At 44.9% G+C, this 222,575-nt stretch overlaps 2 protein-coding genes across 6 annotated transcripts in view; both read left to right on the forward strand.

The window, feature by feature from the left end:
• Window positions 1-22,691: 22,691 nt before the first annotated feature.
• Window positions 22,692-201,374, forward strand: lrch2 (leucine-rich repeats and calponin homology (CH) domain containing 2). 5 transcript variants are annotated; one of them, XM_038775961.1, is made up of 22 exons: window positions 22,692-22,949; window positions 87,950-88,094; window positions 92,743-92,869; window positions 101,685-101,790; window positions 101,885-102,021; window positions 102,168-102,298; window positions 103,832-103,919; window positions 110,996-111,107; window positions 112,593-112,705; window positions 121,419-121,483; window positions 123,534-123,641; window positions 124,331-124,408; window positions 128,795-128,860; window positions 150,414-150,459; window positions 167,979-168,119; window positions 172,620-172,667; window positions 180,072-180,167; window positions 181,988-182,057; window positions 186,233-186,345; window positions 188,811-188,948; window positions 192,066-192,143; window positions 197,337-201,374. In XM_038775961.1, exons 1-22 carry the CDS (start codon window positions 22,754-22,756, stop codon window positions 197,454-197,456), a joined length of 2,322 nt encoding a protein of 773 aa, XP_038631889.1. In that variant the 5' UTR covers window positions 22,692-22,753; the 3' UTR covers window positions 197,457-201,374. The 5 variants fall into 5 exon arrangements, with proteins under 5 accessions (XP_038631889.1, XP_038631893.1, XP_038631892.1 ...); XM_038775960.1 differs by having other exon boundaries at window positions 22,693-22,949; window positions 150,411-150,459; XM_038775965.1 differs by lacking the exon at window positions 180,072-180,167 and having other exon boundaries at window positions 150,411-150,459.
• Window positions 201,375-220,802: 19,428 nt separating this feature from the next.
• The window catches only part of LOC119952479 (interleukin-13 receptor subunit alpha-2-like), a 22,972-nt gene continuing 21,199 nt past the window's right edge, over window positions 220,803-222,575 (forward strand). Inside the window, exon 1 of the mRNA XM_038776272.1 lies at window positions 220,803-221,107. The gene's annotated coding sequence lies outside the window, so the exon portion shown is untranslated. The remainder of the gene's footprint in view (window positions 221,108-222,575) is intronic.

The raw sequence follows: 222,575 nt of genomic DNA on the forward strand, positions 1-222,575 counted from the left end.
TTTAATGTTGAGGACTCCACGAGGAGATTAATTAAGAGCGCTGTCACACATTGCTTTTAGTGTCCTGGATGGCTATTGGAAAGGGTAAACTTGCAGCCAGCTGGAGGGGTCTGCATTGACTGAAAAGAGCACGCTACGGAAATTAAAATATTGTAAACCACAAAAATACATACATTCTCTCATTCATTCAAATGTAGTTTAAATCTCTATTATATATCAAACAGCACATGCGTAAAACACAAAGGCAAAATACTATGAATGTTGAAACAAAAATAGAAGGTAATAGAACTCTAAGCAGGACAGACACATCCATGGTGAAAGAAAGGGAATTGCCTGGGTTTTCGCTGAGTCAGGACAACTTAGGAGCCCTTTAAAATTGACAAGTGGGATTGGATTCCAGGATTTCCCAATAATAGTAATAATAATAACCGCTTATTGTCACAAGTAGGCTTCAATTAATTACTGTGAAAAGCCCCCAGTCGCCACATTCCGGCGCCTGTTCGGGGGGGGCTGGTACGGGAATTGAACCCGCGCTGCTGGTCTTGTTCTGCATTACAAGCCTGCTGTCTTAGCCCACTGTGCTAAACCAGCCCCGCATATTGCTGTTCCTAGCAATTTTCACCGGTGCATGATAAGTGTGTGGGCGGAGTACTCCCACCCTTGCCAGCTCCATTGTTTGGGTGAGAAATTTAAATCCTCCTTAAATTTCAGTGGAATAAGGCTCCACTGGAGGTGTGAAGCACAAGGGGACCCCAACATCCTCCAACATATAGTTACCTGCTCCTGTAATTCTTTCATTGACAGGCAGTGAAATGCAAAAAAAATGCATTCTTTCAGTTTCATTAGTTAGATGTTGTATAATGTAGATGTGTTTCATGGCAGTGATTGATTACAGGACTCTGTCCTGAAAGGTTTAAATTTACCTTTATATTGATCAGAATTGTGCAAGTGTTGGGAGATGCATCAGAGTATTTCACCCATTGGAAAAAGCGTCTGTATGCAATTTGAACTGAAGAAAGCACTGCTGGGCATCTCTAGTGTAATAATCTGAAATGGTTTATTTACCAGAGTCCTTTTAAAATGAAAAACAAAAAGCTTTTGCAGGTATATTTTAAATGAAAAAGCCCCCACATGCTCCTGGGCTGATTTGATTGACAGGAAATGTGCTATATCTGATTTTTGTTTGTTTCAATAGACTCCATTGTTTACATTTCCAAGCTGAAGCCATAATGATTCATGAGGTGGCACAGTAACACAGTGCTTAGCTCTGCTGCCTCACAGCACCAAGGACCCTGGTTTGGTTGCAGGCTTGACTGTTTGTGTGGAGTTTGCAGGTTCTCCCTGTGTCTGTGAGTTTACTCTGGGTACTGCTGTTCCCTCCCACAGTCTAAAGATGCGCCGGTTAGGTGGATTGGCCATGATCAATGAGCAGGGTTATGGGAATAGGGCAGAGGAGTGGGTCTAGTTAGAGTGCTCTTTTGGAAGGTTGGTGCAGACTCGATGGGCCAAATAGACTCCTTCTGCACTGCAATGATTTTATGGATTCTATAGACTATTTGGCTGAGTTTCAAAAGCTCCAACACATATCTCAGTTGGGTACAATGTTCACATTTTGATTGACAGTTTTAAGAGTTTATTAAAGGATTATCTTTCTTTGAAGTCATTAACAAAATGTATGTTTATTTAATTTTTGGAATACATTTTATGAATTAAGAGTATCTTTCAGTAGGGAATATATTTGTCTATTAGATTATTGGAAGCTTTTCATTTCACCTCCATTTCGAAAATATGGCTCGTGGTCTCCTCAATGTGAATACTGGTTAAGTGGCTATGAAGGATACATGGGCAGCAAAGGTGAAATGTGGGGTGGGCAAGAGGGCGAGGGTGAAGGTAGAGAGCCTGACATTCATCATTAAAGCTGGGCTTACATGCTAGTTAAGGGGGGGGGGGGGGGGAGGGGGGGAGGCATGGAAATTCTAGCATGCTAGCCTTTTTAATCTTGCATCCGTTGTCAACTTTGGCCTGTCTCCATCCTTCCCTTGCCTTCCTGGAATGACAATATAGTGGGTGGCAGCCTTTGTAAAGAAGGCAGCTCTGTTTCCCAGCTCAACCTTCCTGCCTCCTGCACAAAAATCCAGTCCCATGCTTCAGGTCAGTGGCCTTTCATCAGAATTCTTTTTTCATAATATGCTTTCTCTGCCCAAATTAAGACACTAACCTCTCTGGCATAGAAATAAATGCAATAGAAATAAGCGGTAAATTTCCACCGGTTGAAATCTTACCTAGCAGAAAGGAAGATGGTTGTGTTTATGTTCATCTCAGCCCTAGGATATAACTGGAGGTACTCGGACACTGCCCTAAGTGCAGCCATCTTCAGCTGCTTCATCATTGACCTTTCCTCCATCAGAAGTAGGGATGTTCATTGATGATTGTACTGGATTTAGTATTATTCACACAATTCCTCAGACACTTCAGCAGTTATGCCCAGCAAGACCAAGGCAATATTCAGGTCTGGGCGTGTAAGTGACATATACGTGTCAGGATAACGACTAACGCCAAAGCACATGGGTCACCAGAGAGAGGAAAAATTCTTCCCATTTAAAAAGATTGTAAATATCTGAGCAGTGGATCTGAAATTTAAATATTATTTTTAAACTAAAGAGACAGGGGCTGGCAGCTATCACCCAGAAAAACCAAGCTGTCTGCGGTGGTTTGAACTGCTCATTAAAGCCACTTCATCTGGTATATGAGCAAGGGCTCGAGCAAACGGACCTTTTACTCGCTGCCGGACGATTGCTGAGATTTCGAGTTAAACTTCACAGTTGTTTGTCTGAGAGAGCGAGTTTAGTCAGACAGGCTGACAACTCTTTTCGAAAGCAACGAACTGGGCGAAAATATGACGAAAAGACAAACTAAAAAGGCAATCGTTTCCCAACACGTTTTTTTTCTTCTGGCAACCCTGACCTTCTGTCGCGGTATTTCTAATCGCTGTATGTGACGCTTCAAGTATTTAATATCACCGTTCCATATTTAGTACTGACTCCAACGAATTGGATCTGCATGAACTTAGTCTACTCCTGACATTTTACCCTCCTGCCCCCTCCCAGATCTCATTAAAAGTACAAAATTATCATCCAAATGTGCGTTTGGATTATATACACAATACTTTAGTTTACCCGGCAATGTCCCCCCCGGGTATTTCCATGGCAGTAATTTTAGAAGAAAGTCCACACGTGATTTTAGAAGACTGTATACTTGCCTAATGACATGTCAATTTTTTCTGAACTTTTTGCTACTTCCATGGGAGCAGGTTCAGCCCCGGACTCGGTCATTTTCTCTTTCGCAGTGGCTACTAATGAATAATCCAAATATTAATAAAGTGAAGTGGACACTCAACAGTTAGTCACTAGTCCAATTTCAGCTGGTACCCAATAGCGCATGTGCGGAATGCTTGTCTCTGGCCTGTGGTACTGATAACGTGACCCAAATTGTCTGTTATATTAAAGGGCCAGGTTAAACCTCCAGTGGCCCGCAAGAGGTCCTTTATTTCACTTATTGCAAGTTTAAATGTAGATGGTACTTTACACCACCATTGTCAAACAAAGGTTCGACAAGATACATGAAGAGGTATTAGGATAATATCTTGGGTTGCACAGTGGTTAGTACTGCTGCCTCACAGCACCAGGCACCAGGGTTTGATTTCGACCTCGGGTGACAATGGAGTTTGCACTTTCTCCCCGTGCCTGTGTGGGTTTCCTCCGGTTGCTCCGGTTTCCGTCCACAGTCCAAAGATGTACAAATTAGGTTGACTGACCATGCTAAATTGCCCCTTATTTTCCCACAGATAGGTGGGGTTATGGAGATAGGGCTGGGGATTTTAGAGTGCTCTTTCAGTGGGTTGATGTAGACCTGATGGGCCGCATGGCCTCCATCTGCACTGTAGGGATTCTATGGGCGACGCAATACCACAGGGTACACAGAGGGAGAATTCCAGAATGTCCAATTCACCTAACAGCACGTCTTTCGGGACTTGTGGGAGGAAACCGGAGCACCCGGAGGAAACCCACACAGACATAGGGAGAACGTGCAGATTCCACACAGACAGTGACCCAAGCCGGGAATCGATCCTGGGACCCTGGAGCTGTGAAGCCTATGTGGAGTCTGCACATTCTCCCCGTGTTTACATGGGTTTCCTCCAGTGCTCCGCTTTCCTCTCTCAAGTCCTGAAAGACATGCTTGTTAGGTGAATTGAATGTTGTGAATTGTCGCTCAGTGTACCCAAACAGGCACCGTAGAGTGGCGGCTAGGGGATTTTCACAGTAACTTCATTGCAGTGTCAATGTAAGCCAACTTGTGATACCAATAAAGATTATTACTATTATTGAACCCCAAAATCGTGGCTGACACTGCAGTGCTAAACTGAGAGAGCGCTGCACTGTCAGAGATGTTTTCTTTAAGAGACCCTGCCTGCCCTATGATGCGACCATCAATTCACTCAAGACACGAGTAGAAGTAAACTGTGGCTTTAATCGACTTACAACAGCCTGCTTGCGACCAGATGAACTGAGGGCAGGCTCGCAAGACCGCAGCACTTTAAACTTCCGGTTGTGGGAGGAGCCAAGGGTGGAGCCCTGTACATACTCCTCATCTCCCCCTTTGGGCAGAGCAGCGCAACAGCTCACAGATGGAGCCCACAGGGACACAGTGATGTACAGTGTGAATTATACATATTATAAATTCACCACATTCACCCCCTGTTAAAAAATCAAGTCCGGCGGGGGTGACGGGTCTATAAGTTGAGTCGGTCCGGTGCTCGAATAGTCCGCTAGGATCGGCGGAGCACCGGGGTTGCAGCCGCTTCGGATGGCTGTGCTGATGTCCGGTGTGAATCTGAGGGTGGACTCCAGGGGTGGTTCGTTCCGAGCTTCGTTCCTGACCGGTGTGACGGTTGAAAGGGGGGCGCAGGAAACCTGTAGGCATGGGGGCACAGGGTGTCGGGGGTCGGGTGGGGTGTGGTGTGAGGGGTACCTCGGCGGTAGTGGTGGTGGTGGATCCTGCAGGAGCCAGGTCCTGGAGGGAAACGGTGTCCTGTCGGCCGTCGGGGTTTCGATAAAGGCCTAGTGGGGGTTTGAATGTAGTAGTAGGACCCTCTCTACCAGCGGGTCCGTTTTATGTGTCCGGACGTGCTTCTGGAGGAGAACCGGGCCCGGTGTCCTCAACCAAGATGGAAGCGAGGCCCCCGTGGGAGTGCCCCTAGGGAAAACAAATAGTCGCTTGTGAAGAGTCTGATTAGTGGCCGAACACAGGAGGGACCTAGTGGCATGGAGCGCGTCAGGGAGAACCTCCTGCCAGTGGGAGGTCGGGAAATTCCTGGACCGTAGGGTCAATAGGACGGTCTTCCAGACCGTTGCGTTCTCCCTCTCCACCTGCCCGTTCTCCATGGGGTTATAGCTGGTAGTCCTGCTCGAGGCGATGCCCTTGGGGAGCAGGTACTGATGCAGCTCGTCACTCATGAAGGACGAACCCCTGTTGCTGTGGACATAGTTAGGGAAACCGAACAGGGTGAGGACACTGTCCAGGGCTCTGATGACTGTATGGGAGGTCATATTGGGGCACGGGATGGCAAACGGGAAGTGAGGGAATTCGTCTATGATGTTAAGGAAGTACACATTACGGTTGGTCGAGGGAAGGGGCACCTTTGAAATCGATACTCAGTCATTCAAAGGGCCGGGATGCCTTTACCAGGTGGGCCTTGTCTGGTTTATAGAAGTGCGGATTACACTCCGCGATGATCGGGCAATTCCTGGTGACAGCTTTTACCTCCTCGGTGGAGAAAGGCAGATTGCGGGCCTTGATGTAGTGGGCGAGCCGGGTGACCCCCAGGTGGCAGAGGTCATTGTGGATAGCCTGTAGTCAGTCGTCTTGTGCGCTGGTGCATGTGCCGTGGGACAGGGCATCTGAGAGCTCGTTGAGCTTCCCCAGACGGTATACAATATCGGAATTTTAGGTGAGGGTTCGATCCTACACCTCAAGATTTTGTCAATTTTAATTTTGCCCCGTTGCAAGTTGTCGAACATGAAGGCAACCGATTTCTGGTCGGTGATGAGGGTAAACCTCCTACCTGCGAGGTAGTGCCTCCAGTGCCGTACGGTTTCCACAATGGCTTGAGCTTCTTTTTCGACTGAGGAGTGTCGAAGTTCCGAAGCGGAGAGGGTTCGGGAGAAGAAAGCTACTGGCATCCCTGCCTGGTTCAGAGTGGCGGCGAGAGCGATCTCTGAGGTGTCGCTCTCCACTTGAAAGGGGACGGATTCATCCACCGCCCGCATGGCGGCTTTGGCGATGTCCTCCTTAATGCAGTTGAAGGCCTGGCGGGCCTCGGCTGACAGTGGAAAGAGTATGACCTTAAATAGTCGGCGGGCTTTGTCCGTATATTGGGGGACCCACTGGGCGTAGTAAGAGAAAAATCCAAGGCACCTTTTGAGGGCCCTGGAACAGTGAGGGAGAGGGAGTTGTAAGAGGGGGCGCATACGGTCAGGGTCAGGCCCGAGGACCCCGTTTTCCACAACATAGCCGAGGATGGCTAATCTGGTTGTGCGGAAAATGCATTTCTCCTTATTGTATGTGAGGTTGAGTTTTTGGGCGGTTAGGAGAAATCGGTGGAGGTTGGCGTCGTGGTCCTGCTGGTTATGGCCGCAGATGGTGATGCTATCCAAGTACGGAAACGTGGCCCGCAGCCCGTACTGGTCCACCATTCGGTCCATTGCTCGTTGGAATACCGAGACCCCATTTGTGACGCCAAAGGGGACCCGGAGGAAATGGAAGAGGCGGCCGTCTGCCTCGAACGCCGTGTAGTGGCGGTCCTCCGGGCGGATTGGGAGCTGGTGGTATGCAGACTTCAGATCCACCGTGGAGAAGATGCGGTACTGGCCGATCTGGTTGACCATGTCTGCAATTCAAGGGAGGGGGTACGCATCAAGGCGCGTGAACCGGTTAATGGTCTGGCTGTAATCAACCACCATCTGGAACTTTTCCCCAGTCTTGACGACCACCACCTGAACTCTCCAGGGGCTATTACTGGCCTCTATGACTCCCTCACGTAAGAGTGGCTAGACTTCGGCTCTAATAAATACCCTGTCCTGCAGGCTATACCGCCTGCTGTGAGTGGCCATGGGTTTGCAGTTAGCGGTGAGGATAGCAAAGAGTGGAGGGGGTCATTGTTTGGAGTTGCGAAGCTGCATATAGTGAGAGGGGGCAGGGGTCCGCCGACGCTGAGTGTTAGGCTCCTGAGGTTACATTGAAAATCCTACTCTCCGAGTAGGAGAGGGGCGCAGAGTCTGGGAGGACATACATGGAGCTTCTGAGGTGCTTTGCCCACGACTGGTCCAGAGTGACTGTGTTGAGTTGCGGCTAGTTGGTGGCTTGATCAGCGGTGCTGGAGTGGCCCCATGACGACTGTCCGCGGAGGTCGTAGTCGTCGATTTGCATATCGGATGATGGCCATGATGGCGGCTCCCGTGGATTGCACGTGGCAGATGGCGCGGACGATGACGTCCAAGATGGCCGCCCCGTGGATCACACTTGGTGGGCGGTGAGGAAGATGGCGCCCAAGATGGCGGCCCCCATGAGTCGCACATGTCGTGCGGAGGCGGAGTCGGCAGACACGCTGCTGCATTGCGTGGTCTGCGGGCCTGAGAGTTGGAGGGGCGATTGTTCTGGATAGCATTAGAGTTTGAGGATTTGGTTTTAGCCAGGCATACCTTTGCAAAGTGTCCTTTCCGTCCACAGCTACTGCAGGTCGTGTTGCGGGCCGGGCAGTGCTGCCGTGGGTGTTGGGGCTGGCCGCAAAAGTGGCACGATGGTGCTCCATGGTGGGCGGGTGGCCGCGCGGCGCAGGCCTGGGGTAGTCTCTGGTCGGGGTTCCACGATTAGGTCGCATGGTCGGCTGGGAACGAGTTCAAACTTTGAAAAGCGACCTCCAGCGAGGTTGCTAGTGTTACTGTGTCCTCCAGGTTCTGGGCCCCTTTTTCGAGAAGACGCTGGTGCACGTAATTGGACCGGACCCCTGCAACATACACATCTCGGATGAGTTCCATTTGCTGGGAGGCAGTCACAGCCTGGAAGTTACATTCCCGTGCTAGAGCTTTTAGGTTGCGCAGGTAGTCTTCTAGCGACTCTACGGGGCGCTGGTGGCGGGTAGTAAAAATATGCCGCCCGTAAACTTCATTTACGGGCCGCACGTTCAGGCAGTCGAGTATTGCGAGGGCTTCGGTGTACGAGTCGGTACTATCGAGTTGAGTAGAAATGCGATGGCTCACCCGTGCGTGTAGAAGACTGAGTTTCTGCTCTTCAGTAACAGCGGAGATAGTCAACGCAGCCAGGTAGGCCTTGAAGCACCGAAGCCAATGCAGAAATATTTCCTTCATTTCTGGGGCCTGTGAATCGACTTCCTGTCACTCAAGTTTGAGGGCTGATTCCATGGTGGATTTTTTAAGTCGATTAAATTGATGCGACCATCAATTCACTCAAGACACGAGTAGAAGTAAACTGTGGCTTTAATCGACTTACAACTGAGCCTGCCTGCGACCAGATGAACTGAGGGCAGGCTCGCAAGACCGCAGCACTTTATACTTCCGGTTGTGGGAGGAGCCATGGGCAGAGCCATGGGCGGAGCAAGGGTGGAGCCCTGTACATGCTCCTCATCTCCCCCTGTGGGCAGAGCCGTGCAACGGCTCACAGATGGATCCCACAGGGACACAGTGATGCACAGTGTGAATTATACATATTATACATTCACCACACCCTATGCTATAACAGAGACACCACTTCAAAAGTATTTGGTTGGCTGTAAAGTGCGTTGGAATGTCCCATTGTTGTGAAACACTGCTAAAGTTCACTAAATTAAGCAGGGACTCCCAGAACTTTGGGTTTAGGAACTGAAAGCATGGCTGCCAATGGAAGGGAAGTGGAAATTGGTGACGTGCAAGAGACCTGAATTAGAACAACGCGGAAGTCTTGGATGCTTGTGGGGTTTCAGGAGGCCGCAGAGATATGGAGTGGTGAGGACCTGGAAGGATATCGAGTAGTGGTGATGACATAAAGAGATTTGAACACAAGAAATATTATAAATTTGTGGTGTTGCTGGACAATATCCAGGCTTGGACCGACAAGTGGCAAGTAACATTCGCACCACACAAGTGTCAGGCAATGGCCATCGCTGACAAGACAGGATCTAATCATCACTCCTTGACATTCATTGGCTTTACCATCACTGAATCCCCTACTATCAATATACTGGTGGTTACCATTGATCAGAAACTGAACTGGACTAGCCATGTAAATCCGTGGCTACGAGAGCAGGTCCAAGATTAGGAAATCTGCTGTGAGTATCTCACCACCTGTTTCCCCAAAACTTGACCACAATCTACAAGGCACAAGTCAGGAATGTGGTGGAATATTCTCCACCTGTCTGAATTTGGGCAGCACGGTAGCATTGTGGTTAGTACAATTGCTTCACAGCTCCAGGGCCCCAGGTTCGATTCCTGGCTTGGGTCACTGTCTGTGCGGAGTTTGCACATTCTCCCCGTGTCTGCGTGGGTTTCCTCCGGGTGCTCCGGTTTCCACCCACAGTCCAAAGATGTGCAGGTTAGGTCGATTGACCATGCTAAATTGCCCTTACTGTCCAAAAATTGCCCTTAGTGTTGGGTGGGTTACTGGGGTTATGGGATAGGGTGGAGGTGTGGACCTTGGGTAGGGTACTCTTTCCAAGAGGCATCGCAGACTCGATGGGCCAAATGGCCTCCTTCTGCACTGTAAATTCTATGAATTAGTGCATTCCCAACAACAGCTAAGAAGCTCAAAACTACCCAGAATAAAGCAGCTCGCTTTGATTGGCACCCCGTCTACAAACATCGCCACCACCTTCATGAGGGCAATTCGGAATGAGCAATAAATGCTGGCCTAGCCAGTGAAGCTCAAATGCCTTGAATTAATGCATTTAAATAAAGAGCCAATGTAGGGGAGCAAGCACAGGGTTGATGGGTAAATGGTGTGAGCTAAAATATAGGAAATTGAGATTTGGATGAGATTAAGTTTATGGAGGGTAGGAAGTGAGTGGCTAAAAATTTTGGGGTAGTCTTTTCTAACTTTGCGTTTTTAGACTCCAGCTCCAGAATTTGTTAGACTTTCATATTTTTTGTATTTAATGTTCTATTATATCACATTGGCATAGTCTTATTTAATTCTAGTTTTGAAATATTCTCATTTTCTTTTAAAGGGTTCATCTTGACACTGAGCAGCAGGGTGGCACAGAGGTTAGCACTGCTGCGTCACAACACCAGAGACCCAGGTTCAATTCCGGCCTTGGGTGACTGCCTTTGTGGAGTTTAAACTTTCTCCCTCTGTCTGCGTGGGTTTTCTCCGAGTGCTTTGGTTTCCTCCCACAGTCCAAAGAAGTGCAGATTAGATGGAATGGCCATGCTAAATTGCCCCTTAGTGTCCAAAGATCTGTAGGTTTGGTGGGGTTATGGGGATAGGGCGGGGGAGTTCTAGGTAGTGTGTACTTTCAGAGGGTTGGTGCAGATTTGATGTGCCAAATGGCTTTTTTCTGTGATCTGGCAGACTCAGATTTCTTGGGGATTTTTTATTGGTGTGTATTGAATCTTTGGACTTTCTGCTGCCTTCAATCCTAAGAGTTGTAAATGCAGCTCACTCTGATGCTTTCAACATTGGCAGGGAAGAACTGTGTGTGAATAAATAGCTTAAATCTGTATGTATTTAGGATACTATAATTTGGAATTGAGAAAGTGGACATATATTAAAGTACAGCCATTTTTATCCAGAAGCCTTAAACCACTTGCTGACAGCTTTGATTCCAACAGGTGTTAAAAAGACCTCATCTGAGCCATTAATAAAGTAACACCAAGGCCTTTCAAATTCTCTTCACTCAAAGGGGAAATAATAAAAATCCTTGCAGTCATTTTCAAAGAAACTTTAAAAGCTTTTTGATGGCATTGTTTCTTCTTATCCGTTTGGAAGACGCTCTTAAAATTTACCTCAGCAAATGAGAAAATATACTTAAAAATGCATTTTTCTATAAGATGTTTAAAATCACTTCTATAGAAATAGAAACAATTGGAGGTAAACAGGAAAGGTATTAAGGACATATTTTAGAGCGTTATGACTATATCTGGCTCACAGTGTAAATAATAAAACCAGAGTAAATAATAAAGAGACATCTGAGAGGAAGAGTTAATCAAAGAGGGTACTTTTTCTATCTCTTGTATAGAACTATAGAACTCCTATAGTGAAAAAGGAGGCCATTCGGCCCATCGAGTCTGCACCAACACTCTGAAAGAGCATTCTACCTCGGCACACTCCTCACCCTATCCCTGTAACCTCATAACCTCATCTAATCTGCACAATTCTAGACATTAAGGGGCAATTTAGCATGGCAAATCCACCTAACCTGCACATCTTTGGACTGTGGAATGAAACCAGAGCACCAGGAGGAAACCCACGTAGATGTATTTGTCTCTGAGTTAATTTTTTTTCTTTACTTAGCTTGATGTTCATAATTTAAATCTAATTTATAATTCCTTATTTATACTTCCTGTCTTAGATTCTGCCTGCTGAGTGAGGATTCTTCAATCTGATGGTTGAGCAGCATCTGTGTTGCTTTCTCTTCGCACACTAGCCACAGATCCCTTCTTGGGGCTGCTGCATTGAATTAACCGTTGACAGCAATTTCAGCTTGAGTCATTAAAATCCTTTAGGCTGTTTTGTTCTTGCAGCATTGGCCATAAAATCTACGCCACAGTTGCGTAATGATATGTGGACATTAAGCTCTGGAATTCCCTCTGTACACCTCTGCCACTCGACCTATCTCTTCACCTCTAAATCACTCCTGAAAACCTACCTTTCTGGCCATGCTCTTGGTCACCTGGTACATTAAAGGTGCTATACAAATGCTAATTGTTGCATTTATTGTATTTAATATTGCAGAAGAGTGGAAGCAGGAACCGATGCTTTGGGTTATAAAACAGAACAAAGTTTAGTTTCTTCACTTGAGTTGTATTAACTGTAGTACACTAAAGCCTCTGACTGTGAAACTCCTTTTGTGGGAGAAGCTGAGTTTCTACTTCTCTAAGGCAGTGGGAACTGAAACTTGACAGTTCACAATGCGCTGATTGTTTAGGAATAGGTAATTGATATATTTAATTTTGAAGGATTAGTTTGACTGCAGTATATTCTGATAGCTAAAACATTTTGATTGTCTATATATTCCCTTGTATCCTGAAGTAAAACTGATGCATTGAGGTGCAGCAGTTAACGTACAGACTCATGCAAAAGTCAAGGTGGCTTCGAAAAGCTGTAATTTTTCATATGCCTCATGTAAAGGTTAACCCCAGTTTTTCAGGGGTCAGAGCCCAAAACTTTCAGAACCAAAGTATAATGCTGGTGCAATTGATGATTCAATTTTATTGCAAGTGTACAAATAGAAATGAAAAATGGTAAATAAATGTTTAAAACATTTCTATGTTTACATTTTGGTTTTACTTACTCAAATTAATCGATCAAATTTGGAATGATAATTAATATGAATCCTTGAGAGTTGGCTTTTACTTTGTTCCATTCTTTCTCGAGGCCCCAAATCAAATACGCATGTCAGCCCCTTGAAAGCATTACATGTGTAAAAGTCGCTCCTGTGACTTTTGGCCTAAAATGGTGGTCTCAAAAGTTCGACTTTTACACAAAAAGGGCCCAAATGTGATACATTTACGATGCTTAGTTCTGGTAGAAAAGGATGACTAACATCCCCAAAGAGGTCGAAGGTGAACATGGCAGTTTGCAACACTATCGTCTGTCTCTTGATCTACCTATTTTTGTACTATGTCTCACTTTCCCTTCTTAACTGTTGCTTGCCAGGTATGAGATTTCAAACCTATGATTGAAGGAACTGCAACTTGAAATGAGAATATTTTTGTTGTATGTTTTGTATGTGTCCCCAGGCTACCACCTTGTTCAGTCTAGCTTACTGTGAGTAATTTTGAGCTGGAAATTGATAGCCGTATACCCTCCATGCTTAGCTTTCACAATTTTGACTGTGCCGCATCCTTAATTAGACTATCAATGTTTGCAAATTGCTATTTAATATTTAGATGAATTTTGGTAATTGGATAGCCCAGGAATGTGGTCATTAATAGTGGAAAGGAAAAAGTAGTAACTAATCACTGTAATTATTAATTGACTTACACAATCTACCCAGTACCAGAACATATATAACATGAACATTCAGAATAACTAGACAATGCCATTGGTAGTTTAAAATTTACAAACGTTCTTTAAACTGTATAAATATTATCCTAGAATCTTAAAATGATACACAGTAAATATGCCTGCCAGTTTTGTCTGGGCCTAGTCAAATCCTGACCTCCATCTTGATATCCATACTTTGCATACTCCAATTAATTTTAATTTTCAAATAAAGAGAACAGGATAAGATCAGCTAGCCCTTTAAGTCTATTTCATCGAGACATGGTGCAGCTTGTCTGCAGCATCGACTACCCCAGTCATGTAATCTCCAAAGTGAATCAAACTAAGGGAACAGGGAAAACAGGAATGGGAGATTTCCCTATGATTTCAAAAAAGCAATCAACCGAGCTTCGGGAAACAGTCGTAACTCATCGATAATTATAGCTTCTCTCCATCTACCCTCCAATACTTGCGATGTCCTTGACTTTCTGTAATTCAACAAACTCCCTCTAACTTTGCTAATTTTTGATATCACCAATAGTTAGTTGTGGTTCAGAAAAAATTCTGACCGGGGTGCTTTCTTAATATTCAGATTGCATTAGTCTTGTCTCTCTTAATTTTCAGATTGCATTAGTCTTGTCTCTCTTAATATTAAGATTGCATTCGTCTTGTCTATTCAGATTTAGATTTTGAAGGGAGTAATTAAAAATTGGATTTGGGCTTTGGATGTGATACAAAACATTGTTAAAAATTAGCCAGGAGTTGGGGGAAGGGTACATGTGCTTATTATATCCTCTATCTACAACCATGTCTGCAGCTAAATTATAATATACAAGTCATAAGGAAGGTTTCAGACAAAATAATCTTTATTACTGTGATGGTATGATTTGCATAGCTATCTGCCATTGGTGCAGAACACCAGCTTACCATTGGCCCTGGTCGGTCATGTGCCTCTCGACTGATTGGTTGAGACCAGTCATGTGACGGCTCTCCGATTGGTCGAGAGGCTGAGTTAACCGCGCCTCCATACCGAGGTATAAATAGTCAGAACGCCCGGCGGTCGTCCATTTATTGTAGTCGACCGCAGGGCTAAGTTCTAGCTTATTAAAGCCTAACTTTTGTACAGCAACTCGTCTCACGTGCAATTGATGGCTCATCAATTACACTACCAAGCCCACCCATTCCAGTGCAACAATGTACATATTAACTCATCCCAATCTATGCAGTTCCTTGGTGAACCCTAAATAAAACACTGGGAAAATTCCACAACACAATCAAGCATGGTTCGGAGCCCACAAGGCCGATAAGGCTTAGAATTGTAGCTGTCAACTCACCCTCTTCACCCAGAACTTGCAGTATTCCCTGTGAAAGGACTCTAGCAATGTCATACTTACTGCACGTTAACATGTTATCTGTTCTAAGTCGGCGATGATTCCCTATGAAACAAAGACATGGGGAGGAATTCTCCATTTTGTTGTCCAAGTGTGGTAGCAGGCAGTTCCAGTGGCACTGACCCTGCTTGGAGCCTTGTTAATTATTCTATCTAAATCACCAGGTGGCTCGAGAGCTGATTCATCCGCCTGCCATCAGCTGGTGGGTTCATAGGTCCCGCCGCCATACTTAAACGCCAGTTCAATACGTCAGTTCACTCTCTCCAGCCCATCCTGTCGCCAGAAGACCGCGCTAGATGTTTGGAGCTCAGAGAGAAAAGGCGAGCAGCCTCAAGGAGAACCCAGCATCCCAATTCGACCACCATGCCTTGAGGCCTTGATTCGAGGAGTCCAGGTACAGAGGCATGTCCACTACCTAAGGATGGCTTCAGGAAGCTCACAAACCTAATTTCTCTGAGCTGAGGCTGTTGGCCAGGAGGCCAGCACAGCCAGCAACCACACCAGAAGCATCATGCTGTGCAGGAAGTGGATGAATGATCTCATCTTTGCATCATGGTAAGTTCTCTCTCAGATTCTTCCACTATCTAATTCTCAGCATTATGTACTCAAACAGCAACTGTCTTCATGCATCTCATTAATGAGAGACATCTATCAACACCCATTCCCTCATGGACACTTTCACAACATCCATTCCCATCTCTCTTATTTCTCTCACTCCATCCGCTGGCCCTTCTGGGAAGGGCTGACCACACAAAAGAGACATGCGTTTCCCCAAACCTCCTCTCTATCCCCTCTGACAGGGCACACAAGCTGGGACGCAACAAGAGAGAGTGAGCCCAGACCGAGGAAAGGATGACAGAGATCATCGCTCTCACTGTTTTTGGGGATGCTGAAACCAAGCTTGTTGGGAAGGACGGGATCACTCCTGTCTCAGCTCCATCACTTTTTCTTTATTTGTTCATGGGATGTGGGCATCGCTGGCTGGGCCAGCATTTATTGTCCATCCCTGAGGGCATGTGTCTGGAGTTTGCTGTGTGTTTGGTCTGGAGTCACATGTAGGCCAGTCCAGGTTAGGATAACAGAATTCCTTTCCTAAAGGACATTTGGGGCGCGATTCTCCCAGACAGGGAGAAATCGTAAGGCTGGCGTCAAAACCGGGCGGGTTTGACGTCAGCCCCCCCCTCCCCGACCGGGAACCGATTCTGGTCCCCGGTCGGGGCTAGTATGCCGCGGCTGTGAACTCCGGCATCGCGGGCTTAACGAATTTCGTTAAGCCCGCTTGCCAGAGTTTGTGCCGGCTGACGCGTCACATGATGTCAGCCGCGCATGCGCGGATTTGAAGGCTCCAACCCGCGCATGTGCGGATGACGTCATCGCGCATTTGCGCGAAATCCGCGCATGCGCGGGCCGGGATGCCCCTCAGCCGCCCCGCGAAGTGATACAGCGGGGCGGCAGAAGGACAAAGAGTGCGCGGGAATCGGACCCGCTGCCCGCGATCGGTGCCCACCGATCGCGGGCCCATGGCACCCTTGGCACGGCCGTGGTACTGCCGTGCCAATCGGTGCCATGGTTTTCAAAATCGGGACTTTACGGCCGTTTTACGAACGGCCAGACCAGGTGTGTTTGCCGTTCGTAAAAACAGCCGTAAAGGGCTTGGACTTCGGCCCATCGGCCAGCTGAGAATCGCTGCTGGCCGTAAAAAAACGGCGGCAGCGATTCGTGTCGGGAGTCGGGCGTGGGGGGGGGGGGGGAGAATAGCGGGAAGGCGTCAGACTAGCGTGGCCGTAAAAATTTACGAACCCCGCTATTCTCCGCACCGTCGTGAGTGCGGAGAATTGCGCCCTTGGTTTTTATGACAGTTGATAATGGTTTCATGGTTGTCATTAGATTTTTAATTCCAGATTTGTGTTGAATTCAAATTCCACCATCTGCCCTGGTGGGATTGGAACCTGGGTCCCCAGCGCATTTCCCTGGGTCTCTGGATTACTAGTCCAGCAACAATAACACTATGGCACTGCCTCCACTTCATCGAGAATTGGCAATCACAATTACTCAAATGCACTTTGAAATAGCTTCAGCTCATCCACTGAAACCGTCATTGTTTCTCGCAGGCATGAGCAGATTGCAGCCAGCCATGCAGCTGAGCAGCACTCTGAGCTCCCAGGGCACACATGAGGACAAAGCAGCTCACAAAGAACTGTCACAGCACTCATCTACACTTTCCACCAACACAGAGATTCACACCTCGATGGGCGTAGCTTTAAATTAGATTCGGGGTCGCTTTCACAGGCACATCCCTACAGCAGTCGGAGAAGCCCAAATCTCTGGCACTCAAAAGGCTGGAAACCAGCCATCCACTCAGTCCTGGTCTGATAATGAGCCTCTGGAAGTGGCGGCTAGCGCACTGGTGGAGATGCAAAGGCAAGCAGCGGAAAATCGGGCAGAGATTCAACCATCTCCGCTGACTAGAATGGCCTGCATTCTGTCTGATGTCGTGGCTCCAACATGCAAACGCCTCAATGGCACCAAGGGAAGGTTGACGACCACCGTGGAGATCTTGGTCCAACAGCTATTGCCAGATTTCTGCTCGGCCCCCACTCCATTTTCACACACATTGGTGGGCACTATGAGAACAAGGCACCATCTCCTGCAGGAGTCAAGTTGAAGCCCTCTGGCACCCACAAGGAGGATGAACTTCAGCCGGCACCTTGGGACCTCCTCTCAGGACACTCCAAGGTGTGCAGCCGCTCAGAGTCTTCTCTGCCTGTGCCCGCAGCCAGATCAGCAGTGCAGACCGCCAAGGACACTTCTGCCCTGAGCAGGAGACCCTTTTCAGACCAGGGCCCTCCAGGATCGGGCCACCAGAGGGCATTCACCAAGGTCACCTCAGGCATCAGGACGTGACAATCAGCAGGCCGCCTCAGTCTCTGCTGTGAATGCTGGAGCTCCACCAAGACATAGGGTAGGATTAGGAAAGTTAAGAAATATTGATGTCCCCTCTGGTTCACGGCTATGCTATTATTGTAAATACATTGCAGTTATTGAAACTGGATAAGTATGTGGATAAGTTGGATAAGTATGTGAATGAACTAGTCAACTGAAAGAATTTTGATTTTGTAGTTTAGAGTCCTCTTGTCTCGGGGGTTCAGTCAGTGTCCCATTATAAGTTTAACATTCATGTGATGTCAACCTTAGTACCTTGTCTATGAAAATAAACATCGAAGACAACAATAATAAAAGGGTGCAGAAAGGGAAGCTGTGATTGAGGGATTTATGGGAGATGTGCAGCTGCACAGCCTTGGGTGCCGTGATTGCATTGTGCCTGATGCAGCCTTACCCCTGAGACTCTAGCACACACATCGAGGTGAGCAATATTCCAATCCAGAGATGTCACATCTGGAGCCTTGTGGAGCAGTGATAAGGTGTGGATGAAATGATTAAACCAAAGTAGCTCTGCAGTCTATGCTTTGAATTGGTGGAACTGTGGACTTTCAGTTGCTTTTGGTCAGTGAGTAGATTCCGTTTGGCTACAGATGAATGGAATTAATTGTTATCCCATGACTGCCCTTCACTAAGGGGATGGCAAAATTGTTGCAGCTATCCCCCAATACTATTTCCTTTGCTCTCCAAGGCTGCATTCCTACCTCTGTTGATGCTGCAACATTGAGGTGAGGCTATTGATTTATGCCTATCACTTTATCAGCACATAATAAAATTATTCGCTTGCTGTTGCTTCCTGAGCAACTAAGCCTCTGTCCTGTGTAAATTTCCTGGATCCTGTCCACTACAGCGGCACCAACAAGTGAATGTGTGTCCTAAGTAGGAGCCCAATGTAATGGTCCTCTCACAATTCCTCATATCCCTCCCTGATAGAATATATCTTGGGCTGGATTCTCCACACCCTGACGTCAAAATCGGGGCTGGCACCGGGGTGAAGAATCCAGTTTGACGCCGTAATTGGGCTCATCGCCGGTTCGGCGATTCTCCGGACACTGAAAATCGGCGTCACCAAGGAGTAGACTGCGCCGCCAGGGGCCATTGCCAGAGGCCCGCTCCGACATTCTCCAGCCCTGACCGGCCGAGTTCCTGGTGGCGTGGAACTAACCTGCTATTGCCGGTTGGGATGCTCGCGTGGCGCTGTGGACAGTCCACGGCTGCCCTGGTTGGGGGCAGGGGGATCGGAGGCTAAGGGGGCCTTATAGGCGGCAGAGAATTAATCTGCGGGGTTTGAGGGTTCGGCGCGCGGCCAATCAGTGGGTCTCCTTTGTGGGTCTACCTTCACGGTCCGAGTCCACCATGGAGCACGGCACGTCCGCTGGAGACCGCCGCCATGCGCATGCGCGGCCTCTGACCCAGAAGTGCGGGGACCCGTATCTGCAGCAAAAGCTATGAGATTTACTCCAGGTCTCTGCTAGCCCCCTGCAGGGCTATGAATTTGTTTCATTTTTTCCAGGATTTTCAGGAGTAAAACTCCACAGTTTTGACACCGGCATGGGGACATGGTCTCAATAATGGAGAATCCAACCTTTTACTTTTGGTTTTGGTTCTGGGACTTCAAGATGGTAGTGCTTCACCTTCAATACAGGACGGGGTTCGATCCTCCCTGTCTCACTGACTGCATGCCTCCGATTTACCTGGAGCCTGTCAATGTACGAGTAGAAATGCTTCCTGTTATTCTCCATTTTCCACAACTAATATTGGATCCAGTCATTGTTGTGATGGACATTCCCCCCGCCCCAAGCCCATCACCTGCTAGGCTCCCATGCCCCATGTAGACCGCTACCCACCCACCTGGTGCTATGTACACCATTACTTACAAAGGCGATACTGCCCCCTCATGAGTGCTTCACATATCCCCCCTCTCCCCCAACTCCTATATTATGTCTTCCCGATATACAGGCATCAGATTCCCCCAGTGACTATCATTATTCCCTCTGCAGCCCAGTGCAGAGCCTGTCAATCCCAGGGACATTGACTGTAGGACAGCCCTGCATACTAAGCTGTGTATTTTCCTGTGGAGCACACAATGCTTGCCTCTCCCTGAATCTGGGGTACACCATACTTCCAATGATTGCCCCTGCTACATGCGCCCTGCTCTTCTGCACTCTTGTCTCTGACTACTGACTGTGAGGTCCACGTAGCCCCTAGACTGCTTATCACCTGTGACTCTTTTCCATTTTGCAGGAGGAATGTCTGCACTCTGCGACTCCTGTCTGCCAGCCCCTTACCCAAGATGGGGACCTTCACATAGTTCTTGTTTCTAAAGAGAACTAAGGGCAACAGTAATCCTCTCAAACCACTGCAGCCTCGACCTCTGAGTGCTGTTGGGCCATACTCACGTCTCCCCGCCATAATCTGGTATCTGTGTGCATCCCCTTCCAGTAAATGATGCGGTTTCTCTTTGCCCCCTTGTTTATCAGCATTTCATGCAGCTTTGTAGGTGTCCAACTTCCCTCTTCTCGGTCTTCGCTCAGCCTTGCATTGTGCGTCATCCTCATCCACCTCCTTGCCCCTCTGCTTGCCATTGTACCCCCTGCCCAACATCCCTGCCCTTGCTCTGCCCTGCTTCCATATTTCCCTGTTGTCTTCATCAGTGTCCCCCCTCACCTTGCCACACCATCCCCAGTTGAACTTCAGTCCATTGGAGTGGAGGCTGCATGAATTCCGCAGTACAGTGCTGTTCAGATGGACAATGGTGTGTGGCACCAGGGGCTGAAGACCTCTGCACTCTCTAACCCTGGATGCAGTACCGATCCGAGTTAGTGAAATGGGAGGGTCCATGAGTCCACTAGCACAGTGCTGTCCATAAAGATCAGCTGGCATGGAGATGGTGGGCACGAACCAGTCTCTGCCCCTGCAGAGTGGAGTTCAGCACAACAGGAGCGGTGCAGCACTATGGCAGTTAGGCTATGCATGTTGAACTCAACTTAGTTGAACGAACTGAGGTCAGCCTTGTGCACGCCACTCTTTTTCAAATGTGTTTGAGGCTCACATAATTTCCTGTTGGCATGGCGCAAGATTGGGAAGCCAAACACGATTCTGGCAGGCAGCTCTTTTCATGAGCATTCATGAGATGCAAATCACTCCACATGCCATTCATGCCACCCGCTATTAATTCGCCATTGGGAGAATTTCAAACTGCTTTTCCATTGGCAGGTCCTACGTTTTGGCTTCTGCTGGGTTCTCCATTCTCGCCCGCCACCAAACCCGTCGCAGGCATGATGGGAGAATTCCACCCAGATTTGTTGGGGCAAATGGGCCTTGTGGTGTTCTTTGTGTTGCTGAATTCAGGATGGTTGGCATAGTGTTCACAAAGAACACAAAATAGCTTGAACCTGAACAAAGCAATATGTTTGGGGTTGGTTTAGCACAGTGGGCTAAATAGCTGGCATGTAACGTAGAACAAGGCAGCAGCGCGGGTTCAATTCCCGTACCGGCCTCCCCAAACAGTTGCTGGAATGTGGCAACTAGGGGCTTTTCAAAGTAACTTCATTGAAGCCTACTTGTGACAATAAGCAATTATTTATATATATATATTTATTAACACTACTAATTTGGATTGGACATGTATTCCTAAATAATAGTTGATGATAAACATATAAACTACGCTCATCTACAACTAATCACTGTATTGTTATAAACTATGATCTGCTCTTACTGACACCATCTTTACTTCAGTTTCTCTCTAGCTAACTCCTTCACTACTCCCTCCCCCCAAGGCTTAGCATACTTACAACTGTAGTTCCCTCTAGTGGCTATTTTTGACATTTCATTAACCCTTGCAGCTCTTACATTTATGATAATAACAGATCTATTTCCTGAAATATTCTGCGTAATTCCTGACATCTAAGCTTGTTTTGCCTCTAAATTTTGTATGAATGGCCTTTATATTCCTATTGTCTTGCGTATTGAAGTATATTGATAAACATGGCTGTATGCGATTGAAAATTTGGGGATTAAGTACTGTACATTTATCCCCACTTCTTTTTGCTGAATCCATTTTCTATAGAATCCATAGAATCTCTGCAGTGCAGAATGAGGCCATCGAGTCTGCACTGACCCTCCGAAGGTGCGCCCATCCCCATAACCCCACCTAACCTAAACATCTGTGGTCACTAAGGAGCAATTTAGCATGGCCAATCGGCAAAGACTGCACATCTTTGAAACCTGGGAGGAAACCAGAGCACCCGGAGGAAACCCACGCAGACACGATGAGAACGTGCAAACTCCACAGACTGTCACCCAAGGCTGGAATTGAACCCGGGTCTCTGGTGCTGTGAGGAAGCAGTGCTAACCACTGTGCCACCCATTGGCTCCCAGTTCACCAAAGCCTTCATTTTAAAATTCTCAAATTCCTTCATAGCCGCACAGTTAATTCTGTCACCACCTCCAGCACTCAGAACTCTGGTTTCCTCCAACTAGTCTTTTGTGCATCTGTCACCATCTTTTTTCCACCATTTACAGATGTGGATTCAGCTATGGAATTCTCTCCGTAAACTTCTCTTCCGGCCTTAAGACTCTCCCAAAACCAACATCTTTCACCAAGCATTTGGTCACTTATCCTAATATCTTCTTCAGCTTGGTGTCCCCCTCAGGCTCCGCCCCTCAGACCCCTGCCCCCTCTTGCAGCCCCTAAGACCCGCCCCCTCTTGCAGCCCCTCTCAGGCCACACTCCCTCCTGCAGCCCTTCTCAGGCCCTGCCCCGCTCCACCCCCCTCCTGCAGCCCCTCAAGTGCAGCCCCCTCTGCTCCTGCAGCCCCTCTCAGGCTTCACCCCCTCTTGCAGCCCCTCGCAGGCCCCATCCCCTCCTGCAGCACGTCTCCGGCCACACCCCCTTCAGCAGCCCCTCTCAGGCCCCGCCCCCTCCAGCAGCCCCTCTCAGGCCCCGCCCCCTCCTGCAGCCCGTTAGGCCCCGCCCCCTTTAGCAGCCCCTCTCGGTCCCCGCCCCCTCTTGCAGCCCCTCTCAAGACCCCGCCCTCTCATGCAGCCTGATGGGCCCCGCCCCCTTTCGCAGCCCTCTGTTTCCTGGAAGAGAGGGGGGTCTCGGTGTCGTCCGCTGCGCCTGCGCAGTGGCGGCTCGGCGAGCGGCCCTTCACACAAACTGAAGAGAAATGGCGGTGGTGTCGGCTGCGCATCAATACTCACAGCACTGGCACTCGAGGACCGCCGCTCCGGTCGCACAGCTCAGCCGCAGCCTCGACAGGGTCCTGGAGGAGGCTGTGCACTCCGGCATCCTGAACCTCAGCGGTCGGAAGCTGAAGGAGTTCCCGTCCGTTCACTACGATTTGACAGATACGGTGCAGGCAGGTGGGTCGGTTGTCTGTCTCTAACTCAGCCCCAGTCCCTCAGTGCCCCGGCGGCCGCTGTCACTCTGCGATGAGGGGAGGCCGGGCAATGGAGCATTGGCTAAAAAGGGCGTCTTTTTCTGCACACACAAAAAGCCGCAGCGCCGCTCGGGCGGCCGCCCGGCTCGCAGTATGAAGCGATGGCCGTTAAAAGGCGAGATAACGGTGCAGTGAAGGGGCCATGTCCGTCTGTTTGGGGAACAATAGCAGCCTGGGGGCAAATACACTGCGAACCCGCTTCATTTCAAAGGGCTCCTCCAGGAAAGCGATGCAGAATGGGGCGGGGGTCGTTTTTTCCCCATGGTTGCCATATTTTACACCGTAATACCGACGATGGGTGATCAGGAATCGCCAGCGTTATAAATGGACCCCCTCCTTTGTAGTGTCCTTCTCTCTCCTTCCTCTCTCTCTTCCCCCCCCCCCCCCCCCCCAGTCTGTGTTACTGCCAGCGTTATCTTTCTGTTCGCATTTTAAAAATCCCACGTCCGATTGGTCTCGAGAATCCATTTTGCCTCCTTAGCAGGTTTCAAGTTCCTTCATGTTGTGTAGCCCATGGTATAACTTTTCGTGCAGGTAGCAGTAAACATTTAATTCCAAGTTCAAGGAAAATGTGATCAGCTCACAAATTGGGGGACCATTAAATGAGCTAATCTTGACCTGTGGTCTTTGCAAATTGGCACCCTGGCTATCTGTGGTGGTGCATTGTCAGTCTACTGGCTGGTGCCAGGAATGTTCTCTTTGTACCATGTTTGTAAACATTTTCTTTTGAACGCATTTTTATGATAATATCTCCGATGTGAAGCGATAAACTGCACCTTTGCACATCTTGCACGCCTGGGAAGGAAGCAGTAACAAGGCTTGAGTTTACAAGCAAACCCAGAAATTGGCTCCTATCTATGGGCAAATTAATTTAAAAATCATTGCTGTTTCGACGTAATTTCTGTGGGGTTATTCCAATGAGTTTTATTGTGCAGTGGCTTTCATGAAATGGTCATCTGACTGAGTCACATTTAAGTGATTGCATGACTAGCAGGGAATTGTCATACTTTTGTGTCATATATTTTGTGTTTGAGTAATTATCTTTGTTGCCACTTTTGGGGCTATCTGCCCATTTCCAATGCGGGCCTCTTTTATTACTGTCCCATTGGTGGCTGCCAAGTGTCTAAGTTCTGAAATTCAATCCTAGACTCCTCTACCTGTTTTCCATATCTCATCTTAAAATGCTTTTTGAAACCTGTTGACCAAGATTTTGGGCATTTACCCTAAAATCTCATTGTGAATCACTGTCAGATTTGGTACTAATGCAATGCTTTCTGACGCTTAAGCGTAACATGAAATGTATCTCTAAATCCAACAGGCTTCAGTTTGTTGATATACAAGGTTAATATGCATTATGGTGAAAGTACATATTCCACCTGCTTGTGCAACTAGGATGGGTAGCAAATTGTGTGCTTGTTGATGTGAGCCAAACTATTCAGGCAAATTAGAGTTCTAAGACATTACTGCAAGAGTGCCTCTGTGTATTGTCCTAGATCTGACCATTTCCAGCTGCTTCACCAATGATCTTTTATCATAAGGTCTGAAATGGGGATGTTCATTGATAACTGGTGTTGATTCCAGAATATTTACCAATCTCGATTCATCAGATATTGAAGCAGTTCATATCCAAATGCAGCAAGACCTGGATAATATCCAGTCTTGGGTTGATAAGTGGAAAGTAACATTCATGCCATACAAGTGTCGGGCAATGACCATCTCCAATAAGAGAGAATTTAACCATTGTCCCATGATATTCAATGGCATTACCATTGCTGAATTCTCCATTTAATGAAACATATATTTTTGTTCATAACATATCAAATATCCAAATCATTCCAACAAATGTTACATTGTTACAGTAACAAAATATCTCCAACACCACCCTATCCAACCTAACGCAGCCCCATACTAAGACTACCCCCTCCCACCCCCTCTACAGCCCTACCAAACTGACCACCCCCCACTAACCGCTGATGGCAACCAGTTCCATAAAAACAATGATGAATGGCCGCCACCTTGAGTAAAACCCCTCCACTGATCTCTCATAGTATACTTTATCCAGGTGCAGAAAATATGCTGAGTCCCTGAACTAAACCAAAGCTTTAGGTGGTGCCAAGGAGATCCACCCAAACAAGAAAGCGCAACAGCGCCTGTACTTCCTCAGGAAACTAAGGAAATTCGGCATGTCCACATTAACCCGTACCAACTTTTGCAGATGCACCATAGAAAGCATCCTATCTGGCTGCATCACAGCCAGGTATGGCAACTGCTCGGCCCAGGGCCGCAAGAAACTTCCGAGAGTCGTGAACACCGCCCAATCCATCACACGAACCTGCCTCCCATCCATGGACTCCAACTACACCTCCTGCTGCAAGGGGAAAGCGGGCAGCATAATCCAAGATCCCCTCCCACCCGGCTTACTCACTCTTCCAACTTCTTCCATCGGGCAGGAAAAACAAAAGTCTGAGAACACGCACAAACAGACTCAAACACAGCTTCTTCCCCGCTGTTACCAGACTCCTAAATGATCCTCTTATGGACTGACCTCATTAACAGTACACCCCTGTATGCTTCATCCGATGCCGGTGCTTATGTAGTTACATTGTATACCTTGTGTTGTCCTATAATGTATTTTATTTTTATTCCCTTTTCTTCCCGTGTACTTAATGATCTGTTGAGCTGCTCGCAGAAAAATACTTTTCACTGTACCTCGGTACACGTGACAATAAACAAATCCAATCCAATCAGGTCAGGGTGAGACCCAGAGGGGGAGGCCTGTCACGGCTCAAGGTGTACAAGCGTCGCTGGTCTTACAAGCAAATGATGGACAGCACGTGCAGCAGGACGTTCTGCCTCAACAAGTACATGGTGTGGCATTTGTGCCATGTGTCAATAAATAAATCCAATCCAATCCAAAGACTCTCATCCGGGCTATTAGAGAGGCAAGGCCAAAATGTGAGCCATCTTCCCCTCCTGCAGCTCCATCAAGTCTGAAATTCCAAAGATTTTTTTCTAAAAAGTTTTAAGGTCCCCATTAATTTTTTTCCAATTCAGGGACAATTTAGCGTGGCCAATCCACTTACCCTGCACATCTTTGGATTGTGGGCGCGAGACCCACACAAACACGGTGAGAATGTGCAAACTCCACATGGACAGTGACCCAGAGCTGGGATCGGTCCTTGGACCTCAGTGCTGTGAGGCAGCTGTGCTAGCCACTGCGCCACAGTGCTTGAGACTCCAAAGATGATCACTATCAGGCACGGCTTCACCTTAACCCCTAGCATCCCAGATATTATTTTGAATAAAGAAACTCAAAACTCAGCAAGCCTGGGGCAAGACCAAAACATATATATATATTGTTCGCTGGCCACCTAGAACATCTCGCACCGATTCTCCACCCCAGGGAAGAACCCACTCATACATGCCCTAGTTAAGTGCGACCTATGCACCACCTTAAACTGTGTCAAACTTAACCTCGCATGAGGAGGCGGAGTTGATCCCATGCAGAGCTTCACTCCACAACTACCCCACCCCCCCACCCCCCGACTGTCCCCAACTGCTAAATCCTCCAGTATCCACATCCTGAGGGTGACTATTGACTGAAAACTAAACTGGACTAACCACTGAAGAGCGGCATTGCAGTAAATCACTGGACTAGTAATCTAGAGTCCCAAGATAATGCTCCAAAGGCATGGATTCAAATCCCACCATTGCAGTTGGTGGGATTTAGATTCAATAAATAATATCTGCAATGTAAAGATAGTCTCAGGAATGGTGACATTTAAACTATCATCAACGGTTCTAAAAACACATTTGGTTCACTAATGCATTTAGGGAAGGAAATCTGAAATCTATATCTGGTTTGGTCCACCAATGTGTTTGAATTAGAACTTTCCTCTGAAATGGCCATAGGACACTTAGTTCAAGGGTGGTTAGAGATGGGCATCAAGTCCAGGCATTACCAGTGATGCCCACATCCCATGAAAGAATAACAATTTTTATAAATATTGTAGCTGAAGCTAAGAATCCCATGACGGGTAATATACCTCCTGACTCCCCAAAGCCTATTTACCATGTATAGGGCACAAGTTAGTAGTGGGATGACATATTATCCACTTGCCTGGTGAGTGCAGCTGAAGCTTGACACCATCCAGGACCAAGCAGCCTACTTGATTGGCACCCCATCCGCAAACAGGCAGTCCTTTCACTACCAGTGCACCGTGACAGCAGTATGCACCATCAACAAGATACACTGAAGAACTCCTCAAGGTTCCTTTGCCAGCATCTTCCAAATCCATAACCCCTACTTTCTAGTTGGACAAAGACAGCAGATAGGAACACCACCACTTGGAAATTCTTCCAAGTCACTCACCATCCTGACTTGGAAATATATCATTGTGCTTTCATTGTGGGTTTACCTACACCTCAGGAACTGCAGCAGTTTAAGAAGGGAAGCTCACCATCACATTCTCTTTTTAAAAAAATAATTTTTATTCAAGTTTTTCAATAACAATAACAAATGTACGCCCGCAATTTAAAACAAACAAGGCGTGTTTCCACGCCAAAACAGAACCAGAAAAGAACACTCTTCCCCCCCCCAAAATAAATAATAACAAATAGCAATACAAGAAAGAAGAAATTAACATAACAAACCCACCACCGCAAAAACACCCCCCCCCCCCAACCATCAGCGAACCTGCCCCCCCCCCCCCCCCCCCCCCCACCGGTTGCTGCAGAGAACGACCACTCTCTACCCCATCGCCAGGAAATCGAGAAAGGGCTGCCACCGCTGAAAGAATCCCTGTACCGACCCCCTCAGGGCAAATTTCATCCTCTCCAACTTGATGAACCCAGCCATGTCGTTGACCCAGGTCTCTGAACTCGGGGGCCGTGTATCCCTCCACTGTAGCAGAATCCTGCGCCGGGCTACTAGAGACACAAAGGCCAGAATGCCGGCCTCTCTCGCCTCCTGCACTCCTGGCTCCGAAGCTACCCCGAAGATCGCGAGCCCCCAGCCCGGCCTGACCCTAGACCCAACCACCTCCGACAAAATCCCCACCACCCCCTTCCAAAAGCCCTCCAGAGCCGGACATGCCCAAAATATATGGGTTGTGGTTTGCCGGGCCACCCGAACACCTCCCACAGCTTTCTTCCCCTCCGAAAAACCGGCTCATCCTTGCCCCCGTCATGTGAGCCCTGTGCAGCACCTTCAGCTGAATTAGGCTGAGCCATGCGCAAGAGGAGGAAGAATTCATCCTCTCCAGGGCGTCCAACCACATCCCATCCTCAACCTTTTCCCCTAGCTCTTCCTCCCATTTCGCTTTGAGCTCATCTACTGAGGCCTCCTCCTCCTCCTGCATCAGTTGGTAGATAGCCGAGATCTTCCCTTCCCTGAACCACGTCCCCGAAAGCACCCTGCCCTGCACCCCCCTTGGCGGCAGCCATTGAAACTCCTCCACCTGCCTCTTAACAAAGTCCCTGACCTGCATATACCTAAAAGCGTTCCCAGGGGGGAGGTTCCACTTCCCCACCAGCTCCTCCAGAGTCGCAAACATCCCATCCAAGAAGAGGTCCCCAAACTGTCTGATGCCTGCCCTGTGCCAGCTCCCAAATCCCCCACCCATTCTCCCTGGTGCAAAACGGTGTTTGCCCCGTATCGGGGCCCAAACTGAGGCCTTCACTTCCCCCCCTTTGCCGCCTCCACTGTCCCCAGATTTTGAGGGACTCAACCACCACCGGACTCAACCGCCACCGGAGTACTTAGCCGGGGGGGGGAGTGGAAGTGGGGCTGTCACCAAGGCCTCCAGACTCGTACCCGCACAGCATGCCACCTCCAGCCTCTTCCATGCGTCACCCTCTCCTTCCGTCACTCACCTGCGAATCATCGCCACGTTCGCTGCCCAATAATATCTCACAGGTTGGGCAGTGCCAGGCCCCCTACCTCCCTTCTTTGCTCCAGAAATGCCCTCCTTACTCTCGGGGCCTTCCGCGCCCACACAAACCCCAGAATCGACTTATTCACCCTCCTTAAAAAAAGCCTTCGGGATCAACATGGGGAGGCACTGGAAAAGAAACAAAAACCTCGGGAGCACTGTCATTTTAACCGACTGGACCCTGCCCACCAACGAGAGCGGAAGCGCATCCCACTTCCTGAACTCCTCCTCCATCTGCCCCACCAGCCTCGAAAAGTTAAGCCTATGCATAGCCCCTCCAGGTCCTAGCCACATGGACCCCAAGATACCTAAAGCTCCCCGCAGCCTTCCTCAACGGGAGTTCCCCTATCTCCCTTTCCTGACCCCCCGGGTGTAGGACAAACAGCTCGCTTTTCCCCACATTTAGCTTATATCCCGAAAAATCCCCAAACTCCTCAAGTATCCTCAGCACCCCTGGCATCCCCTCAGCCGGGTCCGTGACATACAGCAGCAGATCATCTGCATGCAGCGACAACCGGTGCACTCACTCTCTGTCTCTCTCTGTGTCTCTCTGTGTCTCTCTGTGTCTCTCTGTGTCTCTCTGTGTCTCTCTGTGTCTCTCTGTGTCTCTCTGTGTCTCTCTGTGTCTCTCTGTGTCTCTCTGTGTCTCTCTGTGTCTCTCTGTGTCTCTCTGTGTCTCTCTGTGTCTCTCTGTGTCTCTCTGTGTCTCTGAAAGGTATGCATTCTTGTTGGACAAAGTAGGTTTATTTACTTGTAAAATCCATTGGCACTGGTTATTGTATTTACAGGTTTATGTATTAAAGTATTCAATTTATGAAGTGTAGTTGAAACTGGCCATCCAGCAGAGTTTATTTAGAAAAATAATAGTATGAAAATGTCAGCCATGTTTTTTGAAGACTGCTTTCATCATGAATCTTGGATGAGCACATACAGAAGCTTAAGCCCTTCGCTATCTGTATCTAACAAAATTACACATTGACTCCAAAGTATAAGCGTACTATATTTCATAAAGTTTAGTATTTCTGAGCTCATAAGAAATGTTGAAGAATAAACAAATAATCTAAACTTTATCTGCCGGTGGTCGCAGCTGAAAAGGAGTTACAAATGGAGGATGCTGATTGAGCTTTGCATTTCCAGCATTTTGTTCCACAGACTTCTGCTTTGCCTAATTTTCATAATATCCAACAAGGAATTCCTTTATGATATCGACTCTTCAGTTATTGGAAACAATTTCTCAACCTTCTATCTAAATTCTTTATTTTAAAGACCGTTGTCAAATCTGCTTGTCCTTTTGGACTCCAAGGATATCAACTCAAGCTTCTCCAGTCCATCCACACAACTGTAATCGCTCATCTCTTAAACAACTCTAGTAAACATTTTCTGTATTCTCTATCTTTCTGATGCACTGAATTGAGTGCAACACTCCTACTGTGGTTGAACTGCTGTTTTATATCAATTTGCCAAACTTCCTAGCATTTGTATTGTTTGCCTCCATTTCTAAAGCCCACAATCTCATACTTAATTAACCTGTCCTGCTACCTTCAAAAATGTGTGCACCAGCCTGCCCAGGTTATAAAGTTATAACCCCCATAAGACCCCCCGGAAATTAACCATTATATCCCCGTGAGCCTCGTGGAGTATGACTGCCCCACTGAGGGACGGAGACCCGTCAGTGGAATATTGGGCTTGGGACATAAAAGCCGACCACTAAACACTCCATCTCAACTTGTACCATTTAGATTGAATTATCTTTCATTCAGCAAATCTTCCCACATTGAATTTTATCTATGTGTCTGCCCATTACACCAGTTTTGTGTCCTCTTGAAATCTATGATTCCCTCCTCACGGTTTATTTAATTTCAATATTTGTCAAGACTAAGCCATTACTGTATATCAAAAACAACAATGGTCAGCGTGGTCAGTAGTTCTTATAACCATTGATTCAACATTAAATCCAAGTAGATTTTGTTTATATTATCTTACCCTTGATGTTTTGAGGGTATGGGATGCCCGGTGAGCTAAGAGAAAATGTTGTGATATATGTAGATCTTCAGGAAACGATTGTTCTAAATTGATGTATTTTATGAAAGCACATGGCAAGCAAGGGTAAGAATTGCGTTATACTGGCTTGGCTAATGAACTGTGTAGTGCTCCCTAGAGATTGGGGATTGCTGAAGCCCTTAATATTCCTTTCTATGTAAACAATTTAGATTTGGATAGCTTTTGGTCAAACTTACAGATGATACTAAGCTATGGTCTTGCCCTGCTGGCATCGAGGATGCAAGGGAGAGAGCTGATTGTTAAGTATGAAATGAAATGAAAATCGCTTATTGTCACGAGTAGACTTTAATGAAGTTACTGTGAAAAGCCCCTAGTCGCCACATTCCGGCGCCTGTTCGGAGAGGCTGTCACAGGAATCGAACCGTGCTGCTGACCTGCTTGGTCTGCTTTCAAAGCCAGCGATTTAGCCCAGTGTGCTAAACAGCCCGGGCAAGGTCAGTAAGTCTTTACAACTATATTCACCTACAGTTTGAAAATACTTTTTATGGTTTATAATTTGGAAGGGCTATAATTGGTTGTGGACAAGGAAAGAAGGGCGGTAGAGAAATGGATATAATCTAATGTCAAGCATCATCCAAAGGTTTAATTTAAGGGGGAAAATCATGGCAGGAGAGCTCCTCTTGCTTCATGTGGGAAGCTGGGAACACTTCCAGTGCCCGGGACCAGCATGTGCAGGAACTATCTCCAGCTACAGCTCCTGAAAACCCAGGTTTCGGAGCTGGAGCGACGGCTGGGGACACAGTGGAGGATCCACTTGGTGGAGCGTGTCGTGGATAGCATTTATAAATAAATAACCTTTATTGTCACAAGTAAGCTTACATTAACACTGCAATGAAGTGACTGTGAAAAGTCCCTAGTCACCTGTTCTGGTACAGAGTGGGAGAATTCGGAATTCTCAGCTCGTACGGGAATTGGACCCACGCTGCTGGCCTTGATCTGCATTACACTTCAGCTGTTTAGCCCATTGTGCTAAACCAGCTCCTCCAGATATACTGCTGTGGATACAGTTGAAGGGAATGACCTCTCTGGGGCAAGCAACAACAGCCAAATTTGTTACATCACGGTTGGCTCCGCTGCACAGGGGAGGAATAGAAAGTGGGAATGCAATAGTTAAAGGGTACTCAATTGTAAGAGGATTCTATGATCGTGAACGAGACTCCAGTATGGTATGTTGTCTCCCTAGTGTTCGAGTCAAGGATGACTCGGAGCGATTACAGAACATTCTGGAGAGGGTGATCAGTGGTCGTGGTACATATCGGTACCAACGACATAGGTTAAAACAAAAAGGGATGAGGTCCTAAAAACAGAATATAGAGAGTTAGGAAGAAAGCTGAGAAGTCTGACCTCAGAGGTAGTAAGCTCAGGATCACTATCATGCCATGTGCTAGTGAGAGTAGAAATAGCATTGTATGTTGGATGAATACATGGCTGGACATGGTGTGAGGGGGAGGGTTTCAGGTTTCTGGGGTATTGGAATTGGCTCTGGGGGGAGATGGGGCCAATTCAAACTGGACAGGTTACACCTGGGTAGTACTGGGACTGATGTCCTGGGGGGAGTATTTGCTAGAGTGGCTGGGAAGGGTTTAAACTAAAAAGGCAAGGGGTTGGAAACCTATGTATGGCTGCAGGGTGACCAGGAATGGGAACTGATTGTCCAAGGGTATTCAGTATTTAGGAAGGACAGACAAAAAAGAAAAGGCAGTGGAGTTGCAGTGCTGGTTTAAGAGGAAGTTAATGCAATAGTAAGGAAGCATATTAGCTCCGACAATGTAGAATCTGTATGGGTAGAGCTGAGAAACACTAAGGGCCATAACATTTGTGGGCATCGAATATAGACCCCAAATTGCAGTGGTGATGTTGGGAATGACATTAAACAGTTAGGTAGAGACACATGTGATTAAGGAATCTCTGTAATTATGTGGTTTTAATCTGCATATAGATTGGGCAATACTGTGGAGGAGGAATTTCTGGAGTGTTTATGGGATGGTTTTCTGGACCAATATGTTGAGGAACCAACTGGAGAACAGGCCATCCTAGACTGTGTAATGAAAGTGGGATAATTGGCAATCAATTTGTACAAGACCCCTTGGGGATGAGCGACCATAATATTGGAGAATTTTTCATCAAGATGGAGAGTGAAGAAGTCGATTCTGACTCTAGGGTCCTGAATCTTAATAATCAATTGGGAAACGTTACTTAAAGCGACGACAGTGGATAGGCAATGACAATCATTCAAGGTGCACATGCAGGAACTGCAACAATTGTTTGTCAGGCACAAAAGTAAAACAGAAAAGGTTGTCAATGCATGGCTTACAAGGGAATTTCGAGATTCAATCCAAGGAAGAAGTGCACAAATTGTCCAAGAGAAGCAACAGGTCTGGGACTAGGAGCAATTTAGAATTCAGCAAAAAGGAACCAAGAGATTGATTAAGAAGGGGAAAATGAAGTATAAATAAGCTTGCAGGGAACATAAAAACAGACTAAAAATGAAGAGAAAAAGATTGGTGAAGACAAATGTTAGACCCCTGACAGTCAGAAATAGGGGAATGTATAATCAGAGACAAAGAATTGGCTGGCCAACCAAATACATACTTAGGACACAAATAAGATACCAGAAATGTTGGGAAATGCAGAGTTTTTTTTAATAAATTTAGATTAGCCAATCATTTTTTCCAATTAAGGGGCAATTTAGCGTGGCCAATCCATCTACTCTGCACATTTTTGGGTTGTGGGGGCGAAACCCACGCAGACACGGGGAGAACGTGCAAACTCCACACGGACAGTGACCCAGAGCCGGGATCGAACCTGGGACCTCAGCGCCGTGAGGCGGTTGTGCTAACCACTAGGCCACCGTGCTGCCCTTGGGAAATGCAGAGTTTAGTGAGTCTGAGGAACTGAAGAAGATGAATATTAGTAGAGAAATGGTGTCGGGGAAATTGATGTGATTGAGGCTGATAAATCCCCAGGGCCTGATAATCTATATCCCAGAGTACTTAAGGAAGTGGCTCTAGAAATATTGGATGCGTTGGTGGTCATCTGCCAGGATTCTATAGACTCTGACACATCTGGAAGATTGGAGGATAGATAATGTAACTCCACTATCTAAAAAGGGAGGTAGAGAGAAAACAGGGAATTATAGACCAGTGAGCCTGATGTCGGTAGTGGGGAAGATTCTAGGGTTCATTATTAAATATTTTATAGCAGAGCACTTAAAAATAGTGGCAGGATTGGACAGAGTCAGCATGGTTAATGAAGGGGAATCATACTTGATAAATCTGCTGGAATTCTTCAAATATGTAGCTAATAGAGTTGATGAGGGGGAACCCGTGGTCGTGGTTTATTTGGACTTTTAGAAGGTTTTTGTCAAAGTCCCGCATAAGAGATTGGCGTGTACTGGGTCACATCCCCCAGCAAGTCGGACATTCTGTTGGGCCCTTCAGCCATCGCGACGCCTTGGACACCTTCACTCGTGGTGCCGACGTCTTGCACCAGGCTCCCCACTGCAGCCACCACCCTAGCAGTGTTGGCCTCAGTGCCAGACATTGCCGCCGACATCTCCTGCGCCAGTAGCTTCTGGGACTCCTCCAAGTGGTTATGGGCCTGCTGGATTGTCGCTGACATATCCTTCTGAATGTCGTAAGCATTCCCTAACATCTCAATTGGCTCTGGGTAACTCTTTTCCACAGGCTGAATATCTGGCTGGGACTCAGCTGGGTCCTGGGATCCAGCAGCCTTCCGACTGCTATCCCTCCTGGAAGTTCCTGTCTCTACTTGATGTACACCAGCAACAATGTGGTGCTCACCAGACTGTGCTCTGGAAGCCTGATCATTAACATTTCGCAGGGTTGGGATGACATCTGTGCTGAGACAATAACGGTGGCATCCTTGGAGCTCTCCTCCAGGGTGGCCTCCTGGGAGACTGGAGAGGGTGCCGCCCAAGATGGGCCGGTGCCGTTGGCTGGAGGACCTGCGGGAGAATGGACATGTGGTAAGTGGGAGGAATAGGTCAGTCAGTAAGGCAATAACAACTCTAGTTTGACAAGTCCTCCGGGTGGAGTCGGTGGTTCCTCACCTCTACAGCATCCACCATGCATAAATGACCGCCCTGTCCTTTTCCACCCCAGTCACCTCCAGGACGTTTTCCTCAAAGGAGATGAGGATTCTTATGTCTGGCACCCCTCCATCGTCCATCGGTCTGGGCCCTCTGCTGACAGTTGTGGGAGAGCTTTCCCAGAGGAGACGCAGTGGGGCATCATTAGCCACACGCATGGTTCACTGGTGGGGGGTAGGAGTGTAAAGGAGGGGTTGGGGTGGTCGAAGAGGGCGGGAGTGGCAAAAGCGGTGGGGGGGGGGGGGCGGAGTTGAAGGGGATAGGTGGGATTGACTGAGCAAGTGTTGCTTATGTGCTGCTGGACCTGGTTAGCGGGGGGCTGGCGAGAGCAGTGCTGCGAATCAGCTGGCGAGCCTTCATTTGCAGTGAGAAGCCTGTGGAGCCTCGTTAAGTGGACCAATTCATATTGATTAGCGTTGACGGCCTCCCTGGGCCGAGCGTCAGGAAGCTCGCAGCAATTCCCGCTCGCTACCTCACTTGGAAATCTTTCCGGAGAATATTGCTCAATATCTCAAAATTTGCAGATGGCACCAAGTTGGGTGGGAGGGTGAGCTGTGAGGATGATGCAGAAATCCTTAAGTGTGATTTGGACAAGTTAAGTGAGTGGGCAAATAAATGGCAGATGTAGTATGATTTGGCTAAATGCAAGGTTATCCACTTTGGTAGCAAAAGCAAGAAGGCAGACTATTATCTGAATGGCCATAAATTAGGAGAGGGGAATATGCAATGAGACCTAGATGTCCCTCGTACACCAGTCACTGAAGGTAAGCATGCAGGTGCAGCAGATGGTAAAGAAGGCAAATGGTATGCTGGGCTTCGTTGAGAGAGGATTAGAGTGCAGGAGCTGGGATGTTTTGCTGCAATTACATAGAGCCTTGGTGAGGCGGCACCTAGAATATTGTGTGCAGTTTTGGCCTCCTTATCTGAGGAAGGATGTCCTTACTAAAAAGGGAGTGCAGTGCAGGTCTAACAGATTGATTCCAGGATGGGTGGACTGATGAATGAAGAGAGATTGAGTCAGTTAGTATTGTATTCGTTGTAGTTCAGAAGAATGAGGGGGGTCTCATAGAAACCTATAAAATTCCAACACGACGAGACAGGGTGGTTGCAAGAAGGCAGTTGTGATAGTGGGGGAGACCAGAAGAAGGGGTCCCTGTCTGAGAATGCAGGGTGGACCATTTAGGAGAAGGTTGAAGAGAAATTCCTTCACCCAGAGAGTGGAGAGTCTGTGGATTTTGTTACCACAGGAAGTAGTTGAGGCCAAAGCATTATATGTTTTCAAGAAGCAGTTGGATATAGCACTTGGGACGAAGGAGATCAAAAGATATGATGGAAAAATGGGACTAGCTATTGTGCTGGATGATCAGCAATAATCATGATGACTAGTGGAGCAGGCTCGAAGGGCCGAATGGCCTCCTCCTGGTCCTACTTTCTCTGTTTCTATACAGGCAAAGTTTATATGGAAGTTTACGTTTATTCCAAACCAGTATGAGGTATTAGACATTGGATGATTGTATCTGAGATACAATAATTCAGTAGGTCTTATTTACCAGAGGTTAAGAGTGTTTTGGTAGTCATAGTGGACTCAACATTTGCCTGTTCCAGTCATTGTGCAGCATAAATCATCTGAGCTAACATTGCTGAGCTACATTGTCAAATAAGTACAGGACTGATGCTACCATATGTTGTAACTTCAGTTGGTTGGACAGCTGGTTTGTGATGCAGAGCGAGGCCAACATGCGCGTTCAATTCCCGTACTGGCTGAGGTTATTCCTGAAGGCCTGCCTTCTTAACCTTGCCCTCGCCTGAGGTGTAGTAATCCTCAGGTTAAATCACCGCCATTCAGCTCTCCCTGTCAAAGGGAAAGGCAGCCTATGGTCATCTGGGACCATGAGTTTAATTACTTTTACGCAAGCTTTGGTCTAGGAAACATTCTAGCTCTGGAGTTGTTGCAGGGAAGAACCACAATACTGCCAATGTTGATGGCTAAGAAAAGTTGGACTCCTACCCCTTGAAAGTAAGTGAATGAGATGTAAATATTGCCGCAGCTGATCATAGGCTGCTCTCCTCTTTGAGAGCTGACTGGTGGTGATTTAACCTGAGGGTCACCACACCTCAGGCAAGGGGCAAAGTTGAGAAAGCGTTCAGCCAGTACGGAATTTGAAACCCACGCTGTTGGCACCACTCCACGTCACAAATCAGCTGTCCAGCCAATTGAGCTAAGATACTAAGAATAGGAAAGGCAAACATTAACTGCTGGAAGGCAACTTCAACTGATGTCGGAGAACTGTTCATGCAAGCAATTTATTGAAGTGTGTTAATACCTGGAATAGTCTTCTGGATAAGGTAATGAAGATTAAAATCTCCAGGTTAATTCAAAAGGATTTCAAAATTGTGATGCTGCTACCCACAGGTGGAATGAGAAACTAGATGTGATGAATGATCTTTCTTATCAATATTTACCAATACTTTTGTCCCTCACCCTCCGTGATTAACATTGAGATACCATTCCATGGCATCGACAGCTCTCGTATATCTTGTCTGACTATTCTGAAATTGTGGTAAACCATGGAACGCTCAGTAGTTAAACCTAAACCTGTTTGAGTGTAGGATTTATACCTGCACCTGAACAAAATTGGTTTGATGTGGAATAGAAATCTTGGTTCTATTTTTCACCCTAACATCACCGTGGCTAAATCTAGACTATGTGAACTGCAGCGCTTCAAGAGGGTGACTCATGACCACCTTTTCAAGAGAAATTGGGGGTGGGCAATAAATGCTGGCCAAGCCAACAACACCAGCTGGTTGATATTTGAACCTGGAACTTTGTGGTCGGTATGGCCTAATGTTGTTGCAAACAGGAAATTTATCTTTAAAATACATCTTGGTGAGCAGAGATTCTGGACTTTGAGCAAAAAATTCTCTGCTTTTAAATTGAGACTCCAGTTGCATGAAATCTACTCTTATGCATGCAGTGACTTCTCTAATTAGTGTCTTGACTTACCAGCAGTTTAAGCTTTTATCAGCCAGTCTTGTGAAGTTCTAGAGCTGTGTGCCTCTTCTTGTCAGTCTGATTGTAGCACAGTAACTGGCCTTGCAGTCAACCTACCTCCTGTTTCATTTGCCAGACCTTAATCCAAGTGCTAATAACTTTAAATAGCTCAGGATGGTTGGTGTGCACGAAGATATTAATTTGGTAGCTTCCTACATGGTTCGACAAGCACCAGCAAATTGGTGAAATGGGTTACTTGTATGCAAGATTAATATAATTTATTGGGAATTGTAGTTCAAGGATATAAAATATATTTAGTTGTCACAGGTTTTATTCTTTATTGAACTGTTTTGTATATGAAGTTTTTTGTAATTAGATTTTTTTTAACACGTTTTATTAAGGCATTTATGGTTTATAACAGCAAAAGATACAAATACAAATGTAAACATAATTAAGTGCGTAACCCCCCCCCCCCCAACTAACAACCATACCCCGCCAATATAGCTAATATACACAATCCCCAAGACCCTCCATCTCCTCTCGCTGATCCCGCCTAAATTGAACTAAACTAAACTAACTCCCCATGCCCCCTTTATTCCCTAACCTCTCCCCTTATTGTATCTGCTAACAGTTTAGTTTTCCCCGAAGAAGTCGATAAACTTACCGAACTTCACCCCCTTAATTGAAATTCGCCCTTTTTTTGGCCAGATCTGCACCCAAGTCTTGGTAAAAATGTAGCTTGCTATCTTCCCATTTGCAGCTCCGCATCTGTCTGGCCCACCTCAAGATCTATTCCTTGTCCAAGAACCGGTGCATTCGTACCACCATCGCCCTCAGCGGCTCATTCCTCAGCGGCTTCCTCATCAGCGCTCTGTCCACTTCCAAGGGCTGAATAAATGTACCTTCCCCCAGCAGCTTCTCAAACATACAAGCCACATATGTCCCTGCATCCGATCCCTCGCTGCCCTCCAGGAGGCCAACGATCCTCAGGTTCTGTCAGCTTGACCTGTTCTCCAGATCCTCCACTTTTTTTTTGCACCCTTTTCTGGTGATCCTTCAACAGCCCCATTTCCACCGCCATCACGGCTAGCTGGTCATCATGCTCAGCAACGGCCTCTTCCACCTTCTTAATCGCCTGGCTCTGGGCTTCCAATCTCTGCTCCACACCGTCAATTCCTGTCTTAATTGGATCCAGATACTCTTTTCTTTGCTGAGCAAAGCTCTCCTGGAGAAAGGCCACCAGCTGCTCCGTTGACTACTGGATTGGCAATTTCGGTCCCTGACCCTCCGCCATATTTTTATGTGCTGCAAACTCCACTCCCTTCTTTGACCAACAATCTCTCCATTTCAGACCATGTCTGGTCCACGAATCCATATACTGGTGGGGAATCCTACTCCTCTACCTCGCCAATCTCCTGTTTTGTCAATCAAAACCCCATACATCGGGAAAAGGGTCCTAAAGGTCCACCACGAACAGGAGCTACCAAATAAGTGAGCATTCACTCCATGGCCACACCAGAAGTCCTGTAATTAAGTTTTAATGTAAATCTTGATCCTTGTCCATTACACAATTAAGGTGTGCAAAACTGAGCAGTGATGAGAGAAGCAGAGAATGTGTCATTAAATATAATTGGATCTGCATTTGACAAAGTAGTTTACAAAGCTGTGATCAGCAAAGTTCTGGAAAGTGGGGGTTGCTGTGGCTAACCCCAGTGAAAGAAAGAAAGACTGACTGGCCCGCTGGAATAAATTGATTTGAAATTCATGGTAAGTGCAACGAGAGATGGTTGTGGTGGCAGTTGTTGGAGACCAGTGAGTTCAGACATTGTCAGTAGCTTCATCCTTCCCTAAATCAGTAGGTTAGAAGCGGGAGCACTGCTGCCTCACACCGCCGAGGATCCGGGTTCCATCTCGGCCCCGGATCACTGTCCGTGTGGAGTTTGCACACTTTTCCCCGTGTTTGCATGGGTCTCACCCCCACAATCCAAAAAGATGTGCAGGTAAGTGTATTGGCCATGCTAAATTGTCCCGAACAGACCAGAGGCTGGTTGAAGAGTTACTCATCCTCTGATTCTGCAATGCCTATCCACCATCTACAAGGAGGAATTCTGGAGTGTGATAGAGTACTCTCTCCTTGTCTAGATGAGTGCAGCTCCAAAAACATTCAAGTAACTTGCCAATATCCTGGGTACTCACATGATCCCCTGTGTTATACATTCATTCCCTCCGTAATGCAAATGAGTTAGGTAAGAGATTGGCTTAGTATATATGTGCAAATTAGATTACTGCCAATGGCAAACATTTGGAGAATTAATTAAAATTTTCACAATATAAGGAATAAAAAGCCCAAAGGAAAAATGTTTCAAATGTGGCTAACCAGAGAAGTTAAACACAGTTATTTCACTAAAGGAAAAGGGTTGTAATGTTATCAAAAAGTGTTGTAAGCCTATGGATTGGGACGTTTTAAAATTCAGGAACGGGTGACCAAACAATTGACAGGGAAAATAGGATACAGAGTCTAGCCAGATAAATGAAAACATGTTACAAGAGTCCTATGGAGATTAACCAGAGTAAATTAGAGGCAAGTGTTATGGGCCAGGGTTTGAAAATTCCAAAGTGTATTATGGCGTTCACCTGACCTACAACTGTTTATTAATTTTGGCTATCATGAGCACAAGAGCCTGCCTTTCAGTTATTCATTCAACAGAGTTCTTAAGCGCTTTTAATCAAAAACCAAGCTTTATTCTATGAATTTAGTTGACATTTGTATAAACACACACAGTAAGAATTTTTATCAACTATAAACATAAAGACCCCGCACAGCAGCAGTAATCCATGTATAACCCTTAATGAATTCCCCATGTAACTGTTCCAATTCAATAACAAAATCCAAGTAAAACCAGAAACCCCTTTTTCCAAGGTGTGGCCTAGCACAATGCATTCTTACTGGTATAAGACTTGCTATTGACACTCTTGTTCCCTTTCCAAACAGCAGGTTTGAATTCCTTCCAGAAAGCAATTATCTCTTTTAAGTTATCAAGCAGCTGGAAACACTTCTTTCAACCTGTGCAGTTCGAAACCAAAGCAAAAGTAAAACCCCAGAGAGTCACAGCCCAGCTCCACCCACACAATGACATCACTGAAGCCATGCGATGAGACAAAAACATTTCTCCCATGACACAAGGACTGTTGGAGCATAAGGAAATGGCAAATAAATTGAACAAAAACTTTGTATCTGTCTTCAAGATGGAAGACACAAAAACATTATTGAAGTCATGTGGAACATAGTGTCAAGTAAAAGTTAGGAACTTAACATCACCAATGCTATGTTTTGATCCCTGCTGATTTACTATTGGACAGGTTAGATTATTAGAACCTGGCTTGATCAACCAGAAATTAAATTATTTTCAGAAACCGTGGAGTTTCTGAACAGATTCACAGGAGTCGTTGACCTTTTATCAAAACAATAAAATAGTTATTAAACAAAGAAAAAAATAAATATATCACACTAGACCAAAAGACTGGAAAGGTTTCAATATAATTACCCATGAAGGAGGCAATGACACTTCCTTTACTCCATCTATACCTTTAAAGATACATGTAAATCGTAAAGATAACACAAGTTGCAAAATCTACCTTTTGCCTTACTATACATGGTAAGTATGCTGTATATGTAAACCAGCGTGAACTGTGGTTGGATACACCATACTCAAACCAAGTGATAGATGCCACTAAAGCAGATTCTGTGGATTTCTCATCGAACACCCCCAGACACTTGTTGTTACACTGTGAGCAAACCGCTCTTACTGAAACTCTGCTTTTCTTATAAGGGCTTCCAATCTCCACATTTGAAGAACTGGTCGTTGAATTTTCTCCTAAATGCTGCTTTCACTTGAATGTCGTCAACAAGGATCCTACTCCAGGGTTTCAATCTCTCTTTCCGATGTTCCTTTCCTTGGATCTCTACTTGCATTTGATGGGCTGAATGGCCTCCTTCTGCACTATAAATTCTATGATTCAAGCTGCACCTTCCAAGCAAATGTGCACTCAGATTTTTGGATGTGCCAAGCAGAGTACCACTGCTCCAAAGTCCCCAAGTAAGGCGTTACAATACTTTGACTGTTTGTTGGATATTCGGGCTTCTCTCAAACCTACTTTGCTTTAAGCTTGCTCCCTGCAGCCCTGCCTCTTTATTTTGGAGTCTTCTCTGCTCCTTTCTTTTAACTTTATTTGTTAGGACCTGTTTCAGAATCCTGTCCTTGTCCCTTAACTAGTGTGGGCAGCATGGTAGCACAGTGGGTGGGCAGCACAGTGGTTAGCACAGTTGCTTCACAGCTCCGGGGTCCCAGGTTCAATTCCTGGCTTGGGTCACTGTCTGTGCGAAGTCTGCACGTTCTCCCCGTGTCTGCGTGGGTTTCCTCAGGTGCTCTGGTTTCCTCCCACAATCCGAAGATGTGCGGGTTAGGTGGATTGGCCATGATAAATTGCTCTTCGTGTCCAATAGAAAAGTTAGGTGGGATTTTCTATGTTACGGGGATAGGGTGGAGGCATGGGCTTAAGTGGGGTGCTCTTTCCAAGGGCTGGTGTAGACTCGATGGGCCGAATGGCCTCCTGCACTGTAAATTCTATGTAAATACACTCTGTAAACTAGATTGCTTTCTTGAGACCCATTTCTATCCCAGCCCCTGGTTTTCTTCTTTGTTTTGGGACTGTTTCTTTGGACTGTCTCCAGAGTGGTGCTCATCGCCCAGACTACCAGATCTTTGTGTGCTGTTTCACTTTCTACTTTGTTTTACTTTGCGTAGTTGCAGAGTTGGCTTCCCAAAACAAACGGTGCATATTTGTAGGGCTGTTTCCTGGCCTGGAAACCAGAAAATGTCACAACTGCACATGTGCGGCTATTGGACAAGTGCATGCGCAGAGACCACCAAGACCTGCTGGAGATGATCATTTCCAGCCTCTGACTTAAAGGGAAGTACTTTTCTAACAGATTCATCACAGTGAAGAAATTGGTGGAATTAAAAGCTGAGAATATCTCTGGACCTGAGATTTAAAAAAAAATATTTTTATTTCCTCCTTTTTCACATTTTGTCCCAACAACAATAAATGATAATCAGTAATGAATGCAATGTCAATACCCACATCAACAACAACAATCCCATTTTCCTACCAAGCCCCCAAACAGCAGTCCGCATGTTAACACAAACAAGTAACAAAAAGGAATCAGGAATCACCCATAGTCACCATTAACATATACAGGTCGTGTCCCCCTGACCAATGTTTGATGTAATCCAAATCTCGAAAGTGCTTAATGAATAACGCCCATGAATTATAGAACCCCACCATCCTTCCCCTCAGTTCGAATTATGACCTTCTCAAGAGTCCAGAATTCCAGCTGGTCCCTCCGCCACGCCAGGGCACAGGGTGGAGCGGTTGATCACCATCCCAACAGGATCCACCTTCGGGCAATCAACAAGGCGAAGGCTACAACATCTGCCGCCGCACTCGTTTCCAACCCCGGCTGGTGCGACACCCCGAATATGGCCTCCGGAGGGCCCGGGCCCAGTTTCACGTGCACCACTTTAGAGATTACCCTAAAAACCTCCTTCCGATAATCCTCCAGCTTTGGACAAGACCAAAACATATGAACGTGGTTTGTGGGTCCCCTCCGCAACATTCGCACACATCTTCTACCCCTTCAAAGAGCCGGCTCGTCCTCGCCCTTGTGAGGTGTGCTCTATCTACCACCTTCAGCTGTATCAGCCCCAACCTCGCGTATGAGGTGGAGGCGTTCACCGTCCGAAACACCTCACATTAGAACCCTTCCTCCTTGCCCTCTCCCAACTCTTCCTCCCACTTTGCCTTGATCCCTTCCAGTGGTGCCTTCTCCTCTTCCAAAATAGCCCTGTAAACCACCGACACTATCCCCTTCTCCAGTCCCCCTGTCGTCAGCATATCTTCCAGCAATGTGGAGGCCGGCTCTACCTGAAGCTCTGTATCTCCTTTCTGGCAAAGTCTCAAACTTGCATGTAGCACACCCTAAGCTTTTAAGTGGTGGCTACAGAGTTAATGGATGTATTGGTTTCAATCTACTAGAATTCCCTAGATTCTAGAACTGTCCCTGTGGATTGGAAGTTTACAAACACGACCCTGCTATTCATAAAGGGAGAGACACAATAGGAAACTATCGGCCAATTCAGCTGATGTCAATGCTACAATCTGAAGATTGTGATAACAGGGCACTGAGAAGATCATACTATGATTGGTCATCCATCAATACAGATTTATGAAGGAAACATTGTGTTTGACAAATCTTAGTTTTTTCAGGTTGTAACCATTAGGTTCAATAAGGGGGAACTGGTGGACTTTCAAAAACAAATTGAGACGGTGCTACACAAAACTAGGGCAGATGGATTTGAGGTAATCTGTTAGCATGGATTGAATGTTGTTTAGCAGGTAGAGAAAAGTAAAAATACACAGGTCACTTTGGAGTGGCTGTAATTAGTGGGGTTTCGAAAGATCAGTACATCTGCTTCAACTATTTGCAATCTACAGCAATAACTTGGGTGGGGGGCGGTTGCTGAGTGTAATGTCTCCAAGTTTGCTAATGATAACAAAGTAAGTGGGGAAGCAAACAGGAGAATGCGAAGGATATAAATAGGTTAAGTGAGTGGAGAAGAAGATGGAATTTGATATGGAGGATGTGGAGCTATCTATCAACTTTGGTAATAAAAATAGAAAAACAATATTTTTTTTGAAATGCTGAGATACAGGGTGATGTTTATCTTTGGAGACACCTGGTTGTTCTTGTACTTGAATCACAGCTAACAGGCAATTACAGTAAGCAATTAGGAAAGCCAATGGTGCGTTGGTTATTATTACAGGGGATTAGAGAATGAGCGAAGAAGTCTCGCTGTAATTGTATACGGCCTTGATGAGCCTAAACCTCGAACATTGTCTACACTTGGTCTCCCTCACTAAGTAAGGATGGTTGCTCAGAGGGTGTAATGAAGGTTCACCAGACTTATTGCTGGGGTGAGGGGTTGTCCAGTGTGCAAAGTTTGCACAGTCCATGCATGCTTGTACCCTCGGTCTGCAGTAAGCAAATTATACATTTCAGCCAATTTTAATGTCCATTCAATATCCATTTATGTTAATTTATTGACCAGTGGGAATTAAAATCATCAAAGTATAATTGGCAGATCAACAGTGTTGTCCCAAGTCAAAATACCACCACACCCCAAATGTGTTTCAAGAAAGAAATCTGGAATTGAATGATAGTTAGGGACAAAGTGTATGAATATTTTTGTTTTAAATTGAGGAAAATGTATTAATATAGTATATTTTTTGAAGCTTAGACTGGTTGTGGATTGGACTGATTTGTGTGAAAATCCATCTCTCCTCTCTTGCCTCCTTCCCTCCAGTATCCGAGCGATGCCAGAGGTAACCAAAAGGAACTTCATGTTATTTCCTTCATTAATTTGTTTTAGTTTTGTTACTTCATTGGTTGATTCTAATTGTTTTGCCTTCAGCTTATGTTTTTGATTTGAGTTCTGCATGGATGAATATAAAATTTGAGTAGAATATGACCGGAAATGTTCACAACACAACAGTACTGTTTTTTGTGATCATAAATATTCTACTTTAAGTATTTGTGCATTTTATTTGATTCTTCCTGTTTTTGCATTATGTTGCAAGATGCCTGTAAGATGTTACTATGGTTAATAAAATACAGGACTGTGCCACAGTTGGAGTGCAGTATTGAACTTCTGTTGATTACTGTTACTCTATTGACATTTCATGTTCGCCTTGAATTTCCTTATTTCGGTCAGTGTTGTCAAATCATTAGACACTAGGAGCAAGTTGGAAATCCAGATGTGTTGAGCTTCATTTCTGATTATTACTTGAGTAAGGTGATCTGAATGCTCATTGACATAGCTTTTCATGTGCATTTGTTGGTATGCAAAATAGTATGCAAGTATTTTTAAATTGTAATGAGTGCGTTACTTCTATCACTGATCTGTACCTAAGTAATTATACAGTACAAGCATTTCGTATTAAAATTAATGCAAGTGTTACAGCAATAGTTGTGAACGGTGATGACCTAGCCTGATATTTCAGTATAAAAGCAAATTACTGTGGATGCTGAAATCTGAAACCAAAGAGAAAATGCTGGAAAATCTCAGCAGGTCTGGCAGCATCTGCAGGGAGAGAAAAGAGCTAACGTTAAAAGTCTAGATGACCCTTTGGCAAAGCTGATATTTCAGTGTCGTAATGAGGAAGTGTATCGTCGGAGGTGTCTGCTTTGAGTTATTTAAAGAGAGGTCCTGCTGGTTCAGATACACAAGACTGAAGTTCCATGCTATCCTGGCCATCATGATTCCCTGCCAGAAATAGATTAACTGTAATTTCCTCATATTCGCTTCCTGATTTAAATAGCCGTTTCTATTTTAACTTTGATTTCCTGCACTGAGAAACTTGGCTTCTCTATACTGCACAATAATATAAATAATGAGATCTCACTAATCGAAGAAGGTAGAGAATCCACATAACTTCCAAACCTTAATTGGTGCTATATCATTGCAAGATTCCATTCCATCCAATCCTTCCTAACTATTGAAGAACTAAAGCTGTTGACTTGCTAGCCACAATCTCCATCATTCATCCTGGTAACTTGAACCAGAGCTCGTAACTTTGGTGTTGTATTTGAGACAGGGATGAGCCACCAGCCAGCTATTTGCACCATACCAAGAAGACTACCTTCTTCCACATTTATGATATCTCTAACTCCACCACTCCACCAGCTTAACCACTGCTTAAAACCCTAATTCATGAATTTGGAATTGTAAAGCCGAGAGTGAACAATGCTTCTCTGCTCGCCTTCCATCTAACACACACCATAAAATTGTGCTTATCCAGACTTTGCAGCTAAAATTGCACCAGGATCTTTTCACATAGCACCCCATGTTCACTGACCTGCATTGATTGCAGGTGCATAATTTAAAAACGCTTATCCTGATACTAGAATCCTTCCACGGCCTCCCTTCCCATCTCTGTAATCTCCTCCAACTCATGGGATACCTCTGTACTCCTCCAATTCTGGATGTTAGTGTCCTTCCTTTCAGCTGCCTCGGTCCCAATTTCTGAAATTTTCTTCCTAAACCCCTCCACCTCCCTCATTCTATTAAGGCGTTCCTTTAAAATCTACGTTTTTGACCAAGCTTTTGCCCATCTGGTCTAATATCTTATGTGGCTTGCTGTCGAATTTTGATTGACCATTTTTCCTGTAGCCTCCATTCAATATTTAAGCTATCCAATTTCAGAAAAATAAATTGGATCAGAATTCTGAATTCAATGATTCATAGAATGGCATCGCACAAGAGACCGTTCAATTCAGGGTTCCTATGCCAACGTTTTATAGAGCTATCCAATCAATCCCAGTCTCCTTTCTCCATAAATGTTGCCCCTTTCAGGTAAATATGCAATTCTTCCTTGAAAGTTGCTGTTGCCTTTTCAGAGAATGCATCCCAGATCACAATTGGCCCTGATATGATTTTTTTAAAGGTTTCCGTCAGGACACCTCTGGTTCTTTTTCCAATTGCCTGAAATCTCTGTCATGTAGTAGTAACAAGTTTAATATAGTAAAACTTTCCAAGGCACTTATGAGCGATAGCACAAAAGATTTTTGATATTTGTTTGACAGCCATAGAAGGAGAAATCAGGAAAGCTGATCGAAATATGATCAGAGGTTTTTTTTGGGAGCATCTTAAAAGAGGAGAGTGAGGCAAAGGGGCAGAGAGACTACTGCAGAGAATTTCAGAGTTTAAAACACAGCAGCCCACTAAAAAGGCAGAAAATAAATCAGGAGATAGAGAAGGCAATTTTACACTAATCATGGGGCACTTCATTATGTAGGTGGACTGGGAAAATCAGGTTCGTAGTGGATCCCAAGAAAAGGAATTTATGGCATGTCAAAGATTTTGTTTTGGAGCAGCTTGTGACAGAGCCTACTTGGGAACAAGACATTCTGGATTTGGTGATGTGTAATGAGGCAGACTTGATTAGGGAACTGAAGGTGAAGAAACACTTAGGGAGCAGTGACCACAATTTGATAGAATTTACCCTGCAGTTTCAGAGGAAATGAAATGAAAATCACTTATTGTCACAAGTAGGCTTCAAATGAAGTTACTGTGAAAAGCCTCTCGTCGCCACATTCCGGCACCTGTTCGGGGAGGCTGGTACGGGAATTGAACTGTGCTGCTGGCCTGCCTTGGTCTGCTTTCAAAGCCAGTGATTTAGCCCTGTGCTAAACCAGCCCAAGAAGTTACAATTCGATGTAATGGTATTACAGTTAAATAAGGATAAATGACAAGGGAGGAGCTGGCCAGAGTTGATTGGAAAAAGTGCCTAGAACGGAAGACAGTGGAACAGCAATGGCAGGAGTTTTTGGGGGTTATTTGGGAGGCACAACAGGATTTCAACCCTAGGAGGAGGAAACATGCTAAAGGGAGGACAAGGCATCCATGGCTGACGAGGGAAGTCAAGGACAGCATAAAAGCAAAAGAAAAAGCATACAAAGTGGTGAGGTTTAGTGGGAAACCAGAGGATTGGGAATCCTTCAAAAGCGCTCAGAGGACAACTAAAAAATCAATAAGGGGGAGAAAATAAAAATGAGTGCAAGCAAGCTAGTAATATAAAGGAAGATGGAAAGAGTTTTTTTTCAATATATAAAGGATAAGAGAAAGGCAAAAATGAACCACTGGAAAATGTGGCTGAAGAAGTAATAATAGGAAACAAAGAAATGGCAGAGGAACTAATAGTTACTTTACATCAGTCTTCACGGTGGAAGACACCAGAGGGATGCCAGAGCTCCAGGAGAATCAGGGGGCAGAGGTGAGTGCAGTGGTCATCACTAAGGAGAAGGTTCTGTGGAAGGGTCTGAAGGTGGATCAATCACCTGGACCGGTTGGACTACACCCCAGAGTTCTAAAAGAGATCGCTGAGGCGATTGTGTAGGCATTGGTGGTGATCTTTTAGGAATCATTGGAGGCAGGAAGGGTCCCAGAGGACTGGAAAGTGGCTAATGTAACACTGCTGTTTAAGAAAGGAGGGAGGCAGAAGACAGGAAATTATAGGCAGGTTAGCCTGACTTCGGTCATTGGTAAGATTTTAGAGTCCACTATTGAAGATTAAATCGCGGAGTACTTGGAAGTGCATGATAAAATAGGACTGAGTCAGCATGGCTTCGTCAAGAGGAGGTCATGTCTGACAAATCTGTTAGAGTTCTTTGAGGAAGTAACAAGGTAGTTAGACAAAGGAGAACCAGTGGACGTGATGTATTTAGATTTCCACAAGGCCTTTGACAAGGTTCTGCACAGGAGACTGTTAAATAAGTTAAGAGCCCATGGTGTTATGGGTAAGATCCTGGCATGGATAGAGGATTGGCTGCCTGGCAGAAGGCAGAGAGTGGGATAAAGGGATATTTTTCAGGATGGCAGCCGGTGACTAGTGGTGTGCCTCAGGGGTCGGTGCTGGGACCACAACTTTTCACAATTTACATTAATGATCTGGAAGAAGGAACTGAAGGCATTGTTGCTAAGTTTGCAGATGATACAAAGATCTGTAGAGGGACAGGTAGTATTGAGGAAGCAGGCGGGCACCAGAAGGACTTGGACAGGCTAGGAGAGTGGGCAAAGAAGTGGCAGATGGAATACAATGTGTAAAAGTGTGAGGTTATGCACTTTGGAAGGAGAAATGAAGGTGTAGACTAGTTTCTAAATGGGGACATGCTTATGAAATCAGAAGCACAAAGGGACTTGGGAGTCCTTGTTCATGATTCTCTTAAGGTTAACGTGCAGGTTCAGTCGGCAGTTAGGAAGGCAGAATACAAGACCAGGAATGTACTTCTGAGGCTATATAAGGCTCTGGCCAGACTTCATTTGGAGTATCGTGAGCAGTTTTGGGCCCCGTATCTGAGGAAGGATGTGCTGGCCTTGGAAAGGGTCCAGAGGAGGTTTACCAGAATGATCCCTGGAATGTAGAGTTTGTTGTATGAGGAATGTATGAGGATGCTGAGTCTGTACACATTGCAGTTTAGAAGGATGAGGGGGGTGAATCTTATTGAAACTTAGAGGATACTGTGAGGCCTGGATAGAGTGGACAAGATGATGTTTCCACTTGTGGGAAAAACTAGAAGCAGAGGACACAATCTCAGACTAAAGGGGCGATCCTTTAAAACAGAGATGAGGAGGAATTTCTTCAACCAGAGGGTGGTGTATCTGTGGAACTCTGCTGCAAAAGTCTGTGGAGACCAAATCACTGAGTGTCTTTAAGACAGAGATAATAGGTTCTTGATTTAATAAGGGAATCCGGGGCTGTAGGGAGAAGGGAGGAGAATGGGGATGAGAAAAATATCAGCCATGATTGAATGGCTGGGCTGACTCGATGGGCTGGGTGGCCTAATTTTGTTCCTATGTCTTCTGATGGCACAAGTGAAATCGGGGATTTGCATGATGCCAAAATTGGAGGATCCGAGATTGAGCTGGCGGGGTGAGACCGTGGAAGATTTGGAAAACAATAATGAGGATTTTAAAATTGAGGTGATGGCAGATGCGGAACGAGTGAAGGTCAGGGAACATAGGGTGATAGTGAATGACATTTAGAGCGAATTAAGAATGAATTTGAATATTTACTTGGAGAAAATGTAAATTGAATATTGCATGTTCACCAAGAAGTGTTATAATGGGTCCAAGAAAGTGGTGGTGAGAGGACTGAATGTTCTTGACATACCCGGAACCTGCTGTGCTTTTGGGTGACACCATGAAGCAGTAGTATGTGGATGAGAAACAGAAGAGAACCAAGAAAATAATAAGTCCTTGATGAACTCCAGCGGTAACAGTGAGAGTGGGAACATATGCCATTGCAGGTGGCTACTCTCTGGCTACTCTTAGCAAAGCTTGGAATTGAAATCAATTAGTGCAGTGTTACAAACCAGGGCGACAGAGAGGGGCATTGAACAAAGATGATGTGCTTAATTATTGAAAGCTGCAGACAGATTGATGAGGAGAAGGGAGCGGTTATCACAGTCAGTTACAAAGAATGTAATTTGAGACTTAATGAGGACCATTCCAGTGCTGTTGTGCGGCTGGAAGCCTGATTGGTGGGATTCCAAAGTGGGAAAGATGCGCAAGATTTGTGAAGTGACAACAGGTTCACGATTTGGGAGGGAAAGTAGTTGGAAATAACGTGGTAGTTTGCACTACCCTAAAGATGAGTTAGAGGCATGTTTGATGACAGCAGATTTGAAGGGAGGAGAGATACTAGTGAAGCAAAGGGAATTGTGAACTATCTGAAACAGTCATGTCCAAATGCAGCAAGATCTGGACAATATCCAGGCTTGGACTGAAAAGTGGCAAGTTACATTCATATCAGGCAATGACCATCTCCAACAAGAGATAATCTAGCCATTGCTATTAACATCACTGAATCCCCCACTATCAACATCCTGGGGTTACCATGACCAGAGACTGAACTGGACTAAACATAAATACAGTGACGACAAGATCAAATCAGAGGCTAGGTATCCTGTGGTAAGTAGCTTGCCTCCTGACACCCTAAAGCCAATGCACCATCTACAAGACACAAGTTCAGAGTGTGATGGAATACTCTCCACTTAGTTGGATGAGTGCAACTCCAATAGCATTCCATAATTTCAACACTATTCAGCATAAAGTAGCCTGTTTTATTGACAGCCTTTCACAAATATTCATTCCCTCCACCACCAACAAACTATGGCAGAAATGTCTACAAGATGCCTGCAGGAACTCACCAAGACTCTTTAGACAGCATCTTCCAAACTGACAACCTCCATCATCTGGAAGGACAAGGGCAGCAGACACATTGGGACACCACCAATTGGAAGTTTCCCTCCCAAGTCACTTCCCACCCTGACTTGGAAATATATCGCCGTTCCTTCACTGTAGTTGGCTCAAAATTCTGGAACTCCTTCCCTAACAGCACAATGGGTGTTCCTACACCAAGGGACGACAATGGTTCAAGAAGATAGTTCACCATTTTCTCAAGGGAAATTACAAATGGGAAATAAATGCTGGCAATGCCAGCAATGCCTACATCTCATAAATGAATAAAATAAAATCTGTCAATATGGGGTGCAGTACAGGAAGTCAACCATTTGTACAGGATTGAAGGAGCAGGAGATGGGCCTCGTGCACAATTTGAGGTCAGATAGCATTGCAGGAGATGAGATGGGATTTAGAGAACATGATTTCACTGTTAGGGCAGCAGGGACCTTTTGGGAAATTTGGGGCAACTTGAAGGAACGGAAGCAGCAGAGGCAGCTGAATAGATGTTCTTGATTGACAAGAACCAGCAAACTCCTTGCATTTACTGTCGAAGCTGAGGATGGGGCAAGAGTGGTTGAAGAAAAAAATTTGTAACAGAGAAACAAAAGGCTGGTGTTAACTTTATACTCCTGGATGATCTTGAATGGTAAAAAGTTTAGTGATGCAAGGCATTGCGTAATCGGACCCGATGAAGAATGATTAAACCAATTTTTTCAAGTCTGCATCCTGACCTTTTCTGTGGTAACAATTTCTCCTTGTTTACTTAATAAACACCTAATTTTAAATGCCTCATTCAAATTTCTTCACATGCATTTCTTTCTCCAAGAACAACCCCAGCTTCTCCAGTCTCAACACATAACTAATAATTCATCCCTTGTAGCATTCTATTAAATCTCTTCTGTAACCTCTCATCTTGACATCCTTGCTAAAATTGTGCTGAGAATTGAATACTACTCCAGCTGAGACCTAACCAGTGTTGTAACTATTTACAATTTATTTGGTTTTGTGCCCCTAACCTTTTACTAATAAAACTCAGAATCCTATATTTTTTTTAACAACCTTCTCGCCTTGGTAAATCACCAGTTGCCACTGTCCCTTTAATACCACCTTCAAATAATTGTTCACATACACCTCCATTAAAATGGTACCATTTAGTTCATATTGTCTCTAATTCTTTTTGCAAAAAATGTATCACTTCATGGTCCTTTGCAATGAATTTCATCTGCCAATTGAGTGTTTTTCTTGGAAATGTCCTGAAGCCTGTTTTAACCCCATTGTTCACTAACTTTTCAAGTTTCATGTCATCTGCAGGCATTTTATAAAAACTTTTTATTAAGGCATTTATATACATATATCAAAAGAGAACAAACAGGAAATTGCCTAATAAACAAATAAATAACTAACGCCCCACCCTCCCTGTTGTTCCCCTCCACCCTTCCTGCCTCCATTTTTTTTAACCCCAAAGTGTTCCCCTCCCCCGCTGACGTTTTAACTATCCTTGAAGAAGTCGATAATCGGTTTCTATCTCTCTCGCCCTCTGGATTCCCTGGTCTTCTGACACTAAAAATTGCCACTTCTGGACTCGGGGCAACCTTCACCCCCCCCCCACCTCAGACATCATGTCCGCGAGCCCCCAGTTTCGGACAGGCCTAGAACATTTGGACATGGTTCACAGGCTCCCCCACGCATTGCCCATCTATCCTCCAACCCCTCAAAAAAACTGCTCATTTTGGCCACTGCCATATGTGCCCTATGGAGTACCTTAAATTGAATAAGGCACACGAAGAGGATACATTCGCCCTCCTCCGATCCTCCTCTCATACCCACGCCTCCACCTCCCTCCCCAGCTTTTCCTCCCTCCTCCTCTTGACCTCTCCAATTGGGGCACCCTCCCTTTCCATTAACTTCTTATAGACCTGAAAAATCCTACCCTCGCCAACCCCGGTTTTCCACAACACCTTGTCCTGCAACCCCAGGGGCGGCAGGTTGGGAAAGGATGGCACCTGCTTCCTCACATAACCCTGAACCTGTAAGTACCGGAACCCATTCCAGCTGGGCAGCTCGTACTCCACTACCAAGCCGTCTAAGCTCAAAGCTGCCCCCCACGAACAGGTCTCCAAACTGCTTGTTCCCCGCCCGCTGCCACCCCGGAACCCTGCATCCAAATCCCCGGAGCAAACCTATGATTCCTGAAAATCGGTGCCCATACCGAGGCACTCTCCAGCCTCGGGTGCTGACACCCCTGTCCCCACACCCTCCGGGCCGCCATCACCACCGGACTTGCAGAGTACCTGACCGGTGAGGCAAAGGCGCCATCATCAGTGGCCCTAGGTTAGTGCTCTTGCACGAGGCTGCTTCCGTCCACTCCCACACCAACCCCTCCCCCGCTACCCACTTCCTGACCACTGCTAGGTTTGCTGCCCAGTAGTAGTTCATCAAATTTGGCAAGGCCAGCACGTTCCAACAGCACCTTCTTCACCCGTGGCGCCTTCCCCACCCATTCAAATCCCAAGATCAAAGCATGTTCTATGTTCTAAGGATTAATCTTCCTAAAGAAGACCTCTAATAAAAATTGGAAGGTTCTGAAACGCGAATAAAACCTCAGGAGTACCGTCATCTTCAAGGAATGCACCCGCCCCACCAATGACGATGGTAGCACATCCCACTTGTAGAATCATAGAATCATAGAATTTACAGTGCAAAGGAGGCCATTCGGCCCATCGAGTCTGCACCAGCTCTTGGAAAGAGCACCCTATCCAAGCCCGCACCCCCACCCTATCCCCATAACCCAGTAACCCCACCCAACACTAAGGGCAATTTTGGACACACGGGCAATTTAGCATGGCCTATCCACCTAATCTGCACATATTTGGACTGTGGGAGGAAACCGGAGCACCCGGAGGAAACCCACGCACACACTGGGAGAACGGCAGATTCCACAGACACTGACCCAAGCCGGGAATCGAACCTGGGACCCTGGAGCTGTGAAGCAATTATGCTAACCACTGTGCTACCGTGCTGCCCCTTAAAATTCCCCTTCATTTGCTCCACCAACCGGGCCAAATTCAATTTTTGTAGTTGCTCCCATCCCTGCGCCACCTGGATGCCCAGATATCTGAAACTCGCCCCTACCACCTTAAATGGCAGCTTGCCCAACCTCCGGACCTGTCCCCTTGTCTGGATCAGAAAGACCTCCCTTCTCCCCATGTTTAACTTGTATCCAGGGAACCGGTCGAATTTCTCTGAAATATCCATGATTCTCCCTCCATTACCTTCCAATGGGTCCAATATGTAAAGAAACAGTTTGTCTGCATATAGTGAGATTCTGCTCCATCTCTCCCCCGCACTATACCCTGCCAACTCCATTACCAGTGGCTCAATTACTAAGGCAAAATGCAGTGGGGGAGAGTGGGCATCTCTGCCTTGTCCCACGATGTAGGCCGAAATATCCCGAACTCTGACGATTTGTCCTTGCACTCGCTACCGGTGCCCGATAGAGCAACTGGACTCGATCCACAAACCCCTGCCCGAACCTGAACCGCTCCGATATCATAGAACATAGAACAGTACAGCACAGAACAGGCCCTTCGGCCCTCGATGTTGTGCCGAGCAATGATCACCCTACTCAAACCCACGTATCCACCCTATTCCCGTAACCCAACAACCCCCCCCTTAACCTTACTTTTTAGGACACTACGGGCAATTTAGCACGGCCAATCCACCTAACCCGCACATCTTTGGACTGTGGGAGGAAACCGGAGCACCCGTTGGAAACCCACGCACACACAGTGAGGACGTGCAGACTCCACACAGACAGTGACCCAGCCGGGAATCGAACCTGGGACCCTGGAGCTGTGAAGCATTTATGCTAACCACCATGCTACCGTGCTGCCACATATCTCCCACAGATATTCCCATTCTACCCGATCAAAGGCCTTTTCTGGGTCCATAGTGACCTCCACCTTCTGACCTTGATCCTGCGTTCTCAACACCCCCCCCCTCCCCCCCCCCCCTTACCCGCCAATATCCCTTTATCCCTTTAACCCCAAGAGTTACATCTCAAATTTCTTCTTGAAATTAGTGTTTTCGTCTCAACTACTTTTTGTAGTCGTAAATTCCACAGATTCGCCACTCTCTGGGTGAAGAAATTTCTCCTCGCCTCAGTCCTAAAAAGCTTCCCTCTTATCCTCAAACTATGACCCTAGTTTTAGACCCCCCCCCCCCCCCCCCCCCCCCAATAAAATCAGGAACATTCTTGCTGAATCCACCAAGTCTAATCTGAGAATGTTATTAGTTCCTCTGGCCCCGGGTAGTCCGTGTGGAGTTTTCATATTCTCCCCGTGTCTGCCTGAGTGCCACCTCCACAACCCAAAGAAGTGCGGGATAAGTGGATTGGCCACACTAAGTTGTCCCTTAATTGGAAAAAGTAAGGCTTTCTTTTTATAAGTTTCTATGAGACTTCCTTCCCCCATCCCCCACTCACTCTTCTAAACTCCATTGAATGGAATCCTAACCGACTTGGTCTCTCCTCATATGGCAGTACTGCCATCCCAGGAATCAATCTTGTAAACCTTCACTGCACTCCCTCCAGAGCAAGAACATCCTTTCTCAGAAACTTCATGCAATAATGCTTGATTGCAGTGTGGACATAATGTGTCAAAGGGCCTTTTTGTGCTGTAAAACTCTGACTCAATGTATTTAAGACCTGAACCACTCATTGTGTGAAAAGTGTTTGGCCTCTCGCGAGATCTACTGGCCTCATCGTATCCCTAGGTGCAGCATGGCCATTGGATCTTGCCATTGTGTTTGGCATTCCAGTACAGTTCATCAAATTCATTCTGAGTCACTTTGGCTATGGTCATTGTCAGTATCTTGCTCGGATCAGATGTGATACTTTCAGTTTCAGAATCATCCCTCCAGAAAAAAATCATCTTCCTCTCTGTTCATTGAACGGATATTCTTGTATTTCTTTGAACGATCTGATGACATTTTGTGTGTTAATAATATCCCACAATTTGTTGTTGAAACTATGTAAAACATCAAGTAGGGTAGACTGTATATTTTCACTCTTGGTGAGATACTTTCTCCACTAACCATCCATCTGTTTCATTTGACACAGTATGTTTCAAAAGGTTGAATTACATATGTTAAGACATCCCTTTAAAACTGCAATGTGGGTTTTATTTCTTCACTGGCAGCTCTTGAGCTCATCGGTTATATGGGATCTGAACATGCTCCGCACTATTAAGTCGTATTTTTATGTACGCCATCTGTGCCCCACTTCACCGATGGGCTGTGATGCTTTTAAAATACTCTGCTTGGGTGGAAAAGTTTGAATGCATTTTTAGAAATACCCCTTTAATGTTTTGGAGAGAAAATGGCAACAGTACAAAATATTCAACAGAGTCGGTGTTGTTGGTACAGATTGATACCCATTTATCACTGGACCAGTGACATTGGGGCGATACCGCTCCACAGTTCAGATCTGGTTTTAACTCTCCGCCAGGAGCTCTATAGTTGGGGCCTTGGAGTATTAAAGGTCTACCAGCTGCTGCCTAGCCGCCCTTTCCTTCCTATCTCTGCGCTTTGAAAGTGATGACTTCCCCTCTTAGTACGGCCTTTAGCGCTTCCCAGAACGTGAAGAGCGAGACCTCCCTGTTCTGATTGTTCTCCATGTATTCTGCTATGGCCCACGATATATTTTCGTTGAAGGCCTTGTCAGCTAGTAGGGAACGTCCAACCTCCATCTGGGACGTTGGGCCCTGCCCGTTTCCAGCCTCGCGTCCATGTCGTGTGGAGCGTGGTCTGATATCACAATTGCGGAGTATTCCACTTTGTCTATCCCCGGAAGCACCGTGTTCCCCACCACAAAGAAGTCAATTCTGGTGTATACGTTGTGTACTGGGGAGAAGAAGGAAAACTTCTTCTCCCCTGGGTGGGTGAACCTCCGGGGTCCACCGCTCCCATCTGTTCAATAAAGTGACCGAGTTCCCTTGCCATGTTTGTGGTTTTCCCTGTCTTGGGGTTCAATCTGTCAATCGTTGGCTCCTGTACACAGTTGAAGCCCCCCCCCCCCAACCGCATGGAGATTAGGCGGTGCGTCGCTGTGTCAGAGATTTCAGCCATGGTCTTCGTGATGAAGCTCGGGCCGTCCCAGTTGGGCGCGTACACGTTAACTAGTACTACCTGTGCCCCAACCAGGGTCCCGCTAACCATGACTTACCGTCCCCCTGGGTCCGCAACAGTCTTTATCGCCCATTTGCTGAGCAGTATTGCCACACCCGGCCCTTGTCCCGTAACAGGAATGGTAGGTCTGCCCACCCAGTCCTTTCTTACCTGCAGTCGGTCCTGCTCTCTCAGATGCGTCTCTTGAAGGAAGATTATGTCTGCCTTCATGTTTCTTAGGTGGTTGAGGACTCTGGATCTTTTCACTGGGCTGTTGAGTCCCCTTACGTTCCAGGTGACTATCCTGGTGCAGGGCTTCTGTCCCCTCGCTCCTGTGGGATTGACCATATTCACCTGGTGGACGCGCCCCTGCCCTCTGGGGTACCCCCTTGTTACGGGGCCGTCCAGACTGTCACTGCTCTCTCCATGCGGTCAGGCCCCTGTGCACTGGGGCTTCCCTCCGTCCAGAGGGTCCCGCCATGGTCGCCCGCTGTGCGGCCGCCACGCGGGTAGCCCCCTTCACTTTGGGGTTTCCCTTCACCCAGAGGCCGTACTGGGTGGATGCTTGCAGTGATTCCTTGTTCCGAGCCCTTGGTTGCGGCAATCTGTAGCCCTATTGCTTTTCTAGCCCTTTTCTAGCCTTGTTTGTCCCTCCGTCCCGATGTTCCACCCCCCCCCCCCCGTCCCTCCCTTTCCTCCCCCTTTCTCCCCCTCTTCCATATATCCCTCCTTTGTCCCTCTTTCCCCTGCTCCTGTCCCCATTTGTCCCCCTTTTTCACAGTAACTTCATTGAAGCCTACTCGTGACAATAAGCGATTTTCATTTTTTCATTTTCATTTGCCCTCCCGCCTATATTGAGTGGTCCCGCCTGGCGCCGTCCCCTCTGTTGGGGGCGTGCTGCAGCCCTGCTTTTTTGCATGTCCCCAGTGCTTGCTAGCTTGCTAGTGCGGCGTCGCCCCTCTAGGGAGTTACTGTCTCGCTTCTCCCCTGCCCAGCCTCTGCATTTTTTCGCCCACTTTTCCCCCGCCTTACCCTGCGCTCCCCCTGTTTGCTCACCCTTCTCCGCTACTCTCGTACCCTTGTGCTGGGGCCTGGTTTCCCACTTATGTCAGTTCGTTGCGTAGCGGTTTGCTTTTTGTTCAGGGTGCGCTTGCCATGTTGGGGGGGGGGGGGGCGCCTGGCATTGCCCTTTACCAGGTGCCCCGTATTTCCCCCCTCGCTGTTGATTTTCCAGCTCATGTTCTTCGATAAATGTGTTTGCACTGGCGGGGGCTGTGAAGAAATACTGTCTTTCTTGGTATGTGACCCAGAGTTTCGCTGGGTACAGCATACCAAAGTGCACATTGTTCCTGTGAAGGGCTGCTTTTGCTCTATTCTATTCGGCCCGTCTTCTGGCGAGGTCTGCCCCAATGTCCTCGTACACTCTAATGAGTTGTCCTTCCCATCTGCTAGTTCTGTTTTGCCTGGCCCAGCGCAGGATTGTTTCCCTGTCTTGGTACCGGTGCAGTTTGGCTAAAACTGCCCTCGGGTGTTCCCCCGCCCTGGTTTTTGGGCACAGCGACCGGTGCGCTCTGTCCATTTCTGGTGGGTTGGGAAAAGTTTTCCTCCCCACTAAGTTGTCCAGCATCTCGTCCACGTAGGCCGTGGGGTTTCTGCCCTCGATCCCCTCTGGTAGGCCCACTATCCTGACATTTTGTCGTCTTGAGCGGTTTTCCTGGTCGCCCACCCTGCCCTTCAGGCTCCCCTGCGTTGTGCCCAGTCTCGCCACCTCTTTCTCCAGGGCTGTGATACGGTCGCTCATGTCAGTCGCAGCCCTCCAGCTCCTTAATGGTTGCCTTTTGGGTTTTCAGTTTCTCCTCCTGGGCTTCCAGTTTCTTCTCTGCTCTGCCCAGGGCGAGCTGCATCTCTGCCAGGGCCTTGGCCATTGCTGTTCGTACTGCGGCCTCTATGTCTGCTATGTCTTGCTGGTGTTCCCTCAGCGCCTTGGCAAAGGCTGCCTTCCAATTCCACTCTGGCCCAGGGGGAAAAAGCCCAGTTCTTTTAGTTGCGGCGAGGCTTCCATTCCGCTGCTTCGTGTGCCAATTAACTCGTCTCAGTGGGCATGTGTATCGCCCCGTTTGCATTTGGTGCCCTTTCTCCCTCTGCTTTGGCTCCCTTCTAGCATTCTCTCTCTTCCCCCCCCCCTCCCTTCTGAAGAGACTCTTTTCAGGTAAGTTTCTTTTTAGAAGTGTGGAAGGAGAGAGGGAGTGTTCTGTCCCTTTAACAGTTTTCTTTTTCTGTCTTTCTTTTCTTTTCTTTTTTTTCCATTTTTTTCCCTTTTTCCCCCCTCCAAAAAAGAGGGATTTCTCGTTTTCTATTTTCCCTTCTCCTCACTCGCCCTGGAACCAGAGAGAAAGAGAAAAGCTTCTCTGGCTGGGAGTCCCCCTTTGTTCCGCCGCTGCCTGCCTCGTGTTGGTTGCTGCCGGGGCGGGGAGGGGGCTTGTTGCTGACTCAGACCCAGCTTTGGCTCAGGCTGCTGCTCTTCCTGCCCCGCATTTTGCTGCCCCGCGTTGTTGTCCCGTGTCCCGCTGCCACCTGCGTTCTGCTGTGCGGGGGGTGGCTCAGTCAGTCGGGCCGGCTCCGCTATGCCGTCTCCATTCGGGGAGGGGGTGGCGCGCGACTCTCTTCGGTCGCTTCCTGTTCTCCGGCCCCCGGCTCCTGCCGTGTACCTTTCCTTCCCCTGGGCCGCAGCTTACCGCTCCGGTCCCTTGCGGCTTCGTCTCCTTCTCCCTGGGGTTCTCCCCTCGATCTTCTCCTGCTGCTCGCTCCGTTCCCGAGCGCCCGGGTCTCTAGCCCCGCTCAGCCTCGGTGTCCAGGTCGCTCCTCTTCTTTCTCTCCCGCCGTGCGGGGACCGAGTCGGCCACGCTCGGGCATCCGGGCGTGCGTTCTTCGTGGGGGGAACGGGACGCGACTGTCCATATCTAGTTTTAATGCGGCATTCCTACAATAATAAAATAAACTCAAATTGAAGTACAACTTAAATATGTTAATGAGGTAATGTAGCGGTAATAGGATGCAGTCTAAATATGTTGAGGCTTTTGTTGTAACCTATTTCTGTGATTTAACTGCCTTTCCCTGATACTGAAACATCAAAGTAAAGTGGTTTTGCTACTTGCTGAAGTTGGTGTGAATGTAGCTTGAAGCTTGCACTCGAACCTAACCTGATAGCAAAATGAAGTGGGTTTGGCCGACTTCTCACCATCATACTTGATGTATACTTCTAAATTTAGCTTTTGGTGCAACGTGCTTCTGACTGTACTAATGATAAAGATGTGAAACTTGAATTCACTGAAAATACTTCAGTTTCTTTAATAACCCCAGTCAAAGAGGAAATTGCTAGCATAACCCTATCCTGTGAATTAATAAAATAAATGCTTGTCCTGCCTCGTTAACATATAAACATTGAAAACTTATGACATGGAAGGAGATTGTTGGGCTCATTGTGTCTTTGCTGACTGAAAATGAGCTATCTATCCTAATCCTACATTCTAACTCTTGATCTTTAGCCTTTGGTTATGGCACTTGCAAGTGAATATCCATCTATTTTTAAAATGTGATTTAGGGTTTCTACCTCTGCCATCCTTTCATTCAATGAGTTTGTGACCCTCAGCACTCTGGGTCTTTCCTCTAGCCGGGCTGGTTTAGCACAGTGGGCTAAATAGCTGGATTTCAATGCAGAAAAATGCCAGCAGCGCGGGTTCAATTCCAGGACCGGCCTTCCCGAACAGGTGCTGGAATGTGGCGACTAGGAGCTTTTCACAGTAACTTCATTGAGGCCTACTTGTAACAGTAAGCTATTATTATTATTACTATTATTATTGTTATTATATTATCTAATCTTCTGTTAATTACTTTAAGTCTATGCACTCTGGTTTATGACCTCTACTAAGAGAAATAGATCCTTCGTTTTCACTGTACCCAAGTTCTTAATGTTTATTAACACCTCAATTCTGTTTCTCCTCACTCATCTCTGTTGCAAAGAAAACAACCTCAGCCCCTTCAATCTTTGTTATAGCTAAAACTCTTTGATTCCTGGCAAGATTCTGAAACCGCTCTGTATTCTCTCCAGTTTGATCTCATCTTTCCTGTAATACAGTGTCCAGACCTGCACACACAACTCTAGCTGCGGCCTAATTTTTAATTTTTATTTTAGAGTACCTGATTTTGTTTTTCTAATTCAGGGGCAATTTAGCATGGCCAATTCACCTATCTTGCACGTCCTTTTGGGTTGTGGGGTTGAGACCCATGCAGACTCTGGGAGAATGTGCAAACTCCACAAGGACAGTGACCAGGGGCCTGAATCGAACCTGGGTACTCTGCGCTGTGCTGCCGTTTGCCGCAGCCTAATTAAGTGCTTCATACAATACTTGCCGAAAAACTTCCTTTTCTTCTGTGCTTTGGCTAATAATGGAAATTACCCCATATGCTGCCTTAACTAGCTTACTTGCCTGCCCACCTTAAGGAATCAGTGGACATGCACTTTCACCATCAAAAGGTACTCTGCGAACACCACCGTGCAGCTTTCTCTTTTTGACAGAAATGAAACCCAACCTGTTCAGCGTATTCCTATTCTATTATCATCTTGTGAACACCATTAAGAGGAAGCATTAAGTGTGGCAAGGGCACAGAATGTACTCTGGTTTGGATACTTCAATGTCCAACATCAAGAGTGGCTCAATAATACCACCAGAGACGGAGCTGACCGTGTCCTGAAGGACAGAGCTGCTAGACTGGGTCTGAGGCCAGTTGTGAGGGGAAAACATACTTGACGTCATCCTCACCAACCTGCCTGCTACAGATGCATCTGTTCATGGTAGTATTGGTAGGACCACTGCACAGTCCTTGAGGAGCCAAAGTGATAAATGGGATTGACTTTGAACTGATCTAGCAGCTCAAAACTGAGTAGTCATGAGGTGCTGTGGGCCATCAGGAGCAGCAGAATTGTAATTGACCATATCCTGTAACCTTATGGTCCAGCATATCCTCCACTGTATCAGTACCACCAAGCCAGGCGATCATCCCTAGTTCAATGGAGAGTGCAGGACGACATGCCAGGAGCAACATTAGACAATCCCAAAAATGAAATATCAACCTAATGAAGTAAAACACAGGACTTGCATGCCAAAGAGCATAAGCAGCATTTGGGGCAGCAGGGTAGCATGGTGGTTAGCATAAATGCTTCACGGCGCCAGGGTCCCAGGTTCGATTCCCGGCTGGGTCACTGTCTGTGTGGAGTCTGCACGTCCTCCCCCTGTGTGCGTGGGTTTCCTCCGGGTGCTCCGGTTTCCTCCCACAGTCCAAAGATGTGCGGGTTAGGTGGATTGGCCATGCTGAATTGCCCGTAGTGTCCTAATAGAAGTAAGGTTAAGGGGGGGGTTGTTGGGTTACGGGTATAGGGTGGATACGTGGGTTTGAGTAGGGTGATCATGGCTCGGCACAACATTGAGGGCCGAAGGGCCTGTTCTGTGCTGTACTGTTCTAAAATTTCTAAATAGATAAAGCTAAGAATTCCACAATCAGTGGATCAGATCTAAGGTCTGCTGTCCTGCCACATCCTGTCTTCACATTGAGGATGCCCTCCATTGTGTTGTCTGGCACTACCTCAGTGATAAGTGGGATTGACCTTGAACAGATCTAGCAGTTCAAAACTGGGCAGTCATGAGGTGCAGTAAATGGTGGTGGACAAATAAATAACTCGCTGGCGGAGGAGATTCCACAAATATCCTCAGTGATGGTGCCCACCATATCACAAAAGATAAGGCAGAAGTATTTGTAACTATCTTCACCCAGAAGTGACACGTGGATGATCCACATTGATGTCCTCTGGAGGTCGCCAGTATCATGGATGTCAATTTGATTTGCTCCATGTGATTTCAAGAAACGGCTGAAGGCATTTGATACTTGGCTATGTGCCCTGACAATATTCCGCCAAGAGTACTGAAGACCTGAGCTCCAGAGCTTGCCGCTTTCCATAGCCAAGCTGTTCCAGTGTACACTGGCAATTACACAGCCAATTAGTGCCCATTCGCCTACTCTCAATCGTAAGTAAGAGTCATCAGCAGTGCTATCAACCAAGGTGTACAAAGAAAATTACAGCGCAGGAACAGGCCCTTCGGCCCTCCCAACCTGCGTCGATCCAGATCCTTTATCTAAACCTGTCGCCTATTTTCCAAGGATCTACTTCCCTCTGTTCCCCACCTGTTCATATATCTGTCCAGATACATCTTAAATGACGCTATTGTGCCCGCCTCTACCACCTCCGCTGGCAAAGCATTCCAGGCACCCACCACCCTCTGCGTTAAAAACTTTCCACGCACATCTCCCATAAACTTTCCCCCTCTCACCTTGAAATCGTGACCCCTTGTAATTGACACCCCCACTCTTGGAAAAAGCTTGTTGCTATCCACCCTGTCCATACCCCTCATCATTTTGTAGACCTCAATCAGGTCCCCCCTCAACCTCCGTCTTTACAACGAAAACAATCCTAATCTACTCGACCTTTCTTCATAGCTAGCACCCTCCATACCAGGCAACATCCTGGTGAACCTCCTCTGCACCGTCTCGAAAGCATCCACATCCTTCTGGTAATGTGACGACCAGAACTGCATGCAGTATTGCAAATGTGGCCTAATCAAAGTCCTATACAACTGTAACATGACCTGCCGACTCTTGTACTCAATACCCTGTCCGATGAAGGCAAGCATGCTGTATGCCTTCTTGACCACTCTATCGACCTGCGTTGCCACCTTCAGGGTACGGTGGACCTGAACTCCCAGATCTCTCTGTAGATCAATTTTTCCCAGGACTCTTCCATTGACCGTATAGTCCACTCTTGAATTGGATCTTCCAAAATGCATCACCTCGCATTTGCCTGGATTGAACTCTATCTGCCATTTCTCTGCCCAATTATCCAATCTATCTATATTTTGCTGTATTCTCTGACAGTCCCCCTCGCTATCTGCAACTCCACCAATCTTAGTATCATCTGCAGACTTGCTAATCAGACCACCTATACCTTCGTCCAAATCATTTATGTATATCACAAACAACAGTGCTCCAAGCACGGATCCCTGTGGAACACCACTAGTCACCCTTCTACATTTTGAAACACTCCCTTCCATCAGTACTCTCTGTCTCCTGTTGCCCAGCCAGTTCTTTATCCATCTAGCTAGTACACCCTGAACCCCATACGACTTCACTTTTTCCATCAACCTGCCATGGGAAACTTTATCAAATGCCTTATTGAAGTCCATGTATATGACATCTACAGCCCTTCCCTCATCAATTAACTTTGTCACTTCCTCAAATAATTCTATTAGGTTTGTAAGACATGACCTTCCCTGCACAAAACCATGCTGCCTATCACTGATAAGTCTATTTTCTTCCAAATGTGAATAGATCCTATCCCTCAGTATCTTCTCCAACAGTTTGCCTTCCACTGACATCAAGCTCACAGATCTCTAATTCCCTGGATTATCCCTGCCACCCTTCTTAAACAAAGGGACAACATTAGCAATTCTTCAGTCCTCCGTACACGAGTATGCTGCAAAGATATCTGTTAAGGCCCCAGCTATTTCATCCCTCGCTTCCCTCAGTAACCTGGGATAGATCCCATCTAGACCTGGGGACTTGTCCACCTTTAATGCCTTTTAGTATACCCAAAACGTCCCTCTTCCTTATGCTGAATTGACCTAGAGTATTTAAACATTCATCCCTAACCTCAACATCCGTCATGTCCCTCTCCTTGGTGAATACCGATGCGAAGTACTCATTAAGAATCTCACTCATTTCCTCTGACTCCACGCATAAGTTCCCTCTTTTGCCGTTGAGTGGGCCAATCCTTTCTCTAGTTACCCTCTTGCTCCTTATATACGAATAAAAGGCTTTGGGATTTTCCGTAACCGTTAGGCAAAGATATTTCATGACCCCTTTTAGCCCTCTTTATTGCGCGTTTGAGATTTGTCCTACTTTCTCGATATTCCTCCAAAGCTTCATCAGTTTTGAGTCACCTCGATCTTATGTATGCTTCCTTTTTCATCTTAGCTAGTCTCACAATTCCACCCGTCATCCATGGTTCCCTAATCTTGCCATTTCTATCCCTCATTTTCACAGGGACATGTCTGTCCTGCACTCTAATCAACCTTTCCTTAAAAGACTCCCACATTTCAAATGTGGATTTACCCTTAAACAGCTGCTCCCAATCCACATTCCCTAGCTCCTGCCAAATTTTGTTATACTTGGACTTTCCCCAATTTAGCACTCTCCTTTAGGACCATTCTCGTCTTTGTCCATGAGTATTCTAAAACTTGCGGAACTGTGATCGCTATTCCCAAAGTAATCACCGACTGAAACTTCAACCATCTGGCCGGGATCATTCCCCAATACCAGGTCCAGTATGGCCCCTTCCCGAGTTGGACTATTTACATACTGCTCTAAAAAACTCTCCTGGATGTTCCTTACAAATTCTGCTCCATCTACGCCTCCAACACTACATGAGTCCCATTCAATGTTGGGGAAGTTAAAATCTCCCATCACAACCACCCTATTGCTCCCACATTTTTCTATAATCTGTCTACATATTTGTACCTCTACTTCACGCTCGCTTTTTGGAGGCCTGTAGTAAAGTCCCAACAATGTTACTGCACCCTTCCTATTTCTTAGCTCTACCCATATTGCCTCAGTGCTCGAAACCTCCATCGTGCCCTCCTTAATCACAGCTGCGATATCATCTCTGACTAGTGATGCAACTCCTCCACCCCTTTTACCTCCCTCTCTATCCCTCCTGAAGCATCTATACCCTGGGATATTTAGTTGCCAGTCTTGCCCTTCCCTCAACCAAGTCATACCAATAACATCATATTCTCAGGTACTAATCCAAGCCCTAAGTTCATCTGCCTTACCTGCTACACTTCTCGCATTAAAACAAATGCACCTCAGACCACCTTCGCAATAATTTGCTAACTGATGTCATTATAGGTTCTGCCAGGGTCACTCAGCTTCTGACCTCATTACAGCCTTGGTTTAAACATGGACAAAGAAGTGAATTCCTGAGGTGAGGCGAGAGTGACCACCACTGACATAGAGGTAGCATTTGATCCTTCATAGTGTCAAGGAGCCCTCACAAAATTGGAAATGGAAATTGGAAAAAAACGCCATAGGTTGGACTCATACCTGGCACAAAGGAAGGTTGTTAGAGGTCAATAATTTCAGTTCCAGGACATCGCTGGGTCACTACCTCCTAGATCCAACCATTTTAGTTGTTTCATCAGTGACCTTCCTCCCATCATTAGGTAAGAAGTTAACCTAGTGTTGTAAGACTTCTTGCCATGGGCTGTCCCCTGATGAAAATGGAAAATGAAAATCGCTTATTGTCACGAGTAGGCTTCAATGAAGTTACTGTGAAAAGCCCCTAGTCGCCACATTCCGAAGCCTGTCCGGGGAGGCTGGTACGGGATGATCGCAAATGTGCAATGTTCAGCATCCTTTGTGATTCTTCAGATTCTGAAGCAGTCTATGTCCAAATTCAGCACGGCCTGGACAATATCTAAACTTGGGCTGACCAGTTCCAAGTCACATTTGTGCCAACAAGTGCCAGGCGATGACCATCTCCAAGAAGAGAAAATCTAACCATTGCCCCATTCAATGGCATTACTATTGCTTCCCCCTCTATCAACATCCTGGTGGTTGCCATTGACCAGAAACTGAACTGGACAAGCCAAGGTAGCATGGTGGTAAGCATAAATGCTTCACAGCTCCAGGGTCCCAGGTTCGATTCCCGGCTGGGTCACTGTCTGTGTGGAGTCTGCACGTCCTCCCCGTGTGTGCGTGGGTTTCCTCCGGGTGCTCCGGTTTCCTCCCACAGTCCAAAGATGTGCGGGTTAGGTGGATTGGCCATGCTAAATTGCCCGTAGTGTCCTAAAAAGTAAGGTTAAGGGGGGGGGGGGTTGTTGGGTTACGGGTATAGGGTGGATACGTGGGTTTGAGTAGGGTGATCATGGCTCGGCACAACATCGAGGGCCGAAGGGCCTGTTCTGTGCTGTACTGTTTTATGTTCTATGTTCTATATAAATACTGTGACTACCAGAGCAGGTCAGAAGCTAGGAAACCTGCGGTAGTAACTTGCCATCTGACTCCCAAAGCCTGTCCATCATTTACAGGTTATAAATCAGGATTGTGATGGAATACTCTCAACTTGCGTGGATGATCCCAGTTCTAACAACACTTGAAGCTCAACACCATTCAGGACAAAGCCCACTTGATTGGTATCCGTTCTACCAACATTCACTTGTTCCACCAACATTCATTCCCTCCACCACCGAAAAATAGTAGCAGCAGTGTGTACCATCTACAAGATGCATTGCAGCAATTCACCAAGGCTCCTTTGACGCCTCCCTCCAAACCCACAACTGCTATCATCTAAAAAGACAAGAACAGTAGATACGTGGGAACATCGCCACCTGGAGGTTCCTCTTCCAAGTCACTCACCATCCTGACTTGGATATATATTGCCGCTTCTTCGTGGTGGCTGGCTCAAAATCCTGGAACTCCCTCCCGAACAGTACCGTGGGTCTACCTCCATCTTGGATTACAGTGGTTCAAGACGGCTGCTTGCCACTGTCTTCTCGATGGCAATGAAAGATGGGCAATAAGTGCTGGCCCACATCCCATAAATGAATAAGAAAAGAAACAGATGTGAGGCACTTGCTACCTGTGTCGATGAGAACAAAGCTTGCTGAGTGGATGGGAAAATTGACTTTGGTGCCATGATTCAGGCGTTGGACTGGAGTGGGCACAATAAAAAGTCTCAGTGGAGAGGATCTCCAAGAAGATTGCACATATAGACACTGACATCAAGTTTCTACAAAGATGCAAGAAGTATCATCTTGCATCATTGACTTTGTCTATATATGAGTTGGTGGAACCCACCTCTTCACTCGCGTGATGAAGGAGCAGTCCTCCGAAAGCTAGTGACTCCAAACAAACCTGTTGGACTTTAACCTGGTGTTGTAAGACTTCTTACCATGATTCAGGGAGCCATTGAATTGAGATGAGTAAAAAGGAATGTGGTAGTGATGAGATTGTATAGTTGGGGGGATCCAGACTGTTCTCTGCAGCCACAATTTGGAGCTCCAAAGGTTGCATGACCTGCCAAGTGCCATGAAAAGACATCCCTCGAGACTGGGAAGATAGAGTTTCCATGGTCCATGTATATAAGAACATAAACGTGTGGGAAAGACTATATGGCAAAAAGAGCCTGCTCTGCTATTCAAGATAATCATGATGTGGAGATGCCGGTGTTAGACTGGGATGAGCACAGTAAGAAGTCTTACAACACCAGGTTAAAGTCCTGGTATATATAATCCTGGTAATACAATCATGACTGACCTTGGGCCTCTACTCCACTTTCCCATCTCCTCCCCATGTACCTCGACTGCCTGAGACCTCAAAAATCTGTCTACTTCTCCTTTAAATTTCTTTGATGTTGACATATTCACTACTCCTGGGGTAGAAAATTGTCAAGATTCACAACCGTTGAAAACGTTTTGCCTCATCTCTTTTCTGGCAAAATTAAGTCAATGGAAATCAGGAGGTAAACTTTTCATAGCTTGGAGTCAGGCCTAGCAAAAAGGAAGATGGTAGTGGTTATTGAAAGCCAACCATCTCAGTCTCAGGACATTGCTGCAGGAGTTTCTCAGGATCGTGTCTTTGGACCAACTGCTTCATCAATGATCTTCCCTCCATACAAGATCAGAAGTGGGGATGTTCGCTGATTGCATGGCGTGCAGTATCCTTCGCAACTTCTTGGGTATTGAAGCAGTCCATGCCCATATGCACCATAATTGGATCAGCTTGGATTGATAGATGAAGAGCAACATTCATGCCATACAAGTACCAAGAAAAGCCATCTCCCTCAAGAGAGAATCCAACCATATCATCTTGACTCATTGCACAATCCTAGATCTAAATTAGTTATCCCTAGTTGATTCCACATCATATTTATACAGGAAAGTATTAAAGCATTATATAGATTTGTCCTCCAGGCAATCTGCCAATTTGGTTGGTCCAGTTCATGTGAAGATTGAAGTTATCACAACTATAACATGCCTTTGTTACATGTCCAATAATTTCTTGTTTAATGTTATGATCCGTGGTATGACTATCGTTAGAGGCTCATAAACTGCTCCCACCAGTGATTTCCGACCCTTTCCGACCGGCTATTCCTAATTTTTACCCATTTGATTCTTCCTGATTTCCTGAATGAACATCATTGGTAGAAATAGGAAAGTTCTGTTGAATTTGAGGAGTTGGGTGGCAGGTTTTTCTAAAAGGGGTAAACTTAAATGTAGTAATTTGTGGATTATGGAAGCAATAAAAGATTTTCTGATTTGAGTAAAGGCAGGCGATTGACAGCAAAGAGTTGTGGTTTTGGAAAATAAAATTTGAGGCTCTTATCTGAATTTGCAGAACATGCATAATTAGGTGAACCAGCAGCACAAATAGAGATATATGGATTTGATTGAATCGCCACTTCAGCAATAAATTTGTGAAATAAATATTCCAGCGTATTTATTTGAAATGACATACAGAATGGAAAGAGGTTCAGTTACCCTGAAGATAAAGGAAGACAGAATGATGGTAGTAGAAATCTTGGGTTCAGAAGATGATAGATAGAATAGATAGATAGATAGAATGACTAGGAAGTAGAAATATTCTGGGTGGAGATAGGACGCACCAAGGCAGAGTTTGGCTGGTGGTGAGAAAGGCCCTCCTGGTCAGATCCTTCCTACAAGTCCAGAGTCTCAACCGGTCTACACATTGCCTTCATGATGGTTGTGGCGGGGTAGAGATTGTTGTCTACCTCCTTTGCAAAGAAGGTCTGGAGAAAGATGGTGATTTTTTGTCAAGTTTCATCCTGACCAATTCTGCACGCAGGACTTTACAGATTATTTCCAGGGGTGCACACCGAGACAAACATCAGCTGATGCTGAAGATCATTAACTTGGTGAAAGATGCTCTTTGGTCTGCACAAAAACAATTGGTCTTCCAGTGCAAGAAGCTGTCCCTGACCGGGTGTTACAGGCTGGCACATTCCAAAGCCCAGGATGACATGCTAAGGGATGCATTGAAGCTTGGGGCAGCCGCCACTGAGGCGAAATGGGCTAAGACCTTTCAGCCATAGTGAACCGAGGGGCTGGAAATTGAATGGGACTCTCATTGAATAAATACAGTGAACATTACTTTCGAACACAATTGGGTTGAAGCACCTCATAGTCCAACATGATCTCTGTAGACAACTTAAATGCCAGTGCTTTTGTAATGAACATTTTGAAATGTCTGTAAATGTTTTGACTGTATTGAAGCACCTCGGAGTGCAACATAATCTATGTCGAAAATTTTAATATTATTGCACTTTCTGTGATGACCATTTTGAAATGGTTGTATTCTTTGTGATATTTTATGAATAAAGAATATTTTTGGAAAAACAAGGTCAGAAAATGTCTGTGGGAATTTATTTTTAGACTCCCAATAATAGTTCTGACGTTGGACTGAGTATTAAGAAATAAATAATTGGATCTTGCAACAACAGGTCACTGGGGACTAAGTTTTATAAAAAAGGAAGAAATCAAATTGGCAGACAACTTTTGTGACAGCAATTAACTTGGTGCAAAGGTATGCTAGTTCTAGTAATAGTCTAATAAAGCAGGGTTAATTCTTTTAAAAATATATTTGATATATGTGTTGTGTCTATGCAAAACACCCCTCCCCAGGCCATCTGCTGTTTGTTCTTAAAAGTTGCTACTTTTTGTTGCAACTTTTCTATAGCTCTAACATATTCTCCTTCCAAAGAACAAAAACGAAGAAAATTACAGCAGAGGAACAGGCCCTTCGGCCCTCCCAGCCTGCGCCGAGATCCTTTATCTAAACCTGTCGCCTATTTTCCAGGGATCTATTTCCCTCTGTTCCCTACCCGTTCATATATCTGTCTAGATGCATCTTAAATGATGCTATCGTGCCCGCCTCTACCACCTCCGCTGGCAAAGCGTTCCAGGCACCCACCACCCTCTGTGTAAAAAAAACAACGTAATTGACACCCCCACTCTTGGAAAAAGCTTGTTGCTATCCACCCTGTCCTTACCTCTCATAATTTTGTAGACCTCAATCAGGTCCCCCTCAACCTCTGTCTTTCCAACTAAAACAATCCTAATCTACTCAACCTTTCTTCATAGCTAGCACCCTCTTTCAGTTCTGACAAAGAGTTCATGGATTCTAAATGTTAACTATGTTTTTCTCCTGATAGATGGGTTTTTCCAACTTCCTCTGTTCTAGTTTCAGATTCCAGCATCTGCAGTATTTTGACTATTTTAGGATTCATTAATAAACTCTTAAAACACTCTGGGGTGGGGAAGTGCAGGACGGTTACATTATAATCTGAAAGATTAAAACTTGAAATATTACTTCAGTTTCTCCCTCCACAGATGCTGCCTGTCCCTGTGTGTTTCCAGCAGTTTGTTTGTATTCAGATTTTCAGCGTCTGTTGTAATTTGCTTTTATATTAAAATTGAAGGGGCCTGACAGGATAGACACCGCCGTGTTTTCCCCTATCTAGAACACTGGACGGAGTCTCATTATAAGGAGTCATTCATTTAGGACTGAGGGAAAACATTCTGCACTGAGCATTGTGAATCTTTGGAATTGTCTGCCGTAAACGGTTGTGGATGCTCCATCTTTGAATTTATTCAAGACTGGGCTCGATAGATTTTTTTTGATCTCTCAAGGATCTGTGGAGCAAGCAGGAAAAGATTTGAAGCCAAAGATCATGGGAATGGCTTAGCAGGCTCGCTTCTGAGCGGCATACTGCTCATGTTTCTTTTGTTCTCACCTCTCACTTTTCTGCATTGAGCTTTGAATGACTATTACATGCCCATTTGCAAAACTATTAATTTGTCTTGTAATTTGCCAGTGTTCCTAGGAGTTGAACTGCACCCCCAATTTTAGTTTAAAAGTATTTTTATTTGGCATATTTTCATCATTTTCACCATGCAAAGAAAGAAAACAACAAAAGACAAGCCCAACAATATAAAACCTAAAACAGACTCGTGAATCGAAAACGAAAAACAAACAAACCCCCCACCCCATAGAGTTCAACGGCAACCAACTCCCGAAAGTGCATGATAAACAAACCACAAGAATTACAGAATCCCTCCTTCGCATCGCACCCCTCAACTTAAACTTCACCTTCTCCAGGGTCAAAAACTCACAACAGGTCCCGCCGCCACGCCGTGGCACAGGGTGGGGAAGCTGACCTTCACCCCAACAAAACCTGCCTATGAGCGATCAGCAAGGCGAAGGCTATAAAGTCTTCCCTTGCACTCGCCTGCAACTTGGGCCGGTCCGACACACCAAAGATAACTTCTAGGGGACATCTATATGCAACACCCCTGAGATTGCGCTAAATACTTCCCTCCAATACATTTCCAACTCCGGGCAGAACCAAAACATATGATCATGTTTGCAGGGCCCCATCGCTCACAAACATCCATCCACCCCCTCGAGTAGGTGGCTCATCCTTGATTTTGTGACGTGCGCCCTATACACGACCTTCAGTTGTATCAGCATTTGCCCTTCGCAGCACCTCACACCACAATATCTCTTCCATTGACCACCCAGCTCTTCCTCCCATTTTATCGTAACTCCATCCATGGATCTTCCCATAAATCGTCAATACCACTCCAAACCACCCACCCCTCACCCCCCGACAATACCGCCTCCAGCAGCGAGGAGGCTGGCATTATCAGGAAGGTCGGGAAAACCTTCCTTATAAAATCTCAAAATATCAAACCTAAACTCTTCCACCTGCGCCAGCCCATACTTATCTCCCAGCTCCTCCAAGCTTGCAAATCATCCCCCAAGAAACCGATCCTTCATTTACTTAATCCCCCTCTCCTCCCACCAAACTAGTAAAATTATACCATAAAATACTTTCTTTTTCCGAGGTTCAATTTATACCCTGAGGACAACCCAAGTTCTTGGAGCAGCCCATTATATTCCCCACAGACGTGCTCGGCACTAAGATGTACAGTAGCAGAAGATCGTCAGCATTTAAGGATATCCTGTGCTCCACCACTCCCCCTTTCACTATCCCCTCTCACAACCCGAGCTGTTTAGCACTAAGGCCAAAGGCTCTATAGCCAATGCAAACAAAAGGGGGTAACATAGGACACCACCACTGCCTTGTACCCCGGTGCAGAGCCATGTACCCAGAATTCATTTTAGTGCGAACACTTGCTATCGGCTCCCTATACAGTAGCTGTATCCATGCCACGAACCTTGGCCCGATTCCAATAACTCCACTCTACCCGATCAAATGCCTTCTCTGTATCCAGTGCTACCAGCACCTCCGTCTCCTTTCCTCCTGGGGCAGCGACATGATCACATTTAACAACCTTGCATTCAAAACAGGTGTCTGTGCGACCTGCCTGCTCAACCGGAGATCCAGACCGCCTCCCTCCTCTCCCTCAGCACGTTAGTGTTGGGTTTCCAGCATTTATATTCACTTTGATGCTTGAAGTTCCAAAGAAAAAAGATTCGTTGCTCGTCTTTGAGAAGAATGGGAAATGCAAGTTTACTGGATTAGGCCACTTATGAAAAACTTGCAGAGGAAATATTGGACCTTTTAGCGGACTTCTTTGAAGATCTCGCAGATCAGCCTTTTATTCCAAAGGACTATGATGTATCATTTGCAAATGGTGTGTTGACAATAAATGTGGGAGAAACCCTGGGGACATACGTGATTAATAAACAAACTCCAAATTGACAAATCTGGTCTGGTTATTATCTCCCATCAGTGGGCCTAAACGATACAATTGGACTGGGAAAAAATGGGTCTACTCGCACGATGGAATTTGTTTACATGAACTTCTCGCAAAGGAGTTCTCTGCAACATTCAAGACCAAAGTAGATGTACTTTCAGTATCAGATGTCAGTGACGTGTAACAAATCTAAGAACTGTTTCCAAAAAGATGTTTTAAAGAAGATACATCCTGTTGTAATTATTATGTGTGAATCCTTTGTTCATGCGGCAGGTTCTGGAAGCTGTAAAGGTTGCAATCAATCTATGTTATACTGAAGTAAATTGTCCTGTAGCAGCAGAGTCTTGCTTATTTTTTAAAAAGTGCAGCACGGTTGCACAGTGGTTAGCACAGTTGCTTCACAGCTCCAGGGTCCCAGGTTCGATTCCTGGTTTGGGTCACTGTCTGTATGAAGTCTGCACATTCTTCCCGTGTCTGCGTGGGTTTCCTCCAAGGTGCTCCGGTTTCCTCCCACAGTCCAAAGATGTGCAGGTTAGGTGGATTGGCCATGATAAATTGTCCTTTGTGTCCAAAAAGGTTAGGTGGGGTTACTTGGGGATGGGGTGGGCTGAAGTGGGGTGCTTTTTTCAAGGGCTGGTGCAGACTTGATGGGCCGAATGGCCTCCTGCACTGTAAATTCTATGAAATCTACGAAACAGCTACCTCCCCTTCACAAACTCAGTCTGATCCTCTCCTATCGTCTTCGGGAGACACCTTTGCCGATCTCTTAGCATCTACATTCAGCAGGGTCATGGGTCGATACGACTCGCACTCCACCGGGTCCTTACCCTTCATTAATAGCAGGGAAATCGAAGCCCGCCCCAATGTCTATGGCAAGACCCCCCTACCTACCACCTCCTCAAACAGTCCCACCATCAGCAGCACCAACTTGTTCTTAAACGTTTTATAATATCCCACTCGGAATCCATCCGGCCCCACAGCCTTCGCTGGCTCCGTCCTCCCAATTGCTTCCTTTATCTCTTGCTCCCCCACTGGCTCCTCCAGCCCTGTCCTATCCTTTTTTTCCCCCAACCGTGGGTACTCCAACCCATCCAGGAACTCGCTCATCTCTCACTCCTCTTCTGGTGGATTCTCCCTATACAACTTCTCATAGAACTTTTCAAAAACTTTATTAATCTTCTCCATGGCCACCACTAGCTTCCCTCCTCCCCATGTTCATAAACTGACCCCCCTTGCGCTTCTGAACTGGCGCACCACTTTCCCTGTAGACAGCCGGTCAAACCTTGCCTGAAGCTCCATCCTCCTGGCCTATAATCCCACATAGTCCTTCATCATCTTCCCATTCTTATCGCAAAAATTTTAGTCCCCTAACAGCTCTTCCCCCCCCCCCCCCCCCCCCCCCCGCTCTCGAACCCTGAATGGAAAACCTGACTCACCCAGCCCTTCCTGAGCCTCACCTGATCTTTGACCCTCAGATGGGTCCCCTGCAGCATCACCACGTCGTCCTTTAGACTCTTTAAATGTGCAAACGCCCTTGACCTCTTCACCAATCCCCCCAATGTCTTCCCCAGTATCCCAAACCCCCTCATGTTCCACATTACTATTCTGATTGGGGATTTCTCACCCGCCCCTCCTATCCACTATCATCATCACCCAGGTCCTGCCTGCTGGGCCTGACCCACCCTGTCCCTTTGTTGGCGCTGAAGCCCTTATTCCCCCCTCTCAGAATCTCGCCATCTGCTTCCTCATCCCCTCGCCTTTCACACCTCCCAGGCCCATCAAAACCTGATCGACCAGATTCCAACAACCGCGGCCACTCCTCACACCACACTCCCGTTCATTCGCCAACCCGCGGAAGTGTGGCCTCTGCCCAGGCCCCCCTCCTCCAAATCCCCTTCCCCATGACCCAGTCCCTGAAAACAAAGAAAAAACAAACAAAACCAGTGAAAAGGATAGCGCCCCAGAAAACCGGCATAACCCCAAATTTCAATATTCTCCTACCCACTGTAACCATTAGCAGAGGCTATACTGCCCTTCCAGATCAACCAATCCAAAAACCAAACCCCCAATTGGTTTCCCCCCCCCCCCCCCCTTCAAACATACAGTACAAATAATCATCCTGAAGCAAGAAATGAGGCTGTATATAGTATTTCACACTGCCCCCTTCTGTCAGTCCAGGACCAAACACCAGTCCCATCTCTCATTTTAACCCCAGTCCTTCAGCCATCACGAACGCCTTTGCCACCTCCACTGTCTCAAAGTAGAAGTCCCTCAAATTGTAGACCACCGGGTAGACCATGGTCAAACACAGTTACTGTAGAGTGCTGCCTACATCTGATCAAAGGCCGTCCGCCTTCTTGCCAGCTCCACAGTTAAGTCCTGGTATATATGAGTACCGGCTCCTTCCCACTGCACTTCATGCCTTTGTTTTGCCCAACTCGGGACCCTCTCCTTAACATGGAATTTGTGGAAACAAATTATGACCACCCTTGATGGCTCAATTGTCTTCAGCTTGGGACTGAATGACTGATGAGCCCTGTTCGGCTTGTAATGGGAGGGATCTCCCCACCCCCCCTCCCTGGACAGCTCCGCCAACATCTTTGCAAATCACTCAGTCGGCCTAGGGCCTCCATCCCCTTGGCAAGCCCGCAATTCTTAAATTTTGCCTCCTCGACCTTGGCTCAGAGTCCTTGCTGGCCTCAACCACCCTCCACAGTTCCTCCCCAATCGAGGTGAACTGGTCATTATGTTGCATCAGAGCTTCCTCCACCCCTTCAACTTTTCTCCTTGCTCACGTACCTTGGCTGATGTCTTTAAAGCCGCCACCTTCAGCGGGGCCATCGCATCCTCCACGAGCTCCTTCATTGCTGCCATCATCTCCTTATGCATCACCTCCATGTGTTTGGCAAACTGCCTCTGAAACTCTCCAGCCATCACCTCGGTCCAAGGTTCTACTGTGAAGGGTGTGGCCCGATCCCCAGCCTCTGCCATCTTTCCTGCTGCTGGGCTGACCCGTTCACTCGACGGCAAACTTTCGCTCACCCCCTTCTTCTGCGTCTTCGACATTTCCCTCTTTCCTTATGCCTTTCTGAACCAGTTCACCCAAAAACTGGCCCTAGAACCAGGCATTGGACTCCAGAAACCAGACACTCTAGGCTTCCACCAATGTGCGACTTCCATCTACATCAGGGTGGGAAAACTATGGCCCGCGGGCCGCATGCAGCCCGCCAAAGGTCTTTATGCGGCCCACCAAGTCATTAAAAAATTTTTTTTTAAATTTTTAATTATTTTTTTAAGGTTAATGGGGGGGGGGCTGTTGGGTTACTTACTGGTATAGGGTGGATACGTTGACTTGAGTAGGGTGATCATTGCTCGGCACAACGTCAAGGGGCGAAGGGCCTGTTCTGTGCTGTACTGTTCTATGTTCAATATGAGGCGCCCAGAATCATAACCGGGTGAAGTAATTATTTTACTTAATATACTATGCGGCCCTTTAAAATTGTGAATTTCTGAATGTGGCCCTTGCACGGAAAAGTTTGCCCACCCCTGATCTACATGCTGCCACCGGAAGTCCTCCCCCATTTTAGTGTTGTCTGCAAGTTGGTACATACTCCCAAAACTCTGTGTGTGGTGTGTCTCCTTCATTAAATCCTTCAAATGTTTATTGCTAACTCTTAATAAGTATGTTTATTGAGTCTCTGTAGTACAATTAGCCAGTGTGTTCGCTGTTAACCTGCTGTTGGTTCGAGACTATCCATGGGCGCATTCTTCACCATTTGGGGGCCGGTTTAGCTCAGTTGGCTAGAGAACTGGTTTGTGATGCTGAGCGAGGCCAGCAACGTTGGTTCACTTCCTGTACTGTTATTCATGAAGGTTGACTTCTCAACTTTGATCCTCGCCTAAGGTGTGGTGATCCTCCGGTTAAACCAAAGGCCATCTGGGTCCATGGCGACCTTGCGTTTTACTTAATTTATGCTTACTGACTAGTTCTTGTGGTAAAGTATAAACATGTGTGAAAATTAAGGCTATATTGACCATCTATTTCTTAAACCCATAATTTAAATGACTTGATTACCAGAGTTTATTCGCAAGGTCACTTAACCTCTGTTAACCTGTTTCATATTCAACTGTTAACATTTGTCATGTCCCCTCCTGTAAAGATCTAATATATGAAAATAGGCTGATATATGTCAGAACATTGTGGGCCAAAGGGCCTGTACTGTGCTATACTGTTCTATGTTCGTAACTGTTTTGAGATGTAAAAACAAACTTTTGAAAGCCAAATTGCTTATCACAGGCATTTAGCTATAACCCCCATTTCTCATTGCATAGTGCCCTCTGCTGGAAGTTTGTGTGTGCAAGCAGTAATGTAAATGTGAAGTCAGCATAGTCCCAGATGACCGTAGGCTGCTTTCCCCTTTGAGGAGAGAGCTGACTTGGTGGTGACTTAAGATGAGGATCACCACACCTCCGACAAGGGACAAGATTGAGAAGGTGTGGCCTTTATGAATAATCTCGGCTGGTACGGGAATTGAACTCATACTGGCCTTGCTCTGCATTACAAACTAGATGTCCAGCCAACTGAGCTAAACCTTTAAATAGTCCGTCAAATCATCCATCCCACCTACAGCAATTTCCGTTGTGGGCAGGAGTGGAAAATCCAGCCCAATATCTTTGTCACAGAGCAATGCAACACAGAGCCTTCCACACAATTTTTCGTAGATTCATACATTTTTTAAGGAATTTTATATTCAGAAAATTTACTTTATATAACAGAAAAAGTAGGATTTCAATATTGTTACTTTAATCGATTGGCCTCCAACTGGACCTTTCCTGAATTGTTTAAGGTTGTAATTTTTATTGTTTCATTAGAAAGAGGATGGTTCAGCATAACAATCAGCATACCGGTTCTTTATGGATTTTTGTGGGTTTGTTGATATCCTGTTGCCGGTTGTCTGTGTTTGTCTTCATTGTTGAATGGTGGCAACAATAAGCAGAACATAAATAGAAAAAATGCTTTTTTCTATTGGCACTTTACGTTTTTGTGATTTTCCTTTTTGCCAAAATTTAGGCGATACTATGCTGTGTACTGCAATTATGGTTGCAGGCATAGGAATATAGCGTCAAGGTAATTGTAGTTACTGTAATGCAGGCTTAGCAAGAACAAATTATGATAGCTAATGTGCAGTCTATTAGAGTATGTACAGCGGAACAATGTGCCCGAGGCCCCAACTCCCAAATACGTGGAACATTTTTTGCATCATATTGCACAAAAAGTAAAAATCATGCTTACACATATTCCGGTGATGACATTAAAAATTGTGCTACAACCAGAGATTAAGAGTGACATAGACCAAAGATCTATGACTCAATGACTCGAGATTTGGAAATGCAAAGTTGAAACCTTCTGAGAAGAAGGGAGCTATGCGTGATTGGAAGCTATTTTAAGTTTTGAATGAGATTGTGTTTTTTTTTAATGCCAAATTCATCCTGATGCATTATGAATTGGGGTTCTGAATTGGAATGACTGGATATTTTGTTCAATCATTTTTTCTGTTCTGGATCACTTGTTAGTTGAACTCCAGTAATTGAGATTTTAAAAAAATTAAACGGCGATTTATAGTTGTCAGCATTATTTGCTTAACAGTGCTTTGTGATGCTGTTTAATCCAACTTTTGTGCTACTTAGGATATTCTGATTCAGAAATTTTCTTGTGACTTGCAGAACTCAGGAAAAGTTTTTAATTACAAGAATGAGTATGTTTATGGCAATGATCTTTCAGGAGTTCCTAAATGCAAGTTGCATCTGTTCTTGATGCCTAGCCAGATGAGAGTTTTTAACAAGTTTAAGGAAATTGACCAAGCAGGCCGGCTTTTATAGACATCCTCGAGCACAAATAATTAAAATACAACAGTTAGGAGCAATTCTGTGTTATGACATTAGATTGCCCACTTGTTATGTATTTATTAACATTCTGGTGCAGATGTCTTGCATTTTAATTTCTGTTTTGAGAAGCATTCTTAGTCAAAATGATGAAGCTCAGCATCTGCCCTGCCAAGAGAAGCGTGCAGTAATGGTTTGCCAGCTCAAACAACATGGCAAACAGTATTTGCTTGTGGAAAAGTACTGTTTCTCACGAGTCTCCCTTCGAGGAGCAAAATTGTAAAAAGATTGTGCATCCAGAAAACAGGATTGTTTTCAGTTTTTTGTCCTTGGCTTACCTGACAATAGTGGAGGTGCCGAGCAAATAAAAGCCATGTGACGTCTTGCCTGAATCGGAACAAAAGGTTTTGTTTCCTGTTGATCAATATTGCCATTATATTAGAGAAACGAAAATTCCTCAGAATGAAAGGAAATCTGTTTTGTTCACTGTTGAACTATTCGTCCTGTCACATGGATAACTTGGAACATCTGCTCAGTGATGTAAATCAAATGAGAATTTGCCTGAAGGCAGATGCACACTAACTACCTTGCGTGGCCGATGGCCAAGTGAGGGACTTTTCAACTTCAACCATAGATATTGTAAAGCCAATTGCTTGACATATTGAAATTGAATCTGGATGTAGTTAACTTGTGTTGAGGGGCATTTGTATGACTTCTTGACTCAGCTATTCTCTAAAGCTATTACTTATCATTTATCTTTGTACAGCTAAGCCACTTTGTGCCTTTTGAAATTCATCAAATAATCATGGGGGAATTTTTTTTATTATTGGCTGTTTATAGTGGAATCATAAATGCTATAAACCATGAGGAAAATTAACCCCTGTTGAGCATAAATTTTTGAATTTGGAAACATGCTATAAAAATGTCCTTTTCAGCACGGTCTCATTATTATGCTGCACTACTGATGCCCACAAGAAAGGTGTGGAATAGCCGGCGAGCTTCTGTTGTGGACTAAAGATGATGGAGCTACATCATGGGGGTCATTCGTAGGTGCTGCAAGGACCATTTATTTTCCATATACATACGGTTTAGAGCTGGAAACAGAAAACAAATCAATTTTCAGATGAATCTTCAAGCAATAGAGACTAGTCCAGCATAATTGGGCAGGTGATCATTGCTAAATGCAATGTAATAAAATTCTGCAAAGAAAATAAACAGAATTCCAAGTTATTTGGCTCTGGGGTAGAGGAAGCAAGAGCATTGACATATTTTTGGATAGCCTACTGAAATCAGCAGCCCAGATTAGAGCAACAGTAAATCAAATTAATTAGAATTTGGGATATATTGATGGAGATAAAACATATTCCAAAGAGTCATGGTGTGTTTATAGAAGGCCCGAAGATATTCGAGGCAGGAAAAGGGCAGCCAAACTGATAGCTAACCTGAAGCATCTGAACGATGTGGGATGCAGGAGTTACTTATTTTTGAAAAGGGAGCTTTTGAGAATAGTATTAAAGTAGCTTATGTAAGTAGATAAATTTAGCCCTATTAATGTTTTCATGAACGTTGTAAACTCCAAAGCTAGGGGACGTGGCCTCGAGCTTAGAAAAGGAGGGGTACACGGTTTTGAGTTGCCTGACCTCATTGCAGTGTGACGCCTATTGAAATGCTGTGGGTAAGTGTAATGAACAAATTCCATTCGATCACTGCTAACTGCACTTTTAGGGTCACTTTTGGTCCTTGTTTCAATGATAACTAGTCTTATCTGTACTTCTGGAGGTGGTGCTTTGACATCTCCTGTTTGCACGATAGCTCTAATTTTGTGGTGTGAACACATTATTTTGAGTGTGCAATCTGACTGATAGGTTCTCATAAAGCAGAGCAAAAATACCAGTAGGGAATGTACAGAGTTAATAATAGAGAAGTGCATGTATTATGAAGGGTAAAGAATAATTATGATTTTAGAGATACATTCTTTTCACAGTAACTTCATTGCAGTGTTAATGTAAGCCTACTTGTGACAATAAAGATTATTTATTATTTTATTTATTTATTACACTCCTAGCTATTCCTGCTAGATAATTTGTTTTCTCATACAATTTGGCAAATATCTATACAAAATATAAGACATGCAGGATTCACTCGATCAAATAACAGGAAAACGCAAAAAAACATCTTTCGGTCACTGCAACGTTGCTGGAAAATACGTGTTTTTGGATGGTCATTGTATGGTAAATGGCCATTTTTGTTCAGCTCCCCAAATATCTCCTTTTATGGCTGAATTATTCCTGTGAAGCTCTTTGAGATGATTTACTCCTACATTAAAAGGCGCTGTACAAATACCAATTCTTAATCTCTATAGATGCTCTCAGACCAACTGAGTTTTTCCAGCACTCTTTTTATTTGTAGGTCTATTTGTTTATTATTTAATTGTTCCATCAATCTTCTAGAAAGAAATAAAATACACACCCGGCCAAGGGAAATTCAATAGCATATGTTACAGGGAAGTGGTCATTATTATTGTAGGTGGACTCGCTGAATTGTCGATTTACCAAGTTTTCATAATGCGTGCACCAAAATTGTTTTTTGAAAATCCAACAGTATATCTGTTGGGGCAGCACGGTAGCATGGTGGTTAGCATAAATGCTTCACAGCTCCAGGGTCCCAGGTTCGATTCCCGGCTGGGTCACTGTCTGTGCGGAGTCTGCACATCCTCCCCGTGTGTGCGTGGGTTTTCTCCGGGTGCTCCGGTTTCCTCCCACAGTCCAAAGATGTGCAGGTTAGGTGGATTGGCCATGCTAAATTGCCCGTAGTGTCCTAAAAAAAAAAGTAAGGTTAAGGGGGGGGGGGTTGTTGGGTTACGGGTATAGGGTGGATATGTGGGTTTGAGTAGGGTGATCATTGCTCGGCACAACATTGAGGGCCGAAGGGCCTGTTCTGTGCTGTACTGTATTATGTTCTATGTTCTATCTCTATAGAGTTTAATTGAAAGTAATTTTGAGACTTAGTGGAGTACTAGTGATATTATTGGAAGCAATGGAGTCATGAATTCATATGTATTGATGGGTAATGTGGTTTTCTATAACAGTGCTAAACCCAGTAAAATTGTGTCGCATTTTTGCATTGTGCCTCAAATAGGCTGTAGATCTTCAGAGAAACCAGAGAATTATTAAGATATGGAACTCACTACCACAAGGAATGATTATGGTGAGGGGAGGACTCTGTCGCTCCTATAGTTGAAATAAAAACAAATGTCACTGCAAATTAAACAAGTGGTTAACCTTGTAAAGAGCATGGTGAAACTGTTGCTTTTTCTCTGTTTATATATCCAGAAAAGTTGGATGCTCTCCATTTTGTCAATTCCTGTTAATTGGCCACAAACTCTTTTCTCAGATAAAGGTCACAAAGCTGGCCATGTAATTCATGCAAGTTTTGAGGAAGGTTTTTATGGTAGAAATTAAGTTTAGGGAAATATGGGAATTTTTGTTGACCTAACAGCAATTATTAGTTTTCAATGTAGGTGTGTGGGGTTGGGGGGGGGGGGGGGGGGGGGAAGAGACTTACATTTCATTCGTCCAAGTAACATAGCTGCTAACACTTTGTCTTTATGCAAAGTTTTAAAACTATTGCCAAATATTCAAAGCATATCTTTTGATGAAATTATCATTTTTCCGAATGTAGGTCATCTTGTACATCAGGAGTAAAATGTCTGTCAAAGCAAATTAGGTCATTGTGCTGAACATACTTCATGCAGCGAAAATTGACTGGACAGTGTGCTAAATGCAACTGAATAGGGAACAGCCAGGGAATAGCTGAGGCTTTGGCAAGTTGGAGCTTTTGGATATTGCGAACATTATATAGCATTAGCAAATATGCTTATTTTTTTCTTAATTTATTCTCAGGACGAGGACAACACTGCCATGTACATATTTATTGTCTCTCCTGATTGTTCCAAGGAAGTGATGAACTTAATCTTTAAATTGCTGTAATCCTTGTGGTAAGGGTGCTCCAATGGAACATCAAGAAGGGAATTCCTTGATTTTGACCCACTCATGAAAGGAATTACAGCCCAAATAAGGATGATGCGCAGTCTGGGGAGAAGATTGCAAGTGATGCAGCTTTGATGCTGTTGTTGCTCCTGCCCTTCTTGGTGATCGTCATATCCCTGAAGGTGTTTGCACCACAGTAAGCTTGGAGTCATTGTGGTTGACAGTATTCTGTAGATAGCACAGAGTAGAATCATAGTGTACTGACGAGGTAATATTGTATTCGGTAGCTGAGGTAAAAATTAAGAGCGGTGCTTCCTGGATCCAGCCACATGGGTGATGCGCATGCCATCACACTCCTGCCTTGCAAATATCAAGACAGGCATCAAGAGGTGAGCCAGTACTAATTGGATACCCAGCTACTGCTGTTAAATTCTTGGACCTTAATGGAACCTAATGGTCATGATCTCTATAATGGTGATAACACTGAACCTAAAGGAAAAGGTACTGAGCTTTTTCTAGTTGGAGACAGTTGGGATTTTCTTGTTATTGGTCATTTTTCAATCTAGGTACTACTGGCAGGCTACAGCACATTTGAATATCATGGACAGGAAAGGGGAATTGAAGATATATCTGTAATTGGAGAAATAGATAGGTCAAGGATGTCTTTTTTTTTGGGGGGGAGGAGATGGGTGATGATGCCAGTTTCAAAAGGGAGAAAGATAATGTGGAAGCTTAAACTATATCAAATAAGTATGCAGCAAGGAGGATTAATACTGGCTCACCTCCTGTTGCCCCTCTTGATATTTGCAAGGCAGGCGTGTGATGGCATACGCATCACCCACGTGGCTGGATCCAGGACAAAGCACTGCTCTTAATTTTTACCTCGGCTACTGAATACGACATTCCCTTGTCAGTACACCCTACAACCTCCCTAGCATATCAAATGTAAAATTCATCTTATCAAGTTCCTGAATGGCCCCCATTCAGTCCCTTATCCCAAGTGCTCCCATGTCTTTTCCTGCTATTTTTCATTGTGAAATACCTAATGGAGTTAAGTAAAATGGGTTAGAATTGTAGTCCAAAAGCAAAATGCTAGAAATCTTAAAAACAGAAAATGATGGAAATGCTCCAACCAGTCTCGTAGCTTTTGTGGCAGGAGAAGCAGAGTTAGTGGCTGGATTTCCCATGCCTCCTGCCGGCCCACATTGGCCGGTAGCAGAATCTTCTGATCCCGCTGCTACCAATGAGGTTTGCCGTTTCCCGCAAGACCGGAAGGTCCCACCAGCCTGAACGACAAGAAAATTCCGGCCAATGTTATTCCTGCCAATGTTTCAGATTATCATCTGAGGGTCCCTTTCAGAAAAGTATGTTTATCAAATAGCTGCAGTGATGTCATTGTGAAGGTGGAGCTAAGCTGTCTTTCTGGCTTTTGCTTTTGTTTTGAGCTGGAAGCTGTTTTGCAGCTGAGTTTTTGGTTTCGTTTTCAGTTGGGAGCTGCATTCAAACAAGGTGTGTGTTGGTCTCTCTCTCTCTCTCTCCATGCTAAAGAATGCCTTCATATCACTTGATAATTTAAAAGTGATGACTGCTTTCTGTAGAGAATTCAAACCTGCTGGCTTTGTTAAAAAGGGTATTTGACTTATGGGTATTGTTAGAAAAGTTATTAAGGGATACCTATAGAGTATTGTATCTGGGGATTATTTGTGTTTGTAGTTAAACTGTTTATTGTGTGTTTATAAAATGTTAACTGGATTCATAGAAGTATTTTGTTTAAAAATACTTACGGTCTCTGTTGCATCACACCTGTAAAGTAGGCCCTTGTGCTCCTCATAACCAAAATCTATTAAATATTGTGGGTCAGGTGAACTCCATGATATACTTTGGTGTTCTCTAAACCCTGGCCCATAATAAGATGAATGACCTGTCATAAGAATTGTGAAGAAGTAGAGATATAATTTTTAAACAGTTGATGGAGGGGTGGGATAGTGGGGAGAAGTGGAATGGGAGAGTGAACAGAAGAACAAAAGAGGAGATTTAGGATGAAAGTTAGAAGAGATTAAATTAAATGGGTCAAATGTAGATATGGTAGTATGAGAAAATGTTGATATCTGAGTTAATAAATAGATGTCTTTAATTTTGTGTGTTGTTTTATCCCTTACTGAGTGCTGGAGCTTGGACTTGAGTGTTTATTTCAATATTTCCTATACTGTTCAATCCAGGCAGATGCTATGAGCCATTTCATGGGCCTCATCAGCAACCAGTTGTGTTTACTCAGTAATGCTAAATTGCACAGCTTCTTGAAAGGATTCAGTTATACTGAGCAAGTCTTGTCACAAATATTTCAAATGATGGCAATTTATAATGGAAGCAAGACTAATGCATTTTCTGCTTTGTTTCTGCTGGATTCTCCATTCCTTATTTTGTGGATAATCAAGACTTTGTTTTGATCGAGATGGATCTTTACATGGAATTGTTATCCTGGAAAAATCTGCCTTCGCCTCAGTTGGGTGCATTCCACAACTGAGGATAAGCCACAATGATTCAAATTTCAAAGTCTTTCTTTATTATCTTAAAAGGAGGCTTTGGTTTGAATGCAGCTGTATTTAATGTTGCATTCCACACTGGCAGAATATACATATTTAGGATCCCTACAATTTTTAAAATTTAATTCTCAGGATTCAAGGATGCATCTTTTTGGGGTAGGTAGCTAACCTTCTGAACTAATCTCTTGTTGAATGCTTTTATTTTTATAGATAACTAATTTTGGAACTATCATAGCTGATTCAGTACAATAGATTAGTTCAACTAGTTTTGACTGCTCCCTGGCTTCTAGACTTTACAATGAAAGGCACTTCAGTATTTTTCTATAATAGCATTCTAAAGTAGAAAATAGACAATTTGCAAATAAAAATGTGATTGGACTATTTTAAATGGCTTCATTAGTAATGAGTTCTGAAATGGTAGCAAAGCTCAATTCTTAAAGACTGAGTAGACTTGTAAACCATCTTGGACAATTGATCACTGTAACCTGAATTCGAAGAGTGAAATGGTACATAATTGTCACTTCTTTCTTTCAGATCTCTCCAAGAACAGATTTAGTGAAGTTCCACAAGAAGTTTGTTTGTTCGCACCATTAGAGACATTACATTTATATCACAATTGCATCAAATGCATTCCGGAAACTGTTGTTAATCTGCAAATGTTAACATTCTTGAATATTAGGTAAGTGCTCAATTGTCTGTCACAAGCTATTACAAATAAGTCTAAAATTTACAATTCGATTAAGCTAGGCTATCAAACCCATTCTTTCATTTCATTTCATTAAGTGAGAATAAGTCAACATTGATGATGGCCAAGTTGACACAAAATTGGTATTCCGGAAACTGTGCACCCATCCTTTAAAGATTCCCTTAAACACTCCTTCAGAGCATTGGCAAATTTATTCTTGTATTGCTGACATTGGGATTTGGGTCTTGAGTAAATGTCATACATGTTTGGGCCAGCTTTCATCAATGAAAACAGACAAGATTCCTATTTAACAATTCATTCAAAGCATAGTGACTCTGGCAATGCAGGACTCCCTTGCACAGTGCTGCTACCCTAAATTGAGCTCAAATTCTGGAACAGAGTTGAACTTGCAGTTTTTTTAAACTCAAAATCGCTTCATGGCACTTCAAACAAATTTGAAGCATGGAAGGGTGCTGGTCCTTAGCAGTAATCCCTGAACCATGGAATCCTACAGTGCAGAAAGAAGTCATTCGGCCCATCGAGCCTGTACTGACTCACTGAGAGGACCCTACGTAGGCCCACTCTGCCACCCTATCCATGTAACCCCATCTAACCGGCACATCTTTGGACAACTAAGGGGCAATTTAGCATGGCCAGTTCACCAAACCTGCACATCTTTGGATTGTGGAATGCAACCTGAGCACCCAGAGAAAACCCATGCAGACACGGCGAAAATGTGCAAACTCCAGTCACTCAAGGCTGGAATTGAACCCAGCGCTGTGAAGCAGCGGTGCCAACCACTGTGCCGCCATGCCATGCGATAGTTCAAACTATTTAATTATTTTCGGCACATCCAAGACGAACAGAGGAACACACAAAAGCGATATATTGCTGATGAGGGTGCCTCATTATATGTATTAGTTGGATCTTTGTTCATTTTAAAGAGTTTCATAATTACTAAATAAAACAAAATGCTGGAAATGCTGAGCAAGGGCTAAAAGCATCTGTGAAGAGGGAAACTAAGCCAATCATCTTTCATCAGGACTGGACAGATCCTTTCTGTGCTGAGGAAGGTATTGTCTGTTGGGGGGAGATTTCCTGAACATACGTGCACCACAACTGTAGTTAATATTTTCAGTTTATGCTTTGGCCTATTACTTTTTAAAATTCATATATGGGATGAGGGCGTCACTGGTTAGAGCAGCATTTATTTCCCATGCCTAGTTGCCCTTCAGAAGGTGGTGGTGAATTGACTTCTTGAACAGCTGCAGCCCTTTAGGTGTAGGTACACCCACTGTGCTGTTAAGGAGGGAGTTCCAGGATGTTGCGACAGTGAAGGAACACCGATATATTTACAAGTCAGGGTAGTGAGTGACTTAGAATCATAGAATTTACAGTGCAGAAGGAGGCATTCAGCCCACCGAGTCCGCACCAGCCTTTGGAAAGAGCACCCTACTTAAGCTCATGCCTCCATTCTATCCCCATAACCTTTTGGACACTAAGGGGCAATTTAGCATGGCCAATCCACCTAACCTGCACATCTTTGGACTGTGGAAGGAAACTGGAGCACCCGGAGGAAACCCACGCAGACATGGGGAGAAAGTACAAACACCACACTGTCATCCGAGGCCAAAATTGAACCCTTATCCCTGGAGCTGTGAGGTGGCAGTGCTAACTACTGTGCCATTATGTTGTCCATTGGAGGGGAACCTCCAGGTGGTGGGGTTCCCAGGTTATCTGGTTCTCTTGTCCCTCCAGATGGTGGTGGTCGTGGGTTTGGAAGGTGCTGTCGAAGGAACCCTGGTAAATTACTGCAGTACATTTTGCAGATGGTACACACGGCTGCCACTGGTCGTCGGTGGTGGAGGATTTGAATGTTTGGGGAAGGAGGACCAATCAAGCAGGTTGCTTTGTCCTGTATGGTGTGAAGCTACGAGTGTTGTTGGAGCTGCACTCATCCAGACAAATGGACGGTATTCCATTACTCTTGACTTGTGACTTGTAGATGATGGACAGACTTTGATGGGTCAGGTGATGAGTTACTTGCCGTAGGATTCCTAGCGTTTGACCTTCCCTCATAGCCACAGTATTAATATGGCTAGTCCCATTCAGTTTCTGATCAATGGTAACCCCAGGATGTTGATTGTGGGGGATTCAGTGATGGTAATGCCATTGAATTCTCTTTTGTTGAAGATGGTCATTGCCTGGGTTATGAGCCAGGGCCTAGAAACTCCAAAGTGTATTATGAAGTTCACCTGACCTACAACCTTTCTGTTAAATTTGACTAGGATGGGCAAAGAAATCTTCACTGCAGGCGTGATTCATCAGACTTCCTAGACACTTTAATCAAAACAAGTTTTATTCTAAGAATATAGTTAACATATATATATTGTATATATGTAGATAATATATAAAAACACAGCAAGATTTTTTATCAATTATAAAAAAATAAAGACACCACACAGCTACAGTAATCTATGTATATAACACTTAATGAATTAATGAATTCCCCCTTAGCTATTCTAATTCAATAACAAAATCCATTTAAACCAAAACCCCTTTTCAAGGACTTGACTCAGCACACTGTTTTCTCACTTGAATGGGACTGGTCCTTTTCCTGAAATTCTGATCCAGTTCCAACCAGCAGATTCAACCTCCTTCTGGAAAGCAACTATATCTTTAAAGTTAGCAAGGCAGTTAGCCACAATCAATGTGCTTTTTATTATAGAATCATAGAATTTACAGTGCAGAAGGAGCCCATTCGGCCCATCGAGTCTGCACCCGCCCTTGGAAAGAGCACCCGACCTAAGCCCACACCTCAACCCTATCCCCGTAACCCCACCTCACCCTTTTTTTTTGGACACTAAGGGCAATTTATCATGGCCAATTCGCCTAACCTGCACGTTTGAAACTCACGCAGACATGGGGAGAAAGTCCAAACTCCACACAGACAGTGACGCAAGCCGAGAATCAAACCTGGGACCCTGTAGCTGTGAAGCAACTGTGCTAACCACTGTGCTACCGTGTGTCCCCCCCCAATTGGAGCACCTTTTAAAATGAAAACGGAGAAAAATGGGGAAATCGCTTCTTTCTCCTTCTGCAGCCCAAAGCTGTAAAAACTGAAACCTTAAAAAAAAAACCCTGACCTGACAGCCACAGCCCAATATGCTGCACATCACATGATAAGCGAGTAAACCTTTCTTAAAGGGACACTCCCATGACACCTGATACTTGTGTGGCACAAATGTAATTTGCCACTTGTCAGCCCAAACATGGATATTGTCCAGGTCTTGCTCCATTTGGACATGGACTGTTTCATCATCTGAGGAGTCACGAATGGTGCTGAACATCCCCACTTTTGACCTTATGATTTGTGGTTGTATTCCAAGCTTTAGAAGCATTTTTTCACATAAATGTCTTCTGGTGGTCTGTTGGTGGGTATTTGGATTTTGAGCAGGAGGAACTTTGGATTGATGATGCCAAAGTAAATGATTAGGCAAAGGCTATCTACAGAGCCTGGTATGCTCAGCCTCAAACAGTCCTTCTGAGACTTTGAGAATGGTCGAACATCTTTTCAGACATCAACAATTTGAGCAAAAGGCCAGTTAATATGAATGAAGCTAAATGTCTAACTTCTCCACTGATGATCATTATTTTTCTTTGCACACCCTGCCCCCTCACTACCCAACTTCCAATCTTCATTCGTGTTTTTGGTGGCAGTTTACCTACAGGAATTTTCAATTCAGTCGGCAATACATTGTGACGAGTGGGGTCAACAAAATTCTTGGTTCAATTCATGGCATTCATCTGCATCAGAATGTATAGGGTTCAAGCCCTACTATGAATTTGAGTACAATCCAGGCTGAGGCTTTATTGTATTACCGGAGAATGTTCATGACGCTGTCTTTTTGAATGCAAGGTTAACCTGGGGCCTTGATTGTTTGCTCCAGTGGACATGAATTCACACTATTGAGAGGAGAGCATGGAATTTTGTATGTCTTGACCAATATTCCTTTTTTAATATAAATTTAGAGTACCCAATCTTCTTTTCCAGTTGAGGGGCAATTTAGCATGGCCAATCCACCTATCGTGCACATCTTTTGTGTTATGGACATGGCGAGAATGTGCAAATTCCACATGGCCGGTGTTGACCGATATTCCTGCTAAAGTAACACAAATAAACACAGATTATTGGGTCATTCTTTGATTAACTATTTCTGGGACCTTGCCCTTGTGAAAATTAGCTGCAGTGGTTGCTCAAACAATATTGGCTGGACTTCAGAAGTAACCATTGATGTAAGGTTCCATGCAATATCCTGAGTAAATGATGAGATATATATGTATTAAATATTTAGCTGCAATAGACCATTTCTATTTATATTAAATATATAAAGATATATAATCCTTGAATTTTGGATCTGTGAAAGATCTTTTTAAATACAGAAATCTAAAATTTTGTTTGTAGGAAGTTAAATTAAGGAAAAACTTGTTCATGAAATTAAAATTGCCGTGCACGTTGCATATTGTTGGCAATAGGCTATACAGCTGAGTAAAAGCATATCACAGATCGGTCCCTAATTTATGTCCTGTTTTGTTTTTAGAGGTGCAATTGATTGGCTTTGAATTTGGTTTTCTTTCCTAGTCGAAATCTTCTATCAACATTGCCAAAATACCTTTTTAATCTTCCGCTTAAAGTTTTAGTTGTAAGCAACAATAAGTTAGTTTCCCTTCCAGAAGAAATTGGAAAGCTTAAAGACCTAATGGAATTGGTAAGTGCAAAATTGCTTGCCCTCATTAATGCTGTAGGGAAGTTAATTGTTTCCACATTTATTGGATGTAAGCAACTTTGACTTGACCTAGAACTAGAATTTTAGTTTTAACGGTTATTCGTATTTGGTAAAACTAAATTAGAATTTTTAGTTCAAGTTGCCCAAATGTTTGACACATCATATGATCTTAGAAATATAAACATACAAAGCAATCATGTCTTGTGTAACAGTTAACTGCACACTGGAAGCATGTACTGTGGTGTGTATCCCTAAAGATATTCTTTCATGTTTGTGTAATTCCCTCTTAAACATTATTGGTTTAGCTTCAATAGATACCTGTGGTGATGTAATTCACATTCTAATATCTGTGGAAAACCTTTCTTCTAGCTTCTCTATTTCAGCTGCTTGTACTAATGCTAAATTTTTGCTGCCTTTGCATCAAACATAAAAGTTGTGACTCAATATTTACACAAATGAGTACTTGGGGTGCAATTTTAACGGTAGTGTTGCGGCGCCGGTTAAATTGTGGGAGACGCCAAAATCAGGATCCGCGGTGGGCAAGGATCAGGTTGCGCTATCTAACCAGCCCACTACAATTTGGGTCCCGCCTAGACATGGCGAGATACCAATTAAGGACAATCTCCATCACATTAACGAGATGGAAGCTCGATCTACCGGTCCCCTGGCTACTAACCGGTTCCCTGGCGGGAGGTCACACAGGTGCTATTTATAACTCCAATTTAATAACCTAACGCAATGGTTGCTGAGAGGATCAGAGGTAGAGTAACCATTTTCATTTTTGGGGATGCAGCCTTGGGGCACTGGAGCTGTTGCCCCAGTTCTCTGGGGTGCGGGAATAAGTGCCTGCAGGTCTGAAAGGCCATACTCCAATATTGTGCACACCCATAACAGGGGCAACTGCCTGTCCACTTACAGGGCAGAGGCAAGGTTGTGGAGGTAAAATCGGGGAGAATGTTCAAACACCATACAGAGAGTGACCCAGGGCCGGGATTGAACCGGGTCCTACCCCAGAGTCTATATAGGGGGATGGGAACCGATGCATGAAGTCATAAGGTAGTAAAACTGGCTCAGAAACAAAAGGCAGTAAGGGGGAAAGTGTAAGGCAGAGAGGCCATAGTCTAAAATCAAAAAAGGGTGACAGCACAAGGTACAGTGACTGAGGGGAGCGCAGTGAATAAGCCCAGTAATACTAAAAGGAATAAAACGGAAAGTAAAAACATAAATTGAAAGCGACGCGGCAGGTTGTTACGTGAAGATATGGGTTCAACGACTCGGAAAATTAGGAGAAATGTTAAGAGGAAAAATAGCTTACGAGAGGTTACTGATCAAGGTGTTAAGATTCAAAACTGAGGTATAAAAGCCAACATAAGTGTACTTTACCTGAATGCTCGTAGTATTCGGAATAAGATAAATGAGTTGATGGCGCAAATTATCGTGAATGACTATGATTTAGTGGCCATTACTGAAACATGGTTGAAGGATGGTCACGACTGGAAGTTAAATATCCAAGGGTATCAAAGTATACAGAATGACAGAGTGGATGGTAAGGGAGGTGTTGTAGCTCTGTTATTTAAGGATGACATCCGGGCAATAGTAAGGGATGACATCGGTGCTATGGAGGATAAGGTTGAATCGATTTGGGTGGAAATCAGGAATAGTAAGGTGAAAAAGTCACTAATAGGAGTAGTCTATAGGCCACCAAATAGTAACATTATGGTGGGGCAGGCAATAAACAAAGAAATAACTGATGCATGTAGAAATGGTACAGCAGTTATCATGGGGGATTTTAATCTACATATCGATTGGTTTAACCAGGTCGGTGAAGGCAGCCTTGAGGAGGAGTTTATAGAATGTATCTGTGATTGTTTCCTAGAACAGTATGTAATGGAACCTACGAGGGAACAAGCGGTCCTAGATCTGGTCCTATGTAATGAGACAGGATTGATTAATAATCTCCTAGTTAGGGATCTTCTCAGAAGGAGCGATCATAATATGGTGGAATTTAAAATACAGATGGAGGGTGAGAAGGTAAAATCAAACACTAGTGTTTTGTGCTTAAACAAAGGAGATTGCAATGGGATGAGAGAAGAACTAGCTAAGGTAGACTGGGAGCAAAGACTTTATGGTGAAACAGTTGAACAGTGGAGGACCTTCCAATAGATTTTTCACAGTGCTCAGCAAAGGTTTATACCAACAAAAAGGAAGGACGGCAGAAAGAGGGAAAATCGACCGTGGATATCTAAGGAAATAAGGGAGAATATCAAATTGAAGGTAAAAGCATACAAAGTAGCAAAGATTAGTGGGAGACTAGAGGACTGGGAAATCTTTAGGGGGCAACAGAAAGTTGCTAAAAAGCTATAAAGAAGAGTAAGATAGATTATGAGAGTAAACTTGCTCAGAATATAAAAACAGATAGTAAAAGTTGCTACAAATATATAAAACAAAAAAGAGTGGCTAAGGTAAATATTGGTCCTTGAGAGGATGAGAAGGGAGATTTAATAATGGGAGATGAGGAAATGGCTGAGGAACTGAAAGTTTTTTTGGGTTGGTCTTCACAGTGGAAGACATAAATAACATGCCAGTGACTGATGGAAATGAGGCTATGACAGGTGAGGACCTTGAAAGGATTGTTACCACTAAAGAGGTAGAGATGAGCAAGCTAATGGGGCTAAAGGTAGATAAGTCTCCTGGCCCTGATGGTATGCATCCCAGAGAACTAAAATAGATGGCTAGGGAAATTGCAAATGCACTAGTGATAATTTACCAAAATTCACTAGACTCTGGGGTTGTCTCGGCGGATTGGAAATTAGCAAATGTGACACCACTGTTTAAAAAAAGGAGGTAGGCAGAAAGCGGGTAATTATAGGCCAGTTAGCTTAACTTCATTAGTAGGGAAGATGCTGGAACCTATCATCAAGGAAGAAATAGCACGGCATCTGGATGGAAATTGTCCCATTGGGCAGACGCAGCATGGGTTCATAAAGGGCAGGTCGTGCCCGACTAATTTAGTGGAATTTTTTGGGGACATTGCCAGTGTGGTAGATAACGGGGAGCGGTAGATAATGGATGTGGTATATCTGGATTTCCAGAAAGCTTTTCACAAGGTGCCACACAAAAGGTTGCTGAATAAGATAAAAATGCATGGCATTAAGGGTAAAGTAGTAGCATGGATAGAGGATTGGTTAATTAATAGAAAGCAAAGAGTGGGGATTAATGGGTGTTTCTCTGGTTGGAAATCAGTAGCTAGTGGTGTCCCTCAGGGATCAGTATTGGGCACACAATTGTTCACAATTTACATAGCTGATTTGGAGTTGGGGACCAAGTGCAATGTGTCCAAGTTTGCAGACGACACTAAGATGAGTGGTAAAGCAAAAAGTGCAGAGGATACTGGAAGTCTGCAGAGGGATTTGGATAGGTTAAGTGAATGGGCTAGGGTCTGGCAGATGGAATACAATGTTGACAAATGTGAGATTATCCATTTTGGTAGGAATAACAGCAAAAGGGATTATTATTTAAATGATAAAATATTAAAACATGCTGGGTGTGCTAGTGTATGAGTCACAAAAAGTTGGTTTATAGGTGCAACAGGTGATTAAGGAGGCAAATGGAGTTTTGTCATTCATTGCCAGAGGGATGGAGTTTAAGACTAGGGAGGTTATGCTGCAATTGTATAAAGTGCTAGAGAGGCCACATCTGGAGTATTGTGTTCAGTTTTGGTCTCCTTACCTGAGAAAGGATGTACTGGCACTGGAGGGTGTGCAGAGGAGATTCACTAGGTTAATCCCAGAGCTGAAGGGGTTGGATTACGAGGAAAGGTTGAGTCGAGTGGGACTGTACTCGTAGGAATTTAGAAGGATAAGGGGGGATCTTATAGAAACATATAAAATCCTGAATGGAATAGATAGGATAGATGTGGGCAGGTTGTTTCCACTGGCGGGTGACAGCAGAACTAGGGGGCATAGCCTCAAAATAAGGGGAAGTAGATTTAGGACCGAGTTTAGGAGGAACTTCTTCACCCAAAGGGTTGTGAATCTATGGAATTCCTTGCCCAGTGAAGCAGTTGAGGCTCCTTCATTACATGTTTTTAAGGTAAAGATAGATAGTTTTTTGAAGAATAAAGGGATTAAGGGTTATGGTGTTCGGGCCGGAAAGTGGAGCTGCGTCCACAAAAGATCAGCCATGATCTCATTGAATGGCGGAGCAGGCTCAAGGGGCCAGATGGCCTACTCCTTCTAGTTCTTATGAATAAGACATATCACATAAAAAACCAATACAGAGTCCACACACCCCAACAATGTCTGCAGCAACATGAATAGCCATGTAAAATACCATCTCATAGCCCCATCCATCATGGAACAATCTTTTAAAATCCATGCTGCCTCACAAACCCAATGATAGTCCAAAACAGCAGCAACTAACTTCAATAAGGACTTCCCAGCAAGCCATTCTGCCACAGCAAGCCGGCATTGCAAAAAGACTGCATATGGAAAATGGACAAAAACACTGCGACTATCACCGAGATCACCCCGATGACCTTGCCTCCGGTGCGACTGGATACAGCAGACCCCAGAACTCCCCAGCACAGGCACTCCACAAGCCAGCATCAATTCTCGCCCCAGCACTCACCTATTTCAACACCGGTTCCAAAAAAAGGCCTCTCAACAACAAAAATCTCACCTCAGTCCACATTTTTCCCCAAAAGAAATTGGGGAATGTGGCTGACAGCTCCAATTCATCCTGGTCGCCAATATGGTAAACAGCAAAGGGGAGTCCGAGAAGTTCCTAAGACATTTATTCAGCAATATTTACATATCCTTCTGACGTGTTATACTAGTGCTGGTTAACTCATAACCCAACCAGCATTAGGGAACAATCATCCCCAGCTGGATGAGTCCCATGCAGGGTTATAACACCTGGGTTCTGGATCATCTGGAACAGGCTCAGGAGAATTTACGAGCCCTGAAAGCAATCCGGTTTGAAGCAAGATGACGCTTCTGGACCTGGTGCGCAACATTGCTCCAAATGAGCTGCCTGATGACGCCAGAAATGCTTTTGCAGTTTGCTCATGCTTTGTTGCTGCTGTGGTGAGTGCTGCATGTGACTAGCACATCACCACAGGTTATGCAGGGTGGAAGTCACGGGTGTTCATCTTTAGTGCCAGTGGAATATGTGGATGCCAGGTTTTGGTTTTGTTGAGATTGGGCCATGTGGGAAGGTCTGTACAGCTGCGACTCCAGGACGGAGAATGGGATTGATATGTGGAACAAATAACACATTGATGGACATATTTACGACAAAGTTCTGGACACCTTAACATATGCTCAGTTTAAGCCTCCGTTTCTGTTGGGCAATCTGCGAGTCGTAATGCCTTGTGTTTGTTTTTGTGAAAATTAGCTGATATAGTTTTGTACTGGAATCAATATGGAACAGTGACGATTCCTTGTTGTTTAATGGTTAGTGTGCTGTCTGGAATGTTAGTTAGTTGATTTTCAAATCTTTGTTACCGTTGACTGTTGAATAACCAAAATATTCTCAAGTCGTTTTTGTGAGTACACATGCCATGAGTTTTATAGCACAACATTCCAACCAAACTGTGAGGCTTAGACACTTTTCCCAAACCTCGGGGCGTCAACAACACCGAGGCAGCGGCAACAATCAAACACCAAGAACTGGGCTTCAGCACGGAGGATATCCCCACAACCAGAGGGTGAGGATGTGGATCAGTTGAGGGTACCTGAGCACAGTCCCCCAAATATTCCTGGCAGGAATCTAGGGGCTCCTGATGTGGTCGGGGGTGAGTGTGCAGAGCAGGGCCCTCCAACCCAACTGGCTCGCTTCCCACCAATCCCTCCTTTCCGCTTCCCACCAATCCCTCCTTTCTGCTTCCCATCAATCCCTCCTTTCCGCTTCCTACCAATCCCTCCTTTCCGCTTCCCACCAATCCCTCCTTTCCGCATCCCACCAATCCCTCCTTTCCGCTTCCCACCAATCCCTCCTTTCCGCTTCCCACCAATCCCTCTTTTCTGCTTCCCACCGATCCCTCTTTTCTGCTTCCCACCAATCCCTCCTTTCTGCTTCCCACCAATCCCTCCTTTCCGCTTCCCACTAATCCTTCCTTTCCACTTCCCACCAATCCCTCCTTTACCCTTCCCACCAATCACTCTTTTCAGCCCCACCAATCCCTCCTTTCCGCTTCCCACCAATCCCTCCTTTACCCTTCCCACCAATCACTCTTTTCAGCCCCACCAATCCCTCCTTTCCGCTTCCCACGAAATCCTCCTTTTCGCTTCCCACCAATCCCTCCTTTCCGCTTCCCACCAATCCCTCCTTTCCGCTTCCCACCAATCCCTCCTTTCCGCTTCCCACCAATCCCTCCTTTCCGCTTCCCACCAATCCCTCCTTTCCGCTTCCCACCAATCCCTCCTTTCCGCTTCCCACCAATCCCTCCTTTCCGCTTCCCACCAATCCCTCCTTTCCGCTTCCCACCAATCCCTCCTTTCCGCTTCCCACCAATCCCTCCTTTCCGCTTCCCACCAATCCCTCCTTTCCGCTTCCCACCAATCCCTCCTTTCCGCTTCCCACCAATCCCTCCTTTCCGCTTCCCACCAATCCCTCCTTTCCGCTTCCCACCAATCCCTCCTTTCCGCTTCCCACCAATCCCTCCTTTCCGCTTCCCACCAATCCCTCCTTTCCGCTTCCCACCAATCCCTCCTTTCCGCTTCCCACCAATCCCTCCTTCATTCCTCCTTTGCACCTCCCCCCCCCCCCCGCCCCACCCAATTCCACCCTACCAGGATCTGGATAACATCACTCCAGGGTGTTGGGCCTATGTCAGCACTGTTGGTGGGTTAATGTACAAGTTAGGAGAGTGATGATAATCCACTGATGTAAACTCTGGGGCTCCTCCGTTTATACCGAAGTCTGTCTACTGTCTTTTTGCTGACAGCGCACACACCTATCACCTGCGCCTAGTCTGCATTGGGTGCTCTTGCTGTAAGATCACTGTGTCGCGGAGGGGCAAGTAGAGTGCAAAGGAGGGGTTGTGGGCCAGCATGCTTTGAAGAATAATGTGACAGAGGCTTCACATGTGTCGGGTGTAGCATGTTTTAATTGTGATCTTTTGAAACTCTAATTGTCCCTAGCTACAGATGGTGCCCCACACCCCCCGCATTGTCCACTCCGTGATCCTCAAGCATCTTGTGCTTGCATGGTCTGCTGTTATATTTAGGTGTGTCCACAGGATGCACATCATGGGTGGAGGCAGCCTATGACCTTTGATGACCTTGCTAAGTGTCCTCTGTGGGGGGTTGGGGGGGGGAGGGGCTGACTTCCATGGCCGACTTACCGGTGTTACCGGCGTCTCTGTGCCACCCTGTTCTGCCCATTGCCCATGAGACATGCCAGTGTCAGGAGCGGGGGGGATTTGGGTGAGGTGGAGACCAACGTCATCTCTCAGGTGGAGGACACTGGCTTGGCCTCCAGCGCTCCCTCCTCCTGGACAGTGCCCCTAGGGTCCAGGGGGTCCCCATTGGACAGAGGAGCAGCTGGAGTGAGCTCCAGAGGCCTCCATCTGGTTCTGGCGCCACCCATTGTCTGCACCATGGTGATGACTCCCTTGGCGATGCTCCTGAGTGACAGGGACATGTACTGGAGAGCCTCGGCAGTGTCCACCTGCGCCTGTGATGTGGAGATGCCGGCGTTGGACTGGGGTGACCTGAAGAAGGAGCCGTGCTCCGAAAGCTCGTGTTTGAAACAAACCTGTTGGACTTTAACCTGGTGTTGTAAGACTTCTTACTGTGCTCACCTGCGCCTGGGCCATGCTCTTCAGTGCCTCAGCAATGTCCACCTGCATCTGGGACACCTTTAAACAAAGCTTCTGCTCCACTTTTAACAGTGAATCCAGTATCTAGTACACCATTCCTTTTTAGGATTTCTTTGTCTTGACTGCTGTACAAACTATTTACAATTGCTTTAACTCTCGATTATCAGACTCTATTAAAATAGCATCAAACTTTTGATTTACCTTTAGTCTGCTTTCCCACTTTAAATCAGATTGCTACAATTGTCTCCAACTCAGAACACTTTGTCCTCCTTGAATTCCTATGAACAATACCTTGGTCTCTGTTCTCTTAACTTCAGTCATCTTACGATATTCTTTCTGTCTTAATATCCTGGTTATCTAGACAGTAACTGGTACTTTGGGAAGCCTGCCTCTTTGCAGCTCCTGTCCCGTCCAGTCTTCTGGCAGAGTTTAGAGATGTTCACTCTCGTGTCCTGTCTGTAGCTACAACATATCCAGATAAAACTTAAAAGCTTTTATACTATGCAAAGCCCAGTTGCTAAGTAACTAGTGTTAGTTTATTTACTCTTTATGCTGTAACCCCCAATAGGATCATATTTGAAACTTAACTAAGCCCCACGCATACAATCTGTGTACAGTTTTGGTCTCCTTACTTGAGAAAGGATGTACTGATACTGGGGGGTGAAGAGGAGATTCACTAGGTTGGTTCCGGAGATGAGAGGATTGGCTTATGAGGAGAGAATTACAATGCCTGCCCACATTTACTTGAAAGTGTATGCATTTGCTTCTGTTTGCAGTCACATGCATAATTAAGGAGAAAGTTTGAATTTAATATTGGTCATGCCAGTCTAAAGCTGAGGGGTTTAGATTTGCTAGCAGGCTGTGAATGCTAAGTTTTGAATAGATTGAAAATGCTTGTTCAAAGTTCTCCTACTGAAGTAGACAAAATATGAAATATACTTAATTAGATTTTTGTACATTGCCTTTTAACAGGATGTTAGTTGTAATGACATTCAAATCCTCCCTCACCAAATGGAAAAACTTCACTCGCTCAGAGAATTAAATATACGCAGGAACCATCTGCAGGTGTTACCTGAGGGTAAGAAGTTAACACTCATGCACCTGTCATTCCCTTCAGAACACAGATTTGTTGAAATATGCATACTTATGTTTTTCTGTCTCTCTTTTTCCAGAATTGGCAGAACTTCCTTTGGTAAAATTAGACTTTTCCTGCAATAAAGTGACAGAAATACCCGTCTGTTTTAGAAAACTGAGATACCTTCAGGTTATAATATTAGATAACAACCCAATGCAATCACCTCCAGCACAGGTTTGTGTAACAGCATATATATGTAAACCTTTCCCTATTGATTTGTATTAAGACAGGCTTCTACTGTTAGATATTTGAATGTGATTCATTAATTTACTGTATGAATCTTTGTTGCTTAAAAGAATAAACCTTTTCATTCCCTGCAGATTTGTCTAAAAGGTAAAGTGCACATATTCAAATTTCTGAATATGCAATCATGCCGGATAGACAAGAAGCCTGATTCTCTGGATCTTCCCTCTTTGGACAAGAGAGCACTTCCTCAACCTCTTACAGACAGGTTAGTTAGTTCTTTTCTATAGAACATATAGAAACTAAACTTTCTGCTTAATTGTGTATGTGATTGCAAACGGATGCAAATGCATACGCTTTCAAGTAAATGTGGGCAGGCATTGTAATTGCTGTGGTCCATTGGAAGAGGAGTCTGTCATAACAGAAAAGGTTATTTGCCCCATTGAGCCCATGCTGGCTCTCTGTCGAACAATTCAGTCCTGCTCAATCCCCGTAGCCCAGCATGCTTATTTTCTCAAACTCCCATCCACGTTTTTTTTTGAATCTGACTCCTTGAAGGCAGTGAGTTCCAGGCCATTACCACTCGCATGTTTCATGGCCCTATATCTTGCGCACAAAAACGTAAATCTGTGTTCCCCAATCCTTGTACCATCAATTAATTGGAACAACGTCTCTTTGTCAATTTGTCTAAACCAGTTAATTTTATGCACATTTTTTCAGATCTTCCTTCAATCTCCTTTGCTTAAAGGGGAACATATCCAGCTTCTCCAATCTAACCTTGTAGCTAAGCACCACCCTCCCTGAAGCTATTCTCCTAAATCTCCACTACATCCATTCAAGAACCTTCACAACCTTTCTAAAGTGCGCTAACTGGAATTAGACACAATAGCTGTGGCCTAACCAAAACGTAGAAGGCTCAGCTTATCTTGCTTTTGTTCTCAATACCTCTATTTATGAAGCCCAAGGTTCCATGTATTTATTAAGGTGGCTAAATTAAAACTTGTTTTAGTTCCTAGCACCTGTTCAGAAGTTTATTGAGCATACTCCTTTATGTTGACTTCTTGACATTTCAGTTTTTGAAAAACATGTAATGGCTGGAAAAGGACTGATCATGTTTACAGGTATAACTAGACGAAAAATTAGAAAGTTAAGGCTAAGTCAATAAAGTTTTTTTTAAATTTAAAGTACCAATTTCATTTTTTTTCTAATGAAGGGCATTTTAAAGTGGCCAGTCTAATTGCGCTGCATACCTTTGGGTTGTGGGGTGAGACCTACGCAAACGCTGAGAGAATGTGCAAACTCCACATGGACAATGGTCCGGGGCTGGGATCGAACCTGGGTCCTCGGCGCCATGAGGCAGCCGTGCTAAACATTGCACCACCCTAAGCCAACAAAGTTAATTCATTTTATTTTTCAGTTTCCATAACTGCCAACAAACTAAATTGTATAGACAATAAATGGTAATAATGGTGCAGTAGAGCTGAAACCCAGTGCAATGCTTGATTAAGTTCTTGACCATTTGTTAGAGAGGGGTGAGGCAATTTGCTGATGCGAAGTTAGTCTGCCATTCATCAAAGCAGCTGACAATATGGTATTTAATTTTTAGAGATTTGATAGCAAATCCATGCTTGTTCAGAGTGCATGGGATGCATTGCAGATTGGATTCTAAATCCTCAATCTCACTTCTCGGAGATATTGCTTTGCCAAAATTGTTGTATATGAAATGTGGGAATTGTTATAGGGTTGATTTTGATTTGCACCCATTATTTTAGATGATTTTTAATGCTTTCTCATTTTTCAGCATGGAAGATTTTTATCCAGTGAAAAACCATGGCCCTGACTCGGGCATTGGTAGTGACAATGGGGATAAAAGGTTGTCTACAACTGAAGTGAGTTCTTTGACCATTCACTGCAGCTCAGATTTTCTTTATAAAGACTTCCCTTCTGCTCAAGTGATGGCTGTGCGCAAACCTCAAGGCTGTAAAAGCTTACAGGCGGAATTCTCCGCTCCCCACGTTGCGTGGGCGAATTGTGGGAGGGCCTCCCGACATTTTTAACGCCCCCTGGCGCCCCCAGCGATTTTCCCCCCCCCCCCCCCCGGGGCTCGGAAAAATCGCTGCTCACCGTTTTCCACGGCGAACGACGATTCTCCGAGCCCGATGGGCCGAGCAGCCGGCCCTTCGCCCGTTTCAACACGCCAGCAACCACACCTGGTCGCTGCATTCGTGAAACGGGCACCAGATGCCCGATGGGGGCATCTAGGGGCCCGATTGGCGCGGGAGCACCACGACTGTGCTCGGGAGGGGACAGGCCCGCGATCGGTGCCCACCGATCATCGGGCCAGCGTCCAAAACAGACGCACTCTTTCCCCTCCGCCGCCTGGCACGATCAAGCCGCCAAATCTTGCCGGGCGGCTAAGGAGAAAGACGGCATGCGCGGATAACCTAACAAATGCGCCGTTTTGCGCATCATTTCAGGCGTGACGAGGTCGCGGCCGGGAAAGACGGAGGCCCGCCCCTAGCCCCTTGGGTGGGGGTGAATTAGGTGCGGGGAGCGGGCCCCGAGGCCATCGTGAACCTCTGCCGATTTCACGACGGCTATCCCGTTTTTTATCGGGAGCAGAGAATACCGCCCTAAATTTTCCATTGAACCTAATAATAACTGTTTAATAATTGAACCTGTTCATCATTGCTATTCCTTTACAGAAACACTGTTTTTCATTTGAATAAGTTTTAATGCTTCTGGGACCAGAAATCAACTGTAGGTGCAATATTATTCAATTAATTGTGTTAATGGATATCTATGTCACATAGAACAGAAAATGGATGTAAAAATGCATGAAGGACTGCACGGTAGCACAAGTGGATAGCACTGTGGCTTCACAACGCCAGGGCCCCAGGTTCGATTCTGGGTTTGGGTCACTGTCTGCACAGAGTCTGCACGTTCGCTTCGTGTCTGCGTGGGTTTTCTCCGGGTGCTCCGGTTCCCTCCACGGTCCAAAGACGTGCAGGTTAGGTGGATTGGCCATGATAAATTGCCCTTAGTGACCAAAAAGGTTAGATGGGGTTATTGAGTTATGGGGATAGGGTGGAAGTGAGAGCTTAAGTGGGTCGGTGCAGACTCGATGGGCCGAATGGCCTCCTTCTGCACTGTATGTTCTATGTTCTAAGGATATTGTGGATTTGGGTAACCTGGCATGTAATAATATTAAGACAGTGGCAAAAATCAGTGACTGTCTTTTAGTCACGACTGTATGGGCTGCCCCAAAACAGTTAAGTGTGGACTGTTTTTTCTTGTAACTGAATGAAGGGAAAGCCGTCATTGAAGTTCAAACAATGTATTTAGTTCAGTACAATTTGCAACTCAATTATATTAAAGACTGAATAATATAACCTATGTAAATTGAGATTATGCCTGTTAATGTTCCTTGCCTAGGTAGCTCTATGGGCATAGGCCTGAATGTAGTAGAATCATGGCAAGAAACGTTTCAATATTTTACCAGCTTAACTAGCCCTTCTATTGTTCACTTCATCTTTCTTGCAGGAATGGTAGTTTTACTTACTATCTGTGGCTTTGAACTTTTCTGAAATGTCGAAGAACCTTATTTCTTGCAGCAGTCATCAGGTATCCTGTGACACAAACTCAGAATCTTTTCAGGAGCTCGATCTGCCTTTGTGCATATCCATACCTTAATCTTGTGCTGGAGTCCATATGAAGTTTCACACAACATTTTAGCATTCCTAATGGCTAAAATCTAAACATCAACTTAGCCATTATCTCCTCAGCCAAGCATATTGATGAACTTGAAGCCCTTACTTAGTGACACTTGCCAATTTGGCACAAACCACAATTCTTACTGTCTTGCATATGTTTTTGGTTGAAGCAATTAATATTGGGAATCTCTGTTTGAAACCCAAGAAGATGAGTGGTCTGTTACAGTTATATCTTCAGAATGCAGGATTGAAAATTCAGACAGCTTTTTTGTTAGTTTAACAAGAACTGAGAAGGGTGAAAATTTTAGGACAGTATGATTTCAAGGTAGCCTAATGATTGAAGGGCAACAGGAAAGATCAGAGATGTAGGATTAATTGGAATGCTCTGAAAGATCAGAGATGTAGGATTAGTTGGATAGCTCTGACAAAGAGCTGGCAGATATATATATAATTTGTTTTGCAATACCTTCACTGCAAATTCTAATCTTGCTTTGATAGACATGTCCAGTAAGTGGCAGTAGAGAATAGATTCTGTTATATGCTCGTGTGCTTTCACTTTTTGTCAATGGCTCTTCTAACTGGAGTTCAGCTCAATTTGCTCAAGTGACTCAGACAAACAAAACATGCAATTTGCATTCAGTGTAGTCTTTCTTAGCAATGAGACAATGTTTGCAATGCAAATATTACTGGGAAAATTCCCAAAAAAGTTATAAAAGTTGATACATAGAACTGTCAATTTAGAATTTATTTGAGAAGCTGCACTTAGCTCATTTCCTACTCATTGTTCATGTACTTACTGCATAAAATGAATTATTTTTATGACCTCTTTGCATTTTCTCTTGCATTGCTCTCACCACACCCACACCGACTATGATGGCCATAACAAGAAATTATCTTTTTCCAGGTTCTCCTCATTCCTGCTCTGAGCTACTCTCAAGGTGTGTTTATAGCCCACTGAAGAGACTTCTGTTTTTTTTTTGTTTTATTCTGTGTGTGAGGAAACATCTGGTATCTGCTTAGTGTTTACCTGCCACACTGACAGAGTTGGGATTATGTTGTTTGAGTGTCAAATATTGAGAACACTTGCCCACTGACAGTTTATGTTGGTAAAGTTCCAGACAGTCTGCCTGAGATTTGCTGAAGTTCGAGATTATTATCTTCACTGTTCAAATTACTTAATTATACAATCACCCATGAATTTTTAGGTTTTTTTTGATTACAGGTGCTGAATTTGTTGCAAACTTATTGGACGCGATTCTCCGCTCCCACGCCGGGTGGGAGAATCGCGGGAGGGCCGCTCTGGCACCCCTCGCGATTCTCCTCTCTTTCCCCCCCCCCCCCCCCATGCCGTTTTTCACGGAGGCCCGCGATTCTCCGACCCGGATGGGCCGAGCGGCCTGCCGTTCCCGACCGGTTCACGCCGGCAGCAACCACACCTGGTCGCTGCCGGCGTGAACATGGCGCCGACAGCTGTTTTGTGGCTTGTGGGGGGCGGAGAGGGGAATGAGCACCATGACCGTGCTTGGGAGGGGACTGGCCCACGATCGGTGCCCACCGATCGTCGGGCCGGCGTCTCAAAGGGACACACTCTTTCCCCTCCACCGCCCCGCAAGATCAAGCCGCCACGTCTTGCGGGGCAGCGGAGGGGAAGACGGCAACCGCGCATGCGCGGGTTTGAGCCGTCATCCGTCGTGACGTCACTGCGCATGCGTGGGTTGGAGCCGGCCAACCTACGCATGCGCGGCTGACGTCATTAGGCGCGCTGGCCGCGTCATTCTCGGCGGCCGAGATTTATGGCACGGCCCTCCTAGCCCCCCGGGTTGGGGGGGGGAAGAATAGGGGACCAGGAGCGGCCTCCGATGCGGTCGTGAATCGCTCCGGGTTTCACGACGGCGTCGGGCGTTGTGGAGAATTCCGCCCATTTTCTTTTGTAGCTCAAGTAAAACAAATAAGCTCTTGATCATAACATTATTCGCAACATTATTATTGTTCTTTATCAAGAAAATCTGTTTCCTTTTGTTAGTATTTTGTCCTTCATACTGGTTGTTGGAAAGGCATCAATGGTAGCACTCTCACCACTTGAGTTGGAAGGTTATGGGTTCAAGGCCCAGCCCAGAGCTTTAAGCACATCTAGGTTGACACTCCAGTGCAGTTTTGAAAGGAGTGCTACACCAATGGAGGCACTGTCTTTCAGCTGAGGCCCTGTTTGCCCTCTTGGCTGGATGTAAATTAATCTTAGTGGTTAAGAAGAGCAGGAGAATTGTCCTGGTGTTAATGGCCAACCTTCATCCCTCAACCAACATCACTGAAACAGATCATGTGATCATTTATCTCATTATGCACAACAGTCTTAACCGCAATTTGTTTCATTTTACTCCATTATAACGGGGTTGTACTAGTTACATCATGGCTCTGCCACAAATTGAAACATTAACTCTATTTGTTTCTCTCCACTGATACTGCTGGACCTGCTGAGTATATCCAGCATTTTATCCCAATTACAGGGACATGCTATTTTTTCTACATAAGCTCAGAATTTTCAGAGAATTATATGCTCAACTAAGTGCCAGGGTGTCAATACCAGTAAATGGCAAAACCTGTTCCTTGGATTTTCAGCTAGTATCAGCATATAATATTCTCTGCTCAAATATAATATAATGTGGATTGGGTGGCATGGTAGCACATGTTGCTTCACAGCACCAGGTTCGATTCCTGCCTTGGGTCACTGTCTGTACGGAATCTGCACTTTCTCCCCGTGTCTGTGTGGGTTTCCTCCTGGTGCTCCAGTTTCCTTCCACAAGTCCTGAAAGACGTGCTATTAGGTGAATTGGACATTCTGAATTCTCTCTCTGTGTACCCGAACAGACGCCGGAGTGTGGCGACTAGGGAGTTTTCACAGTAACTTCATTGCTGTGTTAATGTAAGCCTACTTGTGACAATAATAAAGATTATTGTTATTATCATAGTAAAATACCCAGTACTTGACTCAGTAATATACTTTATCCAAAAACACAAATGTGCCCCCTTGCTGCAATTGTATTTTTATTTTACTGTAGTGATTGTCCTGTGTCTTCCACAGTTAATTTAGATATTAAATTATAGGCTATTTTGTACTGTGAGCCTTCTCAGTGATTCAGTTGATCCTTTCTTACTGCATTTTCATGTGCAAATTATTTCCATCACATCACTTTTGGCTAGATTGCAACCCAAGTACTAACTTTCTATAACATAGTTCTCCAATTTCCTGTGTTGGGGCAGAAGTGAAATATTATAAGTTTAGAATGATTTACTTTATTTGCCAGGATTGAACTATATAGGTCTGGATTCTGCATTTCAGCGGCTAAGTGCAAGCTCAAATGGAGAATTCTCAGGCGTTTTACGACGGCAAAATCAACACCGAAACCGCACCGATTCCGGGACCAGTGAGGGGCTAGCAGCGGCACCGGGTGAAGCTCCTGTGCCGAAAATGGACGGAGATTGGCCGGATCCCTGGTCATGTATGCGCATGACAACGACCTGCAGTGGTCGCTCCGTACAACATAGCGCCGGCCATGTGCGGACCTGACCCGGCATCCGAGACCCGACTGGCCAGCCACCCCCCCCTTGCCAGCGGCACGGATCCTGGCCAAGTGTGACACAGTCCGCAACTTCGAGGCCGGGTTCCCAACTGCTCAGACCATACGTCAGCCGCGCGGTCGGGAACTCGGCCCATTGGCAGCGGAGCATTGCGGGAGGGCCTGCCGATGACATGCCAACGCTGTTGCAACCATGTGTCGCGATTAAGCCACTTCCGAGGGGGCAGAGCATGGCTGACCTGCGCCGGCCCCGATTTGGGCATCGCATTGGATTCTCTGCCCGATCACCGATTACAATATTGGCATCAGGCAACGGCGAATCCCGCCCATTGTATCTTGAATGCCTGTAGTTTGTCCATTCAGGGGCTGGTTTAGCTCACTCAGCTAAATCGCTGGCTTTTAAAGCAGACCAAGCAGGCCAGCAGCACGGTTCGATTCCCGTACTAGCCTCCCCGGACAGGCGCCGGAATGTGGCGACTAGGGGCTTTTCACAGTAACTTCATTGAAGCCTACTCGTGACAATAAGCGATTTTCATTTCATTTTTCATTTCATTCAACTTTGACCATACACTTTTTAATGGTGCTACTTTGAGACTGTGTCAGTATTGAATGGGAAGGGGGTGTCAGGGCTGGTTGTGGTGGACTGAATGCTTAACCAACCAAGGTTTCTTGGATATTTAACAATGGTGCAAGGGGCAACAAGGTGCAGTTCATTGGAGAATGTTCAAAATAAAAAGAATCAAGTTGACCAAAGTTTGTATCAGAAGTTGAGTGCAGGAAGAAAATTATATTCTGGATATATTGGGAATGTGGATTAAGGTATTAATGGCAGAGCAGATTGTTACATATGACAAATAACAATACAGCAAAGGAACAGGCCCTTCAGCCCTTCAAGCCTGTACCGGTCATGACACAACCCTTGGCCAAAACCCTCAGCACTTCCTAGTGCCGTATCCCTCTATACCCATTCTATCCATGTATTTTTTGAGATACATTTTGAACGCCGTTAATGTATCTGCGTCCACAACCTCCTCCTGGCAGCGTGTTCCAGGCACTCGCCATCCTCTGTATTTAAAAAAAAACAAAACAACGTGCCTCGCATATCTCCTCTAAACTTTGCCCATGGACCTTAAACGTATGCCCACTAGTGACTGACCCTTCCACCCTATCCATGCCTCTCATAATCTTGTAGACCTCTGTCAGGTTACCCCTCAACCTCGTCGTTCTAATGAAAACTGTCCGAGTCTATTCAGCTTCTCCACATAGCTGACACCTTCCAGACCAGGCAGCATCCTGGTAAACCTCCTCTGCACTCTCTCTAAAGCCTCCATGCTCTTCTGATAGTGTGGCGACCAGAATTGTGCGCAATATTCCAAGTGTGGCCTTCCCATGGTTCTATACAACTGTAGCATGACTTGCCAGTTTTATACTCTATTCCCCGTACAATTAAGTCAAGCATTCCATCTGCTTTCTTGACTACCTTGTCCACTTGTGTTGCCACTTTCAAAGATCTGTGGACCTGTGCACCCAGATCTCATATTTTTGCTTTTGTAAGCTGCTGTGGCTGCTAATATTCATCTTCACTCTCATGGGCAAAGTACTATTTATAAGTGTAATAGTTTTTAAGTTTAACTTCTTGCCCTTGGAAAATTTTCTCATGCTAATTTTTTTGTTTAGCCCTCAGATGATGATACAATTAGCCTACATTCTCAGGTATCTGAAATAACCAAGGACTTGCCTCTCAAATCAGACAATCATTTCGTTGGGAATAAACTCAACTCGCACAAAAGTAAGTGCAATAGGCGTTTGATTTTGAAGTTTTCAATTTTAATTTTTAATTTGCTTTATATGTTTAAATTTCATAAGGTTTTTGCTAACCCCTCAAGGGGTGATTGGGTGTCACAGTAGCACAGTGGTTAGCACTGTTGCTTCACAGCATCAGGGTCCCAGGTGCGTTACCCGCTTGGGTCACTGTCTATGTGGAGTCCGCATGTTCTCACTGTGTCTGCGTGAGTTTCCTCCAGGTGCTCCGGTTTCCTCCCACAAGTCCTGACAAACGTGCTGTTAGGTAATTTGGACATTCTTAATTCTCCCTCCGAGTACCCGAACAGGCCTTGGAGTTTGGCGACTAGGGGCTATTCACAGTAACTTCATTGCAGTGTTAATGTAAGCCTACTTCAAGATTATTATTATACTTGGCAAAAATGAAAGCTCATGGAATAGGGGGTAATCTATTGGCAAGGATCGAGAATTGATTGACAGACAGAAAGCAGAGAAGGAATAAAGGCATCTTTTTTCAAGTGGTAGGCAGTGACTAGTTGGTAAGCACGTGGGCCCCAGCTGTTCACAATATATATAAATGACCTGGATGAAGAAACCAAATGTAACATTTCCAAGTTTGCTGACCACTCAAAGCTGGGCGGAATTGAGAGTTGTGAAGAGGATGCAAGGAGGCTTCAAGGTGATTTAGACAAGTTGAAAGAGTGGGCAAACATATGGCAGACAGTGCAACGTGGCCAAACGTGAAATTATACACTTCAGTGTGAAAAACAGAGAGGAAGAGTATTATCTAAATGGTGATAAACCGGAGAATGTGGATGTACAAAGGGATCTGGGTGTCCTTGTACACCACTCAATGAAAATGGAGAGGCCGATGTGGCAAGCAATCAGGAAGGCAAGTGGTATGTTGACCTTTATTGCAAGAGGACTTGAATTCAGAAGTAGAGCTGTATTATTGCAGTTGTACAGGGCATTGGTGAGACTACACCTGGAGTATTGCATGCAGTTTTGGTCTCCCTACCTCAGAAAAGATATACAATTGCCATAGAGGGAGTGCAGTGGAGATTCATTAGGTTGATGCCAGGGTTGGCGAAACTGCCCTATGAGGAGAGATTGGATCGACTGGGCCTGTATTCATTAGAGTTTGAAAGGATGAGGGGAAATCAGATTGAAATGTATAAAGTTCTAACAAGGGTGGACAGATCAGATGGACTATTTTACTGCCATAAAAGTGCGATATAAATGCAAATGTTAATTGTTGGATGAACTCTCTAAACCAGAGGAGATAATTAAAACTTTCTTTTAAAAGCTGAAATGTTGATTGGGAAGAGTTTTGAAAAAGTGGTTTTATTTGTACCGGTTTTGAATAAACGTTCTCAACTTAGTTTTCTCCAAGCCAAGTACCTAGAGGCTTATTTCATAATTACACTCTCACCGTTTCAATGAGACACAACTGGTTTTCATGTCCCCTCAATGTTTTTGGCTTTTATTTTAGTATCGTTGGATCAGGAACATTCAGACTTGATCGATAATGCAGAAGAGGAGGAGACACCACCTTCTGAAGCTGGAGATATTCATCTAATTCCTCCATTTGTGACTTATATAAAAGTATGGCATTTTTCTTTGCATATGGAAGCTACTAATATAACATAATGCTGAGTGGATGTTAACTGCCAAATACTTTTATGGTGTTTCATCGTTTTGTGCTTCATAGAAATAACAGACTGGTCCATCTGTCAGCCACAACAGCTTTACTTTTTATCCAATGTCACCGAATAATGCCATGGGATGATTCCTGGGGACTCGAGCAGCTACAGTTATAATAAAATTATTGTTAGCAAAACTAGAGTTGTGGATAAAATTTTACAGAACAATCTCCACTATTTGTTAAAGTTTTACTCTCTTTGCCAGTTGCAAATTCATGACTGCGTGCAAAGAAAAGAAATAGAAACAAAGTATGTATTTTTGCTTGTAATATTGATAACTGGTCCAAATTAAAAGTCCAAAAATTAAGTGACTTTCAAGAGTGCAAAATTTTGCAAAAAGAGTAATGCACAGGTTGAGTAAAGGGTAATTTGGGCAATCAGCTGAATTTCTTCTGCTTACCAAAAGCAATGTTCTTTTTCTTTGATTCTGTCAAACACATTTAATTTCCTGAGGAAAGTTGTCCATTGTAATAGGTATATCATGCGAGATGATAGAATGTTTAATGCAGGATAAAGCAAATTCTATACTAACCCAATCTCGGAAGAGCATTTAATTCTGCATCAATGTGGCATTTTTTTCTTCTCTACTTCCATCACCCGCCATGTTATATCTGCCTTTTCAGAGAAATTGTCAATTTCATTCAGAATTAACCGTTTTATACAGTGGTCAGATGTGTTAGAAACTGACGTTTAACCCATAACTTCGAGCTGGCTCCGGAGATCCAGTTAATATAGTCACTGCACTTTTGCACGATCTCTAGACCAACTTGTTTTGACTTGCCAGATATGCCAAGGTGTAGCCAACTGATCATTTGCCTGCTTAATCAATGTCACAATTTGTATACTCGACTTTTGACACATTTTCAACAGATCAATTGTGGTAAATCCCTTAACTTACCTATCCTTTGCTTATGGTCATACATGTATATTTAGTATTTAATGCACAGTGATTTTCATTTTCTACATCAAATTTCTCATCTATCCCTAAACAATTTGTTTAATTGATCCAGAGTTTTTTGAATGTCATAAAGCCACGTAATTTTGAATAATTTGCCAACATGTGATCAGGTATATTGTTTAAAACGTTTCAGGGCTCCAAGTTAAAAGTTACACCATCTTAAGTTAGTATATTTTCCACTAATGTGAATGCTGACAAAGTGTGGATGAGACTCCCAGTGCTCCCAGGACTGTTGAATATTTGCTGTTGCATGTCATCGAACCTGTCAAATAACTGATGCATCTGTCTGAGTGAAACACAGAATTGTAGAAATATTAGCATAGGAGCAATCCAGTTGTCCCATCATGCAAATGACAGCTCCCCCAAAAGGGTGGACCTGAAGCATTAACTCTGTCTCTCTTCACAGATGTTGCCTAACCAGCCACGTCAATAGTCTTTTCTCTTTTTTTATTTAAATCTCCAACAGGGCTGTCGACTTAGTCTCATTACTTTCCGTACTCCTTTTTTGTAAAATTATTGTTTTAAAAATTGTAGCCTGTTTTCATCGCTGTTTCTGGTGGGATGTTGCAAGTGTTTTACATATTACCTCTGGCTTTGTTGCTTTAGTTTGTGTCCTCTATTGAATGACATGCCCACCACTGAAAACCATTTTTCTGATTTGCCTTCTCAAACCCTTCTAAACCGTGGGTACTTGAATAAGATCTCTTAAATTCTTAGCTGTAATTATATGAGACCCGGTTTTTCAGGTATCTCTATAACTAAAGCCTCTCGCACTTGTTCCCATAATGAATCCTATCAAAACTTTTTCTGCCACTTGCATAACTTTTCAGTTAATCCTGGGTCCTATTTTTGTGTAATCTGAAAATGCTTAAATTATGTACCTCGTATTAGATGAATTTTAATATGAAGAGATTTGGTTCCCCCTATGACCACCAGAGGACACCAACTGATTAGCTCCATCCAGTCTGAAAAACAATCATTAATTACCATACTGTTTTCTAATATTTAAATGACTTCATAACCATTTGCTGTATCGCCTTTAATAGTGTGTGCCTTAATTTAATAATCTTTATTAGTGTAACAAGTAGGCTTACATTAACACTGCAATGAAGTTACTGTGAAAATCCCCTAGTCGCCACATTCTGGACATGTTCAGGTTCACTGAGGGGGATTCAGAATGTCCAATTCACCTGACCAGCACAGCTTATGGGATTTGTGGGAAGAAACTGTAGCACCCAGTGGAAACCCACGCAGACACGGGGAGAACGTGCAGATTCCGCACAGACAGTGACCCAAGGTGGGAATCGAACCCTGGACCTGGTGCTGTGAAACAACAGTGCTAACCATTGTGCTACCATGCCGCCACAGCTTTCATGCAGCATCCCATCAGCACATGAATCACATGTCCCTTATCAAAGCACTTCAAAAAACAGTTTTCAGACATGGCTTTCTTTTTAAGTTCATGAGATATAGGAGCAAAATTAGGCAATTCAGCCCATCAAGTCTGCTCCACCATTCTATTGTGGCTGATATGTTCCTCATCTGTTACCTGCAATATTTCCCATATTCTGCCTCCCTCCCTTTTTGAATAAGGGTGTTACGTTCGCGTTTTCCCAATCCACTGGATCCTTTCCCTTGTCTATGGAATTTTGGAATATAATAGCCAATGGATTCACTACCTCTGATGCCACTTCCTTCAACATCCTAGGATGTAGACCATCAGGCCCTGGGGACTTGTCTGCCCTCAATCCCAAGAGTTTGTTGAGTACCCTTTCCCTATTGATGCAGATTGTTCCAAGTTCCACCCTTTCTATTACCTCTGAATTACCTACTAAGAGCTGGATTGCAAAATCAGCTGGAGCATCTCCTCCCTGGAACACATGACCTAGGAGCAGAAGTAGGCAATTTGGCCTCCTGAGTTTAAACACCTTTACTGTGATCATGGCTAATCCCATCCTGGCATCAACTACACCTTCCTGCCCATTCTCCACTGTCCTGCCTGTTCTCCATAACCCTTCATCCCATTACCAATTAAAAATTTGTCTACCTCCTCCTTGAATTTACTCACTGTCCCTGCATCCACTGCACTCTGGGGTAGTGAATTCCACAGATACACAACCCTTAGGGAGAAGTAGTTTCTCCTCAAATCTGTTTTAAATTTGCTACCTCTTATTCTAAGATTATGACCTCTTGTTTTAGAATGCCCCACAAGAGGAAGCATCTGCTCCAAATCTACTTTACCCAAACCTTTTAGCATCTTGTATACGTTGATTTGATCTCCCCTCATTCTTCTAAACCCGAGGGAGTATAGGCCTGAACTGTTCAACCTCTCCTCGTATGACAAACCCCTCATCTCGAGAATCAACCTAGTGAACCTCCTCTGCACTGACCACAATGCCACTACACCTTTCTTCAAATAAGAGGACCAAAACTGTGCACAATACACTTAAGTGCGGCCTTACCAATGCCTTGTATAGTTGTAGCAATTCCTTACCTTTATACTCAATTCCATTTGCTATAAATACCAACATTCCATTTGCTTTCCTTATTATCTGTTGCACCTGCATGCTCATTTTCTGTGACTCATGCACAAGGACACCCAGATCCCTCTTCATCGGAGCATCCCGAAGTCTCTCCCCATTTAGATAAGTTGTATTGTTGTATTTCCATTTTTTAGGCAAAAATGCATGACCACATTAAACTCCATCTGCCACATTTTGGCATCTCTACTAACCTACCTATATCCATCTGTAAGGTTCTTATTTCCTCATTGTAACTTACTATCCCACGTATTTAAGTCTCATCTGAGAATTTGGCGATAGAACCTTCTAACCTGTATCCAAGTTGTTAATAAAGATTGTAAATACCTGGGGCCCAAGGACCGAACCCTGGGGCACCACACTAGTTACATCTTGCCATCCAGAAAAATACCCATTTATCCCTACTCTCTGTCTCCTGTCTGTCAGCCAGTCTTCTATCCAAGCTGATAAGTTACCCCAATCCCATGTGATCTCACCTTTTGAGTTAACCCACTGTGCGGCAACTTATCAAAACGCTTTCTGGAACTCCAGATATACTACATCTACAGGATCCCCATTATCCACTTTGCTTGTTCCATCTTCGAAGAACTCAAGCAAATTAGTCAAAACATGATTTGCCCTTCATAAAACCATGCTGACTCTGATGGATAGTGCTTTGACTTTCCAATTGATCCTTGATAATTGATTCTAACAATTTTCCAACAGATGTTAAACCAACTGGTCTGTAATTTCCCATATTCTGCCTCCTTCCCTTTTTGAATAAGGGTGTTACGTTGGCATTTTTCCAATCCACTGGATCCTTTCCCGTGTCTATGGAATTTTGGAATACAATAGCCAATGGATTCACTATCTCTGCTGCCACAGGGGCTGGTTTTGCACAGGGCTAAATCGCTGGCTTTGAAAGCAGACCAAGGCACGCCAGCAGCACGGTTAAATTCCCGTACCAGTCTCCCCGAACAGGCGCTGGAATATAGCGATTAGGGGCTTTTCACAGTAACTTCATTTAAAGCCTACTTGTGACAAGCGATTTTCATTTATTCATTTTTCATTTCACTTCCTTTAACACCCTAGGATGTAGACCATCAGGCCCTGGGGACTTGTCTGCCCTCAATCCCAAGAGTTTTTTGAGTACCGTTTCCCTATTGATGTAGATTGTTCCATGTTCCACCCTTTCTATTACCTCTAAATTGCCTGTTCCTAGAGGAATGGTACTAGTGTCCTCCACCGTGAAAACTGAGGCAAAGTATTGATTTAGCATATCTGCCATTTCTGTATTCCCACTATTAACTCACCAGATTCATCTTCCAAGGGGCCAACATTCACCTCTGACTCTCTTCCCTTTTATGTACCTGTAGAAGCTTTTTCTCTCCTTTTTGATATTCTATGCTAATTTATTTCCCATAATTTACCTTCGCTCTTTTTATTACTTTTTTAGCATCCCTTTGTTCATGTTTGGCAGTTTCCCAATCTTCCAGCCTGCCACTGGCCTTTGCAATATGATATAACTTAGTTTTTGTCTTTATAATGTCCTTGACCTCCTTGTTTAACCATAGATGTTTTTTCACACCTCTCCCCATCTTTCTTCCTTTTAGTTGTGAGGAGTTGAGTATCTCCTTAAACAATTACCACTGCTCATCAACTATCCTACCTTTTAGCCTTCCTGCTCAGTCAATACGGGCTAAACCTGTCGTCAAGCCTATGTAATTTCCTTTGTTTAATTCCAGAACACTAGTGTGGGACTCCACTTTCTCGCCCCCAAACTGAGTCTCGAATTCTACCAGGTATTCCCAGGACCTACTGCACCAGGTATTCCCAAGAGGTCATTAATTAATCACTCCTCATTTCAGAATACCAAATCGAGAGTAGCCCCCTCCCTGGTTGGTTCCCCAACACACTGTTCCAGCAAACAATCTCTAATACATTCAATGAACTCTGCCTCCAGGCTACCCGTGCCAATTTGATTCCTCCAGTCTATGTGCATATTGAAGTCACCCATTATTATTGCTGTACCTTTCTTGCAAGCCCCTAGTATTTCCTGGTTTATTCTCTGCCCGACTGTAGAACTACTGTTTGGGGACATATAGATTACTCCTACCAAGGACTTCTTGCCTTTGTTATTTCTAATTTCTGCCCAGACTGATTCCACATCTTGATCTCCAGTGCTTATGTCATTTCTCATTAAAGCACTGATCGCTTTCCTCGCCAGCAGGGCTACGCCACCTCCTTTTCCTTTCACCCTATCTTTCTAAAATACTGCATACCCTTAGATATTCAATTCACAGATCTGGTCTCCCTCTAACCACATTTCAGTAATCCCCACCAAGTCATAACCTTTTGTTTCTATTTGCACCATTCGCTCATTAAGTTTGTTAGGATTGCTTTTACATTTAGATACAAATCTTTTAAATTTGTTTTAATGTTAGATTCCCCTACTCTTCTATAATTCCTTGGTGCATAAAGACATTCACCTGTTCTGTTCCTCACTTTTATTTTCTGGTAACCATTGTTGGTCGTTCTGGGTGAGTGTGCTTAACACTCAATTTGGCTCTGTTTCTGTACTTAGCTCAGGAGTCGCTAGGTGTCGTTAAGACACCGCCATAAGCTTCAAGGTGAAGTTCAAAGCAATAAAACCATACACCAATTAGTAAGTCCAAACAACTGAGTTTATTATAATACAATTATAATAACTACCCATGCACACGCTAAAAGGATTAAACTTGCTCCTACCGCTAAATAAACTAATACTTATCTCGAAGGAACTGCTGGGTCAGGGAACAAGGCCTCTTGCTCTGCTCTGCAGACTTCAGGTTGGTATCAGTTAAAAGGGGTCAGGAGAACCTATCTCTGGTAGCGATCGTTATGAGGCACTTACTTGTTGGCAGCTGCTGTCCGAACCCTCTCCTCTCTCTCTCGTTCAAGATTTTCTTGGCAAAAGCTGGTCCACGGTGTTGGTCAAAGAGAGAGAAGGGCTGGAGGGCTCGATCAGAAGACAGAACCATGTGTGGGACCTGTCTTTTATAGGTCCCAGGGGATCCGCGCCCCTTTGGGCGGACTCCCTTACCTGCTTGGAATCGATTGGGTCTCTTCCCAATCGATATGTTTGAACCCCCCAATCATGGGGCAGTTCCTCGGTCACTGGGGCGGTTCTTGGGACTTATTGTTTTGGGCTTCTCTGGCGCCGAAAATTCTGGCCTTCCATTCAATGTATCGATCTGTGTTTAACTTGTTTCCATTGTATCTGGGGATCGCCCGGTATCTCCTCATTAGTATGTTAACTGGTTTCTTTTCACAGTGCTGTCTGGTTTCTGCAGCAATCAAAACTGGTTTCTGCAGCCGTCCCAATATACAAGCGCTTTGCAAGCTGCTTGCTTTACAACATGTCCATTTTCCCTGCATTCCTTGCAATCTTCCATTTTGTGTTGGGCAGTGGCTACACCATCCACCAGATTGCTAACCTGCACTCTTACCTCCTCCTTTAAATTAAGTTTTCTAGTTTCCCCTACAACTGAACCCACCCCCTCCAATTTAGTTTACAGCACTACTTATGTGATTCGCTAGGATTCTGGTCCCAGCATGATTCAGATGAAGACTGCCCCTTTGGAACAGGTCCCCTCTTCCCCAGTACTGGTGCCAATGGCACATGAATTCAAACCCATTTCTCCCACACCAATCTGAGCCACGCATTTACGTCCTTAATCTTATTGATCCTGTGCCAAGTAGCTGTCCATACCTGCTTAGCAGAACCTCTGTCCTTGATCTACCTACGTCGTTGGTACCAATGTGAACCACGCCAACTGGATCTTTACTCTCCCGCTCCAAGTTTCTCCGCAGCCCAGATGAGATATCCTGAACCCGAGCACCAGGTAGGCAACACAACCTTTGGATTCTCAATCCTGGTCACAGAGAACAGTGTCAATGCCCCTAACTATACTATCCCTGATTATGACTACATTTCTTTTCTTTCCTCCACTTGAATGGCTACCGGTGCTGTGCTCAGTTTGCTCATCCGTCCTGCAGTCCCCTTTCCCGTCCACACAAGGAGTAAGAATCTCACAGCTGCTGGACAGGGGCAAGGGCTGACGCTCCTGCAACCCTACCTCCTGGATCCCTCTACCTGCCTCACTTGCAGCCACACCCTCCTGTCCCTGACCACTGCAATAGTGTCCAGATACCTCTTTCCCCCACACGGATGTGTTTCAGTTTCCAATGCTCCTACTCCAGCTCATTGACTCTGAGCAGGAGTTCTTCAAGCAACCAACACTTACTACAGATGTGGTCACTGGGAACGGCTGTGGGCTCCACCAACTCCCACATCATGCAGAAACAACACCGCACCTGACTCCATCTCTATTTTATTTAATTAGTTTTTAAACTTAGTTTTTAAACCCTAATTTTTTATTTTATAAACTTTTGTTTATAATCCCTTCTTATTACCTCTGTCTGAAAGCAATTTATAAACGAATAAAGTGGGTTTTCAAATTTAACACTGCTTTCCTATCAGCCAATCAAGTCTATAAGTCCCTGTGATGTCCTTTGTTTTTTCCCCAGTTGGACTTCTGTCAGTTTCAGTGAGAGAGAGATACAGTATTTCCTTACCTTCCCGAGTTCCAATCTATTTACTCATTGGGCAGCTGCTGATGACCAACAGATCACTCCGTTAAGAGAGTGTTGGGTAATGCTACTGAGTGCCACGTAAACTGTAAAGAACAGTGATCGGGAGCAGAAGTCCTTCCTGAATTTCAAGACAATTAATCTCCAAACTTTTTCTAACACTAGTTAGACATTCTGGAATTTAGTAAACGGTATATAATATTGATGTCTGTAAAGTAGAGAGAGTTGAAAATCTTTGTAGTTTAGAGGTTCTGCGATATGTTTACTGCTTAAAAATAATATACAATTCCTTAAAATACTTCAGGTCAATGTAAATTAAATTATGATGCTGTGAATTTAAAACTAAAATTGTAGACTGAGACTTCAAAGGGGTGTTGTGATTATGATAACTTGGCACATTTTTAGGCAGAAGGATTTTGCAAAGCTTCATGCCTGATATCGTTATTTCACAACAATGTAGCTTGGATGATGATGGTAATCTCTTTCAACAATTCATTTTGTCTCAGGAACGAGGGAAGTTGCCTGAAAAATCACAACTCGCAGAAGAAAATAACTGGGGAGATGAACCAAGGTATGAACACAGCTATTTAATCAAAGCTGCAAAAAAGAAGTTATTGGGCATTTGAGCTTAAAGCCATTGTATATTCAAAATGAGGGAGGGGAGGCAGGGGGAGGAGAAATTCTGTATCTCTAATTTAATTCCAGAACAAACTTTTAGGAGCCTTATTTTAATGAATAAATGAGAATGACAGACAGTGGCAGTGCAGTTGATTTGTATACAGATTTTGAAATGCATTTGATAAAAGGTGATTGGCAAAAGAAACCGAAACATGATGAAAATAATTTTACACAAGTGCTTAGGATTTCAAATGCACTGTCTGATGGGGTAACAGATACAAATTCAGTGTTAGCTTTGAAGTACAGACTTGAAGGAGAAGAAAATTGCTCAGATATGGGAAGGAGCAGGAGGTTCTGACGAGCTGGATTGCTCTTTGAAAGCTCTGTTGTAGACTCTGGACTGGATGGCCTCCTGTGTTTTGCTATTGTGACTTTTTCAATACTGTTCTTTTAAATTAGAGCTACCTCTTGAGAAAAACACATTCTCTAAAGGTTTTAGGATTTTAATTATTTCAATTAGTTTAATGCTCATCTACTTTATATGTGCGGATTAAATATCAATGCACATTTGTGCATGTGTGCAACTTTACTTCTAGTGCCCACCCCTTTTGATTCTTCCACTTGGTATAAAGTGACAAGCCGTCCTTCGACAGCATCTTCCAAACCTGCAACCTCAGCCACTTAAAACGGCAAGGACAGCAGATGCATGGGAACACCAGCCACTGAAAGTTCCCCTCCAAATCACACACCATCCTGATTATTGCCATTCCTTCACAGTTGCTGGGTCAACGTCCTAGAACTCCCTAGCAGCACTGTGACTGTTCCTACAGCACATGGACTGCAACCGTTGAAGAAGGCAGCTTACCACCAACTCTTCAAGTGCAATTAAGGATGGGCAATAAATGCTGTCCTAACCGGCGCCACCCACAACCCTGAACAAATAAAAGTCGCAACTGAGTTTTTAAAATGTTTATCAGAAGAGAAAGATAACAGTTATTTTCTAAACCTGAAATAAACTGGAAAAATTGTTGTGATATCAAGAAATTGCTCAAATAGCTGCCAATCTAGGAAGATTTCAGACAATAATTAGCCTTTAACTGACGTCGTATCTTATTTTGGTCACTTCTGTCATTGCAAAATCCTTTGTTAAAGCTAAAAATTCTAACTGTTCCTGACTTTATACTGGTTGATCATGCATAGCTTAAGAAAGAAAATGGACTAGGCTTTGTAACATTTTTCAGGACTCCTCGCAAAATGTTTCATAACAAACGAGTTATTTTTGAAGTGTTACCTTGGAAGACTTCCAAATATTAGAAATGTTCAGCTGATGTACTGAATTTTCTGCTGAACCAATGTATTGCGATTGTACGGGTGCGTTTCCAAGTTTTAGATGTAAAGCACTACAATTGATAGCTTTGAACAAAATTCTTTTTTTCATCTACTTCAGAGTTGATTTTAATAGATATCTTGGACAACACAATTATTTTCTTTGCCTACTTCAGCTTAGTTTGTTTTAATAGGTGTCCAGTAAATTGCTGCAGCTTTCATGTCTCCACCTTTTTTTCTTTTAAATAACTCAATTAGCATTACAGGCGGCTTTTGTTTGCTGCCTATGATCTCAGAAGTTTCTTTAACTAGTCAGGGTGACTCACAGAAAATACATATTTTATGGTTATAACCCAGACAGCATTGGAAGTATGCCCTGAAGTGTTATGGAGCTCAAATGTTATCTCCATTTATAACAATATACTGAAAGATCGTTTTGGCAGTTCTCTTTTGTAGTTCAATTGACATTTTGTAGTCTACCTGCAAAGTTCCCTGAACACCGTGAAGGATGATGTGCAGGAAAAATATATCCCATGAATGAAAATATCAGATTTAGATTGTGGGAAAGTAAAATTAAGTTCATGTCAGTGTATACTTACAAGGCCATGTTTTTTTTTAAAAAAAAAGGCATTTCATAACCTCTCTAGATGTAACATTACTTGATTGTGTAATTACAGGCCTTCAAGGGATTTGCAGCAAATGGTACAAGACGAGGATGAGTTGAAAGAAGTGACAGACTTGCGTAAAATAGCAGCTCAATTATTACAGCAAGAACCCCAAAACAGGTAGAATGAACACTTATTCTTTTGGTTGACTATTTCAAACAACCTCTTCGATGCAGTAGAATGATTTCAAGTCAACAACTGTGCTTGAGTAAACTTTAAAGTGTGCTCTGAATTTGCAGTTGAACAATATAAATCATCTTCTAATCGAGTGCATTTAAAGTCTTAATTTCCACTTTGCTGTTAATTACAATGTCCAATTCAAGCGATCATGATTTAATATTTACTCTGCAAGATGCATCAAGTAGCAGTAGACTATATGGAAAAGTTTTTTTTTAAAGCAGGCATTAACTTTTGTATATCTTGCACTTATAAATAATATGTAATCAGCTACAGTTTAAAACATTACAGATTTCATTTAGATGGTATCCTAAAAATAGCATCTTGGCGATTTATAGGGTGGGAACATAAAATTAGATAACCGTCTATTTTTCTCGTGTGTTTCTTCACATTTTTTCCTCTTTCTTTCTAATCCTTTTGAGTTTTTAATGTGCAGTCCTGTTTCAAAACTGCTCTTTTTCTATTCTTATATATTTCTATAATTCTACATGTGGAAGTTTTTTAAGAATATTAAATACCTAGTCCTTGATTTATTTTTGAATATTATTACTAATAACTTTGATATGCTTTCCCAATACTTTTCTTACTTGTTTCATATTGGGATGATTGATGCTCATGATGTTTGAGTACAGACGGAGGCCATTAACTTTTAAAGCATCATTCAATGAAAACTTTATCCAGAGAAGAAAGGCAGCAGGACCAGGATCCAGGTACATTTCTAGAACAAACCAAAATATACAAGTGGCTTTTTGTACCACAATTTAAGCATTCATAAAGCCAGCATTAGTCCAATCTTTCTTCAGCTAGAGCATGTAACGTCAGCATGAAATTGTGCCCAGAATCTTGTGCTTCGAGAAAGTGGCACGCAAGTTATTTAAGAATACCATTATGGATTTTACAAATTTATATTTTACCATCAATACTATTTACGTACACATTTATGGTATGTAATCAACCAAATTGGATGGAAATGTGAATAAATACAATTTCCATTAAAATGTATAGTAACATCCTGTATTGTTATTCTGGTGGCAAACTTCTGGCACACAAATTTACAGCTTCACTAGTTGAATGCCTTCCATCCTGCATTTCAATCTTTCAAATTGGATGTGCTCTAGCTTCTGGGTCAGCATGTATAATCACACACTGCTTTCTACCAGTTCGATGGACGATCTGAAGCTAGTTCCTTTTATCTCCATTTATATTTATTCAGATAATGTTTCCCCCTAGTATTCTAGATCCTATTTTAGCTGATGCTGAAGGCTATTTTAGTGCATGAAGCTCTAATTTAACCAATGAAATATTGAACCACCCGATGTTTTCATTGTGATAGCCAAAGCAGAGGATATAGCAAAGTGCTAATTTGCCGCTTCCAATTAGACTAGCTGTAGCTTAACATGAAAATTGTAGCTTGCATCTCATAACTAGCAATCGACTAATACCATTTTGAATTACCAAGACCGTCATATCAGCAATAAATAGATTTGGTTGTGTATACTGATCAAGTTCTAGCTGTCATGATTTTTTATTTTTTTTCCTGAACTTCTCATGTAGTTTCAGTTCTTCTCGTGATTAGGCGGAGGCAGAATAGGTAATTAAAACTACAGTACTGCAAGTAAAAAGTGAAGTTGGTTATTGATTCTTCATATAAAGATGATGAGATAGTTGAATAATGTTTCTGAAAATAAACCCATACCATCAATCTCCCCAAGTCTTTTAACTGAGTTAATCTATTCTCTTGTGTGACAGTACATCTTGATTTTTTTAGAACAAACCTTTTCTATACTTATTCAAATATCCGTTTTAATGCTTCAGATTCTTTTTTTAAGTTTGTCATAGACTATGGGACCTCCTTCCATATGATACATTTCAGTTAGTGTCGGCTAGCCATGACCATTATGATTTGAACTAAAATGTCTTGCATTTTTTTTCTCCTTGCTGGTCCAGCTGTAAAGTTACTTTTATCTCTCTTTCCTTGCTACCATTCTACATAGGATAATATAAGGCATACAGCACAGAAGCATACCATTTGGCCCAACTAGTTCTTATGGTATTTATGCTCCACTGAGTCTCTTCCCATTTGTCCTCTTCTAAATCTACCATCATGACCATCCATTCCTTTCTGCCTTGTGGTTGCCAAACCCCCTAAATGCATCTACACTATTCGACATTCTCACCACTCATTGGGTAAAGAAGCTTCTTCTGCATTCTCTTTCGGATTTCTTGGTGACTGTCTTATATTGATTGCCTCCAGTTATGCTCTTCCCCACAAGAAGAGATAATTCTGCAAATTTATTAATGTCATCCGAGAATTTGTTGCAACCTCCTCCACATTGAATGTACCCCCAATTTGGCATCACCTGCAACTTTAGAAATTGTGTTTGGATTCCAAAGTCCAAATCATTAATACAAATAGTGAAGAGGAGAGATGGCAGCACTGATCTATGTGGAACACCATTTCTCACCTTCTACCACTTCAAATAACTACCATGTGCTACCACGCTCTGCTTTCTGACTTGAAACTTGCCTACAATCCATTCTGCCGCTTCCTCCTGACTTCACATTCTCTGCCTTCATTCATTAGTCTGTTGTAGGGAACCTTATTTAAGCACTTTTGAAAATCCAGATAAATTGAACACTGCATTACTATTATCTACTTTTGTTATCCCCTCAAAAACCTTGGTCAAGCAAAATTTTCCCTTTTGACATTCATGCCAGCTATTCATTATTATGATTCTCATTACTATTCTCTCCTTGAGTAGGGATTCCATTATTTTTCCAAGAACCAATGTAAAACTGATTGGTCTATAATTTTCTTAAATATAGCAATTACATTATCTGCCAGTCCTCTGGCACTACGTCTTAATGTCGCGAGTTTTTAAACTATGTGTAGTAATGTCTCAGCTATATCTTCTCTAGATTCTTTGAAACATGTGAAAGCTTCTGGACCAGGGGTTTTATTCTCCGAGTTTGTTTATTTAATACATCCTTTTTATTATTTTCAATGCACTTATTTCATTGCTCATCTCATCATGCACTGCCAGGTCTACGTATAAAATTTATCTGATAAATACCAAAGTGAAATAATTTAATATTTTTGCCACCTCTGTGTCAATACCTATGGTGTTATCCTATCTTATCCCCTAATGGTCCTATTCCCATCACAACCCTCCTTATTTTGTTGTTGTGCCTGTGAAATATTTTACTGTTTTTAGTTTTATGTTCCTTGATTTAATTTCATCGTTCCTGTATGCTTTCCTAATTGATTTCTGCCCTAATCTCTTTGTATTCTGTTTTATCATGTGTTCCTCTGCTCTTTGTGTACTCATTGTATGCCTTTTTTCGAACCTGAAATTGTTTCTATATGTTTTTTCCATTCCTTTGTCCATCCATAGAGTTCCACTTGTATTTATGTAGCAGAATATATTTTCCTGCACTCTGAGCACCATTTTAAATGTTTTGCATCATCTTTCTAAATCATTGTTTGACAATATATTTTCCCAAGTTCTGTTCTCAGCCCCTCAAAATCAACAACTGAAAGAACAAACTAAATACTAGTGGGACTCAATGGATGAATAAAGACATAAACAAACAATTTACACGAATACTTGTAGTCTACATTCTAGTGAAGGAGTCAGAGACAGAAATCTGCAGACATATTTGGAAATGGAGTAAAAAGACATAGAATAATAATCATGGAGAATTTCATTATTTTCTTTGCATTCACTATATTGAGGTGAACCTAGATTGGCTCGTGTCAAGCAGCATTTTGGTTTTAATCTCATCTTTGCTTTTTGATCCTCCCTATCTCGGTAATATCAAGCCCCACAACTCAAAAGAGCTCTATGCTCCTAATTTGAGCCTCTGCTTATTCCCAATTATATTTGCTCCACCAATAGTGGCCATGCCTTTGTTTGCCAGGTCCCAAACTCTAGAATTCCCACCCCTACAACTTTACTTTTCTACCTTTAATGTCCTCCTTTAAGATGCTTCTTAAAAACTACCTTCTTGACAAAGCTTTTGATCATTTGACCCAATGTACCTTCCATCGCTTGGTGTCACTGTTTTAAAATTCCCCAGTGAAGTGTCATGGATTTCATTCTGCTAAAGGTGCTGTGTAGACATAAATTGATGAAGTTGAACCAATATAATTTTTGACTTAGCTGACAGTTTTGTAACAATCAAAGCTTTGATGTTGAGATGCTTTTTTAATACCGTATTTATCCACTTTAATATATTATTTGGTCCCGCTGTGTTGAAAATCAGTATGGTATGGCTTTGCTATTTTGGCTGGACATTGTCAGCGTTTTGGCAGAAAACAGATTATCCTTCCCTGTAAAACTGACTGACTTTACTTTCTGGCCAGAAAAGCTTGCGATACTTGAATTGTTCAAGGTTTCTGTTCAGAGGAAAATGAATAGAGGAAAATTGTTGAACGCGACTAACAAAATTTATATTTTCCAAATGTTATTGGCATGCACCTACCTGCTCATTATTAAAATGATGGGGCGGCAGGGTGACGCAGTGGTTAACAGTGCTGCCTCACTCACCAAGGACCCGGGTTTGATTCCTGGGTCACTGTCTGAATTTGCACATTCTCCTCGGGTTTGCGTGGATCTCACCTCAACAACCCAAAGATGTGCAAGGTAGGTGGATTGGCCATGCTAAATTGCCCCTTAATTGGAAAAAGAAATTATTAAAACGATTGCGTCATTTCCACTGTTGTTTTTCTGCTTCATCTTGACAATGAGATCACAGAAATGCATCGATAAAGCTACTAACATACAAGCTGTTGAAGATTTGAGAAAGCAACTGGGAACGGAGGAGCTCCATAGATAATTTTAATTGTTTTCAGTAAGTGAAAAATAAATATCCCACAGCCTTTTAAATGACTGTTTTGAAGGATCTGAACAGTACATTTATATAAAAACAGCATCCAGTATGACATTCACACCTAAGAAAGCTTGGAAATTCTTGGGTAGCTTCCTTTTATATCATGAAGAATATGGCAATGAACTTTGAAATTTGCGAATCTATTTTATGGAGTTGTGAATTTAAAATGACTGTCGTTAATTTTTACATTTTTATTTTTCCAGACTTTTCGCTCACTCATCTTCAATAAGTGGAAGAGACAGGAAGAAAAAAGCTTTGGAGTCTGATAGGTATTTGTGAATATTGCTCGCAACTCGCATGCATGTCCCTCTATCGTGCATGTCCCTCTATCGTGCCCTACATTCCTTTTTTCTAAGAAGTGTACTATACTAATAAATTTCAGTTCAGGAGGCTTTGTTAAAAAAGGGACAGGACTAGCAACTAAATATTCCAGGATATAGGTCTTTTAAGCGAGACAGGGAGGAAGGTAAAAGAGGTGACGGGAGTTGCAATACTGCAGCTGTACAGAGGGAGGACACCATAGAAGAATCAAGTAACGAGGCATTGTGGGTAGAACTCAAACAGGAAGGGGGCAGTCACTATGATACAGGGTGTGCTGCAGGTCTCCTGACAGCCCATGGGAAGTTGAAGAACAGATATGCAAGTGGATTTGGGTAGATATATAAATAATAGGGTTGTTGTAGTGGGAGACTTTAAATTTCTTCATATTGACTAGAAATCCCTTGGGGCTAGGGGTCTGGATGGTAAGGAATTTGTTAAGTGTTTCCAAGAAGGTTTTTTGGAACAATATGTGGATAGTCTGCCGAGAGAGGGGGCTATATTGGACCTAGCACTAAGGAACGAGCCCGGTCAGGTCATCAAAGCTGCAGGGGGAGAAATGTGGTGAACAGTGACCACAATTCCGTAAGCTTTCGGATACTCATGGAAAAGGACGAGTGTTGTCCTCCGGTTAAGCTGCTAAATTGGGGGAAGGCTAACTACAACCAGATTAGGCAGGAGTTGGAGGTTGTTGTTTGGGAGAGGCTGTTTGAGGGTAAATCCACATTTGGCATGTGGGAGTCTTAAGGAGCAGTTGATGGGAGTGCAGGACAGGCATGTGCCGGTGGAAAGGCAGGATTCAGGAACCATGGCTGACCAGGGAAATTGCAAATCTTGTCAAAAAGAAAAAAGATGTATATGTGAGGTATAGGCAACTAAAAACAGGTGAATCATTTGAGGAATACAAGGAAAGTAGAAAAGAGCTCAAGCAGGGAGTTAGGAGGGCAAAAAGGGTCATAAAATGTCCTTGGCAGACAGGATTAAGGAAAATCCCAAGGCATTTATACGTATATTAGGAACTAGAGGGTAGCTAGCGAAAGACTGGTCCACTCAAGGACAAAGGAGGGAAATTTTGTGTGGAACCAAGGAAGTAGGTAAGATCCTTAATGAGTATTTCGCATCAGTATTTACAAAGGAGAAGGAAACGTTGACTGGTGTTGTCTTCGAGGGATGTGTAAATACTTTAGAACAGGTTGTTATTATGAGGAAGGAAGTGTTTAGGTGTGTAAAAAGCATGAAGGTGGACAAATCCCTAGGGCCAGGTGGCATCTATCCCAGATTACTGAGGGAGACAAGAGATGAAATCGCTGGGCCTCTAACAGAAATCTTTGTGTCCTCGTTGACCACAAGTGAGATCCCAGAGAATTGGAGGATAGCCAATGTTGTACTGTTATTTAAGAAGGGTTGCAAGGATAATCCGGCTGGTTATAGGCCAGTGAGCTTGATGTCAGTGATAGTGAAATTGTTGGAAAATATTCTCAGAGATAGGATCGATGCACATTTGGCAGTGAATGTTCTTATTAACAAAAGACGGCATGGTTTTGTACGAGGAAGGTCATATCTCACTAATTTAATTGACTTTTTGAGGGGGTGACAAAAATGACTGACGAGGGAAGGGCTGTGGATGTTGTCTAAATGGACTTTAGTAAAGCATTTGATAAGGTTCCTCATAGCAGGCTGGTGCAAAAGATTAAATTACGTGGGGTCAGGAGTGAAGTAGCTGGATGGATTCTGAACTGGCTTGGCCATAGAAGACAGAGGGTAACGATGGAAGTGTGTTTTTCTGAATGAAGGTCTGTAACTAGTGGTGTTACGCAGGGGTCAGTACTGGGACCGCTACTCTTTGTAATATATATGAATAATTTGGAGGAAAACGTATAAAGTCTGATTAGCAAGTTTGCGGACGATACTAAGATTGCAGGACTTGCGGACAGTGATGAAGATTGTCAGAGAATACAACAGGATAGAGATAGGCTGCAAAATTGGGCAGAGAAATGGCAGATGGAATTTAACCCCGACAAATGCGAGGTGATGCATTTTGGTAGATCCAATTCAGGTGGGAGCTATAAAGTAAATCACAGGAGCATAGAGTCACAGAGAGATCTGGACGTGCAGGTCCATAAGACCATAAGACATAGGAACAGAATTAGGCCACTTGGCCTATCAAGTCTACTCCGCCATTCAATCATGGCTGATATTTTCTCATCCCCAATACACCTGATCCTTTTATCAATCAAGAACCTAGAACCTATCTATCACTGTCTTAAAGACACTCAGTGATTTGGCTTCCACAACTTTGTGCGGCAAAGAGTTCCACATATTCACTACCCTCTGGCTGAAGAAATTCCTCCTCATCTCTGTTTTAAAGGATCGTCCCTTTAGTCTGAGATGGGATCCTCTGGTTCTAGTTTTTCCTACAGGTGGAAACATCCTCTCCATGTCCACTGTATACAGGCCTCGCAGTATCCTGTAAGTTTCAATAAAATCCCTCCTCATCCTTCTAAACTCCAATGAGTACAGACCCAGAGTTGTCAACCGTTCCTCATACGACAAGTACATCCCTGGTCTTGTATTCTAGCCCTCTTGACACGAATGCTAACATTGTATTTGCCTTCTTAACTACCGACTGAATCTGCACGTTAACCTTAAGAGAATCGTGAACAAGGTCCACAGATCTTTAAAATGGCAGCACAGGTGGAAATGGTGGTAAAGAAAGCATACGGCATGCTTGCCTTCATAGGATGGGGTGTAGAGTATAAAAGCTCGAAAATTATATTACAGCGATATAGAACGTTGGCTAGGCCACATTTGGAATACTGTGTCCAATTCTGGCCCCACACTACCAAAAGGATGTGGAGGCTTTGGAGAGAGTACAGAAAAGGTATACCAGGATGTTGCCTGGTATGGAGGGTATTAGTTAGAAGGAGAGATTGGGTAAACTGGGATTATTCTCCCTAGAGAGACGGAGGCTGACGGGGTGACCTGATAGAAGTTTATAAAATTATTAGGGTATAGATAGGGCGAACAGTTGGAGGTTTTTCCCAGGGCGGAATTGAAAATTACAAGGCACACGTTCAAGGTGAGGGAGGACAGGTTCAGTGGAGACGTGCGGGGAAAGGTTTTTACAGAGGGTGGTGGTGGAATTCACTGCCAAGTGAGGTGGTTGAGGCAGGCACGTTAGCGACCTTTAAGACTTATCTGAACAGGCACATGAACAGACGGGCTATAGAAGGATACAGGCGGCTGGTCTAGATAGGACACGTGATTGGCGCAGCCTTGGAGTGCCGAAGGGCCTGTTCCTGTGCTTTGTTGTTCTTTAGGTTATGACAAGCTCTTTGGATGAGTGCACACACTGCCCTCATGTGGATATTTGCCTCGAGAACATAGTGTGGGATGTATTGCACACCTGTGTTTTGCCTTTTGCCAGATAAATTAATTTCCTTTCTGCTTGTTCTTAATTTCAAAATAGTTAATTATATTTGGTTTGTTCAGCAATTACTGTGCTGCAATTGTAAATGGCAAACTTCAATGTTCTTGCAATTACATTTGTAAGTTTAGCACAAGAGTAAACAGAGTCCCTGTCTATTTTTTTCTGTGTAATTACACGTAACTAATAATGATTTTGCTTTATTTTGTGGTTATTAAATTAAAGCTGGGAGCAAAATTACTATTTCTTTCTTGATACAGTTTCAAAATATCACCAGGTCCAAGAAGCATTTGCCTAGAACAGATAAATCTAACTTTTACTTGAATATACTTATTCTTTAAAAAAAAAAAAAAAAATTCAATTAAGGGGCAATTTAGCATGGCCAATCCACCTACCCTGCACATCTTTGGGTTGTCGGGGGGGGGGGCAGCAGCTGGTGGACTTTGTGAACAGGGCATCTGGCCATGGTGGGCGGTATGGGTACTGGCATGTGCAGGGTGGGGAGCGTGCACAATGCCGGCTGGTAGGTGTTGGGCTGTGGTGGCGGACGGTGTGCTACGAGTGTGTGGGATGGGAGTTGGTGCCAGGGGAATGGTACTACCTACTCACCCTGGCTGCCTTGAGGTCATGCAGCTTCTTCTTGCACTCCTGTCCGGTCCTGCCGGTGGGGGCCTGATGTACGATGGTGAGTGGCAGCTTCCTTCCCACCGCTGGAACAGTGGTCTCCACGTGGTCCAGCAGGATCTCCCAACTGTGTCTGCGAACCAGGGTTCCGGTCTCCATACTGCCATCTATTTGACTGGGGTGAGTATGTGTGAGGAGTGGAGTGCTAATATGCAGCTGCAGTTTGTCGGCCTCTCAAATGGCAATCTCAACCCCAGCGAATCGGATACTGTTTTTCATTAGAATCGATCAAGCTGCACATGGCACCAGTGCTAGCCCACTAATGGATCTTGAATTGCTCCGGGACCAGCGGCAATTTAGTTGTCATGGAAGTCCACCAATTTAGTCTCGGCGTTGACACTTAGTTTCTGAAATGGAGAATCCTGCCCACTATTTTGCTGGCTACTGATACTTTAAACTATAGACCAGGACTCTAACCTGATCTAAAAGTCCAGTATCAGTGTATATGTCCCTTTATGTAGACATTAATTTCTCACCGCTAATTATTCTTGGCTCCAAAAGGTTTACCTCCAATTTTTTCCTTTCCCAGCCTGTGAACTTTCCACTCCAGAGCTAGCTTTCAGGTTGCAAGATTTCCAGGAGCTTCTTCCTGTATCTAGACCAAGGCCAATCTTTCAGCCTTCTATTAACTTCTTACATATTTGGCCTTTTCCAATCCGAGCACCAACTCCCTGTGCAGTGAGCTGCAGTGTCTTGGTGGATATAGCTTCCATTTTTCCGGATCCTAGCAGAGTAGCCTTGTCTCTGATGTTTCCAGAGATATAACCCTTTCCGTTTGAAAACTCATCTGCATAGTAATGTTAATGTATCCAATAGAAATGCTGATTATCAATCCTCGAGACCCTCACTGTCTTTTATCTTGGAAATAAATGGGCTGTTTAAAGCAAAACGGTTTACAACTTGATATTCTCAACACTTTTCTGGGACTTGGGAAACACTCAGACTGTCTACGGTTAACACATAAGCTGCACCCATTGTCCCCAAGTGTATTCTTCTACCAACGAAAACATTTAGCGTACCCCAAGATCTTTGACAATCATAGATTCATAGAATCGTCATAGAATTTACAGTGCAGAAGGAGGCCATTTGGCCCATCGAGTCTGTACCGGCCCTTACAAAGAGCACCCTACTGAAGCCCACGTATCTACCCTATCCCCGTAACCCAATAACCCCCACTTAACATTTTTTGGACACCAAAGGGCAATTTATCATGGTCAATCCACCTAACCCGAACATCTTTGGACTGTGGGAGGAAACCGGAGCACCCGGAGAAAACCCACGCAGACACTGGGAGAACGTGCAGACTCCGCACAGACAGTGACCCAGCCTGGAATTGAACCTGGGACCCTGGAGCTGTGAAGCAATTGTGCTAACCACTATGCTGCCGTGCTGCCCGGTTAATCAAGCCACCTATATTTACCATCAGGCAGACCTCCGACCAGGTCATGTGAATCCTTTCATTTTGCCTTAATTTAAAAATACTTTCCCAAGGCACAGGCCAGAATTTTACGTTGCATTGGTGGGCATGTGCCCGACCTATGAATTGTGTCAAATCGCCCAACAAGGTGTCTTTGAGCACTTGCCCAATATTTTGGTCAACCGGAGGGTATACTCGCGTGTGAAAGTCAAAAGCATGTCCGCCGACGATCAAACTGGCAATTTGACCAATAAGGGGTCAATTGAATTAAATTTTACATGGCCCATTTGCTTTTAGGGTTAGTGGGTAGGCTGATTGGCGAGACGTCCTTCACATTTTAGCTTCAACCTTGATCCAGTGCAGGATGAAATGACTGGACTGAAATAAAATTTTAAATGTCGTCCCGGGATGAGGTTTGTATTTGAATAAACTGCCTCGACATTGAGTTTTTCCGTCGCTATTTATTTTTTTTACTTGTCCGCAGCTCCCTGAGAGTTCTTCACAACAGCTGCCCCACTGAGGTGGCACGTTTGCAGGTGCCAGCCCACACTCTCCCTTTTCTCGGTCTCTGACCTCTCTGGCAGCACTGAGCCTTGCACAGCGTGCATTTTACGCTGGCTGCCCATTACTTAGTAAACCATTTGGAAATCACATTTGGGGGGGGGGCCAACAGCGGTCAGAAGTGCGCTTTGTGCCTGCCTCTAGGCCTGCCGAGTGTGTGTGTGTGCATGGCAGATTAAAAAAATTTGGGGTACAATCTTTCAAACCTCTTAATTGTAACAAATTGTATTAGCTGAAAACTGACACGTGATGGAAATGTGAGGAAGCTGAGACAGATCATTCACGACCATGCTAGTTGCGAATGCTTCCGTGCTGACATTTTCCCTCGCATGTTGGGCTCCACCATCACTGAGATTATGGATCTTAGATAGTCGACCAACATTCACAACTGGATGTGGCATGACTTCAGACATTTGATCTGATCGGTTTGTTTGTGGATCACTTTTTCCAGTCTGTAGCATTTGGCTCCGGTTTAGCATGCATGCAGTCCTATGTTCTTGCTTTGCTAGGTTTGCACTTTTTTTTTGTAGGCGCATTGACATATCTTTAGAAGCTCTTCAGTAAACCAGAATAATTGTCTAACGATAACAATAATTGTGGAATGTCCCAAGCCATGGGATTCCAGATTGTGGTACAGTTCTGCTGTTACTGATGGTTGCCTCTTTTGAGCTGTTAGAGATGTGGTTTAAACCATCCCACTTTGCCTGGTTGTAGGGCCATACAATGTGATGATGGTTATCCTCAGTGTGAAGGTTGGAACTTTGTCCCTACAAGGACTGTGTGTTCACTGTTACCCAAATGGTCTTGGATGGTTTGGTGAAGACCATGTCAAGTAGATTTTATTTCCCCCTCCTCTTTATGTTCTCACCCACATGGGTAGAAAACCAACAGGTTTGCTAATTGTGTAGAACGATTTAATGGATTGAATAAACTGCATATTTGGTAGAAAATAGATGAGATGGAGGTTCATTAAGTTAATGGGCAAAGAACAAATTGTGCAGGTTTGTTTTTAATCCTAATTTGACCTGATATTTCATCTAGTTTCTGCTTCTCTCATTGAATGCCGTCTGTGTATATTGTGAGTAGTCTGGGGAAAGCAAGCTGCAAACGGAACAGATGTCATATTCAAATTCCATATACTAAACAAATCCAAAGAAGAAAACCACGAGAACGTAATAAGGTTATTAGTTCCCACCGACTTTTGCCCCTCGGGCCCCATCCCTTGGCATGGCCAATGTGGCACCCTGGGACTGCTAACCAGTGAACTAGAGTACTGCCCCTGACACTTGCAGTCCCAAGTTGGCACCGCCCAGGTGTCATGATTACCCTGCCCCCGACCACCCAGAGGGCTCCAATGACCTAGAAGACCCCTGGAGTAGTCATCGCATTTGAAATGGAGACCAGTACTAATCGGTGCCTGGATGAGGTTTTGACGGTGTGGCTGGTGACTCCAGGGAACCGGGAGACTGCAGCCTCAAACCAGCCACACATACTTAGATGCACTTAATGACTCTTAAATATGATTACCTGGATCATGCCCTGCGAGGGCATGATCCAGATCCCACCTGGTGTCTCGCGAGTGGCTTGGCGCATGGCGTGAAGCCCATGTTGGACTGCTCCCATGATGCTCCTGGATCGGAGCTAGGCACAATGTAGTGGCACAATCACGCCTTATATCTGAAGCTAGTTACGTTCGTTACAACTGCTGGAAATCCCAACAATTAATTCTAATACAGACTGTTAGCGTCTCTGTTACACCATAAGACCATAGGAAATAGGAACAGGCGTAGGTCATTCAGCCCTACAAGCCTGCTCTGCTATTCATTAAGATCATGGCTGATCTATCACTAATGGACTTTGAGGAACCTAACACTGTTACTCCTTGCCATTGCCAACAGCACAACGCTGTCACATTGGCATTAGGAAGGCAAAGAACCTGCATTTCTACAGTGTTTTTCAAAAGTTCAGTGTCCCATATAACATCAAAGTCCGTGAAGTACAGAGTATTCATCATAGTAATGAAATGTTACGGACAGCAGGAGGTTCGATTTAAACAACACGGATTTCTCCTCACCACCTCTCTGTGAACAGATATTTTAATTTCTCCCTTTATAATGTTGTTGTAGTTCCCAGCTCCACAATTTTAGTGTGATCCAATTTTTATTAATAACCCCAGAGTAAACAAGAGATAGGGTTTCTTTATTTGCACATACACTCGAAAGGGTGGTAGTGCTACGTGGCCTCCAGTGCATTTATACAATATTGGAGTGATAGTGAAATAAAGAGTTACAGGGCAAATACCAAAGAACATTGACTTATTGTTTCATGTGAGTCTAGAATCCAGAATCAAAGTCGAGTGGTGCATTCTTTTTCAGAGGTTGGCAGGGTGAAGTCTGATGCTAGATAATTCACTTTTCCAGTAGAGATTACTTCCGGAATGATATAGGCACATAAGAGTGTCTTGTGGGCGCTGGTAAATTCCATTGCAAACAGTTTAAATGGGAAGCCAGGCATTTATCTGCACAAGCCCTCGTTGGAGTTGCATGCTAAATGGAAGATGTTCGACCACCTTGCAGCTCCACAAGACGATATTTCAGGCCCCTGAAACTAGGGTGTCATGCTGTGTGACCTTATTTTGCTACTTGGCTTTGACATAGTATGTATATTCCTCTTTCAAGATTCTAGAGATTATTCCACCATTAAGAATTTGAAAGGAGGGTATATGGTTCATTGTCCTAGCAGACTAGTAGTCTCCATTGGTCAGGACTGGTTTATAAAATGTAGACAACCTTTGTACAATTCCCCTTGAATTTGGTCTCTGCAATCCCAGGGATCATTAGCATTTCTTCAGAGATTACAAGGTATCAGTTTCTCTGAAGCTGCCAGAAAGTTCCTTTTGTTCAGGGTTCTGGGAATAAGAAGCTTAAGCCTTTTTAAAATATTTGTCCAGCTTTTATAATTTTAGGAAGTAATCATGATATCTATAATATGTATATACTATATATATATATATATTATATATATTCATTAAAATATAAGGTAGATTTATTGACCATCCCGACGGGTGTTTTTGGCAGCGAAGGAGGCCCGCCTTTGTCAACAGGATTTCCTGGTGACAGCACCCCTCTTTGCCAGGAAACCCGTGCTCCAGCGTGAACAACTGGTAAATCATGCCCATAGTGTGAGAACGTGGGCGCGATTCTCTGACCTCATGCAGGTTCGGAGAATAGGGGGCCGCGCCGGTTTTTCACGCGACGCTAGTCCGACGCGCTCCCACTCTTCTCCCAAACGAGAATATTTTTTACATCGGTTTTCCCGCGGATAACCTTGTCAAACACCCTGATACGGCCAAACAGCCGACTATCTGTCCCTCCGTTATTCTCCGGCCCGGATGGGCCGAAGTCCCGACGTCGTGATGCCAGGTTATGACTCCGGCTATCATACCTGCTTTTTAAAGTCGTCAGCCAGTCGTGCCGGCTGACGAGAGGAGCGAGGAGGTGAGCGGACCGCCGGTGTCTGGGCAGACCGGGGAAGGCATCCCTGAGAAGGCAGAGAACAGTCGGGGGGGGGGGGGGGGGGAAGGAGAGGAGGGGGGGGGGGGGGGGGGAAAGGAGAGGAGGGGGGGGAAGGAGAGGAGGGGGGGAAGGAAGGAGAGGAGGGGGGGAAGGAAGGAGAGGAGGGGGGGAAGGAAGGAGAGGAGGGGGGGAAGGAAGGAGAGGAGGGGGGGAAGGAAGGAGAGGAGGGGGGGGAAGGAAGGAGAGGAGGGGGGGAAGGAAGGAGAGGAGGGGGGGAAGGAAGGAGAGGAGGGGGGGAAAGGAAGGAGAGGAGGGGGGAAAGGAGAGGAAGGGGGAAAGGAGAGGAGGGGGAAGGAAGGGGGGAGGAGGGGGAGGGGGAGGGAGAGGAGGGGGGAGGTGAGGAGGGGGGAGGGCGGGGTGGAGAGGAGGGTGGGGTGGAGAGGAGGGGGAGGGAGAGGGAGGGGGGAGGGAGAGGGCGGGAGAGGAGGGAGGGCGCGCGGGCGGGAGAGGAGGGAGGGGGGGTGAGGAGGGGGAGGGGAGGGAGGGGGTGGAGGGGAGAGAGAAGGGAGGGGAGGGGGAGAGGAGGGGGGAGGGGGGTGGAGAGGAGGGGTTGTGGAGAGGAGGGAGAGGGGGGAGGGAGGGGTGGAGAGGGAGGGGGGAGGGGTAGAGAGGGGGGGGGGAGGGAGGGGTGGAGAGGATGGGGGGAGGGGTAGAGGGGGGGAGGGAGGGGTGGAGAGGATGGGGGGAGGGGGTGGAGAGGGGAGGGAGGGGAGGGGGAGAGGAGGGGGGAGGGGGGTGGAGAGGAGGGGTTGTGGAGGGGAGGGGGGAGGGAGGGGGGGAGAGGGAGGGGTGGAGAGGGAGAGGGAGGGGGTAGGGAGGAGGGAGGGGGTGGAGAGGAGGGAAGAGGAGAGGAGGGGGGTGGAGAGGAGGGAGGAGGGGGGAGGAGAGGAGGGGGGTGGGGAGGAGGGGGGAGGAGGGGGGTGGGGAGGAGGGGGGAGGAGGGGGGTGGGGAGGAGGGGGGTGGAGAGGAGGGGGAGAGGAGGAGGGGGAGGGAGGGGTGGAGAGGAGGAGGGGGAGGGAGGGGTGGAGAGGAGGGGAGGGGAGGGAGGGGGGGAGGGGGAGGGGTGGAGGGGAGGGAGGGGGGTGGAGAGGAGGGGGGTGGAGAGGAGGGGGAGGGGGGTGGAGAGGGGGGTGGAGAGGAGGGGGAGGGGGGTGGAGAGGAGGGGGAGGGAGGGGGGGTGGAGAGGAGGGGGAGGGAGGGGTGGAGAGGAGGGGTGGAGAGGAGGAGGGGGGGGAGGGGTGGAGAGGAGGGGAGGGGAGGGAGGGGTGGAGGGGAGGGAGGGGGGTGGAGAGGAGGGGGGTGGAGAGGAGGGGGAGGGGGGTGGAGAGGAGGGGGAGGGAGGGGGGGTGGAGAGGAGGGGGAGGGAGGGAGGGGTGGAGAGGAGGGGTGGAGAGGAGGGGGAGGGAGGGAGGGGTGGAGAGGAGGGGGTGGAGGAGGGGGGAGGGAGGGGGGTGGAGAGGAGGGGGAGGGAGGGGGGTGGAGAGGAGGGGGTGTGGAGAGGAGGGAGGGGGGGAGGGAGGGGGGGAGGGAGGGTGGAGGGGGGAGGGTGGAGGGGAGGGAGGGGGTGGAGAGGAGGGGGAGGGAGGGGGGTGGAGAGGAGGGGTTGTGGAGGGAGATAGGGAGGGTGAGGAGAGGGAGAGGACGAGGCCGGAGGGGAGAGAGAGGAGGGAGATAGGGAGGGTGAGGAGGGGGAGATAGGGAGGGTGAGGAGGGGGGAGATAGGGAGGGTGAGGAAAGGAGGGGGGAGATAGGGAGGTGAGGAGGGGGGAGGGAGAGGGAGGGTGGGGAGAGGAGGAGGGAAGGGAGGGAGAGAGAGGGGGGAGAGAGGGAAGGGGGGATGGAGGGAAAGGTGGGAGAGGGAGGGAGGGAGTGACTCGTCCACCCCCCGGTTACAAAATGTCAGCCGCCCTGCCATGGCATGACGGTCACGAGGACACGGTCGTTGGTTGCCCTGTGGCTTACGGCCACAGGACACTGACGCACCGGTGAGGAGGATGTAGTTAACTGCCCGTTGGATGCAGAAAGTGACCAGGGGTTAGGCTGGCCGCGTATCAGCAACGCGACCAGGCCACTGGGACACATAGGTATCCCGTGGCACGTGGCTGCCGAGGTGTCCATTAACCTCCCTCTAACATGTCGTTTCACTGCCCCCCACCACCCTTCTGCAGGTTAGCAGAATGTATGCGAACAGAACGGCTATGTGCAGCGCAGTGGTTGGGGCTGCTGCACTGCAGTTGGAGATGGAGCAGCATCCGCAGCCACAACCCGCAGTGGATGCAGGGCCAGCTGCAGCAGCAGAGGGAATGGCCGAGGACTTGCCAGTCGTTGAGCAGCATGGGGGTGGGAGAGGAGAGAGTGAGGGTAGAGCCAGGGCACCAGAGGCGACGACCGAGGCCGAGGGTGTAGCGTGGCCGGATCTTTTTCCAGACAATGCCAGACATCACTTGCAGGAGGAGACTCCGGTTGAGTAGAGAGACGGTGACACATATCTGTCACCTCGTGGCGCACCTCACGCCACGTGGAGCACCTCACGCCACGTGGAGCGGGAGGAGGACACGCGATCCCGATTGCTGTCAAGGTGACGGTCGCTCTTAATTTCTAGGCGACCGGCTCCTTCCAGTCTCCGAGCGGGGACCTCTCCGGGATCTCAGTCATCGGTGCACAGGTGCATCCGGGATGTGACCGACGCACTCTATGCCATCGTGGACCGCTACATCACCGGCACCGAAGTTTCACCGCTCGTCAAACCCAGCGACACTCGGTCACCATCACGATCCCTGTGGCAACGGAAACATCACAGTCTTACAAGTTAGGTTCAACAGTGAGTTTAATGGTTAACATAGTTTACAGATGCCCTAGCCCCTACAACTAATCTGTGCCCTTCACTCGTGCCAACTTACTTTGTGTCCCTCTTCGTTGCCTTACGGGCCAGACGGCCCTGGTTGTTCGGCAGCACGTCCTTGGGAAGAGAATGAAACGGGGTTATTTAGAAACGCTTGGCCGGGCAGTGGGCAGAGTGCGAAGGGACAGAGGGTGGGGGGGGGGGGGGGGTGTCCAGTGGGCAGAGTGTGAAGGGACAGAGGATGGGGGGGGGGGGGGGGGGGGGGTGTCCAGTGGGCAGTGTGAAGGGACAGAGGATGGCGGGGGGGTGTCCAATGGGCAGAGGGTGAAGGGACAGAGGATGGGGGGGGGGGGGGTGTCCAGTGGGCAGTGTGAAGGGACAGAGGATGGAGGGGGGGGGGTGTCCAGTGGGCAGTGTGAAGGGACAGAGGATGGCGGGGGGGTGTCCAGTGGGCAGAGGGTGAAGGGACAGAGGATGGGGGGGGGTGTCCAGTGGGCAGAGTGTGAAGGGACAGAGGATGGGGGGGTTGTCTAGTGGGCAGAGTATGAAGGGACAGAGGAGGGGGGGTGTCCAGTGGGCAGATTGTGAAGGGATAGAGGATGGGGGGGGTTGTCCAGTGGGCAGTGTGAAGGGACGGGGGCAGGGGGGGGGGGGTGTCCAGTGGGCAGAGTGTGAAGGGACAGAGGAGGGGGGGTGTTCTGTGGGCAGAGTATGAAGGGACAGAGTATGGGGGGGGGGGGGTGGTCCAGTGGGCAGAGTATGAAGGGACAGAGGATTGCGGGGGTGGGGGGGTGTCCAGTGGGCAGTGTGAAGGGTCAGAGGATGGGGGGGGGGGTTTGTCATGCAGGGTTGTCTCACTTGGTTCAGCCCCTCCAACCTCGCATTGCGCGACCTCCCGGGTGGCAGATCCCCCAGCAAGGTCCAGTGCCCTCTGCTGAAACGTGGTCAGGGGGTGGAAAATGTGCGAACCCCCTCCGGTCCTGTTGCGCTCCCGGGTATTGTGAGCGGTCTTATCCTGTTGGATAGATCATCAATTCGACAGGTATCATCAGGACGTTCACATATTGGAGGTTGGGGGGTCAAGTTGTAACTAAACAATTGCATCTCTCCAGGGGGTCGCAGCGCTCATGTGGGTCTGTGACTACTTGGTAAACCACCCTCCGCTCACTCTACCCCCTCCCCCTCCCCACTCCCCCTCCCCCTCCCCCTCCCCCTCGTGCCAGGGGGGGAGGATTGTTGTGACCCGGGAGCACCCTCTTGGCACTTACCCTGGCAGCCCTGGTGAGGTTGTGGAACTTCTTCCTGTATTGCTCCCCAGACCGAGGGGTCTGCCCCACTGCACTCACGGCAGTGCCCACCTCACGCCAGGCCTGTCGCACTATGCTGGCAGGGTAGCGGTGCCCTCTTCTAGGGCAGATGATGCCTCTCCTCATCCAGGAGCGCTTCGATATCTGCCTCTCCAAACCTCGGGGCGGCCCTGCATGGCTCCGATATCTTTCTCCTCCCGTTGCTGTGCTCGCTCGCGCCTTTTGACGACGCAGAGCGGCGTCGTCGGGTCGTCATTCGGGCGTCGCAGGGTTATGGCGTCATTTTTCACGTGAGGTCCGCAGCCCCGGTCCTAGCCCATTTCCGGGGCATGAATACCTCGTGAGCAGGGCGTATCGGGCCTTCCTGAAAGTCGGCCGATTTCAAGACGGCCTTCTCGATTTTACGCGGGAGCGGAGAATTCCGCCCCTTGGTTCTGTTACAGTGGAAAAATGCAGCAATCAATTTGTATGCAACAAGTATCCACAATAAGACACAAGACCAGGTCACTATTGGCCAAGATATCAAGTGATCATCCTGTTCCTATTAAATAGTGTCTTGAGATTCTTTTACTTGTGAGGCAGGACAGGTTTCAGTTTAATTTCTCAACCAAAATACCGCACCTTGGGAAAGGGCTGCACACCCTCCACTCGAGTGAAGTAACAGCCAAGGTATGCTGGAGTGACGTTTGAAACTACAGCCTTCTAATTCAGATATTCTACTACTGAACCGGGATAACATCTTTTTAGAATAAGGACTGTCTTTGGATGTTGCTTGCAGTTTTGGTTCACTCCCGAACTGCCATAATTAAGGAAAACCATTATCAGTTATTGCTTGTGGCTCTCACAAACAGGACTTTGTATGAAATTACAATACTGTAGCAGCAAGCTGTGCTATACACACTAATTCAGAAATTCACAAATAGCGCATCAAAGTTAATTGAATGAAATCAATATGTAGGAGTGTGGGGGGAAAAAGCAAGGGAATGGCACTTAAGCTACAATGCTCATTTGGAAGCTAGTGCAGACATGATTGACCAACTGGCCGCTTCCTGTGCCATAAATATTCTGTGATTTGGCGAATTATTTGTGAGGCCAAGAGGCCCTTCTTGGAATTATGTTCTTTCTGTCAGTTTGTCAGCAGCTTTGGAAGCATAGTGTTGATGTCTGATTCAATTTGCATTACAGGCAAAACCTTCTGAATCATTGAGGGAATGCCTCACTGTAACAGCAGTTGAATGGCTAGTGCTTGAGGCAGAGTTACAGAGCAATTAAGGACATGCCTTCCAATTATTTCCTGGAAACAGCAGTAGATTGAGACTTGAGGGCTAGTTTTAACAAGCACACACACGAGTCAGATAAAGGCCTATTTGATAAAGATAATCGCTTATTGTCACAAGTAGGCTTCAAATGAAGTTACTGTGAAAAGCTCCCCTGAAATTCCAACCTTGCTTCTCCAAATATTTTCACTAGTTTGTTGTCAAAGCCTTTGACAAACTAAGTGCAACACTATTAAGTACGAAAACTCAAAAATGACTTGTTTGTAGTTCGGTATTGCCTGGCAACATCCTCTTTTTTAGAGGAAGGTCCCTTATTTCAACCGACAACCTATTTGGGGATGGTCCCACCCAAACAAATTAATGTGCAATCTAGTGTATTATTTATGAAGTTGCCTAAGATTGACTTGTAATATTTATATGAGCTTATCACATAAGAAACGAGTGAGAAAATAGCTCTTTACGTATTTTCTTTTGAGATGTTTCACACAGGGGAGGGTGAACTGATCTCTAATGTTGCCGTTTTACTCTTTGCTACAAAGCAAAATTTGGATATTAAGTGGGGCAGCAACACTGAAATTCACTATGTAGCCATCTGGGATGGCCACTTACAACCAGGAACAGAGAAGCTCGCAAAGCATAGCGGGTAAAATGGACAATGCGAGATTCAGGCAGACTCACAGCCTGAAACGTATATTTGCGAGTGAGGAATCCAGATGGTATCAAAACCCCGACGTATTAGCATTTGATAGACCGATTAGCACTTGATGCCCATCTCCGCCAGACAAAGGACTGGTACTTGAGCGACCGGTACCGTCCCAGACATTTTGGCGCCACTCCCTGTACTCGGGAAGCGTAAACAACAGGGTCAGTGACCGCTTGGGACAAGCCCAGGCATCCAGGCACCCGCCCATTTATTGGTTCGAATCGAACATAGTGACCTGTTATCACCCAATTAGTGGGGTCCAAACTGAAGGACCGTCCAAAAGAGTGCGAAAACCCCCAAGCATAAGAAGCGAGTCCGCCATGTGTTCGTCCTCTTTTGGACCTGGCGCCCCGGCAACGACCATCTCCAATCGCAGCACCACCAGAAGCAAGTCCAAGTTCAACGCCCGCTACCAGACGGATGAGCCTAGCTGAGCAGCAGTTACTTCTACAGACCCGATAGATCCAGAATTGAACAACGGCCACTGTTCCTCTGACCTAAGCCGGGTACCTGAAGTTAAGTACAGGTTGTCTTCGTCGATAGGTGTAGTTTAACTTTGTTAAGGTGTGTTTATGTTGCATGATTAATTATGTGTGTAAATAAAGTACCCTTGACCTTGAACTAACTAACTGGTGTTTGGCTCTTTGATCGATAGCCTGGTGAACCTTGTGGTGGTATCATTTGATACCTGGTGACTCTGAGCATTAGAATATTGATATCCAAAGGAAGGAGGTCAACCTCACTGACTGCCATATTTACAGTAGGTAAAGAAGGCACAACAACTAACTAAATTGTCAGTCTTACTGAGAAGTAGGTATCCTCTGTGGGTATAACCCATAAACAAGCTGTAACTGCTTGTCAAAAGCTAAACAAGTTTCAATTGCAAAGTGACTAAAAGTAGGAAACACTCAAATGGCACTGTGAACAATGACTCCCATTGTTTTTAGAGCACGGTTACTACTTATGCATTAAGAGCCACGTAGGTGAGTCATCACTACCTATGCATCAAGAATCGTGCCAGTACTTCTGTATTCAGTGATGGCATTACAAAACATAGTTCAATGGAAAATTGTGCATTATTGCTGCAGAAGCACGTCAATACTATATTCAAACACTAGTAAAAACACTTGGAAACATAATTCTGTAGAAAGTTGTGCAATATTTTCAACTCTGTTAAATAATTAAGTATTCATAAAAAATTGTGCATGATCTGTATTGTGGAGTTGCGTGCTCTGTATAAAATTAAGCCTAATCACGTCTAGTCGACACTACTTAATTCCCTTGTAACTAAGAGGATGCAGACTAATTTAAAGCTTAAGCTTGATGTGCTTCGACCTCCTTGTGCAAGGTGATAATAGAACTGATGCTTCTAATTCATGAATCTTTCAAAGAAAGTTTAGTGGTTCAAGAAGACAAATTTACAATTTTTTGGTTGAAAGTGCAATTGCTATATTCGAGGCATTTTACCTAATGAACACGTAGCCCAGACCAGCTGATTCACACAATTGATGGAGAGGATAAGCCAAGAGACAAGTTTCAACATCATGCGTTTACATGAGGCTTGGGATAAAGTCCAACCATCAATATTACATTCAGTTTGATGCAAGATGTAGCCAGAATGTGCATGATGTTTGTGGGTTTAAATCCAGCTGATAATGAGATTGTTAACCTTTCAGATAATATGGACTTTCATGCAGTTTATGCAAGTAATTTCGAGGAGTTAGAACCTCACAATGAAACATTGTCGTATAAAAGACAATGGAAAAGCAAGTAACCTGTCAATTAAAATCTTAAGAAAAGCATTTGGTTTAACTGAGATTACAGTCTATTCAAGACATTGAAAGCGATTTTTGTTTAGCATACCATTTTTTAATAACACATCAGGTGTGCAAAACAAGAGATAGTGGTACCTCAGGAAGACTACCGCAAAGAACCTTGGGTTTACTGATAATTGTTCTTGTGAAGTTGGGCAATTTTATCTATGCATATGGTAGTGACTGGGAATACCCGGGAATGTTCAGTGTTGATCTCATGCGTCTGAAATAAGAAAATATTAAATTTCCCAAAGGAACCAGCCCAGGCTTTTGTCAGCACAATGCTTGCCAAAAATAAAAATGCTGTGTAAAATACAGTTTTGATATCCTGGGAAATGACGATGCCACATTCAAGAGGCAATTGGATACAAACTTGAATACAATGTTAACTGTGCAACAAAGAAACGTTGAAATGGGGTTAGATTAGAAACACGCTGATTGTTCCGTCCTCTGCCGACGGTCATTCTGCAGGCTCAGACTTCACAGGCAGGAAAGGAATGGGTGGGCAGGGCAGCACGGTGGCGCAGTGGTTAGCACTGCTACCTGACGATGCCGAGGACCCGGGTTTGATACCGGTCCCAGGTCACGGTCCGTGTGGCTTTTGCACATTCTTCCCGTGTCTGTGTGTCTCACCCCCACAACCCAAAGATGTGCAGGGTAGGTGGGTTGGCCACGCTACGTTGGCCCTTAATTGGGGGAAAAAAAGAATTGGGTACTATTTATTTTAAGGAAAGGAATGGGTGTCCACTAGGCAGGCAGTGCAGGCATCTCCTGTGGCTATTCCCCTATAAAACAAATATACCGCTTTGGGTGCTGTTGAGGAGAATGGCCTCTCAGGAGTTAACAGCTGCCAAATTCGTAACATCACATTTGGATCTTCTGCATAGGAGAGGAGCAAAAGGCATAGAAATGTATGAGTCATAGGGGATTCAATTGTGAGGGCAATAGATAGACCACTGGAGCCAGATGGCTTTCTTGTAGAATTTTCTGAACAGTTTTTGGGAAAGTTGGCATCTCATCTCCTGGATATGTATGATGAGTTGTTGGCGATGGGGGAGTTGCTTCCATATCATTGATCCCAAAGAATGATAAAGACCCAACTGTGTGGGTCTTACAGACCCATCTCCCTACTGCATATGGGTGTGAAGATATTGGTGGAGGTGCTGGCGAGGTTGTTGGAAGAGTGTGTCTCTGAGGTGGCCTCAGAGGACCAGACAGAGTTAGTTAATGGGCAGCAGTTGCCAAGCAACATAAGGAGGCTGTTGAATGTGATAATGACCCCCATCAAGGGGCAGAGTGCCAGAGGTTATCATATCAGTGGATGCAGTGAAAGCATTTGACTGAATAGAAGGTGGTACCTGTTCAATGTACTGAGGCGGTCTGGGTTTGGACCGAAGGTAGTTTCATGGATGCGATTGCTGTATGCATCTCCCATGGCGCGTGTGAAGATGAACGTGATGAATTTGGAATTTTTTAGGGGAACACAGCCCCATTGTCCTCATTGGCTAGTGAGCTCTTGGTGATTCCGGTATGGGATTTGAGAGTGGAAGTGCATCATGAGGGGAGGTAGGGAGCATAGGGGTCATTGTATGCGGATGATTTATTGTTATACATTTCAAACTCTGGGGTGCATGGGGAAAATAATGGATCTTCTGGGGAAATTTGGTGAATTTTCTAGGTATAAACTGAACGTGGCAAAGTGAGGTATTTCCAGTGCATGCCCAGGGGAGGAGTGTGAATTTGTGAGTTCTGCCATTCAAGGTGGCCAGGATAATGTTTTGGTATCTGGGTGTTCAGGTGGCCCACGATTGGCCCACAATGCATAAATGGAAACTGGCCAGTCTAGTAGAGGGAGAGTCAAAGGAGATTTGAAGAGGTGGGATGCACTCCCGTTCCTGGCGGGGAGGGTACAGACCATTAAAAACGAACGTTTTCTTTATTTTTCAGTCCCGTACAATTTTCCTTCCAAAGGTTTTTTTTCAAAAGAATGTATAAATTCATTTTTGAATTTGTTTTGGCAGGCAAAACACCTAAGATTCAGAGGACATTTTTGCAGAAAGGGCGGCGGTTGGGGGTGAGAGAGGAGGAGGGGGGTGGAGGGAGCTTGCCCCTCCCAAACGTCTTGTAGTGATCTGGGGATTGAGCTTGTGTGGCGGGGCCTGGAGTGAAATAATGCACCAGATCAATTCAACCTCATCTTGTGGTAGGATGAGGCTTGTACAGTTCAAGGTGGTGCATAGGGCTATTATGACTGGTCTGTATGAGTGGGTTTTCCCGGTGGTGGAGGATGTGTGCAAGAGATGTGTGAGATGGCCGGTGAACCATACTCGTATGCTCTGGGGGTGCACAAAGTTGGGCGGTTTCTGGGCAGTGGTTTCTGAGACCTTGTCAGAGATAGTGGGGGTGAGGATTCCCTTTGGGGGTCAATTTTGGGGTTTTGGACTTGCCGGATCTGCTGCAAGGGAAGGGGACTGATGAAGTGGTCTTTGCCTCTCTGCCCGATTGCGAATCTTACTGAGTTCGAGGTTGGCAGCGCCGCCAGGAGCCTCGGTGTGGTTGGGGGATTTGTATAAATTTTTAAGGTTGGAGTGGATAATGTTCGCTCTCAGGGGGTCAAAGAGGGATTTTATGTCCTTATTTGAAGATCTATTTGTCGGCAGCAGGTGGGGAGGAAAGGGATGTTGGGGTAGTTTACAGGAGAAAAGGGGCAAATTGGCCAACTCTTTGAATCCTGTTTATATTGGGTTGTTGTATCTGAATGTTACTGATTGTGTTTGGAAAAAATTATATTTTTAAAAGAACTAGGGGTCATAGTTTGAGGATAAGGGGTAAACCTTTTAGGACTGAGGTGAAAGAAATTTCTTCACCCAGAGTGTGGCAGGTAATCTGGAAGTCACTACTACAGAAAGTAGTTGAGGCCAAAACGTATGATTTCAAGAAAAAATTAGATATAGCTCTTGGAGCTAAAGAGATCGAGGGATATGGGAAGGTGGGATCAGGGTATTAAATTTAATGATCAGCCATGACCGTAATGAATGGCGGCGGACTAGACCCGAAGAACCTACTCCTTCTATTTTCTATGTATGATTCTATGTCAAACAATTACTTTCAAAGGGACCTGTTTCTATCTGACCTTGCCAACCTAGGTAATGGCTTGCATTTGTATTGCCCAACACCTTTTTGGGTAAGAATGTTGAGCTTCATCCTTGAGCACTGATTTCTTTGCATTTTGATCAATCTGTTCTGAATGTCAGAGAGAGAGCATTTATTATCTTGGTGTCATTGCTGGGGTACCCATGATTTTATTATGAAGTGGAAGCACCAAGATTTATTGGCTTTAATGTATATGGTTTTTGTGTATTTTATGTTACAAATGCAAGTGTTGACAGTAATTACCACAGATGTTGGCATATACGTCAACTGTTGAAGCCTTGAAAAATTCCTCCAAAAGTTGGGATTGACTTATATGCCAAGTATAAAAGTGAACCACCAGCCTCATTTTGAAATGTGAAAAAAAGTTAATTCTTATTAAATTAATGTGACAGTTTGTTGAATAAATTAACTGTGCAAGGATACTTTTAACCACAGTTAAGAGTTTTAAAGCCCGTGAAATTCTTGTCACCGGCACCTGATGCAAAGAGTGGGCATGTCTTAAACTCTATGCAGCCCGTAACATCTGCTTCATTCCTTTCCGGTAAATAAAACATGCGTGCAAAATTGAATGACTAGCCCGGGAAAGCATATCATAGTTGAAAAGCAGGAGGCTGGCGGCAGGGCAGTTACTTGTATGCTGAGTGCATGCAAAAACATAATTTTTGGAGCTGGAAAAATACGGTCATCTTGTGCACTGGGTCCACTTCTGTTGCAAAACTTAATTTTGTCTTTTCTTCCAGTAGGTCAGCAGATAAAGTAACGTCACCAGGATCTCCATACAGATGTCGGGTAATAGCCTTTAGCATTATTTTTCCATGTATTGTTTCAGTAAATCTAATTCAAAAATGTTTTTCCATTTCTGTTTGGTCTGCTTCAGTTTTGGTTGAGGTTGACCCCGAGTCTTTAGCTGAGTTCCCTGTGTACCTGTGTCTGGGTGTATTGTTGAAATGACATGGTCAAAGACTTTTAAATACCTGTTGGATTTTGGGCTTTAAAATAAATAGAGCGGAGGTATAGTTCTGGAGAGAGTATACGTTGGCTTTCAAAACAAAAGAATATGGCAGCATAGCAAAATGACGTTTTAGGTAATGATACCCAGAGTGTGATAGTAAGGGACAGAATGTACAAACATAAAAAGCAGCAGCAAGTAGGGACAAAAGGGGAAACATGGTAAAATGGCTAAATTAATGGGTCTTTCCTTAAATGCACATTGTATTCAACACAAAATAAATGAAGGAAAGGCACAGAATGTGGTTAACTCGCTTCCGGCCTCGGGTGACTGTATGGAGTTCGCAGTTTAATAATAAATCTTTATTGTCACAAGTAGGCTTACATTAACACCTGCAATGAAGTAACAGTGAAAAGCCCCTAGTCATCACATTCTGGCACCCGTTCGGGTACACAGAGGGAGAATTCAGAATGTCCAAATTACCTAACAGCACGGTTTTCAGGACTTGTGGGAGGAAACCGGAGCACCCGGAGGACACCCACGCAGAAACAGGGAGAACGTACAGACTCCACACACACTGACTTTCTTGCCTTGTCTGTGTGGTGCTCCAGTTTGCTCTCAAAGTCCAAAGATGTGCAGGTTAGATGGAGTGGTCACACTAAATTTCTTCTGTGTCCAAAAGGTTTAGTTGGGTTATGGGGATAGGGTGGAGGCGTGGGCTTAGGGTGCTCTTTCCAAGGACTGGTGCAGGCTCGATGGGCCGAATGGCCTCCTTCTGCAATGTAAATTCCATAATTGTACAACGAATGGGTAGAATTGTGTTGTTATTGTAAGATGTAGTTACTGGGAGATCAAAGCTTGAAACTAAACATTCCAGGGTTTTGCCAATTTCTAAGGACCGGCAGGAAGGAAAGGGTGGTGAGGTAGCTTTGTTGCTAAGAATTGGAATAAGTATGATAGCAAAGAATAATCTCGGATCAGGAGATCTGAGATCCATATGGGTGGAAGTGAGAAATAACCAGGAGAAGATGACAACGGTGGGAGTCTACAGCCCCCCTAACAGTAGCTATATTGCAGGACTGAAAATAAATCAGGCGATAACGAGGATATGTAAAAATGGCAATACACTAATCATGGGGACCTTAATCTTCATGTGAATTAGTAAAATCAAATTGGCCGAGGTAGCCATGAGGAATAATTCATAAGCGTGTATATTTTTTTTTAATAAATAATTTTATTGAGGTAGTTTTTGGCTTTATAAACAGTTACAGACATCATCAGAAAGAAAGCAAAAAAAGGCAAAAATGTGCAAACATCCACGTACTTTCAATACTTCCATCGTAACATATTGCACAAGCCCGCTCCCCTCCCATCGGTACTACCCGCCATATTTTCCCTCCTACTCTACTCTGCCCCCCCCCCCCCCCCACCCCCCCTGCTGACGCTCACTCTCCCGCAAAGAAGTCAATAAATGGTTGCCACCTCTGGGTGAACCCCTGCACAGATCCCCTCAAGGCGAACTTAATTTTTTCCATCCCCAGGAAACTCGACATGTCCGCAAGCCACCACTCAGTCTTCGGGGGCTTTGAGTCCCTCCACGCCAATAATATTCGTCGCCGGGCTATCAGGGAAGCAAAGGCCAACACATCGGCCTCTTTCTACCCCTGGACTCCCGGGTCTTCCGAAACCCCACAAATTGCCACCCCTGGACTCATCACCACCCTTGTTTTTAGCACCTGGGACATGACCCCCGCAAATCCCTCTCAGTACCCCCTCAGCTTAGGGCATGCCCAAAACATGTGAACATGGTTCGCTGGTCCTCCCGCACACCTAGCGCATTTGTCCTCTATCCCAAAGAATTTGCTCATCCGAGCCACCGTCATATGGGCCCGGTGAACGACCTTAAATTGGATCAGCCCGAGCCTGGCACATGCCGCGGTCGAATGTACCCTACTCAGGGCCTCTGCCCACAGCCCATCCTCCATTTCCCTGCCTAGCTCCTCCTCCCATTTAAGTTTCAGTTCCTCTGTCTGGGACCCTTCCTCCCTCATGAGCACCTTATATATACCCGAGACTCTGCCCTCCCCTTCTTCCCTCCTAGAGACTATTCTGTCGAGGATCCCCATTGGCGGGAGGCGTGGGAAAGATGGGACCTGTCTACGAACAAAGTCCCGCAACTGTAGGTATCTAAAATCATTTCCCCTTACCAACCCAAATTTCTCGTCCAAGCTCCTCAAACTCACGAAGCTCCCTTCCAGGAACATATCACCCACCCTTCCTGCCCCCACTCACCACCATACTCTGAATCCCCCATCCATACTGCCGGGGGCAAACCGATGGTTGTCGCAGATTGGCGCCCAGACAGACCCCCCCCCCCATCTCCCCCACATGCCTCCATAAGCGTGTATTCTTGACCGTTTTCTAGAATTATATGTTATGGATCCAAACAGGGATCAGGCTATTTTGGGTCTGGTAATGTGCAATGAGATAGGTTTAATAAACAATCTGAGTAAAAGATCCCCAGGAAACAGTGGCATAACATGGAGAGCGTCGAAGATACCGCTATCGAGACATCACAGCTGTCACTTCTACCAGTGCAGACGCACCATCTCAGTGGGCAACATTAGTGGATAGGCCTCTGGGGCACAATCTGGTCAGTATCACACGGTTGCTGATGCACCTCGGGTAGAGGCAGTCACATCTAAGGGAGTCAGCAATCGGAGATCTGCTGGATTCCAGGACCCAGCGGGGTCCCAGTCAGATGCCGAGCCTCTGGACGGTGATCCCAGAGCTGATGCAGATGCTCGGACACGACGGTGACATTCAGAGGGGGCTGTCATCGAAGTTCTGACGAGTGCATAGCCGATTGGAGGAGTCCCAAACGCTATGGGCGCAGGAGATTGGTGGCGACAGCAGTGGAAAGCCTGGAGCACGAGGTCAGCGTAGTGTGATAGCTGACGAGGTGTGGCTCAGGCGGTTCTGACCATGGCTGAGGGCCACGACATCATGTCTCAATGGCTGACGGACGTATCCCAGATGCAGAAGGACATTGAAGCGGCGCTGCATAGCATGGCCCAGTCACTGAGGAGCATTGCTGAGGGCATCAATAGCATGGTGCAGGCAATGGGGAATTGCCCGGGCTGACAAAACTAGATGACTCCGAAGCCTCTGGAGCTCATTCCAGCTGCTCTCAATCCCACGGAGACACTCGGGGCCCTGTTCAGAGGATGGGTGTGAGTTCGCTGTCAGCAGAAATATAGGAGCCAGACTTTGGAATAAACTGAGGAGCACCTGAGCTTTCCACACAGCAAGTTATCATCACTCTTCTGCCTTGTATATTGACCGCTGACAGTGTTGACACTGGCCCGCTGAGCTGATGTTACACAGCCCGGCATTGTGGTGGACTTGATCCAGCTCAAATTTGATGTCGCCAGATGCCCGGGCATACAGGGCATCCCTCATCTCACGGATACACTTCTGGGCTGTAGCTTGTGAAATGACGCACAATATCCCCACTTGAGCCCTGGAATGAATCAGTGGCAGAGAAGTTCAGGGCTGTGGTGACCTTCATGACCACTGGGAGTGAGTGGTCTTTCTCCTCCATAGGGTGCCAAATCCTCAAGGACGTGGCACGTGTGCCACACTACCTCTTTGTTGAGACAGAGACTCCTGTGGCACATGCTATCCATCATGTCCTCAAAAGACCGGACATCTGTGCACCTTGAACTGTCGTCGAAGTCCCCCTCTGCTTCTTTCCTTTGCCTGATGGGCTTCCAGGTCTTCAGAGTGAACAGCGGTCTCCTGCACATGGGGTGCCACCTCCTGCTTGCATCGACCCTGTTGCCTTCTCTGGCAACCTGGGCAGCCCCCAGCACTGCGGGGGCTGCCTCTGCGGGACTGACTTAATCAGATATATTGCTACATCTGCCAGGAACAAGAAGAAAAATGACCAACATTCAGTTAGGGCTTCCACCATGAGACCTTCAAATCCCCCAAGTCTCCCCACCCTTGCATGTCCCTCCCGCTTTCTCTGAGTGCCATCCACCAAGCTGGTTGTCCTGGAAAATCATGCTCTACACACACTCCCCCGGCCACAGCAGGGGCCCCTAGACCCCAGACCATTGCCGGGAACACTCTGAGGACAGTGCTCAGACACCCTCCCCTGATCCACATGCTCACCCTTTGGTCGCTGGGATATCCCAAGTGCTGAAGCCTAGCTTTGAGTGTTTGATTATTGGCTGCTGCCACTCAGGTGCTGACGTTTCTACAGGTCATGCAAACAGTTCAGATTTCAAGGTTTAATTGAAATGTGATGCAATAATCATCATCTGAGACGTAGCACATGTACCCACGAGAATCCACTTGAGTGCTGTGAAGTGCTCTCATAAGCAACAGGCCAATTCCTTATTACCAGTAGCCTTCAGCTGTGCAGCTAGAGGCTGATCACAGTTAGAGGGAGTTAACAGTGACTGTCAGAATATAAGCAAGTACAGAGAGGACCCCAGGTGAGTCCGTCGCCGAGTATTTGTCCACTATGCAAAAGGTTGCTGAGTTTTGCAAATAAGGCACTGCCCTGCAGAAAATACTGAGACCGTTTAGTGTGTGGCATTAACAATGCAGCCACCCAGTCCCTGAATCTAAAATAAGCAATACAAATTTTACTGTCCCTGGAAAGCAAAGAGCAAGAGTGCATGAAATACAACGTTTTGGGGCATGCCCCCTCCCGGTGCGGGACCCCTCCCCAGACCACTATTGTGCCCTGAGCACTATAAAGGAGAGAGCACAGATCACATCCCAACCAGAGATCCAGGCACCTCGGTAAAGGTATGCATCAGCCTGGAGCCCCTATCTTCCACCTGGATGAGCCTGAAGAAGATGACTACATGCAGTTACATTGCGTGGCGGTGGTCCAGATGGCTTCCATAAGGATTGTGGTGCAGGTGAACGGGCATTTGCTGGACGTAGAACTGGACACTGACACGCTATTTCCGTTGTGGGGCAGAGTACATGCAACCACATTAAACAGGGAATACAGAATTTGGACCTGAACAATACCAGGGCTATGTTAGTCTCTTACACTGGTTCGACATTAGACATTGCAGGTATTGCCATGACTGGTGGTTTATGGTTACCAATCGGCATGCCTAGCCTCCCGCTTATTGTGGTCAGGCTTGTTGGGCCAAATTTGATTGAGCCATTTACAGCTAAATTGGCAACGCATCCTCTGGATGGGGTCCTTAAGCGAAGTGTTGGGACAATTACTCCAAGGTATTTCAACCCTAACTGGGAAGACAAAAGGGGCTGTAGCGCTAATTCATGTTGACTCAGGAGCCCAACCTTGGTATTTCCGAGCACCCAGTCCCCTATGCGTTGTTGGAAAGAGAAGAAACTGAACTCAGTCAGTTTGAGAATCTGGGTATTATCAGGCACGTATGTTTGTGGATTGGGCGGTGCCGATTTAAAACCAGACTAGACAGGCCGGTTATGCGGGGACTATCAGTTCCCTGTGAATACTTCAAGGTTCATTCTTTACCCCATGCCCTGCACTGAAGATCTTTAAGCAAAGTTGATGGGTAAATGTTCATTTATGTTCATTTCGATATGAGCCACGTGTATTTACAGCTTGAGTTGGATGTGGCCTCCAGGAAATATATTACAATAAATAAACACAGAGGACTGTATGAGTACACCCGGCTGTCTTTCACGGTGTCCTTTGCCTGTGCTATTCTTTTTAAATTTAGAGTATCCAATTCATCTTTTCCAATTAAGGGGAAATTTAGAGTGGCCAATCCACCTACCCTGCACATCTTTAGGTTGTGGGGGTGAAACCCACGCATACACAGGAAGAATTTGCAAATTCCACAGCAACAGTGGCCCAGAGCTGGGATCGAATCTGGGACCTCGGAGCCGTGAAGCAGCAGTGCTAACCACTGTGCCACCATGCTGCCTGCCTGTGCCATTTCAACAAGTAATGGAGAACATCCTGAGAGGCTTGGCATGAGTGGCTGTTTATTGGCATGACGAGCTGGTCATGGGAGCAACTGAACAAGTGCATCTGGAGAAATTTGTTAATTTTAGGACTTGTTAGCTATTACAGCACGTGTATCCCGAAACCTACCACCATGTTGGCCCCTTATATCTCCTTTTGAAGAAAAATCAAGTGTGGGTGTGGAGAGCAGTAGGAAGCTGCTTTTTTGCAGTTACCGTCTTCCGGGTTACTGACCCACTACGATCCCGTCAAACCCTTACTCATCACTTCCGTGCATCACCTTACAATATTTGGGCCGTCCTGTCACACCAGATGGAGAATGGCGGGGAGTGTCCGATTGCTTTCACCTCTCAGACGCTGGCTGCGGCAGAATGGAAATAAGTGCAGATCAAAAAAGAGGATCTGGCAATGGTCTATGCAGTGAAAATCCACGTGCATTTATGGCCACCATTTCACTATTGCGGACCGCAAGGCTTTACTTGGTCTACTTGAGGTCAAGGTGATTCCACCTATTGCCTTCAGGAGGACCTAGCTCTTGACCCTGCTGTTGGCCACCTACGAATATGCTTTCGAGCATTGGCTGGGGACCCAAATAGAGAATGTCAATGCACTGAACCGTTTGCCTTTACTGCCTCGCCCTACATTGCTCCCTAAGGCGGACTAAACTTCATGCATGTCTTCTTTGCCTGTCAAGGCATCTCGACTCCGTGAATGGACTCGGACAGACCTGATTCTCGCAAAGGTTCGACACATTGTGTGATTATGGAGGTCAACTTTGGCAGTTACCAGGCAGGTTGAGGGCATTTTCGTCAAAACTTTCCGAATTTAGTGTAGAGGACGGTGTACTGCTGTGCCGTACAGGCGTTCTTATTCCGAACAAAGGCCAGGAGTTGATATTGAAGAACCTCCACAAAGGACATCCAGGGGTGTCCAAAATGAAGATGTTGCTGCGCTGTTACGTCTGGTGGCTGGGCCTGGACACAGACATTGAGAAACTGGCCTAGCAATGTTCTGTCTGTCAAACACCAGAAAATCCCATCAGCTGTGCCCCTTCACCCTTGGACTGTACAGGCACGATTGTATACCGACTTTGCCAGTTCAATATTCCTCCTATTAATTGATGCCCATTCAAAACGGCTGGAGGTCCACAGGATGGCAGCGACCAGCTCCCGGGCAAACATTGAGAAGTTGCGATTGTTGTTTTGCCCACATCGCATCTCTAAATTGCTTGTTACAGACAACGGAATCTCTTTCATGTTAAGGAGTTCTGTCTGTACCACCCGGCTTCTAATGGTTTAGTACAGACATTCAAAAGAGGCCTCCAGAGGACGTCATCAGGTTCAATGGTATGGCACGTTTGTAATTTTGCTACAAGAGCACCCCATTCGCAGTGACCGTGGTGGCTAGGCTGAAATGCTGATGGGGCGTAGGCTTTAGACCTGCTTTAGTATAATTTTTCTGGCATAGGTGCGAACGTGCGCCACAACCTGGAGGTGCAAAGGCGTTGCCCCGTTCATATTGACTGCCCAGATGCTTTGTACCAGGTGTATATTCAAAACTTTGCAGACACCACCCAGTGGGTCTCTAGGACTATCCTACGCCCGACAGGGCCAGTTTCTTATCAAGTAGGTCCAGGATCAGATCATGCAAAAGCACCTTGATCAGTACAGGCAACCAATTCTTCAAAGGTTTCCTCGTTACCGAGAAGAAATTCTCCAGCCGACTCTGATGCCGCATCAGTCCTTTTATGGGGCCCCAAGAGCGTCAAGACTCAGAGATGGCTGAGGTCATAGACATTGATTCGGAAATGGAAACTCGAGCATCGGTAATCTCCAATTGGGAGTCAAGGTGGAGCAACCACAGTGGCTTTGTGCCCTCCAGGTTCACGCCGCCCAATCCGGCACCTTGAGTGCACGATGTCCAACTCGGCGCAAAGAGAGTTTAATGCCTTCCTTCCCCATGAATGTTGGAGGATTCTTCGGACTTTGTGGGGGGATGTTATAATCCGCAAGTATCTTAAGGATGGGAACAATTAACTTCCCCTGAACCTTGCAGAATATGAGTTCCCCCATTAAGGGGCGGGAGACCTCGAAACAAAGGAATGGTCTAAACAATGGTCTGGTATATAAACCCAGCCAGTTTGGTACCAGCAAGCAACCCATTGGGATGTATATAATAGTCGGTAAATAAACTTGGGTTTCTTTAAAGTACTTGGTATGGACTGCTTCGTGGCCTTATAAAAGCAACTGAATATTACAGAATTAATACCCCTTAATGCAGTGTTTTTCAAAGTTGGGGTTGCAACCCACGGATGGGTTGCGGGATGATGTAAAATGGGTCCCCAAAAGCTCTCCAAAAATGATCCCCGATGAGCGCCTGACCTTGTTCCCCATTTTCTCCCTGGGTAAATTATCGCTGCAGTACAGTGTATGACCACATGAGGCTGATGTCAAGACCAGTGCCGTGGACTTTCTGCCTCCCTGGGTGACTCTTATAGTCGCAGCCTCCAGCAGCCACTACCGTTTCTGCAGCAGCTGATCAACGAGATTAGTCAGCACCTGCAGCTACAACTGAAGAGTTTAAAAGAAAAACAAATCAGTTATCTTTAAAGTTATTTCCTGCAGACACTCCTTGTGCACAAAGTTAGTTTCCAGCAGAGCTTTGCGTTCCTTTTTGTTGTATCTCCCACCCAAGATAAAGTGACTGCTGACTGGAATATGTTTCCACAAGCACCCCAGTCAGTAACTTGTAGATGGAATACTGCATTATACAGGATTTAGCTCTTAGCAGATAAATCCTGTGGGGATCTCCCCACCTTTCACTTTGGTCCATTATCACAAAGCAGATTTGTGTTTGTCCGATTCTGAAGTCGGCTCTGGGCGACGGGTGTGGGTTTGGGAATTCCTTCCATTCCAGTCTGTTCAAACACCGCTCATAGGAAGCAAGGAGTCAATGATCACACAAAGAGATTGACTTCAGGGTTAACGTTTTGAATCTGATGCATGTTTAGTGTCTGCTACTATTACCATTGTCAATTAATCTTGAATTTCTGTTACCATTAATGTTGTCAGTGTTGATTCAATATTTGAGACAGTTAATCTTGTTGATGTCTGTAGAGTTTCAGTTACTCTGACCTTGTTAATCAGATCGGTGTTTAAAGTTGTGCAGTGTGCGTAAGGGATTTGATGTATATTTAAAATAGAGAGCCACTCTCCGCTCACTTTGAGATCAATCGCTCTCTCAGTGAGACTGACATTGCAATCAATGGTGAGTCTCCTTCCTTCCCCATCAGCCCAAAATCTAGGTGCATTTCCAAGAATTTCCTCATTCCCCCTTCAAACACCTCGGGAATGTGCGATCAAAAGTCTCGCACACTGAACTCTGCATAGATGTTTATTACAAGTCATTTAAATCTCCAAATAACAAAAGAAAACAGAAAATATATTTTAATTTACAATTTTTTACATTTTATAATACAGGAGTGCCAACCATGAACATGATGTTTTAAAAAGTAACTGGAAAATTTATTCTGAACCTAGTGTGGGTCACGAAAGGAGGCCATTTTGTAAAAATGGGTCGCCTGAAAAAATGTTTGAAAAACACTGCATTAAAGGGAAAGGAGCAGTTTTAAAACTGGTCCAACCATTTGACTGGTGAATAAATAGGATTTTAAACTTGAGAATACATGACCATTTCTATTAAATAGTGGGATAAGAGCCAAAGCTCTTTTGCAATCTTGGGGAAAAAAACTTTCAAAATTTTCCCCTGGTGTGACACTCCCTTAGATCCAACTTAGCATTCAGAATTACTTCCGCTGACAAATTTGCATATATCATTTCAAAAGCTTGTAATATTATTCAAACAAAATATCAAATTCCAGCTTTTGTAGGAGGCTGAGGTCTTAAAATAAAAATTTTATGGAAGTCATTGAAACACAATACATTTGACCATGTTACTGTGGAATATGCAATTCTCTTTAGATATTTTATTCCAAACATACACGAAATCCACTGAATACATCAAAACAAACAACAATTTGTAGTTTTTCCATTTTTAATCCCGCCACGATAAACAGCTCCTCAAATTAGGTAATGAACGGCCTCCACTGCACCTCAAAACCATCTTCTGACCACCTCAACTCGTACTTAATCTTCTCCAGCTGGAGAGAATCGAACAGGACCCACGGTGGCGTCTACGAAGTCCGATTCAAAAGGATCCTTCGGGCAATCATAGTCATCGGCCCCCTTCCCCTCCAGCAGCCCCAGCTCCTCCAAAACCCCAAAGATTGCCACCATAGAATCTAGCCTGACCTCAGCCCCCACTATCCTGGATAAGGTCCTGATCACCACCTCCCAAAAGTTCTCCAGTTTCCCACAGCTCCAGAACACGTGTGTGTGATTCGCTGGCCCCCGCCCACACCTCACACCCATCTGTCACCCCCTGGAAGAACCCACTCATCCTTGCCCGAGTCATGTGTACCCTGTTCACCACCTTGAACTGAATCAAGCTCATCGTCGTGCTGGAGGAAGTTGAGTTTCCTCACCGCATCACCTCATATAACAATAATAATAAGCGCTTATTGTCACAAGTAGTCACATTCCGGGCGCCTGTTTGGGGAGGCCGGTACGGGAATTGAACCCGCGCTGCTGCCTTGTTCTGCATTACAAGCCAGCTGTTTAGCCCACAGTGATAAGAGACCCCATCCAATTTCACTCCCCAACCCCTCCTCCCACTTACACTTTATCCTTACTTGTGCCTTGCCCTGCTCTGCCAAATACCCATAGAGGACCCCAATCCTGCCCCCCCCCCCCCCAAAATCATCAGGGAGCAACAGTTGCTCCAACAACTTGTTCTCCAGTAGCTGGAGAAATGTCTTCCACTCCTTTCACACAAAGTCCCGCGCATGCACGTACCCAAACTCGCCACCCCGTGGCAGCTCAAACCTACCCCGCAGCTTGTCCAGCCCCGCAAGCTTCCCCTCTGAGAACATATCCCTAACCCTCTCCAGCACCGTCTCCCTCCACTTTCCATACATCCCATCCATCCCCCCCCCGGCTTAAATTTGCGATTCCTGCAAAGTGGCGTCAATACCGACAATTTATCCAACTTGAAATGCTTCCTCGATTAATTCCATATCCTGACCGTCGACTGCACCACCGAACTTCCTGAATATTTCCCCGGGGCTAATGATAATGGGGCCGTCACTAGGGCCCCAGACTGAACCCCCTGCAGGACTCCTCCAACTTGATCTACTCAGCGTCTCTTCCCCCAACCCCCCACCTTCTCCACGTTCAAGCCCAGTAATAATACATCGGATTCAGGAGCACCAACCCCTCCTTTAAGAAAAGAAAGAAAATCGCTTATTGTCACGAGTAGGCTTCAAATGAAGTTACTGTGAAAAGTCCCTAGTCGCCACATTCCGGCGCCTGTTCGGGGAGGCTGTTACGGGAATCGAACAGTGCTACTGGCCTGCTTGGTCTGCTTTCAAAGCCAGCGATTTAGCCCTGTGCTATGGACATTGAAAAGAACTATTGTTATGCTGCTTGGCGGAGCAAATCTACTCTAGTTTACAAGTTCAGGCACCAACTTTAATGTATAATAAATTGATGCATGGGAGTTTTTTTTCTTGTCAGTAGTTACTTACAATACAAATCCTTCACTCTTCTCATAACTCAATAGATGATGATTACTTGGAAAGCATACTGCTTTCATGCCTTCGGTCTTACTGGTCCACCATTATCTTCCCAAGTGACATTATTGTGTTACTCTGATGAAAAGAGTTTGGTATTTGATGGGCACAGGTCAAAATCGGAGTTTGGCTTGATGTTGTCTTTAATCACTGTTCACAAGTAAGACAAATCACTGGATAGTGATTACAAGGTGCTGCCTGTGAATGGAGGTCAATTTTCACATTTTCTTTCGGAGTGGCCTTTTGTGTCAGAAAGTATTGATGTGAATTTGCTTCTAGGACTAAAGTGAAACGTTTTGTCAAAATATGTCATTTTTTTAGTGTTTTATCTGTTCAGCCTAATGGGGACAACTACAATTATACACAAAATGTACTCTTCATTATCCTTTTTTTTCCACTAAATGCCTCAGTCATCGAGTTTTACAGCACAGCAAGAGGCCCTTTGGCCCATCGTGTCTTTATTAAAATTCATTTGCGGGATGTCGATGTCTGCTGGTTAGGCCAGAATTTATTGCCCATCCCTAGCTGCACATCAGAAGGTGGTGGTGAGTTACCTCCTTGAATCGCTGGAGACCTTGAGGTGTAGTTACACCCACTGTGCTGTTAGGGAGGGAGTTCCAGGATTTTGTCTCAGCGACAGTGAAGGATCGGTGACATATATCCATGTCAGGGTGGCGAGTGACTTGGAGGAGAACCTTAGGTGGTGGGGTTCCCAGGTATCTGTTGCTCTTGTCCTTCTAGATGATAATGGTCATGGGTTTGGAAGGTGCTAACTAAGGGAACTTGGTGAGATACTGCATCTTGTAAATGGTACACACAGCTGCCACTGTTTGTCAGCGGTAGAGTCTTTGAATGTTTGTGGGAAGGGGAGCAATCGAGCAGGCTGCTTTGTCCTGATGATGTTGAGCTTCTCGAGTGTTGGTGGAGCTGCACTCATCCAGACAAGTGGAGAGTATTCCATTACACTCCTAACTTGTGCCTTGGAGATGGTGGACAGGCTTTGGAGGGGGTGACAGGAGGTGAGTTACTGGCTGTAGGATTCCTAGCCTTGGATCTGCCCTGGTAGCCACAGTATTGATCAGTTTCTGATCAATGATAACTCCCAGGATATTGAATGTCAAAGGGCGGTGGTTAGATTCTTGCTTGCAGGAGATGGTCATTGCCTGGCACTTGTGTGGTGCGAATGTAACTTGCCACTTGTCAGCCTATGCCTGAATATTGTCCAGGTCTTGATGCATTTGGATATGCACTGCTTCACTATCTGAGGAGTCGCAAATGGTGCTGAACATTGTGCAATCATCCGCAAACATCCCCACTTCTGACCTTATTTTTTCACAGAATGTACAGTGCAGAAGGAGGCCATTCGGCCCATCGAGTCTGCACCGGCCCTTGGAACGAGCACCTATTTAAGCCCACAACGCCACCCTAGCCCCATAACTCAGTAACCCAACCTAACCTTTTCAACACTAAGGGGCAATTTTGCATGGCCAATCCATCTAACCTGCATAGCTTTGGACTGTGGGAGGAAACCAGAGCACGCGGAGGAAACCAACGCAGACACGGGGGGAGGGGGGGTATGCAAACTCCACCCAGTCACCCCAGGCCGGAATTGAACCCTAGACCCTGGAGCTGTGAGGCAGCAGTGTTAACCACCGTGCCGCCACTGATGTTAACACATTGTAATTACCTAGTTTTTCCCTACTTCCCGTCTTGAATAATGGTACCTCGTTAGCTTTCGTTAGCTTTCCTCCAGTCCTCAGGACCTCACCTGTGGCCATAGAGGATTTGAAAATATAGGTCTGAGCCCACGCAATCTCCTCCCTTGCCTCACACAGCAGCTTAGGATGCGTCTCCCCTGGGCCTGGGGTTTTATCCACTTTTAGACCTGCTGGAACCACCAACACCTCCTCTCCCTCAATGTTAAGTTGTTTAATTACTTTACAGTCCCCGTCACTGCTTTCTATGCCTACATTGTCCTCCATAGTGAATACAGATGCAAAATACTTATTTAATACCTCACATATCTTTCGGCTCCCCAAACTGGTTGATATTTTGATCCCTAATGGGCCCGACTCTTTCCCTGGTTACCTTCTTGCCCTCAATATATTTATGAAACACCTTGGGATTTTTCTTTATCTTGTCCACCAGTGTTTTACACTCTTAATTTTTTAAGTACCCCTCTCTCCCTGACTCTCTTCTCTTCCCCCCCCTCCCCAAACACCTATAGGGAAACCACTGTTTTCCGACTCCTTACCTGCCATGAGCCTCCCCTTCTTTTCCTTAACAAATCGTGTATATCCCTTGAAATCCAGGGTTCTCTGAACTCTTTGGTCACACGCTTTACATTTTACAGGAACATGTTGGCTTTGTCGTCTCTCTATTTTCTTTTTGATTGACTCCCACTGCTCTGATGTGGATTTTCTTACGAGTAGCTTCTCTGTCCACTTCGGCTAGATCCTGTCTTATCCGATTAAAATTGTCCTTTACCAATTCAGAACCTTTATTTCTGGTCCACCTTTGTCCTTTTACATAACTATCTTAAATCTTAACGAGTTATAGTCACTATCAACAAAATGCTCATTCGCTGATATCTCTACCACCTACTCGGCTTCGTTCACTAAAATTAGGTCAAGTATCATCCCCTTTCTTGCAAGACCTTAGAGCATAAGAACTAGGAGCAGAAGGCCATCTGGCCCCTCGAGCCTGCTCCACCATTCAGTGAGATCATGGCTGATCTTTTGTGGACTCAGCTCCACTTTCCGGCCCGAACACCATAACCCTTAATCCCTTTATTCTTCAAAAAACTATCTGTCTTTACCTTAAAAACATTTAATGAAGGAGCCTCAACTGCTTCACTGGGCAAGGAATTCCATAGATTCCCAACCCTTTGGGTGAAGAAGTTCCTCCTAAACTCGGTCCTAAATCTACTTCCCCTTATTTTGAGGCTATGCCCCCTAGTTCTGCTGTCACCCGCCAGTGGAAACAACCTGCCCACATCTATCCTATCTATTCCCTTCATAATTTTATATGTTTCTATAAGTTCCCCCTCATCCATCTAAATTCGAACGAGTACAGTCCCAGTCTACTCAACCTCTCCTCGTAATCGAACCGCTTCAGCTCTGGGATTAACCTAATGAATCTCCTCTGCACACCTTCCAGTGCCAGTACGTCCTTTCTCAAGTAAGGAGACCAAAACTGAACACAATACTCCAGGTGTGGCCTCACTAACACCTTATACAATTGCAGCATAACCCCCCTAGTCTTAAACTCCATCCCTCTCGCAATGAAGGACAAAATTCCATTTGCCGCCTTAATCACCTGTTGCACCTGTAAACCAGCTTTCTGTGACTAATGCAGTCGCACACCCAGGCCTCTCTGCACAGCAACATGCTTTAATATTTTATCATTTAAATAATAATCCCGTTTGCTGTTATTCCTTCCAAAATGGATAACCTCACATTTGTCAACATTGTATTCCATCTTCCAGACCCTAGCCCATTCACTTAACCTATCCAAATCCCTCTGCAGATTTCCAGTATCCTCTGCACTTTTTGCTTTACCACTCATCTTAGTGTCGTCTGCAAACTTGGACACATTGCACTTGGTCCCCAACTCCAAATCAGCTATGTAAATTATGAACAATTGTGTGCCCAACACGGATCCCTGAGGGACACCACTAGCTACTGATTTCCAACCAGAGAAACACCCATTAATCCCCACTCTTTGCTTTCTATTAATTAACCAATCCTCTATCCATGCTACTACTTTACCCTTAATGCCATGTATCTTTATCTTATACAGCAACCTGTTGTGTGACACCTTGTCAAAGGCTTTCTGATAATCCAGATATACCACATCCATTGGCTCCCCGTTACCTACTGCACTGGTAATGTCCTCAAAAAAATTCCACTAAATTAGTTAGGCACGACCTGCCCTTTATGAACCCATGCTGCGTCTGCCCAATGGGACAATTTCTATCCAGATGCCTTGCTATTTCTTCCTTGATAATAGATTCCAGCATCTTCCCTACTACCGAAGTTAAGCTCACTGGCCTATAATTACCCGCTCTCTGCCTACCTCCATTTTTAAACAGTGGTGTCACGTTTGCTAATTTCCAATCCACCGGGACCACCCCAGAGTCTAGTGAATTTTGGTAAATTATCAGTAGTGCATCTGCAATTTCCCTAGTCATTTCTTTTAGCACTCTGGGATGCATTCCATCAGGACCAGGAGACCTGTCTACCTTTAGCCCCATTAGTTTGCCCATCACTACCTCCTTAGTGATAACAATCCTCTCAAGATCCTCACCTGTCATAGCCTCATTTCTATCAGTCACTGGCATGTTATTTGTGTCTTCCACTGTGAAGACCGACCCAAAACACCTGTTCAGTTCCTCAGCCATTTCCTTATCTCCCATTATTGAAACTCCCTTCTCATCCTCTAAAGGACCAATATTTACCTTAGCCACTCTTTTTTTTGTTTTATATATTTGTAGAAACTTTTACTGTCTGTTTTTATATTCTGAGCAAGTTTACTCTCATACTCTATCTTACTCTTCTTTATAGCTTTTTTAGTAGCTTTCTGTGCCCACCTAAAGATTTCCCAGTTCTCTAGTCTCCCAACAATCTTTGCCACTTTGCATGCTTTTTCCTTCAATTTGATACTCTCCCTTATTTCCTTAGATATCCACGGTCGATTTTCCCTCTTTCTGCCATCCTTCATTTTTGTTGGTATAAACCTCTGCTGAGCACTGTGAAAAATCGCTTGGAAGGTTTTCCACTGTTCCTCAACTGTTCCACCATAAAGTCTTTGCTCCCAGTCTACCGTAGCTAGTTCTTCTGTCATCCCATTGTAATCTCCTTTGTTTAAACACAAAACACTAGTATTTGATTTTACCTTCTCACCCTCCATCTGTATTTTAAATTCCACCATATTGTGATCGCTCCTTCCGAGAGGATCCCTAACTATGAGATCATGAATCAATCCTGTCTCATTACACAGGACAAGATCGAGGACCGCTTGTTCCCTCGTCGGTTCCATTACATACTGTTCTAGGAAACTATCGCGGATACATTCTATAAACTCCTCCTCAAGGTTGCCTTGGCCGACCTGGTTAAACCAATCGATATGTAGATTAAAATCCCCCATGATAACTGCTATACCATTTCTATATGCATCAGTTATTTCTTTGTTTATTGTCTGCCCCACCATAACGTTACTATTTGGTGGCCGATAGACTACTCCTATCAGTGACTTTTTCGCCTTACTATTCCTGATTTCCACCCAAATGGATTCAACTTTATCCTCCATAGCACCGATGTCATCCCTTACAATTGCCCGGATGTCATCCTTAAATAACAGAGCTACACCTTCTATGTGTTGACTCCATAAGATCTCTGCACCACCTCTACAAATGTGGACTAGAGGTTCCATTGTCTGTTCTGCTTGTTAAAAGCTCAGTTCATAGCAAAATGTTCTTGTAATGAGTTTTCTTTTGTTGATTGTTAATTTTTCAACTTTAGTCAGAATGTCAACTGAAGTCAGTTGAACATTTATGTTCGTTATATGTTTTCTTAATAGTTATATGTATTCCCGTATATTTGAAAGCTTATACTGGTACTTTGCACAATTTTAGGTATTTCTCCAACTGTTTGTCTGAAGCTTTTCTTTGTAATTTACAGTCTACGGGCTTTTCTGGCGAAGCTGATAAAAAAACAGATCTAACTAATACAGAACATAAATATACTGAGACACAGCAACATGCAAAGTGGCGTCATGAAGAAAGGCGACATGTTAAACAGATGAGAAAAGATCATATAAAGGTATATACGACTATTTTTGTTGCTGTTCAATTAAACAAAGACTTGCATTTATATATCACTTTTCACAACCTCTGGAGTGCTTTACAGCCAGTTAAGTACTTATTGAAGTATCTTCACACTTGTAATGCATGAACCGTGGCAGCTAATTTATATTCTGTCAACCCACTCAAAAAGCAATGTTGTAATGACTGATAATGTTTTTGTTATTTTGATTGAGGATTAAATATGTGCCACAGCATCAGGCTTGTTTACTATTTGACCTCTGTTATAACTTTGGGCCAATAAAACAGTTGGTCAATGAAGGCTCAAACCACACATTTCCTATTACGTTGCTGCATCGGTTTTTAACCACCTGCCTTTAACCATCTGTTTTTACCGAAAATGTATCACACGTTGGATTAAAAGTATAGTCAATATGACAAGGAAATTAAAGGGTACAGTCATAGTATTTAAGTTTGTTCTCATTAATTAACCAAACTTAAAGTAAGGATTGTCCAGATTCTGGCACTGTACCAGATGCAACCTCCATTCCCTTGCAGTGTAACAAACCAGTGCCTCTGATCTTTCCTGTGCTCAATCCATAACATCCATCCCTTCCCCTGAATCAGGCAGTTCTCTGAAACCTTCAATACATTTGTTACCTCTAGACTAAACTATTCTAATACATTCCTGGCCAGGCTCCCATCTTCCACCTGTTGTAAATGTAAGATCATTCAAAACGCCTGCCTTCATCCCAACTCTCACTAAGTCCTATTTGCCCATCATCCCGCACTGCTGATCTCCACTGGTTCCTTGTTTTCAAATTCCACCATGGCTTGGTCCCTCCCTATCTCTGCATAGACCCATCCAATTCTACAAGCCTATGAGCTATCTACACACGTCCAATTCTGGCCTCATTCCCACCTCCGATTTTAGAAACTCCCCAGATAGCATTTGTGCCTTCAGCTACTCGAGTCCTAAGCTTTGAATTCCTCCCTCCCTAAATCTCCACCCCTCTTCCTCTTGTTCCTCCTTAAGATGCCTGGAAAACCTACGTCTTGCCAAACGTTTAGTTATACGCAGCATTATTCCTTGTGTACAAAGAACAAAGAAAATAACAGCACAGGAACAGGCCCTTCGGCCCTCCCAGCCTGTGCCGATCCAGATCCTTTATCTAAACCTGTTGCCTATTTTCCAAGGATCTACTTCCCTCTGTTCCTCGCCCAATCATATATCTGTCCAGATGCACCTTAAATGATGCTATCGTGCCCACCTCTACCACCTCCGCTGGCAAAGCATTCCAGGCACCCACCACCCTCTGTGTAAAAAACTTTCCACGCACATCTCCCTTAAACTTTCCCCCTCTCATCTTGAAATCGTGACCCCTTATAATTGACACCCCCACTCTTGGAAAAAGCTTGTTGCTATCCACCCTGACCATACTGTTGTATTTTATATTTTCCCCGCGTCTTGACTGTGATAGAGAAATACAAACATGATTCATTAGGTAAGCAAAACTGAACTTTATTTCCGAATCAGAACTGACTGCTAGCAGTAAATGGCTGATACTTGGAGTCGGAAAGCAGTCAATTACAAACTGCTGATTCCGTCCCAAGTCTGCGATATTACAGGAAAAGAAGGCGATTCTTATACATTATAGGATCAAGATAACATGAATACAACTCGATTAGGAATTTGATCAAAAGTAAAACATAAGTAATAATCGTTACAATGGCGTCACTTTGCTGACCTCCAGGGGACTTGAGTTTCATATCATTATCTTGTCTTTGTTTTAAGAAAGGGAAGAAGTTGTTTAGGAACAGGAAGAAATAGTTGTTCAGCTTGTTATGTATTAAGACTACTTCTAGCTCCAAGCCTTATCTAGACTCTGAGTCACCCAGTTCCCAAGACATGCTGTCTCTGTGTATTCTGTGCCTTAGGTTATATGAAATCAGTTTAAATTCACTTGTACTGTACCAAGAAAACTTGACTACTTTTCCCATCATGCCATTATTTGCTTCACACAATACCGCAATACCTCTCATAATTTTGTAGACCTCAATCAGGTCCCCCCTCAACCTCCGTCTTTCCAATGAAAACAATCCTAATCTACTCAACCTTTCTTCATAGCTAGCACCCTCCATACCAGGCAACATCCTGGTGAACCTCCTTTGCACCCTCTCTAAAGCATCCACATCCTTCTGGTAATGTGGCGACCAGAACTACACGCAGTATGCCAAATATGGCCTAACCAAAGTCCGATACAACTGTATGTGTCTCAGTTTATTTGGTCATGTTTTGGCGAAGCACCTTAGGATATTGGAAAGTGCCAAAGGTGGTATAGGAATTCACATTGATGTTTCTGCGCCAAGGCTTGAAGCTTACCAAGATAGGGAAGGTTGCAGCAATGGAGGAAAAAACAAGTAATTGTTCAGTGGCACAGCAGAGATCTGTGATACTGCACACTTCAATTCTCAAGGAACTGAGGCCTGTCACAGGAGTTACATTAGATGGTAAGATTGTAGTCTTGTGTTAAGACTCCCACTGATGTTAAGTGCGAAGGCTCCCAGAAGGGAAACTTGGAATGCTGGCTCTTAACAGTTTATTTTTGAAATTTGGAAAAACATGTGAGAAAAGAGATGAAACCTGATTGAGGAAAGGGGTCAGTCTTGTAAATATTCAAATAACAAATCGTTAATATGCTTCAAAACTTAACAAGAAAGGCAACAGTAAAGGACAGCATTTACAATTCATTACAATAATGGTTACTCAGACATTATATTTGAATTAACTCTTTCCCACCCCCTCACCCCAAAATCTATCTTTTTTTCCTAAATACCCGAGAATACACTTCCCCCAAAACAAAACCCATAGGTTTTAACACTGAGTAAAATCCAGCAAATAATTACCATACCAGACCTATAAATTTATTTTGGGACTCATTCGGCGGAATTCTCCGCAAGGCCCGACGCCGTTGTGAAACCTGGAGAGGTTCACGACGGAGTCGGAAGCCTCTCCCGGCCCCCTATTCTCCCCTACCCGGGGGGATAGGCGGGCCATACCAGGAAACTCGGCGGCTGGGCCTTGTCCCTGGCTTCAAGGCCCGGCGCGCCAAGAATAATGCCGCGGAGGCGCCTAATGATGTCAGCCGTGCATGCGCGGGTTGGACAGCTCAAACCCACGCATGCGCGGTTGCCGTCTTTCCCCTCAGCCGCCCCGCAAGACGTGGCGGCTTGATCTTGCGGGGCGGCGGAGGGGAAAGAGTGCGTCCCCTTGAGACGCCGGCCCGACGATCGGTGGGCACCGATCGCGGGCCAGTCCCCTCCTGAGCACGGTCGTGGTGCTCGATCCCCGATCCGCCCCCCCTAGGCCCCACACTTACCTGGCGCGCCATGTTCACGACGGCAGCGACCAGGTGTGGTTGCCGCCGTCGTGAACAGGTCGGGAACGGCAGGCCGCTCGGCCCATCGGCCCGCGTTTCTCCGAGCGGCGTGTCGGAAAACCGGACACGCCATTTGGGAGGGGGGGGGGAGAGGGTCGGGGGGTGGAAGAATAGCGGGCGGTGCGGGAGCGGACCTCCCACTATTCTCCCACCCATCGTGGTTGTGGAGAATCGCGGCCATTAAGTTTAGAGTAGAATTTCTGGGGTCTAACACAGACAGCTGCTTCTGCTTTCAGCACAACAGCTTAACAAAACTTTGTTTCCAAACTGGGCATGGCTATAACCTAGGCCACGAGACTGCTAGTCCACTTGGCTGAACAAAGTATCAGTTTCACTCTGCTACTTGTCTAATCTGCATCACAGGCCCTACGTGCAGCTACCTGCCCATCTTTCCAATCTGTACTTTTCATTTCATTCCAACTTCCTAACATGAGTAAAATCACAGATCCAAGTTGCATGGGATGAGATCACTAAATAAGTTGCTGCAGTTACCCATGTCTCTTATATTTGGCTACAAATATGGAATAAGGTGGCAGGATGATAGATGTGTGAGGCTTAAACTAATTGAGAACAGGACATAGGCTAGCAGAGTGGGCAGACAAGTGGCGGATTTCATTTAATATAGAAACGTGAGAAGTGGGCAGAAGTGATGGGGGAAGGCAAAGTTCTGAAGCATCTGCAGGGACCGAGGCTGCTTGTATATTGATTTTTGAAGGTGTTTAGACATAGTGAGACAGTGGTTAGAGAAACACAAGGGGCCTTGAGCTTTGTAAATAGAAGCATTGAGTACAAAAGCAGGGAGGTTATGCTGAATCTTTATAAAGCTCTGGTTAGACCACGACTGAGTATTGCATCCAGTTGGAGGATTGCAACTAAAAAAAAATGGGTAGGCAACACCAGCAATGCACCCTCCATAGCTGTCAGCCTTGAGGGCTGCCTACTTTTAAAACTCCTGCATTCCTCTGCATACAGTGCCTTATATAGACACTATTCAAACACATTGCTTTCAAAATATTATATTTAATGAAATGTGACTTTTACCTAAACTTGCCTCAGAGTTGCGCCTTTTTTCTCAACAGCTAAAATCTTCAAAGAAGAATAAAGAGGAATTTGAGTATGAAAATGAGGTTTGTATTTAATGTTTAAAATATTCTTAACCTTAGAATCTTTTGTATATAGCTAGAAATGGTTTAAAAGAGTTTATGTTTTTATCATATAATTAATTGATTTCACTGGATGCACTCAATTTAACTTGAAACAGTTGAACTTAATGGTTGCTATTCCTGTTGCTTTTATGAGCAATAATTGGCTGGCATGAATTTTATCAACCGTCATTAGCTTTGCAGTTTCTTAACTGTTAACATTTTTTTTTCTATTTACATCTTATTCTATGGTGTTTAGGGTGATTAGCAGCCCCTTCACCAGATTAATTTAAATCCAGTACACCAAAAGAGCTTCTTCGTTATTAATCATGCCAAGCAGAATAGTATTTAACCTCTAATTCTCAACCAGTTTTATAATGCAAATTAAAACCCTGCAAATCTTCACAAGAAAAAGTATTGGAGAGAATTTCTAACATTAACTTGTATCACTAAGATACGTAGCATTCGCAGAGGCAATTCCAGTTATGTCCTTGGAGCAGTTTATTGCCACCCGATTTAATTTGGCAACATCTTGAGGAAATTGTTTCAACTGCACCTGCCCTACCAAGGCTTTGTTTTCTGATTCTTAATTAGCAAATACATGATCTTCCTTGTTTTCACATCAGATGTGTACTGTACATCTATTTTTGCCTCCAAAGGACCTCACTGTTGAGCTTCTAAATTCTGGTACTTCATGCAGAACAATATTAAGATTGTGTCCTTGGTTATATTTATCTTCAAGTGATCCTGAATTCAGCAAGAAGAAGAATTATGAAAATGAAGTTGACATTTGTTTCTTAAAAATAAAACCTTACAGTAACAGAAGCATTTGTTTCATTCAGTATTTGAGTCAGGTTTGAGGATTGGTACAAAGCTGCGCCTCAACTTTCTCTCAAACTGAATGATTTTCTCCACATCCGAAGTGCACAATGATGTGTGTGGGGTTATTTTGTATATAGACAAGGGGTTTACAGACAAATTGTTATTGCTTGCACCATATCTGCCTCTTATTTGGCCAAAAAATGCCTCTGAACTCAGTTATGAGAAATGCACCGCTAGGTGTTCTTTACAACTGAAATATGGTGGCAAAAGAGCACAAAGGTTGAGGCAGTATAAGCTCTTCCAGGTTAAAATCCTCGTGATTAGAAAGACTTGCAGGTTTTTAAAAATGTTTCGTTTACTGGGCTTATGGCTGAGGAAATTTGGCAGGTTTTAATTGTTGACCAGACCTCTGCATGTACTTTCCAGGAAATTTGGTGCATTTCAAAACAAATGAAAACTTGGGGCAGCCATCTCTTTAATCTTGCGAGATATCTTACTCGCCCCGAGACGAACTGAGCAGGGTTCCTATTGACTGTTTACAATGCATTTTGCTGGCATAACATCACGCTTGCATTTTTGATAGCTTCTTAAATACAGCATTGAGTTATTAAGCAGATTAATCCTCTCATGCATTTAATTAGCTAAAGACTTGGCCATTAAGATAAAATGAGCTAATGAACGTTGTGTTATGCTTCTTCGTGTAGCATAAGCTGCTTCCTTGATGTATGATTTGACAAAGGAAGGTCCAGACTTTGTAATGTAATTTATTGAACTATTAACACCATTCTTAAATGAGTTTGACTCTCCTAATCTAACTGTAGTAACTCAGTCTAACTAAACCAGTCTGCTCTAAGCCACGTGCTGGGTGTGATGCTTCTGATCAACCCTGATGTACTCTCTAGTTGTGGGTCTGTGGAAAGAGACAGAGCGCGTGTGCCCTGTCCTTTTATATGGTTTGTGTAATGCTCCCTTGTGGTAATGCCACCTCTGGGTGTCTTGACTGCTCATTGGTTGTGTCCTATTCTAAGTGTTCATAAGCTGCATGTTTGCATATCATGCCATCTCCGGTGCTCCATCTAGTGTTTACTTAGTTGTAGTGTATTTACATTAACCCCTTGTATATTTACAGTGATGCATATCACCACATTCCCCCCTTTTTTCGTGTTACATGTTTTCCGTACTTGGTTAAAGGAAATTGAACAAAATAGGTAGATAAGTGATGACATGTACAAGTCATGATGACCGTGATGATTATACAATACCAAATAATATATATATAAGTCCAAAGTTCATGAATTTATATTGTCGAGTGGCATTTTTGTTTTGTTATTGAAGTGTTGATGTTGATGGTGTATTTTCCTTGTGAACACCGTCAGCGTCCCTGTGCTTAAGGAACAAAGAAGTCATCAGGAGGTGTTCAAATGGTCAAATCACTTTGCCGTCTGCTTTGGACTCTTTTTTTTCAATGCTTGTGGTAGCGATTCCTGATGTCATCTTTCCTGTCTGACCTGGACTGGTGTCTGTGTTTGTGGTATTGATACTGCATGTCAGCTGCCTTGAAAGCTCATCTGCTTGTTTGTAGTGTAGCAAATGTGAATTTGTAAGATGCGTTATCATGCCATGGTATGTCTGCACACTTGCCATTGTCTTGAGCTTTGCTGTCAGTGTCCTGCATTTGCAAAGTTGTACCATGTCGTACCAGTCGTTGTTCCAGTGTTGTTGTTTTAGTCATGCTTGTTGGTGCCTTTGGTACGCTTCTTGTTGTTGTCAGTGTTGTTTTTGTAGGTTGTTTTGTTGTGCTTGTTGCGCTCAATGACCATCCATGGAACATTACAGCGCAGTACAGGCCCTTTGGCCCTCGATGTTGCACCGTCCTGTGAAACCCCTCTAAAGTCCATCTACACTATTCTCTTATCGTCCATATGCCTATCCAATGACCATTTGAATGCGTTTAGTGCTGGCGAGTCCACTACTGTTGCAGGCAGGGCATTCCACGCCCTTACTACTCTCTGAGTAAAGAACCTACCTCTGACATCTGTCCTATATCTATCTCCCCTCAATTTAAAGCTATGTCCACTAGTGCTGGACATCACCATCCGAGGCAAAGGGCTCTCGATGTCCACCCTATCTAATCCTCTGATCATCTTGTATGCCTCAATTAAGTCCCTCTTAACCTTCTTCTCTCTAACGAAAACAGCCTCAAGTCCTTCAGCCTTTCCTCATATGATCTTACCTCCTTACCAGGCAACATTCTTGTAAAACTCCTCTGTACCCTTTCCAATGCTTCCACATCCTTCCTATGATATGGAGACCCAGAACTGCACACAATAATCCAAATGCGGCCGCACCAGAGTTTTGTACAACTGCAACATGACCTCATGGCTCCGAAACCCAATTCCTCTACCAATAAAAGCTAACACAGCCGTACGCCTTCTTAACAACCCTCTCAACCTGGGTGGCAACTTTCAGGGATCTATGGACATGGACACCGAGATCTCTCTGCTCGTCCACACTACCAAGAATCTTACCATTAGCCCAGTACTCTGCCTTCCTGTTATTCCTTCCAAAATGAATCACCTCACACTTTTCTGCATTAAACTCCATTTGCCACCTGTCAGCCCAGCTCTGCAGCTTATCTATGTCCCTCTGTAACTTGTAACATCCTTCTGCACTGTCCACAACTCCACCGACTTTAGTGTCATCTGCAAATTTACTCACCCATCCTTCTATGCCCTCCTCCAGGTCATTTATAAAAATGACAAACAGCAACGGCCCCAAAACAGATCCTTGTGGTGCACCACTAGTAACTGGACACCAGTCAGAGCATTTCCCATCAACCACCACTCTGTCTTCTATCAACTAGCCAATTTCTGATCCAAACTGCTAAATCACCCTGAATCTCATGCCTCTGTATTTTCTGCAATAGCCTACCGTGGGGAACCTTATCAAACGTTCCGAGTGGAGAATTCAAGTTCTTCACAAAGTTACTTGTGTCAGTGTCCTTTGTGGCACGTGCTGTTTCATTGAGCATTTCGTCATTGATTCCTCGGTGCTCCCCATCTGGAGTCATGTCCGGTTCACTTGAATCATCTTTGGCTTGTTGATGCTCCTCGTCTGGACTCATTTCTGGTTCATCTGAATCATTTTTGGTTTCTTGATGGCCCTCTTTCGGAGTCAAAATGTTCAAGATTTCATTTTCTTGTGGAGAGTGGATAAGGTTTCAATTGGCGTGGTCTCACTGGACGCACTAGTAGTCTCACTTTGATTATTGAGTGCCTCTGTACATAAGAGCTGAGATCTGTCAGTCTCGCTGTGATGTTGCACATCTCGTATGGGAAATGTGATGCTTTCATCACTTGTCTCACATACAGTGGTCTTCTTGTTGGTTAGATGAGCTGGGTAGACTGTCAGAGTCTTTCTGTTGTTCACGGGAGCGTGACAGACTTGCGTCGTCTGCTGCTGGTTATTCAGATAAGGTGGTTAGAGCTTCATTGTCTTGTTCATGCATGGACTGAGCTTTGGAGTCTTGAGTTGCTCCCATTGTGGAGTCTGTCAATGAACTCGCTGTGGAGGCTTGTATCGCTCTCTCTGTGGAGTCTGGCATTGTTCCCTGTGTGGAGTCGTGCAGTGGTCTCGCTGTTGAGTCTTTCATCGCTCTCTGTGTGGAGTCGGGGACTCTTCGTGATTCGTGGACCACCTTTCATGTGGAGTCGGAGACTCCGTGGTGCGTGGATCACCCTCTGTGTGGAGTTAGGCCGTTCTCTGTCTCTTGGCGTCAGGCCACAGCAGAATCCTGTACTCATGGGTCGGGATGTACTCTATGCTGGGCTGAGGATCCTCAAATATGAAGAATACATCCATGTTTGTGTTGTGTGCCTCAATGTACAAAGCATCTCGTTGCGGTTCGCAGTTGTTACGGTGCTCGCTACATCCAATGATGAAATCATCTTCTGAGTCATAGTCTTCAAGGACCAAATCATCTCTTTGGGTGATGCTAACTGCTTGTTGCAGGGTTCTGCGGAGGTTATTTTCATCTACTGGTCGATGTTCAGGCATTGTGCTGTCTTTCGCGGTGAAAGAATTGTGTTTTCTGGCTCTAAAACTTGTTCACTATTTTTGGACATTTTCCCTTTAAGTGGGCATGGTCCGGGGCCTCTGACGTCATGACGCTCGTGACATAAAGCGTAGGAATGAATTGCGCATGTGCAAATCGCTTCCCTCTACTGTGCACTCTTTTCGCAACTGCGCATGCGCAGCTTCTCACGCATGTACAAAACACTTTTTTGCCGGTTCGCGTCTTCTGGGGAACTGCTTATGTGCGGACTGGGCCGGCTGGATACGCGCAAGATTGCTGCCAATCAAAAATGCCGTTTGCTTCAGTTGCAATGCTACCTCTGCCTCGTGGTGAGTATAGGTGTCAGTTTACCGATTTCTTTTGTGTTTACCTCTCAGTAGTTTTCAAACTTGTCCAGGACTGTCTGGAAGTCTTTTTTGTCCTGCCCTTTGGAGTATTTGAAGGAGTTGCACGTCTCTGTTGCACTTTCACCCGCAATGGTGAGTAGAAGAGCTATCTTTTTAGCATCGGCCATGCCAATTAGGTCGGCTGCTTCCAGGTAAAGCTGAAATCTCTGCTTGAATGCAAGCCAGTTGGCACTAAGATTGGCGTGGTACCCGAGTTGCTGAAGAACCAGCATGTCGATCATCTTGCCTTTATGCTGTTGCTGGTTGTCATGGATCTTGCTGAGTTGAACTAAATAGATTGAACAAGCACTACTGGTACCATGTTGTATTATGCTTCTTCGTGCAGCATAAGCTGCTTCCTTGGTGTATGGTTTGACAAAGGAAGGTCCAGACTTTGTAATGAATTCAATGGGCGAGAAGGCTGCCGTGGGACAGGCCGTGACCCACAGCAGCCTTCACGGCCACTTCCGGGGCCGATTCTCCCCCCCGGGCGGGGCTAAGAGCGCGGCCCCGTGCGTCACGTGGCTGACGCGGCCGATGATGTCAGCCGCGCATGCGCAGGTTGGACAACGCCAACCCGCGCATGCGCAGTTGGCGTCTTTCTCCTCAGCCGCCCGGCAAGACGTGGCGGCCTGATCTTGCCAGGCGGCGGAGGGGAAAAAGTGCGTCTGTTTTGGACGTTGGCCCGACGATCGATGGGCACTGATTGTGCGCCTGTCCCCTCCCGAGCACAGTCGTGGTGCTCCCGTGCCAATCGGGCATCTAGATGCCCCAAATGGGCATCTGGCGCCCGTTTCACGACGGCAGCGAGCAGGTTTGTTTGGTGCCGTGTTGAAACGGGCGTGAAGGCTCGGCCTATCGGCCTCGGAGAATCTTCGCTCGCCGGTGGCATGGGGGGGGAGAGAATAGCGGGAGGGCATGAAAAATGTCGGGAGGCCCTCCCGCTATTCTCCCACCCGGCGTAGGGGGCGGAGAATCGTGCCCAATATGTTTATTGAACGATTAACACAGTTCTTAAATGTGTTTGACACTCCTGCTAATGTAACTGTAGTAACTCAGTCTAACTAAACCAGCCTGCTCTAAGCCACGTGCTGGGTGTGATGCTTCTGATCAACCCTGATGTAGTCTCTAGTTGTGGGTCTGTGGAAAGAGACAGAGCATGTGTGCCCTGTCGTTTTATATGGGTTGTGTAATGCCCCCTTGTGGTAATACCACCTCTGGGTGCAGCGCCGGCCCTAGGGTTGCTGGTGCCCCGGGCAAGCTGAACTTTGGCGCCCGGCGGGGGCGGGGGGGGGGGGGGGGGGGGGGGGTGGGCCGGAGGGACCACCGGCGAGTCTGGATCCATCCGCCATGTTTGTGCGGGGCGGCCTGAGGGAGGGCGGCCACCGCGCATGCGCTGGTTAGCACCGGCCCATCTGCTCATGCGCGGGACCCGAGTCTTTTACGCGGCGCCCCTAGCACATGGCGCCCCGGGCGACTGCCCGAGTTGCCGGTACCTTGAGCCGGCCCTGTCTGGGTGTCTTGACTGCTCATTGGTTATGTCCTATTCTAAGTGTTCATTAGCTGCATGTTTGCATATCATGACATCTCCGGTGCTCCATCTAGTGGTTACTTAGTTGTAGTGTATTTACATTAACCCCTTGTATATTTACAGTGATGCATATACCACAATGAAAACCTCTTCAGTTAATAAATTTGACTGCGGAATGTACTATGTGCACGTTAGCAATGCAAATCTTATTTGTTCAAGAATTAACATCAATTATTTGTGTACAAATGTTAGGGCTACTTGATACTGCTGCTGTAAATAATGAGAAGAAAGGCGATTATGCTACATTTTACTTTCTCATGTGTTACTTTTCCCCCAAAACAAAATGGAGGCATCATCTCCTGTCCTCTGGAAATTTGTCTCCTCCACCCCTTCTCATTCATTTCCTGCTCTTGCGATGTTCTCAATACATAGCATTTTCTGATAATAAGGAAAGGTATTAAATGGAAGACCTTAAGAGAAAAGTAAATGAAACAAAGCAGTTTCCTGTCTGGGAACTCCTTGAAGTTTTCATTTAATTTATTCTGTTTTGCTCATTTTTATTTTCACTCCTACAGCCAGATAATGAAACTACACTCATCCCTTCACCACCTTCTGTTCAGATCATGCCTTCACCACCTTCTGTCCAGATCACACCTAGTGTGTCATTTGAGGTATTGTTACTTCATTTATTTGTTATCATTACCTACCTAACTCTTTTCCCTCCTTTCACTCAGCTTATCGAGTGAATTCACCAGTCCAGTGCTTCAGCAGGTTCAGGAAATTAACCTTCCATGTACAAAACTTAGATTTTGTTTTTTGTCATTTGCTTTGGAGCAGTTTATGGTTGAGAAGTTTGTTATATTTGTTGTGCATGCTTTTTAATGTTAGATGTAAAAAGGAAATGTATTAGGAGGGAACAAAATAACACCAAATTTTTTTGGACTTGCCCCTCCTCAAGTTGTAATTCTTGGTTCAGATAAAGAGAAAATCACTTGTTCTCCTCTGGAACAGTGCTGGTCTGTAACTAACAAGTAACTCAGCATCATTTGCTCAATATGTTAGACTGCTGCTTTTCACTGGGAAATGCAGTACCTATGCTTAGAGAACTACGGGGCCAAATCAAGAAAATTACAGTATACCATTCTGGGTGATGCATCAAACCATTTACCGGTTTGTAATCAAATTTAAATGTTATGCCTTGGGTTCTACTGATGGCTCATCTGAATCATACAGACAAGAAGGATCTGAAATTTCATGCCACTCTATGTTCTTAGATGATTAAAGCTTTTCTGAATTCACTCATGGGTTGTGGGTCACCCTTTAAGGCTAGCGTTTATTGTGCATTCCTAATTGCCTTTGGAAAGGTCCTGGTGAGCTGTCTTGAACCACTGTAGTCCATGGAATGCAAATACACCCACAGTGCTTTAGACAGGAAGTTTGGGATTTTGACCTACAGCCGGTGAAAGAGGTCAGGATGGTATTTGACTTGGTGGGGACCCTGATGTAATGGTATCCCCCCCCCCCCCCCCCCCCCCCCCCCCCCCCACCCCCTGGTCCCATCTGCTTGCTTCTCTGGGTGGTAGAGACTGTAAGTGTTTTACTGTTAACAGAGCTGTGATAAGTTGATGCGGTACATCTTGTAGATGTACGCACTGCAGACGTGGTTGCTGGTAGAGGATGGCATTGAGCTTCTCCAGTGTTGTAGGAACTGCGCTCATCCATGAATGTGGCAAATATTCCATCAAGCCCCTATGCCTTGTAGATGGTGTACGAGCTATGGGAAATCAGGAGGTGAGATATTCATCCTGGAAATGCCAGCCTGTGCCCTGCATTAGTAGCCATAATGTTTGTGTTTGGTCCAATTAGGTTTCTGGTTACTTGTGACCCCCCCCAAACGAATGTTGGTGGTAAAGGAATAAGCAATCATAATGTCATTGTGCATGAAGGAATATTAGTTAGATTTCCTTTTGTAAGAGAAGGCCAGTATGACTGTCAGGCTATTGCTTGACTAGTCTGTGGAACAGGTTACCCAATTTATATTCATCTCTAGCTGCTGTAGTGGTATTTGAACTCATGTCTTCAGAGCATTAGTCCAGGCCTCTAGATTGCTAGTCAAGTAGCATTAACACTATGATACCTTTACTAACTGGAGTGGTGTTGGGGAAATTTGAATTGGCCTCCACCTCTGGATGTGGGAGGGGGAAATCACCAGGTGTTCTGCTTTCTCTTTGCTATTTTGTCATCCTTGCTGAAAGTGTGTGTGTGAACATTGGATGATGTTGAACAGTCTGATGACATTTGCTGATGCATATGGATAAATACCAAAATGAATGGGGCTGTGTATATTTGAAAAATAAATGATATGCTCATAGAAATCACAGTAATGCTTTTGTGTTTCTGGAGTTTGATGTTCCGTCAGTTTTGGAATTTGTTCGTCAGTAATAAAGGGCCTGTCTCGTAGTTTAAAAAATAAAATTGCATTTTATCACAGGGGGATGGTGGACCTGTTGATTTCTCCACTCAACCCTCATCAGTTCCTTTTGGTCTCAAGCCCAGATCAGGTAAGTCATGCGGTTATTTCCTTTGAATTTGTCTCCTTGCCACGTGCAATTAATCTTCACAATATGCGCGGGGTTACAAACATGTTGTGGGAGAGTGGGCCGAGGTAGAGAGCTCTTTTGGAGGGTTGGTGCAGGCTCAATGGGCTGAATGACCTCCTGCACAATAGGGATTCTATATATCTTATAATTATTTGGTAAAATCTTCACAGTGTGAGTTTAAAGATGATTTTGACATTGTTAAATTGGTTTATCACTATAATTTGACTCAATGAAGATTAATTGTTCAAAGCTTCAATTTCACGCAAAGAAGGTGTATATCTAACCTGATCTATATCAGATTGCAAACCTGAAGTCTGCTAGTTATCTCTGTGGTCAAATTCATTGAGACACAAAGATGTGCCTTAAAAGAAATACCTCCAAATACAGAGCAACTGAAAATATCTTTAACTGGTGTACCCATGCTTTTTACAGAAAGATAGTTTCCCTTTCCAGGTAATAACCTACTTACTCTACCATCCAGAAATCAATTTGTAACTACTTTTGGGTTGGATTCACACAATGAAATATATGTAATTTCTTCTTGCAAACAAATGGCAAGATACACATAATCAAGAAACGCCCTTGTATTCGGACATATATACTTATTATTTTACACATGTGATTGACGGTATTGATGTACATTTGACGATAAGAAGTTAGTGGGAAAACATTGTGTAATTGCATTTCACAATATTAGGTGTGTCATTAAGTTCCTTGGTACTTTATCTTGGGTATTAGCATGTGACAGCATCTTGTCATAAGTTAAACCTGCTCATGCATGTTTTGTTTTTTAAAATTTGTATGGCAAGTTGTTTACCGTGTAGTCTGAAAATGTGGCATCTGGACACCTGAGTGAATAGGGCAAGCAGTATTTTCAATTGTACAATTGTGAAATTATCATAAGGACTGAGAAAGAATTTCATCATTAAAGGTACTTGGATTTAAATTGCCAAGTTGTAACTTTCTGTGGTGGGCTTGGCTGTATCTGCCACACAAGTACAACAATTTCATGTGTTTGATGCATTTTTATGGTTGGGCAGACAATGTGATACCACCTTTGAGAAGCTAACGGTAGAATAGCGCATCTCAGACAGCTTCACGCAGCTACATGTACATAATGGAGTTCCAATTAGCTCTGCTGTTATTTAATCACCAAATTAAGAGCCATTATCATATTTATGCATGGATGCTCTTAAACCCAAGTGCTCAAAACAAATTTGGAAATAAATTGGAAATAAACTGCCACACAAGACAGTTCTCCTTTAACAAATATCTACCAGCAGCACCTCCATGAAGAAGGGAGAGATTAAATTATCAAGAAGACATGTTGTTCTAATATGCCATTCATCCATTCTGAATCTAAATTTCATCTAACGAGTGCTATAAAATGTCTTCAAACTGGACACCATTCTTCTTAGTCCTTTAACTACATACAGTACAGTTGGGTAACTTTGCTCCATAAAAATGCTGGAGGCTCACTTTAAATATTCAAGACTCATCTGATGAAGCTCTTTATTTAAAAAAAATAATTTTTATTGGAATTTTTTACAGAAAATATAACAACAAACAATGAAATGCAACAAAATAACCCATAGAAACTGTAATACCCCCCAAACCGTAACAATGTATGTATCCCCTCCCTCCCACCCCCCCCCCCCCCCCCCCCCCAGAGAACTTAAAAATAAATTAAAATTAAATAAACAAACATAGTCATCGTCCCCCCTTTTCCCTCCCCCTTCCCCCCCCCCCCCCCCCCCCCGGGTTGCTGCTGCTACTGCCCCAGTACCCTATCGTTGAGCCAGAAAGTCAAGGAAAGGTTGCCACCGCCTAAAGAACCCTTGTGTCGATCCTCTCAGGGTGAATTTGACCTTCTCTAGCTTAATAAAACCCGCCATGTCATTGATCCAGGTCTCCATGCTTGGGGGCCTCGCATCCTTCCATTATAGCAAGATCCTTCGCCGGGATACTAGGGACGCAAAGGCCAGCACACCGGCCTCTTTCGCCTCCTGCACTCCCGGCTCCACCCCAACCCCAAAAATCGTGAGTCCCCAGCCTGGCTTGACCCTGGATCCCACCACCCTTGACACTGTCCTCGCCACCCCCTTCCAGAATTCCTCCAGTGCCGGGCATGCCCAGAACATATGGGCATGGTTCGCTGGACTCCCCGAGCACCTGACACACCTGTCTTCACCCCCAAAGAACCTCCTCATTCTCGTCCCAGTCATGTGGGCCCGGTGCAGCACCTTGAATTGGATGAGGCTAAGCCGCGCACACGAGGAGGAAGAATTAACCCTCTCCAGGGCATCAGCCCATGTCCCGTCTTCGATCTGTTCCCCCAGTTCCCCCTCCTACTTAGTTTTCAGCTCCTCTACTGACGCCTCCTCCACCTCCTGAACAACCTTGTAGATATCAGATATCCAACCCAGACCCCCGAAAGCACCCTGTCACTCACCCCCCTCGCGGGAAGCGAAGGGAATCCCTCCACCTGCCGTCTAGCAAATGCCTTTACCTGCAGATACCTGAACATGTTTCCCGGGGGGAGCCCAACTTCTCCTCCAACTCCCCCAGGCTCGCAAACCTCCCATCAATAAACAGGTCCCTCAGCTGTCTGATGCCCGCTCTGTGCCAGCCCTGAAATCCCCCATCAATGTTCCCCGGGACGAACCTCTGGTTCCCCCTTAACGGAGCCTCCATCGAGCCCCCCACTTCTCCCCTATGTCGCCTCCACTGCCCCCAAATCTTGAGGGTAGCCGCCACCACCGGACTCGTGGTATACCTCGTAGGAGGGAGCGGCCACGCCGCTGTTACTAAGGCCCCCAGACTTGTCTCTCTGCAGGACGCCCTCTCCATCCGTTTCCATGCTGCCCCCTCCCCCTCCATCACCCACTTGCGCACCATCGATACATTGGCTGCCCAGTAGTACCCCGAGATATTGGGTAACGCCAGCCCCCACCCCATCTCTATCCCGCTCCAAGAAGACCCTCTTCACCCTCGGGGTCCCATTCGCCCAAACAAAGCTGATGATGCTGCTGGTCACCCTTCTAAAAAAGGCCCTAGGGATAAAGATGGGCAAACACTGGAAGAGGAACAGGAACCTCGGGAGAACCTCATTTTGATGGACTGCACTCTACCCGCCAGTGATAGCGGCACCATGTCCCACCTTTTAAATTCCTCCTCCATCTGCTCCACCAGCCTGGTAAAATTAAGCTTATGGAGAGTCCCCCAACTCCTGACCACCTGCACCCCCAGGTATCTGAAACTCTTCACTGCCCTCTTAAACGGGAGCCTCCCAATTACCTCCTCCTGATCTCCCGGGTGTACTACAAATACCTCGCTCTTGCCTAAATTTAACTTGTAGCCCAAGAAGCCCCCAAATTCCGCTGCTCCATCACCCCCGGCATTCCCCCTTTTGAGTCCGCCACATACAATAGCAGGTCGTCCGCATACAGCGATACCTGATGTTCCTCCCCACCCCGCACCAGACCCCTCCATCTCCCTGACTCCCTCAACGCCATAGCCAGAGGCTCAATCGCCACTGCAAAGAGCAAGGGGGACAGGGGACACCCCTGCCTGGTCCCACGGTAGAGCCTAAAGTACTCCGATCTCCTTCCATTTGTAACTACACTCGCCATCGGAGCCGCGTAGAGCAGCCTCGCGCATTTGATGAATCCCTCCCCAAATCCGAACCGTTCCAACACCTCCCACAGGTGCCCCCACTCAACTCTATCAAACGCTTTCTCTGCGTCCAGCGCCACCACTATCTCCGCCTCCCCCTCCACTGCCGGCATCATGATAACATTTAGCAGTCTCCACACATTCGTGTTGAGCTGCCGTCACTTAACGAATCCTGTCTGATCTTCGTGTATCACCCCTGGCACACAATCCTCTATCCTGGTGGCCAGGATCTTCGCCAGCAACTTGGTGTCAACATTGAGGAGCGAGATAGGCCTGTATGATCCACACTGCAAGGAGTCCTTATCCCACTTTAGGATCAGTGCCCGCGACATCGTCGGGGGCAAAGCCCCCTCATCTGATGAAGCTCTAATGCAAGAACAATGTTCTTGCTGTCTCCATGCTGACCTCCCATTATTTGAGGTGATATTTACCTTTTATTGTTTTTTCTGTACTTCAAACAGCATTTACACGCCCATCTCGTCAGGAATTTGGAGCAGCGGATCCAGGTTTTACGATTCGAAGAAAGATGGAACACCTACGAGAAGAATTGGAACAAGTTAGGCAGCTTAAACAGGTGAACTATTTGGAACTATTTTTCTTCTTGTAATGCTGTTAGTAATATATAAATACAGTACAATGGTGGGTTTGTGATGTTTGTACTGAAATGTGGAAGAGCATTAGCCATGCAATTACTTTTTTCCCTCTGAAATTTGATCTGGGAAAGAATTTTGAACTGCATGAGACAGGTGTGAAATAGTTGCATTTGCAGGTCTGCAATTTGGCACCCATTATTTCACGTGCAGAAGTAGTGACACATTTAAAGGTATTGGTTTAAGCACCATTTTTACCATTGCAGACTGAAACAAATAAACTTATAAATGTTGACACTAGGGTTTTTGACATTTATATTGTCAAAGCTTATTATCTTAACTGGGAACTGGTCACATGTATAGAAATAGGCAATTCAGCACCTCAAACCAATACCAGTATTCAATTAACTTATTGCAGGGGTGGCACGGTGGTGCAGTGGTTAGCAATGCTGCTTCATGGCGTAGAAGACCCGGTTCGATCCTGACCCTGGGTCACTGTCCGTGTGGAGTTTGCACATTTTCCCCATGTCTGCGTGGGTCCCACTCACACAGCCCAAATATGTGCAGGGTAGGTGGATTGGCCACGCCAAAATGCCCAATTGGGAAAAAAAATGAATTGGGTACTCTGAATTTATTTTTTAAAAACTTATTGCTGATCAGTACCTGAGCCCCCATTTACCCACTTCATGTCCCTTTAATACCCATTAACAAGTAGTGATGGATAGCTAAATTCAATACAAAATAGCATACACACATCTGTATTGTAAATGTGTTCAAGCAAACATGGGTTAAAACATTTGCGGATGCAATTGGTGGATGAGCGATGGGGCCATGGTCTAACTTGATTCTTGGAAAGCATTTGATCTGTCTCCCTACTCAACTTTCACTTTTTCCTGCCCTGGGCATCTCACTTGTTCCACCCTTCTCATTTTAGATTCTTACTCTATAACTCATTCAAGTATCTTAAACATTTGAATTATTTTCATTGCTTTCCACCATCACCAGCGCACTAAGTGATTTCTCTTATATAAATAAAAGCAAATTACTCGGATGCTGGAATCTGAAACAAAAAGGAAAATGCTGGACAATCTCCGCAGGTCTGACAGCATCTGTGGAGAGAGATGACTTAAAAGTCCAGACTCAACGTTAGCTCTGTGTCCGCCCCACAGATGCTGTCAGTTTTTGTTGTTGAAATGACTACCCTCCCTTGGTGATTTCAACCTCCATCTCAATTAATTATGTACCCTCTTCGGAGTTCTCTGGCATCTCTCCATTCTTCATGGCTCCCACCCTCCACATAAAATCCACAACCCATATTCACAGTGGCCCCTCCCTCGGACTTACCATCTTGTATGGTTCTGATTCTCACATCACATAATTAATGAGAAGGCCATGTGTGATCACTTCCTCATCAATCTTCAGCATCCCAACCCCACTTTCTTCTGTATCCACCTACTGGAGAAAAAAAACTCTCCCAATTCACTAACAGCTGCACTTTCAAAATCTGAGCTATTGAGCTACTGGTTTTTCACCCACAGCTACTAATTTAATCTACTCATTCACACCTTCACCTGCACCAATGACTCCTTCATGCCTCTTGCAACCATTACTTTTTCTCACTTTGACCAGTCTCCCAACACCTAAAGTCCTGGTGAAATTTCTAGCCCAAACAGAAGGATAAGTGTATGAAGAAAAAAACTTTCATCTGGGCATTTCTAACATAAAGCATCTCATTTTACGAGTAAGTTTTTTAGAATTGCCTTTGGCTCAGTACAAGACTGTACCAGGAATACAGAATTCCTTGAAACTCAACATAAGATAAAGCAGTAGTACAAAATAGACGTTTCTTTTTTATATTCAATTATAGATGAAAAGGTTCATTGCCTATCATTTGTGGGGTATCTATTCATTGTTTTATTTTCCATGAACATAAATACTCACTGTCCTCCTCATTCTCTTTCCTTTGTAAGTGTGTTTGCTGTGTAAGGATGGTTCACCCTGTACACAATTATTTGAAGACTGGACATGCTGTGACTCTTGTGGGACTGGGAAAAGGAAGATCAGATTTTTTTGGGATGGCAGAAGTGAAAGATATTAAGGACTATTCTCCATTTTCCCAGTCAGTGCTCCAAATATGATAGTGACAGTTCTGAAGAACAGTCCAATTGGACTTGAAGTGTTAACTCTGTTTCTCTCTCCACAGATGTTGCCAGATCTGCTGAGGTTTTCAGACCTTGTTTCTATTTCAGATCTCCAGCATCCACATTATCTGTGCTTTTACTTCAAATATGATAAATGTGTCTGATATTGTATGTTGGAAAAATCAAAAACTCTGCTGAAAATTGGTAACCATGTTCCTCTTCTATGCGGCTGTTTTCCTTTTGTTTCATATTCATTAATCTCATTGCTTTTGGGAAGATGAAATAAGCGCTTTTCTCTCCTTAAACAGAACCTTGAATTAAGGTTAAAAGTCGTTTTGCTGGAAGATGTCGGTGCAGCATTAATGGATGGGGTGGTACTCTGCCATCTTGCCAATCATATTCGGCCAAGGTCGGTGGCCAGCATCCATGTCCCATCACCAGCAGTGGTAAGTTCACCTATCGTGAAATTTATAAACTGTCTTAAACACAAAATTCTCCCAATTCAAACCAAATTTTTGTTTTAAGTGGTATTTTTCAAAATCCTTTGCAAGCTGATGTCAGTGTGATCCCTGCAGTATCCCACTACTCACTGCCTTCCATTTGGAAAAATACCCATTTATGCTACTTTGTTTCCTGTCTGTCAACCAGTTTTCTATCCATCTCAATACACTATCCCCAATTCCATCTGATTTAATTTTACACGCTAACCTCTTATGTGGGACTTTGTCGAAAGCCTTCTAAAAATCTACATAAACCACATCCACTGGCTCCCCCTTGTCAACTCTATTAGTTGCATCTCAAAGAATTCCAGTCGATTTGTCAAGCATGATTTCTCTTTTGCAAATCCATGCTGACTGTGTCCAATCCTGCCACTGTTTTGCAAGATCGCTGCTATTGTATCTTTTATAATGGACTCCAACATTTTCCCCACTACTGATGTCAGGCTGACTGGTCTACAATTCCCTGTTTTCTCTCTACCGCCCTTTTTAAATAGTGGGGTTACGTTCGCTATCTTCCAATCTGTAGGAACTGTTGCAGAGTCTATAGAATTTTGGGAGATGACCACCAATGCATCCACTATTTCTAGGGTCACTTTCTTAAATCCTCTGGGATGTAGCTTATCAGGCCCTTTGGATTGATTGTCCTTTAATCCCCAATCAATTTCCCCAACGCCATTCTCCTACTGATACTGATTTCCCTTTGTTCCTCCTTCTCACTGAACCCTGTGGGCACGGTTCTCTGCTCCCCACGCCGGGTGGGAGAATCGTGGGAGGGCCGGGCGAATCACGACATGCCGCCCTGGCACCCCCCGCGATTCTCCCACCCCCCCTCCCCCCAAAATGGCGTTTTGCGTGACGCCGCTCGGAGAATCGCCGCTCGCCGTTTTTCACGGCGACCCGCGATTCTCCGGCCCGGATGGGCCGAGCAGCCTGCCGTTCCCGACCTGTTCGCGCCAGTGGCAACCACACCTGGTCGCTGCCGGCGTGAACATAGCGCAAAAGGTGAGTTTGGGGCCTGTGGGGGGCGGAGAGGGGATCGAGCACCACGGCCGTGCTCGGGAGGGGACTGGCCCACGATCGGTGCCCACCGGGGGTAGAATAGGGGGCGAGGAGCGGCCTCCGACGCCGTCGTGAAACACTCTGGGTTTCACGACGGCGTCGGCCGTTGCGGAGAATTCCGCCCTGTGTTCCCCAACATTTGGGTGTGTTATTTGTATCCTCCTTTATGAAGACAAATATGTATTTAGTTGGTCAGCTGTTTCTTTGTTCCCCATTATAAATTCCCCTGTTTCTGACAGTAAGGGACCTACATTTTGTCTTCGCCAATCCTTTTCTCTTCACATACTATAGAAGCTTTTACAGTCAGTTTTTATGTTCCTCGCACACTGTCTCTCTTACTCCATTGTCCCCTTCTTAATCAATCCTTTTGTCTTTTTTGCTGATAACTGCTCCCAATATTGAATTCTGCTGTTTTTCCTGGCCAATATGTATGCCTCTTCCTTGGTTCTGATGCTATAATTTCCCTTGCAAGCCAAGGTTTGGCTACCTTTTCTGTTTTACTTTTGCGGCAGACATGAATGAACGATTGTTTCAGTTCACCCATGTGCTCTTTGAATGTTTGCCATTGAGAGATATTCTTTATTGTCATCAGCCATGTTATTTATTGTGCTTTTAAAATCTCGAAAATTCACTAATATAAGCAATCTTCTGTGAAACATAGTTGAAATTTATTTTTCCTGCAGTGTCACCGTGATTTATAAAGTAATGCCAAGTTGTATTACCTAATCATTTCTAATAGTTAGAACATGTTGATCATCTTATGATTACTGTTGCAAGAAATGTCAGGAAGACAGTAAATTTAACATTATGCAACATCTACCATTCTGAGATTATTGCCATGAGAATGTGGGGCAGGCAGCATGACCTAGGTAACTGTGGTTGCTCTTGAATTGTTTTTAGTGTTCTGTGATATTCTACGGTGTAGATAAAAACATGCATGATTATTATCTAGGCTAGATAATGAAAGCTGTGATGCAAGTCTTGATGTTTGCATCGATTTTCTGGTAATCTAACAATCTTAAACAATCTTCAAAAGTAAAACCAATTATGTGCAAATTAGTGGAACAATACATTAACAAGTGCTTTATTTCTTGACCTTGATAACTTCATGTTTGGGTTAAATTGCAACTAGTACCTTAAAAATATTTACAAATCAAACTCAAATTATACTGAAATTAATTGCTTTGGCTAACTGGTGAAATCATTCACTACTGATTACCTGGTGCATACAAAATAGATAACTGGAAAACCTTTACAACTCCAATCAGGCAGTTGGCTTATTTAAGGTGAAACTTAGTAAGTTTCTACTTGTGTGGCTTAGAGAATAGGAACCAGCACACCTAATTTGCAATTTTATTTCTCTTGTGATTCTCTTTAATTACTCAAAGAAATTGTTCAACATACTTGTTGAAAGGAGGGACTTGCACATACATAATCTTTCATGACCACAAAATGTCCCAAAGCACTTATCAATTCTGTACCTTTTCCGATCGAATCAGCATATATAGGGAAACACATTACCAGTTTCCTACATAGCAAGGTCCTACAAACAGCAGTGGCCAAACATTCTGTTCGTTGTAATATTCATTGAAGGATAAGTACTAGCATGGACACTGGAGGAACTCTCATATTCTCATATTGTGAGGTGTGATCTTATACATCCACCTGAGATGGCGGACCAGGCTTGATTCAATTTCTCACCTGAATCAAGTGCAGCACCTCCTGCAGTAAAGCCTGGTCTAAACTGTATGTGGAGAAGAACTTGAACTCATGACCTAACTTAGACGAGAGTGGTATTACTGAGCAAGGCTGGCAGTGTAGTTGGAGTGGGATTTCCCAATTGTCTTATTGGCGAAATGTAAATTTTTAAAGTTTGTTTTGATGCTTTATATTGACTGGTTGAGGACTATGTGCCAAAGTTTAATTGGTATGCTTATGAAGCCTTGAAGCTTTTTTTGTAAGAAAGACATGTATTGTAATGGCTCAATTTTCTTCATTTTCCAGCCTAAATTGAGTATGGCAAAGTGCAGAAGGAACGTCGAAAATTTTCTTGAGGCTTGCAGAAAATTGGGAGTTCCAGAGGTAATATGCAAGTCGCATGATTTCTGTGATGCAAGTTAAATGATACTCCAAAAATGCAGTGTGAAAGCCTGGAATTTAACACGTGCACCTTGATTTGAAGTTGATGTGCTTTATTAGAGCAGTAAAGTTTAACTCGGTGGGCTAGAAAGCTGGTTTGTGATGCAGAGTAAGAACCAGCAGCACTGGTTCAATTCCTGTACTGGCTAAGGTTATTCAGTGGGCCTGCAATCTCAACCTTGTTCCTCGCCTGAGCTGTGGTGATCCTCAGGTTAAATTACCACCAGTCAGCTCTCCCCCTCAAAGGGAAAAGAAGCCTTTGGTCACCTGGGACGATGGCGACTTTATCTTACCTTTTTACCTTAAATTGTTTTTGTCTCTACATGCATCGCAAGTCCAGAGTGCCATGGAAGAAAATCACTGAAATGGTGTTGATTGAAATTTTTTTTAAACCCTTCAAATTATTTCATTGATTTTCCCACTTGCTTGCTGTACAGGAGGTGGTTAAAACATGCTAAACACCCTGTTTTGGTTTCATTGCGTTGTGAGGCTTTTCATGATTGCCAGTTTTCATCATTGCCTAAGGTGCAGCATCCAAGACTGAAGGAAGTCTTCATCTCCAGAATTGCCTATCGTGAAACCATTAGAACAGATCCACAGATTGAATGAAGTTGCTCAAAAGAGGGCACTAAGTTCTTAGAACACAAGTAATCTAGACCAGAGAAGAATTCCTCTGAAACAGGAAGATGTTCCAGCAAGCCACTGATTGAATAGAACCTTTCTCAAACATCAGTCTTTATCTGACGAGTGTGAAGGCTTCAGTCTTTCTGGGGGCTGGCAGTCTTCCTCAGACATTAACACCGTGGCTTTCTTTAAAAATTGCTGTTACTAACATTTTGGGTACAGTTTCGGCATTTATTTCTTGCTGGAACTGCACAGGGATTTGGAGAGACAACACATGATGTACTGTGTATAGTTTTGGCCGACTATGCTTGCAGTGGAGGCCGTTCAGAGAGAGGGTCCACGGGTTGATTCCTGGGATGAATCAGTTGTGTTTCTTATGAATGAAGTTGTTTTGGAAGAGTTTTGTAGAATGAGAAGTGATCTTACTGAAACATATAAGATACTTGGGGGATTAATAGGTTAGATGCTGAGTGGATGTTTCCACTAGAGGGAATCTAGAACTAGGGATCATAGTTTTAAAAATAACAGGCCTCCCATTTGAGACAGATGAAGAGGAATTTCTTCTGAGGGCCAATGGTCTTTAATTCTGCATTGCAAAAGCAGTGGAAGTTGGGTCATTGAATGTATTTACGGCTAATTTAGACAGATTTTTGATCTATGAGGCAGTCAAGTTTTATGGGGGGGGGGGGGCACACAGGAAAATGAAGTTAAAGGCCTCAATCAAATCAGGGTAATGAAATATATATTGTTTGTGGATGTAGATGTGGGGATTGAGTGTGGAGCCAGAGTAATTTTTCTCCTGGGGGGAAAGTGGGGGGGTGACTTCTGGTTGACCGAAATTGTGACATTTAAGGTACACAATAATGTACCCAGCTTGATATATCAAATTCTACTTTCAAACCGAGGCAGTTCCCAGTTAGGAGATATTAACAGTTCACACTGATCAGCTCAAGAGGCAGAGAATACAGCAGCCTATGGAGAGCAGACGAAGAGAAAGGTTGGCTACAGCTGAAGAGCTGCCGTGAACTCTGTTGCTGAGAGGGGCTGGGGTTCAGAGAAGCCCCGGAGCTGTTGGTAGCTCCATGCTGCTGAGATTGGGGCCTGTTTGTGGGGGCAGCTATTTGAGTTTAGAGGAACTGACTGTATGCTAGGAGGGGTATAAGCTGCCCTGCGGGACTGGGTTCCGATACATACAGATGCGGGATTATGTGAGGAAGCAGGTGCCGTCCTTTCCTAATCTGCCGCCCCTGGGGCTACAGGATAAGGTGGTATCGAAAGCAGGAGTGGATGTGGATAAGGTATTTGAGATTTACAAGGCGTTAATGAAGCCCCGATAGGGGAAGTCAAAAGGAAGTGAGAAGATGGGAGGGAGGGGGGGGGGGGGGGGGGGTGAAGGAGGCTGGGTTTTAAGGAGGAGGCTTTGAGGAGGGTGAACGCATCTTCGTCGTGTGCTACGCTTATTCAATTCAAGGTAGTGCATAGGGCGCATATGACGATGGTTAGAACATGAACAAATTCTTCGAGGGGGTGGAGGATAGGTGTCAGTGGTGCGCGGGTGTCCCACAAACCATGTCCACATGTTTTGGTCATGTCCGAAGCTGAAGGAGTTTGCAGGCGTAATGTCTGAGGTACTGAAGGTGCAGGTGGTCCCAAGTCCAGAAGTGACGATATTTGGTGTGTCGGAAGACCCGGGAGTCCAGGGGGCGAGAGAGGCCGATGCCTTTGCCCTTGCCCCCCTGGTAGCCCGGAGACAGATTTTGTTGGAGTGGAGGGACTCAGAGCCACCGAAGCCGGGGGTGTGGGTAAGCGACCTGGTGCAGTTCCTAAGGCTGGAAAATATTAAGTTTGCTTCAAGAGGGTCAAGAGGGTTTGCCTGGAGATGGAAGCTGATTATCAACTTCTTCAAGGAAAATTAAGCTGTCAGGGTGTGTAGGGAGAGGGGATAAAGGGGTTAAAATGGGGAAGGCAGGATGGGTGGAGGGGGATGGCGGGGAGGTTGGGGCGGTCAGGTAGTTATGTATGTTTTTTAAAGGATTCATGAGACTAGGTTGCATATTTCAAAGAATAATTCATAACTGCTGCATTGAATGAAATGACTCCACCAATTGTAAAGTACATCACATCTAGATTGCTAGAATGGTCCATTCTACTTCAAAGATCACGTTTGAAGTGAGAATGTGGCTTTATCTAATTGCTTTGCATTAAGGTGTCTGGCTTCCAAACTTACACATAAGCAGTTGTACCATATTTATGGGGGAAAATTAGTTTGAGGAACTTATTAATGAGATGCTCTGAAGAGCCAGCGAAACCCCAATTGCAGGTATGCTCGACTGCAAAAATAATTTGTTACTTTATCCTAAAGAGATTCCTATAAACATCTAATCACAAACTGGTAGAAAACAGAGTCTACTTCTGCCAGTCTTTCACCAAAGCAATTCAGTACTAATGGCATAATAAACAGGAATCTATTAATCCAGAAGTCAGAAAAGAATGTCAGTGTTGGAAGTTGAATGTCAAATGAATCTTTAACCCTTGGCCACAATTCTACAAAAAGGAGTTGTGCTGTACTTCCCACTCTATGCCTGCAAGAATATGATGCCTGCCTTTGGCTTGGCAAACTGTGTCACATGAGCTATTTCAAATAGTGTCAGCACTCATAATGCCAACCTCCTATTAAAAATATGCACAACCTACTGAGGGAATCAACTGGTCCTTTTTTGGCAAATGACAAAAGAAGAGGAGAAACTATAAAGTCAAGAACTAAATTCTCGATTGATCTCTTCATAATTAGAAGCATTTCAGGTGAGACATTGAGTATGCAAATTCCGAAGGTGGTGGAAGCGGGATCGTTGAATTAAGTCAGAGGTAGATAGATTCTTGTTGGGCAAGAATATCCAGGGTTATCGGGGGTAGATGGGAATGTGGAACTGGAAACACAAACCGATCAGCCATGATTCTTGAAGCTGCTTACTTTGTCCTGCTCTGGAGTAATGGTGATGAGCCTCTGTCCGCAGAGGTAATGTTGGGACCTCTTTGAGCTTACGCTTCTGGATAAATTAGCTATGTTTGGAGTAAGTGGCTTTATCCTCCCCTGCTTTGTACCTGACACGTTTATAACTTACAGGCAGAATAGTCCATTTTTGATTCCTGGAATCGTTCTCGCTGTCTCTCAACCAGCCCTCATTTGGAGGATGAGGACTGACCTGCATGTACTTGCTGTTTATAGAAAATTCCTTTTATTTATACTAGATAAGGAATTCCTTCACTACACTTAGTACTCCAAACTTCTCCCACTGCTTTTAGAACAAACTTAACTCCCTTGGTGTCAAAAGACTATCTTGTATACACTTAGAGAACAAAGAAAATTACAGCACAGGAACAGGCCCTTCAGCCCTCTCAGCCTGCGTCGATCCAGATCCTTTATCTAAACCTGTCGCCTATTTTCCAAGGATCTACTTCCCTCTGTTCCCCGCCCATTAATATATCTATCTAGATACATCTTAAATGACCCTATCGTGCCCGCCTCTACCACCTCTGCTGGCAAAGCGTTCCAGGCACGCACCACCCTCTGCGTAAAATACTTTCCACGCATATCTCCCTTAAACTTTCCCCCTCTCACCTTGAAATCTTGATCCCTTGTAATTGACACCACCACTCTTGGGAAAAAGCTTGTTGCTATCTACCCTGTCCATGCCTCTCATAATTTTGTAGACCTCAATCAGGTCCCCCCTCAACCTCCATCTTCCAACGAAAACAATCATAATCTACTCAACCTTTCTTCATACCAGGCAACATCCTGGTGAACCTCCTCTGCGCCCTCTCTAAAGCATCTACATCCTTGAATCCTGAAGGAACCTCTGATTTAAGAATTGTTTTCGAACTAAATATGTCATTATGTATGTTTTGCCTAGCACAGTGGCCTAGTGGTTAGCACAACCGCCTCACGGCGCTGAGGTCCCAGGTTCGATCCCGGCTCTGGGTCACTGTCCGTGTGGAGTTTGCACATTCTCCCCGTGTCTGCGTAGGTTTCGCCCCCACAACCCAAAAATGTGCAGAGTAGGTGGATTGGCCAAGCTAAATTGCCCCCTTAATTGGAAAAAATAATTGGATAATCTAAATTTATAAAAAAAAAAATGTATGTTTTGCCTGAAAATTGGGATTGGTTGAGATATCTGCGGTGATATACACTGGATGCTAATTAGGTAATTTGGACATCTGAATTCTCCCTCCGTGTACCCAAACAGTCTTAGGGGCTTTTCACAGTAACTTCATGCAATGTTAATGCAAGTCTACTTGTGACAATAAAGATTATTATTAAGTATATAAATGAGACAGAATGCAATTAGTACTCTAGTAAGAATGAAAAAGTCTTGAACAATTAAATGGCTGGTGTGGGAGGTCCAATGCAACTGACATTTGTAGTCTCTAGAAGAGGATAACTCTTATTAGGCATGTAGACAACTGGTAGAATAAACTTCCATTTGAATCTAATCTATTTTTTATCTTTTTTAGGATAAACTTTGTCTTCCTCATCATATATTGGAAGAAAGGGGACTGGTGAAAGTGGGTTCTACAGTGCAAGCTCTACTTGAATTGCCTACATCTAAACACACACAATTATCTACTGTGTAATCAACATTCCTCTTTCCGTGTTAAGGACCATTGTAAAATGGCTACATTATGCACTCAGTTGTAGTTTTACAGTCAAGGTTAAAGTACGTTCTGTTCAAAAATCATAATTGCAGAAAAAGTAGTTAAGACAGCATTTTCTTAAAAGGAAGAAAGCTGTTAAATTAAATGTCCATGTTTATCTGTTTTGCCAGATATTTGCACCAGCTAACCATAGTTGCCACACAAAGTTCAGAATAATTTATTTTGTTGTTTTCTCAATCTCTGCAAACAAATAAGCTCCTTCTATCTAAGATTTAAGAGGAAAAAACATTTTCGCAACACTATCAATTTAATTATTCATAACATTCAGATAATTTTTCTCCTCCCACTAGTTTGACAAAATTACAATTCCGATCAAATTTACAGATTGTATAATCTGGCTGTACTAACACCAGGGAAAAGTTTTTCAGTGCTATACAGATCTTTTGGATCATTTTTTTTTTGTATAATGATGTTTTGTTGTTTGCTTTATTGTTTTTGTGATTTTTAGTTTAGCTTTGAGAGTTAGTAAGTTTTAAATTTAATTGGTGCCCACTAGTGCCATTGTTTTCTCAGGGCTATTAGGTTTTCTGTGCCAGAGCAGCTGGTTCATACTAGTACTTTTTATATTGAGTGCTACTGAGCCTTTTAAATATTAGAGATCCATGACTGTTCCTGTTGCCTCGGACTACTTGAAGTTTCAATGCTTGAAGCTGAAATAAAAACAGAAAATGCTAAAACTATTCAGTAGCCCTGGCAGTGTCAGATAGAAAAAGTTAACATATCGCGTCTCTGATCTTTATCTGACGTTGCCTGATCTGCTGAACATTTCAGCACTTTATTTCAGATTCCTAGCATCGCAGTATTTTATTTTTGCTTTAAACTGGATAGGGCTTATTAATAACACAAAAATAATTGAAACCCTTTAGGCCTCTCTCAAATCTTTACTGGATTTCTTCCAACTCAGAAAACATTACAATCAGTTCAATAACAGCAACTTCAAATCCAGGCTTAGAGAGGGAGTTGTAGAAGCCGAGATTATTTAGGTGCCTGCCATGGGTGTACTAAATAAAATCCTCACTGTGAGAATTCGTACTAGGACAAGGTGTTGATTGGAAAGGTGTCTTGCGTACTGTCCTAGTTTCAGATGCTAGGGAGGGACATAGCCATCAAAGTTTAGAATGGTGCCATTCAATGAGTGCAACCCAACCTTGAATAGGTCTTTCAGCTGGCATTAAATATACATCAGTGCTGACAGGCCGACAACTGCATCGGCCAAAGCCTCCAACACATCAATCGCACTTCATCTCCCCAGTTTCAAATCCAAAATATTTTCTGATTCCTACCTGTAGGAATTCTCAGGACTGATACCTTCAGTCTCTTCCATAATTAGAAAATAAAATGTGGTTGATGCAAATGTGATACAAGCTTGCATATGGACAGGGCATAAGACTGATTTTCTGCCCTGAAGGAAAATACAGTAAAACTTGAAAACAACTTGTTTCAACAGGTCTGAATGGTCTCCTATTCCTGAAAGTATAACTCCAGTTTTAGTATATATATTTCCAGTATAACTCGTTTTTGACAATTTTGAACTCTTTTTTTTTTCCTTCTGGGTAATGAAGTTTATTGTGGAGAGCCTCGATGTATACTATTCTTTGTATTTAAGCCACACTGTGTCAATATCCAGTCAGAGTCCACATGATCTCCCTCAATTAACTCATGATCTGCTAACCTGGCCAAGTCTTTGAGTTGTGGCTTTCCATTTAAGAGAACAAAAACATTTTATTGTCGACTAGTATCTTTCAAGTTTTTGTTTTTATATATGTGGCTCTTAATTGTTTGCCAATCACTTGATCATCTGTGCATCTAAATTCGAGCTCTTGCTAAATCCAAATACACTTCCCCAAGACTTCAACCAAGAACTTGAAGTCCCCTAAACAAGAACAAGTTTGTGAATCAACAGAACTGGGAGAAAATCCTGAAGGTGGCAGGCTATTCTTGAATATTTATCCAGGTTGAAATTTATTTGAAGAATGAAAATTCTTATTTGTAAAATAATACTTCAACCAGTATTAATTTATCCTACCTCATCCATGAAATGAGCTAAAGTTTAGCTCAGTTGGCTAGACAGCTGGTTTATGATGCAAAGCGAGGCCAGCAGCACAGGTTAAATTCCCGTACCGGTTGAGGTTATTCGTTAAAGCCCACCTTCTCAACCTTGCCCCTCACCTGAGGTGTGCTGATCCTCCTGGTCAGCTCTCCCCTTCATGGGAAAGAAGCATGGGACTATGGCGATTTTACCTAATTTCAATTATAATGTGGTCCAGTATTTCCAGCTTTCAGAGGCAATCTCTTAATTTGTGATTAAATATAATTCTTCTGTTGATTCATCTTGTGAAATTTCAGCGTCTTCATTTTGATTTTTGAAGATGTTTTCAACTTTTATGTGTTCTATTATTTTGACTTCACAATCCCAGATTGTCTTGCCCCTTCCCACTTAATCTGATTGTGGCTTTTTCCAACTTACTACTCCCATCTACACAATAAACTGTGCCTCTGAACTGAAGTGTTGTCTGTACATTTAGGTACAAAATTCTCTTTCTTCATCCAGGTCATTGATATGCTGTAAAAAGTTACGGTCTAGAACAGATCTATCCGGCCTTACCGGATGATTGGGAAACATGCCAAAGTTGTCGTGATCATTCAAATGTAAAGACTGAAACCAAGGATTGTATTAGTTAATTCAAAATAGCAGTGTATGATTTAAATTCTTTTTGAGGCAAATACTTACATGAAGGATTGCACTAAGGGGGCAAGTATTTTCTTTGTATCAGGAATTTTTAATTTGAAAATTTGTTGAGGCTTTTTCTCAAACCAGTGCTTCACTGATAGTCATGTTGGCATGAGCAACTACAATCCAGTTATAAAATGAATGTAAATTACTGTACGCTGAGTGACGCCCAATATTCATCCTATCATGATCACAAATCCACAAGCCTGTCCATAAAATTGGCATTTCCGGTAAATTGATATGACATAAGTTCGGAATTTACCTGTAATTATATACCTGGAGTGGTGTTGAGTGGTTGGTTAATAGTTATTATTCTGGATTTGGAAACTTGAAAAAGCTGTTTTTGCCTGAGGACTAAAATTAACAACCACATGCCAAGTTTTAAAATATAATTCAGTTTGCAGCTACATGCTCTCTAAAATGTTAGAAATAGGAATGGGTCTTAAACTGAATTTCGTTGTAAAATGCGATGTGCCTCAGGATACAGCAGTGGAGAACTAAACAATTGTTCCATTTTCCTTTTCAAAAGTGTAGACAGATTGGAGTTAATGTTTTCCAGAAAGAAGTGTTAGAACCATAGAAAAGTCTAGCCGCTCATTTTAATCCCACTTTTCAGCCTATACCCTTGCAGGGTACAGCATTTGTCTTTAAACGTGTTGAGCGTTTCAGCCTCAACTACCAACTTTTGCCGTGAATTCTCGATGCCCATCACCCTCTGTGTGAAAAGGTTTTCCTCATGTCTCCTCTAATCCTTCTACCAGTCACTTTAAATCTATGTCCCCTAGTAATTGGCCCCTCCAGTATAGGAAACCAGTTCTTCCTGTCCACCATATCTAGTTTCCTCACAATTGTGTACACTTCAATTAAGTCACCCCTTAGCCTCCTCTGTTCTAAGGAAAATAGCTGTAGCCTAGCCAATCTCTCCTCATAGCTGCAATTTTCAAGGCTACTGGTTATTGGTTAGCAATACACAACTTGGGTCCTGAATTTACAAATTCCTGTTTTTGAACTAACCTCTATTTTACTGTATTTATTGACTGAGAGTCTCAGACAGTTGCGGGAAGGAAAACTACATAAGGGACAGGAGACACAATTTTTAAAAAAAATCATACTTGAACCGGAACTAAAACAAACTCACCAGGAACAGAGACCGATTAGAGCTGTGTATAGACACGTTAGGCCCATCCTTAAACTCCACTATAAATGTGTGTGCGAAATAATATAGCCTCTCTTCCTTCCACAAATGCTATTCCATGTCAAAATTCTTAATGTGCCCAAATAATATGTCATTAATGCCTATTTTAATTCATTTACGGGATGTGGGTGTCGTGTCTAGACCAACATTTATTACTCATCCCTAATTGCCCTTGAGAAAGATGGTGGTGAGCTGCTTTGAACCGCTTCAAACCCTGTGCTGTAGGTGTATCCACAGCACTGTCAGGGAGGGAGTTCCAGGATTTTGACCGTACGACAGTGAAGGAGCATCAGTGCTCAACACAACTATAGTCACTTTATCTTTCAGTACAGTTTATACATTCCATGAGATACATAAATTAGGTTATTACTGTAAATGGTACAGTAATGCCAGATTCCTATTGTTTGCAAGAGCTCCAGACCTGAAATTATTTAGCATCAAATTTTGCAAGGGAAGCTGATATGTAATTCATATGGCTTTGTTCTGTCTAAATGGAATCTAATTGAGTGAGATTTATATCACAGTAAAAATGGCGTGCTTTGTATGGATGTTTTTGAAATGTTGATACTTGCAGATCGTCAAATAACTGCAGAAGGATGTGTAAATTAGTAATTATTTTTCAAGGCCTGGTAGCATTCTTTTTACTCTCCTCTGCATTCCCTCCAGAGCAATTATGTCCTCTGTGTAATGTGAGGGCCAGAACTGCACAGATTTTCATCTGTGACCTAACCAGCGTTTTATAAAGTTCCATCATTACATCTTTGTATTTGTATTCAATACCTCGCCAGAAAAGGGAAAGCATTCGGTATAAATTGGGTGGGAGGGTGAACTGTGAGGAGGATGCAGAGTTGTACAGGCTGAGTGTGTGGACGTATGCACGGCAGATGCAGTATAATGTGGATAAATGTGAGGTTATTCACTTTGGTGGCAAAGATAGGAAGGAAGATTATTATTTGAATGTGTAAATTGAGAGAGATGGTTATTCAGCGAGACATTGGTGTCCTCGTGCATCAGTGGCTGAAAGTAAGCACACAGGTACAGCAGGCAGTAAAGAAGGCAAATAGTATGTTAGCTTTCATCGTGAGAGGTTTTGAGTATGGGAATAGGGATGTTTTACTACAATTGTATCGGGCATTGGTGAGGCCACAGCTGGTGTATTGTGTGCAGTTTTGGTGTCCTTATCTGAGGAAGGATGTTCTTGCTATTGAGGGAATACAGCAAAGATTTACCAGGCTGATTCCTGGGATGGCAGGTCTGTCATATGAGAAGAGAATAAATCGGTTTGGATTATGTTCATTGGAGTTTAGAAGAATAAGAGGAGATCTTATAGAAACTTAAAATTCTAACACTATTAAATAGGGTAGATCCAGAAAGAATGTTCCCAATGGTGGGGAAGTCCAGGACTAGGCGTTACAGTTTGAGGATAAGGGGTAAACCTTTTAGGAATGAGGTGAGGAGAAATTACTTTACCCAGAGAGTGGTGAGTCTGTGGAATTCACTACCACAAAAATTAGTTGAGGCAAAAACATTGTGTAATTTCAAGCAGTAATTAGATATAGCTCTTGGAGCTAAACGGATCAAGGGATATGGGGGAAGGTGGGAATCAGGGAACTTGATCAGTCATGATCATAATGAATGGTGGAGCACACTCGAGGGACCGAATGGCCTCCTCCTGCTTCTCTATGTTTCTATGTATTCTGTATGCTTTCTTAACCACTTTGGCCACCTTAAGGACCTGTGAACATTCACTCAAGCTTTCACTTCCTCAACCCCTCAATAGCTTCCTGTTTGTTGAATAGTCTCTTTCTTTGTTCGCCCTCTCCAAATGCATTACCTCATATTTTTACGGATTGAATTCCATTTACTCTCCTTGTAATATACAGCTATGTATAAAAGCGAACAGAAATTAGTTGTCGATTTAAAATGTCATAATTGAAAGTTCAAAGAAAAATACATTTCAGAGTAATACAGAAGTTAGTTTAATGTATGCAGTTTTGAAACATCAATGTATGGTGGCCTGTTTACCAGGATAGGTGTTTTCCCCATTTGTTCTTCCCAAATTGTCCTGAAAAGATGGGGGTGTTGGATCTAGTCTTTGAACTACCACAAGTCCTTGTCAGGGTACCAGATGGGGAATTCTATGATACTGACCTAGAGGCAATGGAGGTGATCTATCCAAGTAAAGATGATGTGCAACTTGAAGGTTCACATGACATTGACGGTCTTGGCAGTAGAGAAGTATTGTCAATGTGAGCTTGTAGAACTGCATCAAGTCATTTTATATAGTGTGGAGGGAATGGTATAGTTACAAGGAATTTGACATGGCAGACTGCATTATCCTTCATGGTGTGTAGTGTGTTTTGTGGCTGCTCACATCTAAGAAAGTGAGTATTCCTTCTCGATCCTCATTTGAGTGTTTGATGGTGAAGTGGTCAAAAGGTGTACCATTGATTGCAGAGAACTAATTGGCTGCCATACATTTGTACCTTGATTTTTGGCGATCACCAGGATGTTGATTTTGGCTCCTTAACAATGACTGAGCTGCTCAACATTGTCAGTGGGAAGTGATTAGATGTTCTGTTTTTGGTGTTGATTATTGTCCTGGCACTGACATGGCTTAAATGTTACCTGCCTAAACTTGTTATCCAGTTCCAGATGGAGGCTGGCATGGTCCATTTTACTATCAAATAGTGTGAATGGAGCTGCTCAAAAAAAAAACCTCTTGCGGTTTACCTGAGACCTGTTGCTAACATTTCAGAGTAATTTGTGCGCTATAGTATTGACTTTGTCAGGATAGAGTGTGAAATGCTGCAACTGAAATTAGCTGTTCTTACCATTTTGATATTTTTCTGTATTCAAATATTATGAAATCATCACACAGCAGAAAGGCCATTTGGATCCTCTGTTGTGATAAATTTCATTCCCCAGATTAACAAAGTCTCATTATCCTTTCATGGTATTTGGCGCATGTGTTTGTAATCATAATGATTATTCCATAAATGAAAATGTAGATGCACAGAATCAAAAATTTATAGTATGGAAAAAGACCATTCAATGCTTTGTGTCCACTCCACCTACCTGGAAATATCCAGCCTAATCCCAATTTCTGGCTGCTTTGCCTTATAGTTTACAGTACTTGTGTGTATCCAAGTATCTTTTAAATCTTATGAGGGTTTCTGCCTCTACCACCATTTTAGGCAGGAGTTCCAGATGCCCAACACCCTCTGCTTAAAAACAAAATCTTATTGGATCCCCTGTAAAGTACATACCTCTTACCCATGGGACTATAGATTTGAAATGGAGCCCTCAACTAAAGGGAATAGGGCCTTTCCAAGCACTCCACCTAGAGCCCCATAATTTTATGCACTTCCATTAGGTGTCCCCTCAGCCACCTCCTTTTCCAAAGAAAACAGCCTAGTCTATCCAACGTTTTCTCATAACTAAAATTATGTACTTCAACCAACATCCCTGTAAATATCCCATATACTATCTCTAGAGCAATCATATCTTTGCTATAGTAACCAGTACTATATGCAGTACTCCTGCTGTGGCCAAGACAGTGCTTTATATAAACATAGACATAGAACAGTACAGCACAGAACAGGCCCTTCGGCCCTCAATGTTGTGCCGAGCCATGATCACCCTACTCAAACCCACATATCCACCCTATACCCGTAACCCAACAACACCCCCCTTAACCTTACTTTCATTAGGACGCTACAGGCAATTTAGCATGGCCAATCCACCTAACCCGCACATCTTTGGACTGTGGGAGGAAACCGGAGCACCCGGAGGAAACCCACGCACACAGGGGGAGGACGTGCAGACTCCACACAGACAGTGACCCAGCCGGGAATCGAACCTGGGACCCTGGAGCTGTGAAGCATTTATGCTATACCTCCAATATAACCTCCAAAGTCTTTACAGTTCAGCTAATAAAGGCAGGTATTTCATATGCTGTCTTGAGCACCTTATTTATCTGTCCTGCAACTTCATGGATTTGTGGACATGCACTCCTAGGCTCCTCTGTTACTCTAAACTTCTCGTTATGCCACTATTTATCCTGTATTCCTTTGCCTTGTTAGCTTTCCCCAAATGCATTCTCACTCTTTTCTGAATTACACTCCCATTTGCCAACATTATAGCAACCTGACAAGCCCATTGATATCTTCCTGCAGTCCACATTTCTTAAACATTATCAGCCACATGTTAATTTTTGTATCGGACAAAATTTCATTTTGGAATTATGGAGTAGAAATTTGTCTAGGATGGTGGTGCAAAACAGGCAGTAGTTGTTCGGCTGTCCATTGTGCACAACATCATGTTGACCACACACATGTTGGCCACTGTGCACATTTCTTACTCAGTACTGAAATAGGCAAGTTCATCAAGCACTTGTCTTAATATTAGCAGAAGAAAGTAATCTTATTATTCTAGCCATTAGGCACAGGCAGATTTTAAAACCTCAGGTTTAGAGAGGTGTCTGTTGGAAATAATTCACCATTTTTAAGGAAGTAACTTATTTATGTTACGGTTTCTTGTCAAACTGTTTCTGTCTTGGCCGTTTTTCAGATATTATGGCAAATGTTTTTGACAAGATGTTTGTTGAAATTGCAGCCAACATCAAAATCTGACCATGCTATATAGAAATAGGGACTAGTTGATGGATTAGAGTTTTCATTCATTGTGAACTCGTGGAAGGAAGGCTATTTCTCATGACTATAGGAACTGTTGAGTATGGTACTTAGTGATGCCTTCTCCACATGCTTTTTATGGACTTTGCACTGAAACTTACAGTAATTAGAAATCCAAAATATCACGCTCTACAGGGGATCTGGGATCTCTATAAACAGGGCAAGCAATGATGTCTCCTTAACCAGTCAGATTGAAGAGTTCTTACTGAGGCATGCAAGTGTCTTAACCAGGAGTTGGAACAGTTAATTAAATGCCAAATCCTGTACAAAAGGTGTAATAAACAAGGAAAGAAAGATGGGATTGAGAGAGTCAAGCCAATTTTTTTTCCACATCTCCAACAACAATTTAAAACTGAGTAAGACTTGTAAATAAAACGTTTTAGTACCAGAGAGATGATTTGACAGTAATCAGAATGATCATGTAGTTAAAGATTCACTTACACCTGAAGACTTTTTTTTATTCCTGGTGAAGTTGGTCAGTAACTATCATGCTAGAAGGCCAACGTAAAGCCATTCCATGAGTTTCAACGCCCAGTCTCTTGGCGAGATACTGTTGCAGCAAAACCACTCGAGAAGCAGGGCAACTATGGATGCAACTTGCTGATTTCCACATTTAACTGTGCATGTGCAGACACTGAAAAATCACTGTTCGATTTGCTGTTTAATAGTTGTGAGCACTAGTAATCTCAACATTTTCACTGCAGAATCTGGGACAGTGTGCTGGGTATTTCCTCGGGTTCTCTTGATCATTTACCAGATATTTTACAGAAATTGTTTGCAATACCTTTATTCTCGGGTTGATGTTGAAAAACTGCCTGCTTTCTTTTATTATATAAAATTCTAATTTCCTGCCTCCAAAATTGATGGTCAATGATATACTGTGGAGGGAGTAGGGAGCTAAAAGCAAATCTTTTTTGATGTTTTTAAAGTGTTTATTAAAAGGTTAGAAAGGAAAGTAAAGGGTAGGTTAGATTAGGTAAAGCAAAAATAAAATTTGAATGAAAGAGGAGAAAAGGAAAAAGGGATGGTGAGGTAAGCAAGTGTTTACATTTTGTATTTGAGTTTTTTTACTATAATTCCGATTTGCAACATAGGAAATAAAGTTATACTTAGTGATTTGAATGTTTTTTTTAAACTTGATATTAATTGAGAAAGTACTGAACCATTTAGTCCAGGGGGACTTGAAATTCCCTAGACCTTCTAGCCATATGAGCTCCTGATGTTGAAGTTGTCAACTCAATGCAGGTACACCCAACAGATTCTGCCTGTCAACATCTTTGCACACTAGCTTCAAAAGAACAATCATTGCAAGAATTCCCACCCGCTTCTGGTGAAAATTAAGCCAGTGTCCGTCATGTTCAAATAAATGCTGGATAAATTTATTGATACAAGCTGACCTTGATGCAAACATATGTAACTTGGTAAATCGTGAAATGTATTGAACTACTGTATAATGTTCAGTTTTATTTCAGTGCATCCTTGGTACGCCAAAAAGAAAAGATGCTATATTCTGTGCAAATAGCAGTAAAGACAGCACATAAACGTTGAAGCTGGCATCTTGTATCAAATCAATTGTTTATAAATTGTAATTGTATAGTTTTTAAAATTGTGCCTCGAAATTGCTTTTCTAGCTTAAGCTTATTTCCATCTATTAAATTTGCTGTATGATATTGTTTGCATGTATTTTAGCATAAGGTTGCATTCAAGCCTTTTTACTCTGTTGAATATATAAATTTTAATTTATTTAATTTTAAACAGTTTTTTTTTAATGAGAGAATTTCATTACACTTCCGACTGGAGCAAAGATTACTTATATTCGCAGAAACTTTACAAATGGATTAATTTGCTTCAGTTAAGTCATTATATTAACATTTTACAAAGCTACTAGTTATTGGTTAGCAATACACAACTTGGGTCCTGAATTTACAAATTCCTGTTTTTGAACTAACCTCTATTTTACTGTATTTATTTGATTGAGCGTCTCAGACAGTTGCGGGAAGGAAAACTAGATAAGGGACAGGAGACACAATTTTAAAAAAAAAAATCATACTTGAACCGGAGCTAAAACAAACTCACCAGGAACAGAGACCGATTAGAGCTGTGTATAGACACGTTAGGCCCATCCTTAAACTCCACTATAAATGTGTGTGCGAAATAATATAGCCTCTCTTCCTTCCACAAATGCTATTCCATGTCAAAATTCTTAATGTGCCCAAATAATATGTCATTAATGCCTATTTTAATTCATTTACGGGATGTGGGTGTCGTGTCTAGACCAACATTTATTACTCATCCCTAATTGCCCTTGAGAAAGTGGTGGTGAGCTGCTTTGAACCGCTTCAAACCCTGTGCTGTAGGTGTAGCCACAGCACTGTTAGGGAGGGAGTTCCAGGATTTTGACCGTGCGACAGTGAAGGAGCATCTGTGCTCAACACAACTATAGTCACTTTATCTTTCAGTACAGTTTATACATTCCATGAGATACATAAATTAGGTTATTACTGTAAATGGTACAGTAATGCCAGATTCCTATTGTTTGCAAGAGCTCCAGACCTGAAATTATTTAGCATCAAATTTTGCAAGGGAAGCTGATATGTAATTCATATGGCTTTGTTCTGTCTAAATGGAATCTAATTGAGTGAGATTTATATCACAGTAAAAATGGCGTGCTTTGTATGGATGTTTTTGAAATGTTGATACTTGCAGATCGTCAAATAACTGCAGAAGGATGTGTAAATTAGTAATTATTTTTCTTTGTAATTTTCATGCATCTACAAGCATATTTTTCCTGTATAAATAGCTGGTTTTGTGAAATCAGTGGCGTGTAGTTTGAATAGTGAACATTTTTAGGTTACAAAAAGCCTTTCTCTGAGCTTTTGTGACTATTTCATACAAAATTAGGGAACTAATTTTTGCACAAATAATAAACTGGATTTATAATACCATACTGTTAAACTTGAGGCCAAGATTTTTTTAAACTATTAGTCCTGCTTCGAAGATTTCTTTTCAGGTGGGATATCAATTTTCAAAATAGAATACAAATGTTGCTTATAACAGATTTTCAGTGCTCTGATTCACAGTTGTGGATAATGATATAGTTTCAATCAAGATTGCAGTTGTATAGATTCCAGTTTCAGCTGTGAAAATGTGGCAATCGGGTCAATGAGGCAGAAGTGACGGGCTAAATTCTCGGGTTCTGGGTAATGCATATTCCACAATTGCATGCAAATATCAGACACTGTAACCAGTTTGCCTGATAGTAATTTCAGGGAAGTATATGTCCTATGATTCTTTTACAAGATCGGTGTACATAGAAATTAAATGTGTATATGAAAAATATTTGCAAACAAAATTTGTAAAAAAAAACACACACCTTTGTAATTAGCATATTTTTATTCATCGAGAATACTGATGGAAACGTGTTATTTGCAACAAAAAAGATTTTGAGCAATTGGGAATTTGGTAATTGGACTTCACTGCAGTTATGAATCAAAAGAAGTATAAAGCTATTTAATATTGACATTTGTTTCTTGCAAATCAAAAAGATTGCCGAAAATCTTGTAAATTAACATATTGAAAATGTCCTACTTCCCTATAATTATACACCGAATGTTTTGTTTTCATGTCTTTGTTCAGAATGCTATATATTTCTGTAATTTTAGTTATCAGCACCATGAATCCAATCATTAAACTTTCCCAAATATGTTTTCTATTATGAAGCCTACAAATGTCTTTGTAAATAATTTGTATTATGTTTTGCATGCATGGAATCATTTGACCAATCCTGAGACTATGTACATATATGTATAATGTACAGTATGTTTCATAAACTTTCATGTTTAAGAAATAAATCTGTCTTTTCAGACAGCTGTGTTTTATTTTCCCTCTTTCATTCTTCATTGTATCAGTATTTAAAATGACTCTGCATTGGATATCCTTTTTGTTGCATATTTTATGATTATACCCTCCTTGATGAAAGTTTTATATTACCTGGATCCCAAATCCACCAACACTAAAATGGTACATTGTGATTTTAATACACTCACAATGCTTTATTTTTATTTTACTCTAGTTTCATTTCTGTGGCTAAAGCGCCATAAATATTTATCTCTCCCTCTGCCATATGTTACGATATTAGATTAAATAAACATGCATTTCCAATTGACCAATACCTGTAGATTCAATTCTGACAATATTAGAAAAAAAGGGGGGAACCATTACTGGGTTCCCACCGTATGGAGGAAGTGTGATAGTATACTACTGAAGGAAGAAGATTGCCTTTGGGATGAAACTTCTCCATTTCAGAAGCCTGGTCTAGGGAGTATGGATGATGTGATTACTTGCAGAATATGGAAGAGCCTAGGAACATATGAAAACATTTCCTTATTAACTGGTATTTGGGATGGTTTTTTTGCAGTAATATTTGAATTGTAAAATAAATTTAATTAACCAGTAGTTTATATCTGAAAACTATTGTGGGTATTGGGATTAGTACATATCATGAAAACTTTTATCAGTAATTTCAGTTGTCTTGAATTCTAAAACAATTGTGGTTAATTTGGATAAATCATTCAGTAGGCCGAGAAACATAGTAACAGGAATTGCCCATTTAATCCCTGGAGCCCGTTCCACTATTCATAGGGATCATTTCTGATCTGTGACCCACATCCCTTAAAAACTTTAGTTAACAAAAATCTTTCCATCTAGGTTTTAAAACAGATTGAGTGTTAATTGCCATTTGAGTAAAAATGCCATCACTCTTTGTATGAAGATATTTCCTAATATTTAGACTCTGATGGTCCCTCTTTGGTACTAGACTTCTGATGAAGTGAAAATAGTTTCTCCCTATATAGCTTTTCATCTTAAACTTAATCAAATCACCCTTAACCAATTCACCTTTACATTTATGCAGACCCTCCTTGTAGTTTAACCCCTTTGAGTCCAGTTGTCATTCTGATAAATCTATAATGCACTATGGGCTGGATTCTGCATGGCTGGTTGCCAATCCCATTCCGATGCTCTGGTCTCCTGCCAGTGATGGCAGTGGGCTGCTACTCCCTGCGCCGGTGGCACCATGCACTCATTTGCATCTGATTAACGGACTGGAAGCCCAATTCTCTACCGCCCCACGTGATGCTTCAGCCGGGAGTCTCACAAGTATGAATGGGCACAAGGATTTACCCGGGCGCCATGGTCGTTGAGGGAGAGTAAGGAGGTAAGCAGATGTGTCAAACCTTGGGGGGGGGGGGGGGGGGGTTTGGGGAGTAGCAGGGAATGACTTGGTGAAAAGTGCGTGAATCAGGAATTTCCCCTTCTGGATCGGGGTGACCTAGCTGACATCTCAATTGCTGCATAAAATCATTTAAACCCAATGCCTAGAGGTGAATGGCTGCACTGTATGAATGTTTCCGCACAACTAATTGCCACCCTCTTGGCGGGATAGAAAAATGCCATCCTGTGCGGAGGCCCACAGTGGACCACACTGGGAGAAACAATTGTGGCAGCCACTAGTAGTACTTACGGCAGGATGATAAGGATGAGGCTCCCCACATCACAGACAAGTGCCAGTCACTGATGGGGATATGGGTGCAGTGTGGACTATACCATCGTGGCATCTTGAAGAGGGGAGGAGTAACCTATTGAGGGTGGTGCAGCAGTACAACTCAAGGGGTAACCTGGTGGCAGTGGTCAAGGGAATCCTCATCTTGCTGACATTTTCAGTCTCTTCCCCGCACCCCTTAAAGAGTCGTACCAGCCATCGTCACACGATGTTGGCCCTGGGTTGACAATATCAGCGGGTCTTGTCCATGGAGCAATAGAGGATTCTGATGATTTGCTGTGAGATGAGCTCTGCTGCTCATTGTCTGACAAAGTCTGGCTCCTGTCTTTAAGATAACCTACCACGCTTCCGGTGGCGGCAATGCGGAGCTAAGCCGCATGTTCGGCAGATTCCGCTTTTTTTGGACTTTCGGGCTCTTTTAAGAGCCCGCAACGGCGCTGTTTCAACTTTTCCTCCGGGGGGAAAACACAGCCAGTGTGCCCAGCAGCCGGTGAATGGACTGGACTCGCAGTGGAGCGATCCAGAAGTCGGTATTACCACAGAGAAAGACGAGAGGCAGAAAAAGCAAGATGGCGGCAGGCGGGGAAGCAGCAGCGGCGTGGCAGCTGTGGGCGCGGGAGCAGCAGGAGCTGCTTCAGCGCTCCTTCAAGGAGCTTAAAGCCAAGATTTTGGAGCAGTTTAAGGCCTCGCTGGACAAACTGGTGGCGACTCAGACGGCTCAGGCTGGGGAGATTCGGGAGCTGCGGCACAAGGCTTCGGAGAATAAGGATGAGCTTTTGGGCCTGGCAGTGAAAGTGGAGTCGCACGAGGCACTGCACAAGAAATCTACGGATTTTGGGCCTCTCGGAGGGGCTGGAAGGTTCAGATTTGGCGGCCTATGTGGTCCTAATGTTAAACCCGCTGATGGGTGCGGGGTCATTTTGTGGTTCCCTGGAGCGGGAAGGCGCCCATCGAGTCCTGCAGCGGAAGCCCAGGCCGAACGAACCGCCTATGGTGGTGCTGGTCCGTTTTCACCGCTTGGTTGACCGGGAGTGCGTGTTGAGATGGGCGAAGAAGGAGAGGAGCAACAGGTGGGAGAACACGGACGTTCGGGTTTTTCAGGACTTGAGCGCGGAGGTGGCGAGGAGAAGGGATGGCTTCAATCGAGCGAAGGGAGTGCTCCACAGGAAGGGGGTGAAGTTTGGCCTTCTACAGCCAGCTCGCCTCTGGGTCACGTACAAGGACCGCCAGCTCTATTTTGACTCTCTGGTGAAGGCCTGGGATTTTGTTCAGACTGAGAACTTGGATTCGGACTGAAGACAAGGGGCTGGGGGGAAATGTACTTTGCTTGGAGGCTTTGTCCTCTTAGGTATCCTTTCGCCCATAGTGGCTGTGTTTGCTGATGGTTATTTCCTGTTTGTTTTTGCCGTTTTCGCTATTTTAGTTATGGTTATTTGGGTTCTTTCGGGGTTTCTTTGGGGCTGTTGGTTATTTATTGCGCTGTTTTTTTTCCACTGGCAGGTTGGGGAGTAGTTTGGGGTCCCGATGGGTCATGTGTCCGTCTTTTTCCCGCGTGTTGGGGCGGGGCTCGGGTTGGAAGCGCAGGCTTTCTTCCTGCGCCGGAGGAATTGGAGACGGGGCCGGCGCTGGGAGGGAGGGATTGGTGGCTGTGTTGCATCCGGGGGGGGGTTCGTGGTTATGGCGGGAGTAGCCGGGGTCAGCAGAAGTCAGCTGACTCACGGAAGCATAATGTTGGGGGTAACGCAGCTAGGGGGGGCCCTAGGGTGGGGGGGGATGAAGGGCGGGGAGGTGGGGGGGGGGTGACAGGTTGTTGCTGCAGGGACTGTGAGGGAATGGTTGGTGAAGGGGGTTTTCCACCGTGGGGAGCGGGCTTGGGGGGTTCTCTGGGCACGTGGTGGGTTGAGGAAGGGCTATGGCTGATCGGAGTAGAGGGAAGGGGACGGCCCCTCGGGTTCGGTTGGTCACATGGAATGTGAGGAGGCTGAATGGTCCGGTGAAGCGATCCTGGGTCTTGGCTCACTTGAGGAGGCTGGGAGCAGATGTGGCTATGCTCCAGGAGACGCACCACAGGGTTACGGATCAGGTGAGGCTAAGAAAGAGTTGGGTGGGACAGGTGTTTCACTGGGGGCTTGATGCAAAGAACTGTGGGGTGGCAATTTTGGTGGGTAAGAGCCTGTCGTTCGTCACGTCCAAAGTGGTGGCGGATAGTGCAGGTCGATATGTGATGGTAAGTGGGCAGCGGGTGGTCTTGGTTAATGTCTATGCCCCCAACTGGGATGATGCGGGCTTCATGCGGCGTATGCTGGGCCTGATCCCGGACCTGGAGACAGGGGGATTGATTCTGTGTGGGACGGGCAGGAGGCGGCAGCGGCCTCGGTGCTGAGGGGGTTCATGGATCAGATGGGAGGGGTGGACCCTTGGAGGTTTTTGAAGCCGGGGATAGGGAGTTCTCCTTTTTCTCCCATGTTCATAAGGCCTACTCCTGGATTGACTTTTTCGTACTTAGCAGGGCGCTGATCCCGAGAGTGGCGGGGGCGGAGTATTCGGCGATAGCCATTTCTGATCATGCTCCACATTTGGTGGACCTGGAGCTGGGGGAGGGGAAGGATCAACGCCCGCTGTGGAGGTTGGATGTGGGGCTTTTGGCAGAGGCGGAAGTGTGCGGGCGGATCCGTAGGGGTATAGAGGGGTATCTGGAAACCAATGACAATGGGGTGGTGCAGGTTGGGATGGTTTGGGAAGCGCTAAAGGCAATAGTTAGAGGGGAGCTGATATCTATTCGGGCGCACAGGGAGAGGGTCGTGAGGGAGAGGCTGGTGGAGGAGATGGTCAGGGTGGATAGGAGATATGCAGACACCCCGGAGGAGGGGCTTCTGAGGGAGCAGCGCAGTCTCCAGGCGGAGTTTGACATTTTAACCACCCGTAAGCGGAGGCGTAGTGGAGGAGGGCACAGGGGGCGGCGTATGAGTACGGGGGAAGGCAAGTCGGATGTTGGCTCATCAGCTCCGGAAGCGGGAGGCAGCTAGAGAAATTGGGGGAGCCACGGATGCAGGTGGGAACTTAGTGCGGGGTGAAAAGGACATCAATGGGGTGTTCAGATCCTTTTGAGGGGCTGTACCGGGCGGTACCCCCCCCCCCCCCACCCCTGGGGAAGCAGGCGGGATGGACCGCTTTTTTGGATAAGCTGGAGTTCCCAAGAGTAGGGGACGAGCGGGTGGAGGGTTTGGGGGCCCCAATTGAGTTGGAGGAGCTGGTGGAGGCGCTAGGAAGCATGCAGACAGGGAAAGTGCCGGGGCCTGACGGGTTCCCGGTGGAATTTTGTAAGAAATTTTCAGATTTGCTGGGCCCACTGCTGGTGAGGACCCTGAATGAGGCCAGGGAGGAGGGGGGGGGGGGGGGGGGGGGCTTTGCCCCCGACGATGTCCAGGGCAATTATCTCTTTGCTCCTGAAGAGGGACAAGGACCCCCTTCAGTGTGGGTGTTATAGGCCGATCTCGCTCTTTAACGTAGATGTCAAGTTGTTGGCAAAGGTGCTGCCCAGGAGGGTGGATGATGTGGTCCCGACGGTGATTCATTAGGACCAAACGGGGTTTGTAAAGGGGAGACAATTGAATGTCAACGTGCGGAGGCTCCTGAATGTTATGATGATGGCGCCGGTGGCTGCGGAGTCAGAAATAGTGGCGTCCATGGATGTGGAGAAAGCTTTTGATAGGGTGGAGTGGAGTTACCTGTGGGAGGTGTTGCGGAGGTTTGGGTTTGGTGAGGGGTTCATTAGCTGGGTGAGGTTGCTGTACAGCTCCCCGGTGGCTAATGTGGTGACGAATGGGAGGAGGTCAGAGGACTTTCGGCTTTCCAGAGGGACGAGGCAGGGGTGCCCCTTGTCTCCCCTGCTCTTCGCGTTAGCAATTGAGCCCCTGGCCATGGCACTGAGGGACTCGAAGGGTTGGAGGGGGATTGTGCGGGTGTGGGGGGGAGGAGCACCGGTTGTCGTTGTATGCAGATGATCTGCTGCTGTATGTCGCGGACCCGGCTGAGGGGATGCCAGAGGTGCTGAGGATACTTGAGGAGTTTGGGGACTTTTCGGAATATAGGTTAAATGTGGGGAAAAGCGAGCTGTTTGTCCTGCACCCAGGGGATCAGGAGAGGGAGATAGGGGAACTCCCGTTGAGGAGGGCTGAGGGGAGCTTTAGGTATCTTGGGGTCCTGGTGGCTAGGACCTTGGGGGATATGCATAGGCTTAACTTTTCGAGGCTGGTGGGGCAGATGGAGGAGGAGTTCAGGAGGTGGGATGCGCTGCCGCTCTCGTTGGTGGGCAGGGTCCAGTCGGTTAAAATGATGGTGCTCCCGAGGTTTTTGTTTCTTTTCCAGTGCCTCCCCATGTTGATCCCGAAGGCTTTTTTTAGAAGGATGAATAAGTCAATTCTGGGTTTGCGTAGGCTAGGAAGGCCCCGAGAGTAAGGAGGGTATTTTTGGAGCGAAGAAGGGAGGTAGGGGGCCTGGCGCTGCCCAACCTATGTGGATATTATTGGGCAGCGAATGTGGCGATGATTCGCAGGTGAGTGACAGAAGGGGAGGGTGACGCATGGAAGAGACTGGAGGTAGCGTCCTGTACGGGTACGAGTCTGGAGGCTTTGGTGACGGCCCCACTTCCCCTGGCAAAGTACTCCACGAGTCCGGTGGTGGTTGCGTCTCTCAAAATCTGGGGACAGTGGAGGCGGCATAGGGGGGAAGTGAAGGCCTCAGTTTGGGCCCCGATACGGGGCAATCACCGTTTTGCGCCAGGGAGAACGGGTGGGGGATTTGGGAGTTGGCACAGGGCAGGCATCAGACAGTTTGGGGACCTCTTCTTGGATGGGAAGTTTGCGACTCTGGAAGAGCTGGTGGGGAAGTGGAACCTCCCCCCTGGGAACACTTTTAGGTATATGCAGGTCAGGGAATTTGTTAAGAGGCAGGTGGAGGAGTTTCCGTGGCTGCCGCCAAGGGGGTGCAGGACAGGGTGCTTTCGGGGACTTGGGTCGGGGAAGGGAAGATCTCGGATATTTACCAACTGATGCAGGAGGAGGAGGAGGCCTCAGTAGATGAGCTCAAAGCAAAATGGGAGGAAGAGCTAGGGGAAGAGATTGAGGATAGGACGTGGTCGGACGCCCTGGAGAGGGTGAATTCTTCCTCCTCTTGCGCACGGCTCAGCCTAATTCAGCTGAAGGTGCTGCACAGGGCTCGCATGACGGGGGCAAGGATGAGCCGGTTTTTCGGAGGGGAAGACAAGTGCGGGAGGTGTACGGGTGGCTCGGCAAACCACACCCATATGTTTTGGGCATGTCCGGCTCTGGAAGGGTTTTGGAAGGGGGTGGTGGGGATTTTGTTGGAAGTGGTTGGGTCTAGGGTCAGGCCGGGCTGGGGTAGCTTCGGAGCCGAGAGTGCAGGAGGCGAGAGAGGCCGGCATTCTGGCCTTTGCGTCTCTAGTAGCCGGGCGCAGGATTCTGTTACAGTGGAGGGATACGCGGCCCCCGAGTTCGGAGACCTGGGTCAACGACATGGCTGGGTTCATCAAGTTGGAGAGGATGAAATTTGCCCTGAGGGGGTCGGTACAGGGGTTCTTTCGGCGGTGGCAGCCCTTTCTCGATTTCCTGGCGAAGGGGTAGAGAGTGGTCGAGAGTGGTCGGTCTCTGCAGCAACCGGTGTTGGGGGGGGGGGGGGTTGGTGATGCTTGGGGGGGGGGGGGGGTGATTTTGCGGCGGGGGGTTTGTTATGTTATTTCTTTCTTGTATTGCTATTTGTTATTATTTATTTGGGGGGGGGGAGTTCTTTTCTTGTTTTGGTGTGGAAACACGCCTTGTTTATTTTAAATTGCGGGGTGAAAATTTGTTATTGTTATTAAAAAACTTGAATAAAAATTATTTTTTAAATAAAGATAACATACCACTATCTGCCTGGATCATCCCTTCATGTATGTTGGTAATTCCTTCTCACGAGTGCAAATATGTTGGCAGGTGGTTTTAAGGACATGGTGAATGGTTAGGGCTCACGCGCTGGGGATGCAGTCATTCAAGGCAGACTCAATGCTGCCCCCATTCCCTGCAACCTCTTGGTGAGGTTGTAACCATGTGGGATGTTCATGTGTCAAGGGTCCCCTCCCACCCAGCTCATCCTCCACAATTTTGGGACAGAGGGTAGAGGCAGACCAGACATGGTGAAAAAGTGTTTAATGGTGAGTATTTACAATATGTATGCCCTTCCCCCTTACTATCAATTATATACTACAGCCATGCCACCTTAAGTGTCATCTATTTTTCTACTCTATTGTGGCCTACCACTTTTAGGTGTTACCCCAGACCGCACATCAAAAGTGTTTGTCTCACCCTCTGCCCTTGGAAGGTGCCTCCTGGATGGCCTGGGCCTGGATGGGCCCGGCAGATCTTCGGGTGTCACAGGTGACAATATAAGGTGGGGGAGATTTGGGAGGGCTGAGATGTTCCAGCTCCTCCCCTGCGGGAAGTACCGCATTGGGCTCCTTCACTGCCTCTTCCCCGAGGGTGATCACTGGCCCAGGGTTAACCCATGGGACTGAGGTGAGGCTGGTGTGAGCTCCGGAGGTGCCACCATCACCTGGGGCTGCCAATCCTGGAGGTCTGCCGTCATCTATGCTCTCAGTCATGGCGCACTGAGACTGGGTCATGACCCTCATGACAGAGGACTGTCATGTTTCTCTATGACTGGCTAAGGTCAGTCAGCATCCAGCCAATGCTCTCAATGCCCTCAGCCATGAGCCTTTCTGAATGGGCTAAGCTCTGCAGGACTGCAGCAATGTCCATCTGCGCCTCCGCCTTGCCTGTCTCTCACTGGACTCTGCTTTCCTGTGCCTCCGCCATGGATAGCACAGTGTGCCCCAAGCTTTGGTCACTCTGACATCACATGGCCCTGAGGTCTTGTCCCAGGCCTTTAAGTGTTGGCCTGGGTGCCACACATTGTTGGCACCAGCTCCTGCACTTGAAGGTGATTGGGCTCCTCTAGCTTGACTTGCTGGCGCTGTGAGAGTTGCTGACAATCCTTCCTGTAGATTCTGGCTCAGCATCTGCAACAGCGATGGGATGATCTTTTCCAGAATTGTAACACATCTGGCTGACGACTGTTCCCTGGGTTCAGGCAGCCCTCCAAGCATCCACTCCCTTGGGAGTCCCTGCTTCCACCTGATGTGCTGCAATGTGTGTGGTGCTCACACATAAGCCAGGAGCCTGATTACAAACATTACCCACTGAGGTGATTGTCTCTGTAATGGTGGATGGTGCAGATGCAAGTAGTGGGAAGACATCGGTGTCTTCCCCGGAGTGGTGCTCTTGGTTGTCCTGAGGATCTGACTGGGGCGAGGGTGGGGGGCCCCGATGGCACTGCCTTTTCTGATGGTGAACCTGCAAGACAAAAGACATGGAGGGAGATGTTGCGAAGCACTGATCTGTAGGAGAGGGGTAACTCGCTCGCTTTGGATCATCTGCATTGCACTGGACTCACTTGCTTGTTGCATGTCGAACTCCATTCAAGCCACTGTCCTCTCATAGCCTCCCTGCGTGTTGCTGGGCCCTTTCCTCAGAGTGAATGTGGACCTGAACATCTGGGCAATAATGGCTCGCTTGCTTCTTGGGGACACTGACCGGACATAGTGAGATGCTAGGGCTCAAGTTTAATGGGGTGGGGAGGGGGGATGGTTTGAAGCCGGTGCCATATGTGCGCAAGGCTTGTGACCAGAGAGGACATTATTTGTGTTGGGGTTTCGTGGAGGGTGGGTTGGAAGAGAGATTCAGGCAGGTGATGTATTGTTGTCCTCTAGGGGATTGGCAGCGGGTGTGAAGAGTGAGGGATGTGAGTGATACCAGGGGCACAGAGGTGGTTACTTGTCCAAGCTGCCCTAAGGAGGTCATTCATCATCTTACGACATTGCCTGCCAGTCCCACTGGTAAGGCTGGGGGCCTCTGCCACCTCATTCCAGACATTGTTCAGTCTCCACCCCACCCTGGGGACGAGGGCATCCCTCCTCTCCTCAATGGCGCATTTGCTCAATCTCCAACTCCAGGAACCTTGGAGCAGGTCTTTTGGCAGCTTTCTTATTGGCCGGAACAGCACTCTGCTGCGTGGAGCGATTACAAGCTGCTCCAGAGCGAACAAGAATCCCAACCCCAGTGGCTCAGATGCCAGCGGATCAGGGAATCGTGCATGGCCAATCCACCTAACCTGCACATCTTTGGCCTCTGGGAGGAAATGAAGTACCTGGAGGAAACCCACGCAGACACGGGGAGAATGTGCAAACTCCACAAAGTCACTGCAGAAACCAGGTGAGACAGCAGGGCTAACCATTGTGCCACCCTGCCACTGCTCATAAGACATTGTCCAGTGTTTGCTTAAAGGTACACTGTACTTTTCTGCTGACACATGGGCAGCACAGTAGCACGGCGGTTAGCTTCACAGCGCCAGAGTCCCAGTTTCGATTACTGGCTTGGGTCACTGTCTGTGTGGAGTCTGCAAGTTCTCCACGTGTCTGCATTGGTTTCCTGTGGGTGCCCGAAAGACGTGATGTTAGATAATTTGGACATTCTGAATTCTCCCTCAGTGTACCAGAACAGGTGCCTGAATGTGGCGACCAGGGGCTTTTCACAGTAACTTCATTGCAGTGTTCACATAAGCCTACTTGTGACAATAAATAAAGATTATTTTTTTTAAAAACATCACCTTGCTGTGATGTGACACAATCGATTAAAACACAGTGGAAGTCAAATGAAAAAGACAAAATAACTGAATGTTGCATTGTTGCTTCATCTAATCATGCAGACACTCGTCAGGGAAAGTCCAACTCGTTAAAAGCAATTGTAGCTGAGTACTGCTTATGAAATCTTATCAATTGTACGACTTGAAGTTATGAAAAGAGGATATCTGCACGATCAGTGTATGGCTAATTTGATACCAACCCGATTAAGAAAGAAAAAGTGGGAAATGGTCCAGGGCGCGCGCACACAGTGCTTTATTGGAGGCTTTATTCCTATAAAGGTGGGTATCCTACGCCGCGAGCTGATGTTTCCAGTGAATCCCTGCCAGAGGAATCCGACGTAAAGCTGTGCCTCAGTGGGAGGTCCTATTTTGGAGAAGGGTTAGGGTGATAAGGATGTCCATAAGCCAATCGCGTTACCCGGGAACATGATGAACAACCGATGAGAAGATAATTAAACAGGTTAGCACATCCCGTAACCTGTTACTTCGAAAAAAGGAGTAAATCTGTCACTGAGGTTGACCATAAATACCGATTGCAGTTCAAATGAAATAGAGTACTGAGCTGGAGTGAGCGCCCTTGTTACATCCTGTGTGGGGTTCAGTCAGATAGACCGGCAGCTCGACAGAGAAACCAAGGTGAGTGCTTCCAATTTGAGCGGATTCGCGCGTTAATTCATGTCCACTTTTTTGTTTTTTAACTGTGCTTTACCACAGACTGCGGAATCCACACAACAGTTGTCCGCAATGTAAATCTGTTGGTTTGTTTTTCTCTGAATCAGCGAGCTATGATGACATTTCAAAGCAATCGATCTGCTCGCGCATTGAATATTGTTTGCTATTTCGTTCTCCGAGGAGATAACGCGCGCGCGGAATTTGCGTCAATGATTAAACACGAACCAAAGTTTACTTTCTCCCCTGTTGATGTACAAATGTACGTTTATTCCCGAGAATCACTTACCAGGGAGCACCAGTACTTCTGTCATGGTGACACTGCCCACTATTTCGAGCAAGTACTGTTGTTGCTGTGTCATGTGACTGAGTGACTTAAATGCAATAGTTTTATGATTGGCACGGTGACACAGTGCCTCACAGCACCCGCCGTGGGCCACTGTGTGGAGTTTGCACTTTCTCCCCATGTCTGCCTGGGTGGGTTTCCGCCCACAGTCCAAAGATATGCAGGTTAGGTATACTGGCCATGCTAAATTGCTCCTTGGTGTCACAGAGATGGGTCAGCCCATCCAGTTTGCACTGACCATCCAGGAGAGCACCCTAGCCTAGGTCCAGTCCCTCCCCCATAACCCCGTAATCCACCGGTTGGACACTTAAGGGGCAATTTAACATGGCCAATCCACCTAACCTGCACATCTTTGGACTGTGGGAGGAAACCCACATAGGCACGGGGAGAATGTGCAAACTCCACACAGATTAGGGGGATTGGCCATGCTAAATTGCCCTTAGTGTCCAAAATTGCCCTTTGTGTTGGGTGGGGTTACTGGGTTATGGGGATAGGGTGGGGGTGTGGGCTTGGGTAGGGTGCTCTTTCCAAGAGCCAGTGCAGATTCGATGGGCCGAATGGCCTCCTTCTGCACTGTAAATTCTATGAAAAAAATAAGATCATCACCCAAGGACGGAATCAAACCCTGACTCATGACACTGCTAGTGCAGCTCGGTTGACATCATGGTTGGCTGCAGGCTCTAATACTGAGGCTTGCTCCTTTGGAGGGAAAGTACTAAAAGGCTGAATTCATGGCAGCAAGATTCCCCCAGATGAACTGGAAAGTATGTCGCAGGTAACACTGAATGGAGTTCTGCTTCCTGGACCACAAATTTGTGGATGCAGAAGAACAAGCCAAATGAAGGGCTATGCAGAATAAATACCTTTGGTTTGTCGGAATCTGACCAGAGGGATCCTGAAAGTAATGGTCAACATTAGACGACTAGTTCAAAGTGAAAACTAATTTTAGAATGTGTTTCCTGGAGCTCATTTGATAAAGGTAGAAAGCCAATGATTGCATTGATGATTTTGTCAGTATTTGCAGCGAGAGATAAAAATAATGCAATCTTAATGCACTATGGAGTTGGTCATTATCTCCACTTCCATATA

Source organism: Scyliorhinus canicula, chromosome 17 (genome assembly GCF_902713615.1).
Source record: "Scyliorhinus canicula chromosome 17, sScyCan1.1, whole genome shotgun sequence".
In the NCBI taxonomy this organism is placed as follows: domain Eukaryota; kingdom Metazoa; phylum Chordata; class Chondrichthyes; order Carcharhiniformes; family Scyliorhinidae; genus Scyliorhinus; species Scyliorhinus canicula.

Bases quoted from the DNA above. Each gene is read 5' to 3' on its own strand.
- lrch2 (XM_038775960.1), top strand. From the start codon at position 22,754: ATGGCGGTGGTGTCGGCTGCGCATCAATACTCACAGCACTGGCACTCG. The intron at 102,022-102,167 runs GTTTGTGTAACA...CATTCCCTGCAG, and splicing joins TGCAATCACCTCCAGCACAG to ATTTGTCTAAAAGGTAAAGT. The intron at 128,861-150,410 runs GTATTTGTGAAT...CTTTTCTTCCAG, and splicing joins AAAGCTTTGGAGTCTGATAG to TAGGTCAGCAGATAAAGTAA.